The sequence below is a fragment of the Cyanistes caeruleus genome, chromosome 3 (assembly GCF_971803275.1).
Source record: "Cyanistes caeruleus chromosome 3, bCyaCae1.hap1.1, whole genome shotgun sequence".
NCBI lineage: Eukaryota > Metazoa > Chordata > Aves > Passeriformes > Paridae > Cyanistes > Cyanistes caeruleus.
Genome location: NC_141703.1, coordinates 73,477,695 through 73,766,052, shown reverse-complemented (window position 1 = coordinate 73,766,052; position 288,358 = coordinate 73,477,695). Strand labels below are relative to the sequence as shown.

General features: G+C 39.8%; 3 protein-coding genes and 1 long non-coding RNA gene across 8 annotated transcripts in view; 1 reads left to right on the top strand and 3 right to left on the bottom strand.

Annotated features, from left to right (window-relative positions):
* Nucleotides 1–65,455: 65,455 nt before the first annotated feature.
* GUCY1A2 (guanylate cyclase 1 soluble subunit alpha 2) lies at nt 65,456–199,299 on the bottom strand. Of its 2 annotated transcripts, none has more exons than XM_086881967.1 (8): nt 198,958–199,299; nt 184,708–184,769; nt 184,099–184,223; nt 171,233–171,951; nt 122,191–122,676; nt 105,442–105,585; nt 74,948–75,102; nt 65,456–67,987 (listed from the first exon to the last, which is right to left on the bottom strand). In XM_086881967.1, exons 1-8 carry the CDS (start codon nt 199,216–199,218, stop codon nt 67,780–67,782), a joined length of 2,160 nt encoding a protein of 719 aa, XP_086738093.1. In that variant the 5' UTR covers nt 199,219–199,299; the 3' UTR covers nt 65,456–67,779. The 2 variants fall into 2 exon arrangements, with proteins under 2 accessions (XP_086738093.1, XP_086738094.1); XM_086881968.1 differs by having other exon boundaries at nt 184,099–184,220.
* A 53,876-nt stretch (nt 199,300–253,175) lies between these two features.
* On the bottom strand, nt 253,176–258,831 carry VMO1 (vitelline membrane outer layer 1 homolog). Its single transcript, XM_086881965.1, has 3 exons — nt 255,602–258,831; nt 254,933–255,030; nt 253,176–254,276 (listed from the first exon to the last, which is right to left on the bottom strand). Exons 1-3 carry the CDS (start codon nt 255,767–255,769, stop codon nt 253,991–253,993), a joined length of 552 nt encoding a protein of 183 aa, XP_086738091.1. The 5' UTR covers nt 255,770–258,831; the 3' UTR covers nt 253,176–253,990.
* Nucleotides 258,832–274,855: 16,024 nt separating this feature from the next.
* LOC111924156 (uncharacterized) overlaps nt 274,856–288,358 on the top strand; it is a 21,722-nt gene continuing 8,219 nt past the window's right edge. Inside the window, exons 1-5 of one of the 4 annotated variants that reach the window (XR_015284787.1) lie at nt 274,856–276,439; nt 276,563–276,613; nt 276,986–277,170; nt 277,328–277,471; nt 277,579–277,946. Coding sequence is in view for 2 of the 4 variants with exons in the window: in XM_086881963.1 (XP_086738089.1) it covers nt 276,152–276,439; nt 276,563–276,613; nt 276,986–277,170 (524 nt within the window). In the remaining 2 variants the exon portion in view is untranslated. Of the gene's footprint in view, nt 276,440–276,562; nt 276,614–276,985; nt 277,171–277,327; nt 277,472–277,578; nt 278,975–288,358 lie in introns of those variants that run through there. The other 3 variants (XR_015284786.1, XM_086881963.1, XM_086881964.1) reach the window with 3 other exon arrangements.
* Nucleotides 275,226–277,358, bottom strand: LOC147654252 (uncharacterized). The gene is made up of 2 exons (XR_015284788.1): nt 277,319–277,358; nt 275,226–277,220 (listed from the first exon to the last, which is right to left on the bottom strand). It is a non-coding gene; the product is annotated as an uncharacterized LOC147654252 (long non-coding RNA).

Genomic DNA, 288,358 nt, shown 5'->3' with positions numbered 1-288,358 from the left:
CGTGGCTGGGTTCCTGAACAAGGAGAGAGCAGGGAATGTGAATGGTAATTCACATCAACTTTGGCAAGCTTTTCGGAAACATCTCCCACAATATTCCTGTATTCATGTTTGGACACCACAGCCAAACTAGGTGGGTAACTGTGTGGATAAGAAACTGGATAGGCAAGATAATCAAAAGAAAAATAAATACACACTGCTACAAAAGCTAGGGGGAAAAATAGTGTTTTTTTCTTCAGGTCTTATTTTTTCCAACTGGAACGTGAAGATGTGTCTGAAGCAGTATTTCTCTGGGGAGAGGCTTGTGGAGCTGGACTTTCACAGCTTGGAGCTATGGATCTGGGGAGAAGTTAACATCAGGCAGCAGTGCCCATGTGGAGATCCTCAAGGTTCTGCAGCTGGGCTCCTCGCAGCCGTGCAGGGCAGGGAGACAAGGAACAACAGCAGTAACTGAGGCAGGAGAGGCTCACCCTCAATATAAGGAGAGACCTTTCCCTTGAGAGGACAGTCAGGCAAAGGCACAGGTTTTGAAGACTTTGTCCTTGAGGCTCTTAAGCACTGTCTAGGAGAAGTTCTGAGCATTTTGGACTGGCCCCAGAGCTGAACCTGCTGCAAGCAGGAGGTTGGACCAGGAGGGACCTCCTGAGGACCCTCCCTGCTGGAATTATCCTGTGATCCCATCATCCTCCACTGTTTGACACACAGAGCAAGGCTAAAAGGACCTTTTCTCTGACTTGGCATCATCATTCCAGTATTCTTCACTAACAAATGAAGAAATTCAAGGATAAAGGTGTTTTTTTAAAGTAGCTTCTTCTCCTGGTTGGTTACTAAATCCCTGCATCTTATTCCATGGCATTCTACCAAAACGCAGAAAAATATAACATTATTTTACATTAATCACTTTTCTAGGCAATCTCAAAACAAAAGTTAATTGTTGTAGTGCAGTTTTCTTAGACATCTTGCCAAGTGCTTGCTATTTACCCTAAAAAGCCATAGCCATATAGAATATTAAAAATATTTTTTTTATTTCTCTCAAGAAAATAATTATATGCATCACTTCCAAACTATTTGAGTAGCAATAGGTGCACATCAAAGGCCTTCCAAAATAAAATGTCTGATGGTACCGTGTTACCAATGGTTAAGAATTAGATACAAGCAACACACTCTTCTTCTGATACCTTTACTCAGACATTTTAAGCTTTTTTTGAGATCTCTTTACTCCCTCTTTAAAAAAACAAAAACAAAAACAAAAAAACCCAACCAAAACCAACCAAAAAAATGAAAGGAAAAATCCTTCTGGCAAGGGAGTCACTGGCCTGCTGCTTGCATAAAAAAATGTAATTAGAATTTAGTAACTGTGGATGAAGAAGGACAGAAAGAATTGAAGCCTCAAATTGCTATTCAAATGTCAAGAAAGGCTGAGTGAATCTGAACTTTGGGCACATTACATAAATGAGATCTGGGAGTTGTTTAATCTAGGACAGTGGGAGCCATAATCATTTTTGTGTAAGTGGATGCAACTTCATTTCCATAAATGAAGCCAGAGCTGTACTCTTCCCAATCACCCTCTACATTACAGCCTACCTTAATGTGCTGCTTTTTATTTCCTGTTTTCTCTATGGCCTTTGACAAATACTTCACCTTTATGAGTGACATTCATTTCACCTAATTTTGTCTTTTAAAAGTTGGGCATCTGTCAGAGTTGGGCGTCTGTCATAAAATTCATTCATTTTATAGTCAAGAGAGATTATAAATTGAGCAATTGCTTTTTTTCCCCCTGCAGTGGAATGCAGTTCAGAACTGTTGGGGAGCAGCAAGGACTCAAGCAGGCTGCTGTAGACCCTCCAGTCTCACCTCCTCCCACCAGACAGTCACGCTACAGCTCCTGGCTGATCTGTCCTTGATGACAGTTGTTCTTTACACTGATTTTCCAGTTCTCAGCAAGAAATCTGAGCACTAAAAAATATTTTTTTTCCAGCTTCTTTCATCTCTCAGCCCACAGAAGATGTTTTAACAGCTTTCCCATCACCTTCCCAAATAGATTTTCCTGCCCTTATTGCCCAGACTCCAGATTTTCCTTTCCAAAAGCATTGTCTTACCCCAGACACTTTAAGAGATAAGTTTAGATTTCAAAACATCATGACAATCAGAACCTTTCACTTCAGCATAGAATCATAGAATTAAAAAATAGTTTGGGTTAGATGGAGCCTTTAAAGGTCATCTAGTCCAACCTTCCTGCCATGAGCACATCTTCAACTAGATCCGAATATCAAGAGCCCTATCCAACCTGCCCTTGACTATTTCCAGGGATGGGGCATCTTGACAACTGTCTTGGCAACTGTTCCAGGGTTCCTCATTGTAGAAAATCTCCTTATATCAAATCTAAATCGGCCCTCCTTCAGTTTAAAACCATTGCCCTTTTTTTTGCCCTTTTGTCCTATTGTAACAGGCCCTGTTAAAATGTCTGTCCCTGTCTTTCTTATAAGTCCCCTTTATATATATGCTATTCGTAATTTAATAGGAAAACACCACTGAAATATAGCAAAACTATCAAGAATAAATATTTATCAAGCCTGACCACTGACCCTTCAGATTTATGTGTGTCAGATGTCAAAGGAGAAAAATTGATGTCCCCCTTTCCCTGCGGAGAGCCTAAGATTCCACAACAGAAGGCAAGGAAACACTGGGGACAGTCTGTTGGAATCTGTCTATTATGGAGTCCCTCATGTAAAGAACAAAGTGGATGAAGCTTTTCCATGAACCACTTGGAGAAGTTTCCCAGTGGCAGGCTCTGTTCCTCAGGGTGGATTTCAACGACGTGGACAACTACAAGACAGAAAACACAGGACTATGCAAGCACCACAGGAGGCTGCTTTTCTTCCCTCAGGCAAATCCCAGGGGGAACACTCAGGATAATGTTCTACCTGACCCCTGCTCATAATCAAGGGATAGCTGTTGAGCCTGGTGGCAGCCAATGACAGTATTCAGACGAAACTGAACAAGAGAAATGTACTAACACGGTTGAAACCTGAGTTGGAAAAGAGACAGAGCTCATTCCTACCAGGCACTTCAAAGTAGAACCACTTTACCAGGATTTGTCAGTGCATGAGATACTGCAAGGCAGTCAAGTCACTGAAAATCACTGCATGTTTTTTCATTAGCAGGCATTTAGCCAGGCTAAGTGACATCAGCCTGTCTCTGAGTTAAGTGCAGTGTTTTTCTCCTTGTGGTGTGGGGCAGACAGACTCACAGTGATGCAGATATTAATGTCCCAAACCTTTCTCTCAGTCAGAGACTGCCTTTCTCTCCATGATGTACAATAACTAGCAACATCAGACACCAGCTTGTTTGCACCTAAGGAACATCAGAGATGTATGCTACATATAGGTACCATACAATGTCCAACAGTTTTCCCTCTAAAGCTTTTTTTAAAAAATATTTTCAAGCATTTTTTTTCTTTCACATTGATTCAGTGATTTAAGATGTTAGAAGTATGAAAATCAGATATATACAATTACATTTTAATAGAAATTTATTTTTATATATCTATATCTGTATCTGTATCTAGATATATATAAAAGCAGTGTACCATTAAGCTATTACCCTTTGTGCATTGCAATTTGCTCCTTTTAAGTGTACTTTCACAGTGATTGAAGTTAATGATTGAATCTTCTGCTTTAATTACATGTGTCAGAAGTAATTTATCAACAGAGAAGTAATTAATCTGTGCTTTAATAAGAGATAGCTCATGTGATCTGTAAAGGAATTTTTAATCTGCTTTTCTGCCCCTTGGAATTCCCAAGGATATTTTAGAGGAGATTAAATGAGAACCATATTTTCTTAAGTTACTCATTACAAGTTGTTTTTGTGATGTAGCTTATTAAAAGTGGTAATAAATCAAGACATTTGGATAAAAGTCAGATATACTTTTTCTCAAAACACACACACACAAAATGGTTTAAACTTCTGAGTACCCATCAGCTGAAAAAGATTTCACAAAGAGCAATGTTACCTGCAAAACAATAAGCAATACTGTCGAGTGTTATAGTAATTTTTATTTGCAGAAGTGAAATAAGGAAGTCATACCTTAGAATTTGAGACAACTATTCCAAGCTATAGGTTAGTCTGATTCATTATTAAGGTTAATGATAACTTTGCATTGAAGACACAAGGCATCCAATGAAAGCCAATAAAATGATAAAGCTCACCAGGATTACAGCTGTGTTTCACCAGAAACAAATAGGACTTTTGGATTGTAAAGGAGTAATAAATTAAGGGTTTCTATAACTCACAAATGTCTTTAAAATAGAATGGCATCCTGCTAGAAGATTCAATAGAGCTGGCTAATAAATAAATGCAATGAATGTATCAGGCATAATTAGTAATGCTCTGCCAACGAGTAGAACAGTGGCCTACTTGTTTGTTTAAATATTTCAGTGTCACCTTAAAATAAAACCTTAGATTTGGCTGAAGGAGTATTTTGACAACACATTTCTAACACTCAGCCAAGCTATAGAACATTGTTTTATATCACTTGTTTGCAAAAAGCACTTATAAAATATGTCTTCCTTGAAATTTCTTGTCAAAATATGATATTGAAATTAAAAGGACACACACTGTATGGACATATATGAAAGAAAAATGATGAGGGAAACCATAATTTTGGAAATGCATACTTCAAATTTGTGGAAAAAATATTTAGAGGACATCAGACAAAACAAACCTAGTTGTGCTAATGTCCTCTTAATTGAGCATACTGAGTTCTATACATAGTGTTTCATGGTGTAATATTATTTTTTTTTTTTTTCTGAGTCATTAGATGTCAACAAATTCATTTATAATTGCTTACATAACTGCTAAACATTAAATGAAGTTTAACAGTAACAGTCACTTACACTGAGATAGGGCTGGAAGTAATTCACTGTTTTTCATGCACCAGTCTCATCTTTTAAAAATGCCAGTCACTGATCATAAGCAGTGACGATTAATTCATGCAATCCAGAAAACAAAACACAATCAGCAGACAGCAAGTAGTCACTATTCCTCTAGAAGTGGAAAAAGCAAGAAATTAAAGGAAATATATCAGTGAATAAGAAAATCAAATGTAAAAGAATGACTAGATCCCCTCTCAGAGAAAATTACTGTGCATGAGAGGGGGGTAAAATCAGATTCCTGCACAGAAAACGCTGGGATGCAAACCCAGGCTCAGCAGGGTGGTGAGTTCTGCTGTGAGACCAGGGTTGACTGCTGTAGGATTTGTCCCATGCAGCCTATCCTCATGTTGTGGCAGATCATACCACATCATGATTTTTCTTCATCAAAATATCACCTGATGTTTGTAGCAGACACTGTTGAGAGAAGCTCTTGTGCAGAGTTTGCTGAGTAAACATCCTTGTCATTTTATTACGTGTTGCCATGTGTTGTGGCATGCATGGGACAGGCTGTTCCCTCATCACAGAGAGCACTCTAACCAAATCTGAAAAGTCATGGAAAGCTCATTCACCACCTGTGGGTTTTTTTACAGGGATTCAGAGGTCTACAACATGCTCAGTTTGGCTTCTAGAGCAAGATGCTTCTTGGGAAAGGAGAGAGGACAAATTGTTTCCCTCCAAGGAATCTGACATTAGGGTTCCTCTTCTCCTTCTGGCATCCAGGCTGTGCCACATTCAGCCACCAAATTTTAGATGAAATAAATTGGTTGTCATTTACTGTATCTTCCACAGTAAAGAGCTGTAGCTGTGTTTTGCACAGACACATCAGTCATTCCTGTTCCTTAAACACTGACTACGTTCAAAACATGAGATGGATGTCCAGAGGAACATGGTCTGTCAGAAACTTCAGTTGGTTCCTCCATGATGTAAGGCAGTCTTTGTCCAGCCTGCCCTAGCCTGTGTCTGTACACACCCTCATGCAGATAAGAAGGCAGCATTTGACTCTGAGTTTCTCTCTCAGTGTAGACACTGAGGCTGTATCTCTCAAATCCTACCCAACAACCTCACTTACTCCAGGATTTTCCTTTTCTTGTCACACAGAAGCACTGAAATCAATGACTTCTTGAAGCATTGACAAATATGACCCCTTTCAAAACCCTGCTGAAAGATCCAAGGATTTCAATGTCCTTTTAAGGTTGCCTTATCTTAATCTAAAGACAATCCTGACCAGGGGGGTCAGCCATACAATAGCCAGATCCTTTTGAACCCAGATTTTTCTATGATCCTGTCAAGATCAGTTTTCCTAGCAGCCCTCAATATCATTTTCATGTGTATTTCTCTGCTATTTTAGCCTCTTCTCCTTCAAGATATTTCACTAAGGTTTTCAAAAACATGCACAATATACTTGCCTTCATGACCTTTTATTGTACCTAGATGGTGTGGAAAAAGAAAGTTCAGAACTCACTTATTATGTAAAAATTCAAGCCAAGAGAAATGGCAAAATAATGTGGAAGGCACTGAAACCAAGAATATTTTCTGCTCAAGTTTACACATTTCTAATGCTATTCTTCAGTAGTTTAGCTGGATATTTTAATGTGATCACTGCCTAAACTGGGGAATTATTTAGATGCATGAAAAATGCTGCTGTTCAGTTTGTGCCAGGTGGAAAAAGTACTCTATTATTATACTAGCGATAATATGCTCCAGTTTTTCACACTTATGCCCTGAAAAAGAAAGAACATGTAACATGACAAACAATATAAAACTTCACACATATTTAAGATTAAGCAAAAAGTGCTTGGTTAAACTGTCTTTTCCCACTTACTGCCTGTTACTTCAGTACCACAAGACTGCAAATTGCTGCGTGGGGAAAAGATGGTAATTCATACTGGCCAGACTTATACATGATTAGTTGTTTGTCAGACTTTTCACATCCTTAAGTTATTAACTTTGTTCTATTTTATAACACAATTTTCTTTTTTACAGAAATATCATTTGAAACTGTATAAAAATATATATACAAACTGAACATATTTCCAAAATCTTGTTGGTTTGTTTCCTTTATCTCTTTTTCTTTCTGCCATATTTTGATGGACTATGCATCTTCAGCTGACTCTTCTCACTGAAACTATCTGAGGATATTATGTCTCCTTTTTTAGGCCATTAGGAATTCTAAAAGAAGATGGAAGGAGGAAAGAGACTAGACTGTCAATGGCAGAGTAGGGATAATGAAAATTGAAAGAGAAGTAGAGGACAAGGCGTGCTGGAATCATGAATGGAAAGAGAGATTAGGAAGAAATGAAATTAAAATATTGTCTAGAAAACTGGATTTTAATTGTCAGTTCAGATACAAGTAGCTTTGGGGGAAAAGGCAGCTCAAGTAAGATTGGAAAAGGGTAAAAGTGAATTTTTCTGCTGTGGGAAGAAAGGAAAGAATAGGGCTAGGGAGAAGATTTGCCATGTTGGAAACAGGAAGGATAACTGAGAAAAGGAATAGGCAAGTAGCTGGAACTTGAGTAAGAATCCTGAGACAGTGGAGGCACCAGGAAACATCTGGGACAGGGGGAAAGGGTAGGGGTGCAGTGGAGGGGGGGCTGCACAGCAAAAGTGATGAGCTGGGATGAGGTATGCCAGTGAAAAATCAATGTACTGACAATGTCAGCCAAAAGAGGGGGAAGCAAGACTAGCTGACAAGGCAGCCATTGATACCTGCTTGACTAATGGAAACTGCAGTCCTACCCCTTCCACAGAGTGTATGTTTGGAGATTCTTGATGCTGCTTTTTTTGGTACCAATGGTCTCATTTGTCTTTTTTTTCTTTTTTTTTTTTTAGTGGTAGTTAAAATCAATTTATAATTTCACATAATTAATGAAAGAATATAGATCCATGGTTTGAAAGACACAATGTCTTCTAAAAATAGAAAGAATATAAATAAAGACTATCTCTCTTGCCTAAACATTATTCTGTAATTCAGAGCTGGTTGCTCTGGTAACTCCCAAAGATACCTGTTCCTCCTGAGCTGAGAAATGAGCTGACTTGTAAAGCCACACAACCAAATAGTTCAAGCAGATGGTGAGTGACCTCAGAAAACAGAAAGAGAGAAAGAATTACCAAAATTGTCCCATATTAACATCTGTCTTCCAAGGAAAATTTTGGAAGTATTTCTTTTATACAATCCATTTAACATTTTCCTCCTAAGTCTGTTATTTAGGTCAGGGAAAAAAGGATCCTTCAATGTCTCCTTGAAAACGTTCATCTCAAACATCTAACACAATTGTATTGCAATTTCCCTGAACAGTGCAAACTATGGTTGTTTTTACATTTGTGAAAAGGAGAGGTTCGGAGAGGTTCGGAGAGGCTTGGAGAGGTTCGGAGAGGAGTTTAAATTTAAAAGTATTTCAAAGAAGATAAAAGACAAAATGATTCCTCATGTAGCTCCAGTGTGCTCATGAGTGATATATCAAGAAAGATAGATAATATGCAGTTCATTTGATTTTCATGTTGGTAGACATTGCAATCCTATGAAAGATAAAGCCAAATGCATAAAAATATTTTGGTTTACTGTTAATGGAATTGGAAAATTACCAAAAAAAATTACACAATATTTGTATGATACTTTTTTATTAAACCTGCAGAAAATTAGAAATGTATGCATATTCAGCTTTGGAAGACTTTCATGTTCCCTTCATGATTTGGTATTTGGGGTATAATTAATTATAGTTAAGTCTAAGACTGCTCCCTACTAGAAGGATGAAGAACTTCATAGGAATGAGAAATAATAACAAGATTATATTCAGAATTAAGTCTGATCTGTGAATAAGGCAATCATGTCATGAAAACTGCAGAGTACTCTGATGGATAGGAAGATAAAATACAGCAGTGTGTGCCTTCATATATATGTACTTGCATATAAATATATACATATTTATAGCTACAACCAATCAGTTCATCTAGAGCCTTGCAATGTGCATGAACTTTTCAGTTTGCACAATCCAAAGATGTGTCCTTTGCCAAGGTTGAATTTTATCTGCTCTGTCACCTATCTTGGTGATTTCCCTTCTCTTTCTATGTTTGTCTGTCCCCATAGACAGAGTTCAATCTGTAACTGCACACTACTGCCCCATGACTATTCAATGTCCTTAAGAGTCTCTTTCAGGGTTTTTGATTTTTCTCTTTTCTATGTTTAAATAAAGTGTGAGCTTGAATGATGTTATGATGGTCTTCTCCAGACACTGGAAAGAATAAACTGGCAGAGTAGTTTCTTGGATTGGCTTCTCTTCTACAAGTCATTCTGACTTGTCTCCAGCCCCAAAAGATCTGAGAGTCTTCCATCCTTGTGTTTAATGTAATCTAAGACTCTATCAACAAGACTGAAGAACATTTATATAGTTATGAATAAAAGTGTGAGATCTGATTTTATAGTCTTACTCCATTCTGAAAGAGAAAGACACAGGCACATGGCTTTTCTGTGGAAGCATACTATAGAGTATTGGACAACTATATTGATATCAATTTATTGCTTAGCTTACAAGGATCAGATATAGCTCCCAGAATTTACAGGGAGTTGGAACTTTCCCTGCACTCAGCCCATGGAGACTGCCATCAGCAAACTCCAGCTCAGTGTATGTAATGAGGATAGAATCAGGGTAGGGTTGATGCATTCAGTCTGACAATTGATTGGTACAATTACCAGTCTGGCAACAGATTCCATATAATGTTGGAGGAATTCAGAGATCTCACACTTTGTAAGGTCCCAGCTGTCCAATGGGCTGTTCCAGCCCTTAAGAAAGCCATGCTTAAAGCTTCACAAAAGTGTCACTTCTGCTTTCCATTTGGTGACCTGGAGAAGGGCTGAGTTTATACAGAAAATCCCATCTGTCCCTGTCCAGTGAGAGACAGAAAAACGTATTTCTCAAATTGAAAGCCATCTCTTCTTAAAAAACATATGCAGCTGTCCTCTTAATAACTCTGTGATTGTTGTGAACAAACTCCTTTTTTTTTTTTTCCAACAGGAAAATAGTGATTCAGGTACAGAAGCGCAGAGGAGTTCTTTTCTATGTACTTTTTCATCTTTCCAGTGAAGATATTATTTTCCAAATCATGCAAGTTATAGTAAAATTTATTCATCAAGAGACAAAGCATATTTCAGGTGGAGAAATATTTTTTGACACCACTAATTTCCACTGTGCAATGATGGGTAAACTGATATAAAGCTTATTTTAAAATAATTGGGAAACAATGTATCCAAATTATGTTCCTTCACAGGAAAATTAAGAAATGGTTTACTAAAACTGATAGGATTATACCATTGCTGGTGCTGGCTTAATAATTAGAAAATGTTATTTAAGAAATATCAAAAGAATTCACAAAAAGTCAGAATTTACTTAAGGACCTTTAAAAAAAATTCTCTTAGGAGTTTAAGGGCTCAGCCAAATCTACAGGTCTTTTTGTTAATTTCTCCACACAGCTGCAGGTAGTTTTTGGCCTGCCAACTTCTTAGAGAGATGCTGTTCTTCTGGGAATATTATTTTTCTTGTAGACTGGCATGTATTAGTTTTTTCAAACACCAAAACAGGATAAACATTAGAATTTAAATTACTAATTTTAGAAGAAGAGTCGAAGAAAATCACCACTAATCTGTGTTGCCAGGGAATCTACCAAAGAAGATAAAAACCTTTGACCCTTTTGTGTCAGATTAATTCTGTATGGATGCTGTTATAAGGGGAGAGAGACTGAGACCAGGCATTTCAAAGCAACAGCCTATTTTTCTTGCTGTGCACACGAAGTGAAAAGAGTCACTCTGCTAGTGATTTACTAATTGCAAATATCCTGCCCTGATCCAGTAGATTGGTGAGATGCACACAGCTCAGCCCCAGGCTCACACAATCCACCAGTTTAAGCCCTGTTAAGGGTGGTGATTCAGAGAAATCCCCACGTCAGGAGAGCAGGGCTGTTTCCTCTGGACCACAAGGGCTTGGAAGCAGACCCCAGGTGCACACAGCTACACCTTGTTGGCTGAGATTGCATCAGCCTTGTGTAATGCACTGAGTCAATACAGGACTGGCAGTTTCAACACTTGGATGTAATGTTCACACCTGTTACTTTATACCACAGATTTAATGGTATTTCAAACTGTTCCTTGTGATTAAAAAGTTGGTAACATTACATTAAAATTAACATGGAACCCGTCTTATATGGACAACATGGAAGTATCAGTGTTGCCACTCATGCTTATGAATACCAATTCAGGTACATATATTGTCTCATAAGTGTTCTAACAGAGTTGTTACAAACTGCAGTGTAATTCAAAATCAATTAGAAAAAAAATTTATCAACTCTACTTTTACTTCCTAAGGACTCCCTGCTCTCCCATGTTCCAGAGCAGTATACAATCAACAGAACGGTTCTTACACAACATTTTTCCCTCCTCCTTAAACAAGACACATCTGGAAAAATGGAAGGGGGAGGAATGACTATGTCTTTTTACCATCTGACACATTATCCTTTGTCACTGAACTTCCCCAAACTATATATAGCTTGTTGCAACAGCCAGGTATCCATTTGGCTTAAAAGGGGGAAACAACATCAAACCAATATTAAACTGCTTTTAATCTTTGTCTTAAAGCTGAACAAGAAATGAGATGATAGACTTCAGCTGAGTGACCTCCAGAAGTCACATCAAAAAGGCACAGCTATTACTTATCAAAAAAGGAGTGTTTCTGTCCCATCTGCCTGACCAAAAGGAATACGAGTCTGTTAGAGCTCTTAGCTGGGAGGGTGGCTTCTCAGTTTCTTTAATCTCTGGCATCATCCAAGATTTTGTATGAAAATTTCAGGCAGGAGGAAAGGATATTTCATGTAAACATCACTTTAGTGCTCTGATAGCATAAACTAAGCAGGCTTGGGCTCTAGGGAAAACTGTGGAGTAAGGTAATTGGAAATTATGGAGTATCTCCACTGAACCTCTTTTTGCAAAACACTGTATCAACAGGCAAGGCTTGCTGTCCCTCAGCCTGTTCCTGACTTTGCAACATCTCCTTGGGTTCGTGGGGAGGAGGAAGGGTGACAGAAGTTGGCTGGGATGCCTCCTACTGACAGCTCAGGGGCATCCAGGCACTGAAGCCATCTGTGTGCTCTGTAAATCTGTATATGACTAGTGTCCACATACCACTCTTACTTTGAGGACATCTGGCATATCTCCTGCAGGTAGAGTCCTCTGATGGAGCACAGAATAACAAAGACATGCAGTCACAGACAGCTCATCATGTCCTTCTGGGCATGAGTGTCCCCCACACTCATTCTGCCTCCTAAAATATACTTTAAGGTATGAACACCATAACTGGACACAGTATATCCACTGCTAGGTGTACTTAGCCACAGAGACATACATCATATTCCAAGATAGCCAACCCCACATAAAAGAGAAAATCAGGTTCAAGACCACCTAAGGAACCTGAAACTGCAAGGCTCCATGGGACCTGATGAGATGTATCCATGGGTACTGAGGGAACTGACAGATTAAGTGGATAAGCCATTATCCATATTTGAGAAGTCCTGCAGTCCTGTGACGTTCCCACTGACCAGAAAAGGGATCATAACCCTTTGAACCCAGCAGTTCTGTTTTTCAGTCCACCTCACTGTTCACAAATCCAGGGTGCACTTCACTAGTTTGTCAATGAAGTTGTTAGACAAGTGTCCAAAGCTGAAGCCAAGATAAACAACTTTTCCTGTTCTCCCTTCGTCAACAAGCCAGTTGTCTCATTATAGGCAGTAACATGTGGGTTAGGCAAGATTTTCCTCTTGAACATCCATGCTGACTCTTCCCAATAAACTTTTTATCAATATGTCTGGAAACAGCTTCCAGTTGCTGTCAGCTCACGCCTGAAACCTCCTGGAATGCTTATGTACCATAGTGTTTTCCTGCCAGCAGGAAATTCCATCTCTAACCAGTTCTGCTTGAAGGGCTTCCCTCCACCCTTACCCATCCCATTGTACTAGGCTTTTCCATTATGGTGTGTTAGCCCTTCCAGGTCCTTTGCTTTTCCACCCCCTGACTGGGCTCTTCTCATCACTTTGTGCCATCTGAGATTTTATGCATAATGCATATTTACTTCTTAATTTTTACTGGTAAAAATGCTTATTATCACAAGACTTTATCTTAGCCTTGCACACTTTCACTAGAAAAAACTTCCATTCAACTAAAAAAGTTTAATTTTTCATAAACTTCCATCTTTTGGCACTTTCTCATTAATATTTCTGAACATTTAATACCTGATTCATGATAATCAGCGTTTTTAAAATCTTGCATTATGTCAATACAAACTCCGGTGAGTTTGCTGTATTTGCTCAGGTTTTACTGCCTAAAATGGAAAATGCAGCAAAAAATAAGTAAACAGTTTTCTCATTAAGACTTATTTTCTGCAATTCCATGCTTGCTGACATGCCTTATATTCCCCATACATAAGATATAGTTTATTGAAAACCTTATCACATTTTTTCATTACTTCCATTACTTTGGTAGTAGCTCCAGCTAGCAAAAGGATCAGAGAGTATTTCAGGCTTGTGGCTGGATGTGAAAGAAATAGCATTGCCTACATCAGATGATTGCAGTGGATTAAATATGTTAGATTTAATTTCTCCCACAGCTAATGGCTCAGCTACAGTGGAAGCAGTATCATGAGCCCTTGTATGAAAATGGACTACACAGCAAGGACTGTGTCAAGTCAACTGAATCTATTAAATTATTATGAATATTTAAGGCCATGGAGAACAAGAGACCACTTGAAAAGGCAATTTTACATGAACTGCAGTTGAAACCTGAGTGTAGATGGAAACTGGAAAGATGACAAATGCTAATTCAGAAAAGTCAAACACTGATCAATCTTGCTGTACCTATATTCAGTTGTATTAGGTCTGGCTGATATGGACTATGTTTTCCCCAAAGCAGTCCCCCATAGTGCGGTGTTGTGCATTGGTGGCAAGAAAGGTGTTCTACCAATGATCATATTTATGATATTTGTCCCCTGGAGCAACCCCTATGTTGCTATGTACTGAAGCCCCATTTCCAGTGAAGTTGCTGGACATCACATGCTGAGTAGAGAGGGGAGGAGAAAATAAACTTGTTTTCCTCACCTTCTGCACACAGCTTTTGCTTTTGCTTTATTATTTATTTTGCTTTATTTTTATTTATTTTGCTTTTTATTTTTGCTTTATTTGCTTTATTACACTGCCTTTATCTTGACCCATGAAGCAGTTTTTCATCTTATTTTGTCCCTTACCATCCAGCTGAGGAGGTGAGTGATAGAGCAGCGTGGTCAGTACCTGGCATCCTCCAGCCTGGGTCAACCTACTGCAACAGCCAGAAGATCAATAAAGCAGAAGAGGGGAAATTCTTCTTTATATATTTTCTGTGCCTGTCACTGGATCCATTTCTTCCTTACCACCAAACCGACACCTCTTCTGACCCAAGCATTCAAAAGCACAACCGATATATCCCCAGAGGTGTCAGTAGTTATGGCACCTTGATAACCACAAGAATAAAAGGGATGTTCCTTTTAAGGGCATCCAATCTCCCCTGGATCAGGAACAGCCTGCCAACCTCCTGAAATATGCAGTATTTTATTTGACCTAGTAAATACTTCCCTGCAGGGAATGACCATTTTATTAATTCTTCCTCACTATAGGGAGTTGCAGTATTTTTCTGGTGTTTACTTAAACCTCAGGCAGTTTATTAACATTCAGCTTTCTGGCATCTGACTTATTATATCTTTTGAGTTTATTCAGAAGATTTCATTTATGTCTCAAGACTGCACTGGCTATAAAAATTGAAAAATGAAAAAAATATAAAATTGAAAACACACTTTGTTTTCTTGAAGAATATTACTCTGACTAGATATCGGCACAGATTTTTGATGGTGAGTACTATTTCCCTGGAAAAGAAGGGCAAAAGAGGAATGATTAGTTTCTCACCATTGTCTAAATTTCTCCTAGCTGGCAGTCACAGCTGGCATATGTGTCTGATGATATTACATACAATAATGCTTTAACTGTCTCACCAGAAATTCTTCAAAGTGATCCAAAGCTAGTTTACAAGAAATAAACTAGCTACCAAAGAATGGTAGTTAGTATACTTCTAGGTTACCCCAAGTAGGACTACAAAATACTATCTAACTTTAAGGGCATTGTAGTTTGCATCAAGAGTGTGGTCTGGAAGCAAATAGCTTTGTGTGGTGACCTCACAGAACATAAATGGGTTCTTCTAGATGAAGCTAAACCAGAAGAAGAGCCCACTGTGGTGCTCTGGCTGGTAGTGGGCCCTGAACTCACAGGACCAGACCAGATCCAGTTAGTCCAGGTGAAGCTGCCTTGGAAGCGGAGACTTTGGGTCCTCAAATCTGTTTGCTTCTCCAAATGGTTGCCATTATGCTGCACTACTTTCTATCCTCAGCTTGGCATCTGACAATTTCCAGAATCTTAAAAAGCTTGAAGGAGTGCTCTTCTTGGAAGGGAGGGGAAGAAGAGTTTAAAACCAAGGGGAATAGATTGCTTCCAGAGACTTATTCTAGTTTTGTCACTTAGGCATTGTGAGGCTCAGTTCTCTAATGGCTAACTCAAGTCTGAGAGGGTATGGAGCAATTCCCGTTTCTCTGTGACTGTGTGCTTTGATGACAGCCATCATTCACGTCTCTGGGAGGCTTAGATATGCCCTACCAGGCCAAAGGTGCACTCATACGCACCGCCCTGTTTGTCTGGCTGGGTGCACCACCACAGTGGGACACACACAGCCTTTAGACACACTGTCAGAAAGACACAGCCTCTTGAGGACAAGTGTACATTTCCCACTGACACCAGCATATTAACAATTCACTACAGTCAGCTTGATGGGGTTCCCACGTGTGAATGTGTTGTCAGTAGCGATTAACCACATTTTGCCAGTAGATATTTGGCTTGTTTTTAAGTACCAGCAGCAGCTCCATGTCAGCCTACTGAAGGGATTAAAACACTGATAATGTTAATGGTGCTGCTCTGATGTCAGTGAGAACAGGCAGCTCACCCTTAAATAAATGGCACCCCCAGGGAGTCCTTGAAGGCTTTCATAGTGCAGTGCAATCTCTTAGCTCAATGTGATCTAACCATCGCCTTGGGATGTGTGATTCTTCCACAGACAGGACCAACCTGCTGCAGACCTATCCCAGGGAATTATCTTTTCCTTGCAGAGGTTTGTCCTCTCCTCTGGACATTCCTGTTCAGGCTTTGTTGGCAACAAAAATAATGGTTGTTATGTTGTCAACTGTGAGGTCAATATTCATAAGTGCTGTAAATTATACTGCTGTAAAATCAGTCCAAAAGAGTGTCAGATGTGTTTTGATAGAAATTGCATGTTAGAGAAGCAAAATGGCAGGACTGAAGAAAAAGAATTGAGCCAAGTAACATCAGGGGGCTGTTATCCTAGAGAAGATCAGGTATAAATCCTTGAATAAAGACTATCACATGTAGTCAGAGAATTATGCATGTCCAATCGCTTGATTATTAATAAAGAAAAAGGCAATCTTTATGAAGTTAGACTTTTCTCCCATCCAACTCTTCTTCATCTTCTCTTTCAAGGAACAACTTTGCACTGCTTAATGTACTCCATATAAAATTCCTTCTTTACCTCAACTGACCTCTCTTTATTCAATAGTAATTTTCTAGTGTCCCTACAAAACCCATACTGGCTCTCTGCATTCCAGTGTATTATTTTGCTTTACAGAAGAAAACAATATATTTTTTTTCTACAAAATACATCAAAACAGCAGCATCTGGTAAAGGCAGTTTTCCTCTAAAGAGTTTGTTCAGAGTTAATGTTTTATCCCACTCCATCAATAGCATCAAGCTAACAGAGACTGTGAGAGCTATTTGTACATATGTTCCTCACTGTATAGAATAAAGAATAGAACAGAGGGCTCTGGATGTCACATTAGACTGAAGAGTCAAATCCAAATCACCACTGCTTTGCCTTTTGTTCTCTGAATCTTCTGAGTGAGAACAAGTGTACTGTGGAGAGGATTAATTAAAATTTCAGACTCGCTTGTGTGTACATTTGGATAAATCACATATAAACCCAGCTTTTGCCACATGCTACCCAGGGTTTCCAGCAATGTTTGTTTTTACTTTGAAAGCAAAAAAAAAATCCAATCTTTAGCACCTCACAACACATATTTAGCTTAGCTCAGTACCCCAGACCTGGCAGCACTGCATGCTTGTTTTCTCCAATGCAATTCTGTTCAATTCTGGTTAACAGAAAAAGTAAAATCCTGAGGAAAAAGCACCAAAAAGTCTGAGTTAATATTTTACAGGATTCATGAATATTCATTTCAACAGTGAGAGCTCATTACAAGGTTATTTTATACACAGAGACAAAGCAGATCTTAATCTGTGATCTTAATTCCCTATTCTAGATAATACAGACTATTTCTCTCTTCAATGTAAATAGGAAAGCTTGACACTACACAGGTTTACAGATTTTAATCAAGTAAAAATGGAAGGAATAAATCTTATTTAACTCTTATTACATTTGTTGCATAAATTATATTACACATAGTTAATTCTTGTTAATTAAAATTTTTAACTAAAATAGATGTCTATGATTATGTTTAGCTATACACTTTTAAGAAGGAAAGTTGTTAGTCCTTTACAAGTGTCTTTCCTAAGGATTTCCTGGCTCCAGAAGGCATTTTATCAATATCAAATGCAACACTGTGCAGGAAATTTTCATGCAAAGATTTCTTTATTGATCTCATTTATATTGGCACGGATAGCTTGCGCCTTTTATGTATACAGAATTTATTGACTTTATCAAGAATCATGACAAGTGTAATTTTCTGCTGTTGCACTAATCCATGTCTGAGAAGTTGGGTTTGCTAATACGCCTGCAGGCACATCAATTTAAACTCATGTAGTTGTTATGCTTCCAAATTTTTCTTACAAACAAACAAAAAAAAAGACACAGCAAATTTTATCTCCAGACTGTACAGGCACTTTCAGAATGCCAGGCTTCAATAAAGCAGCTCAAAGTCCAGATGATTCTTTCATTTTACACGTAAAGATTCAGATAAAGGTTTGATCATCTCCCTTGACTTGACATCTTTCCTGTAATGCTGTTGGATAAGCTTACTTTAATGTTTTAACCATGATATATGAACAGAAGGGGGTGAATCTTATGCTGCCTTTAAATTCCTTTTTGACTTTCAGAAACTAGATAAACAGACACAAAATCCTGGTCAGAAACTTCTTCCATGGCATGTGACCGAGGACATGGCAGAGAGGTTTGTCATTCCTTAGTCTGGCAACTGCATCATCAGGGAACACCAGAAACCTGGAGATGTGCTGAGCTTTGGGGTTATGTCTGGGATACCTCTGTGCATGAAATTGTTGACTGAAGTCAGTTTGGATGACCTTCATTTTTATTTCTCATCACACCTTGTCAGTTCAAGTGGCCACAAACACAATTTTCCAGCCAGCGGGTGATGAGTGTTATACTGCAATGTACCAGAGTGGGGAGAAATTGCTCTAAAATGTGCTGTGAAGTTGCCATGGAAACCATCTGCCTCCTATCATCTTGGCTCAGTGTAGCTTTATAATACAGCTTTAGTTGCCAAATGTCTGTACAAGAAACTTCTCAGTGTCAAGAGAAGAACAGGTGAGAGAGAAGAAAAGGTTTGTCTACCACCAGCATATAAATGATAAATGCTCCTGGGTGACTTAAAAGTTTAAGTTGTGGTGTAAATCACCAGGATCTACCCTTGGATTAGACACATACCTATTGTTTGACCCGTGCTTTTAGCTCCAGCTCACCCAAAAATATTTGTGAGCTGGAAGCCTGGAAGATCTTTTTATTTCCTTTTGCGTCTCTCCAGGCCAGCAAGGAGCTCTCTGTTTCAAAACACAGTAAGTGTTCATTGATTTAGAGTTTCACTTCTACAAGTTTCTGCCTGAATTTGGCAACTGGAGATGACAGGGGGTAATTTCCACAGTCCCTTCAGTTTCCTTACAGGACAAGTGCAGGGAAATGGAAAAAGACGATCAGAGTTATCTCAGGCTCCTCTAATAAGCTACAAACTTATTCTAGCTGAAGAGCTGGATCCTTTCAGAAGCACCTATTCTAGGTAAAAGAAAGCAGGCTTTTTGGAATTCACCAGAAAACTAAGGACTGGAAAAGTCAGATTTCTTTTTAGATGGGAGGGAAAGAGAATGCGAAGCCAAAGGCTTGCTGCTTGATAAAAAAGCATTTCTTCTGGAAGTCTGACCTTGATACCAGCAAATGTATAAAATAATATCATGACCTATAAAAGACAGGAGGAAATCTGACCTAGAATGAAATACACAGAGCTAGAGGAATGCCTCTGAGCAGAGTCCTGAGGTTGCACTGCACCCTCAGAGAAGCACAGGTCCTGCAATGCCCACCTTCTATGTATCACATGCTGTCTCCTAAGCATCACATGCTGACCCCTCTGCCCTGGTTACACTGATCAGCATAAGGAAATTGTCATTTAGTGCTTTAGCAGATCTGCCTGGCACATTCATAACACTGTGATCCAGGAGGGAAGAGTAATTAATGTGACAAATTTGTCCTATGAAAAACATATCTCTATATTAAAACAGCAGTGAAAAAAACCCACCAGATTTAGACTTGTTGTTTATGTACTGGTCCAACAAATATTCAGGGCCTTTTTTTCTCACACTTGAATGCCTGTATCTCCACATTGTAACTTGTCAGGGCATAAAGTGTTTAGTTCAGTGGCCAGCCAAAATGAAATACTACTGCTATTCAAGATTCCAACCTTTTATAAATAATACATTACTCTTTCTACTTTTGGTGGTAGCTAGGAATTTTAATCGCTGCTGTACTAGAAAAACAAAAGCTACTGTGCTGGACACCAGGGGAAAAAAGCCACAGTGAGTCCTGCTGCCTATGCTGCTGGAAGGTGGTAAGGTCAGGCAGAAAGAAATAGATAATTGTTGGACAGAAGGTGGGGAAATTTGCACATATCAGTTGCAACACAGAGTCATGTCATGATCTATAGATGTCACATTTTTACAATGCTTCCCTCTAGGAAATCATGCTCCTTCACACTGGTGAGTCCCCTCTTTCGGTGGCACCGTTTGGCCTGTAGAGTCAAGGAAATGCAAGAAGAAACTGATTATTTCACAAAAGTTGTAGTTCTGATGCATCTTCATTCATTAGAAACATGGTGGCTTTCATTCCTACTTCTACACCACTCTCATACACAAATTATTTTCATTTCTGCAGTGTCAAAGTACAAAGATGACTTCATGCAAGGAAGCATGCAAGTGTTTTCCCAAGGTCATTTTTGCTGCAAAACTGACAACAGAAACAAAGAAATGGAAATGAGCTAGTATATACAGAAATGTCCCCAAGGCTTCTGATCTCCTTTCTGATCTCCTTTTCTGAAATCAAAGCCAAAAAATCTTTGCTGAAGAGGAAGGCTATTCCTGACAACCCACAGCAGACAGCATGGCCTGAACTGTAAGTGTTCAGCTGTAAGAAAAATCAGGGACTCAAACACGCTATAATTTCTGTACAGCCTACAGTGAAACCCAAAGGTATGGTTCAGTTGCTGTGGGGACAGAAACTTTGTCCAAGCACCCAGATATTCTCTGAGAAACAGTAGAAGAGAAACCTTAATTCTGCATGATGCATTAATGTGGGCAGAACGAAGTACTCTGATGGAGTTTGTCTGGGACAACCGTGCCCAATTTGACCACCAGATCTCTCACCTACTTCCATCACATTATTACATGGCTGTCAGGCAAACAGGACAATTCTGAATCCTTTCTTTTATAGCCCCAAAAAGTGTGTGCCAAAAAGTGCTACTTTGAGTTTGTATAATTGGGAAGGGAATGATTGTTGGTGCTGATACCAAGGATTCATTCATTTGCCTGTATTTGGAAACATGCTGAGTTGTGGACTAAGTTTTGTCTGGACCAAAGGGAGTGCACTGACGTTAGTTCCTAACTCACATTAGTTAGTTTATTAGAGTTATATTCTTTTCCTGGAACAGTAATGGTTAAAAGAGGGCTAAAGCAATAATTAAACAGTGGCAACCAAAATGCAGGTATTACAGCTAAGGAAGGCCACCTTTATGTTTCCTGCAGTTTGTCTCACAATACTGAGATTTATTCAAATGAGTTTGACTAAAGCTCACTTTCTACACAAAAGACTTTGAGTGATATGAACTTTTGTCACTTTAAAAACTCTTTTCATACCATTATATTAAATTAAAAAAAGGAGAACTAGATAAGACTTTGGGGACCACTGTATCTAGTCTTCTGTTTTTGCAGATGAGAGTTTACATGAGCTGCTCCATCTTAATACAAACTAGTGAAGAGATGGGCTGCAAGTTCCAACAAAATGACAACTACAGAAATTTCTTTTTTAAAAGAAGTAGTATCATTATACAAGAAAAGAATCTCAGTCACAATAATAATACAGTTGTTATTACGTATTTCCATGTACAACACCAGTTTCATTAGTGCTGTGGTCATGCTGCCATAGCCCCTCTGACTCACCACAGGTGGATGGTGTCAGCATCCAGAGTCCTTCACCAGGAGGAGTGATGATGGTTTCTCTTTCCTCACCCTAGGATCCAGGTGGGGATTATATTTTCATGGTTGTTAGCTCACCTATACACTTCCTTTTTCTTCACTGCTTTACAATACCACATTTCATGTGAAATTATTGTATATAGTTCATTTTAGAAAACTCACTTCTTTCCACTCTTCATTATTCCTAAATACAGTTTTGACTTCATTGATCTACATCTGCATTTATTTAGGTAATTACTGGTAAGAGATTACATCGCACTAGAACTATGTAGAACAAGGCCTGGACCCCAGCCCTTATCATTTCTTCCCTGCAGTCTTCAAACCCATTTTTCCATGTCTCTACTATCTAACAGACTGGAATTTCTCCACACCACGTTTTTAAGCCACAGTCATAAACATTTCATTCTACAGGGAATGTCTACTTGCTTCTACCATCTATATAAAACTATAGTTTCATCATGTACAGATAAACAAGAATGAAACAAGTTAGCCGTGACTGGCTGATTATTAGAAAAATTGCAGTTGTGATTCAATGATAAAAAAACCCCAGGCTGGTAAAAAAAATTCAAACAAAGCTTGCCAAATCAGTACACATCCTGTGACCTGTTAGTAGTAATGGCAATACTATATTAGTAAGCCATGGGAGTAAACATGAGAAAATCATACTGTGACTTCAGGGTGGGTCAGTGAGCCTTTATTAATTTGGCATTTCAGATCATTCCACTGTTCTCCACTTCAGCTGTTAATTCTTAGGCTGTTTTTTTTCCCATTGGTCCAATTGTTCATATTGGTCAATACGGCATTGAACATATGTACAGATATAAAATGAATACCTGAACAGTGGAAGAGTTTTTGAAGTGGGAACAAATTCATCCATTGCAAATTAATGAGTTGCACTGGGAAAGAATTCTTTTACAGAGGTTTTAATTTTAAAATAATTTCTTTCATATTAGGTCCCAATGAAAATAATATTAAAGTGAAAATGGAGTAATGGATTTTGTAGAAACATCTAGGGGGAAAATATAATTGAATTAAGGACAAGTTGGTTGGTCATAGATGTGCTCCAACAAGTGTTTCCTAATAGACCTCTTCAGCAGCCTCCTCTTTATTTCAGTTGCCATTTGTCCAAATAAATGATCAGAACCTTAGTTTTATTGTCACTGATAGAGCAGGCTGTCCTGTCATCTTATCAGATCACAGAATCATTTTATTGTGACAATCCTAGAAAGGTTTGGGTTGGAAAGGACCTCCAAGACCATTTAGTTCCAATCCCTGCTGCCATGGGCAAGGCCACCTTCCACTAGACCAGGTTTCTCAGGGCTCTATCCAAACTAATTTTGAACACTTTCAGGGATGAAGCATCCACAGCTCTAGCCAACCTGTTCCAGTGTCTTGCCACCCTCACAGTCAGACTGATTATCCTTGGGAAATCCATGCTGACTCTTCCCAGTTTCTTCTTGTGCTTCATATGCCCAGCAGTGCTTTCCAGGAGGTGTCACTGATTTTCCCACAGACTGAAGAAAGGCAGAACAACCTGTAGTTCCTGGGGTGATCTGTTGGCCCATTCTCAATCGGAGTGCAATGTACACTTTCCTCTGGTCATTGGAGACCCTTCTCCTATGGTATGATTTTTAGGCATGATAGAGAGCAGACTTACAAGGACTTTATTAGCTCTCCCAGCACCCTTGGGTGCAGCTTGAGTCAAATGAAGTCATGCAGATCAAGCCCTTGCAAGCATTCTCAGTCTTCATTTACTGGTCATACCCCTCCTCCCTGAACCCCTCCACAGGAGAGTTTGGATAAGCTAAGGGAAAGAAAACAATGAGTCCTTCAGGTTTAAAATGTTGGCTAAACATATCCTGTAAGGATGCTGTGTGTTCCACTCCTGACACTTGTGAAAACATTCAGAAAATCTTCAGTGAACATCAACTTTTGAAGACAATCAACTTTGCATGACATTAGTTCATGCACACAAATCATACAGATCGTTCACTGCCTAAGCAGTAAGTCTGGCAGGAGAATAAATAATGAGTTTGAAAGAAGCATTGCAAGGTGCAGGCACATCTGTCAATATAATCTGTTTTCTTGGGCATGCATTTTGTAGCACAAGAAATCAGCATCAGAGAATCACAGAATGGTGGAAATTGAGAGGTGCTTCTGCAGATGATCCAATCTAGTCACTCTGTTCAAACTAAGGTCACTTAGAGCAGGTTGCTCAGGGCTATGTCCAGCTGCATTTTGTGTCCAGGAATGGAGACTCCACACCTCTCTGAAAAGCCTGTTGCACTGCCTGCTAACTCGGAGTAAAACAAGATTTTTTTCTTATGTTTAAATTAAAAAAGATTGAACAGTTTTTAGTCTCACTTGATGGGACTCCTGTTATTTAATTTTAGTCTGTGATAGGTGAATATTGATTAAGATTCATTTGACCTGTGATTGAATAAAATTAATCTTCTTTCAAAATCCACCTTTTCACATATTATGGAATGACATAGACAGATAAGTTTAAACATGCAAGGCATGAATCCTACCAATGGTAAGTTTTCTACCATAGTACCAAACAAAGTCAAAAATGAAGCAGAATAAAGACCCAAGCAAAAAACCAAACCAAACCAACAACTCAAAAAACAACAAAAAACAAACAACAAAAACAAACAAACAAAAAAAAAACTGAACAAAACAAAACCCCACAAAAAACCTGGACTTGTCTGTTTTGAAAATAATGATTTCCAATAGCTAGGATTTAAAATACACAGCTATTCTGGTTTTCTTCTTTGCTTTGTTATGCTTTGCTTATCCCATCTCCTGATGGAAACTGTATTTATGAGATCCATTGTGCTATAGGACTATAACACCCTCTTCCATTCCACTTGTAACCTCTAAACCTGTTGGTTAACTTCAACTACTGTTAACCTAGGAAAGGCACCACATGAGAGCTAATAAGTCTTGTGAAAATCAACAAATGGTTAAAAATTTCAAGAAGAAGAGCAGAATTGAATTGCTTATCTATTTTGAGAGTGGACATGACCTGACATGAGTACCAGATGGTCGGTCAGTGCACTCGTAATTCCAACCTAACTAGAGGAACCGGGTTTTTTTTCACCTTGAAAACAGAAAACATACATGGAACACGGTAGCAAGGGAATGATTTGGGAGTAGGGGAAGCAAGAGAGATATTGGGCATGAGATAATCTAGATAGTATAATGGGAATTCAGGGAACACAGAGTACCTGTGTATGCTGCAGAGAGAGCAAGTGGGGAATGGATATGACATAATCTATGAGAAGTGAGTTTCAGTAGCTCTTAATCCACACAGTACCTCATACAGTCAGGAACTGGAATGCAATTGGACAGCAAATGCCCTAATAACCAGTTTCTGTCCTCAGTTATAGAGCTATAAAACTAGAATAACTCCCCTATTTGTTATTTTAATCCTAGTTATCACGAGGTGACCGATCTGTTTATATTTTCTGATGCAATGCATGGTGATGGCAAATTGAAATTCCCATCAAATGACAATATTTTGCATATACTTAGCAGCATCTAAGAAACCAAGAGCTTCACAGTGTCATATCCTGACTTGTCAAATAGAAAACTACCATCTGACTAACATTTTAAGTGTCAGAGTTGCTTGGATGACACATTTACCAAGACACAAAATAACTTCAGCCATATGCTTTAAAATACGAAAAGGGAGTAAAGAGAACTAAGCATAAGCGGAAGTCTAATCTATGGCCCAGACTAAAATGATGGCTGCCTACATTTAGGCTCTGAAAACTCTAACTCTTAGCTCTCTAACTAATCATTTTCTCAAGTGAATCAGTTTTCAAAAGAGCTGGTAAATCCAAACTACTCCAGATTCTCACATCTGCAAGATAAATGCAAGAAAGCAATCTGATCTGGGATCATTAATATTTCTTGTGATAATTTGGCGGGTGTTGACACACATAACCCAGGTGTGACCCCTTTGTTTTTCATCAGGTGAGAGAGAAAAGTATTAGACCTTTTACTAGCCTGTGAACCATTAAGTGGAAACACATCCAGTAATGAGTATATAAACAAAATTCTGTTCCCTAAATGCCAAAAACTATCTGCTCCATACATATCCCAAACTCAGCTGGTCTGTGAGGATGGTACGGTAAAGAGCAAAAACCTTTCTAACATCAAAGCAATGTCCACCTTTTTCCCCTCTTCTACTAAGTTGCTCAGTTCATTGTAGGAGATGATGGTGCTCCTAAGGCCCAGTTTATCCTGTGTCTCCATGCTGACTGCTCCCAATCACCTTCCTGCCTTTCATAAGTCTGGAAACAGTTTCCAGGGATGTCCCAGGAGGTGAGGCTGGCTAGTCTGTAGTTCCCAGGATAGTCTTCCTTACCTTTCATGAGTGTCAGAGTGGCATTTTCTTTCTGCCCAAAAAACCCTCCTGTGACTGCTACAATCTTTCAAGGGTAGTTGAGAGCAGCCTTGCATCAGCCAGCTCCCACAGCACTTTTGGGTGAATTCCATCAGATCCAAATACCTCACATATATTGGATTTTGTTTAAATCTTCCCCACCTTAATTTTTTGCTTCAGACTTCCCCACTGATTTCAGGGGTCTGGGATTCCTGAAGGCAAATACTACCAATAAAGGCCAAAGCAAACAAGGTGTTGAGTGTCTTGGCATTTTCCATGTTCTGTGGCATCAGGTCTTCTGCCCCTTTCAGCATCAGGATCACATTTTCCCTCATCTTCCTTTTTCTACTGAGGTACTTGTAGAACCTTTTCTCATTGATCTTCACATCCCTTAGAGTTTCAATTCCAGGTGGGCTTGGGCTTTCCCAACTCTTGTGCATTCTTGAACAGTGACTCTATATCCCTTTTGGGTCACCTTTTCCTGCTTCCAAATCTTATATACTTTCTTTTTTGTGTTTGAGTTTTTCCAAGAGACCCCTGCTCATGAGGGCAGAACTGCTGCTGTCATTGCTTGACTGTGTACACGTTGGGATGGAGACACTGGATCCAAGTTTCCTAAGACAAACTAGACTTGTCTAGCTTTATGCCCGTTGTCATTCTCCTCCACCTCTATTCCTTCTGCTAGAGAAGGGCCCAGGGATACATTCTTCCCTGTGTTACATGCAGCTGAGCAAAAAACTGAATGCAGGGAGCCATAATTTCCTAGGCTTTTTGCAATCCAGTCGTGTATGATCAGGTTTATTGAGCTCTTTGAAAAACAAATACATAAATCTCTCCATTTACTTGTGTAATGCATAGGAAAATGTTCTGGTGTTTCAGGGTAAGTTAAATAGCATATTTTACAATGTTATTTCTGCACATGTGTGATACAGTGTTCTTTTTCAGGCATTTGAGCAATTATATCCTTTACACTGTTCTTCAGATTTTTAAAAGGTTGCAATTTCTTTCTGTTGTCATGTATTTAAGCATGCTTAAATATCATAGACATGTTGCATCATATTACCAACATTTCACACTACTACTTAATAAGAAGCCAAAAGAGACATGTCAGCAGGATGATTATACTTTCACTTTTCACTGTACCAGTGGGGAACAATTACACTGCAACCCAATAGAAAAGAAGTGCTACAATGTAGAGTTGAAAATACAAGGTGACAGCCTAGGAAAAAACCTCCCGTATTGCCTTTGTGCAGATAGCACCACAGAAATTTCTTGTTCTCTTAAAAAAAAATTAAATTATATGTATCATAGCTCTGAAAGAGAAAGTTAAATCGATAAGCAAAGTTGGAATTCAAACTGATATGATTCTGCTTTTTTGGAGAAAAGTCTTGTGGAGTAGATAGGGAAAAAAGAGACCAAGGGACAGACTGGTAAGAATTAGATTAGAAAGGAAGCAAAAAATGTGACTGAATGCTCTACAATTGAAAGGCAGAAAGGATGAAAATAAGAAATGAGAAAGTAAAGACATAATTTATTCACTTGTGGAAGAAGAGTTCCTGGGGAAGAACAGATGTGAAACAGGATATTTCTACAAATGTACATCTTGCCAGCTTTTAAAAGAAACAAGACAGCAGTCTGTTCAGATAAATGCAAGTGAAAAGAATTAATACAAACGTTCAAGTGTGAAAGAAATATTTAAGATTTGTTCTCCCCACTTTTTTTTTTTCCCCTTTTATTCATTCTTTGGTTTTTCATATATATAGATCTACTTATATCTCTGGTTTATACAAGTGATAGCTGCTTGAAGCTGAGACTCTTCTGTAAAGTTTACAGACATTTCTGAGCACAACAATGACCATTCTCTGCCTGGGACTTTCCAATGCTACTAACCACCTCCCTAGCTTTTGCTCAGAAATAAATGGTGTACACTGCAGGGAAAAGTGATTTTTAGAGTGATTTATGTCAGCATTGTGTAAATAAATGTCAGACACACTGCAGGTTACCAGATTCAGACAGTGTATCTGAAGATTTTAGGCACTTAAATTTAGGTGTCTCTCCCAGCTGGAAATTTAACCTTTGATGGCAGCCAGTGGGGATCTGGCTGGTGCAGATATGGGCTCTGGAGAGCCATTTGTCTCCTCTAAAAGCAAACACCTACATTTGGACAGGTGAACAGCTCTCTACACTCCATTGGCTGACTTGATCCTTTGATTTTAATGGGAGCTTAAATGCCTGGCTCACAGGTTAAAGGTGTTAATGAGAGTCTTTGCATTATAATTGGAGAGAGAGCAGAACTCATATGTGGCAGAAGTGGAAAATCCTCAGTTGCTTTTCTAAAATAGTCTGGCATTGTGTCACATATCTGTAGATGTCTGAACATTTATCAAAATTCTACCCTTAAATCCAGAATGCTCAGTACTAGGTTAAAAATAAATTATTTAAGAATTTCAAAAATAAATCAAAACCACGCTTCAAATTCGTTATGGCCATGACTAACAGTGTAGCCTTCTGGAGAAAGGAATAGCAGAAAGGGAAAATGAGCTGTGAAAAATAAAGGCCTTTCTAGATTCAAAGTTATTATCAGTACTGGTAAGGCAAAACCATCCTTCTGTGTGGATTCTGGGGGAGGAAGGTGTGTTGATTCTCCAGTTTCATCCATTTTTGTACCAAACTCAATTGATTACCTGATATGAAGCTGTCCATACTACAGGATTCTAGTACCTGGCACCATTCTGTTGATTAGCCACAGGGCTGACTGACACATAGCTTGATTAGTGCTCAAGAAAAGCATACTTTTAAGTTAGACACAAAAACCACACACAGTTCTAGTTCAGACACTTCAGAAGAGCTACTGAAGAAATTCAGAACAGTCCATTTTTACCTTGCTGTAGTGCCTCCTTCCCTAATTGTCATGCAAAGACTGCAGTGAATTTCTTTCAAGTTCCTCTGAGTCAATTGGAAGACTTTTTAAAAGCAATCTATGCTTTAAAGAACCTTCAATAAATTGCTGTAATTATTTTTCTAGCTGAAAATTAGTAAATAATTTAATTTTTTTTAATGCCTTTCATAATTTCAATTCTAAACTCATAAGTGCACTGTTAATTCTGGCAGCTCATGATTTTTTTCTTTTCCCTGAAAGAGTTAGCACTCCAGCAGGCACTGGATGTTAACTAGGTGTGAGCAATCAAGAATATTAATTTGTAAAAAAAGGAGAATATATGAGTGTGGCGAGCTGCAAGTATTTATGACTGGTGTAGAAACACAAGGCTCTGAGTGTCAGTCTCCTCCCTGGCCCATCACAAATTGTGTGCTGCTTGAGCCAGGCCCAGCTTCACCAGAAGACCTGCTGGTCTTCATCAGGGCATTGTCACAGAGAGATAAGTGACCAGGCATGGGAATGAAATCCCATGATGGGATACCACAGGATGGTGACACATGGCACATCACAGCTGTGACATGACTCTGGTTGTGTCAGGCTGAATACTGACAGAGGAAATGTTGAGGGAAAAGACCTCTTGGTATATCAAGTTGAATTGTGTCAAGTTGTTTTTCACTAACCAGAATACTTTCTTCTTTTCAGTTCAGTTCTTACCCTAAGAAGATTCAGAAGATTATTTCTAGTATTTTTTTGATTATTTCTAGTATTTTTTGAGATACAGGATAGGTAAGTAGATGAAGCAGCCACTCACCTGGGAAGAAAGTTTTCACTGTCATTAAAAAAAAACCCCAAGAACACCCTGAATAAGCATTTTAAACTCAGTCTTGCAACAGAACTGTAGTGACCCAGCAAAGTATTCATTTCTTTAAGGTTTTTGTTTTAATAAGAAGACACTGATATCAAGGTCCAGCTTGCATACCAAAGGTTTGAAAGTCAGTATTGTGACAGAAGTATCTCTGCTCAGAAATAAATCTGTCTATTGTATTTTATGGTTTACTCCATAAGAGCCAATACCAATAAATTAGTCCCTGAAAGGGGTTTCTTTCCTGATTTCATGCAGCAAATCAGAATCATAGAGAATTGCAGAAGTATCTAGCCTTCCTAATTGATACTTATGGATCTAAAGATACTCAGCTTTGAAATTCAGAGGAAATATTTCAGAAAAATCTCCATTAAGCAGAATTGAATTGCAAGCATAACTGTTTTCATGAAAACCCAATTGAAAGGGGATTTTACTGTGCCTTACTTTATATGTCTGTCTTCTGTGTTCTCCCAGCTGTGGAAGAACTCTCATAAATCAAGAAAAAGTTTTCACATTATTTTCAAGTAAGACAGAACAAGAATGTACTTGGGAACAAAGGGAAAAAGGCCTCCCAGTTCAGCAGATCCATAAGTTTCAAACCACTGGAGTAATCACTGAGAAACCATCAACATCCAAACTTAAATGGATAAGGTTCCTGACCTTCATGTTACTGAGCCATTTGCATACTTTCTTTATTTTATCTTCATAGCCTCTTTATCCAGTCTAAGTAAGGTCAATGTCAATACCCAACTTAGCATGAAGTAACGCTTTCAGAGAAAGATTAGGTAAATTAATTAAAAATGCTTAATTATTAAAGAAAAATTGATTTCTCAGCTGGTGTAGGTGGGTCTCTCTCTCCCAGTGTCCTTTCCACAACACAGAGTTTTCCATTTTCAAAACAATCCACCCACATTATTCTGGGGTGGAACCTCAGCATCTGGTCAGCTGGTATTTCCCTCCCAGCAAACCCTCAGCCAAGCAGCCTCACAAGTGTGCAGCTCATGCCTCCAGTGGGTGAGGTACAGAGAAAGCAGCTCTGTCTGGTAGCCAACTCAAAAGATTCCAAAAACATGGCTTGTTAGTTTCTCTTTCCTATTTTTAGAGACTTTTTTTTTCCAACTCTTTTGGTTGCCTTTCCATATGTAAAAAATAGTACCTTCCCATCCATTCTGCAATCATTTCCATAGGTGGCTTGTTTGTTAGGCAGTCTTAGTAGGGACTCAGAAGTACCTGAAGAACAAAGAATTACAACAAAGTGGGCTGCAACTCCCTTATTACCTGCAAAAGAGGTTTTCACTGATTCTCTGCTGTTTACAAGAGAAAACAGGGCATAGTAGGGCACCAGAGAGATGCTAGTTCAGAAGGCATCATCGGAAGGCATCGGAGGGAGGTGCCCACTGGTGCCTCCAGTAGCTTCTGCCTGCCTCTGCCCTGACCCAAGGAAAGGAGTCTTGAGGGATCACAGAGGTAGCAGGATTGAGAGTTGCTCAGTGACAATTGACACAGCTTGTTGTGAGGGCCACGCCTCTGCTGTGAAGGCCATCCATCCCTGTCAGCTCCACTCTGGCTGGTGCCTGCTCCTCCTTGGATCTTCTATTGCCCTGTCAAGAACAGGCACAGTGCCACCCAACAGATGGCCATGTGTGGAGGCATGCTGGAAACCTGGTGTGTACAGATCTAAACCCAGATTTCTCCTCCAAATAGGAAAAAGGTGCAGAGCTTCTGCATGCTCTGTTGTCTAAAGTCGTCTCTGCTTTTAATACTCCCAGATACTTTCAGCGTGGTGAGAGTGGCTTTTTGTCTCTAGCACAGAAAGATAAATTATGCCTGAGAGTGAGAAAAAAGACTGTGAGGGATGTCTCTGTGCAACAAAATCGATCTCTACAAAATGTGGGGTGTTGAGTGGAAAATGAATGGGTTTAAAGTCCCTCCAGAGGATAAGTATACTTAGAGTGGATAACAAGGTATATTCTTCACATGTGGGAAACTTCTCAGTTATCTCCAGATTTCCTCCCTGCTGTTATTTTACATTCCACTAGTCTCCTTCTTGCTATACAATATGGCAGGAGGCTTGCTCCTCTAAGATTGAATATGATATTAAACAGGATTTTGCTTCTCATGGCTCTGTAGCTGGAATCTAATTTATGCAATGCACGCAAAAGAGAAAAAAATGATGTTATTTTCCAGAGACAGCCCAATAAAATCTACACATCAGGTTTTTTTCAATACAGCCATTGCAGGGCAATTCATGTATCTGTTCCTCTGCTTTACTCTTTTGTTGCTGGTCTAACCTAAGGTCAGGTTCTCTTGGTACTAAATCAATTCTGTCAGGCTGCTTTCAAGTGGCTTTGAAGAAACTGATATGAGTAAAAATTGCTATAGGGGAAGTCAGCACTTCCAAATATTTGGATCCCAAGTTGCTGTTTCATATCATTTTAAGGCAAAAGAACCTTTCAGAAACCTCTGCTTCTAATAGGAGAATCAAGGAGAATGCTCCAGTTTTAATATTTGTTACTGAAGGTATGCTTTCAGCTTGGTCAGCTTATATACATAAATGAGGGCAAAGTAAAGACACTTTGCTGTATTCCTTGGTCAGCATTCTCACCTGTTCAGTGTCTGGAGCTTCTAAACAGTTTGACCATGGTGAGAAAAAAACCAAAACAGCAAACCCAAAGAAAAAACACCAAACAAAAATCCCAAATGAACATACAAAAACACTAAACCAAACCAAAAACTCAAATACACAGACAAAAAAGTAGCTGCTTCCAAAGGGTACTTATAGAAGGTGTTAAAAATCCTAAACTGAGTAGACTAGGAGCAGCCAGCTTCAGTGGCATTTAATCTGCCTGAACAACTGAAGAAAATTTCTTCCCTCTTTGATTTTTGTATTTAAAGAGTCACATCCAGGAGCCTTGAAAGTTACATTTCTTTCAGGCTGACTAATGGGCCCAATAATCCAGTCCCCCTGCTTCTGCCATTGGGGTTGGCAATTTCTGGTACAGATTCACCCTCAGAACAGAAATGGCTGCACATGGCACACCAGTGGTGTCAAAAGACAAAGCCTTTTTCCCTCCTGCAGTGTATCCATGATAGAAACAATTTAGAATATCTCTGTGGAAAGACCTGTGCTATCTAACACCAGGCATAGGCTTGAAGATGCAAAGTACAATACAGGGAAGATTATGCCTTTAGCTGTGGAAGGGTCAATGCATGATGATATTGCATTTGAATATAATTACTGACCATGTCTAGTGTGAAAAATATTTTCTCTTGGCAAGTATGTGTTTGATTGAGGTTACAGAGAGAGGGCTCTGTGGTGGCCTTGACATATTTTGGCTACCAGAGCCCCATTCAGATTCTCCCCTTCCTCATCAGGACAGGAAGATAAAATAGTTGAAAAAAACTTATGATTAGACACTATACAGAGGAAATTCCCTTACTGGTTACTGTTACAGACAAAACAGACTCAATTTGAGGAAATTAATTTATTACCATTTAAAAACAGGTTATTAGTCCTGCCAGCACACCCGCTTCAGCCTGGGCTCCCTCTCTCCATGAGGCCACAGGTCCTGCCAGGAGCCTGCTCCAGCGTGGCATCCTCCATGGGAGGATATGGCAGGTGGACATGTGCTCCACACTTAACCTCCAAGGGTTAATTTCAAAGCCTTTCCATGATTATTTTCTTAAGTATATACAACTGGAGATTTATGTTCTTAAAATACACATAGTACTACACAAAACCCTCATAACTGTTTCTGTGGGATACTCTACATTTTTCCCCCCCTCCTTCTCTTAAGGTCATATTGATGAGCTTATGCTGTACCATGGATGATCAAGTCATAAATGGTTGAACATGATTCTTGAGAAATTTTCTGCACTAAATTCAAGACCATTTGAATAAGACTACTCTTCCTATGATGACTGTATGTTTCCCATGATTTTTCTTTACAATATTGGTGAAATTTCAAATTTTGAAAAGCTTTACAAACTTAAATATGGTCTTTTCTGGTTTTCTGTGTGGTGGGATGGGAGATGGAATGGAGAGCAGACGCTTTTATAGACAACTCTTAAATTAATGTTTTCCACATGATAATCTGGAAATACAGGAGATTGAGCTGGAAATCCATTTAACTCCTTTTCCTTTATTCCTTTCTCCATCTGTAAGTTGTATCACAGTGGAAAATAGGAAATGGATGAAATTGGTAGGTCTGCTTAAGCAAAAACATGATATCCCCAACACAAGAAAACCAAAAATTCAAGTTTCACTATGCACAAGAAAAAAGCATAATGACAGAACAAAAATTATAAAAAAGAATGGGCAGAATTCTGCCTACAAAATCTGTTCACAAAATATGAAACCTGATAAAGTTATTTATTCTATTCAGAACATGACAATAGAACAAAGAATTTTGGAAAGCAGGACATACTATATAGGCATGTAAAATGTGAAGTTGGTAAGTACAAAAAATCCCCCTAAACTACTCGTTCTTCAACAGCTGAATTAGAAATCTGTTTGTTCTGCCACTTGAGGAAAGAAAGGTGTATATTAGTACAGGTAAATCACTGGAACACCTACTTAATACATCACAGTGACAGAAAAAAAGCAAGTGATGTGTCAAAATGCACACAAAAATGGGCTGAGGAGAATAAACAAATGCAATTAAGTTGCTAGTTATACAACCCCAGCCACCATTTCTTGAGAAAAATTGGATAGAATAATAGAGGGATTGAGAGAAAGGCGTAATTATTAAGAACACAGATAAAACACTTAAGGGGAGATTGAAAATAGTGTAATTGTTTCCTTTAGAAAGGAGATTAATAAGAGGAGATGAGAAATGACTAAATAAATAATAAAAATAAAAGAATGTGGTAGAAAAGGTAGATGGAGAATTTCCGTTTCCTCTGCCTTGTGATGCAAGAATATGGAGGTATGTTAGGAAACCTGAAAGCTGGCAGAATGAAAACTGATAAAATCCATTCTCTGCAGGAAATAATTATGAGTGTGGAGCAAATGCATTGATAGAGGTGCAATTGAGGTCAAGGATTCTGCAAGGTTGAATGAAATTTGAATGGTTACATGAAATAATGCCACAAAAAATGTCAGAAAGAAGATAAAGCCAAAGTTTTCAGACCTAAACCCAGTGTCTAACTTCTAGGAACAGGTAGAAGGCTCTCAGTACCAGACTTCTTCATGTTTCATATAAACTGCATTTCCCACTGCTATTAGTAAGATTCTCACAGTATGGCAAATGGAATTTCTCACATCAGTCTATTTTACAGCATTGTTCCGATTGCATTTTGGGTCTGTTCACAGCAACATGACAGCACTGCAGATGGTGTAAAAGCCTGTCTCCAAAAAACAATTCAGTCATCACTCTCATTTTCAAAATCCAGAGATGAGTCATTCCCCTCCCACAGGTAAATGTATTTGTATGAATATCAAGCTCTACAAACTTGTATGTATATCCTCACAGTGGGGGGGGGGAAAAAAAATTACAGCAGAGTCCTTCTCTGTATTGAGATAAAAGGCAGATTTCAGCCCACCCTTAACCACTCTTTAATTTAGCAAGGGTTCTTCAAACAAATATAATGCAAAGTACCCAAATGGGTACAGCAGTGACATCCTGGACTGTGGTAAAGGCAATATAAAAGTACAGGTATGTAAGTGAAGGAATGTGGAAAGTGTTCCTTGGAGACAGCAGGAATGCAGTGGTCAGATGTAGTTCTTGAAAGTCCACAGAATCACAAGATGATTCAATAACTTCACTATTGATGGAGCAAAATGTACCACCAGCAAGCTTCTGGTGACACAAAGGTGGGAGAATTTGCTGATAAGCCAGAGGGTTCTGCTTTGGGAGGGACCTCAACAGGCTGGAGAATGATCCTTCCCCTTTTATTCAGCAGTGGTGAGGCTGTATCTGTAGAACTTTTTAGTACAAGAGAGGCACTGATGTACTGGAGAGAGTCCAATGAAGAGCCTCTAAGATGATTAAGGAAGTAGAGTATCTGAAACACGGGGAAAGTCTGAGAGATTCAGGATTATTCAGCCTGAAAAACAGACTCAGGGGGATCTCAACATTATGTGTCAGGGTCACCTGCCTTGGAGATACTCAAAGACCATGTGGATATGGTCATGGGCAGCTGGCTCTAGGTGGCCCTGCTTGTCCATGGGGGGGTGGACCAGATGCCCTCCAGAAGTCCCTCGACCATTCAGTGTTCCTGTGGCTTGTAAATGGCTCATGTCCTGCACTACTGCAGAGACTCTTCCTGCTGGGGAGCAGGGCTGGCATTGGCTTTGGTGCATTTCATGGCATTTCCCTTGGCCTGTTTCTCTGGGCTGTCCATGACCCTGTGGATAGAAGCCCTGACCTCATACAAATTGTCTTGTCTCCCCAGTTTGGTGATATCAGCAAACTTGATGAGAGTTCACTATCTAAAGGAAATAACTACCCAGATTCCATTAGTATTAGCGTGTTATCTGTCCCTTACTGAGGATCTGTTGCGATTGAGAGGTCTCTCCACTTTGCATAAAGCAGGACCTCTCAGACTCTGGTAAGGAATCTTAAACCTTGAGAGGCATCAGTTCATCCTAATTAGCAAACAGACAGCTCTCCATCTACATTCACTCAGTAGAAAATAGGAAAGATGCTGAATTAACAAAATTAATCCCCACTTATAGAGAAATGGTTAGCCATTACTGTAGCTAAACCCCATACTTCTGTATTTACAGCAAAATCTGGCACAGTCCTGCTCTTCTGGCCCCTGAGGTTTCTTTATTTTATTTGTCCAACAATAGGCATCTCTGTAAAGCTGAGGAATATGTTAGATAGCAAATATCTTTAGTACCACAATGTTTTAAAACCCACGCAGATTTCACAGCAGCAAAGATGACTGTCAAGCCAAAAACCAGGAATAGGAAAAATATATGTCTGTTGTTTCAGCTGTCAGAAACCTGTGATGCACTTCCAGCTCTGGCTTTGCTGGCTAATCTGGTCATTGACTGCCCATAAGTGTGTCCTTTGTGGATGGCTTTTCCAAACCTGTGTTCCTGTGCACGTTTTGCTGAGATGAGGACAAGCACACAGGCTGTCTTCCCACACCAGGCTGTAACATCAAGCGGTATCTACACCATCCCCTGCAGGTGGAACAGACTGAAAGGGCTGTGCCTGCTGCTTGTATGTGGAAACGATTTTTAATAACCACATTGTACAGGTCATGGAATGAGAGAAAGGACAAGACAAGCTGCATCATGGTGGGAAGTAGAGTGATGGATTTGGCATGTCACCCAAGCAGCAAAAGGGGATAGGTGAAGGGCACTGTCACTAGTCCCTTGCACAGCTCTCACACTCCCCACTGCTACTGCACCTGTAGCACATACAGGCTCTCCCTGGGTGATGCATCAAGCACTGGATGATTTGGCCACAAGTGGAGTGCTGTATCAAAACACCTGGGCAGGCAGCTATACACAGAAAACCTGTGTGCACGCCCAAAAGGGCAAGCCAAATGCCCAGATCCCAAATTCTAGTAATGCAGATCTCTCATCTCCTGAAATAGGACTACAACTCACCAAAATGTGCCAGAAGAAGAAAAACCAGTATCCATCACTGAAGTCTTTTAAATTACTGTATTTCCAAAAGTCAGCACCAGTGATTCAGGCTCTCTCACAGATTGATGATTTCATAGCATCACAGACTTACAGAATGGTTTGTGTTGGAAGGAACCTTGAACATCATCTAGTTCCATGCTGCTATGAGCAGGGACACCTTCAACTAGACTAGTTTGCTGAAAGCTGACTCCAACCTGATTGGGATCCAACCATTTTCCTTGGACTATTTGAGAAAAATCACATATTTTTTTACCTAGCCAAGATAGGAAAGCTCTGCCTTTCTGTAATTCTTTTTCTTAGGCTATGGATTCAACCCATGCAGGCAAAAATCGCACAAGGCACTGATCAGCCACAGTGTTTTAGGTTATCAGCTTAGATCAGGGAGCTGGGGGGAAGTAGTGTATGCTGTTTGGCTAAATAGTGTTTTGTCTTAACATGATATTATAGGAATTTTCTTTTTGATTGAGAAGGCTTCTGAAGCAGCTGAAATGCAATGATGACTCTGTAAATAAAAGGCTGACTTGATAACCAGCCTTGTATTTATCGCCAAGCCACAAGAAGCTGCAGGAGAAAGGGAAGAGAGATGACAGTAAACTCCTAACTTCAAAGAAAAACTTAAAGGAACTTTAAATGTCTTTTCCTGAAGATATTAAAGTTCATTGAAATTCCTGACAAGCTCCACAGCAGTTGTGGATAACCTGGACTAACACAGAGAGGTGTCTCCAGTTCTCCCTCTCAGCACAGGCAATGACAGCACAACACTGTGGGCTACTGTGAGCTGTTTTTCACAGAAAAGGGCTGTAAAGCTTCTTCATATCTATAAGGTTGTCCATACATTAAAATTATGCAAATGTATCAGACAAGAAAATGTTCACATTGATTCTCTGCCAATTCTCTCTTCTTCTTCCAAATTAAAACCTGTATGATTGTGTATTTTTAAATCCCTTAGCATTGTTCCAGCTGGTGAGATTCTAGGACACTGGTGTGGTATGCCAACCTTTATTTTGCAAACACAGAACTAAACTGAGCCAATTTATGTCCATGGCACAACTGCTAACATCTGTGGTACCATTTTCATAAAAACTCATTTTATCCATTATGGTCAAACTCCCTTTCTTCTGGAGGGGTGATAAATTTTAAAGTAGTAGCAGTTTTCTGAGAGCTGAGATTATGAATTGTAACCCAACTTTATGAGAAGATACTATGACATTTAATGTGAGAAGAAATTATAAAGGAGTCTCATTAATAGTTAGATTTAATAAGGAGCTGTCTGTCCTGTAACACTCTTCATCATTTCTTAAGAACCTGTGAGGAAGTAAAGTATCCACTATTGCTTACTAAGGCTTTTAAATTAGTTATTTTAAGGTTATTATTGTATTTCTGAGATATTCCAGTTATTTTTATATTTATTTATAACTTTCTTATTAGTTTTCTAAATGTGAAGATAAGGTTTCTGCCATAGTGGTTCAGACAATGACAGAGAAGAATGTTTTTTAGATAGAGTGATTTATTGAGATCTCTACATAGGATAATACTCAGAAGGGAAATTGAATGTCTCAGAGAGATGACCACTTGCTGCCTGGTGAGATACAGCTATTGCCGTGTCTGGTGATGGGACTCTGTGAGGATCATTGCAGCAGCACCCTCCAGACTGTGCTCAGGGGGATTTCTTTCATATCCAGATGGGCCATGCTCCTACACAGCACCCACACAAGCAAAGTCCACTGACACTGATTTCCTTCAAAATTTGTGTAAAAGGCTTTTCCTGTCTCCAGCAGGAACAAAGCACTTTCCTGTGTGACCATTCCTGCATCTGCAGAAGCAGTTTCTACTGATCATACAGGTGTCCTGTTTGTGGTCAGTTTGGTCAGTTCTGCTGCAGGAATGGCCTCAGGACATCTTTGTCCATTGGTCTGTCCAGGGGAGTCTGCAGGGCTCTTCAAACTCCCCTGGAGAGCAGCTGTCAGAACTGGCCAAATGCCTCACAGTGAAGCCAACAGTTCAGCTGAGCACTTTGTCACACACTAGAGCACTGGGCCAAGCCAGTCCTGTGCCTCATGGACGCTGGGGAGCTCCTAGAGTCCCCAGGGAACAAGAGACTAAGCGCACTGGATGTGCACACAGGCAAATCCCTGCTGTCACCCAACCACCGTGCAAGATCCACTGCCATTTTTCAAATCAGGCTTACAAGTTAAATCCCATAACTCTTGCCACGGTAGATAGATTTGATAGCCAGAACTTCAGAATAAGGATTGAGATTCGTATTTGAGTCTTTTGTCAGACAGAGCCTACTAAATTGCTGATGCAAAAGAAAATCAAATAAATATTTCACTGTTTTAATGACAATTTAAAATGCCATTTATTTCCCTGCATAGTAATGTACTGCTTCTTCCCCCTTCAATTTTATTTGCCTGGTTTCTTTTGTTCTGTAGTTCATGCATAATTTCACACCTGCAGAATTTCTGGAGAGCTAGGATTTTGCTTATCAATTTAAACAATAAAGGCAGACCACTCTGAGAAGCATGCAGAAAGCCATTGCACAGGCTGAACTGAAGGTGCCTAGGCTGCTTATGCCAGTGGAGATTTTACTTTTAGCAGCCAGCTGAGAAGCCTTGTGCTCCTAATATAATGTGATCTTTAACAAAAAGTACTCAAAGCAAAAATCAAGTGTATAAAACCCCATGAGAGCTAAGAGGAAGGCTACAAAGTCTGTAGCTTGCTACAGAAGCACGCTCTGTGAGCAAGTTCTGTGATGAGCCCCAGGCAGTTTCAAGCAAATGGCTCTTCTCAGAAGTCCTCTGAGGGCAAGTATGTCTCCTCTAGCCAGGTCTGTGCACTCTGCAGAGGTGGTGCACAGTCAGGCATAGCATGGGTTGCATCCAAACCTTCCTGATCAAATCCTACCAAGAAGTTCTTCAGGTAGGCAGCCAAAAGATACAGGAAGACAAGCTCTCCCTTTGTTTCATGCCACTGGCAAGCAACTCCTGGGGGGCACTCGGTGATGCTGGTAGGACATAGATAATTGTCAGAGTGGAGATTGAAAGGAGACAGATCAGTAACAGAGAATGATCAAGACAGCCCTGCAATCTCTCTGAAGACTTAATACCGCAGAGAGAGAAAGATACATGCTGTTACCTCTCTTATCAGAAATAAGGATTATGCTGCTAGAACAAGGCTTTGCTCCAGACTGAATACAGGGTGCATCTGTGCCTCTCAGCTCTGGAAAATGGTGTTGCTGTTGGTCCTAGGTGACAAGGGATCTGAAGAAGGAAAGTTACACTAGGAAGCAGGAAAAAGCACACCGCAAAAGCAGTCGTACTTCCAGAGATTAGCTAACCTGACATTTGTCTAACAGCTTGTTGATATTATGCATTGTGTGCAAGACAGCTTCCAGCTGAGTATGTTTGAGGCAGTGCTGGTTCTCCAAGGGCTTGTGCCATCCCAAAGAACTGTTTTTACTCCCCCAGATTCAGGGTTATTGCCAAATGGTGTTAAATACCTAAGCAGCTTTGGACAGAAAAATGCAGCCTTTGTGATACTTTTCTGTCTATCAATCTTGTAAAGCTGTCTAGAATGTCCCAGGAGAGGGGGTGGAAGTGCAAATCTGATATATGTGTAAATCTAGAAGTGCAAATCAGATTCTATAAGCATACTTTTTCCAACATGGTATAGGGAAAAAGATTGCCCAGCATTCTCAAGACGAAAACCCAAGGACACTCTTGAAGCTCTGGTAATAAATTAATCTTTCCCTCTCTGGAATTAAATGAATGGCCAAAATCTTCTAGGGGCTGTTCTCAACAGCCCCACGTCCTTGATACAGTGCAGCTAATACCCTGCTGAAATGGGATCGTGACATACAGCAGCAGCAGAGCACACCACATGGGGCTGGGTCACAGCGCTGCAAATAATTTATGTGAGCAGAAGCACCGGCTGGTAGAGTGGAGGTAATTATGTTTATTATCTGTGAGCCCATGGTGACAGCAAATATGCCCAGCAATAGCTGTATCTCACCAACACAGTAGTCACCCACACCGCTAATGTAGTCATGGTCATTTTACGAATTAAAACAAGGTAATATCTGCTGAAAGTTATTAAACCTGCTAATGTAACAGTGCCTGGTACATGGTTTTAATATCCACTATTTATTATTTTAGTTCTTTGCAATAAAAAGCTTGAAATATCGTTTCCCTTCCAGGGTTTCTGCTGTGCCTGAGTTTGCTCTGGTCCCACAGGGAAAGACAATTAAATGTTCCAGATTTAACAGCTGGCAGACCTGAGTTCTGTACCCTGTCTTGAGACCACAGACTTGCTGCATTTTTTGTGTTTGTTTTGTTGTTTTGGTATTTTTTCAAAGATCCAGTGTTATCTCACAATTAAGTTGATGCAGAAAATATCCAGCAGAACTGCAGCTCTGGATAATTGTGTTTATTCATGTGCCTTCTAGAGAAATGAACTTGAACCTACAGAGGCCCATGCTAGTGGCTTTCAATGAAACCTGTGTTTTTTTTGTATAAGGCTTTTTCTACTGAGAGAGAAATAAAGTGTTGATGATAAACTATTAGATAAGGATTTTTATATAAAATGAAGACCAAACTCAGTGATATGGATTCCCTTGGGCAAGAACCAAAAAGGATGTCAAAGCACATGCTGTCTTTGGGCTGTGTTCAAATCACCTGCTGCTGCAGCCACCCACCCAGCCAGGGCTGCTTCTCCACCTCCTGGCAATGAGCAAGCAATGAACACTCAGGGGAAGGAATTGCAAAGAGCCCAGATATGGTTCCACTGCAGACAAATTCCCTGCTGGTCTACAGGCAAAGATAGAGGGAAAAGCGAGTCTGTTCCCAAGGCACTGAAACTTCTGACACCTCTTGCTATATGCTAGCAAGTCAATTGGTATTCTGGACCTTATTTTGCTAATTTGCCACTATGGAAATCAACACTTTGGGCAAGACTTGATGAAATGCTGCAGTAAACTCTGCAGATCACATGCAAAGCCTTTAAACCGCTTTCCTCCTTGGCACTTCCCAACTTGCAATGCCATTTTGAAAGCAGCCAGTTGTGATGGGAATTCTGTTGCCTTTGTTTTCTCTTCACATACAGGTGTGGTTTGTTCCTCAATGCTCTATTATCCTTGAGGGCTCTTGGCATATTACAACTGTATTTTTCACTGGTTGAAGCCATATCTCTTTGAATCTTATTCTCTAGTTCTTCTTTATTCACTTCACCCAAGTAATTCCCCATATCTCTTCTCAGTTCCTGGGTATGCCAAGAAATTTATCTTTGTATTTTCACCGCAGTAAAAGTGAATTATCTATGGCAAATATTCTTCATAGCAAATGTGCAAAACTGGAAAAAAAAATGCAGTTGTGAGTCATGTTCAGAAAATAATCAGGAAGCAAATATTTAAGAAAAAGTAATGTATATATTCAATGGAAGTTGCTACAAAGAAATTTGAAGAAAATTCAGCTCGACCAAATCAGCACCACATACAGAAGAGCTAAATTATGAACAGCAGTTTTCTTTTTGAAATGGCAAATGAAGCTACATTAAAAAAAACCGAACCTGTACAAAAGATAAAAGCACGTTTCGCCAGGAGGACAGCATTCCCTGCCTTTATGTCATCCTCCCCATTACTTTTCCTCAGTCTGATGAGACTCTGGAAGAGTCTTTCTGCAAAACAGGCTTTCCCTCACTTACTGTCTGTACTTGTTCTTTTCACATGCTTGCTTTCTTAACCTCTGCAGTAGATGATATTAAAATAGTTCTGAACTGTTCTGTGTACTTTAACTTTGGCTAATTGGAGCCATCTATCCTCTTTTTTTCAGAACGTTTTCTTTTTTTTTTTATTAGCCTATACATAAATATTTCCTTCCTACCACTTTTCTTTTTCTAAGACCATTTTCTTCTAGGTCTTCTTCTTCATTTACACCACACCATCTACTGAGGCTTGTGGGGAGGGAGTAGGAATTCACAAGCATGCCTAAAGTGAGTCATTTCACTCATCTATTCCTCCCTGAGTGAAATGCCACATTTTTCAAAATTGACTACATTGGAGCCTAATTAAGGAATTAAGTTCCTAACGGTACAGAGTGACACTGGAAAGTGCAGTACACAGATTAATGGAGAAATGCATTTTCATGGCATTAATTATTTACATAGGGGAAGAAAATGAGCAAAGTTTGTGCTATGAGTCAGGAAGAGAAGTTCTCATGGGGCAGTGAGCTGGGCACTGAGCTGAGCTGCCTGCACTCTTTAACAACTGAGGTTGTAAAGAATATCTTGCACTATTCATGCATCAGTAGTAGAGAAATCTACTACTGTATTTTGCAATGGCCTCTGAGATGCAGTTCTTTAATCAAAAGCATGCCATAGCATAAATAAATGTCCATTCATTAAAGAGGAAGGACAGTGGAGTGAGAAGTGGCTTTCAGGAAGAAGAAGTTTGGCTTTATCTGAGTGTTTATTTCAAATGGCTGCTTTTGTACCTGGCAGTGAGCTGCCTAAGAGCAGGTGAGCCACTGGGCTGCCTCTGCTCCTTCTGCATTGCTCCTGTTGGTGAATGGTTATTTTTAAGATTCAACAGGCATTCTCTCTTGCAGGCATTGTTCTGCAAGGAAGTTGTGCTTGGGGATGGAGATGTAGAGCAGTGCTGGCAGGAGCTGCAAAGCCAGACTAGCCTTGGCATCACCTGCTCTAGAAAAGGCAACATGGCACAACAGCAGCACTTCAGCCCAGTGACCTGTGGGTCTGAACCCATGACACAGCCTCCACCAGGAATGTCCTAGGTACGGGAGCACTATGGGAAAACCTCCAGTAGTTTTGGGGTTTTTTTAATGATTTGTAGACAATGAATTTACTGAGTTACTAGTCAAGCTTTTGTAAATTATGCTAAAACTAAATGTGCCATCCTTCTCTGACTACTATATAATTGCCTCAAGGAAATGTAATTAAGACAGTATTGATTTACCACACACTTCCAGTGTCACAGATCAGTTATTCCACTGACATTTACACAAGCTCCTTTTGACCTGCAGCACATGGCAAATACTCAGTCAAGTAGTAATCTGTATTACACTTCCTGGATGTAATAATCTGCTATACACAATTAAAATTGATTAGGCCTTGATTTTTCCAGAGTATCTGAGAAATTCATGGCTTTTTCTGAGACAGAGAAGAATTTTGCTTGATTCTAATACATAATAAATCTGAGCCTAAAGTGAAGAATATGCCTTCTTTTTCTACCAATAATCTTCTCTTTATTGCAAGAAAAAATTGTCTTCCTCCCTTAGATGCCAGAGCAGACATTAAGAAATAATTCTTTTCTCCTTATAGACTACACTCTTCAATGTTCAAACTAATTTTAAACTCATGCTTATCGTGAAATTGTTTTTACTTTTTTTATTGTTATTACTGTTATTAATGGGTTTTCAGCAGCACATTTATAGACTATAATGGTCTGCAAAGTTATTATTTCATGATTTAAACAGAAGCTCAGCATCACCTTGTAGTAGATTTCTGAAGTTTTCTACTGGTGACAGCATCATCTTTTTTTCTTCTCTTGCCCTTAAGAAGTCCTACCCAACTTATACTACATCTCCTTCTACCTTCCATTTTTTTCCTAGACTGCTATTTCAGATAATTTTTGTACTCATTTCAATTTTAGCTCAGTTCTAGGTTCTAAGTTAACTCTGATTTCATGCATGTCAGGAAGTTCTCTTACACACACTCCAGGAACCTCCCGATCAGTTTCCTCTTGGCTGTGTTGTATTTCCAGCAGACAGATGATAGGAAGATATGGTTCTCACTCCAAACTAGACACTCCTGCCATATTTGGCCACATTTTTGTTGTTGGAGAACTATAAAATCATAGAATATCCACAAAGATCTCGAAGCCCTTAGAGATTCCAGGACCATCCCCAGGAATCACACCATGTGCTTGAGAGTGTTGTCCAAACACTTCTTGAACTCTGTCAGGCTGGTGCAGTGACCACTTCCCTGGGGAGCCTGTTCCAGTGCCCAAACACCCTCTGATGAAGAACCTTTCCCCAATAACCAACTTAAACCTCTCCTGACACAACTTCAGGCCATTTCCTCGGGTCCTATTGCTGGTCAAGAGAGAGAAGAAATCAGTGCCTGCCCCTCTGCTTCCTCTTGAGAGGAAGAGTATTTTCTCAATGCATTGAACATTTTTTAATGCTTCTGTGTGTTGATGAGAGAGCTGGAGAAATTCTGAGTCCATTTGGAGGAAGCATCTATTAAGTTCTTGGATATCTAGCACAAGATGTCTTATTGGAATTCTGATAACAAAAGTGCTTATTAATGCAACTGAAAAATCAAAATAACTTCTCTAACAGTCTGGTGTCTTCAGACCTGAAAGAACTGGAAGGGTCAGAAGCTGTATATGCATCTGGGACACAAAGGCAGGTGAAAAGTGGAGCTAAGCATTTTGTCATATTTCATTATCCAGGACAGCATTTCCCCAGGCAGTTACCTGAAAGATTAAAGAAAGAAAGAAATGTATAACATTCAGTCCTAAAACTGGGAAGTTTTCATAGGTGTATTGGAACAAGGGATTAAGTAACAAGCTGTATGAGCTGCCCTGTAATGACTCAGCTGTGTGACCACAGGCCTCCCTCTTACCTGACTCACCACCAGGCCCCTCTCACTGCCGAGAGACCTTCTGAGGTTTATAAACTCTGAGCTGAGCAGCCACACCCTGCCAGCCGTGGGACTTTGTGGCAGGGAGTTGTAGATTGCCAGTTACACAATCAGGAGTCCCTTTGGGTGAAGAGCACTGCACTCAGCTTCCCATAGCTGAGCACCACTTTCATGTGCAGCATAATAACCTGTCAGCTCCAGACAGACAACCAAAATAAAAGCAGTATTTGTTCTTTCACTGCCACCACAGGGCAAGTAGTCTAGCTGGATTTGTGCACCATAGGATTATATTGAATTTTCTGAAAGCAATTACAGTAAGGCATATTATACAAGACATAGAAGCCAGACCACAGAATTACTATTTTCAGAAATAACTATGGGAGGAAAAGTGCAAATTATACAATAATTTCTATTTGTATGGCTATTTCCATAGACTTAAAAAATTACCTTAAGGGAAAAATTAAATAAATCATATTACAGTTCCATTTCACTTGCTTGTTAAAGTATCCAGATCATTACATTACCATGTTAGGAATATTATTCAAACTTCTTTTAATAAGTTTCTGGCCCATATGCAAATCTTTGTTTCATCATTTGTGAACGTACTCTAGTAGAAGTAATCACATTCATAGATGAATGACCTGTGATCTTCATCTGGTTAGCTAGTTTTTCCTTCAAGCAGTGTGATTTTTTTATCTGGGAAATCAATTATAAACTCAGCACCATGTAATTAATTCAGCTATCTGAATACATTGCCGTTTTATGGCATCTATGAGGTCAATGTGGCATTGGTGAATATGGCCCAGGACCTTCCAAAGCTCGTCAGGCACACAGAAGCTAGAGGGCAAGCAAAGCAAACTAGGGCATTTCAAGCACAGGATAGGTCTGTGTTTAGGAAGCTGAACCAAGATGCCTGGTGGAAAAATTGCTATTTAACTTCCTTTCCTCACATTTTTAAGAAAAGTCAGGAGCTCAGGCAATGGCTGAAGACCCTTCACAAGTTCATTCTAGTCCCACATAAAAACGGTTTTAAAGATCACAACCTGGACCATACACCAGATGGTAACTCAGCCTCCTCTATCTCTTGGCTATTTTATTAAGCTGTATCACTTTGTACCTCCTTAGCCTACTGAACAGGAAGAAATATGAGTATTTTGAACATTTTTGAGCTATATTCTCTATCTAAAGACATGCATTTATATCAGGCACACTTTATGTGTATGCCCTTTAAAAGATGCATGGTTTACTTGAAAAGAAACAAGCTAATTAAATAATTATACTTCCCTTAGGCTTTATGTTGCTGTCAGTCACAAAAAAAATATCTTGAATTTGAATAATCAGAGTAACACACAGTATTCCAGATATGATCTCATAAGTAACTTATGCAATACCACTGATATCTCCCTGCATCTATCAGAAACAGTTCTGTCTCTTTTTCACATGATTAATGGGTATAAACATACACTTCTCGGTCAGTACCCTTCCATCTCTTTTTCTTCTACTGTCACTTCTCAACTATGAGTTTCCAGTTATTACAGGAATACCTGCAATTATTCCTGACAGACAACACTTATCCTTTCATCATACCTCTATTTCATCTGGTCTGGAGGCTGCTCTATTCTTCCCTTCTTCATGGCTCTTGTTGTGTTGGTAACAACTCCCTGTTTTTTGTGCCATCAACAAATGTAATTTCTTCTCCTCTGTGCTAAGGTCTTCAATGAAAATACTGAATCAAAGTGGTCCTCAACTTCAGTTTCTGTTCTACTTAGCCTGTGCATCTCACACATGCCCACATCTTAGGAGGCCAGTAAAACAGAATTGAAGTATGTGGTCTGCTCATACATACCAGGTGTGCAGACCTACAAGAATAGTTTATTTGGTATATTTATCAATTTTCTCTGTCTCTGAAATTAAGGAGGAATATTACATGTGAGTAAACTTAAACAGTCCTTTCCAGTTAAAGCTGTTACTGAAAATGTCTCAGATTTCAACCTGCAAGGTCTAAGCCTCTACTCATGTAGAGTCAAGACAGAATGGGTTTTTCCCATCAAGATGATGACAGCTCTCCAAGTCTTTCTTGTAAAACTGATCTTGGCCCATTGCTGGTCTTTTTTTATTGCCTCGGTCCATACTTTTGGAGTTTCCTCCTAGGCATTGGGAAAGTGCTGTGAAAGATCACAGGAAACTTGTTTGTGCTGAGTATATCAGCAAAAAATATTTTCTGATTTGTGTCCCTATGAAGAACACCTCTCTCCCCCAGACCAGCTTTGATGTCCAGACTGCATATTAGCAGCAAATTTCCAGTGCATTACACTACCTCCAGATGTTGGTATAAATATCAAATTCTCTTCCCTCCGTTCTTCCCCAAGCCCACAGATCATCCTGGACTCTCTTCTTCCAGGGTCTCCCATACCAAAATACAAATCCAGGCTTTTTCTCAAAAGCTCTATCTACCCAGCAGCTTTTCTGGAATGATATCCATAGGGAATGGCATGCAAAGAGGGGATAAAAAAGTATTACAAGACCTCTGGCTGGGACACTCTCCCAGATTCCTGCACCAAAGGATTAGTGGCTTTCTGAGCTAACAATAGCATGCAGTTCAACATGTTTGAAATCAGTTGATGAATCTACCCTCCATCAGCTTTTCTAATTGCTTCTATTTTAGTCTTTTAAATGTTCTGTTGGCACTGAGAGCCACAACTTGATTATACCCTCTAAGAAAAAGTACTTTCTCTTGCATTACTTGTTTTTAATCTGCTGCCTGTAACCTCATTAAAAGCCCCCTAATTCTGCCATGATAAGAAACACAGAATAATCGTTTTCTATCCTTTTTCAACATAGTATTCAGAGATTTTTATTATAGTCATGTCTTTTCAAACCTAAGGAAATTTTTTCTCATGTAACTTCCGGAATACATGCAATAGCTTTCGTAATTGTTGTCCTTGTCTGCACAAATTTTTATTCCTATTATATACTTCTGTCCTGGAATTACCTTTAATGTACATGGGTGTTAGGCTGAAAGTACTTCTTACTTTCCTTGCATTCATACTGTCACGTAAAGGAACTTCACTGGAGAAAGTGAGATCTCAAAATGTAGTGTTCTATTCATAAAAGAGTAAGTCTCACAACTAGTAAGTCTGATAACTGTCTTTATCATAATTTCCTGGCTAACACACAGCATTTTCAAATTTATTGAGGACAAGAACTGACTCTTACATACTGGAGTTATTAAAATTCCCATCTAAAAATTTCAGAATAATTTTCTGGAGTAATTTTCAAGACAAGGATAGGAAAATTATCAGTCCCCTACCTAGAAAATGCTCACCAGGCTTAAAGCCAGCAAAAATCAAGCTCATTTAGAACAAAAATGTCAGAATCAACCCCCTGACAACATATAGAGTTGATAGAAATTCCATTTTCTCCCAGTAACACATTCTGCAGAAAAATACTGCAACCAATTCTAGTTAATGGTCTCATGAAAAAATAACAGAGTAAAAAAATAGCAGAGCAGATTGAGTCATTTTCTCAGTTGGGGATATAGAAAAGATTAAGGAATGAAAAAGTGGGCAACACGAGCAGCACTTGTCAAGCTGATGACACCAGAGCATGCCAGCTTCCCTGGTTCCTGCACTGGTGGCAAGGAGCTAGTGCTGGGATTTCCCTGCAATGTCACCTGTTCTCTCACTCTGTTCTCCAGGAAGGAAATCTGCTTCTGTTCTGTTGTTCTACAGAACCAAGAACTGAACAATCACCAAAAAGAAATCAGCTGTTGTAGTATCACCCACACCAGACATTTTCTTTCCAACAATCTGTTAGGTTTCTTGAGAAGCTCTTCCTCAAAATGCCAGAAGTTCAGACGAGAGCAAAGGTTTTAGCATGGCAGTGCCCATGAAAGCCAAATTAAATATCAAGGGATACACACAAAATGTATTCAAGCATCTAGTATTTTGTTATAACATATTTTACTGGTTTATTGTTTAAAAATAAATTTGGATTTGAGCTAAAATGTGAGGTCTGAGAAAAAAAGTTTTTTCCACAATACCTTCACTGACTTACTGGACTGCTTCCATTGAATTGGATTTTAGCATATTTAAATTCTTCTCTCCATAGTTGAGCCATAAACAGAAAAAAAAAATAATTCAATAATGCCTCATGAATTTTAACAGACTTTTGCATGATTTATTGATGTAAATATACTTCAAATAACTGGTTGGACATTAAAGGGCAAATGAAATGTTTTTTCTTTAACAGACAACTTGGAAATGAACAGTATAAATAGAACATAGTCATCACCACTTTATTTTATGTCATTCCAATCTACTATCAATTTCTTTTCATATACAAACTTTTTTGTAGTCTTGAATACCTAGAAAACTTGAATAATGAAACATATTATTTACACTGCATATGAGTCACAAATAATTACAAATAAAAAATACAAAATGATTAAAATGTATCATTACATGAAAAGCAAGGAAGATACAGTAGATGTTCTGATTAACTATAAATGCTCACACATTTGTACATACATTTATAATCTGAAATTGCTAGATGATATATCTGATGATCTTGATCAGGAATATTAGTTCTTATGCTTGTACTACTGGAGAGGAAGCAATACTTTCAGACATAATGAGCCACTTAAGAAACATTTATGGAACTGCATAGGATGAAATGTATTCTTTTTAAAAAACAAAAATAAAATATTTGACATTGCAAAATATAAGCATTTTCACTCATGCCATTGAGATACATTGTATATTAAACCAATACTGTAAGATGGCATCGCAAATAAATCATAACAGAGCTATATATCGTTTTAAAAATAAGCAACTCACATGGCATTTGTATCATAAAATAGCAGATGTACATTATTATTTACATTGCAAACCGAAGAGAGAATAACCCCATGAAACTGCAGCAAACGAGCTGTTCGAAACACTGATCACAGACCTGATTCATAAAATCCGTAGGCATGTGTGCAGGATGTGTGTAAAAACTGGTCCTGGACGTGTGCTTTGTGAAGGCTTAGGACCTCCTCTGCTCAGTCCTGGTTCACAACAACATTCAAAGTTCCTAGCACAGAACCTTGGTGGAAACTGAGCCCTACTCGCCATGACCCAGCAGGGTATTTGGGTACTGACCACTTCAGCCGCCAATCTTTAAACTGTGGTTTTTAGAAAGTCAGACACCTCCTGCCCCGTAGCAGTATTACAGCTGCTCAGTATAAAATTTACATATGGAAATTGAAATGGAACTCCTGTGTGACAGCTGATCAGCATTGACTGCTGTATTTGAATGGTTTTAGATCCACCTCTGGAACGTGAAATTTGATAAATGAGCTCTGCCTCACAATTGTCCTAATTGGTTTCTTTTTTCTTTCCTTCTTATTTTCCTATATTTCTAGATAGTTTCCATGACACAAAAGACAGTAGGTGCTACAAATCATGTACTCTTGCCAACATCAGAAATTCCAATTGCTGCAAATTCTGTTTTTCTCAGGATCTGCCACTCTGAACTGCATTGACTATGTGTCTGCTCTGAGAATTGTGTCAACATGTGTTGTGCCTTTACACATCAGCTCTACAGCGTAAGGTGAGCCCGCTGAACTCAAAAAGTTGGTCTGCCCCTAGCAATGAACCTAAAACATTCTTACAAAACTTCTCACCTGAGATGCAGGATTGTTCTGCAAATGTTTAGTGTGGCCTTTTATCCAGGATTTCCAGGCATTGAGCAGCCCCAAAAGCTACTGACATGGTTGAAGAGATATCAAAAAATTCCAGACAGGAAAAAACAAAAAAAGGGTACTACAAAAGAGATAAACCATCTTCTCTGTCATGAGAAAGCAAGTCTATAACACACTACCAAATGCAGTCTGCACATATGAGAACTTGAGTAATGCAACACAGACCTAAGCTATTATGTTTTTTTCCTTTTCAAGCAATGGGAGAAGAATAATAAATACAGCTGGGTGGTATCTTGAGCAGCCAACACAGTGCATTTCACACTGTGTTATCACAATGTTCAGAAGAACAAGCTCTGTCAATGACTTCCAGTCAATTAGCTAACTTTGGGACTGCTAAAGTCTGGATGGATTTGGTGTCTGGATTGTGTGTGCTATGTAATTTGTACAAAGTCATCAGGTACCTTTTTTTTTGCCTTTTGGCTTCAAAAGAAAGACAGTAAAGGAAAAAAAAATATTTTATGAGCAGTTGTTATGCAATCAGCAAATTTTAATGAGGAAAAAACCAATTCAATAACTTCCCCATCATATCACCTTTTTAACCATATACACAAATTTTTTTTTGATTTGTCCTAATATTCTGTCTTCTTTGATCACCTCTTCAGTGACTTAGCTCTGAAATAGAGGCATCCCAGTCACAATCAGGATCAAAATATTTTTGATTGAAGTTTCTCTGGAGAAACACTTTTTATGGATATTGTACGACTATTATGACAAGAATTAAAGTGAGCTACCTACCAGAGGATGAGGTCAAATAAAGTGAGAACTGTCCTAAAGAAAACTTGAATTTTTGGGGGTTTTTTAATCCAAATAATTTTTCCACTACAGTATACTCCCACTTATAACTGGAAGCAGAAATTGGAACAACTTCTATGAAGATGCCAGTGTCTATGGCAAAGGCTTCATCAAATACATCCATTATAATGACTCAAGAAACTGCAAAACTGTGTTAGCAATGCAAGGACTTCAGAATTTCCTCAGCCAAACATCAAAGGATTTTTGTTCTTTTGCTAGTCACTAGTAACTCATAAATGAAATTTTGGATCTATTTATCTTTATGAATCAGGTACTGTGCAAAGGTCATGCACTGAAATAGCTCATCACTTTTCCCTTTCAAATGCATTAATGGGGAATCAGTAGGATGGAGCCCACCACAAGTAAACTAGAAGCATGAGAAAAGAGTATTTGTTGAATAGAAATGTTACTGTTAGTATTTAGACAAGGCAAAACTTTGCTTGGTCCTGTGAAGAACAAGAAAACCTGTATTTTGATTATAAACATTTATATGAATACTAGCCTAAAACTAGAGGCATTGAAATAGAAGATGTATAGTATATTGTATATTGCTTTTCTTATAGAGTGTACATTATGTTTCTAATATGATGACAAACAAGTAAAATCTTTTAGGACAAACTAAAAAGACCTAATTGTAACAAACACCATTTATAGCAGGTCACACCATGAAAGCAATATGTCAAGCCACAACACAGTGCAGGCACGCTGTTAAAAGATAGCCTGGGGTTTTCTGAGAAGGCTGTTTTATCCTTCAGCTACCTGTTAATAACATACCTGCATGAGTTTTGTAAAGTTTTTTCTTCTCGTTTGAGGCCTTCAGAGGCTTTGTAAAAAGAAGGGTAAAAAAGGCAAACTGTCCTCAGTTACACTTTGGAAGAATTGTATCACCAAAGCCTACTCAAAAGGAGGCAAAAAGATTAAATTAAGAAGTATCAATAGAAGTGGAACAGAACAAGGCTGTTTTGTTTCCTCTAAAGAAGGCTCTGGCTATTGGCACTGTTTGCATTTGCTAGTAAATAGAATTGGCTTATCAGGAGGAGATTCAGGAAAGGCATTCACTGATCTCTCTAAGCCTGTAAGATTTACAAATAGCATCTGCTTTTCCATTTCCCAGCAACATATGGAGAAAGACCCTTCACTGTATGCAGGTCTGTGTAAACACTTAGACAAAAAGTAGTAATTTTAAGACAAGAAGAATAAACTTTAGATTACATTATTTTTCCAGAAGCTCATAGGATCAACAGCTATCAAGACATACATTCTGTTATAGGAAGAGCAGTACAAATGTTAAAGCTTTTAAGACCGTATATAGTTCACTGCACACACAATTTTCCCATGGCCTACACATATGGCACATCAAGTTTTTACACAGACTCATGTTCCCATGAAGGGATTAATACGGAATTCTGAATGTGTTATACTGGTGCTGCAGCCTTGAATAACTTGTTCAATGCCACAGCACAAGCCTGGTTAGTAAATACATCATGCACTTCAACTGCTCACAGTCAAAAGACACAAATGACAGAACCAAACTTTACTGGGTTTTTTTTTTTTTTGTTGTTTTTTTTTTCAAGTAGGTAAGTCTTTGGTTAGTAATAAATTCTGTTGGTTTGGGGAAGCAATCATAACTGAAATAGCAACTTTCAACCAGAGGTACTTACTGGAACTTCCAGACCACTAAGTCTTCCAAACAAATCCCAATAAAAATCTGAAATGCAGCATGTGATAGTTTGTATGGACTCTGCTTCTGTTGGCAGGTGGATTCCTTTACTGAACAGCTAGTTACAGGACAAGTAATCAGATGCAATTTTGCAATTAATCCTTTGATTTCTGTGTGGGAAGAGCCTGGCTTCTATGTTTTCTGAGCTTTTCTGTTCATGCCATCTGACAGTAGAACTCTAACTCACCCCATCCTTCCCAATAGATCACAGGGTGATATTTTAAAATAATGTTCAGATTTACAGAGTACTAAAATAAATCTCTTAATCATTAAGTTGACAGAAATCTCTAAGGATACTACCTTACCTCCTCTATGTATCACTAAAATGGAAAATTCTGTCATTAATTACGTTATTCTTTGTCTGCAAGAAATTTTATACAAACAGGTTCAGGTTCACAAACATCTCAGTGCTCTAAACCCCAATAGAGCTCTAGTATTCTTTAATGGCATCCAAGATTATTTTAATACTATGCAACCATTGTTGATAGTGCAAGGTTGTAACCTTATTAGTGCAGAATGCTTGTACAAGTGTCTTCAGATAAGCTTTTTAAGACAACACTAAAACAGTATTACAGAACTACATAAAAAGCAGATGCACCCAGAGGATGGATATTTGTCCATGTCCAGAGGAGTGCAGGCTTTGAGGTGGTCAATCTTCACATTTTAGGAGGACCAAATATTTTTATCCAGCATGCAGAACAGAGAAGTTTGAAACAAGACAAGCAGCAATTCTCAGCATTCATAAAGCTGAAATTAAAACTGCACTCTACTGAACAGTTCTGTCCCTTTGGTCTGCTCTCAGTAAATGACACACCAGCAATGGGTGGCTCATAACTCTTCCTAAAATTCCCACTCCCAGGACTGAGCATCATGAACTCAGGTGAAAATCCATCTTCCTACAATAATCCAAGTTACCTTCACATGTGTCTGGCTCTGTTACTACAGATGTTTGTGACCACCTTAGATAGGAATTAGCCCTCAGACTTTACTTTGGCAACACTGAAATTAAAGGGAAAAGTTGATACAACTCTAAGGCATCAAAGTTAATTGTCCTCTAGCATTACTTTCAGAGGAAATGAAGATGAGCCTGAATGAATCACCAGTTAAGTCACCGATTTCAGTTGGTTCCTGGAAAAATTGTTTGAACAAGTATTAGAAATGACTTTCCATTCACACTTTCTTCAATTTCATGACTCGGGATTAGAAGGGAGACTCAGAATCACAGTCACAGACAACTGGAAATATTTTATCACTACTTCTAGGCAAGATATTGCATGAAAAGTTCAATTTGTTCTCAAAGGCTTTGGGAAGAGACTGAACCATGACTTGGTAGGCCCAGGGTTTGGATTTCATGCCAATAATATGAGCTTCTTTTGCAAAAGTTTCTCCTTATTACAAATTAATCCCATTGAAATACATAAATATAAACCAGTAGATTATTTTTAGTAGGATTCAGTTCCTTCTCTAAGGTTGGCCATAGAGGGAGAGCAAAGTGACAAAGACAGTAAGGGCATTATTTGTGGCTGTGAAATAATTGGCTGGACATTTCCAGGATGGTAATCTGAGAACACCTTAATATTTCTGCTGCACCTGTGAACTGCACAAAAAGAATACACATAGCCTCTTCAAAATACTATGGGATCCTGCAAAGAAGAACTTTAGCAGAATTTTAGCGACCTGGGAAAGGTCAAATTTATAGCAAGAAGGAATGTAGTCAGTCCTAGCAGTGGAGCCCACCATATTCAGGAAAAAAAATTTAAAAACCCAAACAAAACTGTTACTGTTCTCTTAAAATACTTTGCTGGAAAATACTTGTGCCATTAATCTCTGGTCTTTAAAGAAACTGAAGTTTAAAAACTGAAGGGATGAAGACAGCCATGCTTTTTTTACTGAAGTAAGGAAGGATGCTAAAAGTTCATGAGTTTAGAATAAACCCAAGGGTATGTGACAATATATCCATAATATCTCAAATAGCTATTAGATAATGTCCACATATTTTGTGTTATTTATCCCTAACTATATTTCTACAAATTTAAGCAGTCATATCATGTTCTATAACATACAAAGTATGCCATGGTATGTGTATATAATGCGTAGGACGTGTGATGCAGAGAACTGCTGGTGCTGCTTGTCCTGACATTTCTGTTCCACCACTGAACCTTAACACCCTGGTAATAATGTCCACACTGAATTCCAGATAAACTGCATTGATGCTAGTTAAATCCCAAAATCAAGCTTACTCTTGACCTCTTTTACAATGAGGACTTCTTCAAGAACAAAAATTTGCAAAAAGAACTCTAGTTTATAAGATACCCTAAAGACAATGAGCATACTTCACAAATATTTTTCACAGTGATTTGCTTCGCTGACTTAAATTATTATTTGTACCCTACACTTTTCAGTGCCTCAGGTCTGAAATGCGGAGATTTTGTAACAGGTGTGCAGGAAAGACACATACCACAGTGAGAATTTCTAAAGAAAGTGGTGGTTATTCCTGAGCTGTACATATGTCAGCTTGTGAATACGAAAGTAAAAATAATTACTTAAGTTACAGTAGAAACTGCATGCAACTACTGTCAGCCCTGTCTTCAGCTGAGACCCAGCTTGTAGCCTGAAGAATTTTTCACCTTGATCAAACAGACTGAGGTTCCCTATTTGCAGTGGATTGATGCTCCTTCAGGGTGGAATTGCCCTGCTGCGGAAAATAAGTAATTGAAGAAGAATTAAAAGTAAAATGGTTTGTTTTTACTTTGTTATATCCAAGCAAGAAGCAACATGGTGCAGAAGAGAATTCTTTAAAATGCAAATATTTGAGGCAATGGAAAATAATTATCCACTTTTTAGTGAAGATATGCTGAGGCTTGGAAATTTTCTTTCACTGTAGCTTTGTTATTAGATTTGGGTTTTGGGAGTTGTTTTTATTTATCAGTTGAATAAATTTAGCAATAAATTATCTCCTCCTCCCTCTTGCGAAGAAGATGGAAATGTCAAGCCAAAAACTTTCAGTATTCAAACAATAGCTTTAACACAACTTTCAGTGTATAACTTCAGGTACTGAACTTTGAAGGGACTGTGGCCAAACTGATTAGACAGATAAAACAAAAACTGCAAGGTGGATTTAGAAGGTGAATAAAACAGAATTAAGAGTAAACTTTGTTATACTTCTTTTTTGTGATTGGAACTGTTTTCAATGTAATTTTATGGCTAACTTGCTTTCAGCTGAGCATTTTTTTTGTTTTTTTCCAGATGTTGTGATATTTTAATGTACCCTCACCTCTGTTAGTGAATTCACCCTTCTCTGGCAAGCCCATGGTATCTATTTTTAGCTCCATGAGTTACTAATCCAGTTTCTCTGACAACTGCAATTTATTGGAAGAAATGACTAGTGTTACGTTGTCTCAGAGCTATGAGCCCATTTGAGAAATCAGCTTCTTAGCTGACCTTTAAAGCAAGTGAGAATAATGTGCCTGCAATTCCACAGGGTTTGGATTTCATTATCACAGCAGTGTATATGAGATGGGCCAGCCCTGCTCATTGCCTCTCTGTTTTGTTTTCCTGGTAATTATAGAAACTGTTTACTGTACATGGAAAATCTGCAAGTTTTCTCAGCTCTTGAGGACAATACTATTTTCTAATCCTTTTCTCTGGAGATTAACAGTTCACAGTGTGGAGGACTGCACACTGTTGACTCTTCTCAAGAGGAGCTTTCCCACGGACCATGACTGCGGTGAAAATCATCACAGATGTCCAAGGATCGTAACAGTGACTGCAAACAGAAGAGGGATGTATGGGAGCAGTGTAGCAGAGTGGCAGCCCTGGCTCTTCCCACTCCTCTCGGGTTCAGAGCCTGACACAATTACTGTAGGAGAATCTGGGTACTCCAAGTGCATAACAACACAAGTATGATTCAGGACAAGTCAGACAGAAGCTTTAGTAACTATAACCACAGTGAGAGAACGTCCAGACAGTACCTCACCCTCTGCTCCTCTTTCTTTCCCAAGTGGTTACAGACACTGACCTACATACTGTTTCAAGCTAATTAAAAAAAAAAAAAAAAAAAAAAAAATATACATTTCTGGGATGGAGGAAGGATGGATGGATGGATGGATGGATGGATGGATGGATGGATGGATGAAGAAGCTATTCCAAGAAGGAACAGTGCAGTAAATAACATGATGGTTTGGAGAGATGGCTCTTGGTGAATACATCAGACAATACACTAGTGCTATCTTAGAGCTGAAGTGGGGAGCTAGCAACAATCACAGGTTCATAGCTTTAAATTGAAAGGAATGTTCTTCTAACTAGAATAAACCCCCTAGCCAGACTTCTAAAATCTTAAATATTAATAATTTTACTGTCACATGTCTTTGAATCACTGGCTAAAGGCTGGCCCTTGTCCCAGTCTTGTCTTTGTCTCTGTATGTATTTGATGTTCTATTCTTTCCATCCTCTCATTCTTAACTGCAGTGGAATTCACCTCACCTACAGCACAGCAGCTAATCTGAACTAGCCCTCCACCTCCATACAGTGGCCACTGGGAAGGAAAGAGAAGAGCCTGTTTAAGGCAGTGGTTTATCTCATCCCTAAGACTTTCTCCAGGACAGCTCATTCTTTGAAATGCCAGGATGTCTGCACTGACTGTAGAGGGATCTGACCTGACTAGCTCAGACCAGACATAAGTTTTAGATACCTAAATGCAGATCAACTGAATTTCTTTCATATTTACAGCAACTCCCCATACCCTTGGTTCTCTAGAGAACCCCACTGCAACCTGGGCACAGTGAGAAGTAAGAATAATAAGAAATATTCTAGCATCAAAGACCTTAATGGCTGTAACTTAGTGAAGTCCTAATTTTCCAGCAAGGCAGTATAAATGTCATGTATTAATGGGATGTTTATGGATGGCAGTTTTGTCTAGAATGGGGTTTGTTTAGACTTCAGTAAAAGGCACAATGCTGTCCTGTCAGTAAGCACTTTTAAAGCTTGGGTTTAGGATGCTCTGTATCTCTTACTAAGCTCTGAACAAAGGGGTTGAATTTCAGCCTAACCCAACATGATCTGCATGGCATTTCTGCAGAAGCTGCTGGGTAAAACAGTACCTCCTTGGAAATTTACTACACACAACTCTTGGTTGAGTGTGCACTTGAGAACTCCATATATAGGACTGTTTCTGAAGGAAGGGTGTGAACTGCAGACTATCTCATAGATAATGAGATAATAATAATAACCTTTTTATTATGATACAACAGTATTCCAAGCTTTTTTTTCTGTTTAGGTATTTCTGAACAATATTTACTTACAGTGCAAAGCAGTCTCCATTTTTTAAAAAAATGTTAACATTTATCCCTATATACTTTTTAGAAGACATTCTTATTACCACCTCCAAATTTCTAGTTTGCAAAGTTACTTCACAAGTGTTGCATTCAGTATTGAAACTCACGGAAGAATTCTTATTCCTACTTCCAGAAAAGCCAAATAATACAAAAAATCAGGACACTCTTTTGCATTTAGACTTAGTAGATTTTCTTTTTCCCCCCCACAATTTTCCTCTGTAAGTGGAGATTCAACGCTTATAATAAAAAACTCAAAAATAATGCATTTCTCATTAAATTCTACAAAAAACTTTAAGGATTATGGACTCTAAAATTCAACCTTACACTCTCAGAGTTCATAACACTATGTGCAATACCTTCTTGCACTTTGTATGAATAATCTCTGCATTATCCAAATAGATGAAAGCTAACATCAGCACCACATCCAGCTGCCCTCTCCTACACACAGACTTCACTTTCTTCAGATGCTTCTTATTTATACACTTGCAGGACCTACAAGAAGTTTCCAGAGGGGAATGTTTACACACTTAAACACTGATAAGCACATGGGACTTAGAGAACTTAACCCATATTTCCAAAACTTATTTAGGCGCTTAGAACCTCAGAATCATTCAGCAAAGCAAGATTCAACTTTCAGAGAGAGGCTGTGGTTAAGCAGAGAAAATAAGATTGAGAAGTATGCCCCGTAATGTACCTTGAAAAATTTTACCTGCTCCTTCTTAGGAAATGCAAATAATCTAAACTGGGAAGCCATGCTTTCAGTGTGCAGTTTCAGAATTATTTCAATCAACCTGAAGTGCCATAGAAACTTCTAAAATAAATATACCTGTCAGTACCTCCTTTTTCTTTCCCACATGATCTGTTCTCCCATGCAGTGGCTCACATCTAAAAAAATCTCTTCATGGTTATTTAATACTAAGCTTGCTCTTAAGCAATAAGTTCAGAAACTCTGATACTGATTTAAAAGTATGTTCCAATCTCATTAGGGAAGGACAAAAACAATACCTTAGGGATGTACTGGTAATAAACAAATGCCAAAATGGATTAAACAGTATTTCCCCTCTGTGGGCATTAATCAGTTTGAGCATCTATTTACTACTGTGTATAAAACAGAAGTCATCCACTGTATATATCTGCCTGATTTATTATTCCTATTTATCATTCCTGGGTATATCTTACATCTATTACCTGTATTTCTTCCTGTGTTTCTAGGATGTGAAACTAGTCTCACTCAGTGGTCAGTCTTTTAAAATACTGTTTGCATCCCAAACTCTTTTCTAATTCTGTTCTATACCTCTGATTTTGCTCTTCCTTATTTAAGAAGCAACATATACTTTTAGAAAACTAACAAAAAACACGACCTCAAAAGTTACATGCTCTTCTTCTCTGAGGAAGATGATGGAAGGACAAACAAGGAATAACAAGGGTGTTATTCTGCCATTTAATGTCCCACTGAAAAGTGGTTTGTTAAGTTGAAAGGTGGTGTACAGGAGTCTACACAGAAGAGATTAGCATGGCTTTATTTATTGCTTCAAGAGTAGTCATTAGAGAGTATTGCTAAGGAATAATTACCTAGAAAATGAGTAGCTCAACGTGAGACCTTCTGATAATGGAAAGTTAATTTTGGGCCTACAAATTCACAAAAGCATAAAAAATGTGTGTTAATGATAACCTGGCAACTATCTCTCTGTTCTTTAGAATCTATATATGTTATTACCATCTTGACTACAGGCAAAGGTTTATGCAGGCATTCTGGCATGCAGCTCAGGTGAACGTGGCACACAGGTTTTGCATAACTGAGCTAGGAGCTCAAAGCTCAAAACCTTTTCTAAATCACACCCCTAATGGCATCTGAGAGTTGTGACTGGCAGTGCATATCATGTATCACATGCAAAGGGTTCAGACATTAGGGATTTGCAGAACCACAGTAGCCCATGTCTGGGACAGTCACCCTGGCTACAGTGGTAACTATTTATCCTGGAGTATGCTTATCTATCCCTCTCACACTTCTTTGATTCAATTTATTTTGGCCAGTGCAGGATGCTGAAAAGCAGCACAACAGAAGATTTGAGAAATACCACTTGGGCTGAAAAGAATGTAATTCAATGGGATCAGTCTCACTTATCTTGGCCATCTTAAAAAACAGATGTCTAGTCTAAGTTTGCCATCTGTGGTCACTGAGAAAGTTAAGCACACTCAAATATCTAGGCAGCCTCATACTCTTTCTAAAGCAGAGGAGACAAGTGCCTGAAGTGCTTACCTGTCCTCCAGTTTTCAAAAGAAACTAGATTGTTGGAATGCCAAAGAGGGCCAGACAGCTGAAGGCGCTGCTGCAGCCAAGGTAATCAGCATATCCCTCTTGAATCATGTTAATTCCACTGCCTCCTTGCTAGCCAGGCAAGACACTTGTTTCTCTGAAATCCTCCCTTCTCTTTTTGTCCAAGTTAAAACGTGTAAAACACGTACAGCCTCTCTCTGCCTTTGGAAACTAAAATCCCTGGAGCAAACAGCTGTTTTAACATCTGCCTCCACTGATCCTTTTGCTAAGGCTGCCAGCAAAGTTGCCTCTTTGCATCACATGTTACACTGGGCTCTCTAATGTGAACCCCAGCCCAGAGGGAAGCAGACTGAGATGCCTCATGCTGTTTTCAGAGGCCATCTTGTTGCTACAGTGACACAGTGACGCCAACCTGGACCACAGATAACTGAAGGTCAACCTTTCTAAGGCACAGGAGCAAGTTAGCATCTGCAGGGGTGAACGATCCATTGCCTATGACTGAATTGCTGCATTCCTCAATTTCACTGTTTCTCTTGCTTTCAAGCACGATTAACAGCCAAGCCACAAAAGATCAATTGTGTATATGAGGTTAAATATTTCACAGATTTTTGTTGTATGTCTGCTCAAGCATTGTAAATTAATAACGTTGTTAAGGAGTAACTCCTATCTGCACAGATAAATTTGGTGCTTGTGCAAGCTAAAAACATCCCATGGACTGTTAATGCAGACTTCACCCAAATCCACCAGTGATAACTTGCACTGTGGTCTTTTCCCTCTCTAAGGATGTGAGTGCCTGCTGTGTCACTGTAGCAGTTTTGTCTTGCAAGAGTAATATCAGCCCTTTAATCCCAGTTATTCTTTAGATGTAAGCAGCCATGTCAACAGTATATGCTAATTAGAACAACAACAGGAATTATTCACTATGTCACATACAGTGTGCTAAGGGAAGGAAAGTGGAGGTCTTTTGGAGAGCAGAACCCTGACCAAGAGCAGGACATAGCATGCAAGATGATGGAATTATTAACAGAAGCAAAAGCTAATCAACTCCTACTGGTTGAGGCTGCTGCACACTCAGCATCTTCAATTCATCCATAGCCTCTCCTGTCACTGGCACCCTCAATCCTGTACAGCATTATGAATAATGTATTACCTTGAGGGAAAGGAACCAACTGCCTCTGAGTTTGACAAGCATTTTTAAGCTTCTTGTTTTGCTGCTAATTTAAGCATGTTGCTATTTCCAATACTACACATGCACAATTTTGCAAAAGACCACCAGAATCCAGAAAGGAAGCCAGGAGCTCTGAGACTGCATTAGGACAGGGAACTAGCTCTCCTTAGCAAGCTCTGAGCACTCAGCAAAAGTGAGGCAGTGGCCTGAGACTAGAAGAGGAAAACTCAGAAGATGCCCTAAGTTTACAGTGCTGCTTCTGGATTATAGACTCCTTGACAGGACCGTCTGCATGAAGCATGTAGCATGTGACAGCCTGTGGCAGCTGAAGAATCAGAAAGCTGTCCAGCAATTCAACCTGCCCCAACAACCAATGCAGGTCTCAGACTCATTTACAATTCCACACAGCCGTTTTCGGTGCTATTTTTTTTTCCATTCATTTTTAAATTGCCTGAGAGAAGGATCTGTTCAGAGCAAGAAATATACAATGTGAAATTGGTTATCAGAGTTTACATCTTAGTGCAGGGCTGATACTTTTAAATGCATGCAGCAATGCAGCATGTCATGGTTTTGCACTGCTTGCTTTATACAGGAAAAAATGGAAGATGGATGTTAAATATGCCCAATCCTGTTGTTGGGCTTGGTAGGGAACATTGTAAGCACAAGAGGAGATAGCACTGTGAAATGGCATGTGAACACACATGAACTGCCATGGACTGTTAATGACTCAATCACAAGGATTTCTTCAAAACAGGCAATTCCCATACAAGAATTTCAAGGTTTTAAGAGCTCTGGTTTTCTGTTTGCAGAGGCATGTTTCCAGGCTTCAAAACAGATTCAGATCTGAAACTGTATGTGGGAATGAGCAGAGAAGCCAAAACCACAATCACAGCTAATGACTATTGGCTTTCTGGAATTAAAAATGAAATATCCTTTGGGATCCTACATGAAAACCACACTTTGACAGTCCTGGCTTAGTAGCAATTCTCCCGTGCAGAGGCTTTTGTCTTTGAATGGCAAATTTTACCAGAGGGATGCAGAACAAAATTTATCTGCCACCCTACCACTTCATCACTATTTCCTTTTTGCCCCAAGTTCATGATCTCTATGAATTGCATCACAGAAAAGCCTGTGTGATGGGAAGCTTCAAGCAGATGGAAAAATCTGACACAAGATCTGTAAAAACTGTTCTGGGGAAATGACTGTGGACTCTCTTCACTTTGGCCTCCTGATTTTTGTACAAGAAACTGGCCACAAAGAGATTAATGAACAGCTAGGGGGGGTCCTCACATCACCTTCCCTTTGCCTTGTACATGCAATACAAAATAGATCTCCCTCTCTCTTCAGAGAGGTTGGATTTGTTCTGCACAGAAACTCAAGACAGCAGATGTGGCTACTTGCAGCTACATGAAGAAACACAAGAATGTAAATTCTTACCCAGAGGAACCAAAGATCATCTGTTTTATAAGGAGTAAAAACTTGAAAGGAAGTTCCAGCTAGAGTATATGATTTCTGTAACCATTTCAGCAACTCTAACCTCCCCACCTCATCATCTCAAGATAAAAAATTCTGAGAACCTTTCTATTTCTGAAGACAATGCCAGGAAAATGAGAACCTTTTCCCTATCACCAAAAGTAAGTGCTGTTGGAAAAACGTTGAGTCTGACAACCTACCACATAATTGACATGACAACATCAATCTCGATAATAAGTTTCATTTAACTTTGTAAAGGTGTCCAACAAAATAAGTTTGCAACCTAATATGAAAGGCAGCAGATGCAACTACTTCTTTAGAAAGTGCTGAGAATGTTTTACATTCCTCACATTGACATAGAAAAATGTCCCCAGAGAGCCCACACTGTTTTCATTAACTTCCCTCATCATAACACAAGTAAGACAATACTTAGTATCTGTGCTGCAGTTCTAGATATGTTACCTTTACATAAGCTTATGAAAAACAAAGACTGTATACTTTTATACAGTCAGTGTACTCTAATTCAGGGAGCTAGATGGGTTATTTTCAAACACTATCAATGTATTCATGGTGATACAGATACCAATTTTCAGTTCTCACACAGATCTCTATGATTTTAAATTTCCTTATACAACAAAAAGTCTCTAAGAGGATGAGGATGGTGATACAAACTGGTTTTGATTGCTTCTCCAATTTGCAAGTAAAACTAGCATCTATCCATCATTCATTAAAAATGTTTCCATTGATCAAGATCAGGTGTAGAATGTCTAGGTTAACCTAGACATTTCTTACTGCCAACTGTAGGAGAAAAGTTATCGAACTACAAGCTTTTGGTTTAAACCTCTACATGTGTACTCTTCACATAGGTGGGTGGTGAGAAGAGAAAAAGAGGTTGGCCAGATAGGCTGGGACTGACACCAGCACTTACTGAACAGTGAAGACGTGCCAGAGAAGTCAGACTGAAATCTAAATCTACTAATGGCTATTTGAAAAAAAATCACTCTAGGGAACTAAGTAATGACATAAGAACCATGGATTTATTAGCTGGGAAATGGCATTCCTCTTTCAGTGGTGAAACATGAACTTTGATCCATTTATGATTCTTGCACATCTCACTGGTGTTCCCAGGGTAAAAAAAATGCATTCTACATCCTGTGTATGTGCAAACTAATGGCTATAGGCTAAAACTTGTCATCCTGTGCAGGAAATGCTCAGATCTGTAGTTTGCATGGAAATTCCACAACCTCTAGCTTGAACGGCTTTTTTTAAGTAATTTTTCAGATAGGCCACAGAATTCCATATGCTGTTTATCAAGGAAGATAAAAAAAATAACTCCTCTAATCCCAAGAATGCTCTAATACCAATGGAAGAAATCTTTAACATCAGTATCCCACTAGAAAGTGAGGGAATTTGCATTAAAATAGGTTTCTGGGCTAATTCCCATGCTAATTCCCATTCCTTCCTCAGGCAAGGAAAAACTCACCCCTGCAGAGTAATTTCAGATGTCCTCTGAATGCTGAAGTCTGTAAAGGTTCAAGACAGTCCTTTCTCATGGAAAAGAAGCCTGAAACTTACTCAGCACAGGGCAGCAGCACCATGCTGACTCACAGGGGCTACTGGTCAGTGGGGAGAAACAGACAACTGTCATTCCTTTCACAGAAAGATCCAGCTGGATAATCCCGAAATGTGGTGACAGTTACTTACTTATTTTCAAGAGATGCCTCATTTTATGACAACTAAATCCATAAGCAAACTCATTTCTGTTCTGGATTAGAGAAATGCTGAGTTTCTCATGCCTCCTAGCTGCTGCTGAGTCTTATCTTTGATTAAAGTAATTAAAGGCCCACGAACAGCTAAGCCGCTTTGGAATCACGGCACGAATTTTAACAATCTGCAAGCTCAGAACATCATGACCCCAGTATGATCCAAAGGCAGCACACCTGCACAGGAAAACTGACCACCACTACCTTTAAAAAAGAAAACCTGAGAAATAAACCTGAAAATGTGCCAGATACACACCTTGCTTGAACTGGATTAACTGAAGACAATAATACTATTAATAATACTATTAATTTTCAACAGCAAAGAATTGGCCTTTTTTTTCCTTTTTTTTTTTTTTTCTTTTTTTTTCTTTCTCTTTCCCTTTTTGGTGTTTTTCTGATCTTAACTAGAAAAACAGGGAACCTTCAGCCAATCAAACAATAGAGGAAATTTCCAAATGAGCAATCATTATGAACAGAATGGATTTTCAACAATCAATCTGGATTACAAGCACAAGTCCTATTAAAAAATGTGGAAAACCAGCATCCAGATAGCTTCCAGTGTCTGCTGGAATTCCTCAGAATAAGTTTTCAATAGACTTTTTAGAGAAGTTCAGGGCTTCTACTGAAAATCAGTTTGTCTGATAATTTGGAGGGAAAAGAAGACCCATTGAGAAGAACTTTTCTCTTTGTCCACACATTGATCTTCTGCACTTTGTTTACATTGTCCTGGAAGGACTGGACATACAACACTGTAGGACAAATACTGAACATTATTTTAATATAAGAAGACAGTTCTCATCTAAAGCTTTAGCATAAAAACTGGATAAAGTAATTTACCAAAGTGGGGTTTTTATTCTGTAAATATTGATTTTTTTGTTGCCAAAAAGTCAAGAAATGCCTTCTTCCCACTTGTGTAACAATAAGGTTTGAAAGGTAGAATGTATGAAATATACAGTAACTTCTTCTGAAAAGCTATCTAAATTCACTCAGCTTACAGTATGTGGAATGTAATTATCCAGAAAGTGAAATATGTATAAAAATAGGTAAAATTCCTACAATATTTGTACTGAGTCATAATTCCTCCTGCCAGGAAGGTTACAATAGCTCTACAGTATATGTATGAAATGCTTGTTCATAAAGTTAAAAAACATCATTACCTTACTGAAGAACACATTAAATATAGGAATGCATAATCAGAACTGACTCTCAATTCTGCTTAGCTGGTGCAAATCTACAGAGAACCATCATCCTTTCTGCACAAAACAAGACCAACCTCTAATTTGAGAGTTGGGGTTTTGTTTTGTTGTTTTGTTTGCCATAGAGGGGCCAGACTTAAGTTTGTGAAAGAAATTCCTCTGGAAGTGGAAGTACATTGTTTAATATTTTTTCCTTATCTCCACTTTGCTTACAGACAGCAGTTACCCACCTTTTAAAATGATTATTGCCTGACATTACATGGAGCTTTTTACTGCCTGCTCAGAAGAAGGCAGTGAGACACAAAGAACCTCCAACTCCCCTGTCATGACCCAGTTCTGGGCTTGTGCTTTTTTGACGAGTCTTTGATCTGCAGCAGGCCTCATAGGCTAGTTTCCCGGAGGAACATGGTGCCGATGTTGTAAGACACCTTTCTCACTCTGGCAGATGTGATGGAAGGTTTTGGCGGCTTCTGACCACTTCTGACCTCCAGGAAGTAACAGATCCCAGGAATTTCCTTTGGAAAGTTTTCTGGAAGCTCTTCACGGGAACGAGGGATAAAAATAAAATTTTCTTCCTTTTTCAAAAGCCTGGAGAAAAACAAAACAGAAGGATATAAAATACTGTAAAACATATTCCAGAAATGACTCTTTGGAAGAGGTGGATCCTATGTGCAACCAAATGAAAAGTGAGTTTACACTATTATGTAACATATAAAGAAATCAGGGTCCTCAGCTGACATATGTGAACTTATCATCATTAACTTAAAGGAGCTCTGTTCACTGAGATCAGCTGAAGGGATGGCTCAAAAAAAACATTCTCTCAAAATCAGTGTCAGTATTCAGAAAGTAATGTACCAGAAAGAGAACCAAATTCATAATGATAGTAATCCAGAACATATCATTTGGGTTAGTTAAAACACTTCAGTCTGGTCAGTTGGGCAGAAATTAACATTTCAGAGTGATGGCTACCAGCAGGTTTCCCACTGGAAGGCAGGCATGAAGGTGGCAGCGCCTGGGAGCTCTCACAGATAAAAGCAGGGAGGTCAGTTTGTGCCCCTCTCACACTCAGTATTGGGTTCAAATACAGCAAATCCAACTACAACAGCAGAATCAGATCTGACACTATTCATCAACAGTACCCATGGGTTTAATCTAGGCTATTTGGTTGGGTCAAAAAGGGATCCAGGTTCCCTGGATCCATGAAGCCATCTCCTGGCATGCCTGCTCAGCTGCTACAACACCACAGACCTGACTCTGCTGCCTTCTGCCATTTGCCATCTTAGCCATGGTGGAGAAATCTCTGAAAATTTAGGGCATCTTTATCAAGTATCTTCCCTAGAACTATCTGGACTTGCAAAATAAAGGAAGTAACTCTACATTTTCTTTTTTGTTTCCAATAAATAAAGTAAATTAAGTTAGTGGTATTCAATCTCTTGCAGGATTGAAAAGAGCAGTTTTGAGACAATGGTAGATTCTGAGCACAGTTGGATATACAAAAGCATTCATCCTCTTTTCCCTCCAACGATATTTATTCTTTCTGTCAATCAGTTTCAAGCTCAAAAACATAACTGGGAAGAACTGTATAAGTTTCCACAGAATTTTGTAATAGGTAGATTATTTAATGTCTGTAAAGCTGATTTCTGGAAAGCAAATGAATGAATGAACCCCACTGCCAGGAAAATTTTGCAGGACTATCAGTATATGCAATAGCACTTCCTTTACTGAGTATTTTTCATGAGTTTTGTATGAGACAGTCTGTATGAGTTCATTGACATATAAAGGCACTTTCTTTCCAGCTTTTAAACAATAGCTCGATTATAAATCCAACAAAGTTTCTGCCTTTGAATTTCTGTGGAGAACTTTATTTAGCATGTGCTTCGAAGGTCCAGACTGTCAACTTTATGACCAAAATACTGCAGTGCTTTCTAAATTGCATGAATGTTTGTGGAGGACTCTACAGAGAAGCTTCTCTCTTTTCATCTCTTCAGTGTTTGCAGTAAATATTTTGTATGTCCAAACTACAGATTTAATATACTGAAATAACTCTTCACAGCTTCCCAAATGAGATTTCTGCATGTAGCAGCTGAGATCTTAGAACTTTCTAAGTTCTAAGTAGTGTAGCCACTCTACCTCACACTGACTATTCACTATGGAGCAACCAGACTTCCTAAAAGTCAGTGGTTTCCTCATCAGAGTCTAACATCGTGCAATTTTAATGACAGTTACACAAATCCAAAACTGCAAAACATATCTATATTATTTTATTCATTTCAGGGCTGGCACTAAGATTAGTTGATATTTTATACTATTTCCTAATTTTAAAAAAGTGCAAGATATTAATTACCCATCTTATTTTCCCTTGTTTTGTGAATTGTAACTTGGTTGCAATTAAATGTTCCAGAACTGAGACAATTAGTCTCTTGAAGACTCCTCTACTGCTGTGGCTTGTGATAGATTCCACATCCCTGTATTAGATGCACTGCCTGAATCAGCCTCTAACCCTCAGAAATTGTCCAGATGACCCTTACTGAGGTAACACCTCAGCTCTCAAGCAAACATGGCAGGAAACCTTTTTTACCAAGTAGGTGTTAATGGAAGTTACTTGTGCTTACATTCTGTCCAAATTACTTTCCACTTCTAAGGGGAAAACAAAAACAAAAAATAATAAAAATAAAATTCTGGCTTATAGAATACTATTATTAAAAAGATTTTCATCATGATGGAAATGACCTCTTGTTAGCTTTCTCCTAAAGAACAGGTTCTTCTAATTCCTTAAATAGTATGTTGGTCCTGTCACTTGTCTTCCCAGTCTGAGAATGCGATCATAATTCAGAAATTGACTCTGATTTCTTACATCTTTGTGTATATACCAAAGAAACAAGTTATCTGCAAATTCTCAGTGCGTATCAGTGATGACAATTTTCTGCAAAATCTTGACTCTTACTTTTAGGCCACTTGTGATGTTAAAAAGAAATCAATAGCAGTTGATGGTCATGGCCATTTCTAAGTTTATTGAATTCCATTTTTATGGGTACAAATAGCCCCAAAAGTCCTTGTGCTAAGCAGGTGAATGAATAGTGCACATCCTTAGGGATGTGCACTGAGCCACCCTGTGGTGGGCTGACCTTGGCTGGACACCAGGTGCTGACCAAGCCACTCTATCCCATACAATCCATTTTTTGCACTTCCTCTCTGGTTCAGGAGAAGATTCAGCGTAAAACCTTCTGCCCTGGAACATTTCCTGGGTAGTGGCACCCAGTTCTGGTTGGCTGCCTCACCTCGTGGACCATTCCCAGGGCACTCCTTTGTGAACAAGTCAGACTGCCAGTTGTGAAAGCCTGAGAGAACAATCTACCCTGAGAGCACAATCTTATCCTTCACTGTCAGGAAATTATGTTGCAGCTTAAACTGTATAAAAAATGTTCCCAGATTGTCCCATATTCAGAAGGCTTAAGCTGAAGTTACACAACCTCCGCAGTTCAGGAATATTCATAAAAAACTAGTCTGAAAATATCCCAAAGCATTTATCTTAGCTGTATTTTCTGAATCACTTCTGTGAATTTCCCTTCAGGGCACTATTGAAAGGATATTTTTATAGTAGGTTTTTCACAGGTTCAGAATTCTGGGTTTCACTCAAATAGTTGGATATACAATTTACAATTCAGAGCTTGAATTGTGAGGGTCAGGGTACTCAAGCATTCCTATAAATTGCCTGGAATTAGTTCTGCACTCAGCTTGTCCTCTTTGTTCATATTTCAGGGTAGGAAGAATTCCTTGAACACTGATTTGCAGTTGATTAACTTTAACACCTTCTCTTCCTAACCTGAAATCTTTCAAAGCTTTTAAAATTCTTGTTCTGTCCCTTCCTCAGTGGGAATGATCTTGCTTTCTAACAAAAAGAGATAGTATATGAGAATTATCCAATTATTTTATTTTTCTTTTCCATTCCTTCATTTAAGAAAAAAATTCAGGAGGTCTGTGAGGCTGCCCCAGGCTCACTCCTGCTGCTAAGCAACAAACATCACACCTTGTACTTATCATTTTAGACTCTGATTCTTACTTAGGCAGATTACAGGCTTGTAGGGAAGTGTCTGTAACCAGTAATAGGTATTCTTAAATGTGATTATTATTTGAATGCTGATGACACTTTATGATGCATAATCTTTACTGTAAAATGAAAGCTGTTAAGTATTGGACACATTTCCAGCACCTGCATGCTTTATCAAACTTGTATCACAACTTCCATCAGGGGCCATTGTAGACACAAACATGTGATGATAAATGCCAGTAGTCTCATATAATTGAAATTCTGTTGTTTTCATACTGACTGCAAAATTATCTACTTTGGAAAACATTGAGATAAGAGAAATATTAACAGCAGTATTAACAAAGTGAACAGCAGCACAGGATGATCAAACAGAAGCACTGAATAGAATATAAAGTCAAATACATTTCAGTTTGTGATGAATCACTTTATTTATACACAATAAATACATACTCATACAAATTGTATTTAAGAATTGTTACATATGGATGTGTCAGATCACTACTTTTTGATTTGGACACTGCCAGGTAAATGTGTTAAATGTCAAAAATCCCCTTCAGAAACTCTGAATAATTCTGCCCCTTTGAGTATTCTGTAATTGCAGTCTCTTCTGGCCACTGTGTCAACAGTGTCATTTCTTGACTTCTTCCCTGTTAGTTTTCAAGCTTTCAACTATGCCAGAAGGCATGGTTTGAAATCAACTTTTCAAGTTGCCCCATGCACACTCATTTTACCTTTTCACATCATTTCCCAAGCCTGTAATATAAAATTTTTCCTAGCCTGATCCTCACTGCTTTTATCCACTCATCCTGAATGATAACTGTATCTTATTCAAACATGTATTTTCTTGCCATTTCTACTTCCTTTACCTGAAACCACGTGTCTAGCCTGTTACTTTCAGACACTTGTGATGCAAGTTCTCTGAATCACGCACTGAATTTGTTCAGCACGTTAACAGCAGATTGTTTACTGAGTACAATCATACAGATAAAAAATAGCAATAATTCTGCATTTTGTTGTGTATTGTTTTGCAATTTTGTGTTACAACATTACTACATAATCAGTCGCTTTTTCCACCTTCATCCCTTTTTGAAGCAACAGCCTACACTAATAACTTTCTGCAAGGTAAGTACAGGACATGAAGGTCATATAAGGTGAAAGATCAGCCATCTTGAAAAAAATGGTCCTATTCATACTGGAGTTCTAGGATTAAAGGGAAGCAAAAACACCTGTAGACTCATTTTTGATACAAGCTGAAAGATATGCAAGGGTGAGAAGATCTGACTCACGTTTTGGTACACAGGACTTAGTAAGAATGCTCTCCAAGGTGACTCACATTTGACCTGCCATGGTACAACATGCCCAGTGGCAGCCAGGCAGAGAGGAGACACAGGTAAAGAGATGCCATCTTCTCTGTGCCACATTGTACTAGGAGTCAGAAAAAAGGCAGCACAAACCCACAGATTGCTAAAAAGCTCCAGACACAGGCCCTCAAACAGTCTTTTTATCAGCATTGTGATGAAAATACAGTCACAGAACCATAGAATCAATGGGGTTGGAGATGACCTTAAAAGCCCTTCTAGTCCAACCCACATTCAAAGAACAGAAACCTCTTCAGCTAGATCAGATTGTTCAAGGATGACCACAAATTTGTGTCTCACAGAGGAAGCACCGTATCACTCAGAACCAAATTCAACACAACTAGCACTGTGCTCTGGTACACAGAAAGTGACTCTGGCCCCAACATGAAGGGAGTTTTGTGCACCACAGGTCCCACAGATACTAGAGAGCTCTAGCTGTATTTCCATAAAACTGCCTAGCTCACCAGTTTCTGCTCTCAGGAACACAAACATGAGGAAGCAACACCAAAGCCCCAAGTGAAATCACTCCCCTGAAATTTTTGCACCGCCCATTTGTGAAGCGCTAAGATCTCTCTTCTGAAAAAGTATGGACTGTGCTTTCAGAATAGCTTGAAAAATATCTCAGTTTGGAGAACAGCACTTTATAAGAACTGATCCTATTCAAGAAAAGTCCAGCTCCACAGGGCCTTGGTCACCTTTTGCCAGACCACAAACCACACACCAAAGGCCCTGCTACTGTGTAATTTTTGTAACTGGAGTACAAATGGTAAGCAAAATTATGGTGACTATTCAAGCAAGGTTTTAGAGGGTTCCTTCTATCCCACAGTGGATTACCAACAGCTGAAGCCTGTAGAATGCTGTGTATGGAAGGTCCCAAAACAAATTTCTTTTCAAATGATACCAAATTCCAAACAGAAGTTTCCTATATATTTATTGAATTTATTTTTATTTAAATGAAAATGTTTTCTGCAAACAATAATAGATTAGATTTCAATAGATTTGGAGAATAATAAGATTGTCTTTCTCTTCCATGTTACGAGACAACTGTATGAATCTATTTCTGTTCACTTTATGATACAAAGCTTAGTCAGTTATTCTATCTCTTGTTCAATTTGTTACACTCGCTTCATTCTCAAAATATGATCTCAAGTGACCAGGCTTTCCAGAAGAATGTCACTTTATGCACTAGTTTAATTATTTTTAATTTCTGACTGATTCATATTTTAGCATAGCAGACACTTCAATACTTGGATAAAGAAATCCCATTTAAAATTTTTATTTACATAGATAGCTATGGGGGAAAATAACTGAGATTCACGGTTCTGAATAGGAAAAAAAAAAAGTAATATTGTTTGAGAAACTGTGTACAGATTTGCCACACAGTCTCAAAACCTTCAGAAAATTACTTCAGATTTAGAACACTGGAAGATTGAGATATCTTGCCAAAAAAAGTGAGTGCATCAGCTGTAATCTAAGCAGTAGAAATTCTAATAGTCAAACTGTCAAATTTGAACAATAAGGAACACCTTTTTTACTTAGGAGTTGTTCCTCATAACCAGATTCAATCAAGCCTTCTCTCCATTTGCATAATTTCTTCAAAGCTCTAGTGATAATGCTTTGCCATTTTCAATCTTTTTTCCTACGTTATGAGAATGCTTCTATCAAGTGTGTCTTTACAGAGCTAAATAAGCAATTCTGTCTTCAAGAAAGCATTAAATCTCTCTGTAAGCTTGGCCTTACCAGAAAAATCAGACTTCCTTCTGAGAGAATGGGAGTATGTTTTCTTTCAGGAATTGTATTTAGCAGGCAGAACCCAAATCCTCAGTCAAAAGCTGTAACAGTGCATAAAACTACGCTGCTTTGTGAGACATCTCCCACTTCTTCTGTTACATATTTGTTTAGGCAGGAATGGCTGGCTTTTCTGTTCTTTTCTCCTTGTCTCCAATGCCTCACTTCTTTGCTTGTTCTGATACAAACTTGCAAGCGACAGACAGACATCCCCCAAGCAATACCTCTTTCCAGCTGTCCTGAAGCCCTACCAACTTTCTGTTGCATTTCACGCGTTGAGGACAGAGCATGTCACAAGATGGAACTGAAAACAGGCTGAAATAGAAACAAGGGGAAAGGGTTAGGAGCACTTACTGGTAGGTGGTGGGACTGACGTTGATGCGGCGCGGGTGACTTCCTGACTCGAACTTGCTCGCAAGGGTGACGTTGTTCCCAAAGAGACAGTAGCGTGGCATTCTCACACCAACGACGCCGGCCAGCACCGAACCTGAGTGAATGCCTATCCTCATCTGGAAAAAAAACACGAGACCCACGTCAGCCTGCCTCTCTTGCACCACCCATGGTAATGTCATTAGCCCTCGTTTAAAAGCAGCCCTTTCAAGTAAAGAATAAACCAAAGAAGAAAGAGTGAAGTGGAAGAAAACAGGCTCTTCTATTCCTCTAGCTTAAATCAGATGCAGTTAAAAGAAAGAAGAACAAAAAGATTATTATCTTTTCACTAAAACTATTTTCTTTTGTGCACATTTGCTGGAGACTGTGACAGTCAAAACAGAAATCATGAACAGAATAGGATGGGATCATCCACAGTTACTGCAATATCAGCCATCTAAATTCACAAATAAATACATTACAGAGATTATTTTTGCCACCACTTCTAACACTGGCTTTAAAGTAAAACCCAATTTTTATCTAACTGTCAGGAAGAGTAGTTAAGTGGAGTGAATGTGTAAGTTACTTTTATCTCCTTCGTATTTTTCTTCCAAACTCTTCAAGGTCTAAGGTCTTTCTCCCTTTGTCAGACAGAGAGATACTGCAGTGCTGAGAATGCTGAAGACTGAGGCACCAATGATTTTAAAGGTAATTGTATCCCCTTCATAATAAGGAGGAATAAATCCCCAGAAAATTGAAAAACCTATGTGACTTTCAGCAATCATCCTCTGTAACTGTCTGAGATATGGCATTGGCATAGACCTGTAAAGCTCAGTCACCATCCAAGTTTCTTTCAGAGTGAGTAATCAGAGATTTGTTCTGCATACATTTTAGCTAACAATTGTGTTTGCCAAGAAAATAATTTTTACAAATAGGCAAGTCTTTTTCTCTTGTTAACTTTTTGACAGTAAAAAATTAAAAAGAAGATATTTATATCTTCTGAGGATACTCTTGCTCATAGCAACTGGACTGCTGCAAAACATAAGGTGAAGGAAATAAATAGCAGGTACTAAGAGGTTCTGATGGGGTATGAATGAGTGGCTTACCTAACAACTGTACTCAATATGGTCCTTTCACTTAATTCACAGTTATTCCACTGTGCTTATTATTATTATATTTTTCTATTTTGTTAAATTACAAAATACATATGGACTCAAATACAAATAAAAAAGTCATTGTTACCCCTTTTTTATCCAAAGAAAATGCCAGTATTTGATGACATTGGTTGGTGTCTATGAAGTTCTACAAACATGTGAGACCCCACATTATTTCACTGATTATGGTTCTTCCCACATGCCCAAGACTTTCACCATGCAGCTAAGCACTCTTTTGTTCCCCTCTTATATGTCACAGACAGTAAGTTTACAGTTATATCTGCTATACAGTAAGCTCCTGCATAACCTAAGGACATGCTCTGCATTCAATGTGATACTAATTAAAACATTCTCACAGGCAGCCTAAAACCCTCAATCTTCACAAAAATGCTGTTAATTACAGACTAAGTTGTTTGGTTTATTTGACTGGGTTTTTTTTTTTTTGGTTGGTTGGGTTTTTTGGGGGGGGGGGTTTTGTTGGTTTTTTTTTTAATCTGTGAATAAATATCACTCACTTTAATAGAACTTTCAAACCTTTGCTATAGTTTGGAAGGCAGCCACTGAAATTTTTCAAATACTCTCTTCCATAGGGCTGGGAAGCATTCATGAACTCGGTTTGCCTGCTAACATCTGTGCTAACTCATAAAATTTGGGTTATTTTTGGTCATCTTTTGGAGCAACAGCAATTCTTTTGCTACAACATACATTTAAACTCTACTGTCTATTACCAGTGAAAAAAAGTGCTTCTTCAGTCATGAATTGGGTAAACAGCCCTTCTCCATATAGGTGAGGTCAGTACCTGCCCTCAGTGAAAGACTGAGCAGGAAGTCTTGTTGACACAACAGCGAGCCTGCCATCAGCTTTCAGTAAATACCAAACAACCTATTTACAATGTCTTGTTCTTGTGAGAAGGTAGGTGAATAGTAATTTTGAATACAATTTTAGGAACAGAGCTAATGAGACCTATTTGTTCCATTGCTACTCTGCACATTTATTTAAAAACCACAAATTAACTGCGTGCTGTGACCTCTTCCACAGTACATTGGAGTACACATGTAAAGGCCAGATTGAAACTGTAAGAAAATTATTAGCTTTGTTTTCCTCTAAAAACACAGGGATAAGAGTATACATTAGAGAGGATGGAAAATATGACAGCAAAAAAGTTACTAAGAAAATAAAACTTGCTTTTGCAATATATGCAGTGAAAGCTGAAGTTATTGTTGGTTGTTTTGTTACTTTCATTCTTTCCTTTTCATTGCTTCCTTTTACATGGCCACATTTTTTTTATCACTCACTGCTTCAGAGACAGATGTGAGGGTTCTTCTGTGCTATCTTAAGAGCTTTTTAAAAAACACGTGCTCCTACAATTATAAAGGTAGACATATTCTCACAAACTCAAGTTAAACGACATAGAGTGTCAAAACCTTAAGTTTTCATTGGGTGGAAGAAAGTTGATGCAGGCTTTCTCAATAAACCTTAGAGACAAATGACATGAAGAATGCCTTACAATCCACATCTGCTTTATGACATAGTTCTCTACAAGAAATGCACCCGCAAACACTGATGCTCTTGCCTTGAAGTATTCCTTAGTGTGCCTTATTATACTGAGAATAACCATTACATTGTTCCTATAGAACTTTTTAGAGAAATAGGCCTTTACATAAAGTAAAGGTCTTTTCAATATTTAACTTCATTTGCAGATACATTGTTCTGGTCTTTTCCTCATCTAGTTGAAAACTGTTGTGTTAACAGCTTAAGGCTCATTTTTACAAAGGAAAAAAATGTGTGATCAGAATATTAATAAGAAGGCACTTATTGGGGCACATCAACTTTTCACAATATCTTTACAATAAAGAAAATCTGCCTAGAACTTAGAACAATAATAACAACAGTTACACAAATATAGTTATAGTTCCCAAGCTATATTGTACATGTACACCTTATCAGTGCTTTCTCAGAACAGTCACCATTAAATATTAATAATAGAATAGAAAGTGAAAATTGGGTGGCAACACTAGAATTTTTTTTTTTTGGTCTATCATAACTCTGTATACCCCTTTTAATATATGTGTAGTACAAATTATACATTTATTAACTGTCTTAAATGGAGCATTTTTAAGAAAATGCATGCTCTTCTCCTGTAACAAGTGCTCCTTTGTATGTCCTTAATTATTTGGCTAAAGATAAAAGGGAAGTATGGAGCTGAACCCGAAAGTTCAGAGGCATTATGCACACAAATGGAAAGATGGGTCTTTGGAAACTGTCACAAAGAGAAGACGGCTGTGAAAAAAACAACCAGTTAATACCATTCCTCCAATAGGAAAGGAACAGTGAAGGGACCAACAAAAGACAAAGACATTTCTAAAGGATGACATTGGAAGGCACAATGGCAAAATGAACTTCTGGGAAAAATAGTGAGACACCTGTGAGAGATTTTTCAGATGGAGGGACAAATTCAACTGAGCGCAATGGAAAACAAGAAAAAAGAGATTAACAAATCTGATCTTTGCAAGAGCTGTGGTAACAGTGAACTGGAGAAAAGCTGATGAGTCACAGATGTAAAAGAAAAGCAGCCTGCATTGATCAATGTAATGTGGTAGAAAAGACCTGGCTATGTGCAAAGCAAAAGAAGCTTCCAAAACTTGTATAGAGAAAGTAGCAGTATTTCGATATTTCTTACTGGATAAGGCTCAAAGAACAGAAATGTCTAATACCCAAGTGACAGGAAGGATAGTGATTTTGTTTAATAGTGATAAAGAAGATTCATAGGGAAAGATGAGGAGCACTGGTCATCATCTAATGGGGAAGTGTGCCAGAAGTGGTATCAATGAGAACTGACAGTCCAGACTGGACTGCAAGAGGAAAGTCAAAAACAAACAGGAACAAGGATGAACAACACAAAAATATTGGTTCTTTTTCTGAACTGAACATCTGTTACTGAATTTTTCTGGTGTCCCCAATCTTAAAAAAAATTGTATGGTACTTCTTTACACCTCCTCATTGCCAAAGCATGATTTTCCTTTTTCTTCTTCTAGAAGAAGCTGGGCTTTTCACTTTGTTTAGTTTTGTTTCTTTTTTATCTGCTGTGCAATTTCAATTACTTGCAATAGAGTGAATGCCTTCTTAGGCACCATACTGAAAACTGCACTCTTACATCAAAATAAAGTTTATTCCAACTGAGATGAGAGTAAATGCCACACTAAAATTCACAACCCATATACAACTGACTTATGGAGAAGATGCAAAGAATATTTTAATAATAGTAAACAAATGCAGTGGCATGCCTGAAGTAAATTTCATCATTGCTAATTTGTTTCTTAATAGCTTTTTCTGTTAATCAATACTACCACAATAAAAAAAAAAATCCAATCATTTTCATTATGGTCAAAGCTCTTGAGTTTTTTCTTTTGAAACCTTGTTGAAAAATGTATTCTCCTTCCTCTTTCCTTATTTCTCCACATAATTTTCAAGGCAAAAATTGAAACACAAGTGGAAAGACAGTCTGAGAAGTAGCACTTGTCTACTCAAGAATGTTTTTTAAAACATCCTCTAATCTAAAATTTTTTAATTTTAATTTAATTAAAATCCTCTAATCTAAATTTTTTTTGACCAATATATGTTTTCATGTTGATAACCAATAGAATACATTAACCTTATTTCCTCTTTCATTCAAAATTGAGACACTGCATTAGCACATTTAAAAATAATTCCTTTATTAATTAGACCACAGAAAAATGGTTCAAGCTGTAATAATTCCTGAAAGGAAAATTAACTGGGTATTAAATTATTCCTCAAGCTTCTTATGTACATCGGGCTGTGCAAAAATATTTGCAGTCTTGGTTATGGGTTTACAAATCTACTTTAGATAGCATAATTTATGCTTTATTTAGAAGAAAAGAGATTCATAGGCAACAGCATAAAGAACTGCATAAGGGTATGACTGTGAAGAATGACTTCTGAGTTGAAAAGAAAAGGACTGCAAATATTTTTGCATATCACCATGTACATAAGAAGCTTTTCCTTTCAGGAATCATTACAGCTTGAACCATTTTTCTGTGGTCTAATTAATAAAGGAATTATTGAAATAAATTGAAAGGCAAAGTAGGAAGAAGAAGATTCTGTGGGTACCTTTCTTTTTGTCTTCCAGTAAAGAGTAGTTGATGCTAAAACATGCAATCAGACTTTCCAACTTACACTAAAGGTAACCATGTAACCTATCTTCTGGTAAGCACAGGGCAAAAAAACATGCTCATTTCCAAAGTTCTCTCTCTGCAACCAGCAATTTTTAGGTCAGGGATTTCCTGAGCCAAAAGAAATTATTTTTGTAGAGAAAAGGTGTTTGATGTTCACAGTTCCTCCTCAAATATGAATTACGAGAACATTTCAGCATGCATTCTTCCCACCACACACAAGGAAAGAAGACCTTAATAAGCAGTTCTCACACTCTGAAAAACACGCTCCCGTGCTAGAAAGAGAAGTCTCAGATTGCCTCACAGGTTAACTGTATCCAGAAGGACACAAAATCCATTTTCTCAGAACTGTCTGCCTTACACAGACACAGATGAAGGACAGAGGGCAGGCTGGGAAGTAGGTGACACAGTTTGGAAAGCAAACACGGGCAGAAGTGATCCACCATTCAGCCAACCTGGAGCTTTTCAAGCCTCAATAATGTGACTGACTGACAGCTGCTCAAATCTTTGTGCTGAGCTGAGCAGAGCTCGGGGCTGGCACAAGGCAGTAGTTGCATGAAAATAGTACCAGGCACACAGATGGCCCAAGCCAAAAAAGCAATCATATACAATAGGAAGAATTCTACTGGATCAGGACTTTTGCTACCAGCTTCAATAATGTACCTTAGTATCTGTACAGCAACATTTCTTAGACAAAAGCACACCTTACTTTCTGGCCTAACATATTGATTGATAGTCTGTGCTTCAGTATGGACCTTCTCCCTTCAGTCCTTGCAGTGTCCTTCAGAAAGGAAAACATCACCTCTTGCAGGGTGTCTTAGCTATTAGTTCATGACACACAGCCAGATTCTTTCAAACAGAATCTGCCAAATACTTCAAGGTGTTTTCTGCTCTAGTATTTTCTAGCAGCTTCTACAACAGTGCTATCTCTAAATCTCAACATATGCCTTACACAGGCACATTTACTTGTAAAACATCTTAATGAAAAATAGATTCTCCAGAGCTCAGAGGTCTAAAATCAGGGCCACACACTGGTGAGTCAGTGTGCCTTTCTGCTCCTTCAGAGGACTGCAAGTTGATGGGACTGACAGCTATGTCCTGACATATGCTTTAGTGTGTGGGTTATCTGTATTCTTAGATAGATTTATAAATAGTGCCTTTCTGGAAAGGGACATATGACAGTACAGCTCACTACAGAATTGTTGCCAAGGAACAGACCTGCTCAGAGGAAAATTTAGATCATTTGAATTTCACAAGGTGTTCCATAGAACCAAACTACAGGATATATTTCCAACCCTATTTGAACATCATTTGGAGAAATAACTTATTTTCTAATCAGAATTTCCTAGATTTTTTACTCAAAGAATTATTCAACCTATCGGAAGCAAAATATACAGCAAATTATACGAGGCAAATGAAAAATACAGTAATAAACTAATAAAGAGTGAATTCCTTGGGATCAATAAATCCATTTAAAATAGTTATTGGGTAAAGCAATCATGTGGTTTGTGCCAAAGAGATGCAAGTAAGTAATATCCAATGGGATGCACTCTGCATAGTACATCCCTGGGCTATGATCCTGGCATATAGTCATTTTCTACTGAATGTGGAAAAAGGAGCTATGAAGCATTTCTACATAAAGAAGCCCCACACTTGAAGGATGAAATTATTTTTCTTGTTCCCTTGAAATTCTGCCACTATGATTTAAGCTAGCCCTGCTTTGGATAGTGGATGGATTAGTTAACCTCCAAAGGTTTTTCACAGCTTCCTTTATTTCACAACTCTGTATTTCATAACCTGTGTTGAAAAATCACACACCTGTGAGACTCCATCACCAGTATGAGGTAGAGTTAGATGAAGTAAAAACAAAAATGAAGACTCAGACTAGTTTTGGGAGCTCATTAGTTCTAGCATCAAAGGAAAGTTTACACTGGGGCAAGTTATTTTTGAGCCAAATGCAATCATGTGAATTCACTATGGCACTGCTCAGTGACTAGGTTAGAAGAGGATTTGGGTCATCTGTAAGGAAGCTTCTGACCTGAAATTATTTACTGGAGAGGGTTGTGGGTGGAGAAGTGGGTGTTAAATGATGTAAATGAGAATTTTTAGAGCTGCTAAACAGAAAAATAAAACCTATATCCTTCCCCTAAGGTTCCAAAGAAGAAACATTAAAGTTAATGTGCTTCTTCATGAGCTGCTTCTCACTCACCAGTAAAACACTGCATTTCATTGCTGATGGGACATTTAATCAAAAACACCTTTTATTGTTTTCTTTAAATAGTAATTTCCACAGTAGGAATTTAATTACTATGTGAACCTGTGTGTTCAGGCACTTAAAAAAGAGCTAATCACTCACACAAGCCCACATAGCAGTGGAGTGGAGGATTTTTCCCAGCCTCCCCTCCACTGACACCCAAAAAAGAAAAAAATTCATCAGAAAGTTCTCTTTGATCCCCAGTGTAGGAGGACATCTTTGTCTCACAGTGCCATCATATGACATATACTGAATGGATTGGGTGATACTTTAACAAGGATAAATGATACATGCTCAAAATATTTAAGGGAACGAAATACTGTACAGAGAGAGGGGGAAAAAAAAAAAAAAAAAAAAAGTTTGACCTAAACGTTTTAACCTCAAGAATCAGTCTTCAATACTTTTGCTAATTTTGTAATTTAAGGCAAATATCACATAATTGCCACCACCTAGAAGTTAGCCAGCTCATTTAAGTTAGATTCCTAGACTCCTGTTAAACACAGGAAATAAATAACCTCAGGGCTGAGGGCTGCAATTCTTCATATTCTAAAATTGGCACACAGGAGAAGCTGAATCACTCTCCCCTGAAGCTGTCTAACTCTCCTGGTGGAACAGAGAGAGACATTTAATGGTAAGTTTAACCTGGACACCTCATAAACAGCTAAAGAAAGGTGAGATGAATCCAACTCTCAGCCTGACAAAGTTGACACACTTTTACCTTTCCTTAAAATAAGCTACACTCTTGTGCATAAATCAAAAAAACATACTGGTGTTGATGGATAGGACCCCATCAGAAGATCAGTCTTTTTGTAGAACTGCAGAAATTTATTCAGCTGTTTTAACGTAATGGTCTTTGAATCCAGCCTGCAATCTTTGAAACTGTAAGATGAAATGATCTTTCAATGGCAGTCATGCTTCATCTTTTGACTACAGTACATATTCTTATACATAGATGAAAGTCAGATTGATCTGCTTTGGCAAGAGCTTGGAACCAATCAACAAGGATCATAGTAGCTTTTAAATAGAACCAGTGATCTATAATAATCTTACAGTTTTACTACTAGAAGCAGCCTTATCTATCCTCTACAACAGTGATGTATCAGAGTCTCCACTATTAATGAAACCTAAATTTTTGCCACTGTCATTTAAATCTCTACCACCACAAGTATGTTAACACTTTTTGCATGAAGAGGAGTTACATTTTAAGTGTGTAGTTTCTACTGGATGCTCCAACTTCTTGCAATCAGCACCAAGACCGACATAATCAAGGTAAAAAATTATTAAACTCCCTGCTCCATATGGACACTGTAGACATGACAAAAAAAACCCAAAAAAGTGGGTCGGGTTTTGAAAATGTACCTGTTCTTAAGTCGGGAAAAGTGGAGAGACTACTTCCTTCAGCACTTCTCAGTCTAACAAACAATACAGACAATTTAATTGTTCAAGAAATGACTGGGTGTGGCACTTAGTTCTATGGTCTAGTTGACAAGGTGGTGATCAGCCAGAGCTTGGTTGGACTCAACAATTCAAGAGGTCTTTTCCAACATAAATGATTCTGTGTGATTCTGTGACTGTAATATAGACAAATACCTGAAACACGTCAATGTATGTCTTCTTTTGAAACAGTAAACCAAGGAATGACCACATGAATAATAAAAAGCTAAGAAAACCCCAAGCTGTGTATAAAGAATGAATAGAATTGCAGGCTGTAACAGCTAAAAAATAGTTCGCTTCCTTGTGAAGAAACTTAAGGCACTGCTACCATCATAGAGACTTGGATACTAAACGTGTAACATAACTCTTTCTCATGCTTAAATAAAGGATAAATTAGCCTGTAAAGTAAAGGAAGTTTCCATATGACAGCTGGGACATACAGACACTTTATATCTTATAGTTTCCAATGTTTGAACAGCTCACTGTATCAGATAATCCTTAAGCACCTCACCCTAAAATGATAATGCTGCTGTGTTCCTTTGCTTGTTCACCAGTTTGATTTTAAGAACTGCAATTTCTATAGACTGAACACAAGACAATGTAAGATGATGACAATGATTTCTCCAAAATTTACCCAACTCTTATGTCTGGAGCAAGTCATCACAGCTGGCAACGGCGATTGTATACAAAGGGAAATGAGGCTTTGTGACTGTATGGATCCTATAAACAAGAGACTAAAAGACTTCACCTCGGCTATAATTGGGAAGGGGTTTGTTAATACTCCTTATTGGCCTTTGTACTTCACCATCACAAAGCTGCAGATCTTTGCAGGGAAAGTGATTTTTTTCCTCGTTGAGTTCGAAATACACATTCACATAAAATGATTTTTCTGAAGTCTTTCAGACAGGCAAATCCAGACAGTTATGAATAACTACTTCATACAACAAAGGGAATTAGCACAAAGAGAAAGGCAGCTGGTTTGCACTAAACCAAGGATTTTAGAAAATTATCTAAGCACTTAGTGAGTCTCCTGATTCCTGTATAGACATCACTTCAGCAAGTCAATCAAATGTTCTTCACACCATAAAACAAATCTTAACAAAAGACAGGATCAGAAGTCAGAGTATTCTGTACAGCTCTGTACCTTCACTGAAAATCTAGGTTATAAAAAAGAAATTTGTAAATAAAATTATTAAGGAAATGAATAAGGTGGAAATCTACAAGTAATATCTGATTATTATTGAACATCACGTGTACCATGAATAGAAGAAATATACTATTTCACCGTTTGTTTAGATTGCTTCAGAGAAAATTGTTAACTGCACTACAATTTTAAGAAGACAATTCAGGATAAATTTCAATGTTCTGGTGCTTTCATGGCTAGAAAGATTCTGATCTTATTTTCAAGAAATGAGCAAATTAAGGCCTGATTATGTCAAGAATATGACAAAATCCAAACAGAGACTAACTATTCTCAGATGAAAGTGAATCACTAACGGGAAGGAAAGATTTCAATGTTCAGTCTAATGACTTTCCTTTATTTCACTTGATGATCTCTCCCACTGTGCCTTACACTCATCCCTCTCTCAGAGACACAGAAAACAAAGCATGGCAATACATACAGTTGTTTCTGGCTTGTAAATTCTGCAAAAAATAGCAATTCTAGTGCATATATTATAATAATTCCTTTTATGTAGTTTATGCACTTTGCAACTGCAAAAATTCAAACATGTATATGCTAAACCTAGACCATCTCTGCCCATCTTTACCAACTTTTATCTAATTTTTTACTAATTTTTATTTCTATAATCCACAAACATACAGACAAAAATTAAGCATACTTATGTTATTATTTGTGTAAGACCAGAAAAGAAGGCCAGAGACTTTAAATCTCAATTATCCTTGCATGTTCTTTTGAAAATGAAAAACTAGTCTAGTTTGGGAGGCAGTAGAAGATGACAGTATGGCATATCTACAACTTCTTTGTTTGTCACTGCTCTCCAGCCAACCTTTAATGACACTAACTGGGTGCATTTGGCTGCTGAAGGGCACAGATCCCCAGCCCTAGATTTTGCTTATCCATCATTCTCATCATCATTGCTTGCTTTTTTCCTGCTGTTACTCCTATCTGATTATGCTTCATTTGAAACTTTTCCTGTCAAATTCTTCAACCAAGAAGTGGGTGAAGAATCTCTCCTGGTGCAACCTCTGCTGTCAAGTCCTTTAGCTCTTAGTCCCATTCTTTACTCCCAAATGCATGCAAGATGTGTTTTCATGAAAAGAACCCCTTTATTTCCTGGTACCTTGTTCTTTAGCAGTGTGTCTCTGAGAGGAAGATGAGTGGGAAGATTAAATCATGACAATTTGATAAATTTTATCTGTATTCAACTTGAGTTGAAAATTGTGGATAAATGAAATAAAGTAGATGAAATCTCACTCATAGTTGTGTGTAATAAATAATATTCAGCATAACTTATTTTTATTTATTGTATTTGTTAATGATCTGCAACAAACAACATGCAATTCAAGTGAACAGATTCCACAAACTGAATGCATCTAGAAACATACTCTGAACTAAAAATACACAATTCAAAAGAGAAAGCTGGGAAATTCTGAATGAAGACCAAAATGAACTTGAGATAGCTTGCAGTCTTGCCACATGAAAGAAATAATCTGGGGTTATGAACATCATTTGACAACTACAGTTCCTCCCTACAGAATTCTAGTCAACTTCACCAAGCCTATTAAGTTAAAACCTAGGTACTGTCAACTGGTGTGCTTTCTGAAAAGATCAAAAATCTCTTCAGAAAGGATTTGATCAGAGAGAAACTAAAAATCTGTAAATACTTGCAGCTTGGCTAATTATTACTCAATAGGAGAAGCGTTATAATCATCTACAAGTATGTGCAAGATGCTAATATCAAAGAGGGACATATGGGGACACAACTAGAAATAATATAATTTACGTGAAGACACAGGTGAATATCCAGCTTCTCTAGGCCTAAATAGACTGCAGTGGCAGTGACAGGTTCCTGAGGTAAATGTGCTAAGATACATCATTTCATTACAGCACTACTGAAACACTGAAACACTGGAAAACATGTTGTGAGAATGTTGACAGGAAGATGGACAGGATGCATTAACATATGTGTGTCTTTTCTAACTCTAACATCATACTGCATTGAAGGACAACTAATTAAAAAGTGGTGTTACATTTGAGGGTTGCAAATGACTGCTGCAAAGTCTGTTTTCCTGTCATCCCTAAGAACAGATGGGGTGGGAGAAATATTTTTTAATGTTCTGAAACCACTTAAAGAAACAGAATTTTGAATTTCAGTTCAAAGAGAAATTAAATGTACCTTGGTTCACATTGTCTTTAGAAATGACTAAAACTAAAAAAAGGAAGACAGCAGCTGTGTTGAATCGATTTTACTTATGCTATAAACTCAGATACTTAACTTCCTTTTCGTAATAATCACACAATGCTCAATGATGAATGTCAACAACATACTTTGCAGTATCAAGTACACACCAGAAACAGCAAAACAGTGTAAGCTTGACAGAAAACGTAAGTTTTTAGACAGTCATCCTTTCATGGTGGACTGCCAGTTCTGTTAATACACTGTAATCATACCTAGTCATGTTATTTTGGCATTGGTCTGTTTCTCATCACAGATGATCACAGCTAAGCTTCCTGTGGATAACTACCAAAACAAACTCTTTCACAGGAAATACTTTGGCTGTTGTACATTCAGCCTCCATGAGAATGACACAAAGAATCACCTCACTAAAGGGCAGCAACCTCCAAAGTACAACATAGCTACATACCTCATGGTTTTGAAGCACCTGCCCCAACTGCCCCTATTTACTTAACATTGCTTCAGTTTACAAAATGGCTTGCCCTGCGTGGACTAGAAACCTGTCAGAGGAAATTAAAGCAGTAGCTCTTCTCAAGATGTACACCAAAGTTAAAATGAACTCTTACGGGCATATCAGGATGTAAATCAACATTTGATCTTTCAGATCTGTAGAGGCATTTAATATGGTAGAGGCATTTAGTATGAGGAAGAAAAATCATTCCAACTAAAAATGTCAAAACACAGTAAGTACAGATACAAGTACAGATGCAAGGGCCTCAGCACAAATTCCATTGATCCACCAATCCTTTTCTGTTGCACTGACCTACTTGAAGAGCTGGCACAGTTATTGTGTCAAGAGTAACAGGGGCAGCAGCAAAACTAGCTACCTTTGATAGTAAGGCTTTTCAAACCTGTGATCATGAATTAAAAAATTTAGTTCCTAAAATTCTCATCAGTGACGGACATTCTATAACAATAAATACATTACAAAGTAAATAATTTATGGTTCTATTAGAAATGTTCAGCACTGAAATGTAAAATGAAAACAAAGACATCTTTAATTAGAGTGATAAGGCTCATGAAATTAAGAGATTCACTTACATAAAAATGCTGTAGATGATCCTTGAATGAAATTAGTCAAAACATATTTAAGATTTCTCATTGAAAAAGTGTTTTAATCCCAGAAGCTTCCCACTTTAAGGTTTGGCTTCATACACTTCAAAGCTGTAGCACGTTAAATTCCAATTACTTCATAAAAGGTAGGCAGTGTGTGTACAAAAGATACTTGCAACAAAAGACTGCATTATGGTGTGTCTCAGAGCTCATTATAAAGCAGCTACTACAGTGGTCTGTGTCTGATAAATCAGCGCAATTTTTCTTCATTTAGTGTTACTTAGAAATTGATCTTGGTTTGTAAGCAAATTCAGAGAATCCTAATTTACTTCTAGTAATCCCCATGGGAAAGATGAATAATCTCCAGACTACAATGTTCCACAGACATCATTCCCTATCATAGAATTGTGGGAAGAGTAATGAAAACTCTTTTGCTTTTCTTTGAAATAAATTAATTATTTTATATAAAAATAAACAGAAGCTTTCTTCAAATCAGAAACCATCCAAATTCATGCAGCTGAACCCAATATTGAAATTTGAGCAAACAAAAGCAGACCTTCTCCTTTAAGGTGTGCATGTTATTAATGTCTTTCTAAATCACTGAACTGTGTATCTCAACAGCCATGCACTTATTTTTACTAATTATGCTTATGTGTGAAAAACTTGCTAACAAGGAAGTACACCTTCATATTAATCACAAGGAAATGTTGCCAAGCAAACACAAGTTCCTTGTATCTCTAATTTCTACCACACTGAGAAAGGCTATTTTTAAATGTGAAATACCTTTAAAGCTATTACCTGCACTATACATTTCAGTGAGACAAGCAGACTCCAAGCTGTGTTAAGATAAGCTTGTTCAGATCTGACCCAATATAGCCACAGAACACAGCACTGCTGCTGGGTCAGTCCAAGGAGGACTGTCCTGACACAAACCATGGCAGTGTTCAACACCCATAAAGCATTGTCAGAACATGACAAATGAAGAGCAATGCCTTTCCAGCCTTCCTTGCTTCCAACCAGCTCTGAGTCTTCTGAGGCAAAAATGTACCACCTTCTGCTGCATTCCATGTCCTGTGATGCCCTCACCAGATTGTTATGGCTGCTCAAACTAACTGGAACAAACCTGAGCAGGTAACTCTGATGTTCGCCTGTCCCTTAGTTCCAGTGTATTTCTGGTCATCTTTCTTTGCAGCGGATTTTTCAAAGGATTTCTCAAATGTTCAAAGGATTGAAGAAGGGAGTTTTTTTGTAACCACCAGGCACTACTTGATGGCAGCTTATGTGACTGCAGGTCCTCTTTCCTTGGTCTGCTCTCCTGGCTGTAAATATAAGGTGACAATAAACTAAACCTGACCTCTAACTCCACTGTAAGAGTCCCTTTTCTTCCCCTCTATATATCCTCAACTTTATTTAAATTAAGTACTTCATTACACAATTAGCAAACAATGAATTTTTAAATATTTTTCGTAAGAATGGAATCACTTCTGCTTGGCCTGGAGAAATCTGGAAACCTTCCCCAAAAATGATTTGTAGAAGTAACAGTTTTGAAAATGTGCCATTTCTATGGAGGTCACAAGTGGTGCTTCTGATGCCACCTTGGTGCAGTCCTAGAGAGTTTAAAACAGAAGGTAGCATCAAAGCACATGATTTAGCTCACTGCTCTTCCACCCAGCGAGCCCTGTGCTGACACCCACAGCTGACAGCACGCTGCAGCAGAACTGGATTGCACACAGCAGTGTTCAAACCTTGTTAGTGAACTCTCACTGACTCAGAAGATGCCTGGAAAAGGATTTGGGTCAAAGGCAGTGCAGGACAGCAGAGGGCAATGCAAGCTGGTGAGTAGACAGTATGCTGTGAGATGCTTAGGACAACTGGATTTAAGGAGAACAGCACTTGGGAAGAGGGATCTGTGTTAGTTAAGACTGTGACACAAGACAAAACACAGGCCTTCCTCAAGGCATTCATGGCAAGGACAATACATGTTTATCAATACTAAGCCACAGTGATCTTAAATGCTGTAACTACTGAATCCTAAAGGCCATATCCAATATTGTCTAAGCAGGACTACATGGAGCAAAAGAGAATCTTGCTTATAGAAAGTGACTTAAAACCAAAATTCAAGACAAGATGAAAGGAAGGGAAGAGGAGGAATGTGGAGCAAAGGGACCACTGACAATTAAGTTCTGGCATGCTAAGCACATAGTGAAACATGGCAGCAACAGAAAAGGATGCACAACTGTTTTTAATGCACCAGTAAGAATTCCAGATGTGTCACAGTATCCATGGGAAAACTGTAATTCCTCTAGTAGTACTGGATTATAAAGGTATCAACTTCAACTTTTTTTTTGGATGAATTAGTTCATCCAAACTAATGAGAGAACACAAGTCACACTGTCATTTTGGAACCCTGTCCAACTAAATTGTCAATATGCTCAGGAAGAAGTTGCATCTGGATTATTTATAACATTGTCATGAGAATCTAAGGCACACCAGGAGATGGGCTTAGCAATGTTTGCAAACAAAGTGAATTCAAGTGAATGCTTTATACAGATGACAACCCCATATTCACACACACATAGACACACATCCTACTGAGGAAGCCTCAGTTACAGTTAATATTTGGTCTTTGCTGGTGTTCTTGGAAAGGAAGCAACAGAAAAACTGGCATTACAGACCTCTCAGAAATTTCCACAAATTTCAGTGCTTCCTACAGCCTGTAAACCTGCTATTCAGTTCATATGCATGCAGATTTGCTGTTTGGAGATGTTTTTCCTATTGGCCTTTTGCTCCTTTTCCATTTCTGTGGAGGAGAGAAGAAGAACTTTCAGAAAGCCAACAGGGTTCCATATTGCTTTCTGGTCTTCAGAAGACCAAACTAAAAGCACTTATGTGGTACAGTTTGGTCAGCTCCAACAGAGGCATTTACAATGCGATTTTTTGGGGTTCACATGCCCACTAAGCATACAAGGCATTCTGAAACATGCATTTATTTCCCACTTTCCAATTTCTCAAAAAAACCTTTTTTGATTCTTCTTGCAAATCACTGTTTAAAGCTTAGATTTCATTTTAATATTAGTTTTATGTGGGCTGTGCAAAGATGATTCTTGCTGTTAGGGTTAGCAAGAAAAACATTCAGTTTCATACACATTGTGGTTTTTAAACATCTTTTCTGAGAAAAAAAAAACTGAAGTGACAAAACAATGACAGGCTAAAGAACAGCCATTATCCTGTTTGGGGCTTAATGGTACTCCCTCATAGGGAGTGTGTGACGTTCACATTCTTCTAATGTAAGTCATAGAGGCTAACCTTGGTTTTCCTCACTCCCTTTAAACACTGGCTGCTCTTAATAACTTTTAGTCTCACCAGAAATCCTAATCTATTAAAAAAAAACAAACATAAAAAGTCATGCATTTTACAGTAAAGCTTGGTTTAATATGAGCAAGAAATTTCACCAAAAACAAATGGAAAAAGAAACTTCAAGTGGCTCTTCTTGCTGAACTGTCAAAACCCGCAACAAGCATGAAACACACCCACCCCACACTTCTAAGTGAAGGGAAGGGGAACCCTACACTACCCCTCTCCAGGGTGCAATGCCTAGCCTCACTGAAAACCAGACTGCAAACTCTGAACTGTCTTACAGATTGCAGTTTGTAGAGCATGGCTCCCTAAGTTTGTGAAGACGTAGCTGGAGATACAGTTCTACTATGGAAACAGCCTTCCTCCATTCTGCAAAGGGTACATTTGCAAACAATCACACTGACTCTGAATGGCTGTTCATTTCTTTTTAGTCATCAACAGTCAGACCAGAAAACTTATTCAATGTGTTCACAAGGGAACAAATCTTAGCAAAATTAATCTCATCTCCTGTAAACAATAGCTTTCGTGTGTGAACAAGAGTAGGCTTTATTATTTAGCTATTTGCCATTCATTCTCATGCCTCAAAAGCTTTTCTTCTGTCCAGAGAGCAAGAACATCACATAATTTAGGTAACCAAAACACACAATACAACAAATGGCAAACATCAAGGAAGAGCTCATGAAAAACAAAAAGGCTAAAAATTCTTTGGCAAATGCTCAAAAGTAATGAAAGCTCTGAGAACAGTAGAAGGATGTTATAGTCTCCTCAATATTTTTATGACAAGCAATTTCATAAGCTTCCTATGAGTCTGTTGAGGAGGAAATGGCAATGTATAAACAAACCATGAAGACATGGTCTCGTGGTGGACTTGGCAGTGCTGGGACAAAGGTTGGACTTGATGATCTTAAAGATCTTTCCCAACCTAAACGATTCAATAATTCTATGATTCTATTCTATAAAAATTCTGTAAAAACCACACTGAAATAGATACCATGATCTCAGTCGCTGCAGACAGAATTTTTGTTGCTTTTGTTATCTGAGCTATCCTAGCTATTAAAGTCATTCCTTCAGAAAAAGGAGATGACATTTAGTTGCTGAGATCTGTGACTAGGAACAGGCAATAAATTAGATAAAAAATGTAAGAACAACTGTACTGAATCAGACGAAAAGACCATCTAGTCCAGTACTGTGGCCTTGGAAGCAGACATAACAGAGAGCTCAGCATGCAATGGATGGTACCCTGGAGACAAATGGGGTTAAATGAAGGACTCACTGAAGCCTTTGAAGATTTTTTTCCTAGTTATAATAGAAAAAAGATCCCAGGGAGTGCCAAACAGGATGCAATCATGCTTTGTTCTCACTGAGGTTTAAGAAAAGTGAGACTGTAAATTTGAACATCAAATAGCTTTCTAAGAGATGTGAAGTCTTGTGATAAACACACACAGATATAAGCCCTCTGAGTTTGAACTCCATGTCATCTTTAATTTTTACCTTTGAAAAAGTCATTATTCACAGTGAAAGGAGGCTGATATTTTGGAGTTATAAATAATGAAATTCTCTTCATCCTACAAAAATACCTAGTCCATGCTAAAATTAGCATGTATTGAAATTAAATTAATTAATATTTCAGAGTTTATACAGGAAAAGGGTCACTAATTTTCATGTTGTATTGGTGAATATAAGCTAAGAATAACCACTATGAGCAAATTCTTGAAGACAAATAGACTTGTAACATAGAGAAGAAACTATTCAGTCTTTCTATATTTATATCCCTTTTAGTATCTATGAACTGATGGTCAGAAATGTCAGTTTCTCCTCAGAAAATTCAAGTCTGAACAAAGGTAGCTAAATGCAAAAGATTCTCTACTCAAGTAAAAGGACTTCAGTTCATCTCCCAAACCACTTACATATATAAATGTGTAGGAAGCTAAACTAGGTTTGAACTAGGTTTTAAACCATAGGTTTAAAATTATCTATAAACACCGGACTGTATTTGATTAAATAAATAGTAATTTTGGTCAAAAAGACATCTAAATAATGAAGCTGTTCTCTAAGAGTTCAAGCAACCAGTGTGCTGTGAGATGATCACATTTTTCAAAACATTATAAGGAAGGTGCAGTAATCAAGATAGCCTATACAACCAGGTCTGTAAACTGGGAAAGACAAAAAAGCATACACAGATGCAAAGCGAAATAACAAATAAATAAAAGATCAAAGTCCTATAACCATGGACTATAAATACAATTTTTTGAGTATACTTTAAAGTAGGTACTTTAAAGGTTTGAGTGTGTAGTGGTTTTTATTGTCTTACTTGAAACGCCACCCTGATGCCTGATTTTCAGACCAGAAGGCTCAATTATTTTCTTAGTACCATAACACCTTGAGATCAGAGCATTTACTAAAAAAAACAAAACAACAAACCACAGAAAAACTTACTGGAATAACAGGGAGATATATGCATCATTTCATATTACATATTTGCTGTCATAGTCAAGAAAAAGACAAGACGTCTTCAAGTTAAGGTTTTTTAACAGTCTGCTTCCTTTAAGTAAATCATATTGATGCTCCCAAAGGAAACAATAGCTATAATTCTGCAAAGTGTTGTTTGTGGCTACAGAGTGGGCAACACAATGAAGAAATGACAATAGTAAAGCAGTAAGAAGAGCAGTTAGTCCCTTTTCAAAGAACTATACGGCTGACAAAAAAATCTGCCTATTTTTAGAATTCTTTTTCTTCTGGCAAAGGTTTTTACTAATTCTTTTCATCAATTTTTTAAAACGCAGCACAAATGGACCTACTACAAAGTAAGCTGTCACAGAAAGAAAAACAGGTGTTCTACAGAGAGATGATAGAAAGACAAATTTTCAGGAAAGCACATAGAGATTCAATTACTCACCTTCCATTAAATTTTTTGTAAGAGGTGTCACTACTTCTACTGAAAAGTGAAAATACATGCTGTTGTAAAGAACATGTTATGTCTCCCAGGTGAACTTTTTAATGAAATTAAATTTTATGAAATTTTAACAATGTAAACCTATCATCACAGTACCTGGGCCAGAATAACTAGAGAGCTCAGTAAAGTCTGGATCTGTGTGGCTGAAAAGGAAGCAGCCTTGCTGAAAGGGTACTAGTAGACAAGCTGGCAGGGTCAGCACTGCACCACTGCAGCAACAAGGGCAGACTGGATCCCAGGCTGCACCTGCAGGGGCATTGTGGCAGAGATGGAGATGTCATCAACCCACTCTGCTCAGCCTCTGTCAGAGCACCATGCCCAGGGCTGGCTGCACTGCTCAGGAAAGACACAGACAAACCGGAGTGTCCAAAGGAAAAGCACAAAGATGATCATCAGGCTGGATAATCTGCCCTTTGAGGGAAGCCTGAAGGAGCTGTGCCTTTTCTCCCTGCGGAAGACACCTAAGGGAGGAAACTCATCACAGTATTCCAATACTTAAAGGGCAGATACAAACAAGACAGAAGGTCTCAGAGGACACACGGACATGACAAGTGGTGATAGGTACAACTTGCACCAGGAGAGGTTTCATCTCAGCATAAGAAAGAGATTTTTTACAGAGAGAACAATCAATTACTGGAACAACATCCCTAGGGATGTGGTGAAGTCCCAATCAGTGGAGGTGTTCAAGCTGTCATTGGACAGGGTGCTCAATAATGTCATCTGGGCACAAAAGACCAGCTGATGTTCTGAAATCCTTTCCAACCTTAAAGGTTATTCAATGATTTTGTGATTTTCGATAATTATGCTCTAATAATTTTTTGTCATTTTGGATATTAAAATAATGATGAAAGCTTTAACCAATATTAGAATATTTAGCTAAATTTCAAGAATTATCTTTTTTATCTAGGAAAACTATATCTCAGCAAGAGATTATCCAGGGCTTTTGCTTTATGGCATGGAGATTTTGCAGGAGGGTAAAATGAGATCTCAGAAATACATTTCTTCCCATCTTCCTTCTCAGAGTTGATTCTTTTCCTGAAATGAAGTTCCAAAGCTAGACAAAAATTGTCTTCCTTCAGGATAATGATCACTTCGACCCCTCCAAGTTCTGCCAGGTGGAGAAATCTTTGTACATTCTAATCGGCTTTTCATTATACCACTTTCCCCTTTCTTTTTATTGATGCAATCAAATAGGTCACATGGTAGGACTTAACATCCTCAGATTATTTGGGCCTTGTTTTTCCTACTCCTCCATTAAAAACTAGTATTTTTGCCTGTCCTCTCTTTTTAAAATACTAAAGCAAAACCAAAATCCAATATAAATACGGAGACTGTTTTGCTAAAAAAAAAGTTCAAATTATTCAATATAAAGTCTCTGAAGAGGATTATTTGCATTGACTTACTTTTACCCTAGTTTAGATTTAAAGGAAGTATTTAAACAGAAAAGGCTGTCGCAAATCCCTCGGAAGTATTGGCAATTTTTCCAAAATACTCTATGTCTCATATGAAAGGAAGCTGAAATACCATGGAACATTTAGTTTATGGATTTATTTATGACAGGAAATGCATTCTTCCTTAGGGAACTAAACTATTCTGAAACTGTTGAACAATGTTGCTGAACTTTTCAGCTTCAAACAGAAGGCCAAGTATAATCCTCCAGCACCCACCCCCCATCTGAACTGTTCACTCAAATATAGCACAGTGTAATGACTCACTGTTTAGCTCAGAATAATGACAACAGTTATGCCATGGGGATTTTTAACTGGTGCTTTAAACTGCAGGCTTTGACTTTTCTTCTCTGAACTGTGCATGTTGGAGAGAATGGGGGAAGCCAACTCATGAACTGCCATTAACAAATGCACTTTCTTCCTCTTAAACTTGCAGAGCAGATGCTGGCAGCTGCTCCTAAAAATGCTGTAACTGTGGGTGCCAGAGTATTGAGCCAGATCTGCATAAAGGTTAACATTTCTACAGGATTACCCAGTGAGGCTGAGAAAGACACTGATCTCCATGAGACAACCCACAGGCAGCTCCTCTGGGACTCAGTACAAGCCTTTGCTTGTAATTCAGGGTCAGGAAAGAGAAGGAGAATCAAGGTGCTCCTCCTTGCAATGTAAAAAAGCTTTTCATCTTTCTACCAGTGAGCATAATCCTCCCAGAAAAATTACATTAAAGGGACAAGAGAACTAATAGGTCATGGAGCGGGGAACAATGCCCTACAAATATGTAGTGGAAGTCATGCAGTATAAAGCACTGCAGGCAGATCAGCTCTATTTTTTTTGTTGTTTTTGTATTTCCAGATGCACCTTATCCAAAACTACTCATGCAGTAGTAGACAAGGGAGAGGGGAGAAGGGGTAGATGGGACAAGGCTCTTTTTTGAATCTTTTTCTCCAGGAGCTTTGTTAGCACTGTCACCTAGCCCACAGATGCCCAAGCTGCATTATCCAGGAGTATGTGTTACTTTTGCACACTGTAAGGCTGCTGCAGGTATAATCTCCTTCTTCTGGGGGAGGGTCAGACCAAAGGATGAAGTAGATTTGCCCTATTCATTGCCAAAACATACACTTTATGGTAAACTGTGACTCCAGATAAAGTAAACCATTTGGATTAGGTGCCTGAATTGTTGGGACCCTTGGAAGAGAGACAGAAACTGGGTATCATATTATTATGACTACTTAATGGTAGCTCCAAAGCAACATATTGTCCAGGTTAGAAAAGACAATGTACATAACTGAGATTACAACAGTAAATAAATATCTCCAGCCCTGGACAGAACAGGTTTCCTTATTTTCATGCAGGCAAACCACAAATCAGATGTTGACAGCTCGGTCACTGAAGGGAGAGGCAGATGCTGTAGCAAGGCAGCACAGGGCAGCAGCTGCCTGACAGCATCTCAGCAATTGAAAACACAGACACTGAGGCAGCAACCACCTCTACAGCTTCAAAGGGCATGGCATTTTCATCTCTGCATCTCCCTCTGAAGCCTCTGGGATCACCTGTGCCTATTAACCCAGTGAGGTAGCAATTCAAGCCGAGCATTTTCCAGTCATGCTTACTGCATAAAAGCCAACCAAGCACTATTTTTATGCATAGTCTGTGATGTTTCTCAGTGTATTACTGCTTATCTTCTGTGAGTCCTTGCAGGTTAGTGTGTTCTCATATCACTACTTTTTTCAATTTTCATGTAATGTTTTTCATCTCTTCTCCATCTCAGGAGATAAGAAAAAATACTCTTGTAGTATAGTGGAAACCCGACTTTAATTTTTATATGATGGGAAAAATACCAATGGAAGAAGAGAACAAACATTTAGGACTTAGGAGAAATAAAATTTCAGCAGTCAGCTACGCTGGATTCTCTAACCCAATTCTTTAAATATTCATTAATTATTTCAAATTTTATGTTTCTATTATATATAAACATATAATATCATTACACATTCTGCAATTATAACTTTAGATTTTTGTCTATTCTTCCCTTCATAAAGATGCAACAATATCAACCTTTTGAAATGCTGTATACACCACTGATTAAATTATTTATTCACCTGGTAGGTTGTGTTTCTATTGTCATTATTGCTTACTTTTGTCTGAATAAAGAGTTGATGTAAAATTACAACAAAAAAAAGCACATAGAGATTGAGAGAAGCACATTGAGATTGATGAGAAAATTTCAGCTTCAGCATGGCAGTTCTCTACTGACTGTAACAGTCAAAGCCAGAAAGTAAAGTTCTGGCAGCTGCAAAAAATGTCCCAAGCCAAGCCCAGAGGCAAAACTGTATCACAGGGTATCTTCCATCCTAGAGAAATGAGAATGCAGAGGTCTTTTTCCTCATAAAGAACACAAGTTCAATGCTTTACTCTCTTTAAAGTTCTGGGGTTTTTTTTACCCGGGGCACTGTCCCAGTAACTATTGGCATTTAGTACTCTGAAGTGACTTTTGATCTATGATTTAACAAAATCTGGTCGATATGCCCGATAATTTGTTTTTTATCATAAAGTATTCTCAGCCAAAAAGTGTTTTGTATGGAAAATTCCCAACCAGTTCTACTACTAGCCAGACATCTGGAGTATTAGTTGGAGGCGTTTGTGTCTGGAATGACTGCTGAACCGTGAGAGATGTCACACCATGACCTTAAAGCTAACCCCACAACACAGCTGCCTATCCTGCAGGGATATAAACCTTGAAATCCTTGCTGGTTTTCCCTGTGCATGTACTTATAGCACCAAGAGGAGGAAATCAAAGTATCTGCTTGCTCTGAGGCACCAGAACAAAGTAACAAGCTAGATGCAGCCATCACAGCAAGGTTTAGTCTCCCTTAAGGACTGAATTACAGAGGTATTATTCACAGCTAGATCTATATACTATGACTCAAGGAGCTGTGAACATGTAGTAATCACTGTGAACTCATGAACAGTGGGAAAGTTGAAAAGGTGCCCTGGGTACCCTGGCTTCCACAAGTATGCTTCATCTCTGCCATAGGGACAAGAATAGATGGAATAGCACTTGCACTTCCTACTTGCTAGAGACAGAATGTCAGAGAACAAATGCCATGAGAGGAGAATGGCCAGCTTTAATGACAAAATCTCTTCTCAGCTGATCCTCACATTATTAATTAGCTCCTTGCTTGTCTTTTAAGTCTCACGTTCCCAGCAGTCATTAAAAAAAAAATATCTTCATAGCTTTCAAGTTAACTCAAGTTGGGCTTACACAGAGTTGCCAATCCCACCTCTGCCTGGGCAGGTAGACCCTTATGTTGCACACAATCAAGTCCCTGTTGCTTTGAAAATGTACCTTTGGCATCTACTGCAGACTTTACCTAAGAACTGAAATGTGTACCATCTGAAAGAATGGCCAACCCTTCGGGAAACTTCCCTCTTCAGCAGACTAAGCACCAATATAAATTTTTCAGACCAGATTCTTACACAAAGCTGCTGCTGTGCACCCACTAGCCATATAAACCCCACTTTGCCCACTTTGCAACACACAGTAACACTGGTCCTACAGTGGGTATAACACACGACCATATTTGACAAAGTCCTTCAAAATAAAAGAAGCTGCAAATAATGGATGTGGTTTTGGGCTTTTAATTGTCATTATTAAAATTACACAAAAGGAAGAAGCTGAGTGAAAATGACTGGAGGGCTGAGGAAAGTGAATTTTCCCTTAGAGCAGTATAACAAAATTTGCAGTTTCCCACACTCCTTGGGAAATGTGCTTCAATCAGCTCCTCTCATTTTGCATTTCTAAAGGCACTGGGCCAAACTCAGGAAGTGCAATCATGAACTATCCCACGTCCAGGGAATCATCACCAGGGCTGACTTTGCCTTACCATCTCCCAGGCAGGCTTTCAAGAAAAAGTACCAAGCTTCCCTAACATGAAGATCTGAATGCTCCCCAAAGCTGTCGTGATACTCTAATGCTGGTAAACCTGTGAAACTACAAGTTCTCCAAAGTCTCTTAATGCAAAGGTTTCTTTTGTGCAACTGTTTCTGATTTTTTCTTTCAACACAAGGATATTTCTAATTTCAAGTTCTGCAGGCCAAAATAAGATATTATATACCTTCTAGAGTCTGATGTAGACATTAGGTACAAGGCGAAGTTGCTAGGAGACCACAGATGGAGCAAGGAGCATTGCAGTAACGCAGCAGCTTTTCACACAGGGCTGATGAGAATGCCTGCATCAGCAGTCAGCCCTTCACAACTTAAAACAAACCAGACAACCTTTTGCTGCTTACGTCAAGATGCCCATTTGGATAGAACCATTAAATTGTTATAAAACCAGCATACCACAGCCTGAATAATAAGCAAGGCAAGAAACACTGAAAAGGATTACACAGACAACATTTGCTACTCTCTCTCACTGTTTTTGGGAACAGCCCCTTCACTTGGAAAATAAAAATCCCATTTATACAAACGAATGTTGGTACTTCCTACTTGGGTCCTGGACCCGAGTGGCGTATCACTGAAATACAAAGGGGAATACTTAATGAACCAGCAGAAGATGCTATGCATGTTAAAATTCATTGCCCATTTCCATGTTCTTTAGAAAAATGTGTCACTCAGTGTGGCCATAAGCCATTACAATCCACAATTTTGACTCTTCTGTACCCTTACACAAGTCAGAGTTCATGCCAGTTAAAATCTACCACTTGGCAAGCAGAGATTACAGGTTTATCAAACTCTGGCTTTCATTGTTTCAGTCATCGTGATCACAGGTATTTAAATAGACAAGATAAACCAAAACTAATGCAGTTGAATGGAAGTAAGGTCATACATCTTAGACATGCTAAATTAATGGTTCTACCCATAAAGCTTTATTTGTTACCTATATATGGAAAGTTGAAGTATAGAAAGTCTGGATCGCATCTAAAATTCAAATGGAAAAGCTGTGACTGACCAAAGTTGTGAACCTCTGTTTCAGTTCAGCTCCTTCCAGCAGGATCATCCATCCTGAGAGGTCATTCACTGCTGACAAATAGTAATTCATATATTTCATTATAAAGTAGACACTGCAAGCATGTCAGATGAATACAGACTAAATTTACTCTCTTAATTTAAGAGGGAGCTACAGTAACAAGTTTAGCCATACCTGTTCACACTGTCAGTGTTTGAAATTAGATTATGTTAATGACTACACTGTTTGAGTGCAGCCTACAAATCCAATAATAAAATAGCTTTGGCAATGCACATCTGAAGGTTAGAAGCTCCAAGTGTGTCAAGTACTCTATCTTGATAACAAGGAAACAACTGAGCCGAGTACCAGATTATGCACTGCCCTAATGCAAGGTCCCATCTGCCTCACCTGGGAAGAAATTCATCATATTGAAACCAGTCACGACTAGAAATTTTCTGCACTACTCTGTTTAGAGTATTTCACAAACTAGTCATTAGAAAGTGAGCAAAAAGAAAGGAGAGGGTATGTATTTGCTTCAGTTTGGGATTACAGTGTTTACAGGCCTAATTCTCATGTTATGGTAACTTAATTTCAAATATACATGACATTTTTCTGCTGTAGCAAAACATTTTGCAACGTGTTTTGAATCACTGTGGAAGGGCTCAACCTTTATGTTTGAGACAAGAACACCTGCATACAATTAATCTAAATAATTGTAGTTAACTTCAGCAGCTTCATGTAAATCGTTTACTTTTCCTCTGTGAGTTCCCAGGTCTTATCTCCTCCTGACCCTATTAAATAAACCTTCGTACACCACAAAAATAAGTAGATAATTTTCTCTTGGGAAATTTCATTAGTGGAAACTAGGTATGTTCTGTCACAGTAGCCCTTTTGAAGGAAAAAAAAAAAAAAAAAAGGAAAAGAAAGTCTTTTTCTTTGGGATATACACCATACATTGATTAATTAGGTAAGATCTGATGCATGATAAAAAGTTATCCAAGTAATAATATTCTCCAGGAATTCTGTATCTGCATTGCAACCTTTCTCTGAAGGTCAATGCCCTGGAGAATTCTTTTTACAGTATTATCTCTAGCTATTAAAATTAATGTAATTCCACTTTATCTAAAAAAAGGTAGTAAAATACAAAGCACATCCTAGACTCAAGTAACACTCACTTAAATGTAGAAGGCAATTTTAAATCAATATTTTCAGACTAAAGTCATAAAGCACTACATATAATTAGCTGTATAGAATACAAATCTAAAGAGTGCTTCCAAAGTAAAATGCTATGCTGAAAGGATAAAAAGGTACATCAAATTCTACTTGCAGTGTCTGCAGCAAAAGTCCCTCTTTTGTACTTAGGCCTTAGCTCATTCTAAAGTAATGGGATTTTGCCTCTGGTAGAACTGAGTTTAAAAAAATCACACAGAGACCTGAAGCCTTCTCCATCACTCACAGGGGAATGATCAGCCCATTTTCTGTTACAAATATTTCCTTCTAAGAGGGCAGGCTGTGTTACAACACTGATGATAGGATTTGTGCGTGCTGCTGTAATACAGCTCGCTCTCTCTTTCTGCAAAATAACAGTTTCTCATTACCCTTCAAGTCACAGGCTGCTCACACAGGTATAAGGAGTGCTGGCAGAGTCTCCATCCTGCTCATGCATTTGTGCTGCCTCTGGCTCTGCTGGCAGTGTCAGCTGCACACCATGGTGCTCTCACCAGAGTGCTGTGAGCTCTGCCTCAGAGCAGGGAGCATCATCTGGATATAAACCAGACCTGCTTCATACACCTGCCCACCATCCTGAGGTCCATCACTGCTCACTGCCCACACTAGCATTGCTCTGAGGGGCAGATTTTTCATAAAGTCTACATGGTTGTACAAACAAGTTATTTTTGTGATCACTACAATGAATGCCTTGATATCATAACTGTGTACCCAGATAACAAGCCTCATTTGAACATCTGCTAATGCACTTAATAGGGGAAAATCTTATCCTAAATTCCTGTTTGTGTGATATGGTATTTTCTTAATTTAATCATTTTTCATGCTAACTTTTTGAGACTTTAAGAGCCACTTAATTAGATATCCACTGCTATCACAGGGATGATCATTTCAAGAACTACAAAAAGTAAATCCTTACATTCTGGTGAATTCAGCCTTGAGATGACAACAAAATATATCCATCAAAGTAATTTAGAAAATACATATATTTCATAAACCTTCACACAGAGCAACCTAAAGTTAAGCCATATATTTAAGAGCACTGTCCAAATACTTCAACAGGTACAAGCTTGGGGCCATGACCACTTTCCTTGTTCGAGTGCTTGACCACATCTTCCTTGTATCCAATCTGAACTTCCTCTGATGCTGCTTTAAGACATTTTTATGCACATGGAACATTTGCTAATGGGAATCTGTGGCACAATGGGCCCCTTTATGTTCTTTTTAAGTGAAAAACTGCCAACTAACAGAAATAGGGATCACTTTAGCCAATTTAACATTGTCTGGAAGGCAAAAGTCATGCCAACTGCATTTAGGAATAATGAGCATGTATTTAACAGTGATAATCATTGACATAGCCACTAGGAAAAACTGTGCATTCTTTGCTGTTTGTAGGAGGACTCATGTGACAGAGTGTAAAAGCTCACAGCATAGACATCCACATTTAGGTTAAGTACATAGATTTCCCTTACAGACAACTGAAAAAGCACACATTTTTAGGGTGTGATTCATCTCATCCTAGAGTAGACATCTAAACTAGGACAAACTAAAGTAGACTTCCCCAAAAGTCCTTATTGCAATAGTTTACAGAGTAAATGTATCCATGTGAGAGGAATCCTAATCTTTATAAACTTTTAAACAAATCAGAATATTCCTCTATGAAAGATAAGGTTTATTTTTAAGCACAACTTCCAGGTTAGGTACAAAGGTAACAACATTCTACAATGTCACCATCTCTCCTGCCCTGAAATCTATTATACCTAAAACTGAAGACAGAGCAATTAAGAAATGATGATGAGCATCTCAGTCCCTCTGTTTTCAGTTTAAGTATGATGAACCGATTTTTTTCTTTTGAATTCTAAAGGAGGTTTATTAGCACTTTTTGAAAATATTTGTTTATTCACAGTATTTTATTCTTCACATGTCGTCAGCAATGTCTTTATAGTCTTCCTTTTACAGGTTTTATGATGCAGACAGTGAAAATAAGAGGAATTTCTGAAAAATAATGAGTGGCAATGAAAACAATCACAAAAAGTGAGTCTCAGAGTAAAACATACACCTTAAAAATTTCCCTACAGTTGCAGCAATGACTCAAAAGAAAGTGCAGACATGAGAAGTTGCTGGAAGACAGCCCTCCCAGCACATACCAGCGTAGTTAGCACATATTAATTTGCTACAGTTATTGGAAAAACAAATAAAATCAATCAAATATATATATATATATTTTAGTAGGATTAAATTAACATCTGTTTGAAATAGTTTTACATCAAAACTGAAAATGTAATGTCTTCTGGTATCTTCAGTCTTTTAATGCTTATTTTGTGTTCAGTGAATGTTCACATGAAATTTTAAAAAGAACTTTCTTCAAGATCCATAGCCCAACATACTTTTTTAGAATGGTACTCTTTTGAATATGTTGGTGTAGGGCTGTTGCAGCTGGAGACAAAATAGGTCACACGAACACAGCTCGAGGTGTGGTGAAAGGAAGAGAGAGCCTTATTTCCTCTCTCAGAATTTATAGGTTTCTGACCATGGCCAGGGATTGGATAGTCAGGATAACACCTTCCCAACCACACTGGCTGTGAGAGATGTCCATCACAAGACGTGTATCAGAAAGAATGTACACATATCTATGTTTACAGTTACTGTCCTGGGAAAGTCTTTAGAAAACTGTATCAGCAAGCTCAGAAAATTGAGTTTTCAGGGCGACATAGGACCAAAAGCAGGAGGACAGCAGAGGAACTTGAAAACGTTACAAAAGGACATCTGGTTTCCCTCCTCCTGCTACCTCCTGTACCAAAGTAGGGGACAGAAATGGCATAGCATGGGAAGGAAGCACATTAACAGTGTGCAAAGAGCAGGCAGTCTACAGATTCTTCTTCACACCAATTTGGGAAAGAGGCACGTGGCCCATTAGAGCTGCAGATACAGTGATGCAAGTGTAAATTCTCTAGCAATAAACAGATATCTACCGACAAAACACAACTAAACGAACCAAGTCCGCGTATCACTGACTAGCTGAGAATAAAGAGCAAAGGGGTTACCTTAATAGGGCTTCCATCTGGAGTGAGAACCTCTTCTGAAAGCTCCATCATCTTCAGTGACATCAGGGCAATGGCTTTGGCATGACTAAGGCTTTTCTTATGGAGCCCTGCTGCAACACAGTACGCATCACCTATTGTTTCCACCTGCAGCAATCAGACAAGCCGAGTGTTACGGTGTGATAGCGAGAGGGGAACCCTGCCATTAGGGTAGCAATCAAATAGTGTTGCTTAAAACATGTCAGCAAAACATCCATAAATAAGCAATTAGACAAAAGAGCATAATTACTTGAGTCTGCAAACAGGTGCAGTCAAAACCTGACATGCAACAGCATAGTGGCTTATCAGCATTACAACCAAAGAAGATTGTCTAGAACAGTGTGTGGCATTAGCTGAGATATGACAACATTCTCCCACAGCAGTAACACAGAAAATTGCATTTTCCAAAATGAAAAATCACTTGCAGCTTCATTTCGTACTATCCTGGCTGAGTAATGTTGGGTAAGAATAGTGCTGCATAATTGTAATTCGTAATTAGTATATGATATGCTAGAAAATTGTATCAGGAACAGAATTAGAAAAAGCAAAACATCACCATAAAAAACAGTGAGGACTATCTAACTTCTCATTAGTGGGCAGCTCCTCCTGGTATAATTTACTAACAGATGCTATTGGTACAGACTTGACTACACCTTTGTCCCTTATTTTCAAATAAGAATTGATGTCTCTATCATGTAGGCTATCTTACTCTGGATTCCCTACCTGCAAGCATGAAGTTCAGCAGACTGATCCCTCTGGTATCTTCAGGCAGGCCTTACTGCTCTCTTACCCTGATTTTCTTTAAAAAGAGCTGGGCCCCAGGAGGAATTGGGAGCAAAATGAATTGCAGAAGCCCTCTGGCTCTGGGTAAAGGCAGCCTGAGAAACACTGCAGCCCTCAAGGTCTGCGGCTTTATTTACAGCATTGTGTTTTGCAGTCTGTTTGCTCACACATCTGTAACATTGTCACACAAAATCCATTAACATGAGCCCAAACAGACCTCAAGGATTAGTTTAGATTTTGTGACATAACTAATCTGGCTTTCACCCTGCACACAACACTACAGGAATGCTTCAGCAAAGACTACAGTGAGAAGAAAGCAAGCACTAAGAAAGGAGTTATTCAGAGAATAAATATAGCTATTTTCTTCTCTCTGCAGAGAACCTACTAAGCAGTAGGCAAGGATCTTCCCAGACTAATTTCCAGTCTTGATAAATTGGAAATAGCATCTCAATACAAATAATACCTGAAAAAGTAAGCATTACACATAAATGTAATTTACGTGATCCTAAGCATGATCCTAGAACACAAGTATGGGAAAATACTTCCCACCACCAAACTTGATCTGCTGCAAGCCCACTGTAAAGTTTGCCACCTTAACCTTTCTGGCTGACTGTGCAGGAGACTGTAAACACAGATAAGAAGCTGAAGGTTTCTCATGAGCTGAGACAGCCATTAGAGCTCCTTCAACACCTTTGAAAGCTCCTAATAGCACTTGTATATAGAAAAAAACATGTAGGAGAAATCAATACTGCTGCCTGCCTGTTTACCATATCTCAGGATGTCTGTCCACAAGAAGCAGACACTACCAATGCCCTGCAGTTTAGGAGTTTGTTTTTCCAAAGATAATGGGCAAGAATATTGCAATGGCTGGTGAAAAATGTAGAGAAAAATGTGAGAAAAAAAATAAACAAGCACAGTGAGAAGAAGTATCAGAAGTTAAAAAGTCAGTCTGGATGAAACAGATGTTTAAAAATGCTCTAAATTGGAAGGCAGCATTAGCAGAAATCCATTGTCATTCTTCAAAATCATGAATAAACATCAGTAGGAATAGACTCAAAGGGGTTACTACAGAAAGGGCTGAGTCTGTGATGTCAAATACAAAAATTAAATACAAATTCTGTTCCTTGTTGAATGACCTAATTTTAGGATTCCTCTTCCACTAAACTTGGTTGCATAGATCTGGGATCATATACTCTTCCTGCAGTGTTCAGACAAAACTACTTATTTTGTTAGCTTCTTCCCTCTTGGAAATTTCCATAGCTGTAATTTAACAGCTAAATTCCAGACACTGAATGCACTGTACTACCAGAAAAATGGGACTGAGGCTGCCTCGAAATAATCTTTATATAAAAGTAAAAATTATAATAATGCTATTTCTCCTTAAAGTGCTTGTCCCTATGGAGTTCACCTGACAGGAATTCTGGAGAACCAGAGGAAAAACTACGACTGCTGAGACTGACTTAGTAGTTTAAGCTAGATGTGATGAGTATTGGCAGGCCTGCCTAATGAATTACCACTCTGCAACCCTGTTTTCAGTCACTTCTATGATTTTCCCCAGTTAAGCATTTAAGCTGAAATTTTCATTATGAGTACCTCCACCAAACTTTAACCTTCGTTCCATCTTTTTTCAAAATCAGATTTGACAAATCTTCCAAAAGTTCCAGGAGTTCTTGTAATTCAGATTGTTCATGGCATTTTCATTTGGTCCACTTGGATGGAGTCATAAAATCATGGAATGATTTTGATTGGGACATTTCAAGATTATCTACTTTCAGCTCTCCTGCCATGGACAGAGACACCTTCCACTAGACCGGGCTGCACAAAGCCCTGAAGTCCCATCCAGCCTGGGCTTGAACACTTCCAGAGATGGGGCATCCACAGCTTCTCTGGGCAACTTGTTTCAGTGTCTCAACACTCTCATTGTGAAGAATTTCTTCATTATATCAAATACAGTCACTTTTGGCTCATAACCAATGACTGTTGTCCTGTAACAACAGGCCTTGGCAAAATGTCTCTCTCTCCATGTTTCTTATAAGCACCATTTATACATCAAAGATCACAACAAGATCTTCTCTTTTCCAGGTGGAACAACCCAACTCCCTCAGCCTGTCTTCAAAGGAGAGCTGCTCCATCCCTCTGGTCATTTTTGTGGCCCTTTTCTGGACTCACTTTAAGACATCCATGTCATTTTTGTACTTAGGACAAACCAGAGCTGGATGCAGCACTGCAGGTGGGGACTCACCAGAGCAGAGCAGGAATCACCTGCCTTGACCTGCCAGTTCCATTTATTTTGATGCATCCCAGAGTATGGTCGGCTGTCTAGGCTGCATGTACACATTGCTGGCTCATGCCTTATTTTTCATTTACCAATATTCACAAGTCCTTCTTCAGAGGGATGTTCTCAATCTATTCATCCACTGGTCTGTATTAATACTGGGGATTGCCCTGACCCAGATGCAGAACCTTCACTTGGCCTTGCTGAACTTCAAAAGGGTACATGAGGACGTTAAAACAGAGACTGCAACAAGAGCGATACATCACACTTCAGAATTTCAGGCTGGGCCCCTGAGTGAGTCAGGTACACACAAGGAAGAAGAGAATTTCTCTTGTCTCAGCTGAGGAGTAGCAATTGGATTAGAAATACAAAGCACTGCTTATAGCTAGCTCCAAAGTATCCTCTGGGTAGATCCTGAAACTGTGCATAACAGAGAGCAACCTACTCCATAAATTTTCAATGTCAAAAGGATTAAAAGAAAAGGCAGCCACTACTCAAAGTCTCTAAAAATTTCTGCACTCAGATCTATTTGATACTCTTCCAGATAATGATATACAGCAATGAAACTCCAGAGGAAATCTCTACCATATGATAAACTAGATGCTGAGCTCTTGACTTTGTAATGTGACTTTTAAGATACATTAGTAGTAGTATATTCAATTTTTATATCCTTTCTAGATACATATGCAGGAAAAGATATTTTGCTTTCAGTATTGTAAGACTGGAATGCCTTACCCTGCTTCTTTAAAAAAGTTAAATATATTCTGTTGGGAATATTAAAGCCATTTTTGCATATGACTGACAGTTTACCATCAATAAGACTTAGCGTTTTTTCTTTTTCTAATTAAATTATAGTTTCCTACTGCTCCTAATAGTTCTAGCTACTCACTGATTGCTTGGCCTACTGTTACCAGCTTTTCATCCCTTTTTACTGATTTATGCTTACCACAGTCAGCTTCATTGGAGTTTTCATTAATTGGGAATTAATACACAGCACCACAGAACACAAGTTGAACTTGGATTTCAAAATTAGACCAATCTCTAAAAACTGCATAAAATAATTTTTATTCTTAACAAACAAATGAAGAATGCAGGAAATACTGCAGCTACTTACAGTGCTACACAAAAGCCTCCTCTAAATCCTTCTGTAACTCTCAAGTCACTGGAACTGTCCAAATGGTTTCCAGTCAGGCCATCAACAAATCCCACATCAAAGTTAATAATTAGTTGAAGTGGTTATGTGTACTCTACAGTTCAGGCAAATTTTTTAGCAATTTATTTCAACACTGCTGAATACTGAAGAGTGATAATGCATGTTACTTGCAACAGGAAGCAAATATCTTTTGCATTTGAGAAGTCATATTCTATATACCCAGCCTCTGTTAGTCCTCAGTATATACGGTATGTCTGCTTTAGATGTGAACAGTCATTTTTACAGAAGGGGAACCCTATAGTCTTACAGTCACTTATCCTTAATTCATAACCATTTGAGATGGAATATGATTTGCAGATCAGTTTGGCAGCACAGAAGTCAGAATGTAATTTCTCCAATTCTAAAGTGTCCGGAGAACAGAGAATAATAGATCCCTAATAGATCCCTAGGCAGCTCCAACAGGTCTCTTCCAACTCTTCCAACTACCAGTAGCTAAACCTTGTGTTGTCTTTTGTTATTAAACTGAGAAACTGGAAGTTTTAGCCAAATTATGTTCTGTGGATATAAAGTCAGGGTGTTGTTTCAGTGACAGATTTAAGGGAAAGTGTGATGCACTGAAGTAACCCTGGTTTGCATCCTTCATCCCAAATTCATGAATGTGCAGCAGTAGTTAAGTTTCTGAACTTCTAGAAGTAACAAAGGAACTGAAGTGTCACACTTCATTTCACAGAGTAATATACATGGGGCAGAGAGAGCATTTTGAAAGTGAAACCTGAAATGGCAGGCTAAAGAATTTTCATCTAAAATACTCAGGAATTCAAATGATCTAATGAGTCCTACTTAAAACCTTTTTCAAAGCACAGCTTGGAAATAAACATAAAAAATATAATTGCAGGGGTCACTCTTTGGTAATTCCAATCTGAAATTCCTACTGCAATCAGAAATATTAAATACATTGAAAGTAGCTGGAGGGAGAATTTGCTCTAGTTTTAGTTTGGTCTCTCTCAGCAGGTTTCCTGTGAAAACTTAATGTATAATTTGAACTATTACAATGGAGTACTCACAACTACTTTTTTCATGTAAGAGACATAAATAAATCTGAGCAGTTTGTTTTTAATGGGTTAAATTATACTCATAACAATAAGGATTCTTTGTTTATAATCAAAATTAAATACATACCAAAAATATGTCTGAAAATTCAAAAGTTGCTTTCTTCAGGAAGAAAACTTACCTTTAACAGCAAGTCTTTTGTAGATCCTTCAGCTGTCTCTGAAGGGTACTTGTGTACTATTTTTTCATCTCCAAAATACTCACAGGACAGCATACATATTTATCATCTCACTCAGAAGGGTTTTAGTATTTAGTAACCATCTAACCTGAAATTATTTATGTCACTGACCCATATAGCCTCTTCAAAGGTGGTTTCTTTTCCAAATAAATTGGAAATAAAAAGTGAGACTGCCTTCCAGTTCAGTATAAAGAATTAAAGAATACTCCTGCTACACACAGGCGACCAGAATACAGGATTACTTTGGAAAGCAAATATGTAAGAATTGTGTACCAAGTGTTTGTTCAAGGCTTCTCTTCCTTGAGAAAAGGGTCATGTTTGAGGAAAAATATATTATACTGCTCAAATTTTTTTGTCTGTTTTCCACTAACACATATGGGCAATCTATGTAAGTGTATCATACACAAAAAGTTTAGCTATAATAACCTGCCATAGATACTCTTCAGCCACATCTTGATTTCCTATCCTTCTTTTTTTAGAGTAACAGATGTTTCTTCCAACTGAATTGAGTTTCCACATGCATAAAATCCTGCTTGTAGCCTCCCCCCTTTCTGCTATTTTAATCACCAGAAATATTTATTTCTGCTTAAGTATGTGTTCATAATCACTGTAATTTTAAGTTGGCAAGGAGACTTGGAATATTAAACAATTTCTCTATGCTACATGCCCTGTTTACAGACAAAGTGTATATGCTATATTTAGCTGAAGAGAAGATCATTACTAAGTTGGTTCTTATCACATATGAGTAATCTGCCAATAGCCTGAAACTATCCTACTGCTGGGAGATGCTCTATAAAACTTTGTTTTATAAAACTGAAATAATAACAAACAACAGTTGCAATTATATCAGTTTCCTCTTAAAGAGCTTGAGAGTGAAGGAAACAGAAATAATGAGCAGGGAAAGGGGTAATGGTTTAGCTAATTGCAGTTTAATGCTCTTCTGTTCATCACTTAACTATTCTCTCTGAGAAAACTAACTTTTTTAGTTTGTCTGTGGATCATTTCTTTTACCTGCACTGAAGAGCATTATTCCCCACCTTAACCTGCCTCTCCTTTTGCCTGTTGCCTATGCATGTTTACCTTCTCCCACCAAAATACAGACAAAGCATTCTTGGTGCATAAAATGTATACTGAGCTGTTAGCACTTTTCAAAATACAATATGCAAAAAAAAATCTAAAATTTTAAAATATATCAAAATATAACATTATTAAATACCTATAAAACACATGAAAAGTAGGTGACACTAGAAGGCAAGCAGCAGTATTTCAGCTGCAGCTGCATCTTAGACTTCAAGCTGCTAAAATATAGCAGCCGTGATCTACACCAGTGAGATTTAGTTCACCTAACCAGAAAAATGTCTAATATAGCAATTTGAATATGAGTTCTTCACTTTCAATTATTTTCATAATCAATGAATTGAATAGGAACTCTGTCAATCATCTGACCTGTGCTAAGAACCTCCTTCAGAAAAAAAAATTATCTCACACTTAAAAAAATTCACATTTACCCTATAAAATCAAACTTTCTTCTGTTGACTGTGAGGATAAGTCTAAATTATTAACTCTCTGCTAAAAGTAGCATATTTTCACCTCTATCTCAGAACTGTAGAAAAGAGAGAATTAGCAAGACTATGTGAAGAGGCAGAAGGGAAGATTGAACCTGGAAGGTCACAGAGGCAGATCAATTTTAAAAGGACATGGCAAGTTATGTGAAATCAAATAGTCCTTTAGGAAAGCTGATCTCTGGAATGTCAGATAAACCAGTGGAAAAACTTTCTACACTCCATAGATCAGTTTCCTTTCCAGTCTTCAAGATTAATCTAGAACAGCATTTATTGGAAGTATGAAAGTTAAGTGATTCTTATGATGACCTCAACAACAAAATCAGTGCCTTCTGGCATATTAAATTTGATTTGAGTACCTAGATTTCGTTTCTTAAGGAGCAAAGTCAAAGTAAGTTTTATAGGTACTCCTCAGCCTAGACTTACTGGAGCACATCTTCCTGCTAACACCCAGGCTCTGTTTCCATGGCAGCATATAAATATCAAAGGAGATGGTTTTGTAAGTTTCATCCCAGCATGAGACCAAATTTCAGGATGTGAATGGACATGGCACTGGAAATTATCAGGAACTACAGTAAAGACCCATGCTTTCACAAAATATTCATTATCCTGTTTATCCATATTTCATTCCATCTGCAAGACTGAACTAACTACACAGTACCTCAAAACTATGTGTTTCTTTTATGAAAGCTGAAATGTCTCCCCTCTAAAGGAATACAGTGAAATTCAGCCTTAAGATGAAATTCTTGCAAGTATAACTGTAAGGGAAACCTTTGAAGTTATTAGTACCTCCCAAAGGGCTTTTCTTTCATCTGTTTTCTGCCCTAAGTTGTACAGCAGGAGAATAAGGAAAAGGTTGTGGTATATAGCAACATGGTGCTTCAGACTTAGCATTCTGGGCTTCGTTATTCCATTCCTGTCCACGACTTCTAGTCCAGCAGCAAACAGGACAGTTCTTAACTGGTATGGGACAAAAACTGAAGAAAATGGAGATTCCATTTTGGTTTTAAGTCAGCAATCTCAGGATTGCTCATCACGGGAACAATTTATTTGATATCCATATTCTACCTCAAGCTGATGATGTCTCCCATATTTCCTTCTACTCAAATCATTCTCACAGTATCTCTGCAGATCAGTAATAACCTCACAACGTTCTCATTCATGACGGAACTCACTTTATCAAGCATCAGTCACACAAAAATGAAGCTTCAATTCAATCTACTCATCTATATTCTTTCCATAGTAACTGAAGAGAAAAATGAATTTTAAAGGCATGACGTGTTCCATCCTGAATTCTGTAAACATCTTTTTTTTCCCATTTAGTACAGCAGGATGCAAATGTGTGTATCTTTGCTTAATTGCCTGCAGCCATGCCCAGACCATCTTTGATATGCAAGACTCCTCCCATGTTGTCATCAGCACGTTCTTCTGGGCATTGCCTCAGAAACAGGTTTATGTGGGCCACAGGCTTAGTTTGTGAGACTCTGAGAAGACTCTAGGGGAGCTCTGTGCCTTTGCAAGTGCACCACAGTGGGCCTGTTCCTGCTCCCACAAAGTAGCCCAAGGCAGGAAAAGTGTGTGAGTGTGCTGACTGCTAGTGCTACGATACCATTTGTCAGCACAAGAAGATCCTGTTTAGCTCAGAAAGTCCTGGATCTTGCCATGCATCTTCTGGCATGCAGGTCAGGGGATGTTATCAATTACTAAGCAGAGGGAGAGCAGATGTGAAATATTTTGGGCAGCTTATGGTACAAAGATTTGAACAAGCCATTTAATCTAAAACACAGACTCTAAGGACAGAAATAACAAATAAACATGCCAGAGGGAAACCAGATAAAGTTATTTCCCCGAGACATTAAGTGTATGTGCTCTTTCTCTTGAGGTGGTGTAAATGCAGTTCAGAAAAGCCTCTGGCCTAGGTACTCTTGATCCTGAGGTAGGTCTAGATCCACATTTCTGTCTATATTGCAGAGTGAATACTGTCCTTTTTCAAATTAAACAAAACTTTTTTGGTTTTTCTGCTGTGTTGTGAATACAAATTAAGGCCTAATTCCGTTTACATTTTGAAGTATTCTCTAAGCTCTTTCTACTGCAAAGATTTGTCAGGAAAGCTTTGAAAGAGTTGATTTTTGCAACACTACTGAAGCTTAACAATATTAGTCAGCAGTAAAGCACTATTTATAGATTTCAAAACCTCTGGTATCTTATAAAACTCTTTCTGCTTTGGAAAGGAATATAAAGTTTTCAGGATACAATCTGAGAACACACTTGTTTTCAAAGAATGTCCTTCAGTTTCTACTTAGTGTTTCACTCTCTTAGATTCTGTCTCTAATGTTTTCAAAACCAACTCCTAGGCAGTGCAATCTTGTGCCCAGGTTTCAAGGTAACTTTGCAACACCTTTATGACATGACATTCTGCTTTGGGAAATACTTTACGAAAGCTCCTCCCATGTGATAAGGGATGGATTACAGGCATCCACCTATGAAGTTCAGAACTCTGTTCTTGTAAAGCTCTTTTTAAAAGTGACTTCCTATAAAACCAAGCTCCTTTCCCAGGAGCCTAATTAAGAAGCAATTGCTCTTACCAGGCCTGAGGGCATCCTATTTTTAGTGAATTTAATGATGTTACATACTGGTAAGTTCAGCTGCATTTTGCAAGAAGAGCTGTGTTTGAACTCTTTCTACAGCACCTACTTAGGAGTCTTAAGCACAGATATTTCAGTATGCAATATATGGAGGAACTCTTTCATCTACACTGCAATTCAGAGTCTTACTTACTTTGCAGAAGGAAAAAGACAAATAGTACTTGCCATGTAGAATTACTACCTGGTATCTTAAAAGTGGGGTTTCTTTCAGTAGTGAAAAGTCATGCCAGAAGACTTGCAGTCTACATGACATCAGCATCAGGTTTGCACACAAGAGCCATGAAATACAAAATTCATAGTGTATAAATGATTTCTCTCTTCTGTAGACAAATATGAAATTGCAAAAATCAGACCCGTTATCTTTGATGAACAGAAAGCTTCCTGGCTGGCATTCTGCCTTACTGCAATATCAAAGTGCAGAACTGTTTAACAAAGAAAATATTAAAATAATCAGGTATGACCTAAGACACACATTGAAGTTTAATGTGACTGTCCTTCTCCTAATGTAAGCATGGTCTTAATTTGCTATAGGTATCCCCAGTATTTAAACTCCTAGTGAACCAGAAGATCTTTCTCAAGGTTATTCAAGCTTTAATTTACATGTCCTGAAATTCATATATTATCTAGTTCATATTAACTTACTTAATTATCCTCCATGTTCACTTAAATAATTTAATAAAGTTATGATACTAATAATTTTATTAATAATCATCATTAATAATATTTTATATTATCGATGATAATTATTAACTAATATTAAATTAAAGTTAATGTTATATACAGCTATGAATGCTATTTGCATGAATGGAAATGTTGCGTCTCAGTACATGAAAGTCCAGCCAGACTTCTTAAAAATGAAGAGTGAAAGCAGATGGAAAGTGAAATTAGTTTTCTCCTGTCCCTCAGAGGTACTAAAATTTAGAATGTGGAAAAACTGGACAGAATAAAACAGAGAAGATAACATCAGGGAGACCTGTGTGCTGCAAGAGGGAACGCCCCTAGCCATGGTTCCTGTCTGGCCACAGTACGGGGGCTTGCTCCTCAATTTGGAGCAGGGAGGACACCCTTCTTGGTCCTGTTCAAGTTAAAGGTCAGTTTATAGCCAGGCTTCAAGTGCAAACTGAGGACTTGGCAAGTGCTCCCAGGACCTGTAAGCTGGACATAGACTCTAAGGCCCCCATGCAATTTGAGAGAAATGGACCAGGGCACTTACAAACAAATGTGTGCATTCCACATGAGAGAAAAGTGAGAGAGACAAAAAAAAGTAAATAAAAAAGGAATTATATACAAGTATGGTATTCCTGAAGAAGCAGAAAAGTAGTTATATACAGAAACACATTCCTAGGCTCTTTAAAGGATTCTTGGGTGATATATTGCAGGAGAACATGTACAGATGTTCAGATGTTTTAGTGCTTTGTGCAGAGCTGTATGTATATAAAGCAGAGAATAACTCTTCTGGAGCCTGAGTGTCTGTTTGCTTTATTTGCAGATCTCCCTGAAGAGAGAAAGTGTAAATTGTCCACAAGGCTGGAGAAAAATACATGCTTAAAGTAATGGGAAGTCTGTCTTAAAATATTCTTGACTTCTTGGGTGGTGCTGCAGCAGATCTGCAGGGAAAATCCATGGAACATTTTATGTTTCCTTTTTTTTTTCTATTTTTTTTTTTTCCTTAACCCAAGAACACTTCTGAGTTCCCCAAAGAGACAGCTGTCTTGATTTTTCTCTAACTTCATATTGGAGTGAGACATGCCAGTGTGCCAGCAAGTCCAAATACGGGCAGAGACTTCAAGGAGGAGAAAGCCAGCCCAAAGACAGGAGAAGGAAGGTTCAGGAGCCCTTTGTGGTGGGACCCAAACAGAGCAGTGTGCTGAAGGCAGCACTATCAGGCTGGGTGGCACTGCAGAGAGAGCAAGCTTCTGGGCAATGGAAATTTTTTCTATTTTCATCTCTTACACATTCAAAACACACTGACTTTAACCTTTCAGGAAGAAGCAACACCTTGTGCACTGGTAACCCTCAGTACTGCACCATTCAATTGTAAAACAAAGGTATCTTGAAATATTTTCTGTGTATCGTGTCGCCCATGAAAGAGTATCACTATAATTTTACATATGTTAATTGTATTTCTTGCATTTTGCAAATGCCTAAGCTGAAGTTTAGAATTTCAAAACTTCTCAAAATGGCCAAGTATTTGCACAGAATTTAAGAAGTTAAAACTGGATGGGAAGATGGCAAAAATAGTGGCCATAGATTACACATTAAAACTTGGAAACTGTGTTTTTTAACTTATGGAACATAAAGCCTGGAAAACTTCAGAATAGTCTGAAGTTCATGACCCTGCTTAATGAAGTATTCTTTAGTCATTATAGCACTGATAGTAAGGTTGAGAACATGTATTTGAGTACAAGATGTATTAGTTCTCAAGAGGAGATAGTCATGGCACTGAGAATGCACTGGTATTTTCTGTAAAATGAATACAGATTTCTGCAACTTAAACTACCAGTACAGAAATGTAAAGTGATATTCTTAGAAAATGGGAGTTTAAAATTATGTTCCTAAAAGCATTATGTCACAACCTAAATATAAACAACATTTTTCAAAACTGGTATCAGTCTTGAATGATTACAGGACAGTCCAGATTTCCCATAATTTTTTAGTCTTGGGTCTTTATAATGAGTAGACATTAAGGCTGTATATAGTGTTAGGTATATAAAATCAGAAAATAAAGATCTAACATACTAAGTGTATCATGTTGCCAGAAATAAAAGTTCAAGGAAGCTGTGTGTGGTACCAGTCAGAACAAGTGCTAGTTTAACCAAAAAAATGAAACCAAAAAGAAAGCATGAATTCACATAACAAAGCTGTGGATTCTGACTGTAAAATGAATGTATGTAATTATACTGTCTTATACAAATACTCAATAAACTTTCAATTAAAATTTTTAGAATGAAGATGGATAGCAAAGTAATTCTGACAGCTGACCACAGTTCATTTTCAGAAAACATTTAGGACTCTCTGCTTAGACAAGGAAAGTGGGACTTAGCACTTTACAGAAAGTGTAGTGTCAGGGAAAATCTGCAATGTCTTCAAGGACAAATTCTGCCCTGTTTAGAGAAAGGATGAAGGAACTAACACCTACAGGATCAGCTCTATTTGGCTTGACATTACCCAGCCAATGTATATAGCCAAAAAAACATGCACAATAAATGCTGCCTTTCCACAGTAGTTAAAGGGTGCAAAAGGGAAATGTTTCAGAAGGGAAACTGAGGGGAAAAGAGCTGAGAAAGCAGGCCTACAAAGGCAGAAAGACTCAACAGGAAACAAGTATTTTAAATGAGCCAATGTCAAATACATATTACATGAAGGAGAAACAGAAGCTGTGGAAATCTTAAGTAGGGGAGATTTCAGATGGCAGGGTTAAGTTTTAAATGCCAGAAGACATGGCTGCAGCATATCTAAATAGCTTATTTGATAAAGAGATAGCTTAACTGAAGCATTGTTTCCCAGTACTTGGCTGATAAACAGGAACTCAGATGCAGAGAAAAAGAGGTCAGAACAGTCAGGTCAACAAGTATGTATTTTACCCAAAGCCAGAGTTTTCAAAATTTACTGAGATATCTCTCCCATGACTTCTGCTCCTGGAGTCCATGCTTCTACTTGCATATCCTCAAACACCAGCTTGCCAAGCAGCTACGGCTACAATGACCTGAACTGCACTCCCTGCTTGACTTTTTCTCCCACTGCTCAACTCCAAGCCAAATATAATTAGTGCTGATAGCCAACAGCACCGGTTTCCAAATGCATCACCAGGTCTCAGCTCCTTCACCTCCTTGTTCTTCTGTGATTATCATGAATGTGTCCCTCCTAATCTTTTCACCAAGGCTGCATGTCAGCAGATTATTTCCCAGGTTTCACTCTCTAAAACAGAGATTCTTCTAGATTACTAAAACTGTCACCCAGACTCATAACATCATGCATCTCAATTACAGCATTGTTCTCCCCAGCCTGGACAAATGTGATCTCTCATCGTTGCTATCCATTCAAAATACTGCTGTGAAATTCATTTTCTGGGCCCATCATCTGTCTGTGTCATTCTTACCTATGCCTCCATCCATTGGATAAGTCTTCCCTACCTCATCAGTTATAGCTAGTTACTTTGATTTCCAAGAAATTTCAAAGTCTAACTCATCACCCTTCAGCTCTGTCCAAGCATTTTCAGTCTGTATCCAAGAGTTCATTATGCTTGCCCTCTATGTCTGACTAGTTAAATGTGAGGATCTTTGTTCTTTCTGTGCCGTATTTCTCCATAAACATCCCTGGATGAATAGCGGGAGACAAATGAAAATATTACATTCACTGCCAGATTAGAAGCAGTGAGTTTCTGCATACAAATGCTGTAACAGTAAACCTGGGTAAATAATTTACAACATGGAATTTATTTATCGTATTTTACTTAACTTTCTGTTTACAAAACGGTGAATTTGGTATTCAGATGCGCCCACCAAATAACCTTTGCAAATTATCCTTGCCATGCTGCTTAAAAACAAGCAAATTTAAAAACTGATGTATTTAGGTCATATGATAAATTTCTGTAGCCTAGTTACACAAGTATATCTTTGAGGCAAGCTGGATACAAATAGTGTTGATTAAGTATCTAAAATTCACTACCTGACAATAACTTCTAAAATCATAATTGTGGTGGTGGTGATCATTCCTAGCAATAAAATTTGCTTCCAGAATATCACCTGAAACAAATGAAAAAGATATAAACACACAAGCTATTTTCATTTTAAAATGCAAATGTTTTCTTTCAAAAGAATTGCTATTTTATTTTAAGTCTGATTCTCTAGTGAAACAAAAAAGAGTTCATTGCCTGAGTTTTTTCTTTCTGTAGTGCTAAACTGAGCCAGTTTCACTTAACCCCTCAGAAATTTTTTTAGACTTCTGGTCAAAAAAAATAAAATTATTTAAAAACATTTGGATGGGGGAAAAAGGGTACATACAGCTCCAAAACAGCCAAAATGCACGCTGCCTTGCTCATGAGTGAGTGGTGGTGGGAATCAAGGGACAAGTACGTAGGGTGGGTGGAGGGATGGGGGGAGATAGAGGACAAGGAAAATCCAGGATGAAAGGATCTGAGAGGGAACTGCCTATATTAGGGCAGCAACAGCAGAGAGAGTGTGTTGAGCTGTAATCTGTTCTTCCATAGAAAAATAGGTTTTTATTCATACCTTGGCTCACAGAATTACATGGGAGTCTCGACACGGAAGTGCTTATTTCTTTTTATAAATGCATAAATCTCATCTTGCCTACCTCAACAGCTATGACCTTATTTCATTGGTCATTAGCCACAGTAGCCCAAGGCTAGGTGAAAGGCAGAAAGCCATGGCCTAAATGATATAATATTCATGACCTATGCATAAATATTCCTTCTTAGTGTTCTCACAGGACTCAACCAACCTTCTTTACAGTCTGATCATAGAGTATACTCTGTATCAATATCTATAAAAAGCACACTTTATATCCTATTCCCATGCAACCATAATTTTCAACAAAGGATATTCTGAATGCTTCAAAACAGCTGAAATGAATCACCTGGGAGCACGGTGAGTACACCCATGTGAACACACAGCATGCGAAGCAGGGTCACTAGGTATCCCTCCTGACTCTGGGTTAGAAGTTCCTCAAGTCCTGTTCTTGAAGCTGGGTCATAATCCAGTGCAGCAACATTAGACTAACACAAACTGAGATCACACTCACCATCTTTTCTAACAGCATCACCATAACAATTTTCACATGAGGGCTGGTATCTTCACTGCATTCATGTCCCAGAATGGCCTTTGCCTTCTGATCATTAGTGAAATAAACCCCTAAACCAGGAGCCTAAAACTTCGTTACAGTGTGCTTGTTTACTTTGGTAAACTGCCCTAACAACCTTTAGCTACACCATTTTCAGTTCTATCTGTGGTACATGCTGTAACTTTTCAGCCATTATTATTATTTAGGTGGGTAATGATTATTTTTCAATTCCTTTTAAAGTGCAATAAAGGCTAGAAATGAAAGGAGCAGGACATTTGTAAGACCTTTTTCTCTACAGCCTATCAACAAATACTATATGAAATAGTTTGAAAACTGTTAGTTTGCAAACCTCAGGCACATAATAAAGTCAATATATAATTTTACAACCACATCTCTGTTCTCTTGTGCATTAACATATAAAAAGAAACTTGGTCTATTTCTTCTATGACAAAATTAAAGGCATTCCATATACAAAGCAGTCTGTAGGTTGCAGAGGATAATTACACTGGTAATATCTTCAGAGCATTTATTAAATTCTACCTCCCCTGTTTTTTCTTTCAAATACATACTAGACACCAAATCCATTTAAGAGAAGTGAAGATGAGTTCTCTAATGGGACCAACATGTGTGATATTTCCTTTGGAGCATGGCACACCAGCACCATGTCCCTAACATTACATTTACTATGCATAGACATCTGCTGTCCTCTTCCTGTGTTTCAGTAGAAGTTTCTTATAATAACTTTCTTTAGTGAATGCTTGCTCCTTGTGGAAAATTTTAGTTTTTTCAAGGGAAAGATAAATGCCTAAACCCTAAACCATTCAAGTTGAAAGTGAGTGCCTCTCAGGAGCTGCAGCTTGGGTTAGGATTCATCACTGTGCACTTCTTCATCGTTAGGATGCTGTGGCTGACGTGTCATCTAAAGGAAACCAGGCCATAATACAGGAGATGCTCTGCAAAAAGATATTTCTATAGGAAAATGGGGATATGAGGCCTATATTCCCATTGGAGTACCATGATGACAGTTTCATATTGAAGCATTTCAGTTTCAACTATCATATTTCAGATCTAGGGTTTTTTGCATGTAAAACAAAAATATTACCTACATATTTTTCTAAGGAATGTCTGCAATTTAGGAAGGAAGCTACTGTGATTTTTTCTGCCTTTGTTTCAGTTAACTTTTGCTAGGTTAGGACTTGAGCTGTTACCTTGTAGATGTCAAGGAATCCACACTGGTGGTCGAAGCGCGTGTAGAGCTCGTTGAGCATGCTGATGACCTGCATGGGCGTGCACTGAGCACAGATGGCAGTGAAGCCAACGATGTCAGAGAAGAGCATGGTGACATCATCAAACTTCCTGGCCTGAACCTGCTGCCCCTGCCACAGCTGCTGAGCCACCTCTTCAGGGAAAATAGAAATAAGGAGATCTACTGTCTTCTTTTTCTCCTCTTCCAGGGCTTGGTGTGTACATTCTAGCGTTGCCTTCAGCTTATCCATTCGTTTTTTCAAGCCATCCTGCGCCTTTGCTTGCTCCCCAACCAATATGACATCACGAGTAGCATCATGGATAGGTATGTCCGAAAGATGGAGGCCTCGGCCCATCAGCTCATCCAGCTTGTCCACACAGGGGGAACCCAGAAATAATATCGAGTTTGATTCTGGCACATGAATCATTTGTCCTTTAATTTCCATCACCTGTAAAATAAAAAAAAAATAATTGTTTAGACAAGGGGAAAAATCAGCTAATAGATGTGGATCCTCATTCTACTTTCTGTCTTTTCAGCTAAAACAATTAACTGTAGCCTTTTATACAGAAGCCTCTTGCAGTCACCTACTCAAGTAATGAGACTCACAGTCTGCTCAACAAATTGAGTCAGAAAATAACCTAAGCTGACACAAAAGTATTCCCAAATCAGATGTTGGATTTTATTTGTACCCAATTAAATAAGAAAGCAATAATATGTATACTCAGAGTGCCATCTAAATAATGCTCCTGGAATGTACCTGGCATTACAAGCAAATTTCAGAGCTGTTCTTTCTCTGTTACTTAGCTATAAATTATAAAAAAGCAAAAAAAGTAAAAAGAAATTGCAACTGTCAGAAAGCGGGTTAGAGAAATGAAGTGCTTTCTGTTCTTTTTCAGTAAAATATCTAATACAAGTCATTTGTGGCCATTTTATAGAAGAAGCAAATAAAAATAAATGTGAAAAACAGCTCTATAAAATAACAAATGGCATGGAAATATTGTACTAGTCCTCCTGTTTACTGTTTTCCTTCTCATACATGCAGCAGAATTTCTTGGTAATAGAGATTCATCCAATTTGTGTTCATGGAATAGCAGAAGGTACATTGGGAAGGAGCATCAGGTGGTTCATCACACTGGTTTATAGCTTTTGCATTTGCCTGTTAAATGGCTAGATGTTTTGAGTGCTGTCCAAGGCTTAGTATCACTGAGGTCATGGATTGTTACCTCTTGCTCCATGATGGCAGTTGAGCAGAAAACTACCAGACTGAAATGGACATTGAAAACTAAATGAAATCAGACAAACTGTATCTCTTTGTAAATACATGCCATAGCCTCTGTTATGAAAAACAACCCCATTAATGTTTCCATTCCAGGACTGCACAAACACCAGGGCAATAGTGTGCCATGTGATCTAAAATGTCCACAGACCTTGAGGATCCCATAGTCAATACAGGCAAAACACACAAACCTGGTGCATCTAAGCAGTGTTAGGCACCATAATGCCTTATATCTCTGTTTTCTATTGCACACAATCTCTTGAAATGAAAAGGCCTCCTCCAGTCACCATTTCCTTCATCATGTACGCATTTGCTTGCTGTCACGATTCACTTATCATTTAATCCTCCCTTCATCCATAATCCTACCAAGCAAAATAGAAAAACCTCCATCAGGGAATCCAGGTGTGTGTAATAACGATGTGATTTAAGTGTCCATTGGCCTGGAAGTTCCTGCTGAGGTAACAGGTAATCTTACATGGTAGTTCCATGTCTAGGGGAGATTGTAGGAAGCTCCTCTTTCTATTAGGTTTTTTTTTACATCAGGTAATATGCTGCCATTGCAGACTGTGGAAACATGGGAATTGAGTCTATCCTGTCCCTATTGCCCTCTGCCTTCTCTGCTAGCAGCCTAACATGCAGCTTCTGATGTCAGCCAGAGAAGTCAGCAAGTGAAAATAAATGCAAGTCATTAAAATTGTCAAATTTTCTAATTTATGTTCCTGCACACCTTTTAATAATTACATTTCTAAGCCTTGGTTCCCTCCCTCAGCTTCACTCTGGGACAATCATCTCTGTGAGAAAGCTAGTCAGCTACCTACATAAGCTGATTTAGTGCTCCATGGATAAGTGTTCTTTTTCTGCTTTTGAAACATGGCTCCCTAGGAAATAGGATGCTTTCTTCATGTATGCAGCCTCATGTTTTCAAAAGGGCACATGCAAAATTGTTTTAAGTCCGAAGTACAAGTTGCCAAATATTAAATACATGGTACAGCATTTCTGAATTCTCTTCCTATTTTGTTCCCCTGTGCCAGAGAGTTTTCTGTTTGTAGAATTTCACTCTTGTGCAAAATAAAAGTATCTCATATTATCACTTGCCTCTTCCATCTCCAGGTGAAAACAGGGTGTGAAAGCTCAGGAGGAGAGAGTGTGACCACAGACCCTGGCTGAGCCAGCCCAGCCTGGGGTTGAGCCGCTTATCAGCAAGGCAAGGCACCTGGCTTGGAGTTGTGCTTCTCTTGTTAATCTGCTGTGAGACTAGAAGAAAATTTATGCATCCCCCTGTGTTCCCACTTCACCTCTGTCAATTTGAGGTGTTAAAACTCTTTGATGTGATCTCTTTCTGTGTTAATATATTGTGCCAACCTTCCCTGGGTGGACTTTCTCAGGAAACCTGAGTAAATAATGCACTAAACAGGCACTCTGAGTCCTCTGCTCTGCTTCTGGGTAACCCCAGGCAAATTATCAACCCTGACTTCTTATTCGCCTTTCAGCGCAGCAGGAACAATGCTACTGACCACCCTGTAACACACTTTGAGACTTAAGTGTGAAAAGCAATAAAAGACAGACAATGCTGTAAAATGCCTAACTAATAATAACCAAGTGAGCTGACCCCCTGCTTCAGCAAGGTTGAGTGTTTCCAGAGCATTTTTAGAAACTTTTGCAAAGATATTCCCCCCACACAACAGATTAGCTTCCTAAAACTGTCAAAGGTTCAGTGATATTTCAGATTTATCCCCTGAATATTATTATCACTTGTTCTGCTCAACAGGAATTGCTGATGTTTCCTATCACTTCTTTCATGTTATATTAGTGATTCTGTCATCCTGCTCTCTCTTAATGACTGATGGATATTTTAGAAAATGGCCTGCCAGTCTCTTCAAGGTGCCAAATAGGGAACAGGACAGCAGACAAAAAACTGCCCCACCTTTCCTGGGGAGAAACACTCGGGTCTTGTAAAGAACAGCAATAGAGAAGAGTTAAGACTGCATCATTCTTCTTAGTTTTTGCAAAGCCCTTTCCCTTTCCAAAGAAGTTTCAGACATGATTCAGACACTTTCTAGCAGACTTTAGTTTGCAGCTGTGATCCAGCATGACCCCCATCTCTTTTCTTTGATTTCTCTTGCTTCTTATATTCTTATTTGTATCTTAAAATATAGCTGATGTTATAGGATATCAGGTTTGCCTGAAGTTTGCCATAGTAAGTCACACATCTGGGCACCTCCCCAAAGCTGGACAGCTTTACACCTGGACCATTAGCCTACAGGCAATCAGGATGGCATCATCCATCTTTTTTGTAAGCAGGGAAAGACTGAAACATTTCTGTCATCAGTTGTATTTCATTACTGTTACATTTCATTGCCTTCCTGTCTCTTTAATTATATTCTCACTGAATAAAATGAGAATAATTCTACTACTTTCAGAAGACATTCTCCTGATTTACAGTGGTATAAGAGAACATTTTGAAAAGAGCAATCATATATCATAGTTTACAGTCTTCTGTTGCTGTGAAAAGACAGTGCAGCCTAGTAGCTCCGGGATGAAAAACAAAAAACCTATCGCTGAATTTTACTTCCACTGCGAAATCTACTGCAAAGAAAGGGAGCAAACGGTTCTTGATTCTAAGGAACTCTTTCAGCCTCTCTCCCCAAAGAGCCAGCTGAGAAATATTAACGTATTCTAAAGCTGCTTTTCGAGAACATGGAGTGTGTCCTACAGAGCAGTGCACCACCAGCTACTTCATAAGGTACAGATATCCAACCCTCTGCACACCCTCTGCATACTCTGGATGCAAGCCACCCTAGGACCAAAAAGCTTATGAATCAAATGCCAAATTCACTGCCTAATCTTTAAGGAAAAGCACAGAGAAAAGCTTTATTGTTTCCACTGAGGGAGGATAACTACTCCAGACAAAGATGTGTGTTTTGGAATAGTGACCGAGAGAAGGTGTACATGTCTCCTCGAAAAGATTAAGGAAATACAGGATGGTATCCTTGAGAAATAATTGGGGGGGTTAAAAAGGATTTTCTTTCTAATTGGCTAGACCTTTTCTGCAGCCTCTACAATCCACAAATTTCAGCAGAGCTGCCCCTTTGATTTTGATCAGTGCATAAACCCTCCCAAACTGTGACTACAGTCTTTTTTTAAGTTTTTATTTATATGGATTAGGTTAGAAACTTACAGTGTTAGGCCACACTTTCGTACACAGTTGCACATGCATGTTTTATTTCATACAATAAACAAACTCAGTAAGAGAAAACAAAGCTGCTTCCTTACCTGGCTCATAGTTATTTAGAGGATGGAAAAAGTGGGGCAAAATCAGCTTGAACCTGAACACCATCACCATCATCACTTCAAGGTACAAGCAGTATAGGGGGAGTTGCAGAAGGAGGTCTAGGTGCTAACCTAAGTTTTAAAATAAATGGACTTCTCTGAATGTCCTATAGGATACATGGCAGTGTCTCAGGAGCATTTACAGCAAGGTATTTCATAATATTTGAGCAGTCAGAGGCTTGGGGGACTTTGTGAACACTGGATAAGGCAACAGTACACTTGCAGAAAGAAATGTAATGTCTTTCTTGCTGTTTCCATGACACATCTAGAAGGGTTGAAAGTATGACAGACAACACTGGAATTTTAAAAAAATCTCTTAAATTGGAAAAATGGGCTAAAGCTGGAATTCAAAACAAGGGCAATAAATATGTTTAGACAGAAATAATCAAATGCAAAAAATACAGGGAGGCTGTTCCTAAGAGGATGGCCTAGACTGCAGAGTGGAACAAAAGAATGTAAGCTAACATGTCATGCTGTCATTAAGAAAGAAAACACTATATAGGACTATGTAAACTAAAATTCAGCTTGCAAAACACAAGAAGTAATCCTTATGCTGTGACCACCAATTTTCAGACCCCAGAAGGGCAAATCTGTTCCTTTTTAAGTATAACAAAGAGGTGGATTGACTGGAGAGTCTGGTGAAAAGCAATGAAGGCAATGAAAGGTCTAAAAAATATGACCTATAAAAAAAATTTTAAAACATTTGATGGTTCACCCCAAAGAAGAAAAATCTAAGGGTAGACATATGAAACTCTTCAAAAATACTTAGTGCCAATGCAAAGAGATCAAACTCTTTTCAAATCCAGTGGCAAAAGCTTTGCAGAAAAGTGGTGATCATGGTGGACATCAAATTGAACATCATCCAGCAATGAGTGCTTGCATCAAAGGCTAGAATACTCTGGGCACCGTTAGGAGGAGTGTTGCAGCTGGTGGAGGGAAGTAATCCTTCTCCTCTGCTCAGAACTGGTGAGGCCACACCTGGAGAACTGTGTCCTGCTCTGGGATCTACACTACAGGAGACACAGCTGGAGAGTATCCAGCAGAGGTCAACAAAGATGATAGGAACCTGGGACATCTTCCCTATGAAGAAAGGCTGAGAGAACTGGGATTGTTTAACCTGGAGATGAAAATGCTCAGGATGATCTTATCCATGTACATAAGCACCTGAAGGGATCAGGAATGACAGAGCAAGACTCTATCCAGCGGTGCCCAGAGAAATGACCAGGGGCCATAGATACAAATCAAAGGAGGCTCCCTCTGAACATCAGAGAATGCTTTTTCTATATAGAGTCACCAAGCTCTGCTACAAGTTGCCTACAGAGATGGTGGAGTTTCCATCCTTGGAGATACTCAAAAGTCAAACATGTGGTCCTGGGAAACCAACTCTAAGTGACTGCTTGAGCAGAAGGTTGAACCAGATGACCTCCAGAGGTTCCTTTCCAACTTAGTCTATGAAATGAACAAAAAGTAAAAGCCTCAAATTGTAAAAAAATAGTTTAGTATGGGATATTCTTGTATTCATAGGGAGAGTGAGAATGAAAATATCATTGGTGAGGAGTTGGATTATGGTGAGGAGTTGGATTATGCATTAGTGGAGATTTGTGAGACCTGTCCAAGGTGATCAGTCTGTCTGGAAAGCAGAGGAATGAACCAGTGACTTAAAAGGAATCTATGTGGAAAGAGGAAAGAGAAGGATAGTAGGGTACCATTTTGCATTCAAACAAAAGCTACACAAGTTACTTCTGGGATAATTAATGTAGTGTCGGTGTGGAATTCATTGCTTCAGTCAGTTTACAACTCCTTCTACAGGCAACAAGAGAAACAGATGCTTCTGGAATAAAAGTTGTGTGATCTATGTGAGACATCTAAGTCATGGTCAAATGAGTCATGCCCTATGTCTAGAAATACTTATAGTTCTCTGTGGTAAAGGGAGGACAAGGCTTGGACATACATGCCTGTACTGATCAGTTAAGTCTACCTCCTATCAGAATTAACTAATTCATAGGAATGCATGTACTGCTGTGCATTGAAAGACACCTAAATGCAAATATGTTAAGTACATCAAGTGAAATATGAATATTGTACTTCTATTGGTCTAGAAGTTTTCTATTTTAAATGCTCCAAAGATCAATTCAATAAAATGAAGACTTGGTATGCCCATAAAATTACTGCTACTCTGTGGCTGGCTGGCCACCAGATAGACAGAGCATGATTCTGACCCTTAAGACAGAAAAAGGAACAGCTGTTAAAACCTCTCCAATACTCCTCCTCTGATTATAGAGTGGGGTCAGAGCCACAGCCAGCAGAACCAGCTGTGGAGAAAGATTCATGAAAATAAGAAAAAATTGTATTCTAATGCAACCCTGACTTGCTATTTTATCTGTAGATAAAAATAACAAACTACCATCTTCCCTTATACCCGTGTTTTGTTGAAAAAAAAAAAAAAAAGCTAAGATAAATACATTTCATCTCCACAGAAATGAAAAGTAACTTTTCCATCGATGCCTCATACAATTGAATAAACTAGGCAATGTTTGCTCAGCACAACTTAGGATGTGCTTGGGTTCTTATGAAATTGTAACTCTCAGCATTTGCTTACAGGTTTGTATTTCCAGCCCACTGCATTGTCAAAAGAATATTATTCCAAGCAGCAGCAAAGTGACTGTTAAAATATTTCTCAATATCTGTAGCAAACCCTGGAGTGTTTCATAACGTGCAACAGTCTTCAGACCGAAGTGACCAAATGTAACATTTTCTGTATGTCATAGATATCTCACAAACACAGATTGGCAGCAAAAATATTGTACCTTTAAATCCAAAAATTTGGTGGGAATACATTCATTTTCTATAATGTAAAAGAGAGAGAAAGTGATAATGAGAAAAACATTAATACCTTTCAGCTATAAGCTTGGACTTCTAAAATAATTTCTTGGTACCAAAGGAGTAAGTGTGGCAGATTAAAAGCAAACAAATTATGGTTAAATAGGATCTGTTCCACAAGAAGCATAGGTGTGCATGGCACATCAAAAGCATGGAGCCACCTGTAAGGACATGTGAAAGGGGAAGAGGTAAAGGAGACAACTCTATCTTTAACACATTAGTCTGCCAAACCAACTAGATAAACAAAAGGCAACAAAAACAAAAGTGGATTCCACCTGAAAAAAGTCACGACAATTTACAAGTTATCTTTTCTTGTTTCAAGACACAGAAATCGCTTTTCAGAAGTTACTCCTGACTGCTACTTGGATAAGTCCAAGAAAAATCTAGCCCTGTGGAATAAGAGCAATGGGAAAAGGACTCCTTCAAAGGAACATCTATCTTCACAAAACAGAAAAGAGTCAGAATTCAACCCTTTGTGCTCCTTGGTCAGCTTCCCTTACAGATGCTCTCAAGAAGATGAGTGGGTGAACTCAATACAGCAGGCCGGCAGAACATAGCATGGGCAACACCAGACAGATACTAAAACAAGAAGAAATGCACCAGTGTTTCCAAGAGAATTTCAAAATCCCTTTGAACATCAACATACCAAGAACAGATTGAATTTTTTTCCATTAATAAATATCTTCATACACTTAAACATGACCTGTGTGAGTCCCAAAGGCACCGCTGGCCTGATAGTTCCTGTCCAGTCTCCCAGGACACCCCCAGCCCTTCCCAGGGCCCTGGACCACACGGGGGCTGTCAGTGCTGCCTCAGCGATGCTCTCACAGCCCTGCCCTGCCTGGCCACGGCCCATGCAAGGGCCCAAGGAACAGCCCAATATCGGTCTCTCCCCATCCCCAACCACAGGGAGGTGTCAGTGCTGGTGTGTGTGGTGCCCACATTCTCAGTCTGAGTGCCTGGGACAGGTCCTGGCTGCTAGGTGCTGCCCATCCACCCTGCAGACTCCCACAGCCCTGGCACTCAGTGGGCCCAATGGTACCCTGACAGCATCCAGAAAACATTTTACCTAAAACACCTGTCTATCATTGAGCATCTGGACAATGGTTTTGGTCATATGGTTTAGTTTTAAGTAGTCCTGTGAGAAGCAGGGAGTAGGACTTGATGAACCTTTTGGGTCCCTTTCAACTCAAGATATTCTATGATTTTATGGTTTTCATTTTACTGCAAAATCCATTTGATCCCCTAAGATTGCTTTCAGGTTGTACACACCTTGATTAGCACACCAGAGTTTTACATATCAACAATACATGTCTCTGCTACTTTATTAAAAGCCAGGACACCCCATGCAGATATTCAGCTACTCATCTTACTCCAACAACACAGAGGTACAAATGAGAAATATCTGTTTAAAAAGTCTGTTTGGTCAGGAGCAGAGGAGTGGAAACAATTTTCAGAGACATTCTCATTTGTTTAGAATCACAGAATCACAGAATGGCGTAGGCTGGAAGGGGCAGTAAAGATCCTCAAGTTCCAACCCCTCCCACCACTGCAGACAGGGACATCTTCCTCTAGACCGTCTTATTCAGGCCCCATCCAGCCTGGACTTGGAGAATTCCAGGGATGGAGCATCCACAGCCACTCTGGGCAACATGCTCAAGATCTGTGAACTGTGAAAGTGGTGGTAGCAATAAACATGCTCTAAGCCGTACACTTGCATTAATTTCACATTTCAACCAAAGTAAAATTCATTTTTGTACTTACTATCCCACCACAGTTTAATTACAACAGATCAATCAAAGTATAAGGCAAAATTCCCATATTTAATATTCTCTCAATGAAAGACAAATGAGATTACATTTCCAATTAATGTTTGTTAAACGTGTAGTTAAAAATAAATGCTATATATTTATATAATCAAATTTCTAATTATCTTGTGCCTGGGAAAACCTTTATAACTGACAGATATTATGTGTCAGTAAAGACAGATTTTTTTATTTATTTCTGTCAATGTCAACCAAGCAGGATTATGGATGAATGTGTCAGTACACTGAAGGGAGAAAAGACATTGCCATTTTCCACAGTGTTGTTACTTTTTGGATTAGTTCCTACTGTCCTCAGCCCAATATTTGTGCAGATGCATGAATCAGTGTCTCATCTAATCCTTCCACTAGTAGTGTTCACCCCCTAACAACAGCTTCTCCTTTGAATGTGATCTGTCCCAGCTGCCTGACCTACTAGCAGGAAGTACTCTTACTTATGTGATATTTCTTGCTAAGTACTTTTCTTTCTCAGATTCAGGCTCACTTGTTTCTTTGTGGAATTTTTTTTTTAATTAATTTATTTTTTTAGCAAGAAGCAGTGAGATGGTTAAATAAGTACATATGTTTATTCATGAAAACAGTAGGCAAGGAGCAGCAGAAGCAGTTTTCCCCTTTGATCTGTGAGAACAAATATATATAGCAACCATTAGGAGATACGACATTTCACCACCAACCTAGGTATCTTAAAATTCCTGTGATTAAAAGATCTCTTAGCCCATGCACTAGCTAGCTTGCAGAATTTTTCACCTTCAGGACTCAGAGAATCTGACTCTTTCCCTAATTCATCTTAAGTATATAAATTGACTCTAAATTTCTGCCAACACCACACCAAGGAAACTGATGAGAATTGGAGTCCTGTGTTTGTATTTTAACTGTGCTTTGATTTTTATTACTCCATATATCAAGTAGTTTTCAGCTTTTATAAAAGACTCTATCATTAGAATTTGATATTGGGATTAATCAATTCTGGTCTCTTGGTGCAGTATAAATTTTAAGAACATGAGAAGAAGAAATTTCTTCTTTTCCCAGTCCAATCATTCTTAAGTTAGATATAATAAAAGACCCATTCTACCTCTCACTGCAGCCATTGTTAATATATCAAGCTGATTTTAGTGAGAACTGCACCAGGCCTTTAAAATTATATTTTCTCTATATTTCTTAAAAAGGTTGAATTTCTTTTAGTGTGTTCAACATAATCCACCACATCATTAGGAGACCTTTCATTCATAACCTGCTGTAAGTATCATATTTGAGAGGTACCACTAAAAGACAGTCTTCATGTGGAGTCTCTTACATGCTGGGTTAATGAATTTGGGAAGAATGCACTGGCCTGGTTTAGTAGTCTCAGGTTAAAGGTGCCGTTTTCCACAAAATACTTATTTTACAACCCATGGAGAAATGAAAAGCTAATGAAAACATTAAAATGCCTTTAACATAACTATAAATAGAACATAGTCTGAGAGGAAGAAGTCAGATGAAGTGAATATTCACATTTCTGTGCACATTAAAGTATCTGTTTACCTTCCATTTTCTTCACTGCACCTAACTGCTTTCTCCTTGATGTGGTAATAAAGACCAAAACATGGTCAGTCTCTACTGCCTTGACTTTTCTAGCACAAACTGAAGAAAGCAGTTAAGCAAGTTGTTTCAATGACACAGGCTGACAAGAAATAAGATGTTCCCAGGGTCTTAGCTGCTCCCCCATTGCTGTATGGGGGCCACCACAGCCTGGAGGGAGCATGGTGGGATGGGGCAAGTGTGAGTGTGGAAGGAAATGGGAGACCTGGACTTTACAGCGCAGAAGGACAACAGAAGTGATCATTATAAAAATATTGAGAATGGCTGCCACATGAAGCTGCTCCCTCAGCTTGCAGATTCCTGTCCTTGGATACCTCAGGGGAGCCTTGCACAGCTTCTCAGGACTGTCTGTGGGTAGGCAGATCACAAGCCAGCCAGCCCCCAAAATCACAGGGCTGCCCTAGCAGTGCTCCGCCTCAGCCGAAAGCACCCTGCCGAGGAGCAGAAAATATTTGCTCAGGCACAGCAAGATGCTAACACAGCCACCTTGCCTTTGGAACATGGCCAGCTTACCCAGGACAGGCTGAGAGGCTGAGTGGAGCTAATGAAAAGCTGTCTGTACGCACATCCACAGGACCAGCTCCAACCAATTCATAACCAATGCAAATACTGACCTGCAGATAATCTGTAGATGAGAATTCCCTCAAGAGCAGAGTGTTTGATGAGCTTCCCCATTTTCAGCACTTTGACTCCTACAATTCTTTTGAATTGAATTTTAGCCTTTAAGCCTAAAATCTGTATTTCAAAAGTTGGTCTTAAGATCTAGACGCCTTTCAAAATTTCACACTTAAGATATTTACTCCTTTTGGAAAAGTCAGAAGGAGGGGAAGAGGCAGGGAATTCAAGAGTGGGTAAGCCCAGGAAGAAGCAGCAGGGAAGGTTATAAGATTTAGTTATACTTATCATTATCCTACTCTGGCTTGATTAGTTATAAATTAAACTAATTTCCCCAAGTCAAGTCTGTTTTGGCCACGGCAGTAATAGGTGAGTGATCTCTCCCTGTGCTTATCTTGACCCATGGCTTTCTCTCCCCTGTGCAGCTGCAGAGGGGAGCCCTGCCTAAAGCTTCCCATGAAAATGGTCCCATGAGAAGACCCAAAAAGAAAACATTCTCACTGTGGAAATTAGTTTTCCTTATTTTCTTCAGGTTTTACCTGTAAATCTGCACCTTTTCAGCTAAAACTTAGGGCTAAGTTTTATTCAACATCTGTAATACATGTGTTTTCAGTAGCTGCTCTGCATTTTCATTTATTTGGGTGTACATGGCCTGTCATTGACTCATGTACTTCATTTACACATGCAGGCTCTCATAAATGGTCTCTTCCTTCAGCACAAGTCAGGATCTACTTGGATCCAACAAGCAGTAAAAACCAGTGAGGCCCAGTAACACACAGCTGTGTGTTACCTTAAAATTATTTTGCAATGATACCAGATATTGCTGGAGTATTGTAATATCCTATAATATGTAGATTTTTCCTACACATTTACACTGGAAATCCTCTACTCTCTAAACATTAGCAGTTTATGTTCTGTAGCACTCAACACAAACACAAAATCAAGGAATCTTTGCCTAGTTTTCAAATATAACTTGCAATATTTGGCTAGACATGGTGTCCTCCAGAATGCTAAATGTTTGTAATTGCGTTATTTTTTATAATACTTAAATAAAGTATTAAGACTACAGAGAACAACTAAAGCAATATTAAATGTTATTGCATTATCAAGCTGATGATTCTACGAAATAAAACACTGGTTGATGTACTGAGAACACAGAATATCTGACTTCTCAAGTGCAATCATATGATTTATTTATAAAGTTAAAATAAGTTAAACTAATTCTCTCAAATATTCTATTCTCACACAATATTCAATAATAATAATAATTTTTTTTAAAAGACAGTAAAATTCAGCACTGCAACTGCAACAGTCTTTTGATTTAAATCAATGGCATTATTCACAGATCAGTTGATTTCTTAAAAATAAGAAACTATTCTTACATCTGTCGAGGAAATGAGAGAAAATGATGATGATTACCCAGCTTCAGGTAAGAGAAATGACACAGAAAAGCAGACTGATTATTGCTTATTTCTGTGTTAAGACACAAATTTTCTTACAAGATAGTATGAGATCTTTTGTTTAAACAAATTTTCCAAATGCTTTCAAAACACATGGCTCTCCAGAAGGGATGCTCTTGAGCTATAGCAATGAAAGGATCTTCTCTGAAGTCATTTGGAATTAATGGGGAGGCTGCTTTTGAGAGCAGCACACTCTAGAAAACAGGGTCACAAATAAGTGGAATATCCTTCCTTTCTCAAATGATCAAAAAACATTCACCTTTTATTGCAGCACACAAAACATTCTAGGTCATATCTACCAATACATAAAAGTATATGCTGAATCATTGGAAATTAATGGAAAGTCTGGCAAAAAAAACAACTCTCTGATGACACTTGTGATTTGTCAGGCATTGCTAAACAGTGTAACCAGCCATTTTCCCCAATTTCTTCCCACACATGTTTGTGAAAGGAAATAACACCCTTTGCTCAACAGGCAAGAAAATAAGCTATTGTTTATCATAAGTCATTATGATGTATTAGTGACTTGTGAAAAGATGGAAGAATGAAACTTCTTTCTTTCCTTTCTGCTTTGGTTTATGGCCCTTCAGTCAATTGAAAACACCACTGTATTTCATACACAATAACCCAACTGAAGTATGTTAAATGACCACATATTACCAAGGCGTTTCCATTGCTTTTAAGACCCCAGAGTAAAAATCGTGACACAGTGGAATAAACGGATAAACAACCAATTTAACTATGTAGAAATCTCCACTGCAGCTTTTTCCTACGCTTTGAAATTATATACTATTTGAATATGGATGACCATATATATAAAATACATTTTCTGCTGATTGCAAAGGTTCACAACATCTTAATGCTCATGTTTCAGAAAAGCAGCTAATGACCGAAGTCAGGAGAAAAATTAAATCAAAGATTCTTCTTTAAAAGTTTTCCAGAGATCAGCTTCCATATGCTGTCTTGCTCACTTCAAATCACCAGATGCCTAAATTCTGCAAAGATCAATCAAATATCAGAGTTTCATGTGTGAAAAGTCAACAACATCAGGAAAACTGTCTTGGATTCATACAAGAAGAAATTACAATAATATTGTTGTCTCACAGTGCCTTAACATGTAATCTGTTATATCAAGACATTCTCATTATAGAACTTTAAATTTCTGATTTTGTATTAAAATCAGTTCATACAAGATATGAAAAATTTTGGAGAAGCAAGATTGTTCCAAATAATTTTGTTTGTAACAGAATAAATCTTCCCAAAAAAACCCTAACAGTGAAATTAAGCAGTGAAACAACCTGCAATATATTTCTTCTGGAGTGAGACTTCAAACTGGCAATATATCTGAAAAATGTATTTTAAACATTACTGTTTTTCATAGCTGGTGACAGTTTAGTATTCAAAGCTGTTGTAGCCATGCAGTTCCAACAATGCTGACTTTACCAAGCTCTTTAGTCACCCCCAAAAATAGTCCCTCCCTCAGGTAAGACTGGGAGATACATTCTTAATAGCTACAGAAGACACTGACAGTAGCTGGTCAAAAATACCCTAGCAAAATATCTTTTTATGTCAGAAAACGATAATTCAAGGAAAAAGACATATTTCACAGGTATACATTACTTAAGCCAAAGGATAAAGCAAAATATATATCCATGTGAACTCAAATTCAAAACTCTTCAATCCTACAATGAGTAAATAAAGTGATAAAATATAAAAGTTGTGGTTTTATTGAAATCAAAATAGTTGGTAAGGTTGCATAACTTGAAGGAATAGCTCAATATAAAGAGATTAAGATAATTTTATTTTCAGATATATCAATACTATCAGATTGAAGTTAGGTTCAGGTTAAAAATATTTTAATTGTATTTCCTTTAGGGATATTCAGGGCAAGAAGAACAGAAAAATCTCTATCCTGATGCAGCCCAGCAGGTGTCTAAAAATCCATTTCAGATGAATTCTGGGCATACCTTTCCACTGAATATTCTTTATCAAACCTGGCTGGCATTCTGCTAACAGAGACTGATTCCTTTGCTTAGGCTACATAATGCCAAAGTGATTTCCCCCTCTTTGTCTTCATTTTGACTTCTGTACACCTCCCAGGTAATATCAGACCATATTTTTCTTAGTTAGACCAGCAAACACTACCTGCTGTGTTTTCTCACGCTGATGCTGCTGTGCTATTACTCTCATTAAATAACCAATTCCATGAACAGCCTGTATTTGGCAAACAGTATCAGCTTCACACATTTACTGATTAGCCAGGCTCAATTCCTTCCACAGAAGTAATGATTTACCTGTGTTTATTCATACATCAACCTTGGAATAGAATGTGTTCTTTCCAAAAGGAGGTTAATAATGTACTTTTTACTGGCACTGTGATAACACTACAATTACAGCACTAGATTCGCTATGTTAGCCTAATGTGTGGTGCCTCTATTCTCCTGCCCTCTGCCTGCTGTTGAACAACAGCAGACAGTCCAGACTGAATCACCAGGGCTGCTGATGTACTACTTTGTGCTCAGGAGACATGTTTGCTTTTATTGGGGTGTTTCAGGCGTTTTTGGGGGTTTGCTTGGTTTTGCTGTTGCGTTGCGGAGCTTTTTTTCCCCCAAGAGCTATCTTAAGGAAGTCTAAGAAATTGCTGCTTGAGGTGAGGAGGAAGAGATCATGATTCCAAACTGACCTAGATGGAAAGCTAAATACCCCCACATGGGACAATAATAACAAAGTCTCCCTGGGAGCTCAGAATCAGCAAAAGCAGAACTTCTCTCTCATTTAAGCATATTTGCTGTGAGAAGTTCTAGGCTTTGTTTCAACCCAGCTAATTTTTGGTTTTCTGTAATCTGTTTTTTACTTAGCCACTAATTCACTTCTCCTTCTTATGAAAACAGATGGAAAACTCTTTGATGGGATGACTGTCATTAGTCTTTGTTCTATAGTGGGAGTAAAACGTTTTAATGCCTCCAGAGAACCTGGTTTCCTCTCTTTGGTTACAGAATTTTCCAGGTGATCTGAGGCCAACTCCCAAGGATCTTCTCTCTCATCATACTTTCTGGTTATCAACAAGAACCTGCTATTTGTATCATCTGCATAAAACATCATTAATTTGGAAAGGGAGCTTGCTTTACTAACACAGTTCAGACATCATACTTGTCTCTAGCCTGCTTTGATTCTTGCTCTCCTTCTTCCATATCATCCAAAATAAATGGTAGCACTTAAACCTAACAAAATAAGACTAAGAACTAAGTAGGAGTATAAGGGAATTTACTGTGTTCTCTTAACATTTGATTTTAACATTAATTTTTTTCCCCTCTTCTTTATTTCTTCTCCTTAGTAAATTCTGGCTTTTGTTATAAACTTTGGCTAGTGATGTCAGGAAACATCATGTTCTCATTTTCAGTAGTATAAATGCAAAATAATTCCCACTGCAGTAATCCAGCTTATTCCAAATGTGCAACAATATAATAAAGCATTACTTGATTTACAGCTGTTTCCACAAATTGACAGTTTACTGGCACCAAACTTGATGCTTTTTCATTTTTTCATGCAAAAGCCAAAGCAAACAGCTTTTTTTCATAGGTTTCAATTTGATTTTCCTTAGTCATTCTTCAGATTTAGTCCAATAAATATACATACATTTGAGACCTGACATTTTACAGGTTTCTGCTACTTCTTTCTAATTCCACCACAGAACTTAAAAAGTCCTTTAACTGGATGGATCAGAAACTAAAACACACAAGATCTGTTTAATGTACTGTATGTCTAGCCAGAGATTCTGTTTTGATTTACTCTAAATAAGTCATCTGTCTCTAAAAGAATAAAAACTTCTGAAAGAAAGGTGGGTATATGTACTAGGAAAAAAAACCAAACAAACCACAAACAAACAAAGTGAGGAAACTATCAAAATTCTCAAAATCATCTGCTTCTGCCAACCAGTAGTGGAATTTTTAAGAGAAATAAAATTATGGGATGAAAAATACGTTTCAAATACTTCACATTCAGCACCCACCATCATAGCTGCGTGTCTCAGTTCTCATATCCACTTTTTTTAACATTGCCAAACACAACTGAGATACAACATTAACCCACAGTGTTGTGTCCCTTTAGTGGATTCAGGCTGCCTGTAATTTTTTTTATGATGGATCCGACTGTGATGTAATGTTACATTATTACAGAAAACTCCTCGGGATGTCCACTTCATGCTTGTATCCTTTGTAGTATCCCACTGAACTAGTTAAATGTTCATAATAAGGTATATGAAAGCAAACAGTAGAAATTAAGTTCACTTCATCCTTCCTCTTCCTCCACCCACTCATAAGAGGTGAAAAGACAGACTTACTGATTTATAAAAAAGAAAAACTCAGAAGAGCAGATTACTACAGCAAATATATTGAGAGTAGATATTGTTTCAAATTCTACAAACCGCAATGCAATTTAGGGTCAGTAACATTCATTTTCAGCAGGTATGAGTGTTTCTTTTATTCTGTTTTGTGGGTAAGAGGAGTATATTCTACAAAGGAAAGAGCATGTATTGTCTTTAAATGAAATCAAAGTAAAATCTATTCAATACAAAAGAAGTTCCATCCTCATACTAGCTAGGAGTAATTCCTTTCAATCTTAAATGATTCAAGACTATATTTAATTTGTTTTCCTTATCTTGCACCACAATTCCTCCTTTTCTGGAACCTATGCAACATCAAGTGTAAACAGAAACACTACTAAAATGTAGCTTCTGACGCACATGTACAACCACATAACAAATCTAAACTTGGCTTGATCATCTTTTCTTGCCATGTCTTTGCGTATCTTCCTAAAGCAGCCTCAGTAATTACTGACATCACGTGGAACAATTATGGACATTGAATCAAAACAAAAGGCAGCAGATTGCAATAATTTTAGATGGTAATGAATCTAACATTAGATTATCAGAACCCTAATGAGAACCAAGGTGGTTTGAAATGGCATGTTCGAATCAGAATTTAATTTTGCATTCCTTTTGTAAAGATGAGTAATTTAAGCTTCCTGAATATGTTATAATCTCTAAATGACATGGTGTAATGGCTCTTGCCTCACAAACAATGTATCAGAGAGGACATACATACTAATTTATGTTGTATGAATTCCTGTACACAGGTAGAAAACAGTTAGTTAAAATATATATACATATAAATAAATCTGCCAAAATATAAAGGCGGTAAAAAATCAATGACCCCTGTAGCTATTTTGTACATCAGAACTTGTAAGAACAAAATTATCTTTATCCCTCTTTTATCATTTGAACACATTCCAGATTTCTAAGCACAGTCTAAGCATGGTCCCTGCTGGTTTGGAAAAACTGCAGCAAAAATAAATATATCAAAGGCCGCATAAAAAGTCATGCCAAAGAAGTCTTGGCTCTAAAATGTAATAACTGAGATTGCCTGAGAGCTCCCAGATTATCAAAGCAACCACTCAAAACTGTTTTTACACAAACAATATAAGGCTCCTTCTAAGATTTTGTATTAAGGCTCTCCCATCTGTATGGAAAAGACCCTCTCCTTCCCTGTTTTCTTACAGCTATATTAGAGAACATTTTTTTATCTCAACTATAATGTTTTCAAGCTAAAATCCCATTTTCAATAAAGCTACAAGCATGTGAATTTTGTCTAATTTTGTTGTTATCTTCATAGTCTTCTCCTTCATTAACTGTGAATTGACTAATATTCAAATTATGCATTTTCTGATATTCTATCCAGAACACCTTGTGGGTGCTACAAATACTAAGCAGCACCCTTGTGCACTTCCTACTTTAAGATCCAACCCTTCACGCGGTTACAATCCTGTCAGCAACTTTTAGGACAGTGAAACAACAAACAATGAGCAATGGATAGTGATACATGCCACTATTTTGCTATTTTTAAATCTCAGGATAAAAGATTAAAAGCCCCAGCCAAATAAAAACTCTCTTTTTTTGCAAGATGCTGTACATCTCGTATCAGTTAGACCCTATGATATATTCCATCTGTTTCCATACTAAAAAAGAAATCAATACTGGGAAAGTCTTATTGATAGCACCAATTATATAGTACATTGCCTGACTAACAAGAAGCATGTATCCAACTGAGATAAATCCTTCTCTCACTCACACTGATCTCTACAAAAATAAGCCCATTGAGTCAATGCAGTTAGACCAGATTTACAGCTCTGTGACTGAAAGCAGAACTCTTTGCTGTCTTGGATGAGTGAAAGAGGATTTGGCAGGAGAAAAGACACAATCATGAAGCAAATTGCAACCCTCTTCTTACAGAAGTCTCCCTGACTTCAATAGAAATAGGATCACACCAGCATTCAAGCCTGATCAAATTGCTCTTTTTTCTAATCTAGCAATTATTGTCATGTTGTCAAGGAAAAAAAACAGCTATTAAAAGATTATAAATGTTCAAAGGGTAATTATAAAATACAATCTCAAGCCATAGAAGAGAACTAGTTATATTTATTTAAACTAAGTCTCTTAAAAAAAATGACTAATGAAGAAAAAGAACTGCTAAAAGAAGAAAAAAAAACCCTTTTCTGTTGGATACCAATATTATTGATATTTTTCCTCTTGGTTGAACTCTGCAGGTAAATTCATACTTAGTAGATATAATAAAGCAAAAATAAGAAATTACATAATGACTGTTAGCCAACCATGTCCAATTTCACACTAGCTGTCACCCAGCAGCCAGTGTGTGCCTCTTAAATTAAAGAAATTAAGTTAATTTGGCATACCCTCTAGCATGCCTTTTTGCCATATGACAATGGTGAAGCCATTAGTCAAGAGGTTTGAAAATCCAGAGACTGGCACTTGTAGTTCAAACTGAATAGCCAAATTAAGGAGCTAAAATGCATGAGAACATGGAGAATATCTTCCAGGAGCCTGCCATTTGCAGACCAGAGTGCATGAAGGGACCTACATTAAAATGAACATTCTGAATTTATTGTAAACTGCTTTAGTTATGTTGTTGTTACTGATTTAAAGAACTGAACCAGGAGGCTGTTTTTCATCAACATACATCTTCCCTCCTTTCTTCAGAAACTGCAGCTTGAGAAGTGAGCTACACAAACTCATTATCTCTATTATCTCAATTATTACAGCTGGCTAACCAGAAGGAACCAAGAGCCAGCTCCAGAAAAAGGGATTTAGACAATCAAACAGCACTGCAGCAGCCTTTCTGCACAATTGCTAAACAGTGCAAGGCCTCACACAGCAGTCTGGGACACGTGGGTTCCCCAAGCATCTCCCTGCTGGCCCTAAGCAAGCGGTAGGAGCCTTCATCCATGCCCAGAGGTACCGCAGCGGGGTCTGCAGCAGCCAGGCTTCTGCTTGATTCTCCTTCCAGATCAGACCTGTGATTTTAGTCCTCTCCAGCAGCTGAGATCATGTCAGGGCTGGCAGAGCCCACTTTGCTGTCTCCTGGCATGTGCTGCCAGCCCACTCCCATGAGAGACTCACTGGCACTGCTCCAGTGAGAGCTGACAAAAGCGTCCATGGGCATGGGGTACAAGGCAACAGAGGGAGATTTGGGCCACGGCATGGGTTAGGCAATGATACTCTGTTTCTGAACTCACTAATGAAGCAGTTGCCATGATCCTGCTGTGAGGTAAATAAAACAAACTAAATGAATGTTCCCCTTCCTAGCTGATGCATCTAATTCTTCATATGATTCGGTCTGTAAGCGACTCGCTAGCATGTCACTATTTTTCTCCCTTTGAGTCCCACCTAATTTTAAAATTAATTTCCTCAGAGCTAATCAGGACAATTCATCAAACTGGACTCCTAAAAAGGAAAATTAAAAACGTTGGGTAACTGTGCTTTTATGGTACATTTAACAAATGTATTCCAGTTTTCTCCTCCAGAAGAAATCTGATATTTCTACACAAAACAATAACTTCTGCTACTCATATCAAGCCTAAATGGCTTTGTAATGGCATTATTGCAAAAATATATTTTTTTTAAATGTCACCATCATTAGGATTTGCTCTGAGAGCGAAGTATGCTGCAAATAAGTGTCTCATTCCAGTTGCTCTTCATACAAAATGAAACATGCCAGGCGGACAGTTTCCAAACATGCAGCAGTATTTGATTCTGTCATTAATAACTAAGATTGACTAGGAATTTAAGCTTATAATTTGCTACTCATAACAAAAATTGTATTATCTTTTCTTCAGGAAATGATTTAAACATGTCCAGATCTGTCCAGTTGAGGAAAGAGTCAATACACCTCCTTTCTGTACCAAATTTATGTTTTGAGAAGAAATAGCATTATTTGTGGCCTTGAAATTTGGTATATTTGTGGCAATTATTCTTTTTTTTTCAGAGAACCCTTTTAAGCATATTTCAACCTTCAAGAATTCACTCAAATCCTTAAATCTAACTGGTTTATTGATGGGTACTTGACTAAAATCAATACTAGACTGAGGGAAAGCCAACTGAAGCTAATGAATGGATGTTTTACTCTTAGAAAACACATTTAAAGATCCAGCATGTTTTCAAAATTTCTAAAAAGCTCAATATCTTATCACAGAATCATAGAATCATTAAGTTTGGACTAGACCTCCAAGATCATTAAGTCCGTTGGTTGAATTATGAAAGAAATGTCTTAGAAAGGGAACATATATAGTCTAATTTTAAAGGAATAATAATGTTCTTGTAAGAAACATAGCTTTATTATGCAATGATTACTTTCTTAAAACAGTAAACTGCTGAAAACCAGAAAAAAAAAAAAAAAAGCAACGAAAGATGTAGATGAGATTCAGAATCTTGCACTGGTACTGTGCTGCTGTGCAGAAGTAAGACTTTGTAAACTTACAACTTAGTAAATGTGAAACAAACTAAAGGATAAGATTTTTCCTTAAAAAAACCAAACCAAACCACAAAGAAACCAAAACAACACAGAAGAAAATCAGCCACTGTGCATTAATAGTGAAAGAAAAAGGACACTTCCATAATCATGAATACAACAAATCCCTGCTAACTACTCATTCAAATGCATGGTGAACCATCATCATCACAGGGTGTTATTTTATGATACAATCATGTGTCTTATCATTTCACAGTGGAGCATCACTGCAGCATTGCTAATTGTATGAATTTGGGGGTTATACACAAAAAAGAATTTCAACATATAATAAGCATGGTGCAACAAAGTATAAAACGTGTGAACTAAATTTACTGGCTGACACATTTGCATTAACAGCATTTGACGTATTCTGTGGTATTGGCCTTGGCTTCCTACTGCTGCTCCAAAAGAGCACAGGTCTCCCACACTTCCACCAGCCCTACAAGACTTTCTCATGTGCTGTAAAGCATCTCAGTCACACCAAATTAATTCAGAGTAGAAAACCGAATTGAGGTCTGGGTATCCGTTTTCCTGTGCATTACGTGGGGAGATCTGTGTGCCCTAAGGAGATAGCTGAAAAGTCTGTATGTTTAGCAGACAGACAGTCTAGAAAATTAATAGAACAGTAGTAAATCTGAGATTTAAATTTTTTTCCTATTTGCAGATACTCCAACAAGTTGTTTTCAGGATTCAAAACTATCTGCTCAAAGGTCTTCTTTAAAGATCAAGGTTCATTTGAACTAGCTGCAACTTTCAAATTCACCTTGGAGGCTGCACAGGAAAGAATGAATAGTTTATATAGGTCATAGCACAATAATTATGATTGAAACACTTAATTGTTTTAGTAAAATTGTCAATTCAGATGCTACTTATCTATTATAGTGTTTTAATTTGGATAGAGATCTCCTGAAGCACAGCCTGGCAGAGCAGGCTTAGGGAGCAGACTGCTCTCTAGGAGTTTCCCTTCTGAACTCCACATTCCAAAGGGCAGACAGCCCACAGGACCAGATGAGAGCCCATCCACAGCCAAACCCACAGAAATACAAAAATTGTCTAGTGCTGAGTACTCATCAGTTGCTGTTTTGCCCTTCAGGTCTGTTCCTAGCACTCAACAATGCTTGCTAGGGTAGATACAGTCAGCTCTCGTGACTGTCTAATTCTAATCCAATTGCAAAGTAAAATTCTTGAATAATTTTGGGAGCTAATTTCATGTAGGCTAATCTGTCTAACATGCATGTCTAACATGCATGCCCTTTCGGACATGCAGTTTAGGCCTCTTGCATTATGCCAGTTCAAATGTATGCCAGCTTGCTACATATGTATCTAAAGCTAAACTTGGAAACCAGCCATGAAATTGCCATGACCCCAGTTCCGCCTTGCCTAGAAACTCAAGCAGTCGTCTTGAAAATAGTAAAAGAATGCAGCACACTCCTGACAGACTGAATGTCACTTTATCCAGGTTTAAATGCCCATGAAGCGGAGGAACAGGCCCTGAGCCATTTCTGTTTCTCAAATAACCACACTGGCAGCTGCCGCTAGCAGGTGCTGCTTATCTACCACAAATACGGAACTGCTTCAGAAAACATTACACTTCTGTGATCATGGATTTCTATTTGTTTTACAAGATAAGACTATACACAGGATTTTCAGAACCATCCAAAGCGTTCTGGAGTCATATTAAGTATCAGTTTGGTCTTTATTCTAAACAGCTACTGTTTGCATTGCCATTGTACTTAAGGTTTGGTCTTACCTCAAGTATCAATTTGTCACACTATGTCAGGTGGCTGCAAATAATAAACTGAGTTGGTATTATGTCCTCAAAGCCAGCTAGCTCTGCAATTCCTGAATTACAATAAAACCCATTACAATACTGGTATTCAATATTTAATATGTCAGCCCTTTAACAAAGCATTAAGTTGATACACAGCGGAGTATTTTTCCAGCCCACATACAGGTTTGTTTTTCAGCAGTCATAATCTAACTTTTAAAAAAAGTACTTACAGAACAGAAGTTATAATCTGTCATCAGAAATGAAATTCTGAAATTATGAAATGTTATGAAATGTTATGACCTAAACCAAGACAGTGTCACCATGCACTTCACTAAAGCAGAGGGAATATAAAATGCTCATGGCATTTTGTGTACACTTTTCTATCCCTTTCATTAGTTTGCTTCAGAGGTCATAACAGATCTGCCACTTGATTTTGCCCCATTCCCTGTGGGAGACAATCCTATCACACAGTTAATTTTCCTAGAGGTATGAACTGCCATTTTTGAAGCTGTGAGGTTTTTTTGAGCACATGCTGCATGACAGTTCCACCTGCTGCAACCCTACAGGAGACCCAAGCAAGCTCAGACATGATAAGGATTCTTGCCACCATCCCACTAACAGCAAGGTAGGTCCAGATGGTAGGCAGCTTTCCAAATCACTAAGGTCAGTTTCTTTATCCTCTCACACTTCTATTTGTGGAAGGAGCAATGAATTCACAGGTCTACCACACCAATAAATGGTGTAAAACATATAAAACTCTTCACTAAGGAGACTAAGGACATTTTCATGGAAGTAAGATAATTTTCTTCATACTTAGGATGCTAAGAAGCTCTGATTAAAGAGGAATAGTTTGAGAAAGATGTCAGAAGAGCTGGTACTGGAAAAAAATGGGTGTAATCACCACACAGCCACAGCCACCAGTCTGAGAAGGTTCTGAGTAAGGGCATCTGTGAGCTCTTAAAACACCAATGTTCAGCTGAGTTCAAGAGGACATTGCATTGTTTTCTTCCTTTTTTCCTAGCAGCTCAGTCAGCTAAAAAGCTTCGTGCTTGACCATGTGAACTGTAGGCAAGAAGAACATTTATTCAGTCCTAACCAGTTCATTCATTATGAAATTACTGAAATAGAAATATTTCACACCTTGATACACATATTAAAATGTGATTTTTACAAAGTATTTCATTCCAAAGAATGGAATCCTATGGAATGGAAAGGAACACTCAGCAAAAGATAAGAGCATGTACAACACTTAGCTTCTTTTTAGAAAGGTTTTCATAAAAAGATAGAAAGGAAATGCATCTGTTGGATAGGATGGTATTCTGTCATTTCAGAAGCAGAGTAAGGGAAGGAATGGAGAACACAGAGTGACCAGTTTTTCAGAGGAGGTACGTTAAGAGGATGATATTTAAAGGAATTGCATTTGGTTTTTCCTCAACTATCTAAAAAAAAACCACCAAAAAAGCCCCACAGCAACACTGGGATGGCAAAACATTAGAGTTAACAACTATAAAGTCAGCAGCCAGAAAGGCTAGAGGGGATCTGGAATACAGACATTAAAGGTACTGAGCTTTTAAGTTTAATGATCCTTTCATAATGAATGAGAAAGGCGACATTCAATGAAAGAATAGAGTTAAAAGCAGGATAGAGAATATTCTTTTTAATTAACACTGAAAAATAACCTTGTTCAACTATTGGAAAGCTTCATCCAAGCAAAGAATTTTGTAATCGCTAGAAAACATTTAGTCCTTTATATGGATAATAAAACATCCCAAGTTAATCCATAAAAGACTGCCTTCACACCTCACACTAGACAGAAAGCTAGAAAAAATTCCCCACCAAATAAGTTAGTGTGCATTTCTCCTTTTAACTGCCTCCAGTTATATCCTGCCAGTCACTGAGAAAGACAACATCCTGGATTAAATCAGCCAGTCATATGGTACAGACAAATGATTCAGAAATACACGTCTTGCTGTTCTTCAGACCATTATATTCTCCTGAAAAATGGTAATGCAAGCTGGAAATATAAAAGCCTGGTAATCTTTATGTCTCAGTAACTCAGACATCTTCAGGCATCTTCCTGGTAGAAGAGATTTAAGACTTTGGTGTTAACCTCATCAGAAGGGGAGGATTCCCAGGAATCTCAGAGTGGTTCAGGACTGCCAGGAATCTAGATCTCGTAACTACAGAGACCTGTGTGATAGCTGCATAATTCAAAGGGGCCCAAAGGATCCATCTCAAATTAGGCACCCCATAACATTACTTAGCATCAGACAACAGAATTACTGCCTCTGGGTCTTGGGTATTTCCTAAAATCCACAATCCCACAGGAAAAGAACAAGAGTTGGAGTCACCTTTGGCCTGTGTTGGTTCGCTTTCTTTTCTCTTCAGTATCATCTTGTAACCCATGCTTCCTATCCCAGACAGACACAGAGCTCAGAAGCACTGACAGAGCCACCGCTGGCTCAGGTACGGGGCTCACTGAGTATCTTCAGAGAATTAAGGCATCTCAGTGAATACATTACATGTACATGACACATGCATACCTAGGATGTTTTGTTGCTGCTGGGGGTTCTTTTGGCAGGTAGAGGGGTGGGGGTAGGAGGTTGAATGAAGAATTTTAAGTATAAATGTTCACAGGTAATCAAGCTGCCAACACATAATGACCTGTGTCCTTACATTGTGGGGAAGGTGTTTTTCTTGTAAACCTAACTTAAGCAGATGGCAAAGGCCATCGTCTATTTTATTAATTACACCTGTAATGAACTGTTGAATGTCATAAGCTAAAACCAGCTAATCATTTCAAATGCATTACCCTTCACATGCTGAGAAAGTTAATGTGACTAAAAGCAGTGACTAAAAGCTGCTCTGTCTGCATCATAAACAATATTAGAAGCATGTTTTACTACTAAAGGTGACAAACGTTTCTTATTAACAGATCTAATTTTCCATTGCTCATAAATTTGTCATATTTGAACCATTCAGGCTGAAATTTTCCATTTCCAGTATCTTCCTCAGGTTGTCATGACATTAGAGAATTTGCATCAAAATGGTTTGGGCCATTAAAAAACCAAACCACCAAACAAACAGAAAAGTCCTCACGGTTAAAGCAAATCCATCCTAATATAGTAGGAAATAACAGCCCTTAAATTGGTGATTTCCAGTACTTGTGTGCATAAAAGCACAAATTTGAAATTTACCATCTGTACCAGGCATGTGGTTATGCCATTCTGTCAACTCATCCAAATTAACAGATGCAGAGATCCTTTAAAAATGTGTTTATCAGACAGCTGGTAGCACATTTCCTCAGATACATGGCCTGTGTTGCTATTGTCTGGACAGACAATTCCAGACCCCAGATACTCTGTGTACTGCTGGGTGAAAACACAGGAACTGAATGTGAAGAGATGGCTTAGCATATACTACAATTACCCACCCTTCTAGAATAAAACAAGCAAACAAACAAACAAATAAATAAAAGTAACGGTCAAATGAAAACAGAATCTGTTTTATCAGAATAAGACAAAAATACATAAGATAGATATATTGATATAGGTTGAGAGACAGAAAGAGAGCTGGATGTATAGATAGATAAGATCTACCTTTTCCCAATAATCTATTTTCGGGCATATTTCTCATTTTGAGAGCACAGTTATCTTGTATTTGGTCAACAGCAAGTTACCAAAGCTTTTGAAAAATTAGCTGAGCTAGTTTTCTTACAGTACAGAAATACTATTCATATTTTTGGTAGTTAACAATGCAAAGCTCTAGCTTTCAAATTTCTACCATATCACAAAAGAAAGCACTCAGACCTGAGCAATTTATTGACAATCTTTAGAAGCAAAAACCAGTAAGACTTACTAGCAGTACAATTTATATTATCTTTATACTACAGTATAAAGAACTGTTAAGCATATTACTGAAGATGTAGTAAGGACCTATATGACTTTCAAACCTTTAACTTCAATTTGCAAAGAAGTTAGGTTAATAGACTTTGTTTACAGCAAAGATCCTGCTGAAAATGCCAAATCAATGACAATCTTTCAGAATTTTGAAAACTCTCCAGTATTTCTGGAGATTTTCCCTCTGCTCACTTCTGAATCATGGAAAAAATAAAAAAAAATCAGACTTCCACTGACTGCATAAATAAAGAAGATCTTTCCAGAATATTTTTCTTTAAAAATAAGAAATGAAAGAAAATTAAAAATCTCATATTGGAGTAAATACAGTGAAGGTGAACTTCTCCATGCAAGAAACTAAAGCACCCTGCAATAATTCCCAGGGCTACGGCATATTTGTACTTAACAAGCTGTAGGTAGACAAAACTGGCATGTTGTTGAAGGAATATTCATAAAATGCATACAAAGTCACAGAAACATTAGATTTGTAACCAAATCAGGTATAGGAATGGCTACAGTAAAAATACACCATGAAGAAAGCAGCTGTAATCTACTACAACCTTTACTGCAGGGCATGCTTTACTTCACAATAATTCTAAGGTATCACACTCAGCAAAAGCTGTCCAAGCTACTTTACATTTCCCAGAGTGTTCAGGTGTTAGGCTGGCATAGTGCACACCCTATAAACAATACCAGTGTCTTATGCCCTTATGGAAACATTCTCATGAAGCTGATTCTTAACATCTTGTAGCTGAACCATGTACCTTTTCACTGTGGTCTCTAAAGTAAAATAAATATGCATGAGTGCAACACTCACAAATATGAAACCACTTACTCAAATTGTAATAAAGCCTTTGAAGCACTTTGAAAGTCAAGAGCATGGCCATCTTCCGGAGGGTGCCCTTTGCATTAGAGATGTCAGGTGTTGCAGGCAGAGAGCAATTATGAAAGTAAGTTCTACAGAGGTGAAGAAATATGGGCAAAGCCACAGAGAGTGAACAAGAACTGAAAGTTCACGCATAACTGCTATTTAATTAAGAACCTCTATGAATAAAAAATGTTACTGAAAATGCACTGTAGGAAAAAAAAAACAAAAAGGCTAATTTAGCTTTGTTATAAAAGTAGTGTGGATGGGATGTCATGATGCCACCTCTTCTGCTGAAGGCAAGAATGACATAGGGCAATGCAAGGCACACAGAGAGGTATTTAGCCGTGTCACCATAGGAACCGCTTTGCAGAAGTGTGTAGGAGCAAAAGAGCTTGAGTGATAGAAGCATTTAGTGATGGGAAAAAAACCAACCAACCAGTGATAAAAACCCAAAATGTAAAATCAGCTTCAATGTACTGTGGCTGGAAGACAGCTGAATCTGTGAGGCACCTGAGTAAATCAAGATTAGAATAGAAGCCTGGTTCAATTCAATGCAAAGACACTGCAGATGCAGAGTGAAATAAGCAGTAATCACAGAAAGGAATTTTAAAGCAATTCAGAGAACTATACAATGAGAAAAAATACATATCTTCCACACATGTTAGTGGAAACAAGCTGTGTTTCCTTGGAAACACCAAAACAAAAGTTATGTGGCTTTCAGTCAGCAGTATTTCCTGACACAGAATTAGGACCTGTTAAAAGTTTGATCTTAGCATTACATACATTTTATGCAAACCAGAGTAATTGCTCTGAAATGAGTAGTATCAGGAACTTGTTTTTCAAATATGGAGCTAGTTTTATTTGCAAAGATTTGTTTTCATTATTATTTGAAAATAGGTCTACTCCAATCCTTAAATTTTGTCAATAATTGTGACACAAGTACAATGTGGGATTTTCAGCACACATTCACAGCACATCAAATCAATTATTTTTGGTTCTGAGCCACCCTAAATGTCATAAAGGTAAAATGGCAGGGCAAAATGCTTAAGCTAATTCTTATTAATAAAAGCCCTATATATGGAATGTGGCTTTTGAAAAACACAGCAGCCAGAGAACCAACATAATTGTCACACACTTAAAATAAAACACCAAGAAATGCAAACTCATGCAGTGAGCATCAGCTTTCCATACATGCCACCTCAAACCTCTGAGCTTTCAACAGGCTTACTGCGTTGGGATAGAAGAACATTATAAACTAAGCTAGGATTAAGCTGCAGGGGAGAAAGAACATGACCATTCCCAGTGGTCTCATATGTAACCTGAGTCTTTTACATTAATGAAATTTTCCTCTGCCTAGGGCATGGTCATCTATAATTGTGCACCTTTTAAGAAGCCATCAGGACCTAGATGACTGTGCCTTAGGAGTACCTTCAACACTGCACAACAATAAACACACACAAGATAGAACACATTTACACAGGAAGAGAATGACTCCAACCATCAGGGGAGTAATGTATTGGGACATTTTTGCAAGTAAGAGAACTGGTGCAAAAATAAAATCTGAACAATTTAAAATTGCACTTGTTCATTTATGAAAAATTTAGCTGTGATCATGGGAAATTTGGAGTCTTTAGGGTCCTAAAAATAAGCAGTTACTGGGATTATAATGAAAAATAGTCATCACAATAAAAATTTTGTTTAGTAAAGTCAGAAGAACTGAAAAAAACCCCAAAAATAATTCTTACAGAGGATGAAACGCAAAATGAAAATACCTAGAATATTGAAAAAGGAATAAATTACAGATTTGTGTTTTAGGAAGACTAGACAGAGGTATCAAAATAGGTGCATATAGCTAAAACAAGGAAGAAATGAGCTGAACATAGCTACAATCCTTTAGATAGTTTATTTGCTCACCTAATAGCTGTAAGCAATTAATTTATTCTTTCCAAATTATGTCCATGTTAATTACAAATGGGACCAATGCCAGTTTTACTAGACAGAGCTTATCTGAAACAGCTAATGTCTAATGTGATGTTCCATCAGTCTCTAATTTGCTACAGGGTGACTCTAAACCAAAACTCGAGATTTGAAAAGGAAGTATTATTTATTATGAACTTTTAAAACACCTGGTTTGATTTCTTTTTTTTTTTTTTCTGAAAAAGAATAATATAGTGACATAACCAAACATGAAATACAAGTCATAACGATTTCCACAGAAAGATTTCTGTGTGTTTTGCCTCCTAGAAGGGAGAGAAAACACTTACTACATTAACTGATACTATTGAAAGCAAGTTAGTACTCTAAAAATATGAAGGGAAGAGGAGAAAAACAGAGACTTCTCAAAATGTTTTCAAGGCTCTATGGCCCCTTAGATGAGGGCATGAGGGAGTCATAACTAGTCTCATAAAAACAGATTCAAATGCAGGTGCATGTGTGGTGAAATGAAATCAGAATAGGTGTGCTCAGCAGAGCAGCACCACCCTCGTGGTCCTCCCCAGAGAGAGCCACCTCACTGAGCACCCAGGAACACTGCTTCCTGACACAGCAGCCTAGAAACTGCTTGTTTGCCTATTATTTACAAATTTTGTGGTGTGTCTATTATTTATTAATTTTGTTATGTTGATGTAAAGAAGGATAAAGTCCAAATTCTACATTCCCTGATTCTGGCAGAGATGTGGTTTTATCAGTTAAGTTTATTTTTTTACATTTTAGTGTGCCTAGGAAACTAATTAATTAGACTGGTACTTTGTTGTGCTATATAACAGAGAAAAAAGATGATCCTGCCTCAAACAGTACGAAGTCCTTATTAAGCATGAGGGTTTTTTCTCTGTCAGATATAAAGGTCAAACTTTTATCTTAAATTCTATTTCTTCCTTTGTACTCTGTCTGAAATGGATCGCGCTTCACACAGACATTAATTATCATTCATAGATACTCTTTATTTTGTTAAAGCAATTCAAACTGAACAAAGAATTAAAGGACAGATTTTTGTTGCAGCACTGCATACTTATCCTGCTCATAGCTATACAGCAGAATTTTTGTGTGTGCCTCTAAGACTCAACTTCACTGTGAAAACAACACAGACCTACCTGAGGAGGAGTACATGGGGGCTACATCCCAGCAGGTCCATTCCCATAAACCCTAGAAGGAGTTAGAATTCACCCAGACCTTTTACATCCTCAGTGTAAACTGAAATTTAAACCACCTTAACCCATAAACAAAAAGGTATTTCTGTTTCCTTGTCTCCTCCATCCCCATCAAAAGATATGACATTCTAAGAAAATTCCAAGATCCAATCTAGACGTGGTTTATGGTAATAGTTTTTATACTGCAGAAGTGGTAAATCTAAAAAGCAGTATATCTAGACAAAGGATTATGAGCTAAATTGTAAAAGGGGCAAAAAAAAGACACACACAGGTGCCACTCCATGTATTCAGTGCCTCACAGCCAAGCAAGAACAGGGCATGGCACGCTCGCTGCTGTGCTGACCAGGGTTGCAGATGCCCTTTCTGGTTCTAAAGGCTTGCCCTGGCATACAAACCTCCAAAATACAGAGGCCATTTTTGCTTTGGTTTCAAAAGATAGTCAACTCAACTTTATAATGATTTTATTGAGTTATCTATTGCCTTTTCTCCTGACACATTCAGCTCTAAAGACTGAAAAGCTGCAACTGCTACCCTGACTGTCCAGAATGTGTCCTGTATTGCCACATCTTCTTTAGACTGAAGCACTTCTCTATTTGTTACTGCTTTACATTTGTGCTTCTTAGCATTCTTAAATTTTCTTACATCGTTTTTTATGATACTCATGTGTCATTAAATCATACCTATTAAAAAAAAAAACAAAACCAAAACTTACTGGGTTTAATATGGTATCATTTTCTTAGACATTCTTAAGGGCTTTTAATTGGAAGAGCTTTCTGCTGCCTGTGCAGATTGATTCAGCTTAAGGTCTTTGTTGACTGGATCTGAGAACAAACTATAAATGGTTTGGACTGTGAAAATGACATTAGGACTGCTGGTTGGCCTTGTATCAACACATAGCATGGCTTACCATGTGACGTTGTATTTAGCCAACAGCTTCATACCAAAACAAAGAAAACATTTTGTTCTTGTTGCATATTTTAAATGGCCAAACACATCAACTTTCTCAAATCCCAGTATCATATTTATTACTATAGCTTATCTCCCCCATGAAAGAGTTTATTAAGAAACAAATAATATTTAGACAGTCACATCATAACTGAAAAAATACACAGAAAATGTCAAATGTTATAACTACACTCTAGTCATCAAGTTATATCAGAAAAATTTAGACCTTTTAAAATATTTTCTCTGTTCTTTTCTCCCTTTCTACTTCCAGTATTGATGACTTCTTTTAGTTAAAGGGACAGTGAAATTTCTAAGTTACATAGTACAATGAGGTGGTTTGTGGCAGACTAGCCCCTTTATGGACATAAGGAATGGAAAAGAAAAATATTTCCCATTTAAACAACTTATCACACCTGCTGCCTTACAGAACAGGGAGCCTGGGTGCTGAGCTTCGTGAGTGAGCCCAAAAGCTTTTCTTTTTTTGGAGGGCTTTTCTCCCTCCAGCCCAGGATGGCAGAACTGCCAGATGTATAAAAACATCAGATTCAGAACTTTCTTTTCATACAAACCATATTTGCTCGTATCTTGGTTCAGATTTGAAGACAGAGTTGTAATAGCTCCACTCTATTTAGTCCTGTGCAGTGTCTAATATATACAGACTCTTACTGATTTACACAGAATTCTGTACAGACTTTGAACACTCAATTTTACAAGAAAATCACATACAAGTGGACTATATATGATTCAAGAGATCTGTATTCCCAAAAATAAGAGAGAAGGAAATCTCTAAGCTCTAATTAAAGGCTATGTAGTAAAAGCACTAGGGGAATTTCCCAGCCAGTAACAGCAGCATCATAAACCAGTGATGCCAAGTAAGTAATAAGGGAAATTCAAGGGCAATTCTATCCCTTATGGGTGTTTCCTCCAACACATACTGTCCTGAACAAAAGTCTAAATTACTGAAAGGCAAATAATATTACTTTTATCTAAGAAGACTTTTAATGCAGTGGATGTCAAATTGCTTTCCATGTCCTACACAAATGGGAAATAAATAAGGTTTTATTTGGTAAGATGGAGGAAGGAATTGTTTCGTTTTTTCACTGGTAGTCAAACCCTTCAAAAGAAAACTTTTGCAGATGCCTGATGGGACCCAGGTATACTACACACTGTTGCAATGTGAACTCCTAAAATCTGTTTACTTTTAATTTCTCATTTTTTTTCCTGATTCAAGCATATGTAAATAAATATATATATATATATATATATATATATGGACTCACTACTGTTTTTCCATCTACTGTCACAGTGTCTACAGAAGGTGCACTGTGTTACAATGTACAATTGTGATCAACTAAAGTCCATGGTACAAACAAGGACTACACATATTACGATTCTCTAATGCAAACGTGGATACATGCCATATTTTAAACCAATTAAGATGTAATTTTAAAATACTGTATTGTTACAAATCCAGAAGTAAGAAAATTCTGTATCTTTAAATACCAACAGTGGTATAGCCAAAACACATGCTGGTTTTACTCATGTGCTCCTAGTTACTTATCAGAAATCTTTAAAGAGAGAATGAAAGCTCTGCAATGAGAAATAAAAAATAAAAAGAAATCAAGCAAACTGGTACTCTTAAAACTAAGTACATTGATGGATTGTCAGCTGCATTAAATTGCATAAGTAAAAAGGTATTTCTTCACCTCTTCTTCTCAGACTCCACTGCCAAGCAGGTAAGAAAGGCTGCCATAGAACTGTTTGTTCTCTCTTAAAGAAAATGCAAGATAACAGAAAATCAGACTTTCTGAACAATTTGATTTTAGTTGCACAGCACAGTAGTCTGTAATTCCCACAAAAGTATACTTGAAGGAATAGATTTTTGTCTGTTTTCACCTCAGCTAAAATCCTGCCTGCTTCTTTTATAGTAATTTGCACAAATCCTGTTGAATTTAGCAGAGACAGGATACTTCTTCAAACCAAGATCAGCACTTTTAAGCATTTGTGCACCAAGCTCCTGTGCAAGTGCAGTACAATATTCCCTCTGGCTGTCTCAGCTTGTTGTTTGCCTGTGCAAGAACTCATTTGTTTCCTACAGCTTTTTAGCTTTTTCCAACATTTTGAAAAAATGTATCTGTAACAAACTTATTAACAGTAAATGGGTCCCAGTAACTAGGGCACTCAGGTAAACTTCTCAGGATGTTTCTGACCCCAGTTTAAAACAAACCTTCCACTCCCACTCCTCTGGGAGAGGTTATTTTAAATCTAGATCACTTTCATGAACAAGAACAGAGAGTTATATTATTAGGTTCTTCTCACAGATCTGCAGTAGCAGATTGACAAATACCCTTTACTGATATATTTCTTAAAAGGGAATAAACCTACAAATTAAATTAACTTCTCTGTCTTAATTCTGCTAAGGGTAAGATGGGTTTACTCATGGCCTTCACAGTCTTCTGCAGGACATCAGTCCTATTCAGCAGAATGCCTTATTTCTGTTAATTTTCTCTAACTCAAGTGGAAAAGCACCAGGCAGCCTTTAGGAATTACTACATACAAATAAAAATGCTTGAAGAATTACACAGGAAAAGATCTGTTAAGCTTAAACACCCAAGGCATCTTTTTTGTGATTCACATATCACTTCTTTCAAAGGAGTAAGTCTCATGCTTTTTAATCTATGCAGGGATCAAAAACTATCCCTTTTTTCCTAATTTCACAACACATAATCAAACACTGATCATCTGTACAATTTTCACATCAGCAGACACAATTCAGAAACACATGCAGATACTCTAAAAATGTTAATAACTCTTCAGCCTGTTAGAAAATGGAATCTGTTTTTCCTTCACATATAACCCCTCTGCCCCAGTCATGTGCAAAAGCTCTGCTTGAACAGCAACCACTAACACGGGATGCATAATCCATCGGATAAAGCAATTAACAGAGGAAGGCTTAAAGCCATCTCTGATCTGGCAACTAGCTATTTCTGTCATAAATATGAATATTGCATAGCTGGGAAAAGTGTTACAAAAAAGTCTCCTTTCAGGAAAGGACCCTCCATCGGAAAATACTCTTGCACATGGTTAAAGAAGACTCTTGAGTATCGGCTTCTGTGAAGACTATTCAAGGGCATATAAATTTGGCATATAAATTGCAGTTTCCATTGATTTGGATAACTGACTTTGCCCAAAGAGAGGGGATGTGGATCCCCTCTGCTCCAAACTGCTCACAAAACACAAATAAACTGAAGGGAATTACAAAGGGATTAGAAGCTAGTCCAGTGGAGAGGTACATGTCCCAGAATACTTCTTCAAAAACATCCGGTCTTCACAGCAAGTGGAGAGCCAGGGTTCTGGTTTAGAGAGCTGGTCACGCAAAGTGGAGAGCATGAAAATGAGTGAAAGGGTCAGAGAAGAAGACAGAGGTGCTCTTTGCTTTGCATACAGTCATCTCATTTAACTACTCATTGATACAGTTAATTTGCAACGAAATTTTAAAACACATTTATTCTTCATCACAGCTCTTTCTTTTGGGAGAAAGTTAGCGAGATTCTGCTAATACAGAATTTGACTGATCTGACTCAGTGATGCTCACCTGCAGCAAGACTGAGATGGGCTGAATGGAACAAAAGGATATCTGTAACAATTTCAAAAACCAACAGTGCTTCTGCAGGACTCAGGCATGCAGCAGTGGTTCTCACTCAGTTGAGATATGGAAGAAGGCTGAGGACTGAAATGGGGCTTCCAGTTGGAAAACTAGAGCTCACTCAGATCTACAACAACCCTTCCTCAATGGAATCAGTCTGGAGACAGACACACTTCTGTAAGATCAATAGCTCTTAACCAGCCCCTCACACTCTGGGAGAAATCTGGACAACTTCCACGCCCAAGGATCCTCATGATGTTGCTTTCCTGGTGATACTGATTAGGCTGTTGACTCGCTGATGGGGAAAGCTGCAGCACTGCTCAGCCAACAACCCCTGGCAGCAGCATGGCTCAGGAATCACGTCACACTACCAGCCATGACTTGGCTCCTCATACACTGGCCACATGGCAACAGTGTAGAGGTGAATAGAGGTCACAAATTCCAGAAAAATGCTATACAGTGTATTTTAGAGTTCTTTGTGTGCTCACCATGCTCCTGGCCAGCCCTGCCAATAGCGAGTTCAGTGTGCTGGAGCAATGGGCTAACATGTCCTTCAAAGTTTTACCCAGCAAGACTATTCACACAGATGCACCTTCTTTGAGAGAAGATTCAAGGCCAAGAGCTTTGCTGATAGGGTATTTCTTAGAGAACATTTTTATCTGTGCCACAAAAAAGCCAACACATGAAGCTTTTTATTTCATCATCTCAAATACCTCACTCAGGTGTTGCTTCCCTTAGCAGATTGCATGTCAATTCCTTGTATATTGTGAATTTGCAAAATAACACTTGATTTAAGGTATATTGAGATTCATTATAAAAAATATTTCAATTAAAGGATCTCAAAACAGTATCCTGGATCTGCCCTATTTTCTTAGATATTCCTTGGTCAAATTCTACTTGACTTCACACGTAACTTATATCCTTACCTAGTAATCACCCAGAGCAGCATTTGACAACTTGACTGTAAAATCTCTTAGTGAAAGAAGCCTTGAGTTTAGCCTAGAAAAGCCATTTGTAGCTTTAAACAAATCCAGAAATAAACATTTGGGTGGGTGATCAATCAGTTCTTTCACCTCATAATTTTGTAGAGCTGTACTTTGGCATGCATAGGTACAAAACAAAATGTTAGTCACTTCTAATTATTAATTGGAGATTTTTGGACATTTCCCATAATTAATGCTACAATCTCAACTTTTACAGTGCTATAGAATGAACTCTTAAATGTCAATCAAATTAACACATTCAAAAATATGAAGCTTATACAACATTTTAAGTGAATGGTAAATTCTTTTTTTTAAACAAAAAGGCTTTTTTTTCCTAAAAAAGAAAAGAAAAGGATTATTTATGATACATTGCATGTATCTCAAACTAAAAAAATTCAGCAATACAGTATTGATGAGTTTAACAACTCATATTTAGAAATAAAACTCTAATTCCCAGAACATGCCTTATGGACCACTTCTGTTACCAGAAGTTTCATACTCAAGGCATTTGTAGGAGTAGTTTTCAAATGTATCTTCTGCACTTCATCATCATCATCATCATCATCATCATCATCATCATCATCATCATCATCGAAAGTTTTGGGGTGGAAGGGGCCCTAAAGATTATCTAATTCCACCTAGCCTTCTATGGGCAGGGAGACCTTCACCAGACCAGGTTGCTCAGAGCCACACTAAACTCAGTCTTGAAGACCTCTAGGGATTGAGCATCCACAGCTTCCCTGTGCCCCACAACCCCCACAGGAATGAACATCTATTCTAACCTATTCTCTTTCATTTGAAAGCCATTTCCCCTTCTCCTATGTCTACATGCCCTTATAAAAAGTCCCTCTCCGGCTCTTTTGTAACCCCCTCTAGGTTGGCGGATATAAGGTCTCCCTGGAGCCTTCCCTGCTCCAGGCTGAACATCCCCAGCACTCTCAGTGCCAAATGAGACTTTATTTTCTTCTCCTTACTCAAAATAAAGACTTCCTTCCAAAGTAATACTGTTGAAACTGGGCTGATGATAATTAGTAAGGCAAACCAAGACCTAACATCTTACTCACCCTGAGCAAAGGTACCAGGTTTTGGTCCCACAGTAGCAACACAATACACTTAGTTCAGAATTGTAATTTGATTTCATTTATCAGTTAGGGGTCAGAAGGTCCTGAACAAAGCCACCGGTACTTCGCTTTGGATTTATATTGTCATTTTTATATTCCTTATTTTTACACACCTGCATGCCTGACTACACCAATACTCAAATAATGAATTGGTAACAGTCTCCTAAAAAAAATGTGTCATTTCTGGACAGTGCAAACAGTGGGCTGCTACAATGGTTTTTCAAGTCTTGCTAGTCCAGTACTGGCACCCTGGTCTGTCCAACACATTCAGTGAGCCCCAATATAATTATATGACACCATGGGAAAAAAACAGAATTGGAGCAGTAAGTCAGTTATTTTTAAATACTGTTTATGTATTTGTTAGTGTTATTCCCATGTCCTCGGAATTCTCTGTGGAGTTCCCCATCACCCAAAATGGTTCCAAAAGTCTTTCAGGACCCTCTGATGCTGCTGAACATAGCTAGGAAACCTCTCAGATGTTTCTGCATTTTTGGCTGACAGAAAATATTCTGTTATTTTATGCTCCTATTCCCAGGAACAAATGCCAGAAACTGAATGTTCAAGACACAGAACAGAAGTTATCTAATAACTGAATTTGAAGCCTTCCTGAGCAAAGAGGAAATAGACTGAATCAGCAGTCCTCTGAGATGAGTGAGAAAATTTGATGTTGTTTTAATGATATGTTCCATACTTCTTTCACATGAAAATTAAACAACACTGCATGTCTACACAACACTCACATTACTGCTGTAGACAGTATTTTTACAGTAATTTTTCATTTAAAATTAAAAACTAAATACAATTCAGTGAAGCTGAAAAATCAAAGTTCTTTCAGTATAAACTACCTCCTTCAATACCTGCCAATCCTTGGTATTTTTCTCATTGGGTCTCAGTGGAGCTGGAATTAACATAGCCTCATCTGTTCTTTTCTTGGTAGTTCTCCTTTACTAGCAGAAAGAGAACTCTGAGAATACAGGAGCTCTTCATTACTTTTGCCTGACTTCTACCAGGTGCAATGTCCATGGAGGCAGAATGTACTTTCAGAGGGGAGTCATCCAAAAGTCTGCACGGCAAAGGACTCTGAGACACAGCAGTCAAAGCCAAAACAATCCCCAGGCTCTGGTAATCCATTCAAACATTCCCTCTGCTGGGTGCCTTTAAGGTAACCAAGCAGAAAATATCAACAGCTTTATCAAGAAAATTGTAACAATTCTTTTAAGCTAAACATTTAAAATACAGTTAATTTAGCATTCATTAGAAAGTGTTACACCAATACAAGAAATCAGCCTGTGCTGTATTGTATGGTATCAGTTTTAATATCATCCCTTTCTAAGCAAGGTCGTCCTGATAAGGACAAGCTACTTGACAATTGAAATAATCCAACACTCCTTCTAGGGGGGTAGGATCAAAAGGAGAATTTAAGCTGCAAAATTAGCATCAGTGGAAGGAGGAAACATAACTGCACCCCCTGATCCACACCTCATGCTCATCCTGCAGCCCATGTCTCACAACCACTAAACTTCCCTGCTCAAACACAGCCAAAACAGCACCAAGTGCCGAGGTGCTGTGAGGTGAGGGCCTACCCCCATCACACACAGAACAGAAAAGAAGTCTGCCCCATTTTACTTTGCTCCTCTAGCCATTGGGCATGACCTCACTGCTGTTTGGGGATAGGCGTAGCTGCCCCACAACAGCCATGAACGAGGACTTCAAAGTTATCTCAGTTTGAATATCTTTGCTCATTAAAATACCTGCTTAAGAAATTAATTTATTAAGACTGTAAATTTGGGGTCATTTTTTAAACTTTTCCTAACACATCACAGGCCAAATATTTTTATGCTCTAAGCTTTTATTTTATGAATTTGCAGAGGGAGCAACTTTGAAACCTGTCAATGTAAGTCACCTTTTTTTAAAACACTCCATTATATTATCTGTACTGTCTCAACCAGGATCCTTTTGACCTCTATTTCATCAGAACAGACATTTTTAAAGCTACCAGTTCAACATTTGAGGAGGGGAAGTACATGACTGAAGTACTGAGACATGACATGATCAGATCCTACCAACTCCAGTGCTGACAACAATCCACTAAAGACACTCCACAGGAATATTCCTACGAAGATGCTGTCAGGGAGACACAGAAAATAATAGCTGAAATTGTTTTTATGAGGATCACACAGTAACTCCGTAACAGCCCCTTCTAAGAAAGGACAAAAGGATTAAATCTCTAAAGTGTCAAAAAAAGAGAAAGGTAATTTGAAAATAAAAATGAAATACGTTTTTATTCCTATTATGATTGCATAAATGCTGCTCTTCCAGTGAGCCCACAGCAGAATGAGAATCATTACAGAAAAAAAGCTGCTGTCCAGTGTGACCAAGGAGATCAATTTCTGTTCTTAGAAAGAAAGAGAGTAAACCCTAAAATATATAAAATTCACAAGGCAGACAGAAACTACATTGATCAAAACATTGAAAATAATATTTCAATATGTCTTCATCTAGGATCAAATTTTAAAATGTTCACATCTTTCTGAGGTTGAAGTACCAAATGTTTATTATTTGCTTGCAATCTGCAAAGAGGAATTTTTTTTTCTTTTTTAAGAGGAAAATGATGTGTTAGGAATATCTTGCATGCCTGTCCTGTATCTTTGGAAAAAGAACATTTAATTCTTTTCTCAGATACTCAGTCTAAGTCCTCACTTACAAAAGCCAAAGGTTAGTGACAGGAACAAATAATATAAATATTATTTTACGGGTTAAGTCATTTCATTCTCTTTAATCGTGAAAATATGAGTGGGGTACTATATGTTCTTTTAAAAGAAATGTATCTTAGATATTCTGGCTGGACAGAATGTAAATATATATGCTTATAAAAGGCATATTCAAAAAAATAAAGAATGAAACCAACTACAAAATTTGGGGAATCCTAACAACAGTACATTACAATTTTTTTTTTTTTTTTGTTATTTGTGCTTTCTTAGCACAGGCAGAAGAACCCAGGCTCATCCCTGTGTTTCCTCTAAGCAGTAGCTTTATGGTTTATGTAACTTTTGCATCTAATATACCACTTACTGAGGTAACTTCTTCCTTAGCATGCCCTAAAAACCCTCAAGTGGCAAAGGAGTATTTCCAGAGTAGCAAATCTAATTACCCAACCACTGGGTCTGCCTGGCTGGGCTGTACACCTGAACTGTGGCTGTCATCAACATTGTAAAGAATTGCAAAGGAAAGGCTCATTCCTTCTGAGGGACTATTCTGGCCTCCTCAACCATTTCACCATTGCACAGCACATGCTGAAACAATGATCAGCGCTACTGGCATGGGCCACCTGCCTGACTATAGGTGATTTGCAGTTACTGACACTGTCAGTCTCTTGGAAGACCCTGGAGTAGAGCAGGGTGCATATCACACATCTTTGGCAAGAGTAAAAGGCAGGAAAACGTTACCTAGTCAAACTTCTCTCCAGTACCACCCAGAGATAGCAGAAACACTGCACCTGGCTAGGTATTAGCAAATCAGCACCTGCTTTGGAGTCCTGACTTTTGCAAATCACTATTATCTCACTCTTTCATACTACTGATAATTATTCCTTATGCAAAATCAGGTGTTATTTCATAGCAGTATTCTCCTTGATTAGAATTTTATGACCTACTAAATCTACAGTGTCTGATTCAGCTACATTGCCTGTTTATATTCCCAGAATATAAACAGCTCAAATGCAGGTATAAGTCTCAGGCAAAGTAATTTTCTGTTAACTGTTTATTCCATCTGGGTCCATGACCCAGCAAAACATCAGCAAAGTTTTTGATTCATGGAGAGTGTCAAAACTTCAGAGCTTTGCTTCTGTGGAAATAAAGCATGAAAAATTCACGACAAGATGCATGCCCAGTGAGCATGAATAAATTAGTATTTAGAGTCAAACCATGCTGTCAACTACAATTTAAATTCAAAAGACTAGATATTTATAAGATATGATTGGAGGAAACAAGGTAAGCAGTCGAAAACTGGTCCAAAACTACTAAGCTACACTCAAAACCAAATAGGAAGGGAATGCAATGGTCCTAAACTGAGGTTTGAAGACAAAATTTAAGGTGAAGGGAGAAAGTACTAAGCTTTCTCTTTTGTGTGGGCTCTTTGGCCATGCAGGACAGTTCTGCAAGTGACCTGGGGTAACTCAGGCTTGCCTTCAGGCACAGGGCATGTTCCAGGAGCAGGGTTAGCAGGAGGTTTGGCAATTGCTTGGTAGAACTGGCCTTACAGCTGAAAGCTGACAACACACAAGTAGTGCCAGAACTTGCACTTGCTGCCCCTCAGAGCAATGTAACCCAGTGCTTATGTTCAGCGGCACACCCAGGTGTTCTCACAGGCTCTGCCTTCCCACCCATGCACTTGAGAGAGCTCCTGCACAAAGCCCACTCAATCCAGAGGGAGATACTCCAGCTGTTCCCTTTCCTTCTAAGTCCATTCAGGCTCTGCAAAGAGACACATCAATAAAATCTTAGCCTGACTTCATGCACTGTCAAACTGGAGATGCCAGGACAGGAAACAGTAAGGCAGAGTGACTGAATGTGTCTGCTTTAATTCAAATATGCCAATGCAAAGGGCTTTTTTACTAACATCACACCTATTCAGGTTAGATGACATGAAAAGCACACTCATTTAAGAACTCAGATAAGCAAATTAGGAAAAGCATGAAAATTCATTGTGAATAACCAACCCTTAATTTTAGTCAGTGGAACAAAGGTAAGAAAAAATGCATTAATGAAAAACAAACTGAGTTGTGTCTAAGCATTTCCATCTTGTAATATAAAAATTAATGAAATGCATTTTGTTCCAGTTATGACATAGTGTAGTTTAGAAACCGATTCAAAAGTTTTGCAGCAAATAGAGAAGTATGGACATTTTCATGTCCAAACAGCTTCCTTATCAAAACATTATACAAATTATAAAAGGGAAGAGTTTACCATGGAGTCATATTATTTTAATAGCCACTTCACTTGATAAAGCAATTTCCAAACAGCTTCTTTGTTTTTCAGCTAATGTGAATGAGCAAGAAGTATTTTAACTTTAGATTGCTACACCTTTTCGGTCCTATCACTGAAAACACTTCCAAAATGGCATTTTCATTGGCCTGTCCTCAAGTAGAAATACTAACAATTCTGGGCCAGTTTCACAACACCATTAAAGTTCTCCAACTCACAACTGTTCATGAGATAAGAATGTCATGTCATCTATTGTTTCTCATAACCCACCACAATCTCTAGAAGCAGTGAAGCCAGCCAATCCAATTCATCTTGAAAACCATCAAAGCCCATACACACTTCAACAAGCAAATGGGTGGGATATTAGCATTAGCAGAAACAGAAGACACAAATTTGATTCCATGAGCTCCATGAGCCTGCAAAGCAATGGGAGCTTAGTGTCAAAAGCTGACTGACTGAATAAATCAGCTCCAGGAAAAAATTAGAATTCCTAGATCATAAGTGACAGATGTCCCTTATGCCAGAATGACTTTCAGGCCATTTCATTTTAATTTTATTAGGAGAGGAGGAAAAACAGTTACAGAGCAAAAGCAAAACACAAGATTGTGTCCAGTGTGTTTTAAATTAATCTGCTACTGTCAGGACTCCTTGTTTCATTCATCTGGTCCAGACTAAAAATACAGAAGGAGACAAAAAATTGACTCAGTATAAAAAGGGGGACAGCATACTTCCAGCACTTAAAAAGCATTGCTTTTTTAGTTTCCAATGATCAACAAACACACTTCGGAAAACACACTGGGAAAGCGCTTTGCTGAAGCAAGGGGCAAGCAGGCTTCTTTGCCAGCTGTTTTACTCCATAATCCATGTCCACACCAGCTGGAAGTTTCCAGAGGGGTCTCACATTCAGTTCATTCAGAAACATTCAGTTTCTAATAAACAATAGATCTTGTGTCCACAGGATGCCACAGAAGCTGACAGTATGAACTTCCCCTGGTTCAAAAGGTGCTAGAGAAAATTATGGAGGCTCAGTCCTGAGGGAGCTATCCTGTGCCACATCCTGGATACCACTGCAAGAGGACATGCTTCCATCCCATGAGAGCTAAAAGCAAGGAGAGTGTTTCACAGAAAACACGACAGGTGTTAAACTTCACTTTATCTGTTTCATAAAGGATTGTCTATGACTCTGTGAGAGTCAGCATGTTGGTCTGGATGGACTTTTCATCATTGAATCACTGAACAGGCATCCAAAAGAATCAGCGAAGCCCAACTCCTGGCCCTGCCCAGGATGGTCCCAAGAATCACACCATGTGCCTGAGAGCATTGTCCAAATGCTTCTTGAGCTCTGTCAGACAAGTGCTGTGACCACTTTCCTGGGGAACTTGTTCCAGTGCCCAACCACTCTGTGGATGAAGAATCTTTTCCTGATATCCAGCCTGAACCTTCCCTGACACAGCTTCAAGCCATTCATAAATCTGCATTATATGTGGCATTTGGAATTTCTTCCAATATAAAAAATTCAGTGGGTCATTTTTGTCAAACCCAGTGTTTTGTATTTTAAATGTTGTATTATAATTTGTAAGGTAATTTTTTTCATTAATAAAAATATTTTATGTCTAAAATTACTGAAAAGAAAATTAACTCACACATATAAATTAAAGTTATTTTCTTGCCAGAACACATTTTGCTGAACTGTTAACTGGGAAGTTATGATTTTAATAAAATATTCAAGGCAAATACATTCCATTTAAAAAAAAAAAAAAAAGTCTGGACACATCCAGTGATGTAGTTTTAATTGCCAGCTTTATTCTTAGACAATTTCTAAAGTGCTCAGAGGCCTAAGTCAAAAGCTAGTGAGTATCCTTACAAAAACTGATTTATTTCAAATGTGCAAAGGGACTGTTAGTCTGAGCTGAAGGGCACCAATACAAAGAAAATACAGCTGCACAGCATATGGCAGGGAGCCTGAAACCCAATTTTTGAAATGCAGGTCCACAAACCAGTGTCACCAAAGGTGCTGGCAGGGCCCATCCTGTCAATGTGTGCACCAAGAGGGCAGGCTCTGGATGGAGGTCTCAGGGACAGTGAGTCCCTGGGAGGGCAGCCCCATCTCCTCTCAATCTGCCCAGCACTGATGGCTCACGGGGGGCACGTGAGGAGAACGTGCCAGAAGAGTGAAAGCAGGAGAGTCATTCCTTGCATTCCCATTCAGCTAAAAATTGAAGCATCTCCAGCCACCTCACTGTACTGTCAAGGAGACGAGTATTTATATCATGGCACAGATGGCCTTGCTCATTAGTACAGTCTGCAAATGACTGCACTCAGGATGTACCTGTCAGGAGCTTCCAGCCTCTGTCTGGTCAGGAAATGGTGGGGGGACACCAACCTGCCCTGCAAGCACTGCTGGGTTATCAGCTCCCCCACATGCCAGCACCTTCACCTCAGTGGACAAGCTTGACATGGATTTCAGAACATTCCATCACACCAGTTCAGACTCAGCCCTCTGAATTTAATTTCTTATCCCATATGTGACTCCACTAACATTCACGAAACTTCTGTGAAGCACAGTTGTATTAACTATGTATGAAGCCACAAGGTATCAATCCCAAATGGTTAATTGTCGTAATAAATTGATTTTTTATTGCTGCAATAAATAATTGCTCCCATGGAGAGGTATAGAATGAGTTTCCTTAGAGAGGTTGAACAGCAAACATCATGACCTTGTTATTTTGGGACAATATCCAAAATTTGGAAAATCTGGCTGGATGCTAGTGAAGGTCTCTGGTTAAACACACACACACAAAAAAAAAAAATTAGAGTGAAATGTGAAAAACAACAGAATGTTTGTATAAGAAGTAGAGCAACAGGGCCCTTCAACATGTGGGTAGTACCATGACATAAGAAAAAAACCAATAACAAGCAATTATCTGCATGGGAAAACAAGAAACATGATGTTGGAAATCACATTTAAAACTAGGTGTCTATGGTCTTCAGGTGGAGATTTTTTATTTTTTTTTGTGGTCCCTAGAACAAATGGGATATGCTGTAAACACTCTGGGCTCCAAGGAACAGCTGGTGACACACCAATCTAACAAAACTTTGCTGAGATATTAATGCATGAGGGTGTGCTTCTGCAAAGATGCACATACAGCTCTGCAGGAAGTGCTACCTTTCACCCAGACCTCACAAGCCTTATATCAGAAATTTAGGACAGTGTTATTTATTCCAATGATTCAAATACCAGTAAATTGAAACACATAAATGAACTTTTAAATAAACCAGACAAGCATTAAATACCCCGAAATCCAGGACAGGCGTTTTTTTTGGATTTTGCTTCTAGGCATTTAGTTAGGAAACAATCATTATTTATGACTTACTTTCATCTGAACATAGAGCTGGTGTCGGGATTAAATGAAAACTATTTTCTTATTCTGTCTTTCTCACTGCCAGTCTACAAAAAATATGTTTTATGCATTTAAATGAAAATAAACATTTTTTGAAGAGAGGCTGGAACATCCTCTGTTCACTGCAAAGCCTTTGAATCTTTTTTTTTTTTTTTTAATGCAATAAGACACCTGAACAGCTTCAACACTGCAGCAGAGTTGTCTAGGTCACATTCCTACAGCTGCCATTTAAGATAACCAAGCCTGAAAAGTGTCAGTTATTGCAGAGTCAAATTTATTTTTTTTAGAAAAGATAAATATCTCTAAGTGGCATGTGATTATGAACTGAATAGAGGTATGTGGCAGAGAAATAGAGAAATGTCTATCTTTTAAGCAGAGTCATGCTTACAGCCACTGATCTACCTGCCTAACATTCAACTTCCAAACAAGTTGGCAAATTGAAAAGTATCCCAACATGAGCTAAATGAGTGACATGAGCTATGGGAAAATAATGCAGCATGCAGTTCCCAAGGCTCAGTCTACTTTTTTTATCCATAAAGGACTTGAGCATGACATAAACTGTATTGCTATGTCCCTCCTCTCAAAATCTATGTAAGCAAGTCAACCACAGCCTATGAATCTGTGTAATTAAAAAAAAAGGGGGAATATCTAGCAAAACACATCATATGCTGAGCTTATTTTTAACTATTCATGTGCAAAGAAATTAAATGCTTATCAAATGGGTGAGACAGAAGAAAATACCTCTTCAGATAAACTGATACTCTCAAATTAATTCCCATGCCTGCAGCAAAACAGCTCCCCTGCACCTCACCATTACCCTTTTGCCTCATCTTACTCTTCAAGATAAAATTTTTCTCCTAAATGCTGGCAGGCAAAGGATTTCCTTTCCTGTCATCCCCTTCCACCTGCTTCTCTGGTGCTAGTAGTGTCTATTCTAAAATCCTGCCTCCAGCAAGCCCTACTCATGCCACTTTCCTTAGAGTAAGCCACAAGCATATGAAAAATTTGTGTGTTTAACTTAAATAGGGAAAAAGGCTTTGAAAACCTCCTTCCCCCACCTAAATCTCCTTTCTCTTCAGAGTGATTTACAGCAGATTCATGAAGAGCAGAAGACACTCAAAGGGCTCTGACTCTGCCCTGGGAGAAGGGAAGGTTTCTGAGAGAGACAGGTGTGTTCTGCATTAAGCATCATGAAACCAGACTCTTTCAAAGGAGAAACAAGTGTGTCATAAGGTAGCTCAGACCCAACACCTCCACACCTTTCACACCTCGTTTCCTTCTTGCAATAAACGGCTAGGATGGCACTGAGGACAGATTCTTAAAAATAAACTCCCTTTTGGTTTTAAGAAGGTTGAATTACATCAACTAATACAAAATGAAAAGCAACTGTTTCTCATTTCCAGAGGAAAATGCACCAGACATACACTTTTTGAGCCTAAAGTATAGTGCCAAAAAGGAGCTGGAAATATTGCTGCTGTAAGAAGTAACTATATTTTGAATCATCATAGAATCATAAAACCATAGAATTGATTGGGCTGGAAGGGACCTTAAAGGTCATCCAGTTCCATTTAGGGCAGCATTATTTCCAAGGCACCAAGACTTTCAAGCCTTTAAGCAAGTTTTAATGTTAGCATTAAGTACAAGTACTTTGGTGCATAAATCCTGGAACCCTAACTCACACCAAAAAACTTTCCTGTAATTCAAGGATAGGCATTGAGACAAATTCCATCCAACCACTGGAGAACTCCACATGAAAGATGCGTTCTCAGCTTACTCAGCTGAATGTACTGAACTCAACCTAGGGCTCACTGGTTAAGGTAGCTATCTCCTAAAACACTGGGGAAAGAGACAGTGTATGAGGACAAGTGCCTATTTGAATGATTGGAACACAATAAAACTGGCCTAAGTGGTACTTGGTACCACTTAAAGCTCTGGTTTTCTTGAGTGCAGGGTGAGAGGTAAGAAGAAACCCATAGGAAAGCAGCATTCCAAAACAGGGAAATAAGATGTAGTAAGGTGGCAATGAGAAACCTGCAGTGAGAATCTTTCAGAATAAATACTTCAAGCTAGTCCCTAGAAAATGGCTTTAAAACTATTCTTATCATACTATAGCTGGAGTGAAGTTAAGGATTAGGTACAGGTATTTTGTAAAATTGCTCACCCTTCTATTCAAGCTATACTATTCAACCACACCGTGCAGAATTTTCTGAATGGAAATGTCACAATTTGCTACAACTTCACAAGCAAAGCTTATAAATAATCTAAGAAAATATTCACTTGGCTGGGAAATATCACTTAGCCCCTGTTTGCAAGGCATGAGTGGGCTTTCCAGAGTACACAGGACTTGAGCTGCTTTTCTCTGAGCAAAAAATCTTCTCCCATGACACACATATAAGCACACCCACTTCCAAATTAATATTCTTACCTTATCTTTACTTTCAGAATCAGAATCCTCAAGTTTGGTCCGAATGACAAAGGGTGTAGATAACCTCAGGAGAACTCGTTCAAATGTGGCACTGATTTTAGGAGAGACTATGTCAAAGCAGTCTTGGAATTTCAGGGTTTTATGAGTGTCACATCTGAGCTGCTTCCTAAGACCTTCTCCAAGCTGGAGAACCAGCATGTTTGGATCAAACATCAGGTGAAAGGGGAAAGCTCTGCAGAAGGTGCTGATACTAATCCTCAGGTCTAAGGGGGACTGGGAAGTTCCTGGTGGAAGTGCTTTTGTGGTATTTGCATTTTCATGTTCTTTGATAAGGAAAGTCAAACAACTGCAGTTACCTGGGTTTGTCCCCTCTGAACACAACTTATCATTTGTGACCTGTTCTACTTCTACTTCCAAGCGGTAAATCTTCTTTGCTGCTGCTTTTATCATTCCTGTCATTGCAAATCCCACAATCTGGTGTGGGTGAAAATAATGAAGCATGAGATTGCCTTCAGGGAGTTCTTTGCATAGGAAAGAAGGAGATTCCAGGGTGGCCTGTCTTCCAAATGAAGTTCTAATATGCTCCAGCAAAGCATCAAAGCCATTGAAGAAGTCTTGAAGGGTTCCACCTACAGCTCGAAGAACTCTTTCATTCTCGTCAAAGCAGATATTGAAGAATTCCTCCCCAAACTTTTCTTGCATTTCCTCAAACTTCAGACCTATAGGACAATGAGACACTGATATCAACAACATAGTATTGTTACTGTGTCACATTTTCCCTTTTTCCTCTATTTGCCCAGTATTTTTCCAAATTAGTGAGAGCAGCTTTTTCACTAGATCCAGAGATATCTGTGGTGGTTGGGAACAACCCTAGAAGCTATTTTTTTAAGTCCTCATTCTTTCAGCTTGCTGTCCCAATATTCTCTTACCTGTCCCAGACAGTTATTAGCGGGCCTGTTTCCTTTTCCCCACTGCAGCCAGTCTCCATTACAATTTCCCAGACCTTTGCATGTCATATCCAGGCCACTGTGTGAATGCACCTGGGCATGGCTGCATCCCTTCCCCTGCTGACCCGGCTACAAATGAGGCTTCCACTCTAACAGCCCCTCTGTTCATTCCCTCTGTAAAGCACCCAGCTCTGCCCAGCTGCTTAAAGAATAAGATGGGACTCTTATTCAACAACAAAGTCAGTTGTTTGGCTTCCCATCCACAATGTAAAGCCCTGCAGTCAGATTACACTTTCAATAGCTGGCAAATGGGGATTGTGAGTTTTGAAGGGGTCTTTTAGCCAAAATACTTTTCTCATTACAGTCATTGGACACTGCCACAAGATACAAAGAAACAATTACTTATTTTTTGTTGCTTGCAAAGGAGAGCAAAGCCTTTTCATTACAAGCTTCTACCTACAGTCACCTATCTTTAAAAAAACCCTGCCTCTTAAGAGCAGTCTGCACAGCTAGTAGATGGGACAGCTCTGCAATATCTCACAATGTCACTTCAAGTTTCTATCACAAAAATTCAAAAGTTTTTGACTGACAGAGGTGATAAGGCTAGCACTGCTGAAAGGATGAAAAAATACTAGTACTGGAAATTTTTATCAAATCCTGTTTCAGTTTGTTATTTACAGTTTTAAGGATAACCTACAAAAAAATAATTTTGAGATGGTTACCAAGCATGTTCCTCTGTCTTATTTCAAGGAAGATACACTCTATTTAAAGTTTCAACTCTACTATGATATAATCCCCGTATCATAGTAAAGTTATAAAATTAATCAGATGTTTGCATTGTTTTAAGATGTAACATAATAAAAAGAAGTATTAATCAGTTCTATGTGAATAATAAATATCCAGAGTTTTCAAAAGAAATTAATACAGGAATTAACAGCATAGTTTCTTCACTACATTGAAATAACTGAATATATGATTGAAATCATATAGAATTACATGTCAGTCGACTAGTCAAATACCTTGAAATTTATCTTGAATTTGACCAGAAATGAAGGTCAGTTATTTCTTTCCTGAGGACACAACAGGCCCTTTTTTTTAATGTGTATTCAGCATGCTTTATAATATTGGTAATATCCCAGCAGATCACTGAATCTCTCATTGTTTAGACTGCTTCTAAGCTTTTCATTTGGGAAGAACAGACTGGTTAGTGAATTTTGTAGCCGAGATATAACAGGGGACAGAAGTCATGTTGTTTGCAGACAATAACCTTTAATTATCTCAAGGCAGTATCTGAACTGCCTATGTATACAGGCATAGTTAACACAATCAGTATTCACAAGGGATTTCAGTGTTCCCCAGCTTTACAGTCTGCAATGACATATGATTCATAGCAAATTAAAATGCATAAATTATATATATAAATATGACAAAGCATATTTTATAAAAGAAGTAATAGCAATAATTTGGGAAAGTTCATTCAAATGCCATTACTCATAAAGAAATTTGGTCACTAAACTAGGTTATTACAAAAATATTCCCAGGATCTTTTATGACCACAGATGGTCAGCTCTGCGGCTAAGCCAAAAGAAAGTACCTCTGGTACACAATGCCACAATATCCTGACTCAGAAGACTGTGTGCCAATTCCTGACTCATTACCATTACGTCTGCATAACATGGTATTGTAGTATCTTACCAAAAAATACTCACTAGAATCCAAAAAGAATTAAATTCTAACCCATACCAATAATGTCATTACTGGGTATTAATATCAAAGAGCTAAGAAATCGTCATATTCATATGTATGCACAAACGAGATATGCACAACAAAGATATTCATTTTTTAAATCTCATTGTCCTGTACAGTGAAGCGTGAGCAACCTTCAGAAGTCTGTGAGTAAAAGTGAGCAGTCTAGCAGGGGCACCCAAGGCTGTAAGATTGCAGAAAAGAACAGGACAGCATCAGAAACCCATGGGATATTCATACAGATATATCCCACAAAGCCACCCAAAAGACAGCACAGGTGAACTGCCTTTCAAGTGAATTATACAGATACAGAGAAGCAGCTGCCCTGGCACCACTGCCTGCAAATGAGGTTTGCAGAACTGATCACTCCAGGACTCTGCTGCTATGTATGCGAGCCTCACCTTATTATCATTACTGGGAACTCTCTCAGTATTTGCTGATTGTCTTAGACTGGTCTTGTTCTCCAGTCTCCACGCTGGAGAACTGGCCACTCACTCTGGATGCAACATACTGACCACAAGCAGCATGAATTATACCATGAAATTCAGGTAAATGACCTGGCTCAAGGACGTGCCACTGCTTTTAAAAACATTTGAGCTTTGAATTGAGTTACATAGAGTACCAGCAGAAAATCAGATCAACTCTTAATAGAAAAATGAATGTGACCAAACTCAACCAAACTGCTGGTCTGTGTTAGTCATGAATTTTCTCTACAATAACAGACATTGTGATATACTAAGAAAATTTAAATCAGTCAAGCAACCTTCAAAACCAAAAATCATAATGTTCCTATCAAGGAAGTTTCTTCCTTAGCCTTATCAACAAGACATTAATTTTTCTATGATGCATGATGTCTCTCTTTAAATTAAAAATATTTATTTAATAATTTCCCATTACACAAACACAGACTAAATTTTTCTGTATTTCTTTGCAAAGCTATTGGCTTCAGTGATGTCTTTGTGTAAAGTTGCACAAAATATTCTATATGTATTTTTACTGAATTATTCCTGCCTCTCTTATTGAAACAAATGATGAACAAATTCTCACCTAGCACTAATTCTGTATGTACTTCAGTATAACCTTTTCACTTGCTACTACATAAATTATCCTAATCTTTTTCATATCTTCTGTGGATTTTCTCCCTGCCCATATTCCTACACATAGCTGTTGTGGTTTAAGCTGAGCTGGCAAGTAAACACCATACAGTCACTTGCTCAGCCCTCTACCATGGCAAAATGGGGAGAAGAATCAAAAGTAAAACTTGTAGGTTGAGATAAGAACAGTTTAATAATTTAAACAAAAGGAAAATATAATAATAATAATAATAATAATAATAATAATAATAATAATAATAATAATAATAATAATAATAATAATAATAATATAGTAATAATGATGATAAGAGACAAAAAAAAACAAAACCCACATGCTAAGACAAGTGATGCCCAATGCAATTGCTCACCACCACTGACAGTCCCTGTCCTGGTCCAGGTCACTCCCCCAGTTTATATACTGGGCATGACATTCTAATGCTGTGGAATGTCCCACTGGCTTATCTGAGACTCAGCTGGGCTCCTTCCCAGCTTTCTTGTGCCCCTCCTCATTGGCAGAGTGAGGGACACAAAAAAAGTCCTTGGCTTAGGATTAACACTACTTAGCAACAACCAAAACATCAGTGCGTTATCAACATTATTCTCATACTCAATCCAAAACACAGCAGTGTACCAGCTACTGAGGAGAAATTAACTCTATCCCAGATAAATCCAGGACGATACCAGACTGGGAGATAGTTTTATTACAGGTAAAAAATCTTCATGCTAGAAAAAAAAAAAAAGAATTCCAGAACTCTCTATGGGGCATATTCTATTACATTAGGAGACTTCCAAGGGCTAGTTGTTATCTTTAAAAATTACATTCATAATGATTTCCAATTTCAACATATGGTACTTCCTGTATTTTTCTTTTATGCTGAGAATAGACAAAATCAAAATAATCTTTTTATAATCTTCAGATTATGCATCTACATAAAAAGTCCAGTCTTTTCAAACTCATCTCATGTTCAATTGTTGAATAATTGTACAATTGTTTTTCTGTTTGATTTTGCAATGGAATAATTCAAATTGAATATGGCATTGAAAACATGAGTCAACTTCTGCTGCTTCTGACAATCTGCTATTCCATTCTGAAAAGGCAGCATTTCTTCCTTTTTCACTGTGGAACTCTAAGCAAAATTTTCATTCAGATTCCAAGAAAAAGAAATAATATTTGAGACCTGTATGAGGGACAGCATTTCCAAACGCAGAGGCCACTGCACTCCCTTATCACCTCATGTATGGCCCCAACTCGGCTTCCTAATGAGCCCTGCCTTGCAATTAATACGGAGGAAAACTTCTTCCTTGGTTCACTGGGACACTCCACTAAGTGGTAATAATACAAAACAAACCAAAAATCATCCCAACACTCTCTGCTGCTCCCCAACTGAAGTAACTTGTTATTTTGAACATCTGCTTTTTTACAAACCTTCTACTAATGTAGTAAATGAAGCCCTAAAAATTCATTAGTCTCAATTCGTCTTCCTTCTGGAGAGGGATCTACTGTGTTCCTATGACTTAGTCTATGTAGGGAAAACAAATCACATCTTAACTTCAATGTTTTTTTCATAGTAGTTCCTTTTTGTTGCTTTTCCTTACAATGTCACTTTTATTCTAGTCCATATTGGACAGAAACTAAATAAGCACATTGGAAATTGAGGAAAAGCAACCACAAAATGAAAATATTGCTATAGACCTCTACTAAAAAGCACTTTTGGATCTGTGAAAAATTATTATTCTTTGAAAATGTGTCTCAAAGACATTAAGAGAAGGGATCCTGTATTTGCTAGCACAATCCAAAATTACCAAAGTCTTTAAGCACAGGTTCAAAGTACAAATTAAGCATTTCACTGAACTGGAGCAGAAATAGATGACTTCATCCTGTAATAACATGCTAGCAAAAGGTCTTCACTTTCTTTTCAGCAGTTAATGTCAACTGAAAACACACTACAAAATGTCAGGGAATTAATAGAATATTTTTAAGTATTTTGTACCTTACAAATAGGAGAAATTAGGTAAGAATCAGTTCCCATAAAGACAACCGCAAATCATAGGCTCTTGAGAAATAATCAGAAGATAAAAAAATCTGATGTGATAAAAAGATTTGATGTGATGCGATAAAAAACCAATGTAATCCATTAATTGGTACAGCATGCAGAAGCAGTTATAAGCCATCCAGTTTTTCCTAAAAGTAAATAATGAAGACAATGGCTGCAGAGTGGCCAGCATCTGACTCATTTGGCATTGAAAAACATGTTGATTTTTTTTCTGAGATACCATTCAGAATCTGTAAATACCAAACCTTAAGGGATTGGAACAATTAAATATGCAATTCCAGACCTCATACTGTGAACAGAAGTAGAATTTGCCACCTTGAGTTATAGCAAGTATCTCTTAAATGTTTTTGGATTATCAAATTTTTGGCATCAGTAACATTTTTCCTTAAACAGACCAGTGGACAGAAAGACAGGTGGCAGGTCAGAATTCCAAAGAATGATTTCAGATGGTAAGAAAAGCAACGTTTAGTCTCTGAATAAAAAAAGATTTTCCTGTGTATACACTAATGCTGAAGGTACATTAGATGAATCATTTGGCTTATACGTGAGTACCAGTATGTAATTACTGTATAAATTCCTACTTTCACTTCATTATGATAGTGAATTTGTATCATCTAGGGAATCCAGATAGCATTTTTATATAAGTTTTTGGGGTTTTTTATATAAATACAGTAACATTATTTTATGTCTTGTGACATGGCTGAAAAATCTATACAATACTTCTCTTACAGTGACATGCAAGGCCTGCATACCTTTCAAGATTTCACAGAATATAAATGAGAACTACTTTTGTAAAGAATTCCTGACAGTTGTTCACCTATAATATTTCTTTTATCCACTTTTAATGAGGTGGGTTCTTTCCTTGTCCTCTGACCAGTGATGGAAATACCATTGTAATTACTGCCTCTTGAGGTGGGGAGCTGATTGCCAGTTCTCAACATAAATAAATGAGATTCTACTCAAAACTGTTGACACAGGAAGCTCACATGAGATATTAAGAATAGGCAGCAGAAGAGGTTTTTGCCCCCATATAGTGCTCTCAGTAGCTGCCAATTCTGCAAGCAAAGCCAAGCTATGTGAAGCAAGACTATCATGATTTTATGTCCCCCACCACAACCTGGGAAGCTCCCTTCTAATATTTGTGCAGGGCTTATTAAATGAAAACTGCAATCATTAGATTGGTAGTTCCAAAAAATTAGGCAGATCAGGTTTGTTTCATGTTAACTTTAGAGATTAAACGGTAATAAGGATTTTTTTCATTTCCTTTTTTTCATTTAAATAAATATTTATGTCTTTGAATTAACACAGGGAGTAGAAATGCATTTCCTGAAATGAATAAAATTGCAATGGAATCTAAAAACTCTTCCCATGAAATGCAAAATCATCTCTCATAACTCCTCACATATATAAAGGGCTCAACTCATCTGACTAAATATAGAAGTCTAATGCTCCTGGAGTCTTCATAAGACATCCACGACATCCACAAAAGAACCAACAGATAGTTACTCTGTCTGCCAAGATGAGGGACCTAAGAGACCTATACATTTCTGAAGGTCTGACAGAGGCCACAAGATACCTCACAGCACCTCAGATAATGACAAACACCTACATTTAGTCAATGAATCATGGCCAGAATATGTTCTTTATAAATAGACTTCTACAAGATGCTATTGTACATCATAATTTCAAACCGCTCATTATCTGCTGGTAGCTCATCTGCTTTCTAACAATAAATAGCTCTGATTTGAGAAGAGTGGGATGTCTAAGGCCATTTGGTATAAACGTTTGTCCTTTTCTAATTGAGATGTACTCATCTCAGTTTTGAAATCACATGAATTACATGCTTTTTGTTTAGATTACTTTTGTGCTGCCAGTGCACTGTAACATCTGCTAAATAACAGGAGCCCTGTGTGTATAGCTTAGACCCCCCAGGATAAAGTATTATTAGATCCATTAGTATTGCCAGTCCTCTGGGCTGTGTAACATTTCCTTTTACACCATTTGTAAACCAACAACTTTAATTATAAATCAGGCTGTGTATCTTAAATCAGTTGCATCCTAATGACTATCTGTAGTTCTTAGTGCATAGAAGCGACAGAAATTTAGATACTTTCAAAATCTAAGTATTTACAGTCCTCAGACATGTCCCAGGAAGTCAGTGTACCAAACTTTGCTTACCTTTTCCAAACACTACACCTGGTCTAATTGCATGGTAGGCTAAGATCTGTCCTGACACCTCCTTTTCAATTATTTCCTGCCTCTTCAAATATAGTATTTCTCAGAAGTTATTTAATTGTTACCAGAATGACCCCAGATTTATTCCTCTTTAAGAACAGAGTATCATAGAAATATAGAATATTCTGAGTTGGAAGGGATCCACAAGGATCATGAAAATCCAACCCTTAACCCTGCATAAGACATCCCCAGGAATCATACCAAGCACTTCTTGAATTCTGTCAGGTTTGGTGATGTGACCACTTCCCAAGTGGGAGCAATACAAATTGAACTGCCATCACCACAGTGAAGCGCTCAGCTACCCTCTGGGTAAATAACCTTTTCCTAACATCCAGCCTAAACCTGCCCTGACACAGCTTCTACATCATTGTCTCATATAAGAGCTAAGATTTTCTTAGTTTCATAAAGGAAACATAGCTCTTTAACTTTAACAAACGTACAGAGAACAAACGATTTTACAGAATTATGCCCTTTGTACTAAATGAAGAATCAGCCCTGCAAGATATATTTAGGCATGAAGTGATTTGCCCTATATAAAGCAGCCCGCAGCACATGTTCTCTTTGGTAGTGACAAACAAATGTCACCCAGAGCAAGAACTCTCTAAAACCTCACTAACAATGGATTCCACCTCCTCCTCTGTGTCTTGGGGAGGCTGAATCCAGAAACATGATTTATCTCCCTGACAGAACAGGGCTCTGGGCTGGGATTCCATACAACTTATCACCAGGATATTAGGGAATCCCTAGGGAATTGCCACTGCACCATATCATACTCCAAACAGAAGATGCCCAGATAGATAGACAGACAAGCAAATTCCTCACACCACTCTCTGAAGCAAAATCAAAAGAAGAGCGTTATTATCCCATAAGCTACAAATGCCTAATAGGAAAAATTCTTGCAATACACTGAGTCCACATGCAGAGGTGACTTAGCCAGTGGTGCACTTTTTAAGGAAAATGAGGTAATTCTAGTATTATTTGCTTGAATTTAAAAAAAAATGGGGAATTTTCTTCTGCACCTTAAGCAATGGCAAGTCAGATACATAAAATTACTTCTCTAGGCCTTCCTACTGAAACAATGATCTGATACACCTGACAACATTCATTTGCAACTTTGGACTGTGTGACCAAGTGTTATTTATCTAGTGTATCTCACACAGTGCCGCAGTACATACAATTTAGATATTGCAGTCTAAAATACAAAAACAAGCTTCAAAGACAACATTCCTTCCATATTGTTAGAGACTCGGTATGAATAGTTACTGCTGCTTTGCAGATTTTGCACAACAGCTCTTTTTATATGACTTTACAAATTCAGGTTATTTTCATTAGTCTTACTATCAAAGTGAGGACAGATTATAAAGCTCCTCAGCAAGATGCAAAGAAGATCCAAAGAAAATACCAATGCCATTTAGAAGGGAACTGCCTTAGTGAAGATTCCTTTCTTTTTCTTCCCTGTGAAGGACTGAAGAGTGCAAAATAGTTCATGTTTTCAAAGGCTATTGTTTGCAGTGTCTGAAAAGAGTGGTTGGAGGAGATGAGGTGAAGGTTGTACAATTTTTATCTGCTACGTGCATTTGGGATGTGAGAAATATCATGTGATATAATGGAAGTAGTGGGTGGGGTTCAAAAAGGAAAATCGGGCATTTCTCTACTGTTTGGTAAAGCTCAGTAGCACAGACCTCCTTTGAATATCTGCCAAAAAAATAAACAGGAGATAGGTCATAAAGGCTTCATGTCCCCGAATAAATTCCTTACAATAGTAGTTATAGAACAAGAAAAAAGTTTTCATCTGTAATTTCCTGCTGCTAAAGTTTTAATTTGCAGCTACATGAACGTCTTCTGCTTTATTCTGGCAGCATTTAAGTAAAAATGCACACTCTGATCTTACTTGAGATCAAATTATTTTAAATCATGAGGACAAAAGCAGTCCCAAACGAGATTTACTGCCATTTCTCAAAGTGCTGAATGTACAAAGGGTATGAAAATGTCTTTACTTCTAGAAGGTTGAAATCTGAATAGCATTGACATACGGTTTAAAGGATTTTAAAAAAATCCTGTTATCTCCATTGTACAGATGGGAAATTGAGGCAGAGAAAGGATAAAAATTTGCCAAAGGTCAAATAAGAAATCTCTTCAGATACAACTTTTCTCTCTAGCATATCTCAGTATGAGTTTATAGTCACCTAAGAAAGAAATGTAGTAATGCACATAACATACTTCATCCTGGACATCTTTCTCTTATCATTATTTCTAAAATAAGTTCAAACCAACACTGTCAATCTCCTCTGAACAGAGTTTACTGGTGGACTTGTCAGTGCTGCATGAACAATTGGACTTGATAATCTTAAAGGTCTTTTTCAACCTAAAGGATTTTTTGTTTTTATATGTTTGTGAAGGACAGTGTAAAATGATGCATGCACCAATTAATGAAAGCAGAGTCCATCACAAAGCTGTCTGGACTATTTTTGAAAGGTTTGAAAGTTAAATTAAATCCTCCTGCCTCAGAAGCTGTCATTGCAAAGGAAAACTGTGTGATTGATCTGGTACCACACACAGTTTACAGCATAATGGACATTAACGGAGCATATTGAACATAATAGACATGGGTTCCTTTAATTACAGTGTTTTAAAGCAGGGAGACTTCTTTCTATCGCTATCTAGACTTGCAGCAGAGCAACTCAGCAAGGAGCCAAGGAGAATCAAGTCCTTGTGCTGCAGGAAGATGGTGACACACTTTAGTGCTGACTTGACAACAGGAAAATTGCAGTATTCATACATGATAAATCACATGCATTGAGCTGAGTGAACAGCTTGCAGTCAGCACTTCCCTGTGAGCAGTGAAGTGAACCAGGACCACAGTGTGAAGCATCTGCTCACAATCTTCCAAGCTTACCAATGATCTCAGCATTTGCACTCTTCTGATGAATAAGGAATGCCAAATGACTATTTTAGAGGTGGTTAGAAGACTGGAAGAGGTGAATCGTTTTGGCAGTATCTAAGGTCAGAGAGCAGGAAGATGCTTTCAAGGATCTTTAAGGAAACATTTTCCTCCAGCCCTAGACAGCAAGTGCCTCTTACTACTCATACAAATAAACTAAGAGCCAGATTTGGTTCAACAGTTTCTCTAGCTTTCATCACAGTCAGATTCATGCTTGACTCCTGCCTCAGCAATGCCAGTTTCTCTAGGTACGCACCCCAGTGGTTACATCCCTCTTTCCCAGAGGTGGCTCTTACCAGTCCTTATTCAACAAGAAAAATAACTGTCTATGTGAGAATTAATTACACAGCCTCCATTAATTATTTACCTGTTGTGAAAGGAGCTACAATCAAAAAAAAGAAACTGGGTTTACTGCTGATTCTCTTATGTTCTTATCCCAGATAGGGAGAAGGATTGCTTTGAAATTATCTCAGTGTTTTGCTCATACTGAAGGGTTTTTTTTAGCTAAGAACTCATTCTTTAAGAGGTGAACTTGTCCAAGAAAAAGTCTCTGCAACCTAACTTTCAACAAAGCTAACTTTAATAGTTCCCCAAGATAGTAATGCTTAGATGTTATCCCTATACTTTGTTATCCCAAAAGTCCAACCTTCCCCTTATAAACATGCATTGTAAGGATACTACTGAAGAAACAGGTTGCACGTTACTCAGCCGTGCTGAGGTACTAGAACTAGCATATTGCTTTAAAAGCACTATGAAGGTGAAAAATTATTCATAACAGTTTCTTAGAACACACACTTTGTGTCATGATGAAGCAAGTACTGAATGTCTACTCTGGCTTTTTATAATATTAATATGCACCTGATAACATGAAAAGTCTCTGCTTTGCCTAAGTCCTGCCTTATCACTCACAGCATTTGTTTTAGAGAGCTAGCATGCAAATATTTTAAAATTTTAAAAAAAAGGTAACTAACACTGGACACATTTAGAATTTAATTTGTTCTAAAATCTCTCCACAACCACACACGCAAGATACAGAATGCCACCTCTTTCTAGCAGCAGTTAAAGGCATGTAGAACATCCTGGCAGCACCTAGCATTTTACAGAATAAGGCACTGGATAGCAAAAGAAAAAAAGCATTTTGAACGTCAGTGAAACACAGTCATCTCTAAACTAGACCATGTTTGTTGTTTCACAGAGCACACCAAGTCTGTTTAACAGTTTGCAGTAGAAAAGACAGATACTCAATGCACAGCCTCCAAAAGTATTTTAAGTCAGCAAGATACAATGGTGAAGACCAGAATGTGATCAGACTATCACCTCACCATATTCCCCTGACATGTAAAATTAAAACTTATCTCCTATTATTGTACACAGTCAGATTTCAGTGTTGTGCTTCTTGCTGAATAAAATTTCCAGAATGAATAAAGTTTCCAGAATGTTTCATGTCTCAGGTACACCCTGGTGTTGTTTCTCAGGCCCTCTATTCACCAGGCCCACAGATGATAGAAGTGTCTGTTGTTCTGCAGAACCCCTATAAAAACAGAGATAATTCCAAGGCCTGCACAGAAGCAAGTCCATTTGCCAGAAGCCTTTGAAATTTCTCAAGTCACTGGGTATTGCACAATACACATTCACTGTCTTCACTGACAATAAGTCTGGATTTTCTTAAAGGCTCAAAATGTATGTAGAAAAGGAAACAAATGTAGTAACAGTGCACTGGTATGTTGCTACCTATGTGCTAAATTTCTGTCATTGGAGCAAAAATTTCTGGTTTCATTGTTGGCATTAGGATGGCCAGTAAACTCTCCTTCCAACTAAAGAAAACAAATTGCCTTGAAAAAACACATACCTAGTACATTAGCCGTACACTGGAGAATTCCTGAGACATCTTCAGTTTCTTCATTGCCAGAGCAGTCTGTATAGGAGCATCTGTTTGATATATTGTGAAAATTCTTCTCTGCATCTCTGTAACTACTAAAAAAAAAAAAAAAAAAAAAAAAAGTTTTAACTACTCCTTATGCAAATCAAATACAAAGTCAACAAATGTCTTTAATGTCTTTCAGAAGTGGTGGCAAAGGATTAAGACCTCCCAATGATGGGCAATTAAAATATCCAGCTGGAGAGAGTGCTGAGCCATCTTGTCTAAAGAAAGGTTGGACTAGATGAACTTTGAGGTCCCTTTCCAACCTGATAGTCTATGACTGAAAAATATTCGCTTTTTAAAAGAAACATTACAGTTCATTAAAAGTCGTCATCTGATGGGATTGTACAGAAGCAGGACTGAACAGCAGTTTACCACTTACATCCAGATTAGGTATTGCTATTCCAAAGCTTCTCTAAGAATTTGAGAGAAAAAATTAAAATCTAAATTAAAAAGCTTATCATGTAAGGCTGTGAATTGGAAAGCACAGAGCAAAACATTACCATGCACCTTTGGCCACCTCACATTAACACTTACCCAATAACTTGATGCTCAAAATACTGCAGGGTCTTTTGAAGAGTCTGCCGAATGGTCTGAGGCTATGGAAGAATAATTTTAAAAATTGTGAGATTAGGGAATTGTAGCGCAGTTCAATTAACAGATCTTTTAACGCACTATTTTTCTCCGGTTTTACTCCTCTTTATCTTCCACCAGCCATATGCCCATCGCAACAACAGATATGAAATATTATTATTCATTCCTTGTATCTTACTTTACTATTAAAATAGGAAGAATTTTACAGTGTGGCATAATTAATATTGCTCGTAAGGCTAGTTGCACATAACAAAGAAGCCACTTCACTCTCAAAAAAAGCTCTCAAAAACTATCACCCGCCAACTATCTCACTAATTTAAAATAATTAATTTGAAATAGTCTGCAAGAAAATGCCATTATTTTGTGATGAAAGTATCACCAGGAAAAGGCATTGAGTTTTTAAACTCTATATGCTCCCTACAGCATTTTCTAATACAGAATATTACAAAGATGCAATTTATTTTGCCTTATTTTCCTGACAAGCTATAACTCTTCAGTCATCTTTCAGATTACTAGGAAAATCAAGTTCATCAAAAGAAAATCATTACATGCTTCAAGCATTTCTATGCTATTTCACTTTAATAGCTGTTCACCAAACTACACATGTGCATAATTTTCTTTATTTGCATTATTACCTCTACTGTGGTGTTCACCAAAATACTTATGTATATAAATGTTTATTTTCTTACTATTATTGCTGCTATGGCTATTATTATTTCAAATGAATTCATGAGAGATCTTTGGGCAAATAAAGGACATGTGATATCCATGTAATTTTCTCTTCTGAATTTTCCAAGTCACTTACAGCAAAATCTTATTCTTCCAAAATTACTAGTTTGCATCAAATCTGAGGTTCTTCACCTGTCTGTTTTGACCTGGTGCCAGAAGTCAGACAGAGATCACAAATGAGATTTATAAGCTTTTCTTCTGTATCAAAAGCACACATGGACATTTTGATCAGACTCACAACAACATACGTTGAAATTTTAGAAATGTTTGGTCTTTCCCTGCCTTTTGGAATAGACATCTAAATGTTTTAGAAAGTAATAGTCAAAATGCCCCTTAATTGGAAGATTTTAATTCTAAAACCACAATCACCTTTGAAAGTCTCAAATTTTGCTTACCAACCTACAGATTCAGCAGTTCAAGAGCTGAGCTTTCTACCTTGCTCAAGCTCTTGCTCATGAGTTTGCAGGAGTCATCTGTCCTGATGACAGCAGAAAGAAAAAACTGTATACCAGGCTACACTAGGTTTGTATGACTGCAAAAAAATGATTTTCTAATACCAAACTAGAAGAAAGCATCTACACTTTTGAATTAAAAAATTAAATTAATTAAATAAAATTGCAAAAAATTGAAATTTAAATGCAAGGACTCAACAAAAGCATAAGTATAGCCCAAACTTGTTAGCAGGGCCTGTTGCAGTAGGGCAAGGGCAATGCTTTAAAACTAGAAGATGTTAGAATTAGACTAGATTTAAGGAAGAAGATTTTTATAGCAAGGGTGGTGAAACACTGGAACAGGTTGTCCAGAGAAGTGGCAGGGAAGCCATTCCTGGAAATATTCAAGGTCAAGTTGAATGGGGCTCTCTCTGGGCAACCTGATTTAGCTGAAGATGCCCCTGCTCACTCCAGAGAAACTGGACTAGAGGACCTTTAAAGGTCCCTTCCAACCCATATGATTCTATGAGCCTATGAACAAAAAATAAGCTCAACATAGATGCAAACCTTGAAAGAGGTTTTTCTTGTTCACTCTGTATCAGGTAATCACTTTACTTCTCTGCAGGAGCTAAGTTACATGTGCCAAAAGGCTTTAAACATTGCATGTTCTCTTGTAAAACACAATGGAAGCACCATATGAGTGAAACCATCACATATCAAAAAAACATCCTCTCAGTGATACAGCAGGTCTTGAAGTCTTTAGGCCTAATGGCTACAAATATATTTAAAGGCATGTTCTCACAGAAACCCAGAAGCCTTCCTGTGCTCAGCAGGCAGAAAAACCCACTCTTTACATACAGAAGAGATGTATTTTCTCACACCAGAACAAAGCAAAGCAGAATAGCTTTAAGCAAAGAAGTGAGAGCTGCCATTTCCCATCTTCATACAGCATTTCCCTCAGCCCCACTCCCTACACACAGAACATCAGTACTCCACAGGCAACTCCTCTGACATGAAATAGGGAATAATAGAAATGTTTGATTGCTAAATTAAATCTCCATTCTGGTTGTACCAAAGTGCTTTTACAGCAAGCATATGGAATGCAGCAATGCTTGATATCACAGCAGAAGAAGAAAAGCAGCTTTTTGTCTTTTCAAGAAGTTTTTCAGCTTAGAATACCTGAGCAATCATCCACAGATTGTCTTTGTCCTTCTCATGCCCGGCACACATACTGCACTCCTTAACCAGGGAAAAACCATTTTAACCACCCCAAGATTTGACAATACAAGCCATCTCCTAGTCCTGAACTTATTTCATTGGAAATCATCCCTTCTCCTGCAGTGCTGAATGGAAAAAAAAAAAAATATCCCACGTTAACTTTCTCTCCTGAAAGCTAAATCAGTTGCCTAGACATTGTCAGATAATTCTAAACAGCCCCATGAACTCACACCGCTCTTCCCTGGCAACTCCTATAAAATCTTAGAAATAAAATACAGATTAAAGTAGGATTTAGTATTAAAACACAGGTCATAAACAGGGCTCGATACAATTTTCTCAGAGCCAGAATGAAAACTGATCCAAAGAGTCACAAAGTCTTTCTTCATCTCTGACAAGAATTATTATGGCATGTTGCTGTGCGTTGTTAAAAAGCCACTATGCTCACCTTCTCAGTTTGCTACATTTCATCACTGGTGAATGTCATTTTGCTGCAGATGTCATTCTGTAACCAGGGCCATGTCTAAACAAAACAGTGAGAAGAGATATGACACCTGTTTACAGCTGCCTGCAAGGGCAGTTTGGTGCACTGCTTCTCCCACTACAGATATTGCCCATGAGACAGGGAATGAGCAGGAAAACATTTCCACCTCTTTTCTGAATCCAGTACCAAGACTGGATGGAGGCAAAATAGCTAAACCTTCTTCTAGCAGCATGGCACATATGACCTCTCCCAGAAGCAAAATTCTACCACTCAAGGAGGTAAAAGACAGCCTTTAACCACACACCTCCTCCACTGTAATGCCATTTGTTTTCAGTGCCATTTATTTACTGAAGAGATTGTAAAGCTTCATGGCTACTTAAAATTAAAAGATTTAATGTATATGTAAACCAGTGACTATTACCTAAACAATTAAATGTCAACTACTATTTGTATGCATCACAAGAGGAACAGTCACATCAGTTCATGTGCCTAAGGAAAAATCAAAGTAAAACAAATTATTGTTACTCCTAACTGTAAATAATTCCAAGCATTGCCATACCAGATCACATCCAAGCTCCATATGGAATGATGATACATAAGGTATACGGGAACACTGGAGATACTCAGACTGATCTCTTGCATGCCAGAGAATAGAGGACTAAAATAACTCCAAATTCAGACATCAGGCCATGGCTAACCCTAATGTGTCAGAATATTGTCAGAAATTTGTAAAAAAATGACTGAATCAATGAGTCACATAGGTTTGAGAGGACCTCTGGAGGTCTTTTAGACCAGCATCCTACTCAAAGTAATTTGAGTTATAACTGGTTGCTCAGGTCATTCTTCAGACAAGTTTTGAGTGTCTCCAAGGATGACAATGCCACAACCTCCCTGGGAAACCTGTGCTAGCACCTGAACACCCTCATGATATCTCATTTCTTTTCATAATTCTGATCTTAAACTCCCAACTTTCAGCTTATTTGCCTCTCATCCTTCTTCCACGCTGTACCCCCATCGAAAGCCCGGCTCCATCTTCCCTACACACCCTGCTCAAGTTTAGCTGTAGACTGCATCTTTCTGCTCTTTTCTTCAGAGAATGAACCCCCTTTGCCAGTAAACATCATTTAAAGACCCCTTCACAAGGCTGTGCAGCCAATCAGAGATGACCTCAGCTCACTTTGTCAGATCCTTGCCCAGCAGTCCTTGCCCCTCAGAGCATACCCCATGTGCATGGAGATCACAGCCCTGCCAGCAACACCACCAACACAGCCACAGACCACATATCAGGTGTACCTGCACCAACCAGAGCCGTCCCCCCTCCAGCAGCAGGATTGAGGAGACCCCAGCTGGGTCCTCGCACCCTTTACCCTTGCACTCAGGGCTGTGTAGTCACTCCTGACATGCTCAAGGTCTCCCCTGGCTCCATCACTGGTGCCCACATGGATGAGCAGCAGTGGTCATAGTCCAAGAGATAATTAAGCTTTGGCAGCCTCTTTTCAACGCTTATGTGCGAGCCCTTGGCAAGCAGCAAGCCTCCTGTGACAGCACGGCAGGCTGGCACATGAGGGCTTCTGTCTCCTCAGGAGAGAGCTTCCTCCTCTTCTGAGGAGATACCTGCCTCCTCTTCTGGAAGCTTCTAGGGTTGAGGCTAAGCTGGATCTGCTGCCCCAATCGAAGGGAGGGAGATCATCTCTCCCACCTCTTCACAGGGCATTTTACCTTCTCTGTACCTGATGAATCACAGGTGGAATAAGGGCTTTAGTTATGTCAGGTTATGGCAGCAGTAACCAATCCTTCTCCAGCCTTCTCCATCTTGAAAGTTTCAACCCTCGACTCTCAAAGCTTATCTCTATTTTTCTCTTCCTTCCTTTCAACATGGAGCTCAGGTCCTTAGCTCTGCAGGGCCTCTGGAAAGATCTGTCCATCCTCCCTGAAGTGTACAGCCTGACTATCATCTACACAGCTCTTCCCCCTGGCACCTCATTGCTCTCTGACCAGAGTGCCCAGCTTTTGGCAGCACCAGGCAGCAATCCCAGCAGTGGCAGCCCTGCCATCACAGCCACTATTGCTCTGCCAGCCACCACTGCTTACAAGATGCACTCCTAGAGAAATGCGCCCTTCCTGCCAGATCTCATCCTGCTCTCCAGCAGAACTGGTTCAAGTCCTGAAGATAGAGGAGTAATAGTTTCCTCAAAACTCCTTTTATGACTAACTGGAGAAAATCTTAATGAAGATATTTTGTCTAAATGAACTTGAAATATTACTGGATTTTAAACTCTGACAATTTCTTTTGAAAAAGGATTCTAGTTTAAACTGTGGGGTTTTTTCTTTTTCTGAGTTCAGTTTTCTCTTCTTGCAGCTTCACTGCCTTGGTTTTCAAGGCAAAAGGGAAAGAACTTCCACTTTAACTGCATCCCTTCTTAAAAATGTTTTTCCTAAGGCAATCAAAAACAAACTTGCCAATTTTCTCGGAGGACAGATTTTAGCCTATTCTCTAGCTATTTGCTGTTGCCTCTGAAATGTCTTTCATTTGATTGCAACACCTTTGGAAATAAACGGTAGGGCTCATCTGCCCAACTGCAGGCACCCACAGTGATTCATTTCATCCTCTGGTTGGTATCTAATACGTGCCTGAGGACTCAGTCTTTATAAATACCCATTTGTTTCTTTTGTCTAGAAGAGACATTGAATGATTGCTATAGACTTTGAGATCTTAAAATGTTTAAGTAAGGACAGACAAACCCTACACTGAGGTGACAGAGCTGCACACAGTATCCCAGATGACTCAGTCTAAATTTACATAAATGCAGTTTCAAAATCTCCATGCCATTCCTTTTGCATCCTAAGATACCTGGATGGTACCAGGGAAGAAAGAGGCTGTAAAGAACACTGCCAAGAGAGCAGCCAGGTACACAGACAGTTCCTCCTTAACCCTAACAAAGTTTCAAAGATTTACCCTCGGAAAAGCTAAGTGGCTCCTAGCTGAGATTCAGAAGGGTTTCAGCATTCATGCTGTTAAAAACTTGAGTGCTTAAAATTTTAAACATGGAAGGTGAAGCACTGAAAAGTATAAAAGGCTCTGCTAGAAGCCACTTGGCTTCTATCAGAATTTCCTCAAGTATGTCCGTCAGGTCAGGGGGCTCCCCCACACTGTTGTGCCCTGGGGAGTTGCAAAGTCCTTCCCAGAGGAATCCGTACCCCTGCATGCAGGAGAGCCTGTGGATTTCAGCCAAATCAGCACTGTGACACTGAAAGTTTTAAATGCTTCAAATTTCAAGTGTTCAATCACAAAGTCAGCAGATGTATATGATTTTAATTGCCAAATTCACTGCTGGTGATCATTCGTTAATGAAAATCATTTCCTTTTTCATATTTCAAAACCAATTTTAGTCAAGTCTTTGTGCTTAGGTGATTGCAGATCTCTAAGCACCCACGAGCAGGTGTGCATCTGGCCCATCCAAAAGAAGATAAATGGAAAAACAGCCATTTTCAGTCTGGGTATTTTTAATATTTACCCCATGATCATGTAAGCAGTGAAAAACTGTTCCCTCCCTGTCCTTCTGGTAAGCAAAATATTGAATTAAAGAGGTTGTAAACAAAGAATCAAGGCTCCAGCTGAAGACAAACATTTATCAACACTCCCAAGCGCCAGGAGTGGAGAGATAAGCATTGAAATTGCAGCTAGGGAAAAGCAGAAAGAAAAAGAAAAAGAAAAGGAAGGCTCCTTTGGCATTCAGCAACGTTCTGATGATGCAGAAAGGAGGAAGGACCCTAGCAGGTCCTGCACAGCCAGCATCCCTCCCTGTCCCATTCCCAATAGCTGAAGAATGGAATGATAGGGAACAGACAGAAATGAGAAACAGAGAAACAATCACATAAGCAATCATCTGAAATTTTAAAAAATAAATAACCTTTAGGAGTTTAACAGTGCTTTTGATAATATAATCAGGAAAAAATTATACATTTTCTCTCTAGATTCTGAACACTTTAAGGTGCACTCATTTTTTAACTCCTTCTATTTGAGCTAAAAATGTATTTTCTTCATGAAGACCAGCTTCCCAATTCCAGATGTTTGTACTTTAGATAAAAGCAGCCCCTGCTTGCAGACCTCCATGACTAGCAGCAGATTTGGTATGAGGAAAGGAAGATGCATAATCGCCAGGAGTGGACTGTCTGGGGATCCAGGGCAGGGTGACTGACAGCTGGAGGCAAAACAAGCCGCCTGCAACAGCTCGCGATGATCCAGACGGGACCGTGCAAGGGTGCAGCAGCCAAGCTCAGTGCGACTAGCAGATAAACCTGAGACCATTCTGCTCCTCAGTTCATACAAACTGGGGTCCTCTTCACAGAGAAATACTTGTGTACATCAGAGAATTGCCTTAAGTTAATAAATAAAATTGAGATTGATAATTTTACTCAATACTGTTTCATGCAAACATATTTACAATGCAAACACTGTGAAGAAATAAAGCAAAGCTAAATAATGATTAGAAATTGTAAGTTCTGCATCCCCAGCTGCCTTTCAGCTAGAAGAATCACAGACATTACGGATGGAAATTGCCTATTAGATCATGTAGCCTAACTCCTTGACAGTGAAGGATAAATATCTCAGGGTGCTATCCCTTGTAACACCAGCTGTGATCACTTTGTTAATCTCTGAATTTCAGCCTGGTCTGGAATGGACAGAAGAACTGTTCTGTGCTGCAGAAAGAATGTGTTCAGTAAGTACAAATATAATAGATGATCTATTGCTAATGCTACCTGTTCATCTTTTAATGCGACCGGTATCTACTACATAAAATCATCAGTGCTACTCCAGCAGACTGATAGGAAATGAAAAGCTTTATATGCCGGTCCTTTTCAAGGATTTTTTCCTGCTGAGATAGAAGAAGAACCAATTTCCCCCGTGTAACTGGACTTAATTTCATATGCAGCTCTGCATAGGTATTTATCCCTTTGAAACCTATGGACAAACCACAGATGGTTTTCATCTTCATTCTGAAACTTAGTTTGAGAGCTGGCAAACAGACACATGTAGAAAGAATCTGGATACATGACGAATAATTTCTTTTACTCAAAGCACTTTGTAGCAGCCTTTAACATTAGCACAAGAGGAAGAAGGCAAGAGAAGGCTTTCCTCTGTATTAACATTATGCATTTTATCAGAGTACAATCAACTGCAGGGAGGTGGTAACTGGCTCTGCTCAAATGTTTCAAATGAAGGACATTCACGCTCGTTTTGATGCAGCCATGAAGGCTCACTGATTTCATAGGGACATATATTAATGATCATGACATTCTCATCTCCCTTACGTCTTTCTCTATTTGCACCTGCCCATTCTGGTCAAGGGAGAGGCAGAGAAGTGCAAAGCAATTTAGATCAGTTTTGGGGGATAACCACTAGTGCTGCCACGCTCTGCTCTGTCAGGTCTGCCCATGGGCAAGCCTATTCCCCAGCAGGGACATGCTCGCTGCTTCCAGGCAGCAAACCTGTCTGCAACATATGAATGTTTCCGAGACACGTTTTCTCCAAGCACTGCAGGGAAGTTAAGATTCAGCCTGAAACTGCACAAACATTAAGAAAGCCAGTATTACCAAAATTGGTCTAAGCATTAGATGTCAAATACTTAAACTCACACTCAATAAAATTTCATCAAGGTCAATACAATGCTGCAGGCCCTTGGGTGCAGATTATTTTTTTAGTGTTTCATTTCCTGAAGCTGAATTTTCTTTGCATCAGATGTTAAGCTACTGAACAAGACAAACAACTAAAACCCACTGTGATGCTCGTATTGATGACACTTTCCTGAATGTTCCTGTTTAAGACATCACAGCTCTATTTCAGGCTATGAAATAACAGATTGATTGACTACAGACTGCTTGCATGACCTTCTATATAACTGACTTGTCTGTGTTAAGTTGAAAGATACTAGCCAAAAGTCTGGTTTTATTATATTTTCAAAAAAAAAAAAAAAAATCATTCTGTCTGTCTGCTGAAATTAGAAGTTTCTCACAGAACGTGCCTCTCTTCACCATTTTTATACCTCACACCCACATTCTTGAGAAGGATGTTACTCATGTAAAAAGCTGATCCAGCCTGGGCTACTAAGTGAATAACCTCATCACAGCACTGATAGGGGTATCATTTGACATCACCATATTTCATTCAGAAAGACAGGCAGAAGTCATTTCTACAACAGCAGAGCTTAGCTATATGTAATGTGTTAATGTAAGTCATTAGGAGCTCAGAATACTTGTGCAAATTTTTTCCAAAATCTTATGCAAAAATCAGTTTTCTACCTCTCCTGCTAGGGGCAGCAACTTGTTAAGGGAGTAGAAGTAAAAAGCTAGTAAAAGGAGTAGTATTCACGGACACTAAGTGGTGGAGGTTTATGATGGAGCCACGTTTGATATAAGCTGCTACACTGTAACTTCTCTGCCAAAACCCCACCCCCGCTCACTGGAGGATTCACTTGCAATTAAGCAATCTGAAGTTACAGTAGTTCTGTGACATAAGTCATAAGCCTACACACAAACAGAAATGACTGCCTTTACATTCACTTTTCTTCCACTGGCAGCGAAAGGGCTGTATTCAAAAAGACAGTTCTTAAATTCAAACTATTTGGCGGCAGCTAGTAGCAGCTTCCTAAATAACAGAAAAAAAAGTGTTCTTACTTCAATGTGTTTTAAACTGGGGCTTTAAAGAACAGCAGAAATAATTCTAAATGAACAGGAAAGTGTAACAGAAGTGATTTTCACTTAACAGTTTTATAAGTGATGCGTTACATTGGCTTTTCAGAAAATAAAATCAAATGGAAGTGTTAATCAGTTTAATGCTTCTTACGCTGTAATTTGTGTTTCAGAAAGATCAGTGCAGGGCTTAGGGGCACACAGACTCCTCTTAATGCATGCCCAGTCACTCTCAACTCCTTTAGGGATAGCCTATGCCTCTTAGATGGGAGCAGAGTATTTGACTTTTCAAATCAGTGACAAATTATGTTTTTCTGATTTTGATTCTATTTTCAGTCTTGTATTGGATACAAGTCAAGACAGAACTGGAGCAAATGTGAAAATTGCTGCAAGGAACTAGCATTCAGTAACATACTAAACTGCACTTTTAAAGAATAAAGCTACGTCAACCCGTTCCAGGATACCATTCCCCTATAGCAGAGCTCTTAAGGGCAGAAAATATTATTTTGATAATGAATAGCATATAGTATCATGTTCTTTACTCATAATTAATCAAAATTTATGTCTTTGTGGGTGTAAAATTCATCCTTTAAAATGGAACACAATAACGAAGCTGGAATCAAAAGGAGAATGTACCATTAAATTTGCTTGTGATGCGCATATAATTACAGAGTTATATTTTAAAAACAAGGTCATAAATCAATGTCCCTATTAAGTTCCCAACATTTTATTATTTATCTCAAATAAACTGAACCCAGCCTGGTGACAAGGGCAAGGGTTTGTTTTGAGAGCAGCTGGATCTGCCTCCAGATTTCTCTGATCGGAGTGTATAACCAAAGACCATTCGACAGCGGTTCAGATGAAGGAGGACAGAGGGACATCTGTGTTCTGTCAGGAATGTGATTTAGGAGCATGTTAGAATGGATAGGAGCTGCCTTCACAATTACTCAGCCTTGTGGGAACATCACAGTGATCAAAGGCTGTGAGAGGGCAGAGACAGTCACGGGGCAATATGCAGGGAGCCCTCTTGCCAGGATCTCGTGAGCCGAGGGAGCCACAAGAGCTGTGTGCACAGCCTGGGGTGTATTGCACTGGGCAGCTAAGTGTGGTCCCACCAACCATCATCTTCACACCCAGGTGCTGAGCACAGCTCCCCGACCCCACGGCGCCGGGCTGTGCCTCCACCTTCCTGATGTCAGGGCACTTGGCTACGCAGCAAACTGGTACTGGGGGAGGCAGCAGGGCAGCAACTTGATGAGATGTTCAGGACAGGCACAGTTAGTTTGCTGAGAGCAGCTGTGACGAAAGAGCTCGTCTCCTTGCATTGCTGCTGCTCTGCCTCCCTGCCCCATACACCCTGCTTCCCCAGCCGACTCACCAGTGCCAACAGTGGGATGTGCATGGAGGTCTCATCACCACACACTTTTCCCCAGACTACAAAGCTGTTTTGGTGGGAGTTGAGCCCTACCATCCTTCTAGTTCTCAAGCTCAAAAAAGAGAGGGTTTGAAGTGAGCACTTTCCAGATGAACACTAGCAATCCTTCACCCATCCAGGCGTGTCGGGAAACATTTACCAACCCAGAGGAACATAAAATTAACTTGTGCTGATCGAGGATCAGGTCCCTACATCCTCTAGTATAACTACAGCAGGGAAAAAAAAATTTCCAATAATCAATATAAAAGAAAAGGTGTAATATTGTGCCTGCTGGAAAGTGCTAGAAGCTGTTGTCCGGGAGCAAGAATGGGGTGGATTCAATGCTGCAACACAGCAAGGTTCACTTTTTGATATTTTCCCACAGTTCCACAAAAAAAGTAACGTTTGTGCAAAGTCATACTCAGCTAAAACTGAGATGAAGATTATAAGTGATAAAAAAATGCAGCAACTTATTTTAGCAATATTTTAGTGTAATACATCTCAAATAGTTCATTACTGAATTTCGTTCTATTGAATCTCATACAACTGACAGTACAGCTGTACTATCTCATGAATGAATTGCACAGGAGATACATTTCATATACATTTTTGGACTACCTAAGAAGCAGCCTGTTTGCACAGCCTTCTTGCTGCTCTGCTCTATGGTCAGCCCTCTTGGGTACCCAAAGCTCCTTCTCCCCTTGGATTCCCACTCTTTCCTGCTCTGTTCAAAGCTCTCCACATGCTCAGACCAGCTCTCAGTGGCTCCTGTTACCACTGAGAACCCTCTGCATGGTACAATAGTATTAAATACACACACATAATACTTCTTCAGTGAAAACACAAAACAATAGTTCACTGAGTACTTCAATCCTAGTCATTGCTGAAGGAAAGCACAAAAAAATATAGCTAAGTATAAACATCGGGAACCTGTAGCATCTTTCAACTTTGAAAGTTGGGATGAGGAAAAATAACTGCTGCATTCATGTTTGAAGAGACAACAATAAACCTTGTAGGTTAGATATATAGTATATACATCTGTAAGTACATAAATATGTTTATACACTTAACAGAGACCCCAGAACAGAGAGTATTATGAAATATGGAATGAAGATCTACCTATAAAAAAGTATTAGAGCTTTTTGTTTAGAAAGAACATCTGTCTGTGCTCCCTGTAAATGAATCTTATTGAATCAATTTTATAGGCAAAGTGTGTTTTCTTTTACTCCTAATTACAGTTATTCCTGATTTATATCAGAAGATGTGAAAAAATAATCAGATCCAAAGTGTTAGACATATGGCAACTTGACTTGTTGCATGAAGGCATATATTCAGTATCACAGAACTCAGTAAGAAAGCACCAAAATAAAAAAGCATCTCAATAGTGGTTTCTCTGAGTGAAAAATGAAAAGGCAGGGGACCTGGTTCTTTTCTTAAACCAAGACTAGGACAACAAGACTTTTTCGACTTAATGACATTATGCCAAAATGTGTAAAATGGAAATGAAGCTGTAGTTACGATGCCAAGATAAAAAAGGTAAAATTTAAGTAATGTGTATCACATTAAAAATTTAAAATTGTCTATTTTTTGGCAACCTGAGTTGCTATAATTACCTCCCACAGAAACCATGAAAGCCATTGTTTGGGACATGAAAACCAAGTAAGGTGAAATTTTTGCATTCTTAAACAAGATTTCTCTGCGAGAAGGGAAGAAAGAGGACTTGGATTCATCACAGTTTTATTCAGGTCTTAATTCAAGGAATGTGTTTATTTCAAAAACAAATTCAACAACTTTTCTGTAAAACTGTAATTGTCTTTTATAGCAATGTAATACTGGAGGTTAAACAGTCAAAGCTTAGAAAACACAAATACTAAGGTTACCTCAAAATACTGCACTGAACTACTTCTGAATTCTTCAAATATTTGGGGTAACATATGCTCTAATTATACCATTGCATTACTATCAAATTAAATAGCGTCTCTTTTTTTTTAATATACTAAAACAAGACAGGTAACCTGAAATATCATCTATTATTATCAGCATTATAAGACCAGATTCCCAGTGGAGAAGGAAAAAATCAATGAGAAAAGTCTTAACTGCAACTGGGTAACTATTTCATGCACTAAAACTCCCATTAAACAGCTTGTCTACTCCTGTCCAGCACTTAAACTCCAAACAGAAAAGACTGTATTAAAACCAATGCAAACTGAGAGTTGATGGTGATACAACTCATAAGGAATTTTGCCGAGCTGCCTAATAATATAAAAAAAGACTATCTGATGCCATAATAGCAGATACAGCGGTCCTGCAGATCAAAACTACTTGTTGCCCTTAATGGTTTATGCTTTAACATACTAAACTATCTCAGAGACCTAGCAAACATTCAGTTGCAACTGGAACTTTAGGAGGAAATTTTAGCAATGACCACAGATATAAGTACAGGAGTATAGCACAATCGTAACAAAAAGGCTGGAGAAAAACCTTCCTTCTTACGCTAATCTACGAGAACTCCTGAGACACTGATTTCAGTCTTACAAAATTATAGCAGCATATGTTGCGGGCTCTCCCTGAATTCACTCCTGATGTTAACAGCACACAGACAATAGGTCTGACTCTCAAGTACAGGTGCAGCTATCCAGACAATCATTAAGTCGTGGATTTCAAAGTCTACTTTAAAGAAACTGATCTGTCAGGAATGTCTGCACATCCAGGAGGCACAGGGAAATCTGTTGCTGAAATATTTCCAAACGCACAGCCAGAACTTTGTTTTACCCTATTCAGTACAGAGAAGCCCTACAAATGTAAGAAGTTCGCATCCCCCCACTATTCAGGAACAACGTGCACGCCATGCACCATACAGATGTAACTTTTTATATATTGAAAAAAAAAAACAAAAACAAAAACCGTTGCTAGTGCCAGTGATAAGCACTTTATGACTTTGTTTTCATTCAGAAAGAGACTCGGCACAAATGATAAACCCAGCCAAAGTGGCAGCTGCGCCTAAGCCTGACTCCCGATCCGATTTCCAGCACCGGGCTGCCGGGAGCCGTACTCCCGCAGGTTTGCGGAGCTGGCAGCCGGCAGCCGGAGCGGGCACGGAGAGGCAGCGGGCTCCAGCGACCCCGCGGGACCACCCGGGAGCGGGGCGCGGGCACGGCCGCCTCTTTCCCGACAGGGACCCGACGCCCCGGGGCAGCCGCGGGGGCGGGGGCCGGGCGCGGGGCACTCACCGCGGGGGCCGTCAGGCGGCGGATGCTCTCGCCCAGCGAGTCCAGGTTGACCCGCCGGCGGCGCGGAGCGCGGCGAGCCCCGGCGCTGGCCGCGGCGGCGGCGGCGGCGGCGAAGGGGGTGTCGGCGGGGCCGGGGGGGCTGCGGCTGCCGTTCCAGCAGAGGCGGGACAGGGGACACTCGCCCTCCTCCTCAGGGCTCGTCTCCGGGCAGTCCGAGCCCAGCGAGCTGAAGGACTCCGACGAGATCTTGCGGCGGGACATGGTGCCGCGGGCCGGGCGCGGGGCGGCGGCGGGCTCAGCGCGGGGCGGCGGGCAGCCGCGGCGGGCAGCGCCGAGCTGGGCGGGCGCGGGGGCGGCCGCCTCGCATGGCCGCGGGTGCCCCTGGGCGGGCGGGAGCAGCGGCGGAGCCGCCGCGCCGGGGCCGGCGCAGACCGCGGCGCTGCCCCGCTCCGCGGCTCTCCGCTCCGGCCCGGCAGCGCGGGTGCCGCGCCGCGCCGCGCCAGGAGCCTTTAAAGCGGCGGCGGCGGCAACCGCGGTGCCTGCTGCCCTCCTCTGCCTCGGCCGCCCGCCCCGCTCTCCCCTCCCCCGGCTCCCTCGCTGCTCCGCGGGGATCACGTGTTGTTTGGAGCCCTTTCCCCCTCCTCCTCCTCCTCCTCCTCCTCCTCCTCCCGCCTCCCCCGCCCCAACTCGCCGCCTGTCGCGCCCGGCCCCGCTCGCCGCGGCCCCGCCGGCCGCACGCCCCGCTCCGAGGAGATGCCCTCAGCGCCCGGCGGGGCGGGCCCAGGGCAGGGCCGGCGCGCAGCCCGAGCTCCCGCCGCTGCCGGGTGGGCGGCAAGGGCGCTCCGCTCTGAGCCCGGCGCTTTGGAGCTGGGGTAAGGGGAAGCGGAGGTGGCCCGGTAGCCCCGCACGGCTCCGCGGGGAGCGGCGGTGCCAGCGCGGGGACTGAGGACGATCCCGGGGCCCTCCCGTGGCTGCCGCCCCGGCCCCGCCGCCGCCGCCGCCGCCAGTCCCGCCGCGGTGCTGGACAGCTCCCTGGCAGCTCCGGAGGCCGGGGAAGCCGGTACGCGCTCCCTGCCAGCCCTCCCCGCCAGCGAACTTTTGGAGTTACATTAGGGAAGCTGAAGCTTAAGAAATAAATTAATTTAAAAACTGGGGAGACAGAATGCCGGCCATCAGGTTTCAGAAGCAAAACTTGTCGGTTTTGTGCAAGCACTGCTCCCGTTAACACTGTAGTTCATGTCCTAAACAGCAGAGAAACTAAATTCATTCCCATGCTACAGCCCTGGCAAGGGGAGGAAGGACTGAGCTAGAGGACCCAGAGCAGAGGAGCTTCGATCCCGGATGACACACAAGGTGTCTCCTTCCCAACTTTCCCTTCCCATGGCAGTTTAAAGATGCATTTAGAGTTTCAATCGTGATAACCCCATGTATTTCTCCTCAGCAAATATGCTCCAAGGAAATGTGATCTCAGCTGAAGTGGTTCGTCCTACCATCATTGAAGACAGCTTGTCATTACTTTCCCTTTGTTCAAACAAAACTTATTTTAAAAGGCAATGATTTTTAGATAGTTTTTACTCTACCTCTTCACTGTATTATGACATGTTTTACAGCCTTATCCTTTTAAATGTCTGAATGCAGCCTAAACAAGGACTCACTGAAGAAACTAGAGATTTCCACAGGTATGAAGGAGCATTTGAGCATGGCCCCAGGCAACACAAGCCAGTGTCTGCTCTCAGAGGGGGCACAGGTCTATGGCTGAGCATGCTGCTTTTAACTGGGGCACGACAACCTTTGCCAGGACATTGCTTTCAGTGTGACAGCCTTGTTTCCCTTGACTAGTGTAGTGTCTTTTTTTTGTTGGTTTTTTTTGGTTTTTTTTTTTTTAAATAGAAATAGATATGGAGTCTGATGATTGAAGGTTGTGGCTCGAAAGAATGTGTATTAAAACCAGAGTGCTCCATACTACCTTCTGTTGCCATAGGAAGTATTCCACTTGGGATGCACAGACTTTCTTTTTGCAGTCCTGGTGATGCACAGACATGAATAAGGCATGACTTCACATGCAGGTAGTTCACACATGAACCTTCAGATCTGTTGTCCTCCCTGTGTGTTTCCTCCTCGAGTGATTAACAATACTCATCAAGTATCTGAGTATAGGGAGGTGAAACAGTCACTCTGCTTTTTTCTTCTTCCCTCCAGAGAAATCCTCATTTTCACAGATTCCACAAGACCTGCTGCACAAGACCATGCTGGCCCACAGGCCAAGCTCCCACCATTGAGGGGACTCAGGAACTAAGGGGTCTGGAAGGTGCCCTGTGGTGCTAAACATCATCCCTAGCACAGGGTACTCTGTGTTAAGATGTAAACATTCTTTACATTCTCCTGTTTCCATTAAATTTACTTCCTTCTCATAGACCATTTCATGCAGTCCTCAGTGAAGCAAACTACCACTGGTTTCCTGGCTGATGCAGTGACAGTGACAAACTGGGTAAGAGCCACATAGTTTAGCAGAGAAAAATGTAAATACATATTTATAAGTTCTAAACTGCTAAAATACCAAAGTGTCAACTGGTTCCATGTGCAACACTTCAGCTGTAGGGTAAGCAACTTTCTTGGAGGCATTTTGCATTTTATTCATCACTAAGGAAAGGGGTTTCAACATGACAAAAATGACACCTTCTAAGTCTTCAGTTTCCTCTTTTTGTTGAAGTAGTATTTCCCAATGCAACTTCTTGGGAGCATTTGACAGTGCTTCTGAGTTACCCTTGCAGCTTTAAAAATTACTTTCCTCATGCTCCTCATGGCCATATTCCTTTTATGTCTATAATACAGTGATCTTGAAGTGGAAAGGAAAATTCTCTGCCTCAGTGACTATTCCTGAGGTCAGGACATCATAACCAAATGTACTTGAATTGTGAAAAGAAATTTTGTGTGAAAATGTCACACATTCATAGTGTGAAAAGACATTTTCCTTCAACATCTAGATACTGAAGTTTACAACTCAGCAAAAAATGCCATTAGGTTCTTCAAGTATTCTTTCCTTCAGATGAAGCAGAGTAAACCTGGTTATAGTGTTGGCTAGTCTGATTAGATACAACCTTTAAAGTTTGTGAAAGTAAGCCTCATACTTGCCCAGTACAGTTACTAAAGATATCAGTAGTCTGCATACTGCAACTGTTTGGGATTCATGATATGAAGTGCACAGAACTGAATAGAGGAACCAGCTGGACAACTACCAAACACCATCATAAGTTGTCTCGAGCTAAATAGAAATGGACAGCAGAAGATCCAAGATGATGCAGATTCTGGAGGTGAGTGTGGTGAGCAAACAAGTAATTCAGTCCCCAGTTAATTATTCTCATTTTATTTCTCTTGATCCAGACACAATCTTGGCAAAAGCTAAATACCACAGGGGTTGCTTCATCTGACAGTCAAATGCCTTTCAGAGCCCATAGACTTAGACATTTACAGCACATAAGAGAACAAATCTTCTTTTATACATGTCTCATCAGCCCCAACTTGTAGTTGGCACATTATTGGATGAATAGCAGAATGTCTGTAAAATGAATAAGGTTCACTAAAAGAATGCCAATGCAACTTTTCTCTTACTACAACAGAGAGAAATGTATGTGTCCCACATACATTGCAGACATTTCAGATAAAAAAATAGAGTACTTTTAATTATTTCACAATTTCTAATGCATAATTACGCTTCTTATTAGACAGCAGCTGAACATGATCCAGCAGTGCCCAGGTGCCCAAGAAGGCCGATGGCATCCTGGCCTGGATCAGCAGTGGTGTGGCCAGCAGGAGCAGGGCAGTGACCGTCCCCCTGGACTCGGCACTGCTGAGGCCACACCTCAAATGCTGTGCTCAGTTCTGGGCCCCTCAGTGCAAGAAAGACATTGAGGGGCTGGAGCGTGTCCAGAGAAGGGCAGCGGAGCTGGGGAAGGCTCTGGGGCACAAGTGCTGTGAGGAGCAGCTGAGGGAGCTGGGGGTGTTTAGGCTGGAGAAAAGGAGCCTCAGGGGGGACCTCATCACTCTCTGGAACTGCCTGAAAGGAGGGTGCAGACAGGTGGGGTCAGCCTCTTCTCCCAGGGAACAAGTGACAGGACAAGAAAACCTAGCCTAAAGCTGTGCCAGGAGAGATCCAGGCTGGACATCAGGAAGAATTTTTTCACAGAAAGACTGGTTAAGCATCGGATTGGACAAACCCAGGGAGGTGATGCATTAGCGCTGTGGTTTAGTTGACAAGATTATGATCAGTCAAATGTTGGACTTGATGATCTTAGAGGACTTTTCCAACCTAAATGATTCTGTCTCTCCATGATTCTAAGGAAAATATTATGAAAATCACAAATGTTTCCTCATTTTTTATCTATTTTCATATTTTTGTCTTAGTGCTGATGAGCAAAATTCACAAAACTGAGTTCAGTCCTGGCAGAAAATACATGGTCTTTAATTTCTATTATTTACAGTGTGTTTATTGATAATTATTCATGATTTTTATTTATTTACTGTTAACTATGCATTTCTCATCAGACATTATATGCTGGAGTTTTGATATTATTTTTATTCACAAATGCTGTTTTTCTGCAGCTCACACAGCCTTGGAAGATTAAAATAACAAAAACAACTTCATCATAGTGCATTGTGTTGTCCTATCTGCCTTTGCTGAGAAACTGCTGCTTGCAAAGCTGCTAAAAGAAAGTATTTGAACTAATCCCTCTTAGGCATTAGTTGCACATATCACATATATCACATATATAGTTCATATCATTTCACCCATTATATTATATGGCTTTTTATAATAATCTTTTTTATAGTACTGCTGAACCTATAAGTACTTAATTTTGCTTTAATAGAAAAGATTGTTGTCACGGGATCAATGTCTCCCCACAGAGAAAGTAAACATCTGTTTTGCAAAGCATTTCTAAAGCAGCAGGAGACCGTTATCCTGTGACAACATTGTGTTAAAATTACTTTATTGCAGTCAGGCAAAATGAATGATGTGTAGCGAATTTATTCTTTTTTCGCCTTCTGCCAAACCTTCCTGTTCTTTATCCAATGATTTCCGTCTGGAGTAGTGCCTGGAAGGATGGCTGGGGCATTCTGCCATTCGTCATTAATGATCTGTTGAATTACAGCTGGCCTAAAGAACAAATCAATTCTATATTTCAACTACTCAGAAATACAGTTTATGTGCAAGGTGCAGCAAATTCACATCTGTCTAAGTTGTTCTAGTCATCAGGTTATGTTTGAGTCCAGCATATTACTGAAGCAGTAATGAATCTGTTTTACACTGCAAGATGAGATACTGTGTAATGAAAGCAGAAGAATCTGTGCCTTAATGTTCATAAAATATCTTTCATCTGCGACCCTCAGCGCACTATTAGGACTTCTTTCTCGTGGATGAGAAAAGCAAACAAAGCACTGGTGACATACCACAAGATTCACACCACCTAGCAGATCAATAGCAGAATCAGGAGTTCCTTGTTGCATAATCTAACTTCAGGACAACTTTATTCAGGATCAATTGCCTGGAAACATGAATGGACAACATCAGATCCATTTGTAAATTCAGGGATTTCACTTTACTGACTTGCCAAATAGGATGAAATCTTGATGTCAGGGCTGTGGAAAGAGCTAAGGTATATTAACATCATTAATATTTCACACATCCAAAAAAAAAAATAAAAAAAGTTAAGAAAATCACTGATGGAGTGAGAAAAATAAGAATGCCCAAATAACAGTGCTTTGACTCAGATGAGTAGGTCAAAATGAGATTGCAAATCTAAGGGAAAAGTGATGACATACAATTTTAATTGTCTAGAAAGAACACTCAGCTGGCTAAACATTCAGACCTAAAAAATTATAAACTGCAAAATAAAAACTGTAGCACAGCACTCAAAATCTCCTATTTTCATTCCACTTGCACGGAGAGGGAGATTTAGCACTGAGTGAGGTGACTGAACCTTTTCTTGATCAACATTTCTTCTGTGTCCTGAGTATTTTACCCTGAGGACACCAGGTAGCAGGGGCAGCATAAGTTCTGCCTCAGAGTCACCTATAAACCCCATCCAATTTAAAACACTAAAACAGGAAGATGCTGATGAGCATCTTTTATGGTCTAGAGCTACCGCACCCCAGCAGTCTTTCCAGCTTTGCCAAGGCACTGTTTATACAACAGCTCCCTACAGAGAGCCAGTTTGTTTCCACTCTTGGAAACGTATTTATCCCAGACATACTTTCTGCTATAAGCAGTTCTTTATAAGGATATCAATATCATCAGCAAGTCTAATCCAAAGAAAACACAATGGTACATACCTACCTATGAAATTAAACCAATTTGCTTTCAAGCACCTTCTGTATCATAGTAGGAGTTCAAACAGACATGTTTTCCAGACTTCTGAAGAAACTCCTTCCACTCTTTGTACAACGTGAGGATGCAAAATGGAAAGAGCTTTAAGAGTTTCTTATACTCCAGACAGAGGCTGAACTAAACCAGGACTCTCAAATTTCCTGAGCTATCTGCTAGGACTGCCTTTTTTCCAGGGGAGAGACAGAGTTGATGCCCATGAGGCAGGGTGTCCCTCAGGACTCTCCCAGTTCTCTGGCTTGCTTGTAGAAATTCCCCTCGGTGGTCTCTCCCACGGCACACTCTAGGCAGCCCTGTGGCTCCCAGAAGCACCAGGAAAGCACGTAGCAGCTCTGGAAGCAAAAGCAAGGAGTTAACAGACAAGTCCTGGAAAATCAGGGTAATTACAAAGTACTGACCAGGTTTGGCTAGGTTTGAACCTGATCTGTTGGAGCAGTTTTCTAGGCAAACAGTGGTGCACAGCATCTGGGAGGTGACAAGCCTACAGCAGAGCTTGTGTAAGGATGGCTTTCTGTAGCAGCTCACCAGGACCTGGCTGGCAGCAGGACAGTGGGCTCTACCAAAGGAGGCCAAGCCAGTGTACATGGCACAGAGTGTCATGCTGCAGCTTCTTTTGTCTTGTCTGAGCAAGCTGGTCCTTTCCACAAACACTGCACACTTCTGTTACTTTACAAACTGACACTTTCCACCAGGTATTTTCCAATTTAAAAGTTCCAGAATGTAAATTACTGCCACCAATGTGGCAGTACCACCTTACCAACTGGTCTAAAATTAATTCACACTGACATCTTGTCTGATTAGATTACCTTTTTCTATTTTACCTTAATGACAGGAAATCCCACTATATTTTACCCAGACTTGTTGAAAAGTGAAACTTTGTGTCATGTAAGGACTGGGAAGAGTTTCTCTTGGAAGCTTCTTTGATTGTTGTAAAGACTTGTTTCTGAGAAGGCCAAAAAGAAATAAAGAAGTTTTATGTAGTTTCAGCAACAGGAGAGGGAGAGAAAGAACATGCTTATACCTATAGATGTAGATTATAAGAAATCATTAAGATAGTGCCTGAGCAAATGAAAAATTATCTACCATATCTACCTACAGGATATTATTCACGAACACTGAGTCAGCCAAAATGCTGTCCAAATGAAAGATCCTGTTCAGCATCCAGATACAATCTACTGTATTAAAATCCACTCTATTTCTCCAAGAGGCAGCAAATGATCGTGTTGTGAAAGCAACTTCTTCAAGCAGTAAAATGTAATGTACATGGCTGCTTACAATGACTGTCCCAGCCTCTTTCATCACATGAATCTTCAGCATGAACTTCAGTCTGTCTCTGCCTAGTAGTGCACAGTGGTTTTATGTACTTAATAGTGTACAGAACCCTTTCTAGATGTTCAGCTATCTAACCTGCTGATGCTTGTGGATACTTGTGTTAAAACATTCCTAATACTCTAGAGAAATATTTGAAAGAATTGCGAAATTTGGTTTATTTATTATATGGACTTAAGTTTTAGCACCCGATCAGAATCCACTTTTCTATTCCTTCAATTCTTCTCTTGTACCTTTAGTCCTTGAAAACTTAATTAATCGTTTAACCTCATTCTTCACTTTCACTTGGCTCCTTAAAACAGGACTACAGGCAAATATAAAGGTAAATTATTTTCCTGTCAAATTAGTTCCTGTCACTTTGTTTTGGTGAAGGAACACAACTGTCAAATATGAGTGCTTCTGCTACTCAGCACTGTCGCTCTTGCTGATATTACTTAGCATCAGGAAACCACAATTTCCTATTCCACAGTTTCTTGTGCTCTTTGCAAAACAGACAGTTGGTTCCCAGGGGAATGTTTCTATGCAGAGATTGGTGTGAATACTAATAGGGAAGCTCTGCACTAAGAGTTATTAAATAAATGTATTTTATAATGGTGACATAACTAGAAACAAATATATACATCTATATGTGTAATTGTGTAATTTCAGCTTCAGAATCTGAGTTGGAACCTTTCTAAAATGTTCTGTTGAGAGGGAGTGGGAGGAGATGAATAAACAAAAGGTGGAAAATATAGGAAAGAAAGACCAATCCTTTTCTCTATGGAAGACACTTAATTGATTCACAAATTCCCTTTCATATCGACATATTTTATGCAAAAAAAGCTCCAAAAAAGGTAGGTTAATGTGAGGGAATCGCACACTTTGGGGAAGATTCAACTAAAGCTAAACAGCAGATGCTTTTGCAAAGCAATGAGAATTTAATTCCAGAGAGATGAAAGTGCTAATACATTTGGTTGAAACTATTTTTAGTACTAATCTGTGCACAATACAAAGTTTCTGGAAAGTATCTTGTACTGTTTTTACCATAAAGTAAAACATACTCCTGCTTTAGAATCTTAAATTGATGGCATGGTTTTTTTCTCATGTACATGGCTTGTCTTCAAATGTGGTATTTTCTATCCCCTGACAACATGACTCAACATGAACAATGTGTCAAAAACATTAAAGAGCAATTAATTTGTTGGTTGGACAAAAAGGCAACTCAAAGCAAATATGTTGCAACAGAAAGAAGCAGGTAAACATTAAAACAACCTCAAACTACCTCAAACACCAAACACCTCCCTGGATTTTAAGAAGCACCTTGAACTCCTTGCAGGTGAAAGCTAAGAAGTGCATGGCATTAGAGTGTTACCCCCATGCAGTTCATCATATAGCAAAAATTAATTTTTACTTACCACAAAAGCATTAAAATGACTTAATGCAGACAAGATGTGAAAATGAAAGAGAAAAATGTGAAGTTACATTAAAAAATTTTAGAGACATGAAAAAGAAACACTGAATTTATTCCCACTGGTATTAAAATCAAGAATCTGAAGATTAGTACAACCAATAAGTTCCTAAATAAAAGCTTTTTTGAGGAAGTCCAAGAATAAGTAACAGAAACACTGTGCTACTGTCTGTGTTAGCTTCCTTCTTGTCCACAGCTGTCAGTAATCCTTAAATATTTTATGTTCCAAAATTATTTGTTCTCTTCCTGCTTCCCATATTCTCCTGTCCTGTTACTGTTCACTGTTACTTATATAAAAAAATACAGCTCATTAAATATTAAAACTGTAACATTTTGGTTCAAGCAGACTTGTATAAGTGTACAGATATATAAAACACAAGCAAAAGCTCTTCTTCTATTAGTAAGGTAAATGTACCTGTTACAATCAAGCAGAGCAATTTCATCATAACCTGAACACTTGAGACATAGCTGAGAAGAGAAGGATTTTCAGGGTAATTGAATTTTAAATAGTGTGAAAGGTCTTCTGAGGAGTGTCTGTACTGAGCGAAGTCTCATCTCCGGTAGAAGAGAAATGTAAGTGTGAGAGACAGGCAGAGAGGCAGATTTGATGTTGCAAGGGACAAATTAGAAACGGATAGGTAAAGTACTCATATATACTTTATCAAAGGGAAGGTTCTGCCAATTTAAACTTGTCAATCTTGAGTCAACTTCTCTTTTCCTTTTTGAATTTTATTCAAAGATTCCATGAAACAAGAAGCCACTCCAAGGAAATCTCTATTTCCTGCAGACAGACCATTATCTTCTACAAGCCTAAGCAGAAGCTGAGTGACAATAATTCCACACTACAAAATTTAGCAACATAAAATTAATTTTGCTAGCAAATTCTGTTACAGAAATGGATTCACTCTTAACTTCAATTTTTCAGCTCTTCCTTAATTCTCTTTGACTTAAAGGAGAAGTTATAAAGGGCTCCAATATTTGTATTCTTAATTTCTTCTTCTGAAATACTTTGGGTTCTTCTACTGTTGATGAGAGAGCAACATGCATAATGCGTGCACACGACTCTACATTGAAGACAACACAAATAATAGAGTTTCATTATTTTAGAGGACTGAAATTTATGAAGTTTGAGTGCTTTTTTTCCAGCTAATAAAACAAAGATGACTAACGGGAAGAAAATTAGGCACTACTGGGAACAACTGAACCATAGGCATGAAAGAAACAGAATTTTGTAAAGATGGTGATAAATCTCTTTATGCTAGATGAGAAAAGCAACAAGCCACTAGCTTGCAAGAAAAAGAAATCAGAGGCAGAAGTAGTCATCTTCCATCTTGAAGAAGTGGGTAGAGTTAGTGGAGAAAGGAGATCCCACTCCAAAAATATCAGGGGGCACCACTACTCACCTTGGCATTACAGCCCAGGGCTGGGAATGCAGTTTGGAGCAAGGACATGGTGGGACAGATAGAGCTGTCCCTGCTTTCATTGGGCTCCTGGGATGCAAGCCCACCAATGCCAGCCCCAGCATCCATCACCTTCCAGCCACCACACCTACCCCTGACGGCTCAACAAAGGGGATAGGAAGAAATGTACCCAAAGTATAGCAGCTGTAAAAACACGAGTGAAATATGGTCCTCAGGAACTGACATTATGGAACAAACATACTGAGCAGCTCTTCCCTGGAATACATTCTTCTGAATGCAGTGTGTTTGGTGTAATATTCTGGTTCTGCAATGTCCAGGTTCTGAATGGCTCATGTTTTTATTTTACGATGCATATTTTCATCCCTCTTACGGGGAAGATAACCAGATAACCTTGAAACCTGACCAGCACAGGAGTTCTGAGAGTTATGAACTCTCTCCTTCCCATTACTCCTACTGGCTACTGCCTTAAAAGTCTTAATAAGATTTTAAGGAATCATATGAATTATTTCATTGAACACAATTTCAGGAAAAAAGAAAGGACCTGAAACTGCTGCAGGGAAAAGGGAGATACATAAAAAGACAACAGAGAGAAAAGAGAAACAGAAAATGAAGACAGGAAAGGCAGAGATAAAATGAGCAAAAAAAGAGCAGTCCTTGGTGTGATTATATTTCCCCAAAACTAACCATTACTATAACATTAGGGACTGAGCCAAGAATAAGTAAAGATAAAATCTAAAGATCCACTAATTCATTTGGCCAAAAGTAAAAACCTGCAATGTTTTACCCTTCAGCTAGTGCTTTCAATGCTCTTTACAGTCAGTGCACAGAAATAGGCACTTGGGGGGGTGGGGGGATGATCATTTCATGCTAAAATAGATGGCTACAAATAGGTCAAGTGAATCACTTCTTGAAAATACCTATTTCTCTCAATTGACTCCGAAAGGAACCTAGGGTGATTTACACTCATACCAGAGATAGCTGTAATTGTATAAGATAATCCTACTCCCCAGCCACAATGCGAAGACAAGATACTTCATCTTTACATCTTTCATAAAGACAGTGTAAGTTCCTCTGTAAACCTTTATTGCATGTCACAGACTGGATTTTGGTGCCCTTCACCGACTAGATTTTAATAAGTATGTTTATTAGGTAATACAAAATTATATTTTCTGCAGTAACATGCTAAATTAGAATCTGAAAAAGTTAGTAAAATGCCTCCAAAACTGTTAAATAACATTACAAATATAACTACCAAATCCTCCACACATGATGAGTTTAATATAAGCACTACAAACACACACAGAAATTTTGTGATTGATATTGAGAGAGGATAAGATTTGAGATCTTAACAGATTTGGTGGTATTTCCTATTTGACAAAAACCCTACCTACAACTCAAATATATTTTAGGGCCAGATGTGCTGCATGGTTGTGTCATATCCATTGTCATCTTCCTGTGCTGCAGAGCTGCTGGAGTAAGACTCGGGCACAGAGCCATGGGAAAGTCATAATGGTGGGTGAACTTGAGAACTGGCCCATAGCAGGGAGGTCACATCTTTAGTGGTGAGCCATACCAAAGGGATCTGTCTTTTACAGGATTCAGATGATGGCAGCCCATTGACTCCAACCCCTAGGGCACAGATATCTCACCCTTCCCCTAAGTGTCAGCTGCGGGCAAACTCTCTGTAAGAGTGAGACTGCTCTTGTACAATTACAGTGTGGAGAACAATCAAGGCCATTCTATCTGGGTCAAAAGAAGTCAGATTGACTTTTACACTGTAGGATTATGGAGTAAAAAATATTCTGCCAATGTTCGTCAGTATTTTAAAGACAAAGGTCAATTTTTTACTTCAGAAATTCCTGCAACAATGGCAGAATTTTCATTTGTCCTAATCAGCTGAGATTTCCTGGAAGAAAAGGAGGTACAGTTCTCATGTGCCAAAATCCTGTGGGGTTTAAGTCCATGCCTGAGTCAGGCAGATAACATGTTTTAATCTCCAAGGAGTACTCAGGTGTAAAATGGTAACTCCTTGGGCAGAAAAGTGCTCCAAAATTAAAACTATACCATGCTTGAGGATATTTGTGCCTGGAAGAGACCTGACAGACCCTAATCATATGGAAAATGTGGATACTGTGATGTATGATGGCCTTTCTGCTTGGCAGTTCCTCTCAGAGTTGAATCGTGCACCCCCATCTGGCTCAACAAAAATTGCCATCATCTGTTTGTCTCTGGGTGAGTGTCCCTTGCCTTTGTGACTGACAGTGCAGAATAACAGCAATGAAACAAACACCTAAAACAGATTGATCTGGCTTTTGCCTGCAGCAGTTAAAAAACCAGCAGAGAGCTGTGAGCTCAGCAGCAGCACAGTGAACCACGGTGAAGCTCCCTGCCACTGAGGAGAGATGCAGTTTTTTGCCCCTTTGTGCTTGGCTGCATTTTGCACAGCAGCTTTCACCTGTATCTGGGTTTTGTCACAAAAACTACTGAAAAAAATCCAAACAGTGACCAACAGATATCAGCAACCTATACTGACAATGAGCTAAGAAAGGCAAATGTACTAATACCGAGGGAAACATCAATAATGAGGGAGACACCATGCAGCTCACACCCATGCATTAGGCTGATGTCATGCTTTTGAGAAAGAGAATGCCAGGTAAAAGCAGATGTCCTCTGCATGAAGTACTTCCAACTGAGTGTGAAAAAGACACCTGAGCCCCATGGCCAATATTAGACAATCAGTAACTCTGATCCCCTCCTCACTATAGCCTTCCCTGCTCTCCTGATGTGCAAAATAACCAGCACAGCTTGACTATCTTCTTTATCAGAGATGGTCAGAGAGGATTTGAGGGTTTGAAAAGGGGAGTCCCTCCTGCAACTTCAGTAAAGGAGGCCTGCTACTGTGGAGAATCTTCTGCAAATGAGATCTGGCTTGACCTAAATGCACTAATTCTCCAATTAAAGATGGAGAGGCTTGCATGCAACCTCATTATGAAAACATAATGCTAATATCATAAAAAGTTGTCTTCCCAAGCTGCTGCTTTACCTCTCGATTGTCCTGTTTGTTCACACTTTGAATGCATAGTGGTACCTGAAAATAGAATACATATACCATTTTCAAATTAATCTTTAAATTCCATTCAAATAATTGATCAATCCTATTCAACTTTACAGCTTTAAAAAAGTCCTCATCCCTAATTCATGTCATTGCAATTTATGATTATGTTCTCTGTCGCCCTGAAAACTCAGCTTCTGAGCTTGCTAACATGGTTTTCTAAAGACTTTCCCAGGACAGTGACTGTAAACATAGATATGTGCACATTCTTTCTGTTACACGTCTTGTGATGGACATCTCTCATGGCCAGTGCAGTGAGAAAGTGTTATCCTGACCATCCAATCCCTGGCCATGGTCAGAAGCCTATAAATCCTGGGAGGAAAAATAAACTCTGCTCTTCTTTTCACCATACCTCGACCTGTGTCTGTGTGATCTATTCATCTTCAGCAGCAACAGTTCTCCATAAGAAATTTAATGCATCTAAATGTGAATAGAAAAATGGCCTTTCCAGAAAAGTCCAAGTGCATTTGTTATGAATAACTCTTACTCCATTCTTAAAAATGGTTGCATGCCTCATTATTTCCGTCTTCTTCAGTAAATTAAACATGTCTACAGTAGTAAAAATCAGCATAACAAGAATGATGGAGACTGTTGAAGAAGAACACATAAGATATACTGGACTCCTTTCTCACCTCAGCTAAGCAAAGCAACCTTGGAACACCCCTGCTGGAACCCGTGGGGTTGACTGGTGTGACTGGGCTGCAGTCCACAGGCTTCACCTGTCTGTGCCTGCACACATTTTGCAAGCAAGGGACAGTGAGCAGTACCAGACTTTGCTCTGCCAGCCTCATGCTCTGTTGTTGATTTCCTGCAGCTAAAAGCTATGCTGAAGAAACTCACAGGAGACACCTTGCTCACAGTCAGTGAGTGAAGGGCTGTGAGCCAAACCAGCATCCTTAAAGAACTGTAGGATTCAATATCTAGATCAGGCTCTGGTTTTGCAGCCAGCAATTCACCTGCCTGCTCTTGACACGTGGCTTAGTGGAATTCCAGCAGCCTCAAGGGTAGGTAGCCATGCATGACTTGAGGAAGCCGCTTCTCAAGTCGGTCAGTGCTGGATTTCTCGCAGACACAAAGTGAAACTCAAGCTGCAGTTAAGCGGTTACATAAATTTGGACTATTTTCAGCACCCCATTCAATATTTTTACAACTCTTCACACTTTTACACACATACAGACATACATATGCAGCCACTATCCACTTCAGAGGATTTAATAGTGGCTTTTTGTCTTGGGTACTGGCAAGATAATGACTCTAATAATATAGAAATACCAATATAATTATAGCACAAAAAGTACAGATCTTTGTAGGCTTTTTTTATTTTGTCAAACTTTCTTACAGACCTGCATGTTTTATTTGTGTTAAATGTGAACTTAATTAGTAATCAGAACGCTAGGTCTCTCTTTTCAGTTCTAGACCTCTGATACAAAATATTTTAATATTCTTTTTTTCCTTTTCTGTAGCATGCTAAATGAGGCATTGAAAATTCAACTTGATAGCTCTTCCTTTAAAATATCCGGAGAAGGCTGTAATTATTTAAATTTTAATTTATAAGTATTTAAACTATTCAGAAATAAAAGAACTCAACCCTAATTAATCATATTTTGACTAATAGAATAGTTTAAAAGGTGATTTTTGTTGCCTGCTTTTAAACAGATTTAGTGATAATTTGGGATGAGGGAATGGTTTGCTGTGAGGATCAAGTTTAAGGAGAAAAAGCAGCTGAGGAAAGGAAAAAGGTAATGCCTTGCAGTCACCAATAAGCCTTGTGTTAGTCAGATGCACAACAAGGTGGGCTCAGCCCACAAAGGGCAGGGCATCTGCCACAAAACCTGCAGGTCATTCCCATGCAAACCCAGAAAGGAAGGACCACAATTAATAATAGTGTGCCTTGACCCAATGTGAGTGGCTGCTTGCAGGCTGGAAATCACAGTGTGCTCATGCCTAAATTAGGGTAAAAATATGTTCTAATATTTTTAACTTTTGCTATACTCCTTCCTGAGTCATCCATGCTACAATGAGGTGACAGAACTCATGGCAGCTAAGCAACTCACTTGGCCTATTCATTTGTTCAGAGAGGAAGATTAGGACTCTTTTAAGTGTAGTTTCAAAAGACTTAATCCTGCATCACCAAGCCCTGGCTCGTCAGGGAGCTGTGGCTGGAGACCTGGGGCTGGGTGCCACCACCATGTTGTGTTCCACCATAGCTGTGTGGGTAGACCCCATGGCTGCAGCAAGGCAAGAAATGTCTAGCTGTAGTTAAACACCAAAACAGGCTGTCTAGGGAGACACTAGGGTCTCCACCAGGGAAGATTTTTAAGAGTAGGCTGAAAGTCCGGAAGCCAGGCAAGGTTTTAGGCACAGCAAGACACACTCACTGGGACAGGAGGCTGGAGAAGATGACTTCTTAGCTTTCCTTGGAACAGTATTTTTTTCTGAATATGTCACAGTGCTGCTGCTGCACAGAAAAAGTGAGTGGTATTGCACTGGGTCTTACGCTTTGGCCGCAACAACCCCTTGCAGCACCACAGGCTGGGGACGGAGTGGCTGGAAAAGGATCAGGAAGAAAGGGATCTGGGGGCTCTGGTTTACAGCTCACTGGACATGATCCAGTGTGTGATCACATGGCCAAGCAGGCAAATTGCATCCTGGCCTGGATCAGCAATGGTGTGGCCAGCAGGACTAGGGAAAGTGATTCTTCCCTTCAACTCAGCAGTGGTGAGACCACACCTTGAGTAGTGTGTCCAGTTCTGGGCCCCCAGTTTAGGAAGAACATTGAGATGCTTGAATGCATCCAGAGAAGGGCAACAAGGCTAGTGAAGGTTATGGAACATAAGCCCTGTGAAAAATGGCTGAGGGAGCTGGGGGTGTTTAGCCTGGAGAAAAGGAGACTTAGGAGAGGCTTCATCACCCTCTACAACTGCCTGAAAGGAGGGTGCAGCCAGGTGGGGGTCGGCCTCTTCTCCCAGGCAGCCAGAAAAAGGATGAGAGGACAGAGCCTTAAGCTGCATGAGGGGAATTCTAGGCTGGACATTAGGAAAAAAAATCTCACGGAAAAAGTGATGGGGCATTGGAATGGGCTGCCCAGGGAGGTGGTGGAGTCACCATCCCTGGAGGTGTTTAAAAAAAGTCTGGATATGGTACTCAGTGCCATGGTTTACTTGACAAGGTAGTATTAGGTCATAGGTCAGATTTGATGATCTCAAAGGTCTTTTCCAACATAATTCTGTGATTCTGTGATTCAGCATCCCACTCAGAAATATCCCACACAATTGCTTAGAGCTCTGAAGGCCCTCAAGGGAACATGAACAGAATACCATCCTTGTGAAACAACAGTAAGGGCTGCTACAAAAAAAGAATTGCTACCATGCCTGTATCAAATAATGACTTCTGTACAAAATGGCCACTTTCAAGAAATATTTCAGTTTTATGCTCCAAGAAGCCAAAAAATACCTTAGGAAAGAGTTTGAGCATACTGCCTTCTGAACTACTTCAGTGAATTACTGCTGCAGAAATCCCTGATCCTACCAATTATGTGGGCTGGATAGAGGTTGTGATTCTCCTCAGTACACCTCTAACTCAAACTTCTCCATGAAGGTTTGATCAAAGGTTGATGAAAATCAAGTCACACAAGAAACTTCTAATTAATGAATGTTTCTGGCATCTCCACAGTGCAAAATATCCTGAAAATATCACCAGTTCAGGGGTATTTGTAGTAAGTTTGGGTAGACCTTGGTTATTCTCATGAACAAGGAAGAAGACTGTGCATGCAGTGGGAGAAAGGATGCAGGCAGGGATTTGGGGGAAGCTATAGGCATGTCAGCCCTCCAAATTGTCATGGAGGTAACTGTTATGGGACACAATTGGTCATTTCTCTCAGATTTTTGCTTCCCATTGGACAACCCCACACTCACCTTTCTCACCTTTACTAAGTAAACACATGAAGATCAGTCTTCATTACTGGATTCCTCTGATATGCAAATTGCCTTGTTTCACACTTTTCTTTAAAAGACATTCAGTCCTCTCCTTAGGGCAATTATGTTGAAACAATTAATCCCTAATGATCTCCAGCCATCTAGCTGGTCTCCTCCTGCCTACCCTTGGAAAGAAGAGACATTGCCACCCTCCTGTCTGTAAGATTCACATTTCCCAGGCACTATCCTTACTCCAGCATTGGCATTGCTCACTGATAACTCACCGTGCACGCAGACACAGCCACCACCAGTGATTCCAAGCCAAGGCACACTCCCTTCTGTCAGACCGGTGAAAAACCAAGACTGTGTAAGAAACTATGTGAAAGACTAAGCAGTCTGGTAAAATTTGTCCTTTGCTGTTCTTCTCCTCATATGGTTAAATATATATGGATAAAAATAAATTATATTGCTGCTGAAGCTGATAAATGATTAACAGTTATTTCCCCAGTGTTCATCACCATGGCATTTTGAGAGAAATAATGAAAATTCTCCATTAGCTTAAGTGTTAGGGTTTCTTTTTTGGAATCTGAGGAGCCATTGGTCAACTCATTTTCAGCAAAGAGAAGTTCTTTTTAAAGAAACTCACAAAAGAAGAACTGAAGGTAAATAAAAGGAGCCCATTAATCACTAATTGCAAGTCATGCCATTGTTTTTAAGTCTAGCTTGGCATTCCTGACAGTAGTCTTCTAACATTATCTATAAGTTTGTGGAATTCTTAACTTTGGGGAAAGGGAGGAAAGAAGGAGAGGCTATTACTAGGTTACTTACCAAAATTGTGCTTTTTGGTTTTACTAATGTTTGTTTTTAGGAAAAAAATCTTTACTATCTTTACCCTACTAAGGGTGGTGAGGCACTGGAACAAGTTGCTCAGAAAACTTGTGAATGCCCTATCCCTGGGAATGCTCAGGGTCATATTGGATGGGGCTCTGATCAACCTGGTCAAGTGTCCTCACCCATGAAAGAGGAGTCAGAACTAGATGATCTTTAAGGTCCCTTCCAACCTAAATCATTCTATGATTCCATGAATTATATTCAAACTGTTGTGTGGTGTGGGTATGGTGGAATTTCTTCACATTTCCCTCACTCTCCATGACCTCTTTTCCTCCAGGAGAAGGAAAATATTTTGGAAATATCCATATTTTGTAGATTGCATTTTAAAATGAAAAATTTCATGTGTCCAGAAGTGTGGAAGTGTCATGGAGTTACTTTACCTTTAAGGGAGTTGGAGTTGCTGGGAAGTGCTTGGAGTCTTTTCTCCTGACCAATTATCGGTCATTGCTGAGAATTGACAGCAGTTTAGGCCATTGAAAAGTGGGATCAACTTGTGAACCCTACCTTAAAAATGTAAAAGCAGAGCTCTCTGGGTTCTCTTTGTTTCTGGCTGTGGAGGGTGGCAGAGCTCCAGGCCTCCCGTCCCTGCCCAGGCCATGCGGCCGGGCGGGGATGGGGCCGGGCCTGCCCCGTCTCCCGGCCGGGAGATGGGGGGCCTGGGAAAGGTTTTCCTTGGGCCCGGGCCGGGCCGAGCCGATCTCTGGCTCGGCTGCAGGTTTTGCTGTAACTAATTCACTAGAAACTGCCCAGTGAAGAAAGAGAGAGGCCCTGGACTTGCAGCGGGTTGGAACAGAGACTACACGCTCCAGAGCAGCCATGAGGAACCTTCCATCGCAGACGGCTCCAGCTCTTGTTCAGCAGAGATCCTCGAACCATCTACAAAAGCCTGGGCAAGATTTTAACTCTTTCATTACCCAGATGAGACTTGCGGATTAATCTTTATATCCAGAGAGAGAGAGAGAGATCAACATGAAAAGAGACTTTATAAACTACCAGTGACAGGAAAGAAAAGAAGCTTCAGGAAAGGTAGAGAATTAAGAAGATGCTTTAATTAAGCTGAAATATCTCCCTGTTAAAACTATGGAGATGGACAATGAAGTCCTGAAAAGAACTCCTTTAATTCATGATATAGGATCTAGAGAGGAATAGTGTTTGTCAAAAACAAACAAGGGTCTGGACACTCCCGGATGTTAAAAGAAGTAGCCAAACCTTTATTTGATGGCAAAAATACCAACAGGAGTAGGGAGACAGGCTAGCCTGACTCCCTGCAACTCACAACCCGACGAGGAAGGAGAGCCCCCAACACAGCTGTGCACAAGGTTATATACCGCTTGATCCCCAGGGGAGGGTACAACTCAGGGTCCAATGAGGGATCAGGGGAGGAGGAGTGAGGGGAGGCGGTTACATTACTGGTGACCAATAGGGACATGTCATGGGCGGGACAGCAACTAGGGAACCAATCGCGAACCGAAGTAGGGGTGAGGAGCATGGAAGGTTCTGGGAGAAAGGGTCGGGTTTACAATGATGGGTAGGGGGATTAGGGCAGGCCAGGGTGACGGGCAGGGAAGGTTCGGGAATAAGGGGAGGGGTTTACATAATTGACAACTGGGGTCAAAACCAATACAGTTAATAGGGGAAAACAAGAACATACTAACAGACTAACAATTACAAACATAATACTATAAATACTTATAACAATTCCCCCCTCTTAAACTTTGATCGGGCTTAAGTCCAAATCTTATAAACAGTCCTCAAAGCAGTCTTCACTAACTTAAGCCCGCATCAAAAGCACTTTTAGTCAATGTGCTTCTTGTCCTAACTTCAGACTTCTTCATACTCTTTATAGATTTTTCGAAGCTTCTGGAAGTTCCTGTAGAGGGTTACTGCTGATTCAGGTCTATGATCTTTGTCTGAGTTTTCAGTCTTTATCCGATAAATGTTCTCACTTAATTCTTGTTGCAAACTCAGTTCCAGGGATTTTTGTACAGTTTTCGTGATGGTCCGGATTATCCATGGAATTAGACAAGGGAGGAAAGAGACACCGGTTAATATACAGCCTGTAACAATAAGCAGCTTTTTCCACCACTCTCCATTAAAAAGATTATTCCACCAACCGGTCTTGGCTAATGAGGACCACTTTTGAACTGGGACATGTGCTAGTCTTCTGATGTTAGTAGTTATGTTCTTGATTACCTCACTGTGGTCGTCTATCTCAACGCAACACTCGGAGGAGTTGAACTTCCCACACACGCCTCCCTCCTCTGCCAGTAGGTAGTCTAGAGCTAACCGGTTTTGATAGATCATGGTCCTCATTTGTCGGGCTTGTGCAGACAGCAAATCAAGGGCTAGGCTGGACTGATTAGAGATAATCTCTACTACTGCTTGTAACCGTATCAGTCTGTTTAGCATATATATTGGGGTTCTGTATCCCCATGATCCATCTTGCGCCCAGGTGGCCGGGCCATAGGTTGCTATAATTCGTTCTGGTGGCCACTCATCGTCTCCCCATTTCTGGGTTCCCCCAATCAACACCTCTCTCCTTTTTCTCTTCAGATCATCATACAATGGAACCCCCAAATGCCGACCCTCTAATCGGGGAAGAAGGAAAAAGGAAGGTTTAATAATTCCAAGTGTGCAGCTTCCCGCCCAGTCTTTAGGCAGCATAACATAGGCTGACCTCCCACAAATCCAATAGAAATTAATTGGAGCCTTCCAGAAGCTCGGGGGTTCTATGGTGTCCACTCCAATATGGTGCCAAAATTTGGCTAACCTTTTATCCCCCCGTAGTGGATTCGGGTTTGGATCTGTAGTTGCACACTCATATAAGTTTTCCCTCTCCACATAAGAGCATCTCGGTTCCTTCTCCTTAGCCCAATACAAATGAGGTGCTCGAGGAATCCACCATTTATGTGTGTCATTTGTTACAAAATATCTTTTACACGGCAACTCACCCACATAGAACTTAAACTGGGGTCCTTTTCTCCAAATGCATTCTTCTCCAATGTGTTCAAAGTGTAAATTTGAGTAAAGAGTAATTATAGTATAGTGAAGTACTAAGAGATTAAAAGCCTTGAGAGGCCATGAGAAAACTGTTGAGAGATTTGAAGCCCTGAGAGGCCATGAGAAAACTGTTTTCTAGTGAAGCTCACAGAAACAGATAAAGAAGACTTTTTTTTTGCCTTTGAATAACTTATCCTTAAAAATGCTATCTCTAGACACATGGCCCATACTTACTTCAGAGTGATGTGAAAATGGGAGGAGTGAACTCTAATAATAGCAGCTCTGAGCAGCTAACATTAGGGCAATAGAAAACTATAACAAAAATAGTTTTCTTGTGAGAAACTCCATAAATTAACAGGAAGAAACTTCTGTTTCTCTATAAAGACTGGTGAACATACTAGCAAGAATTGGGACTGTTTTAACCATCAGAGTTCCAGAGTTTTTGTCTCTGTTGTCATGTGAACAAGAGAATAGTGGGTGGATAGGAGATGGAAAGGTTTTTCTGGAAGTTTATTCTGGTGTTCTTATTATTGTGGTTTGTCAATAAACTTTCTTTTTTTTCCCTTTTAAGTTGTATGCCTGTTTTGCTCTTATTCTAATCCATATCTCACAGCAAGAAGTAAATAATTTTCTTAGTTAGTGGTTTAAAACCACGACAGGAAGTAACTGAGCACTTGTTGAGATTCAATGCTAAGGAAGGAAAAAAATCCAAAAACCACACCTAAAACTTTTAATAATCCCTTTTCTTTCCCAAACACCCTCATATTTTGAGGCCTTTAGTATCTAAAATACACAGGAAGTTTGGGAAATAATCATCTGAATACCACATGACTGATCTAACTTTTTTACTGTCTGAGATTAGTACCAGATCTCTTCCTTCATGAGTTGTGAGAAACAGCTGCACTGAGAATCAGCTTTCTGGAGACAGACATTATGGAATGTTCAGCCACAGATGTTATGGGATGTTTTGTCTTGTATATAAACATATCCCCAAAAAGGGGGTGAATAGAAGTTATCATTCCCTTTCCCTCATCTGAGTGCCCTATGTATGAAGTTTAATGGGTTGTGTATTCTCATTTGTTCTCTGGCCCCAGAGTATTTAAGTTCTGACTTAAATTGGAAGAGTTACAACAAGACAGATGAGAAAAATCCACCCCCAGTCCTGACATGTCTTAAAGATGTGGTTGACCTTCACCGCAACTGTGTTCTGGCTCAAACAGAAAGGAGACTTGATCCCAGACTTCCTCACTCAAAACTATGGCTATCCTTGTCATGTTAGGGCACTCCATTTTTAAAAAATACATGACTGGGTTGAATTTCTAAATTTTATTTCCATGACTCCAAAGCATCATGAGACTTAACCTAGGAAAGGGAGAATGTGAATGCTGGTCTTTGCACCATGGAGCTCTCAGTTTATATTGCATTATCACACATTTATCCAGATACTGGGTAAAAAGTACCCAATTACTGGGTAAATTGTATAAACAGAACTTAGTTCAAAAAAAGTATAGTTTATGACTCTTCTCCATGTTAATGATCCGACTATTTAGCAATAAGGCCATCCTCACTTTCATGCTCCAAGCTTTTGTTCCAATTAGGCTGCAGTGCTTTCTTACAGAGAAGTACACATCTGCAGGGGAGCAATAGAAAGTAATTTCTACAACTGAGCTTCTGGTTTGCTAGTAAGAGCACATATCTCGTGGTAAGATAGTATCTCTGAAAGAGGCATGAAAAAAATGTATAGGGCTAGAATATCTTCCAGTGACTGAATGGCTGCTCATATTATTCAGGCTGGGAAGCAACACTTCCATTTTCCAGTATCTATATCCTATTTATCATTTTCACTAGGCACTTCACCATAAATTTAAAGAGCATCAAAAGCTAAAGGGCAAACATGAGAAAAGATATACAACTTCAACCTGCTTTATAGCAATAAAAGGGTATTTTAAATTCAGTTTTTCCTTCTGTATTTTTATTTTACACCTTGTCATACATTAAGTCAAGTAGTTCAACCACAAAGAACTTATCTTGGCCTTTATTATTTCAAAGTTCATGCAAAAAAAATGCAAGCATTGATAATCCAGTAGAAATGCAGCTTGCAGCTACTCACAGAGGGGCTGAAAAAGTTCTCTCTCAGTTATTTGTTCTTTCTTTCCTATTTCATAAATTTTCAGTCCAGTTTGTACCAGTATGTACTTCAGAAAGTTGGATGCTAATTAAGGGAGCTTTTCCTTCTCTCTGCTATCTATTGAATACAACACATGTTCCCAGTAATTTGAACATATCATACCTTACCAGCACAGCATGAGTCAAGGAATGTGATTTCTCTTTCCTTAGGGACCAGTAAGATTCCTCAAACTGAACAGAATGACAGTCAGACTGATAACACCTACTCTATTCCCCCTGTTTTAAATAATTTCCCACTCAAGTACTACTCTCAATGGGGGAAGGAATCATACACTGATTAATTCACTGCTAGAGCTTCCATAATCACTTTTTTAAAATTTTCCAGCTCTAACTCTTGGTATAACAGGAACACTCAAACTCTTGTATGCCAGGACTTCAAATATTGTTGTTTTCAATTATTCCTCTTTAGGTGCAGTCAACACCAGAGGCAGGCAGATGTTCTTGGGACAGGTACCCAGGGCTCCAACACAAGAGGACTAACTCCAGGATGTGGTGTGCACCAGGGGAAAGCAAATAAAGATTAACCAGAGCTTACCTCTTTTCCAGCACCTGGCCTGACCTGGAACAAGAAGCAATCAGTGTTTCCTCATTGTACATACAGTGTGTTGATGCTGTGCAATTCCTGTAAGTTGCCACTGCAGTCATTGTGAGATCAGGTCTGAAACTGAGATCATTCTCTAACATGCATTGTCCTATCTTGGCAAACAGGCACATCTCTTTCTCACTTGATACAAAAATAATGTCCTGTTGGTGATGTCAGTGGGTTTCTCAAACTCAGTTGATAAATCTTTATATTTCTCACAATGACCTTCAATTTTGCAAGCATAAATTAAAACAAGAGGAATCCAGACAGGTCTAGAATCCAAATTTCCTCATATTGTCCAGTTTACTTGTCTTAATTTATATATATATGTATATGTATTAACCTTATAGAAAGGAAGCCATTCCAAGAGGTTTCTTCATACCAATATATTATTTGGATAGCTCTCTTTACAACAGCTTCGTGTCTTATGTGCTAATGACAGGTCTCATTCCTTCAAGGTCTTGCCTGGTGTCTGAAGCTTTTGTCTGTAATATGCCTTAGACTGTAGCTCTAGAATGCAGCTCTCCAAGTGCACATATCATCTCTTTAGACATATTGCTACTCATAATCCTATCCCACAGATAGGATTCAAATCACAAAAGATGCATTTTCATTTTTGGAAACAGGTGTATTAATCAAATTCCTATTTTTAAAAACAAAAATATCCTTCAATATGAAAACTAAATTCCACATTTTCAGGCCTAATAAGTTACATGTTTTCCTGTGTCATTCAATGTCCACACATCTCTCTCAGGGCTTATCTTTTTCTTAATGCTCCAGATCTTTCTTCTTTTCACTTGAAATTGAGTTCAGTTTCATTCTGCTTTCCAGGGTAGGAATATCTTCATCACAGCCTAGATTGATTAAAGGGATATGGTTAAAAATATCCTGTTGCATTGTGTAACTTCTCACTTGAAAATCTTTGGTAATTCAACACTTAAAGTTTGAGGCTTCTGTTTCACAATTCCTTCATAATGTTAAAATAAAATGTAAGTCTTAACAGAGAAAGGAGAGAGAGGCAATCCAATTCATCCTCAAGTGGAAGTGTTGATTCTGTAGGTGGCACTATGAACCAATGCTTCCCCTCAGTGTTGGTTGCAGTGCCACGCAAGGAACCACCCCTCACTAGAGATGCGTAGTTGTGATCCTGACAACTTTGGGGGTGTCAACAGCCTCAAATCACTTGCTGCAAGAAGAAAGTTGTTTACACAAGTGAGTTGTCCAAAGAGCATCAGCCCATACCCACTGGCATATATCCAAGGGAATCCAAGCCTCTTGTTCATCTTCTATTGGGTGACCATGACCTCTCTCACATTTTTCTCAGACCTACATCTGACAAGAACAAAACATAGCTCATACCACTTCCATTCACTTTTTACATTGTGCAGATAATAACAAAGGAGGATTTATTAATGTACAGATATAGAAATAAAATTAGGTAGTACAGAAAATAAATTTATCTGGCACCTTCTTGGTCTTTTTGTGATATCTGGAGTAGAGACTTAGAGTATATTTCTTGAGAAGATCAAGATCTGAGCTTTTGCTGAATAAAAGGTTTCCCATTTCTTTGAGAATACTGCTTTTATAATCTCTCTGTCAAGGAGAGATCTATAGGGAACATTAGAAGTTACTGGGGCATCTGTCTGAAATAGTTTTGACTTGGGGAAAAAAAGGCAAGAAAGTCTGTGCAGTATGAAAAAGCTGAGCTTGCTGGGGAACATCACCCCTTCTTATGCTGCTTACTTTTCTGTGTGGTTTTTCTAAATTGATTATTAATTTATTTATTATTTAGCAGCTTGTTAATGGATGGCACTGAAGCATGAGAAAAATATGCCTGTGTAGTAAAAGGAATTTGTATTTTGTAGAGATTTTGAAGGAAAGTTATATATGTATAGTAAATTTACCTGGCATATACAAAATGAGCAGGTATTTGGTGACCAAACTTGCCAACAGGAAGGTACAAGGGCATCCTTTGGCCAGATCTTGCCTTTTGCAGAGTAAAAGTTAGCAGTCATGTGCAAATCAAAGATGTTACAGCAGTCAGTCTTGTTACAGGTAAATGAAGAAAAACAAATGTTTTGCCAAACACAGCCTCAGCTGTTTTTGACGCATGTTAACTAAAGGAGGATTGAAGGCAGATTTAGGAAAAGTCAGAAATAGAGTCACACTTATTTCACTGAAATTTGTCACAAAGATTAAAAATTTAAAACTGCTGTCATTCCTCCTCAAAAAACCAAAGCTTTAAAGAAAGGAACACTTCAACCACTGCAGTGGTTTGAGCTAGCTGCTTAAAACACACTGGGCTTTATACACAGAATATTTAAGTTACCAAAACCAAGGAATTTTCTGAATTCTTGGCATTTTACATGGTAGTATTTTCAGGGGATGCTGCGTGTTCTCAGTGGGGTGCCTCACAGAGAAGAAAATCCCCAAAAGATGGCAGGAGTAGTGCTTGCACCTGGCTATGACCAGCAGAGAATAGCAAATGACCTTTGGAGACTGACCATTTAAGAGACCTTACATTATTGGGGGGTTGGGGGGAGAATAGAGTCTTGGTTCAGATTTAATTTGCTAAAAGTTGGATTTTCACTAGCTAGTCACTAACTGGCTGTTCTGGTACGGAACAAGTCACTTGATGAGGGACATCCAACAAATGGTAACTGAGAAGGAGAGCAGGAGAGAAGAGCTGAGGGATCCACTTTTGCAGAAATGAGGCTATTTCCATTGTGGAAACAGCTAAGGAGGGAAGAGATGGGCTGCAGGAGACCTGTTGAGGAAGAAGCCATCTGCAGAAGTGCACTGTATTCCCCAGAGGGCTCATGAAGGAGGAGGGCAGTGAGGCACTGAATTGTGTGCAGGTGTTCTATAGCTGAGCCACTATCTGTGCAACTCTGAGTTAAAAGCAAGACTGGTTTTTTGAAAGAGTCTACAAAGCTTGGGCACAGTTTGCTTTTATGCATCTGTCCCTGGAGACTAAGTTGTAAATTCAGACTGCTTGTGGTAGAATTTCTTGGGAAAAAAATGTATTTAAATGTTTAGCAATCTGAATACACAGCTTCAGTGCAGGTGGTCTGGGGCTGCTGGGCTGCAAACCTTCATCTCGTGAGAAGGAGAGAGGCAAAGATGCTGTTCTGGGCAGAGAAGCCAAAAGGACCAAACAAACCACAATCCATTCAAATAAGGAATAACTAAAGGGAATATGGATCCAGCCTGCTGTAACCCAAATGCAGCAGCTAAGGAAGCTTTCCTCAGGAACAATGTTTTTTCATCATCAAAGATTAAATGTTAAATTAAATGTAAAATTAAATTTTAAAATCAAATGCCCTAATGAATCTGGGCCTTATCTTAGAAGTTTTGTGAAGCAATCCATAGAATCCATTACTTCTGAGTCACTTTCAGCCAGCTGATCATCTGTGGTGTGTGTCAATGGATTTTTGGACTGCGTGGTGGACCATGTAGGTCATGTGAAGCCAAACATGCTCTGCATGACACAATGGGAAGGAGAAGAGTGAATAGTGATTTATGCATACAAAAAAACCCAAGAATTTCTTTTCAAAAAATCCATTCTTCAAGAATAGATTTTCTTACTTTCATATAATGTACAAAGGTCATATGCAGATATGTTCTTTTAAACCATGCTACAAAAATTTCTTGTATTTCATGGTGCGTTATAAAGACTTAACAGCTGGGACCTACATTTCTTTTTCTGCAGAAATACAGTAAAAGCACCCACAATTCTCGATCTGCTCAATTTCAATGCAACTTTAGATTAAATAAAAATACAAGAACTTCCACTCTAGGCCAGATCAAAGGTCCTTCTGGTCCCACTAACTTGACAGAAATAGCAATATGCATTCAATAGCCTTTACATACTCTTCTGACTTACAGTAGGAGCTGAAGAATTTCTCTTCTGGATGACAAGTGATAACAGAAATTTTGTCTTTGGATTTAATGAGAATTTTTAACTAAATGCTAACTTTTCTTTCTCCAACTAAATTTTGGAGAAAGAAAAGCAATGCTTCAGGCAAATATCTCTTTACTTGGAATAATATTGACTTTTATTTATCTCTGTCCCTGGGTGCACTTAGGAAGTTAGCAGGAGTGAAGAGCCAGACAGACTATAAATGGTGATATGGATATTCCAGAATTACAAGACATGTGAAACACAACATAGAATTTTCTTTTATGATTTTCTTTAAAAGTATTCTTATAAATGTCCTGTGTCAGTGTCTGTTTTTTTTTTTTTTCATGCATCATATTCTACAGATCATTAAATGTCCAGTTGTACAGCTTGGAAAGTAAAGGCAATGCTCAAGAATATCTTCCAAAGAGGAAAATTGCATAAAACTTGCAGAAACTAAACAGATTTTACTTCAAGTCAGTCAAATCCCTATAAGCAATCCCATTTACAACAGACACGTTTTCACACAGGTTTAGTAACCAGCCCCAGTGCCCATTCACAGCTGTAGGTAAACATTACAGGGTGCTTTGAACTAATTAATTCAATGCAGACTCATTTTAGCTTTTCATTGAGAAGATCTTGCCCGAGTCAGAAGTGTATACAATGGCGATCTTGATTCCAGCTGTATGAAAGGGCTTAAATAGCACCTCTGGCCACCTAGCTGAGGATTTCAAACCTGGACTAGCCTCCTGAGATTCAAATGTTAAGGTCTGGTCTGGAACAAACTTAAGTTTATTGCCTTTCTACCATCGTAGCTAAGGGAGCCTGAGATGCATCTCCTGAAGCAGACTTCTGCTCCCAAGTTGTTACCTTTCTGCTAGGTACACAACACCGCCTCATTCCTTGTTTTTATGCTGAAGGTGGTAGAAAGAGGCTGGTGATCAGAGCAATTGCCCAGGGAGGGGGAGACACAAATTTCCATCCTCCTCAAGCCGTATGAATTGGGACTGATCATCTTCTTGTCAAGGGAGTACCCAAACCCCCGGGATAGCACCCGGGCTCCCACAAAATCACTTTTCACTCCTCGTGATGGCTCTGTCCTCCCAGTTATGAGGGTACATTTGAAGAATCAGAAAGCAAATTAACAAAGAAGAGCCTTTGTAGCCTACTAATGAAAGTAGAAAACACAGAGAGAAACCCAGATTCCAAGGTCTGGTTCTTCAGAGGTTTATCTGGCTTTAACTTAAACTACAACAACTGAAATTCAAAATGAATTGTTGGGAGCAGTCAAACATCAAGCTCTGTATCTAGAGCAAGAGATGCAGTGCCCATGGTTTTTGAAACACCAGGGACAAGGGGTCAAAATGGACAAGCTTGAGAGCTGTGAGGTCTCAGTGGGGATGGCAGGAGCAGCTCAAAGAAGCGGGCAGCAGCTGGCAGATCAGATCATTGCCATTTACAGAAATTGTTGCTGGAATAATTTGCTCAACTGAAAGATCTGACTAAAAAAAGTAGGGAATTTTAAAATATTAAATTAAAATTATTTGAGGACTATGGAAAATACCTCACAAGGCTTAAAGCACTCATTGTGGTTGCTGTATCAAAGAGGAGGCTGGAGGCTGACCTGACTTCAGAGATGTTCAGTACCACATTCCTTCTTCATCTTGCAAAGAAAAAAAATGGTTGCAGCAGCTAGAAACTGAAGTCAGATGTATTTAAATTAGAAATAAGACATGCAATTGTAAGAACAAAGACGGTTAACCAACAGAACACATGACCATGGAAAATGGTATGTTGTCTCCCCCTTTGTAGTGTCACATGAAGGCTAGATGGCTTTTTTGCACACTATGTGTGGCAAAATACAAGTCCTACTTGATCAAACACACAAGCTGCTGGGTTCAAAGCAGAATGGTGAGTCCTGTGGTTTGCAGAAGGTTGGATGATATATCAGTAGCACCTACTGAACAGCAGCTCCTGCTAAGCATATATGTTGTTAAAAGGAGATTATCTCCAATTTCCTCCTGAGCTGAGCACACAGCACTGTGCCCTGCTGCTGTGGTCAGGCGTTCTCCATAGGAAAATCAGGGTGCAGTTGTGCTTACCCAGCCCTTCCCCTGACAAGGAGATGGCGTGCAGCCCAAGCAAATGCCAGCACCCAGCTGTGTGCAAGTTTAAACTACTAATGTCCATGGCACAGTGAATTTGCAGGAGGGGATCTCAGGAGATCCAGCCCTGTTTATTCTCATATTTAATTATACCTCTTTGAAAGAAGAAAAGGGAGACCAAGCAGGTTTCTACACAGGGAATGAGGGGGTCTTATGGGATATTAATTTCTACATTTTCTTGGTCAGCTTGCATGTGGAAATGTGCTGTCTGTGGGGAATGTCACAGTAAGTGATACCTTTTGGTACCTTTTGATACCTTTTGGCTAGTCAGAGTAGATGGGCTGACAACAGGTGCTAGCAGGGAGAAGTGGTGCCCAAAACAGGTAACATGGCATGGTGGCTGCACTGCTCCCCAGTCCCAGTCCTCTTTCTTGATAAAGGCTGTGCTGTCACAGACAAAATGATGCCCATAGCTTTTGGGGTTGAGGAGAAGAAAAGGCTGTGCAGGCCAAAGGTTGTACCACAGTGACTCTGGCAACACACACCCCATCTGCCCCTAATCAGAAGGACGTGGACAATCCATCCTTGTAGGCACCTCTGGGACAAGTTGTCATGCAGCTAGACCCTGGAACAAGTGTTTCAAGACTACTGCACATCTTCACAGTGACATCAAAACTGGTGACAGAAAAAATGAACAGAAAAGGAAGATCCCACCTGGGTATCTTCACAGCAAGAGCAGGACAAAGGAGCCAGCTAAGGAGATGGTTAGACATGGCTGTCGTACAAAATATAAATTCTCCTTTGAGTATTCATAACATTATCTTTGGTCCCTATGAACTAAAAGCAATTAGTACATGCAACAGTTGTTAAAATATAATAGAACTAATCCATATGGGATATGCTGGCTTCTACCAGCAGTTCTGCTGCTTCTTAGCAAGCAGGAAGAAATAACTCATCACAATAATATTTACACCCCATTTTACAGTCTGTCTTAATGCAGGCTCCCAGAACCATAAAAGATCCTCAGGCTCTCAAGACAAAACTTCATATCATTGCTCTAATTTGCCTTGTTGAGAAATATAATGACATGTCAACACACCAAAAAAAATGTAATGCCTGCATTGCATAAAAGAGAGCTACTTAATGTCACTATCCACAGAGTTTTATGCGTAGTTTGAAGAGACAACTTTGCATTCATGCTGGCAGCTGGTGGTTAAAGTTACATACATGCCTAGTCTCAGGGGCACATTTTCATCCCACACTGTACTAGATTAATGCAGGTAATACAGACAAAGAGCACATAGAGTCAGTTTGCAAAGAAAGAAGGTATTTTTTCCTCCTTGCTCAGGAGAGAAACTAACACAATGAGCTGGTATTAGTCTCATCCTGTGCAGGCTGTGCCTTGCCAGGGGACTTCGCTGTGGTGTCTGCAGTGTCACCTCCTACCAGTGATGCCTGGAACAGAGGCTGGACAGAGTTAAATACAGGAAGTATTTATTAAAAGGCCTTCAAAGGATACACCTTGGGCAGCATAAGAGCCCAGCCATGGCTACACCCAAGGTGAAGCCAAGATGAACACAAGATGGACAACCAGTCCCAAGTTTTCACACTTCTATAGGTTTTGTTCCATTTACATATTGGGGTTATTTGCCCAATTACAGCTTCAGGTTATGAAGTCCCATCCTCTCAGATTGCTCTCCTCAATTCACAGTTATTTATACTTTTTGGGCTTGAAGCTACAATGATGTCCTTGGTTCTCAGGCTGGAAAACAATTGTTTAGTCTAACAAACTGTGAAGGGAACTGAGAAGAGAACTGAGAAGTCTACCCTGTGAAGAGAACTTGCTAACACTCTATATGAAGTTCAAAGTCACACACTAAGGCAGCACAAAATCTGGAAAATATGAAAGCTAAAACTTAAGACATCACCGAAGCACACAGGGAGGATGGAAAGCTGTCAGCCAGCTGGGAGTATCTAGGGGAGCACAGCCCACTGCCCTTCAGCACACACACAGGGCTTCATCTCAGGCAGGGAAGAGGTACGGGCCACTTCTCACACGTTGCAGGTAAAAACAGCTGAAAGTAAGGTCACCAAGTACATGAGAATGACTTAAGGTAAGGCTCAAGTAACAGCTACAATACAGGCTGCCCATGCTCTCAGTTGGATCAGGCTCAAGGCAATGAGAACACTGTGGAATCAAAAGCACCTTCTCAGTGGAAAAAGAGGAATAGCAACCACTATGTCTAAATCTTTATAGATCCTTGAACATTCAAGTTATGGTATTCTCCCAAGTGGGCATGCAAAGAGTTTGATACTTTTATACCCATCAATTTGTAGTGAAGCCAAGTGACCCAACATGTAGAAATCTCTTGCTGGATCTGAAACTACCAGCTTGAGTCTCCACAGGAGAAGGAAGCCACTCTAGTGAAGTCTTGCACAGTCTAACAGGTTTCTGTGCTCTGCATTACATGTGTCTCACAACAACTGAAAACTTGGTCACCGTTGTCAAGATGGGACGTGCCACTGACCTTACACACTGCCTGTGAATGCAGCCACATGGACATTTTCTCACTGGAACTGGGCAGCCAGGAGGGCCAACCCTGTCCTGGGGGCATCAGGCACAGCATCACAGCCAGGCAAGGGAGGGGATTGTCCTGCTCTGCTCTGGGCTGGGGCGGCCTCACCTCAGTGCTGGGGGCAGTTCTGGGTGCCACAGTATAAAAAAGACATTAAACTATTGGAGAGTGTCCAAAGGAAGGCAACCAAAGTCTTGAAGGACCTCGAGGGGAAGCCTTATGAGGAGCTGCTGAGGTCACTTGGTCTGTTCAGCCTGGAGGAGACTGAGGGGAGACCTCATTGCAGTCTGCAGCTTCTTGTGAGGGGAAGAGGAGGGGCAGGTACAGATTTCTTCACTTTCATGACCAGTGACCTGAGGGAATGGCCTGAAGCTGTGTCAGGGGAGGTTCAGTTGGGTATTAGAAAAAGGTTCTTCACCCAGAGGGTGTTTGGGCACTGGAACAGGCTCCTCAGGGAAGTGGTCACAGCACCAGCCTTGCAGAGTTCAAGGAGCATTTGGACAGTGTGCTCAGGCACATGGTGTGAGATGGGTGGTCCTGTGCAGGGCCAGAAGTTTGGCTCAGGGGATCCAGATGGGTGGGTCCTGACCAGCTCAGCATGTTCTATGATTCCATGACTGTGAACTCAGAGAGGGATGTTTCACACTTCTAGCTCACAGTGGTCCTGCAGCTGCCAGTGTCCAGCCTGACAGGTGCCAAGCCCTCTCACAACAGGCTTTCTTCCAGGATGTCACCAGATGAGTCACAGCTGTAATTCTGCCTGCTCTGCCACTTCTGACTTGCATGAGTAAGAGCACAGCTGACCTGCAGGACTTCTTCCCAGCCAACACTTTTGAACTGATCTTCTGAGAGCAAGATAATATTTGGGGCATATATTAATCATGCTGCAGCAGGATAGAAAGGAGCTTTTCTCCACAGGCAAAGACAGACATCCTCACCAACTCAGATAGTTCCCAGATACAGTTAGCTAAAATTTCCTGGTTCCAACATATGCTGAAGTTATCATGGCTGCTAGATTGCAGTTGTCATTTAATCTGCTCTGGATATTAGTAGTGACATTTTTCTTTGAAGAGTTCAACCAATCCACTGTGCTGGAGAAATTAACATAACTGAGATAAGTCTATGCTCAGCAGCCCTTCGGTTCTTAATCAGTAAAAGCAAAGCTCTCCTGGAATAATTTAATTTCCTTAAAACTTTTGTCAGTATTATTCTCCTGCCTTTCTATCCTGCAATCAATCAAATCAGCCACCTGCCCTTGATGAGTCTGTCCTTGGCTCAGGTGGTGAGGCTCAATGCCTTTCCTGTGTCCCTCACAGCAAAGTGGATTCAAAAGTCAAATAGGAAATCCCTCTCCTGACTGTGCTTTGTGACACCTCTCATTTACTGACTTGGCTCTCACACAAAGTCAACCAAACCATGTGCAAAAGCTCATGGAAGTTTGACTACAGTCAAAACTGTTCTCCAATGCATGATCCATGGCTGTGCAAATTTCCTACAACAGGCTCTTGCCCTGAACTGCAGGAACTGTACCTATTTCTCTGGCTAGGTTTTTTTTTTCCAGTCAAATGGTTAAGACTGCTTTTTGCCCTGTTGATAAACACCCTGTAAATAGGAAATAGAAGTGTTTACCCTCTGGAGATTGGAAAGAGAGGTCATATCAATTTGACAAGTTCTAACAAATGACCTCAGAAAAGGTGCTAGCTGGAAATTAGTTTCCATTTCTACTGACCAGGGTGAATTTCAAAGTGCTACGCTCATCATAGCAGCCTCCATATGTTTACCCATAGTTTGAGCCATTCAGCCCCTTCTGAGTATTGATTTTTTTCACCCTGAAATATTTCTGTTCTGCACAAACATGTTATCCAGCAACTGTTCCATACAAGGAGTTTTTATTCTTACGAACATTGAATTTCATAAGTTACAGAAATATTTAAATCAGAAGGAAGAACTTTGTATACTTGCAAATGTTTCCCTTGACATTTTTCCCTATTTTCAGATTTCTTTTTCGTCCTCGCTCTTTCTAAGACAAGAGTTTCACATCTGAGCCTCAGCGAGTTTGTGGGCTGTGCTAGTAAAATAAAGAATATTTTTCCCCCTCAAATTGTAGCAGGCAGGAAAGAAAACACTGTCAAGAGCTACAGACCCCCAAGGAGGTTTAAGTACCACTGTGGGTAATATTTGCCTGAAGAAATGTATTGAGAAGCAAAGGCAATGCCTAAATACCATTTTATTTGTTCATTGCTCATTTGAATAACATCGGAATAAACATCCCTCTTACGTGAGCCTTTTCCTCCCTTCTGAGAGATTGGGGGGTGGGCCTGGGAGAGGCAGGAGGGAGCACTGTGTTGCTTTACACTGTGCAACATTCAGGCACACCACGGGACCCTTCCCTCTCAGCACAGTATGTAGCAAAAAATATCACCATAATTATCGTAGGGGACGGAATAAGAGAGAGCTGCCTTAGCCAGATCTTGAAAATGTGCATCCCCCACAGTGGGTTGTGGGAATCTCACAGCACAAACATCTCAAATAGCACTTGTCAGTTCTGGTGAGAGCGAGCCACGTGGAGTCTTTTCCTGAAGAGACTGCTGGGACTGAGCATACAGGAGGAGAGCATTCTCTAGGCACAGAGCTGGGCTGCCTCAGCATACCTGATGCTTATGTCCACCACAGGTTTTACAGGTTGACATAAGAAGCAAATGGATTTGGAATGATTTCCCCTGTCTCTGAACCCAGCATGTTCAGCTATGTCCCTGAAGTTTCACACCCATCTTTTCCATCAAATCCCATGGCACACAGCACCCCTTTGTTCCTAGAAAGGTTGTTACCATGTAGGAGACAAAACCTAATACATCTGCACTCATTCACTCTGCTGCTAGCAATCATCTCCCACTGTTGCCTTTTCAATTCTTCTTATCCTAGATGCAAAAGGAATCCAATCCTGCAAGACAGGAAAAATGTCCCTAAAAGGTTTGAGTGCTCCCATTACTCATCCAACTGATCTAGACAGATTTTTTTTTTTTATTTTTACTAAATAGAAAAAGCCACTTTGTGTCATTCAGCTGAGGATTCTCTCTGCTACTTGTTCAAATTACATGTTCAAACAAGAACTTTCTCACTTATAGCCAGGTCCTTATGATTTCCCCTTGTAAAGAAGTCATAATCCTTTGTTACAATGGCTGGTCTGCTACCTTAAATTTTGCTCATTTAAAAGTAAAAGCAACCTTCGGTACACCTTAGAGGAGTAAAAGGTGACTACGCTGCTCAAGGAGGAAAAGGCATGGCACAGACTCCTGCTCAGAGTGGTCACTTTACTGCAGCATGCATTTGATTCTGGAAATTAAGACCATATTCTGGGCAAAATTTGAGGTATTAATAAATTGTCAAAGATTCTTTTCAGAAAAGAGGCTTCTTTTGTATTTTGTAAATCATCATCATCATCATCCCTCAGCACAATAATTATGTGATCAATAATGCCACAGAAGCCCTCAATGGGTAATGTTCATACTGCAGCCTGCTAAATGCTCTTAAGGTACATCCACACCAGTGCTGCAGTCCAGATCAAGAATGCACACTGCAGCCACACCTTTTTCTGCACATCCTAAAGTGTGTCTCGGGGACACAAACTGGATCCTTTCAAATAAAGAAAGGCTAAAGGGCCATGGCTGTCCCTCCCCACCATTGTCAGAACCAAAAGGACCTACACTGAAAGCAACACTGGTGTCCATAAACATCCTTAGCCTGCTGAGACGAGCAAGGAATGGGGACCACAGCTGTATTTCTGTCCCTCAGTTACTGGGATCGAAGTGTACTCCGGTAAGCATAAGGAGGGATAGGACTATCCTTTGTCCTTGACATGGCCACAGCTAGGCCTTTGCCTAGATCTCTAAAGTTACTAACCTGTCCAAACTGCCATGTCTCTGTTAGGAGAGACAAATCCCACCTTCTTTCTCTGTCCCTGGATTGCAGGAACAGACTGCCTCACATACAGACATGTAGAACTAGACCAGATAATTTCTGTCTTTCATGGCCAGGCATGTGCAAGGACCAGAGGACAACTTGACTTTAAGAATCAGACATACCTACAAAAAACACACATTTCTCTGGAAAAGGAACATGGTCTGATAGACAGGGACAACCTCAGCCATGGAACCAGAGCAGCTGGAGGTGCTCAGGGCATGTGAATGCCTGGGGCTCCCCCCATGATGGGATGGATAATGCCTGTGACTCAGGTGTTGTCTAGCATGGGGTAGGAGGCAGCCTGACTGCAGGCCAGCAGTAACCATGTGAGCAGGAGGCTTCTGGCAGGAACAGGCTTCAAGAAAACCCAGAGAAGTTCTGTTGAGTAGAAAGGGCAGATGAATTCAGCAGTCTTGAAAAGCATGTGTTTCCTGGTGAATGTAAGTCAGCACTGTAGCTGTGAGCTGGGCTCTGTCTGCCTCAAGTCATTAAATGAAATAGGCTTGATTTTAAAAAACAGCAGTGTAGTGCAGCACAAACCTTGGGCTGCTGGGCAGGATGGCTTTTTGTGTTACTTTGAGCCTCTCAGTCAGACAGAGGTGCACCCTGAGAAAGCTCCCTTATTGCTCCGTATTGCTTAGGATGACATGTTTAAATAGCAGAAAATGAAGTGGGTTTCATTTAAAGAAAGCTGTGAGCATCTGCCACAAATCCTCCCAGCAATGCAGCACCACTCAGAAATGACAAATTTACCCCTGGATGTACTGGAGCAATTTCTTCCACTTCCCAATTATTTCCCTCTCAGATGCATCACTGCTGGTCCATGCTCACCTGTCCCTCACCTGTCTCTCAGCCAGGCTGCCTGCAAGGGGACAGGGCAGAGCATCTCTGCTGCCATGGAGAGCGGTGACACAGCTGAATGTATCAGAGTCACTTATTTTCACCTAGTGCAAAAGGCTGTCACATACTTGTCTCAAGGTCACCGGTGTCCCACTCCACCTGATGCTCCTAATCAGAGGAGAGAGCTGAGGAATTCCACTGTGATTAATAACCTTACCTAGCCCCTTGAGCTTTTTTTTTTCCCTCCATTTTTAATTTTATGTTCTGCTTACCAGCTGCTCTTGCTCATTAAAAAAACAAACCCTCTCTAGTTCTCATTAACACCATATGTCTGCTGGTTATTTGAGAAATGAACACAAAATACATTTAAAGGATTAGTCAAACCATGACAGGCAAAAAGATTGAAAGGCAAAAAGCTAAGGACATGCCATTAGACTCTGTCTTCTTGCTACTATTCTTGCTGTCTCCAGCTAAACCCAACACAACATCCCACCACAATCCTCCCTCCCTGCTCCACTAGTGCCTCCAGAGCTGCAGTGAAATTACAGCCGCATCTCTGGCTCTCATTTAATCCCCAACAGAGGTTTCTTCCTTCTTCTTCAGGGAAGTTACCAGTGACCCAAAACTGGCTTTCAAATAGGAGCCAAGATCTAGTGATCATTGGAGACAGTTGTTCTAAAACACTTGCAATATTTCTCAGGGCTGCTCTGAGGCATTTGGAAACCTGTGCAGCACAAAACAGCCGGCTGCTGTTCTCTGCTTCCCCCCTGACAACCCTCAGCATGTGCTGCCTGAAACACTCTTCTGAAATCTATCATTCCACAGCCAAACATATTTATTTAATTTAAGCTGTGAACACAGATAATCACTTTTCTTTGAGACATAATAAGGAAAAAAGTCTAACCTATATCTCTCTCTCCAAGAGCTTCTGTCATGCAACAAATCCTGTTCCAGTATTTATAAATTCAGTCTGCATCCTGATACCCTGATTGGTAAAGAAGAATATAAACAGCCGAGAATTTGGCTTGTCTTAACGCCTCTGCACTTCTTCTGAGAGTGTGACATCTCATCTGATGTGCATTACCTCCAGCAACCCACGATCCCTTGGCAAAATGGACGTGTCCAGATTTCTTAGACAATCTATTACCATCAGGCCCAGAAGCAGCAGAGCTGCTGAGTGACGCTTTTACAGCACTGCCATTGAAATTCATTGTTTAATGCAGATCTGCAAACGCCTGTGCTGACAGGAATGAAAATCTATATGTTTACGTATGGATTCATAGAAAAATTTTCATATGTCAAACTATATATTTCCTCTGGCAGTTTAATCTGTAATATGAACAGCATTACCAATGAGGATACTTTGGTTTTTTGTTTACTGTTTTTCCATAGGAAAAAAATAGCGAGCAATTAATAGCCTGAGAAGAGACTTCCTGCCCAGAGGATACAGAGAACAGTAATGGCTCTAACTGGATCTTCTGCAACAGAAAATCCTGTTTAATGTAATAACAAAAACTTTCAGTTTCTCTTAAGAGGCTGAGCCTATGCTGGAGGTGGGATATTTTCATTTTTCCCTAAAGCACACCTGGAATAAACTGAAGCATATGAGTCATTAAAGATAATGCATGAAAATGTTAAAAAGGAAGGCAAAAATCCAATTCTTCTGATCACTCAGTCAGCGTGCTGCAGAGAGGACTTCTTACAATCCATTACAGGAAATTTATGTAGTAGGTGGATGGTAATAGTTTAGGGGACTGGACAAAAGCAGTATGGTGGAAATAGCTTGCAGTGGGTGCTGCATGATTAATACAACGTTCATACTGGCCATGGGGGAAATTATAATACCTAGATTTAATGTTTTATAGTATCAAATCTTCCTGGGGTTCACATAAAAAGCATTTAATAGCTGGCTTGATTGATGTGAGGGAAAACTCCATGTGAAATTTAATTATATTCAAAATATTTCAGACCACGTATTTAATTTCTTAGATGTATGATTTTTTTTTTCTTTATTGTTCCTACTACTCTCAGCAAGGTTTCACTAACCCTGCTTCAGCCCAAGGCTGGAGACCTCTGACTTCTGCAGCTGCCAGTGGGTGCCAGACCCATGCAAATACATGGCTGCACACAGGCTTCCCTCAGCACTGCACCAGGGCCAGGTTTGCCTGGAGTGGGTCCAGGGGGCAAGAAGCACCCCAGGGCTGTGCTGAACATCCAATCACCCATCCCTGCTCCTGACTTCCTACTGATCCTGGGGCTTTCTGCATCCTCGGGAGCCAAATGCACCTGAACATGGGGCTCAGCAGTCTGAATCCACCACCCAGCATCACCCATGGCCCCAGCAGAGCTCTGTGGGTGCTCTGGGCTAACTAAGAATTTCATCATGGTTAGAAGGACCACATATACTTCACCTTATTACTCCTCTTGATAAAAGGATTGTTGTTTGCAAGAGGGAAAGCAATGCTATGTGGTGATGGTTGTGAGGATTTTTTTTCAAATAAGTGTATTTGGGGATAGAATTTGAGAGATTGTAATATGATCTGTTTTGGGAAAACTGATAGTTTGAAGAATGCATTGAATAACTGCAGTATCAAGAGCAGAAGTAGTTGACTTATGACTCTCACTTAGTACCAAGAAATCTGTCTGCACTCTGTTGCTCTCAAAACTGTCTGTTGGCTCCTCCATAGGCAAACTGTAATGCAAAAGAGAGTACATTTTCAGTTTTTTGTTTCTCAAATCAGAATTTCAGGCCCACATTCTCAAGGGTGTCTAAGAATGACTAACTGTTCTGGATCACAGGGGACAAGGAGTCTGTGTTTTTGTATAGTTGAGACTCAGCATTTTATGACCAGTCAAAGTTTCTGAGCAGCTGTCAATTAAGTGTCACCTTCCCTTCCCTTCCCTTCCCTTCCCTTCCCTTCCCTTCCCTTCCCTTCCCTTCCCTTCCCTTCCCTTCCCTTCCCTTCCCTTCCCTTCCCTTCCCTTCCCTTCCCTTCCCTTCCCTTCCCTTCCCTTCCCTTCCCTTCCCTTCCCTTCCCTTCCCTTCCCTTCCCTTCCCTTCCCTTCCCTTCCCTTCCCTTCCCTTCCCTTCCCTTCCCTTCCCTTCCCTTCCCTTCCCTTCCCTTCCCTTCCCTTCCCTTCCCTTCCCTTCCCTTCCCTTCCCTTCCCTTCCCCACAGCTTTTGACACAAGTATTTTAGTCTCCCAGGAGAATAAAAACCTGCACCATGGTACATTTCCAGATACTCACGTCTTAGAGAAATTTTCCCTTTACCCATCTTTGAAAAATGAAGGGCATTTGGGATGAAATCGGCAATGAAAGGCACTGAATGTACCAAACAAGTATAAATCTGATATTAGAACAAAGATTAAATACCACTATTACCATGTGTCAACAGATTTAGGGGAGTTTGTAAATTAAGCTGGTGTAGCTGTAATTGTGGAAGGAACTGTTGTGCCTTTTTAAAATGCTCTTTCAAATTGACATGAACCCTACCAAAAATAATATTATTGAACACAAACAATGCATCTTCCAGGGGTTGCTGTGCTCAGAGGTGGTTTGGGGTCAATTTTAAAAAGTTGTCCATTTCTCAGGAGGCAAGGGTGAGGACTCAGCGTGGATTTCTCCTGAGATTCTTGCACAATTGCAAGCATCCAGAAAAGACTGCAAGATGCTGTTATGATCCCATTTGTAGGACACTGATGGAAAGAGGACATTAGCATGTGAAACCATTCCTTCAAAATGTAAACGAAGAACAGAGTGCCTCTTGGTATTCATACTAATAGACCAGTTCAGCATAACAATGGCAGTTTATTTTCTGGACTGGCTGGATGCTTTTTTAAATTATTTTCTTTAAAAAACAAACAAAACAGCTTTTCTTGAGAGAAAGTCTGACCACTTCAAAAGGGTTTGTTCATCATGGTCCTGCAAATTTTACTTTTTCTTTCTTATACTACAATTATTGCATTTCTATTGTTATGTGAAAAATAAGGCAAGCACCAAATCAATGTCTGAATGCACAGATGTGTGGTTTTTGCACAGTTAATTTAACCCCTTATCTGGATTTGGTATTGCAGGGGAACCTGTGGCATAAAGCTGAAACTAGTTCATTCTACTAGGGTACAGGTTAATGCTGGGGTGAATCTGAGAATGCAGATGTAAGGTCTCAGATTCTCCTGTGTCATTCCTGTAAGTCCCTAATGACTTTCCTTTCAATGCACAGGCAAGGACATGCCTTGTCTTTATGCAGCAGAGATCCCAGCACAGAGAGTCTCTGGGTCAGGGACAGCAGGAGATTGATTTCAGCCTGTCTCTGATTAGGCTGCCCTATTTTCTGCATCTTCCACTCAAACCACTCCTTGGTATTTGTTGTAAAAGCCTCACTTGCACATAATGGTTACTTTAAAGGGAAATGGCACCTCTGGCAGCAAATCATCCTTCTGGAAAACTGACCAGTCTATCTGCTGGCACCTTAGTGTAATAATTTAACTTAGTAAGTAGATTTGGCATTTCTGTAGCTCCCATAGGTGTTGAACTCAGTGCAGAGACAGGCAGTACACCCAGCCAGCCTTTCTGCATGTGCCTCTGCTTGAAGCATGTGTCTAAACTGGGGACTTCTACCACAACTACTGATGACTGCAGCAAGATGAAATGAGCTCCCACTCCTTTTGCTCATTGATCCAGAGAGTTTAAGTCCTTTTGGGAACAGTGGGTTCCCTCACCTCACCAGAGATGTCACAGCTACTACTGGATAGTCTTGCTCTCCTCCTAAAGCCTGGCAATCTGTGTTCAGCCAGAGTCTTCCAGAGAAGTATCCTGCTGATGTTGGGAGTTCTCCAGAGGTGGAGACCCTGCTCTTTCCCTGTCTGCCTGCTCTAACAGCTATTCATGTCAAGTTTATACCAGCACCTTATTTTTTCCTACCCAAATTTCCCACCTTAAGCATCCAGCTACTATAACTCGTCATACCTTCCTCTGCTCTGAGCTTAACGAGCCATTCACTAAATGATATTTTCTTCCTATCAAGGTTTTCCAGGTCATAATCAAACAATGTTTCAGTTTTATTTCTAGCAGTCTGAACACCCCAAAACCTTTGAAGATCTCACGTTTCAGCATTTCCTTCTCATATTACCTCTTTTTTTGGTGCTTTCTGGTTTTCAGCAGCCTTTTTACATCCTTTATAAAGCACATGCTTTAGGCTGCAGCATGTGCTCTCAAAAAGCACCTTCAGAGACTAAAAGGACAGCAGAAGATCCTGGCTCAGATGACTACCACCCTCACAGTGAAGAATTTCTTCCTAACCTCTAATCTATACCTACCCTTTTTCACTTTAAATCCATTGCTCATTGTCTTCTCACTACTTGCCCTTGTAAAAAGTTCATTTCCTGCTTTCTTGTAGGATTTTGCTGCATTTGTGCAATTAAGTTCTTTGAGCCAAATATTTAACTCAAAACAAGATGATCATAGTTGTTTACTAAAATAAAGTTTGAATTGTTAAAAGGTACATATTCCTACATACTATTACAATATCTGGATGGGATAGTATCTGGTAAAACACCAGAAACTGAGGAATAGGGCTGCGAAACACAGACAGAGTATTACCAAAGGTTTTGGTTGCTCCACATCTTCATCTCTGATGTGGGCACCATGCTGATCTGTGGCAGGGATTTTCCTGCTGGCCTCGGTGTGCAGGGAAGTCTGGCAGAGCAGATGACAGAAAATGTGAAGAGCAAAGGTGCAGAGCAGCAGCCCTGCTGTAGGACAGGAGAGGAGCCGCCTCTCTGGCTCTCAGAGTACCAGTGTGGTTCAGCAGCCAGAGCTGTCTGGAGGAGCAGGAGAGGGGCTGGGACATGGTTGTACACTCACTGGAGACCAGCAACAGATACTGAGTGCTAATGCAGACCTCCCTTGCTATCATTTTTGGCTGGAATGGCCAAAAGAGAAGATGGATCCTCATTTAAGGGAGAAAGGTGAGAAGTGAAGCACAGAAAGAGCACCCAGTGTACAAGGACAGGTAAGTGACAGTGCATTTTGCAGAGCTGGGCTTAGAGCACAGTCCTTGCCTGGACAGGCAGGATCAGGTCAGGCCCCATCACATCCAAATCATGCATTCCCATACAGTTTGCATTCATTCAACCTTTTTGCTCCAGCCCCATCTTACAGACCTATTTCACATCAGCATCTCTATTTCACCTCTGCAGGAGAGCTCTGTATTGATAGACAGAGATAGCAATCTGCAGCATGCCATCCCTGATCGGAATCCCCTGCTGAACATACATATGGTGTGCTAGTATATACTATAATATAAAATGCTGAGGTGAAACTGCTGCAGCACTTCCCTAGCTATTGTCCAACTGGTGAGCCCAGCAGGATCATGCACCTATAGGGGTCATGCACCTTGTACATGGTCAGTGTCTGTGATTGCACATGACCCATGCTATCAGCTAAAACAAAGCAAACCACTTCAAGACAGGTCAGGGATTTTGGAGAACACTGTTTGCACACCATGTTTGTACATCCTCTTTTCTCATCCTCCAGTCCCAGCTGGAAGCACAACAGAGAGGAATCCACCTCTGGGCTGGTAAGCTAGATGTTTTCTGCTTTTCCTCTGTCCATTTAGACAGTCAGTGTTTGAGCAGAGCTGCTGCTGACAAATGAATCAGCTCACAAGGGGACAGCTGTTGCCATTGGGGATCCAGTGCTCATCTCCTCAAAGTGCCATTTCATGGGGCTGAAGGCAACAACCTGGCAGAGCCAAGATGTCACAGAGATGCTCCTGCAGGTAAGGCAGGCTTTCAGAAGGCTTCTTGACCTTCCCAGCAATGCATTCTCCTCCTTCCCTGCAACAGCATGCAGGAGACTTCTGCCTTTGGAGACCTTTAGCTTTTGTTGTACCTTGGTGAGTTCAGATGAATCTTATGGCCTCAGTGCTCCACACAGTGACTAATGGCTGGACTGCTGCCTGTGTTGGCACACAGCCATCACTGCATGATTCAGGGCTCTGAGAGACAGAGTAAAGATGGTGCAGGGTGAGTGAGCACATGGATGGCATATCTTAAACTCCAATGATGGGTAAATTATTCCTTTTCTGTGAGTACTTAAAAGGGCTGGGAATACACCAACCAGCGCTTCTTTTGAAGATCACCTGAAGGTGATTCTTGGGGTCCACAAAAGAAAAATGCTCTAGGAAAGCACTTGGTACACTCCTGGTGACTGACAGAAAGAGCTCCTGGAAAGAGCTCTACTTCTTCTCAGTAGGAGTCCAGAAAAGGTATTCAGGCTTTAAAGCATCCCCAAATCAAGCTCTAACCCAAACTGGCTCTTGGCTCCCAAGCATTTAGCAATTTTGGCACTAGGTGCCAAATCAAAATATGGTCATAAAAGCAATATTCACTTCAGACAGCAACATCACAGTAAATAGTCATCTAAGCTGCTGTTATGTGTCTCTAAACAGTTCCTCCCCAAGATGTCAGATTTCTAGGGGCCTTTGTCCTTTAATGTAAGCAGAAATTGGACTTATTTGTGGTTGATGTTGCTACAAAAAAGGAAAGTCTACATTCTTAGCACTCTGGAAATTCTTGATATGTTAGGTGTGCCCCAGTGTATCTAGGAAGCTGACAAGTGCTGCAGGCCATGGTTTGTTTTGTCAAACAAAGGGACAGTGAACTTCCCTTCTAAGATGGATCAAGATTTTCTCTAGTTGCTCCACTCTTTTCACATCTGAAGTATCTGACTAGGACTCCTCACCAGATTGGAATATCTCTGTAGTCCTATGTCTTGGGAGAGCTGGTGGCATGGCCTCACCTCAGACAAAATTAAGTGTCTTCCATCTTTGGAGATTTGGATCAGCTGAAGAATAAGATCTGACTTGCAGCCTTCTTGATTGATAGCTTTTTGTTCATAGATAGCTCTAAAACTTGAAAGGGAGACATTAGCATTTGCACCTCGGTCTGAATGCCTCTGGTCTTTAGCAAGGATTTAACTTCTGCTTGTGGAGTTTTGTGATGTTTTTTCCTTTCTCTTACAATCCCAGGAGGTGCCATGCACTTGCAGTAATGCTAGAGAAGTGCTTTCTTTGTGCTGAGCTCTCTGTTCCTTGTTTAATTGGGGTATGTATCTTACATGACAGTGGCTCCTCTTATTTAATGGTCTCTAGCAGAAACTGGGAGAAAGATTCACAAGAACATGTCTCAGAGACCCACTTTTCTCCAGACATACCACAAACCCATCAAAGTCCATGGCTGTGGTCTGCATTTGCCCGCATCCAGAGGTGATGTGTCTGGCAGTGCCATTCCTGGACAGTGCATCCATCCCAGTACAGCAGAGAGCCTGGCTCTCCATATCACCACCAGTTTGATGCTGCTCCTGAGCATCACTATCAGTGCTGAAATCAAGGACACAGCTTCCAGGGCAAATGGAAACAGGACACTTGTCATGTTGTTATATGAAATACGCTCTAATTAAATTACATCATTGTTTTACTGTTCTTTATTCATCTCGTGAATCTTAGTCCCTCAAAGGACAATTATAATGCAGACTGCATGCTATAAATATCTGTGCAAAAAGACCACAGGTCTCCTTGGGAAGAGGAGTTTAAACTATAACTGCCTATTCACTCCTGATTTTCCTGGCTTTTATACCATAACTTTTCCACTGATTTTTTGGACATCATCAAAGACATTGCCTCATTACCCACCATTGCCTATCCATGTTTTTCCTGTGTTGATTGACTCTAGGCTGTTTGAGAACAGAATGGTTTCTCACAGTGGAGCACACATTACGCATCTAACAGTGCTACCCACAGCTACCTTCTGATACCTGCAGCTCAGGAATATGCACCCAGATTAGCTTCTTAGATGCAAAGGAGCAGAACCAGAGCTCACTGGAAGTGACAAACACCACTTCAGAGGCTCCAGAGTACAGATCAGGCTCAACCAGCTTAGACTCCTACACCCAAAACAACCTCTGGTCTCACCTTCTGTGGTCCTGCATGAGTGGTGAAGCAGCCTTTCTCCTGCTGCAATAACTCAGAAGAATCCAGTTGGTCCCAGCACAGGAGTCCCCATCCTCTGCTTGTTCAGGGATTGTTCTTTGCCATCCTTCCTTCCATGCAACACCGGGCTTGGGGTCTTGTCTCGTGGGACAGTTTTCCTTCACCCTACCTGATGCTGTGCAGTGGGTTCAGCTCCTCCATCAGTCCCTTCACCTGGAGGTTCAACAGTTTGACTGGAACATAACCCCAGCAGAGATGTGTAGATCATCCCTGTAGAGTTCCCAGCCAGCTCCTAGGATACCCTGGCCTTGCCAGAACAAATCTGTATCAACTGCCAACCTGCCTGGGGCTTTCTGACATCAAGCTATCTTGAACTACAGTTTAAATTAATTGATTTTTTTAAAAAACCCAAAGTTTCAGGAGCTAACTCTTATTCTTGGAGGTAAGCATGGTGACATGAAACAATAGCTCATCTCCCAGCTGTTCTCAGTCTGTTTTAATTTCAAGACAGTGTCTGTGTCCCCTCTCAAGCCCCGCTCACTCCCCTTATGCAGAGTCCTCATGAGCTGCTTATCACCCCTAGGATGAAGTTTTCTCCCCCTCCTTCTCTCCCCATGCCAGGAGCATGAAAGGAACAGCCCTTCTCCCTCCCTCTCCGCTCTGCCCCAAGGAAAGCATGCAGGACATCCAGTGAACCAGAGAGGAATTTTACCCCATGGAAGCAGAGAGTCCCCAGAGCAGCTGCCATTCCTCAGGTCTCTACCAGCCAGTCCTGCTTTAGCCCAGCTGGGAAGACACTGAATTCACTCACAGGGATGTAATGAGAGCTGACAACTGTTCCATGCTCCAACATGGAGATTATGCAGAGTCTGGAGTTTTGTGTCTGGCTCTTGATACCCGCCCGGCTCCTGGATGTGGACAAAACCATCTGCTTTGCAGAAGGGACTGCACAGAGAGACCCCAGTGTCTGGGGACTGTGACCCAGCCATCAGTTGCCATTAATATCCATTGGACACCCACAGCCAGCAGCCCTGAATCAGACCCTTGGAAGGTTTTTCTTTCTCTGCCTGGAATGAATAACCTAACTCCAAGCTGAAAGAACTGCATTTTACCCTCTAATCAGAGAACAAACAGGGTTAGGTTTATTGCTAAACATCACACCTGTTTCCATAACAGAAGCAGAAGACAAGGACATTGTCACTGATGGAATATAAATTACAGGTGTCCATATTGACTCAGGTAAGCTCCACCTGGGGGCACTGCAGTTCATATATCTGTCATTCATAGTAAATAATTCTAGCAAACAAATTCAGCCCAACACCTGCTTCTGTTTAATTTTAAGTGTTGAAAGTGACAAAGCTATTCATGCACCTGCATTAAACTTATGTTCAGTTGCTTAAATTAATTGCTGTAACACTGTATATTTAAACTTCAAAAAAAGAAAGAACTTTATACAGTGTTAATTAGATGAATCATTATAGTTTTCTTTGGATTTTATTTCAACTTGCTCTGCTCACACTCTTGAAGACACTAAAAGAATAGGCAGGGTTAAACAGAGATCTGTAAGAAGTCATCCTCCTAGTGAATTTGCAGAATCATTACAATTGGGAAAGACCTCAAACTCAGTGCCATGGCCAGTCATTTCCTGAATACTTCCAGGGTTGGTGACGCCACGACCTGCCTGGGTGGCCTGTTCCAGTGTCTGACCACCCTTTGGAAAAAGTTCTTCCTGATGTTCAACCTGAACATCCCCTGGCACAACCTGAGGACGTTTCCTCTTGTCCTGTCCCTGGCTGCCTGGGAGAAATGACTGATCCCTACTTGGCCACAATCTCCTTTCAGAGAGCAATAAGGTCCCTCCTGAGCCTCCTTTTCTCCAAGCTAAAGGAAGTCTTCAGCCATGACCTAGGAAAGTGAATGGGGTCCTAAACTGCTAAGAGAAGTGGGGTGAAATTTCATAAAAGAAAAGAGACTGTGGGGGGGATATCTCTCTGTCTAGAGAATCCCTGTTATGTGCTGGTAGTCCCAGCTATTAAGCAGATAATTTAAAACTCATCATGAAGAATACCTGAAAATGCACAACTGAAAGCAATGTCGGCGTGGGGAAGAGATCATCAGCATAATTATTATTTCTGTTCTCGTGGGTTTTGCACTCACCAGTGTGCTTTGGGGACACAATTAAGGTCTTTCCCACCTATGGCTCGCACAGTTCTGTAAGGTTTCTGTAGATCTTTTTCAAACTGAAATTGCAGGATTTGGGATTCCATAAAACATCTGAATGCTGCAAGGCAATTCTGCCGTGTGGGATTTAAACTTATTTGGCTCCATGGGAGAAACTTCACTGGGTGACAACTGTGGCATTCTTTTTGTCAGCATAAAAAATTGTTTGACTGTTCACTGTGTATTTTCCAGTTCTGTGAAAGCTTTTGGGGATTATGTTGGAGGAAAGATTTAGTTATGTTTCTATGGAAACCATAACACTTATATAAAAGCCTCCTTAACAAGCAGGTGTGTGACACTGTATCTCATTCAAGGTGAGCCACCTCTGAGATAACTCATTGATAAACTTCCAGCTGGGTTTCAGAGTCCAGGAGGACACCAGTGGATTTCTTACACCTCTGATAGGAGTGAGACTCAGCAGGTACAGCTGGATAACTACTTAGCACCATAGCATGGGTGTTATAATCTCACATGGAAAGTTGCAGTCATTTGGTTGGACTTGAAAGGAAATTTTTCATCAGGTTGTTTATAGAGTAATGATTCCTAAGTTTATGTCTTTCTTACTTATCCTCTACTTCAGAGATGTGCAGCTTCACTACTTCCAGCCTTACCCAGATGAGAAACCCAGTTGTTTTTTCCATAAAACACTGCCGTGTTCCCAGATACTTGTTTGAAAAAAAACCTAGGCATAGAAGTGGTATTTTCTTCATTTAGGTACTACTTTTCCTGAGATAGAAGTCTCCTTTAAATTAGCTTTGTCCCCTTGACACGGCTCTTCAGCAAGCACACAGAAGTTGCTGTCACAGTGAAGTGCAAACACTGTAGCTAGCAGGAGACAGAATTTATTTTTGTCTTTTCTCCTCAGAAAAGAACATGTTCAAATCAACTTTAAGAATCTATTTCAAGTTTTCAATTGACAGCACTTCTAGTCATGTTGTGGATTCTCTAGCAACAAACTAGAATTACTAAAGGTGGTCTTATTTGATAAGCGGAAAAAGCTGAGACAGAAAGTTGCTTTCTAAATTACTTCTGGTTATCTCACCGTAAGAAGTTCACTGTGACATAAAAAAAATCGCTGGCACAAGGATTGAAGGCCGTTCTAGACACAACATCAGATTGGGGAATTGATTTTTTAATCTATTTCTACTACTTGCAAAACTGAAACTGGTTAAATTATTTTTTGAATGGATGAAGAGACTCCTTTAGGGTAAGGATACTTTTATTTTTAGTTAAAATACTTGGTATTTTAAAAAAGCCAGTTGTGTAGTTTTGTCTATGGACTTCTAAGTCATTCGCAGTCAGCTGCAGAATGCTTCCCTGAGAAAGCAGAAACACAAAGGGCCTATGGCCTGTTCAGAGCCTGATCCTGAAATGACTCACACAGTAACCTGACTTCTACTATCCTGTTCCCTCTGAAAATGTTCTTTTTCTCAAACCAAGTTAATAAACTCCTGCACGTATTCTTGTAGCACTGTCACTTTTTTCTTTCTCTACACAGCACTAAAGAGGTCACTGGTGTCCATTTTGCTGGTTTATGTTCATTAAGAAAGTCACCGAACTACCACTACCCCATTGCTACTGTTGAACTGGTTTTGAGTGATCAAAAAGAGATCTCCGTTGGAGATTTTAAAAAAACCTCTCTCTTGGAGAGGCCCAGCTGCTAGTGGAGCCAAATGTCACCCAGTTAGGTGGCCTGTTGACAAAGCCACCAAACTTTAGCAAGCAGCATGGAGTCAGTCTGTGTTGTAAGGGGTTATGAGAGGTGGCTGGTGTCTACCAAGTTTTGTGCCAGTAGAACATGGAAAGCTCAGGAAATGCACCAAATGCAAAAGTCTCTAAGAAAGATTCTTCTAAATTATTTGTTCAAGAGCAGTATGTTTTCTATATATCTGGTGTTGCTGCCTTGCTGCTAATTGTGCTTATGCATTGCAGAGAGCTCATTCATTTCCCCCAGCTTTCACTGAGCCAGCTACTCCTTCCTGCCAGGACAACAGCTTCTAACATTACTTGCTGGAGCCTGGACTGCCTTGGGTAGGCTCCCTCTCTGCAGGGATGAAGACAGAGCAGGCAGATACAAACCAGGCAGCAGCTCCTCAGACAAAAAGTAAGTGTTCAAGCACAATACCATAGATATTTAGTCCTGTGGAACAAAGGTATGCCTACAGGCTCAGTGTTGTGGGGAGCATGGAAGCCAGAATTCAATCCTTCATGAATCACCTCTCCAGAGTCCTGATGGGGTTTTTTTTCATGACCCATAGGTTAATGTTCTCTGCTCTTCACATTCTGTAACAACATTTCCAAGTAATGATACTCAGAAAATTTAAAACCAGATGTTTTAAGTTGTTTCTTCATTGGCAATCACACTAGTTAGGGTTGGTTTTATGGGCTTGGAAAACATGCTAACTATGACAGGTTGAGCATGAGCTGCCTGGTGAACTCATCACATATAGTATTATCAGCAATATGTAGCTAAAGCATTTTCAGGTGTTTCCTCTGCATCTCACAAAAAATAACAGCTTAAGCTTCAGAGCACTTTTGATGGATGGAATATCTATTTTCCTTGTGCAACAGGAACAATATGGCCATAAAGGCTAGGATTTCTATGGTCATCTTTCTCAGAGGCAGACTCAAAGCTTGGCTCACTAGGGCACTGCTAACAGGAGGTCTGGTATTGGTCTGATTCAGTCTTAGTCAATAGAATTGGCTTTTAAAAATCACTTTGGGAAAGCTCCAGGCCTGCTGCTTCTGCCAGTCTGTGCCACGTATGCATCTGTGGGAACTGTGCCTTGTATGCATGGATCAGTGGAAAACTCCTCCTTGCCTTCCCTGAGCCAGCTCAAGCTTATGCAGATCCAAAATTGCCATATTATCAGTAGATTCAGGGATAATTCTTGCATGGTCCTTGGTATTGCCACTAGTCCCACCAACATTCCACAGGAACTGTGTGTTAGCTCTTTGGCAACACATTCCTGATGCGTGGATGCACCAGAGACACAAAGACACTTTTTTAAGGCATGCAGATGTAGCTACTCATAGATTCCAGCTAAACACGTTTTGAGCCACACCAGCTCCAGCACACTTAGATGATGATTTTATACCTTCATTTCTCTTGTAAGAGTGATTCCTCCACTCTGAATGAAGTAAATTCCTGAGACCTACTTTCTACTTTATGGATGACCCATGTTTTGCAAGTAGACCATCAAAGGAGACCCAGCTGGTCCATCAATATTCAGATGATAAAAAAAACAACCATTCTATTTTTAAGTCGCTGATGAGTACACGAGAAAGTATGTGAGGAGAAGATGGTATTTTGTTTTCCAAACATTTCTTGGAACAGCTCTCATTTGGAGTGCCTATTCACACTCTATTATGAAAGCTGTGTTACACCTGGCACAACAGGAAAGCAGAGAAGGTCAGTTTTGCTGGCACTGTGAGTAATTCTTCCCACAGTAAAGCCTCAAAATTCAACTGAATCATTCATTTGCAGAGAAAGAGCAGATGTTCAGAGTCTTTCAGCCTGAATTACCCTCCAGAAAAGGAATGCATAATATGAAGCTCAAGTTTTCCACCGTTTAAGTTTATATGTGCATACATATATATAAGAATCCAGGTACTGCTTCTTGAACAAGTGACTCAAAAGAATTGCCATTCCTTCTTTCAAGCACTTCAGTTCAGTGGCATTGGTCATTCCAAAAATTAACTTTCTTAGAAACCTTCTCTATATGGAGATGATGAACTACCTGAACTTTTTCCCTACAAATAATTGCCTGCACACACAACTTAGGTCATTAGTGTATCTTTTAAAAAGCCACAACTTACTCACATGCTAAAACAAAAGCCCTTGAAATGTCCTGTTGCAAGGTTTGCTGGTGACACTGATCACACAGCATGTTATAGTATTAATACTTGATGGTTTTCACTTGTCCAACATGCTCTGGTGGAAGGTGACCAGTAGTTGGCCCTCTAAGACTTCTGTGAAGTGCGTGGAGCAGCCTCTGCCTCAGCAAGGGGATTCCCCAGGCTTTGGAAGATGATGCAGATAATCATGACACCATGATTCCCGCTCACTTTCATCCAATTAAGCCTGTTTCTCTTAGATCAGTGCAGCTATTTTTACTCTTATGTCCTCAAATATTGCCTCACTAATTATACTGGATGTCAGTTTGCAAGCTGAAATTATTCCTGTTTCACAGGAAAATGAAAGCCAAGCCACTAGAAGCAAACTAAAATATGTTCTCTTGTGGGGCTTGAAAACAGTCATTTTTGAAGATTTGGTGTGGATACTGCTAACTCTAGTCAACTGTGATAGCATCAGAATTTAGCCTTGGTTTAGTTTGGTTCAGCTTGTTAAAAAAAGGTTGCAATTTTGCCAGGTTGTTTGGTTTTTTTGGGGTCTATTTGAGGCGGAGGAGTTTGTTTTGCCTTTTTTTTTTTTTTGCTAATTGCAAGAGCTGAGGGATTTATATGTTTACAGAGAGCTGAATACATGATAAATAAGGATTTTTTCAGAAACTCCCAAATTGAGATGGAAGTTACAAAATGGTTCCTTTAAGCTAATAATCAGTATTCCAAGTGATGACTGGGCTAGTTTTACAAAATAAGCTTTTCTTCAATAAAGCATTTGAACACTTAAAATATCTGCAATCAAGAGGAGGACGGAAAGCAATTAAAGGATCATTTAGAAATACCAAATGTTAAAAAATAAGTCAAGTTCTGAGATTAAACAAATCAGAACTATGAAAATTTACAGCAGAAGGTCTGACTGGAAAATTTGGTATTAATTTTTTTATATATATAAAATCATTCAAATGCAGGAATTTTTCTGAGATTCTTGCAATGGGAAAGCTTTGCTGAAGTGCTTCAGTGGAAGAAAATAGAGTTATTATTCATGTACTTTTTGAGGTAAGCGACAGCAGGAAAAAATTGTATGCCTGAAGAGCCAGAGTGATGTAGACATCTACTATGTGTGTGCTAAGGAGAGGATGTGAGCTGGCAGAAGGAACCTCCACCACCAGCTCTGTGCAGCTCCACGTGGCTGTGGTCCCGGACACAACATCCTTACAACCCAACCCCAGCAGTCACCTGGAGAATGCCAAGATTATGCCCCTACCTTTTTTCAAGCACACAAAGATGCATAATACATTACTTTGAGGGAATAGCAACAGCTACGCTTCCTAAAAGATGCTCAGAGAGGCAGAAAGTCTTCTCAGACAAGGCAGAGAGGCTTGGTGGCTTGATTGAGTGTGATAATGAGCCCCAAACATTATTTTTCCCTGAACTGAGAGTACATTCTTTATATCTAGCATATCAGGACAAGGTAATAACTTCCATCTTACCCAGCAAACTAGCACAAAAAATGGATTAATGATATAGAGTTTATTTTTAGTTTGGATTCTCCCCCACTCTATTTAAAGCATGAGGCCCAGAGGCAACAAACAAAATCCAAGTCCCATTAAAATGTTTTGCACTAGCAGCCAGCTGAGCCAGCAGAGCACACTGCAAAGCAGCAGCAAGGGAGGCCTGGGGAGCTACAACCCACCCAGGTGGTTCAGGGCCACACAGATGAATGCACAGTGTAAACACACTTTCTAGCCACCTTTCCTAAGGCAGGAGCTCAGGCAGGAGCGAACAGATTGCTTGCAAAAAGCATGTACAAATCTTGAGGCAATTCAAGCTAGGAGTGGGCAATGACAGCAAACTTTTGATGCTTCTCATGAGCCCACCCAAACTTCTGTTTCACCCGTTTGTGTCTCATTACTCATTTTGGTTTTGGTCAGAAACTTCAAATAGACTGAAATACCCAGTCTTCCCTGTTTGTCATATCGACAGATCGAGTATTACTTCAAATAAGGGAAAAATGGGCAGACCAAACCTCGAAGAAACTTGCCAGTTAGAGAAGAGGAAAGCTGAGAAATCTGTCAGCTCTGAGCAATTGCTAGAGATTGAGCATTTTCACAGCAGCATATCGGCAGTACATGATGCAATGATTTGGCTATGCTAATGTAGCAATAGCTGTAAAGGACATCATCCTCTAAGGCATTGGCCAGAACAGCAAGATGCAAGCAGTCAAAACATCACAGGCATGTCCCAGGATAAAGCTAGAACAAAGCTTTACTGACACTTCACTTGCTGTGGGATATGGGATGTGCAGGCAGTGATGAAGGTGAGGCAAGTGCTCATTTGCAGCAGAAGAACTTCACATTGTTGAGTGCCGTGTCATCCTGAAGTCCCTGTGGAGGCTCTACCTTGGTCTGGAGACCACATATCTTGCAGCTGTTGGTCCATGGGCCAAAGCTTCCCCATGACAGTCCATCACCTACCAGCACAGCTTCATCTGAGCATCTGAACTGGATGTTGTTGGCTGCTGTGTCATCACCTGCTCTTTGGGACGTCTCTGTTCTCAGTGAAAAGGAGATCAGGTAGCCTCCAGGGCAAACTTGAAAGCTGGTCCAGGAACCCCACCTTAGACAAAAAGTAAATGGAAAAAATGTCTGGGCTCTGTGAGCTTCTGGGAAATGCTCCTTCTCTTTGTCACGCTACTCTGAAGCTTAACACTTCCTTGACACAGCATGCTGCTGCAGTCTGGGGCCCCTTACTTTCTCCTTTTGTTTTTCCTTGCCTTCCAAATATGTACTTTTCTCATCAGAAAGCCACCAGAAGTAAGAGATTGGATAGTTATTGTTCTGGTGGAAATCCGAGGGCAGCCTGAGCACGTTTTGTGAGGCATCTCTGATGTGTGACAGGTACACACCAGGCAGCCAGGAGAGCAGCCAGAGCTGTTCCCTGCAGCATGGCCAGGGCTTGGACCCAGCAGTTTCAACATGTATGGTTAGAAACCCTTCCAAAGAAAGACTGTAACCCTGGGACCACACTTCAGGTGTTCACATTGCTCTGCAGAAAATCCAAGGGCAAGGAAAAAGTGGTAGAGTGAGGTAACAGGGTGTAGTAACCCTTAAAATTAATGAAAAGCAACCCCTAACCACTTGTTTTAATTCACTATACTACAGCACTAAGTATACAGCAGGTCAGAGGGAAGAGACCCCTGCAAATGGTGACACCCATGGGTGTTTTGTGAGCTGGTGCAGGACAAACAGGACAGAAACCACAGTGTCACTTACTCCCCCACCAAAGACTCAATGGTTATGGAGTCATCCTGACAATGTAGGCGAATGCCATTCAGAGCAGTGTCATCTCTTCCAAACTGGTCGGGCTCCACCTGCAATGGAAGTCACACAGACACAGAGGTGAAGGCAAGGGCCAAAGGACCCGGGAAAAGTCCTTTAGATGCCTGTCGAAGAGTCCCACCTCCTTTCTGTAACAGGAAAGAGAAAATATCTTGGGAAACACATCCGAAAAGACAGCTGTCACTGGGAAACCACCTAACCCTTGTAACATGTTATTTGTGTTTTCTACCTATTTCTGACCCAACAGGTAAGGCAGAGTCTCAGAGTCTCAGGAGAGACACTGGTGATGGGTGCCTCTCTCCCCGAACCCTGCTTTCTTGCTCCTTGTCCTGTATTTTAATATCCTTGAAAATGTCAGAACAGTTTTAAAGAAAATTGGGAAAATGATGAATTTGATTAATGAAACATGACTAAATGCAGTTTTTGCACCCACATGACTTCTCCCAGCAATATCAGCCACATGCAGACTTTTCTGGTGTAGCTACAGTGGCAGCATTTGCCAGAAGGCTCATAGTTTTATGTACAGAATATCATACTCAAGAGGAGGAAAACTCCAGAAAATCCTTAGGGACAGGAGACGATAGGGAATGGAGAGAATTTTACCTTCAGAGCAAATCCATTGGCATAGCCATGATGGCAAAACTGCCGGCTGCCCCACCTGCCCCAGTGGCCTCCGTTGGGCACAGTGAGGACAGAGGTGTATTCACGCACCCCTGTACCTGGGGGGCACAGGAGGAGCAGGATGAGTGTAGCTGGCACGAGGAACCTCATCTCTCGTGCTCTGCATCTGCTGCAGAAGAGCTGGTGTATGGACTGGGGAATTTATACTCTTCCAAGGCTGCTTGCCTTTCCCTACCATTCCATTGGCAAACACCATTGGAACAATAGTTTCCACCCAGGCAGTGACACAGCACTTGCTGACCTGCTCACTGTGCCCATGAAGAGATCCTCTGGGAGTTCAGCAGCTGGCACACAGCAGATACTGTGGCCATAGGTATATCCACCATCACTGAAGGGCTATGGGAACACCTACATGCTTCTTGCCATGCTCATGGTGGAAGCTTAATATCCATTTCTGTTTCTGGCCACACAGATATTTGGCCATGGGAAAGTTTGCCTTTTGAGAGTAGCTGCCATAACCATTTTACCTATTGCTATTTGGCAAGAAAGGTCAAACTAGATGAAGAAACATAAGGGACCTGGTCTGGAACAAAGGATAAGTAAACTCAAGACCTGTGTTTCCCAATACCTTCTGTTGAATAAGATTCCTGGGAATCTCAACAAATTATGTTGAGATTGGTTTTAATATCCTTCTTTTCAACAGTTGTTTGTTTGTTTTTTTTTATCTCAATAAAAAACGGTATGCTTTGCTTTTGCAGCAAGCTTAACCAAAGCTTGGTTAATAATAATAACAATCATCATCATCATCATCATCCCAGATATGCTGGGATGCCCACAGTGATTATGAGGGTTAAGTACCACTGGCAACAAGTTGAAAGGCAGGGTTTCTAGAAAGGTGATACTGAGCCTGAGGGCACAGTCTTTGGGGATGTCATGAGAGAGAAGTGAATTTGAAACCCTGGAGCTGAGATTCTCTTAACATAGAGTTAACCAATGCTTCAGGGGGCCCTTGGTTGGTCTTGCAGCATCTGGCAGAAGCTTTCTCTCATTTCAATAGGCAAAGAAGAGAGAATACAATTTAGAGAAGTATCTTGATCCTCAGGATCTTAAAGCGGGATAAGGTGCCAACTCTCGAATGGACGAACGGAAGACAGAATTTACCTCTTCTAGGTTTCTCTTCCAATTCCTGTTCTGATCCATCTGTCCCTGTCCCACTAAAAGGTGATGTTGTTTTTCCCACTCTTGTCTCTGCATTCCCCTTATGCTTGTCAGTGGTCTGTACAGGTGGCAATATATGCAAACTAAGATGATGGGAAGTTGGATGATCCTTTTAGTGAAAAGATGCTAAAAGAGCACAGCACATGATGAAAGCACAACCTGTTTTCCTTTTTAAACCAGACCTTTTGTTTGACTTCTCCAAAGGGATGTCAAAATCCAGAGATGTGTTTTCTTTCACAAAGACTGTACAATCACATCTGGCAAAGCAGGTGTGTTTGTTCAGGGAGGGTCACAGAGTGATAGCCAAGGACACTCAGACCTGCCCTTGGCAGCAAGTGGATGGAAAGTAGCAGGAGTCAGAAAGAAATGGCTGGAACCTCATTCAGGCTACAAAAGGGGCAGGATTCCCCCATTCATTTCTACTTTGCTGGCCCAAAACCATCACCCTTGATCACCTCTAGCAGCAGTGATGCAGGTCCACAGCCTGGCAGGACCCCTTCTTCCCCCTCAGACTCTGCTCAAATCATAAGATTCCTGCCTTTTCCCATCCCCAGAGGAGGCTCCTAGGGCACAGTGAGCCCACAGTGTGCAGGGGGTGGGATGAGGCAGGACATGAGGCCACCTTCAGGGATTTGGCCATGAGAAATTACTCCCGTGCATGGTTCACAGGTCCAGGAGAAAATTCAAGGAATTAAGAAAATTCAAGAGGCAAACTATTAGAGAACTGTTAGTCCAGGGCCTGGGAAGTGTCATTTTCCCATTTATAACCAAGCAGCTGGTAACCTGGGCTGCCAAATGGGAGATGCCTTGGACTTGATTTCAAAGTACATTTCTTAGGTAGCACTTAATACTTGCAGAGTGGACACTGATTTTGCTACCACGTAACAGTGCCAGTTTTGCTTGGATGCCTCAACAAGTTTCCAAAGATCAGCTTATACAGACTACCAAAATCAAAAAAATCTACAATGGTGAGATCCAGACCTCTTACTGACACACCCACCCTGCTTTCTTGCTCCCTGTCCTGTATTTTAATATCCTTGAAAATGTCAGAACAGTTTTAAAGAAAATTGGGAAAATGATGAATTTGATTAATGAAACATGACTAAAGTAAAATGATGATGATACAGTGTATTTCATCCTTTCATTATTCATTCAGTTTAATACAATTATTTTTGCAGGCAGAGGAGCATAAAATTTTTGCCACTGTTTTTCAGCTTTCTATAAAAACTTCTATTTTTTCATAAAGAGATTAATATTATATTAATCAGTATATTTATAAAATTATTATTGTAATGTTGTGATATATTTAAAATCTACAGGGAACATGGAAAAAAATATCTATAACATACAAAAACATACACCATACAAAATGTGCTTATTTTATGATGTTATTGTAAAAAATATGTATTAGGTGTTCTTGAAAATTCATTCATTTCTGATTTTTACAGCTGAAAATACTGCACACTTAGCAAAACAAACACTGTTTGGCACCATTGTGTTGTCTTTCTCATATTCTCGGTTTCTCATATTCATGTAAACCTTCTGCTGCCCAAAGAATGGAGATCATTTGAGATGTTGGACTCTTCTGAGTGAGCTGTAGGAAGGGCTGAAGGCAGCAAGAGCCCAGGAACTGCAAATTGGAGGGGAAGTAAACAGCATTCCCTAAAAGAGAAGTCAATAAATATAGGGTGATGGTTATGACTGAATGACTGTGTGCTTCTGCGTGCTCTAGGCCACTTTACACTCCTCCTACACTGTTACCAAGGCACTGGTTGCCACCCATCAGCTCTCAGTAGCCAAGTTCCTTAACAGCTCAAATGCCAAACCTGACCATTACAACTGGGTACAAATCCACTGTAAATCACAGAGCCTGACTGCCAAACCTTCCTCAGCTGCAGCTTGGGATGTAGATAAGGCACTCCTCAGCTCACTGCACCCTGCAGAAGACACGCTGTCTCATGGAAATGGTGCATTAGCAAGCCCAGAAATCACACCTAGTGCCAAAATAAACATGAAAAGGCAATAAAGAATCTATTCTATTCTATGAAAATATGAATAAGCAAAGGGTTGCATTATTTAGGAAGAAGAGAGAGGTTCTGAATGAACACAGACACCTACAGTGCAGATGTCCCCATCTGAAATAATTGGAGTGGGCTCCCTTCATAGCTGCTGAGAGAGACAACGTGACGACAATAGAGAGGAGCAGGTACCTTCACATGAACCTCTCCCTAAAACCATCTGTTCATCACTGCTGACTACAGGGAGGCATGATCCCATCTGAACTAGTCTTATAACCTCAGACTCTGTTCAGGCTTTTTCAGGCTAAAAACAGTAGTGCTGAATGAGAATTAGTTTTCAGTAATATGGGCACATGTTTAAGAGAAAATGAGTAATCAAATTATGTGCTATCTGATCCTCATTTTCTCATTTGCTAAATTGACTCGGATTAATAGAAAATTGAATGGCAGGAAAAAATATAAGTGAGAGACCTCAGAAATGAGACAAGAGCTGGGATTTTCTAGATGCATGAGCAGAGAGAGAAGCTTTAAAGCAAATATCATAAGTATAGCCATTTCTCAGATGTAAGAGGAGATAATTTTGCATTAGAGATGGGATATAAAATGTAGAGGTGGTGCTCCCCTTGTTGTAAAGTTATTTTCAGGTGATTTTCCACTTGTCCACAACACACAGCTTTCATATAAAATTGAAATTGAAAATTTAGACAGTTATCTTACCTACTAGGCTGACCATACGTTATTGTTTTTAACACAGAAATTACAATCTTTACAGTTTCACACATTTTTTATTTCTGTGTAATTGATAGAACTAATTTCCTTCATCTATGAATCTGTATGTCTTCTTTCTATTGCCTTATTCTTTATTTGCTCATTTCAATTTTTGTTTAGAATTATTAATAACATTTCAACACATTCTTGTGAAGCCTAATTGCCCTGATGTGGAATCTCTTAATTTCTTTCATTTTCCAATTCCTGTCTGGGACCCAGCATGCCAAAACTACTTTTTTTTTAAATTATTATTTTATTTTTCTTTTTATTAAATTAATTTCAGAACTACCTGCCCACACAAGAACAGAAAACACATAAAAGGTCCACTTGTCATAGAAATCTCATTGTGATTTCCACTTGCATACAAGGGCCAGCAAGCAAATCAAATATCCTTAAGAAACCTGCTGAGCAGAAAGAAAGCAGAGACCATGGCTAATATCAAAGAAATTGCTTTTCTTATGTCTCATGGTTTTTTACATCTTTTGCACTGAGACGGTCACTCATTTTTTCTCATAGCTGTGTTAGGGTCCAGAATTATCAGGAAAGGAGATTCACAAATAAGGACCAGAAAATAGTAGCTAAAAAAATTAGGAATATCTGCTCAGGCAGGATTGTACAATGACAGCCAGGAACAGAGAAAGTCTGGCTGCAGTCCAGGTGTGCTGGAAAGAGGTGGAGGGAAGCTGTGAAGAGAACACCTGGAACCTGCAGATAAAGCCAGCGCAGAAAACTCAGTCCATTTCTGCCCTAAATACAGGACAGCACTGGGCACGAACAGAAACAGAGGCATTGTCTCATTTGGTACTGATAGCTGACTCTTTCTGAAGGTCTAATCCTGCACACACTGTTTTATAAAGCTCTCATCATTTTTGCTGATCTCTTCTGCATTGTGCTCTGTTGATCAAATATGTTTTGAACAGCATTTGAACAGAGATCTTGTCACTGCAGCATGATAGTTTGATGGTGGATGTTTCCTAACTGTTACTTTAGTTAAAATACCCAGCATTTTAGTAAGGGTGGTACTTGCACCTCTCTTCCTGCAGAATTGCTGCCTCACCAGTCACTCTCCCTCAAGTCTCTGAAAGGGGCTATTCTCATGTTATTGCAACACTTTGCACCTGTGCTTATCTTGTGCAATACTTTGCACCTGTGCTTGTTCTGAATTCTATCCCAAATCCTCTAGTGTCTTTATCTCCCAGACTGATGACATCTATAAATTTAATAAGCAAACTCTCTATTCTACTGTGCAATAAAATAAATACAAATATAGAGTAATTTTAGACCTAGAATTGTCTCCTGTGGCACATGGCTTGATATGTGTTTTTTACAGTCGTATCAGACTTTCAATATTTTTTACTATTGATTCAAATCTCTAATTAACAAAAAAACCCTGCAAAGAAATGGAGAGGCAGACCCTCCTGCAGTGCAAATTTACTGACAGCCAGAGACCAAATGCCAATTTACACCCACTGCAAATCTTCAACTAAAGATCACCTCATATATGAAAACTTTAGCAACTTATTGTGAAAATTCACTGGGAAAAGTTCTGAGGAAATCTATCCTTAACCACAGCCACAGGGCTGTTCCACCCCTTTGAAACTAAGGCTCAAGAATATCAAGACAAAAAGCCAGATTAAGCTCTACTGATGGTTGGGTGATGGAAGGAGAAAGAAGGGAAGGAAAGAAGGGAAGAAGGAAGGGAAAGAAGGGAAAGAAGGGAGGAAGGGAGGGAGGGATGGTTGAATATTTGTAGATTATTCTGATAAGTACCAGATCATTCAAAGTTGCCTTTATTTTTTAAATAAAGGACTTTAATAACAGATCCTGAACACAGGTGAAGGGGAAGATGAAAAGAAAGGAGAGGCCATGTCCTTCTTTGATGTCAAAATATCTGAAAATGCTGGATTTATGTAAACACCTTTTTCCAATATCAAACCAATCTCCTAAGGCAATTTGAATGTTGGTTGAAAATACTTCAGCCATCACTCTGAGGTGCATGCTCATAAACAGCAGATCACACCCTGATCGACACCCAGAGCCAGGCAATGTGATGATGTAGACTTTGCCTCCTGTTTTGACAAAAATCTTGGGGCCATTACCCATGGAAGAGAGTCTATATTCTTCCAGAAAATCCATACATGGAATTACAATCTGCTTCCAGTTCAGAGCAAGGTAGAAATAAATGATGGTTACTTGGAGCTACCATGTGCAATTACTGCTGGCCACTGCAGTCTGAACGTTTGCACTTTGAAAAGAGAATCAAGCAAGACTCTTTTCTCTTCAAGAACTCTTCACAGGCAGTTGTGCTGATCCAGGGAATTTACTGTGAAACAGATCCTGTTGTCTATAGTTACATACCCACCTCTGGAATTCATGCTGCAAAGCTTTTAAGCACATCATTAATGCTCTGGATTGCATTTATATTCCAAAGTTCACCAAGTGTTCGTGAGCTTTGCTGCACTTGATCTTGAAGCACCTTAAAAGCTCAGATCTTCAATTATCAGCCTTCAAAGCAAGGTCCCAAAGCCCAAACCACTGACCAGTGAAGTGATAACTTGGGAGGCAGCCCTGGTCCTGCCACAGCTTCAGCAGCTTTGCTGATAGGTGGCTCTGGGGTGTCTGTCAGGAACAGATGAGTATGGGGGAAACACTGGGTAGGCATGGGTTAACCCAAGATATCCTGTACCTGGGAGTACTTTGGAGTGGAAACTTGGAGGCTTGTCCTGCTGAGTTATGAATAGGTGCTTCTGCTGAGGTTTTAAACTGTATGTATGCTTGACTTCAACTACTACAAACACTGATCCAGACCTACATCCCTCACATCACCTCCATCATAGCTGTTAAGAGCAAGAACTGGTCACCACCTACAAACAATGGTAGTTATTTGGGACATGATCTATTTATTATTTACACTCTGTTAAAACCCTCATTAGAAAGGTCCATTTTACTTGGTGAGTTTCCATAATGTTCTTCACTGAGGTATCCAAGGACTCCACAAGCACTAGTTTCCCTTGTGAAACAAGGGAGTGACATTTCTCTGTGCAATAGTCCAGGCACTAAGGTGCACAGACTAAAGACAGAAGCACCTGTTCACTCTGAGTGACAGATTTCCTTGACCATATTTCAAAGTTTTGAGTATTATATAGGATATAACAATCCAAGGGAAAGTTATAACTGCTTGTAGAAAATGCCATTCTGAAATTGAGACTATAGTGCCTCATTGCAAACAACTCAGACGACAATCAATGATAAGAATTAATTTATGAATAAGTGAAATAATTGGCCTTGAACTACCAAGGGAATCATGACAGACTCCCAAGGCAGCATTCATCATCCTGACACAGGTTTAGGTCTGCAGGCCCTGTTCTGGTGACCTGCCATCCCAGACTGACCATACCTGGACTCTGAATCCCTGCACCCAATCCTGGTGCCAAGATCCAGACCCCTTTGCAACATTTTCTGCTTTGTCCCTTGCCCAAAAGCCTTGGAAAGCAAAAGAGAAACAATTATCCCAGCATCATTAAAACTGCAGCACTAAACGGGGCATCCCACTAGCTCATGCTCTCATGGGTGATAGTGAAAGTTGAAGGGAGCAGGAACATCCTTAGGCAGTAGAAAGAGTGTTGGAGAGACAGACAGAGGAGTCAGAGGTTTCTATCCTGGCATCAAGGTACTGAACACGGACAAAGCAAGGACAGGCCAGAACAGCCACGAGCAGAAGGCAAGGGAAATGCTGTCAGTCCAGGGCACGGTATCATTCACATGCTTGCAGTGCCCTGTGGAACACAGAACACTCTCCCACCTCTTCCCCCAGCCTTGTGAATTCATGGAAGCTCACTTGGAGAAGGCAAGATTGGCTGGGACAGTGGGACCAAAGAGCTTTGCTTTTTTTTTTTTTTTGGTAAGAGGCAGCATCTCTTCCCATGGCTTTCTGTAGCTCCCCCATCTCCTTACCTGCTTGCTTGCAGGCAACTGTTGGAAAGAGAAAAACTGCTGTGGAAAAGATGTTGAACAAGAAGGAATCCTGCATCCCAGAAAAGGCAATGTTTTTCCCTCCCCCTGACCCCTACCTCCTGTTTCAGACCATGTATGCCTGCTTTTTTTTCCACACTCCCCATGTCTAATTTCTGGCCCCTCTGTATTTTATTTGGGAAGTTCTGAAGCTATACTGTCTGTGTACAGCACAGGTAGATTCCAGGAACAGGGGATCCCGTATGACTCCTTTCTGTCCAGTACAAAGACTCATGAAGGTGTGCAACTACTGTTGAAACAATGCTGCTCCTCTGCTCAGGGCTGAAGTTTACCTAGCAGGGATGGAATAACTATCCAGTTAATGCAATTGCTTCTGAGGCAATCTGCATAGGTGAAAATTATTTTTGTTTCATTTAATGTTCATGCCAATTATTGATGACAAAGTAATGTGGAGAGGGAATTCATATGATGGATACATTGTCAGACTTCACATTGTTCAAAAAAACACCTCTTGCTGAAATTTTGCTGTTTTACAACACTGCAAAAGTCTCCTTCTAAGAAAGGCCTGAACCCAAATTGAACAGACATGTAAACAGCACAAGAAGTTTCACCACAAGCCTTTCCAATGTGGCAAAGCTACAACCCACTGGAAATCATTGGAAAGGAACCAATGGTCAGGGCTGCTGTTATTCCTCCCCTCCACAGTTTCCTCCGAATCCTATACTGCTTCTGAAGGACTCATATGGTTTATATAGATATAATTGATTTTTTTTTTTCCAGAAGCCACTTACCCTCATCCCTACCTACTATAACGTGCACTGAACCTGTGCTGGTTTGTATCACTCTCCTCCTAGCTGAGCCCACGAGCACAGGCTTCCTGATCCCTTCCTCTCCAGAGTCACTTCAGAGCAGAGGTAAGCCCCACACTCATTGGAGCTGACAGTCTCTGAAGAGACTTGAAATTTCTGTGGTGGTATCCATGAGAATCACCTGTCCTGAGAATTCTCACAGAGAGGATAGGCGCATGCAATGGCAGATCATCTTTATACATGTTAAGGGAATTTTTAAGGGAAGCTTAAATTCTTTAGCAAGTTTGATATTGTTTGGTCCCCACCAAGGCCTGCCACTGCAGCTGATCTGTACAGGGCCTTGCCCACAAGCAGGTCTCTCTCCTACAGGAAGCCCACCTAACTCTTTCTATTTGCTGCCACAGGCAGGTTTTCAGACAGCCACGAGAACTTCTTTTGGAAGACTCATCATGACCGTGCTGGGCTCTGCTTCCTTATCTCACTGCTCTAAAGAGTCTGCCCCTATGCACTTGCCAGTCATGCTAGTTTTGGCATGTCCTTGAAACCCTGGCACTGCTGTGTCCATCTCTTCCCCCAGTGTTCACCCCTCATAACACACTCAGCAGGGGAGAGAGACCCTCATGTTGAGCACAAGGGCTGAGGGAATTCCAGACTTCTTGCAGGGTGGTCTCTGCCACCTTAAGAAAGGACCTCAGGAACAGCAGAGGGAGACAAGAAAGCAAACAGCTTCCTTTTATTCTTTTTATGGCATTGCCTGGATGTCAAAGCCCTTTCTCAGTGGTTCTGTTCACTACTTCAGGTCTGTGTGGGCTGCACCCAAACAAGCAGGTGTCCAAGCAGGTCTGGGTGTCCCCAGCTGCTACTGTGTCACCCTGCCTGAGCAAACACACCTGGTCCTTCAGCTTCTCTCTGGGGTTCTTGATTGGTTTCTTATTTCAGGGGGAAAAAAGTGAGTGCCTTGATGAAAAATCTCCCTCTCTCAGCTATTTTCTATGCTATGGTCCCTTTTCTTTTGCACCCAGATAAAACTCTGTGACTTCTCATTTCATCCAGGGAAGGAAAATGCAGCTATACACTGCTTGCAGGGAAACTGTGCTTGCCTTGCCTCTAAGAGCTGCCTGTGTTCAACACTCCAGGTTTCACAACAACAGAAGCATTCCTTGGCAGAAGGTTTTGTTCACCAAGTACTTACCCTCCGTTCACTTGGGGCTACCCCAGGTTCCACCCCTCTCTTCAGAACTGCCTGAAGCCCTGCAGGGCTCCCTGTTAGGGCTGCCAGGCAGTGGAGTGAGCAGAGGGAAGCTGGGGAAATCTCCACTATCACTTTAGTGGAGGCATTGGATTTGTACTACAGGTAAAAAGCCTTCTTCACTGCCAGTAGTGTTTTATGCCAGGTACCCACATGTCATTAACTCCCTCTGAACACCCTCCTTGATCCCAGAACATGATTTTCTACTGTACCACCACCTGCAGTGACTTCAGCAGTTCACAGTTCCTAGGCTACATGCCAAAAATATCTCATATCTAGATTTCCCTCAGAATGCCCAGTTTTTCAGTAATTTTATGCAGCTGGAACATGGATTTCTTCCCTTTCTTGAAAATTTGTGGACATTTCTCAAGAAAACCTTTCACAAAAATAGGGCAATCCATGAATCCATCCCTGTTAACCTCCCACACAAATGCCCTAGAGATCAGCCTCTGCTTTCCTCATCTTCACCTATTCCTCCAATTAAGATGGCACTTGGTCTTTGAAAGGCTTTGAACACAACAAATGGTGTCTGCACACTTCATTTGAGCAACACTTGCTTTGGGGAATTTCCCCAAAGCTTTGGTCATTTTGTCCCTTCTTCACCCACAGTCAGGTAAAGAAGGGCAAAGCCCATGAGTTTCTTAAAATTCAGGTCCAACCAGCTTGGCCACAGTAGCTTCTCCGGTGAGGCTGATGTCTTTTTTATTTTAACTGTGTCCCTATGTGAAATGCAGTTACAAAAATTGAAATACACACCAAAAAAAAAAAAAAAAAAAAAAAAAAAAATTAAAAAACACCACCACGACTTTCTCTCCAAAGTGGGGCAAGTCACTGTTGAAAAAGACTCTGCTAACAGCATGAGTCTCTTCTGTGGCCACATCTGCACAATTTTATCATGTAATTAGACCTTGACTCAGGCCAGTGAGGGATCTATTAGCTAAAAGTACCTCAGACAAAGGGAAGCTTTAGTGCATAAATTAATGCAAATCAAGCCTGGGCTCCTCCCTCCCGTGATGCTGGGAGCTGTTATGTTCTCTGTGCTGCTCCAAGAAATGAACACTCTGCTGTAGCCTGGGCACAACTAGCCGATGAGAGGGGAGACAAGGGCAAGGCAGAAGACAAGATCCAGGACTTCAGCTTTAATGCCTTGGTGAGGAAATCATACTCAGAAAACAGTCAACTTTGTGGATTGGTGTTGAACCCACAGCAACCATGGCATGTCCACTTGAGTGCTGCCTGGAGGTAACACAGAACCCAAATGCTAGCCAGTGAAAATACCTTCTTAGATACGTCAGCAAATGAACATGCCTTGACAAAACAATTCAAGGATGGCTCAAATCTCCTTATCAACCTAGCAAAGTTCAGCTCCAAGACCCCAACAAGTCCAGAGTGGAATGCACCCCACCTCTGCAGAGGAGAGCAGTGTTGATGAGTCTCAGCTGCTGCCATTGCTGGCTGCTACTGGTGCACTGGAGATCTGTTGTCCCTTCTCCACCACATCAGATTTTCACTGCCGCTGCATCAGGTGGACTCGGACTGGAGAAGTTCTCTGGTCCCACAAAACTGTTGCAAAACTGAACGTATTCCAAAGTCCACAGTGGAAGTCCTGCTGCCTAAATCATTCATTTAAATATGTAGTCCATGCCTGGCAATAGCAGAGGAGCTCAAATGGGATTGGGTCTTTAGGTTTGGTATTTTTCAAGAGAGAGAGTTTACTCAAGTAAACCACTGTTTCTACTCTCCTTTTCCCAGCTTGACCCACAAGTGTCCTTTCACCTCCCCACCCCTTCATTAAAAAAGAGCTGGTGCCAGTATGAGAGGGTGTTTCCTAACCACAACCCAAGCCAGATCTGTGCCAGTGCTCAGGCAGGCTCACTTAGGCTCACTCAGCTCCATGAACAATGCTGTAGCTGGAGGAAAGTGCCAGGTATCTCCATAATATTCCTTTCATGACAGTTCTAGGCAGAATTTATTTCTTTCTTTGTTTTTTGCAGTGTTGCTTGGAGGATATTTACCCTTTGCTAGGCTCACATTGCTGGTCAGGAAAAGGACTCCCCAGGCAGCAGGAATTTGATGTCCCACAGTTTCTTATCTGCAACTCTAGTCCAGCTTGTATTAATAAAGGTTGAAGATTATTTAGGACTTCCAGTCTGCTGGCCAGTTGCAGAGGGGATGGGAAATTTGGGATGGACCTACATTCACAGTAAAACATAACACATGCAATAATATGTGATTTAATAAATATTTTCATACACTTAATCTAATAAACACAGCATATTCTGCAATGTATATGTGGCCCTGGTTACTTACATTCTCCTTTAACAGTTTGTGTAACAGATCCCAGCTGCTCAACTGCTTTTCCTCGTATTCTTGATGTTTTCCCAATTTTATCCTGAAAATACAGAGAAAATGAACATTCTGTAATGATGATTTTGGCAGCAGCCTTCACCCACCTACTGGTGTGAAGCCCCCATAGAGTCCTGTCACTTGACATTTCACACTTCCCTCTCTGAGGCACCGACCGAGGCTTGGGTGCCTGGGAGCACAGTGGTGCAGGGGCCGAGGCAAGCAGCTGAGCAAGGCCCCAGGGAAATCTGTTCCCAGCAAGCCTACAGGCAAATATGACATGATCCTGCAAGGCTGAGAGGGAGAACTGGTATCCCCCTCCCAACCCTGTCCATTGACTCTCCCCTCCATCAGCCAATAGCTCAGCTGAGAGCTGCGGCTGCTGAGTCCCCATGGTGCACACTGGGCCATGAGAGCTGCACTGCTCCCCACAGGCTGCCCCCACTTGGGTGCCCATCAGCCCCAGCAGAAGCTACGTGCCCAGAGAGTCTCCAGAGAAGAGCAGCTCCTGGGGACCCTGCCACAGCTCAGCAGCTGAAGGTCAGGATGGGCTCTTGGCCCAGAATTAGTCATTTGGTTAGAGCAAACAGGTCTAGAAAGATGTTCAGGAGGTTTTCTGGTGCATCCCTACTCCAAAGCAATCACTGCACACTAGGCACCATTGATACATTTCTGCTCAAACTTTCCCAAAAATCCTCCAGTGATAATGTTGCAACCTCCCTAGGCTTAATTATTGTTATTAAGGATACTCCTTGGCCAATCTGAGCCTGTTTCAGTACTCATCCTTTATTCTTTGTCTCAGACAGACAGAATCCATTCCCTTCCACTTTACAGGGGTATTCTGGACTCTTACCCTGTGCCTCTCCCGTGGCAACTGTGAGCTGTCTGCAATGGGGACTTGTTACTCTCCCTGCAGACCCCAGGTGACTTCACTGCTACTGTGACATGGTTCCTGGGTCCTTGGGGCAATGTCTACCTACCCAGCTTACTTCTTACATCTCCCCCTTGAGCAGGAGTTCCTGTACAGCCACCAGCCTTCCCCCTTGGCCCCTTACAGTTGCCACCCAGCCTGGCTCTACATGGCATGGAGGGAGCCCAGGGAGGAAGAAGACAGAAAAACCTGAGGTAGACTTTCTCCCCTGAGCTCCCTGTGTTGTCCTTTCCACATCCTCCCACGGCAGCACAGGCTGCAGACCCCCTGACTAAACTGCTATTCCCAAGAATCCTTCTCTCCTGTCCTCCCACAGCTCAGTTACACGGTCCCAGCTCTCATGCTTGTTATGCACAGATCAGGTTTTTCAGACTGCTGACCATTTCTGTTGCTTTCTGTTAGACTCTATCCAGCCAGGCCATATCCTGCTGGAAGTTCAGTGCCCTCAGTTAGGCAGAGCAGCCCTGCTGGGGGCTCACACTTGCTGAGAAGAAAACTCACTCCATTTGTCTCATGGGCTGTAATTTGGTTCATATTTCTCAGCAAGGAGATGACCTGACACCGCTGACTCACGCATTGCCTTTGATCCTTTATGACTCCCAGACCCTTCTCTGCAGAGTGATGTCAATGCAGGTATTTTTCTTCAAGCAGCTGCTTATTTCTGCAGAAGCTGGGAGCTCCCCCTTGTCCCTGGAATGGAATCACATCCTATTTTTCTCAAACTATTTCCCCAATTTGACAAGATCATTTGTCAAGCTCGTGATGTGTCTTCCAAAGTACTTGCAGCCTATTCCAGCTTGCTGTGGCCTGCAAAGTTAATAAGCTTGTTATTTATTCCAGAGACCACCATTAATAATGACCTGGTCTGGCATTTCCCTCCTAGTGAATTTCTTCCCAGAGGCCACCCTGTTCATTTTCATGAAGCTTTTCTGTGGAAATTTGATTTGGTCAGGCAAGAGATATGTGGAAACAAAGCTAAACTCAGATTATTACTCTTTTCCCATCTGAGGGGAAAAAAAAGTAACACATAATGCATGTCACCCGCTTCATTTAGCCATCAGAGCCAGTAGCAAGTCACCAACATGTGTCCCTATGCTGCAGGTGTGTCACACAGCCACCAATTCCAGACCTCCTCCTGTGTGTCAGCGTGTCCCAGAGAGGAGCTGAAAGATGGAGGAGGATGGTGCATGCAGTGTCTGGGGCAAAGATTATCAACGAGCCTGGGGGAAACCGCCAAAGCAGGACACTGCTGAAGGCAAGGGTCAAAAGGCAAACGCCATGGGACCATAAACAGGACCATAAAAAGAGAAAAACTCTCTGGCTGCACCTTTGCTTGGCCAGCTACAGATGTAATTTACAACCAGTCTGTCTGCTTCTCCTACCAACTCAAAAGAGTTGCCCAGCTCTCCCAGGTCCTCAGCAATCACAGCCAGTTTTGCTGTGTCGCTGCTGCACTGCGCAGTGGCTCTCCCCACCCCGACAGCTGCTCTCAGATGACACAGGAGCAGATGGCAGCCATGATGACAGAGGCTGTATCACCCTATGTTGCTGCAGTATAAATTCTCTCATTTCCAAAGCCAGGAGTTACCCAGTGACTGCTCTCTCTGTAGGCTCAAGATGAACTGTTGACATGCAAGCCCTCTGCAGCCGCCTTCTTCTGGCTCTGTTCCTGAGTGCTCAGGAAAATGGAGCTCAGCAGCACAGCCCTGTCCCTGCTGTGCCCATGGAGGCTCCTGGGCTAACAAAGGGATTTTTTCTCCTTGGCTGTACCAAGGGATTTGCAATGACAGTAAAGAACCTCTCTCCTTTTCCATGATCTACCTTCTGCCCTTGTACATTCAACTACCTGTCTCACAAGGAGAATTCATTTGTGATTGAGGTATTTTTCTTATGAAGTGTTCTGGGTTTTTTTTCTTCCCCTCTGTTTGTAATCAGCAAATGGGCCTTTGGAGTATAACAGCTACAAGAATATCTGAAACTCAGGTTTTAGCCTGGAGGGATGTTATTAAAGTAGAATTTTGAAACTTTGAATAGAAGAGTAATGGGGATTTAACTATTCAAATGTCCAAAGTTCCCAGACAACACAGAAAATACCAGAAGGAAGTGCAAAGGAAGAGCTCAAAAGGATAAATCTGTGTGGTTTAGGAAATAGAAGGGATGAGATAATGTCTGGAAATTGATTAAAGTAGAGAAGTGACTGTGTAAACTGGGAGGAAGAGCATAAATCAGGCAAGAAATGTGTTCAGAATTAACTCAGAGGACAAGTCCAGAGAAGAAATTCACTGTCACAGTTAGGGCAGTAACACTGCTCAGCAGACATGGCTTTTCTACAGAAGCTGAGTGCCCTGCTCAAAGGATGGACAACTTAAAAGAAAGACAAAGATTCTGAAGGTCATATCCAGTGAAGTTTTGAAGATTGTTTTCCCCACAAAAACTTCTTTTGTCAAATTGGCTTATTTTCAGTCTTGCAACTGAGCAAGAGTAGTACATCATGCCAGGATAGCTATGGCTATGGCTTTACTTGGAATGAAATACCAACAAAACTTTGCCAGTAATAAAGTTCCCAGAGCTCACCACCAGGAAGGAATTTCTTGGCAGATTTCATATGCAAATTCTTAAATTAATTCGCAGTTAATTTTAATTCACTTTTGCACACCACCCCCCCCACACGCCCCCCATCCTCTCCTCAGATCTGCAGAAAAACTCTCCTGATAACCTCTCCAGGCTGGCTGTGGGGCACTGTCAGAGCTGCAGGATGCCCGTGTCTCTCTGTACCTCAGGGCTGAGACAATGCTGTAAGTCTCCTTTGTCAGTCCTCAGGAGTGCTCACGGTAGCTCCTGGGTCTCTATTCCTCTTGCTCCCTGGAAAACAACACATACAGACCCTGCACAGGGTCCTTCTCCATTCTTCCCACCCAAGGCAGTTTTCAAAGGAAACCCTTGGGCTTGCAGGCTGACTGGCAGCAGGAGCAGCCTGAAGGTTGTGGTGCTGGAAGTACAGGTCCAGGAAAAAGTAATTAACTTTTACTTGGGAAAGGGTGAAAGAAAAGTTTCAATGTTATACCATAAGGTAAAGGAGGCTGCAGGAGGCAGTGAGGACTAATATTGAGGCCAGATGGAAAAAAATAGAAGTAACATATCTGGTGGCAGATTGCATGTGGAAACATGGTAGACAAAAAGCACTTTGAGGAACAAATGGCAAAGGGTATAAATGCTATTAATGCTTTGTCACAAAGATTCAGGACCCTGTCAGAAAATCTGTAGGGCCAGCTGATATTATAAAAGATCACAGCAGATATGGCCATTTTTTATATTATTTATTTTCTCAGTGTTCATAGTGGAAGAAACTTTGCGTTCAAATGGCTGCAGCCATTCTTGGGGGTTAGGGTTCTTAAGAAAGATTAGGTAGAAATCAAAAGTACTTGAGAAGAGAGATTAAAAAAGTCACAGACTGAATATCAATGAATAAGATTGATAATAAGTACTCAGGTGGTTGATGCCTCCAAACTGGAAGACCTAAGATCATAGCAGTGATGGATGTGCCATTTAAAGTTACTGGAAAGTTAAACAGGAGCAAACGTGAGGTAAATTTTAAAATTTTTTAAAATTTTTTTAAAAATTTGCTCCAAAGGTGATGTGAGTAACTACATGCCTCTTATTCCAGCTTAGGTACTACAGTGGCGTCTGCCAATCTGTGCTGCATCTATGTGCTGTGGCAAAGTCTTTGCTGGGAAACTGCAGGGATGGCTTCTGTGAGAAGATGCCAGCGGCCGCACCCATGTCATACAGAGCCAGTGCTGGCCCCAGGACATATTCACCAAAGGTGAGCCCATCAGTGATGCTGGTGGCACCTCTCTAAAACATATGTAAGAAAGGGTAAAAATCCTGCACAGCAGCTGGAGAGAAGAGTAAGAATATGTGAGAGAAACAGCCCTGCTGACACTGAGGTTAGTGCAGAGGAGGGAGCTGAGATTCCCCTGCAGCCTGTGGTGCATCCCATGGTGAAGCAGCTGTGCCCCTGCAGCCCACAGAGGACCACAGGGGAGCAGAGACCTTTTGAGCCACTGCATCTGTTTTTAAACTGACATGACAGAGACAGGAGTACAACATTTCAAAGGCTGACTGAGGCCCTTGGCAGCACCAAAGAATTCTTGATACTAGGTCTTTTATCAAAGAACTATCTTTAGTTTATAGATGTGGGAACAATTTAACTGGTTTTATCTCCAATGACATTACAAAGGCCATTCCAAGAATGTTTTCAGCCCACACACAATTTCAAGTGGCTGTTTCTCACCACCATCTGAGAAGGTTTATGTTGCTAGAGAAGGTCAGCTGAGAACACAGCTCCTGGAAAGCCCTACCATCTTATAAATGGGCAGTAAATGACAAAATACCTTCTGCCCTAGGGAAAGGGGGAAAGGGGGATTCACCTAACTGCACTTATCTACAATATAAATGTGTACATGCATTGCCAATAAGGCTACCGAGCACTTCATTCTTTAATCTTGATGTTTTGTCTGTGTGATTACTTTTTGCTGTTCTGCTGATTTCTGATTATTTTGAGCACCTGCACTGTGCTCAAATATTTTGTCTTTTTTGTAACTCTGTTCATTTTTTTTTTGTCATAGGGTGGAGGACTTAAGTTGTCCAAAAAAAAAAAAAAAGATATTTCCTTTTGGTTTATATGTTTGCAAAATTACAGAATTGATCTTTGCTCTGCACTGGCCATCATGTCTTCAGGTGCTGAGTCTGATGCTATCCTGCCTTCCAATACCTTGATTAAAAGAAGAAAGGACATGTCACATAAGACCCCAGCACTAACTGCCATAGCTTACCAGCAGAGAAGTTGCCAGACTCACTGAGTTCAAACTCCAGCTTTCCAAAGTTATGTAATTAAAAATCCACCCATCCTAGGCTTGCAAGCTGGTACTTTTCCTGCCTTTCAGAAACCTGCAGGTTAACTGAAAAAGAAGAGCAAGAGCTTCCCCAGATGATAAAACATTAATTAGCAGGGATGTTAGAGACATCACTGGATGCTCAGGGAAGTTCAGTGCATCAGCAGGTCTACCCAAAAATACTCATTGGCCCCACACTCCAGCAGCACAAATTCAGCTGCTGATACTGATCCCATTATTTTCATTTCAGTCCATTCCTTACGTCTAGAGCAGGGAAAGTTTTCTGTAAGGAAAAGGGTGAGAGAGAAGGGGAGGGGAAGTTCTTTGACCCATGAAGATTCATCACTCTGGAAGAGTTAAAAATTAATGAGAGACAGGAGAGGGAAATATAAAGCTGAGATTAGTTTCTTGTTTGTTTTCTTGCTCCCCACGGTGATGTTATAGAAGTGTGCCCAGTGTTCACTTTCTCCCACTGGCAGTTAATTACTTGTGGGAATAGTTTTCATTGCTTCCTGCTGCAATATCCCAGAACCACCGACCCAGTGTCACTGTCTCTGCCACCTCCTCCCCACACAGCCAAAAGGAACAATAAAAAATCAGCTTAGCAGGGTGTTTTTGCAACCAGGATATCCCTCCTGCCACCTGCAGTGGCAGGACTGTTGGGACTGGAGCTCAGACTGTTAGAGAGGAAAGTGGAGAAGATGTGTGACAGAAGACAGAGAAACAGGCCCTATCAGTGAGAGGGACTCAAACAAAGAAAGATTCAGCTCTGTGAATATAACTACAAACTGTGAAACATCTCTATTTTTTTGGCATCAGTTATCTTGGGGTTTCCTCCTCCACCTAGTTCATCTTCACTGCTTTCTTTAAGATTCCTGTACAGTTGTAGGTATCTCTGACACTCCTCACCCCTAACTTTCCACATATCCAGAAAGCCTTCTCATGCAGCTACCATGGTTAATATCACTTATTCACAGCTCTTCACTGGACATAGAACCTGGTAACAGTCCACTGTTCTTGCTTGTGGTTGCAGCCACTCTTATGAAAAAATCCAGTCAATACCTCAAGCTTTGAAATTTCTATGCCACCAGGAGTGAAAAAATATCTATGAGCTATCCATTCTCTGAGCAGAACCCTGATCACACAGCCCTTCATTTGTGTTGTTTTCTTTCTGATGTGTTGTTGCTGCCTATGAGATACAGAAAGACATCTTTGTCTTCATTGGCTCCTGTTGGGTGCTGTGAGTACCTGAGGACCTTTACAATTCTACCCAAGGGGGAACATCAGAGGGTTTCAGCTGAAAGCAACATTTCCCCCTACCTGCTCTAAGTGGCTCTTACAGAAGCAGACCATTCCATTCTGCAGTAATTGAAGCCTGGAATAATTTTTTCTCCATATTTTGGCTGTGCTTATAGTGCTGGTATGTACTGATATATATACATAGATAGAGATGCATACACATATATATTATACTGCTAATATATGCTGATATATTGGTAGTATAGACCTCATGGGGCAACTCTCCCTGGTGATATCACCACTGACTCTTCAATGGAAAGGAATCAGCTCATCCTACTCTGAAATTACTCACAGGATACCCTTGAACATTGCTGTCAGCAGAGGTTTCTTCTCTGGCTAGACCCATTGGAGGAACAAGGAATGAAACAGAGAGTCCCATCTGAGAAAGGCACCACAGCAGAAGCAGGGTCTGCTGCTGCTGGACACTCCCACCCTCTCTGAATGCTCACACCTCCTAAAGACACACCTGGGCAGCTGGGAGCCTCACAGCTCCATGGGATGATGCAACCACGTGAAGTTTTGCTCCCACTCCCCCATCCCTGGTACAAGATGCCAGTAAACTGAAGTGAGTTCAGCAAGGGCCACACAAGGTGGGTGGCAGCTGGAGCATTTTGTAAGTTTCTGCTTTGTCACCCACACTTGATGCATGTCCCAGAGCAAAATGCAACAGCTTCCAGTGCAGGCATTTTCCTCAGCCTCAGTGAGATGGTGAGGAGAAAAGGAAAACAAGGAAGAAACAAGTGAGAACTTCCACAGGGTGAAAGAACCCGAGACTGCTCCATCTCAAGTTTTGCCTCAGCCCCTGAGAGGCTTCTTCCCCTTCCAGTCCATCACTTCTCCTCCCACCTCTCTCTCTCTTCCACATCCTCGTTGCAGCATTGCCAGGACCCTCCTCCAAACAACCATCTCCTCAAGGAATGTCCCCAGCTCTTCCCCCCTTTCCTCGCTCTGCATCCTCAGGTTTCCAGAGCCCTGCGCACACCGGAGCAGCGAGGCCGGCCAGCAGCAGCAGCAGCACACAGCAACAATGAGCGCACCCCGGGAGCTCTGCCCACACTCCCCGGACTTCCACGCACTCTCCCAGCCAATAAATTCCCCAGTGCCAGCATGCGGCGAGGCACCGAGGCACCGGCTGGGTTCCCTGACATGCAGCTGCCCACCCCGGCCTTGCTCTGCCTGCTGGGCTGCTGCTGCCCCCGGGGCACCAGGCCGCGGCCTTGTTGGCATCCTCACCGTGCCAATTGTAGGCCCCTGCGGCTCCTGGGACCACGAGCAGTTCTGCCCCAGGGGCTACGCAATGGGCTTTGAACTCAAGGTAAGCTTTGACTTCTTCTCCAGGGTGGGGAACAAACCAATGTTATTTTGTTCTGATTGTAGCAGAGCTGGCCGCAGCACTCTGCCCCACCACAGCAGGTTGTATTGTATCTGCATCATGCAGGTTTCTCAGCAAGAAATTTCTAGCACAGAGAATCTCCCAGGCTCCTTGCCAGTAAGTCATTTTTTAGCAGAGGGGTCTTAGGGGTAAGAAAAATTCCTGGGGTTGGTAGAGCAGAGCCTGTTCCCAGGAACAAGTCCCAGCTACCCTAACCCCAGCTCTGGGCATCAGCACATGGTGCGAGGGTGGGAATGGCCTGGGACAGCAGCCACCAAGCATTCCTGATCTACTGCTTGGAGAAAAACAGAGGTGGGAAACAGCAAAATAGGCTTGGAGAAACATCATGGAGCTGTCTCACAGCACTGCTCAGCCACACTAACATTCTTGCTCTGTCCCCAAAGCCACCTGCCATCCCTCATCACCACGCCTTGCCTCATCACATCTTCTAAATGGGTGACCTCTCCCTTTTACTTTGCCTCCTCTAAGGTCCAGCCCTTCCAGGGATTTTGGCTGTTTGGTGATGACACCTGCTCTGCATGGACAGCACAGTCATTGAGTCCTCCATGGGGTGGTGAGCAGCCTTCACTTTCTCATCCTTCTTCAGGGCAGCAGCTGCTGGGGAGCCTGAAGGGAAACCAGTGCAATGGTTTCTCCACATCCCACTTGAGGAGGTGAGAAAGTTCCTCTTGGCCACAAGGTGCGAAGGTTTCAGGGTAAAGATCTGGTCCCAGGGAAAGGAAAAGTGCTTTGGTAAATGAAGGAAAGATCAGAAATTACAGATCTTAAGGCTATACTTTCTCCTTTTCCTCAAATGCTTACTTTGGAAAGTACATTAGGTAACAGGGACATAGCAAGCAGCTGAAATTGCCAATGGGGTTCTGCAGGAACAGGGCAGACTGAAGCTGGTGGTGGCTGGGCATCCAGAGGCTGATGGGGAAGGAGAGTGAAGCAGAAGAAACCTGCCATCCCTGTGTATGTTCCTTGCCCCAGGACTGCCAGGACCCTGGGCAAGTTGTGGTGTTGATTGCAGTACAGCAGAGGCTGGACAAGCCTAGGTAAGTTGTTTTTTCCTCTGGCAGGTGGGGGAACTGGACCAAGGCCCAGCTCTGCTCCAGCAACAGGCTGGTTTCATTCTCGCTGCATGCAGAAAGGTGGCAGTACCTGCGTGACAACACGGCAGTAAACAGTGTGAGATTTGCCTGCTCCAATGGGAAACAGCTGGAGGGCTGGGGACTTTCAGGGGGTCACTTCGGCCCATGGAGCAGCAACTGCACCTCTGGGGCCATCTGTGGGCTCCAAAGGTGGAGAAACCACAGGAGAAACCACATGACACAGTTCTCAGTGACATGAGAATATTCTGCTGTGAGTAAGCCTGACTTCCCACCCATGCCAGCATCTACACAGCTGCACAGCATTAAACCTTGAATCTGTCCTTGCACAAAGAGAAGAGTACATTTTTTAATGTCTTATTTTGTCAAGGGTAGCCAGATCCCATGGCTACAGCACTTAATAAGAGGGGTCTTTGTATTTATGGTGATTAAGCTTTGTAATAAATTTATAACCTACAAAATTCCCATGAGGGAGCACAGAGGATTCCCACACCTGCTGGTAAGGCAGGAGGTGGGACTAAAAGGGCTGAACAGTAAAGTAGAAGAGGGATCATCTGCCCTGGCAGAAACCGTGCTTTCAGAGGAGAGGGACTTCATCCTATTTCCATTAAAATGCTCAGGATGGGGAGGAATCACTATCAGACATCCATCCATCCATCCATCCATCCATCCATCCATCCATCCATCCACAAATAAGTTCAAATATGCCATGCAGTTTGTGGTCCTAGCTCCATGCCTCTCCTCCCAGCCTTCTCAGCACAACATCTCAACATCTCCAGGTGCTCCAGGCAAAAGAGGCACCCTGAGGATTTTTGTTTCAAAGACTGCAGTAATTCACATGTATTGCAGTCAGAAATGTACCACTGCATAGGTATTTTTCCTGAACCCACCATCATCTCCTTCAGCATCCAAACCTCCTGCTCAGCTCTTCTCTGGAATTCATATTTTGTGCCACTTCCTGGGGCTGTAGGCAATCCCTCGAGTGTGAGGACTGCGGCCATAACAAGTATGGGGCAGGGGTTAGCCACAAACCCAGATCTCACAGGGCATTATGCAGGAACAGGTTGGTTGGAGAGCATTATGATGTTCATGTGCAGAAGAACTCGAGGGGGAAAGGAACAAACAGCAAGGATTAGTAGAGTTCCAGAGAGAATGGCAAAGATTTCAACAAATACTTTCCTCAGTCCCAGGAGTGCAAAGAGGAGGCAGAAATCTGAGAAAGACATAGGAGGGAAGGAGAATATCCTCAGCTCTGTAAAGTTCATAGACTTTTCCCATGATCATGTAGTTGAAATACATTTGCCACAGTATTCTCTCTGCTGAGTGAGTCTTGCTTAGGAAGCCTGAATGGTCCTCAGTGGCACAGGTGAGTCGAGTCTTTCTGTGTGCACATCTGAGCTCACAGACAATGTTGTCTTTGCCTAATCCATGCTGGGATCCCAGATGTTCCAGAGGTTTCTGAAGCATTAACTGTACCATCATGTACCCTTATGCACCCAAAGAGACTGCTTGCCACTTGGCATGCCTTACAAAAGGTACCTTTACAAGCATATTTAACCCTTTCTGCCAAGTTTTTGAAAACAGGTGTGAAAATCCAAGCAGTTATACTTTTAATGCCAGTTTAGTTGGTTCCCACAAGCTTTTCTTATTCCATATCTGTACTAGTAAGCCCCACAGAGCCACCTATTATCTCAGGAGAGTACCAGCTGTAAAATCAAAAGAGAAACACATGATCTGGCAATAAGGTCACACATCCTCATGGATGATTTCCAGTTTAAAGAGATAAAGGGACTCTGGAGGCAGCTCAATTTTTGTTACAGAAATCTCTCTCTACAATTAGATATAATAAGAAAATGCATAACTCAGCTTTTCTTCTGGAAAAAAGATTCCCCTAGGGCATTTTGAAATACACTGAGACAAAAAGATGGGATTCTTGTCATGAATGTCTCAAGGGCTTTTATGTTATCTTTGCGTTATATCACTTTCATATTACTTATTATTAATTCACTTTAGCAAGTTGCTATACACAGCACTTTACATGGCATTAAACATGAAAGAGTTTCTGTCAACAGAGAGATTCCTGCAAGAAAACTAGTCTTAAAAGTCATTTCATGGTCTTCCCACTCAGGTCTTAGCTCTCCCCATCATAATGAAAACATTTGATTGGATAGGATCCAAATGCCATGGCAGATCCTCTTGAATAATAAATATCCCAGTTTCCAGGCAGAGGATATCTAACAGTGAAATGCTGGAAGAGATATCCCTGTCCATGACTCCTTCAAATTAATTTTTTGACTAATATCAGATTTTCCTATTGTGTATGTCACTATTCTACAGCAGTGGACATCGGGGCTTGTCACAGTCCACCACAAAGTGGCAAGGCTCATGTCAAGCACTCACTGCCTGTGCACTTACACAGCACAGGAAACCCACACTTTCTTCTCTCAGGAAAACCTGAATGGAATACCAGATGGAAATCTCAGGCTCTTCAATAATCATCTTGTTTCTTGTGCAATTACTCACCCTGATGCACCAGCAAGAGCTGGTTGAGATGTTTAATCTTACATCCCTCAATATGTACTTGTTCTGTCTTTAGTCATCTGTGGTGAAAAATAGCCAGTAGCATTCACTTTTCCCCCATGCACTGGGCAGAACATGCAGGGTGCTCAAAATTGTCTGTAAAGATATTCACAGCCACACTTCCACAAAAGACACAGGTGATGTGCAGCAACAGCTGTAAATGAAGTAACACCAGTTATTCACATATGGATGGGTCTGAGCATCTGGGGGTGGGGACTAGCAATAAAACAACACCCAGGGCTCACTTTGTATGCATTTTATTGGATATGGAGAGGGATCTTGTTCTACCCAAAATAACAGCTTTCTTCCTCAGAAAGTCCTAGTTACTTGTCCAATATGGACAGATTCAGACAGAGAAGTGCTAATTGAGTTTCACTACAGTAAAGAAGCACATCAGGGGATATCTTCAAGCTGAAATCTTTGGTCAGGGAGCAGGTAGTAAAGGCAATTCAGTGATGTAATTTACCCTCCAGTGAATGAAATACAAACCATGAGGATCTCTCCACAGCTTAGACGTGCACTCGACAGGAGCATGCCTGTGATGACACTGGCACATTGTCCTTAAGCAGACAGCTGATAGCCCCTGTTCTGTTGGAGAGGCTCAGTCTCACTTTTGCTGTCTGCTCTGGTGGCAGTCTTCATACATAAAAACCACAGTAATGGACCAGTGTAGCATTTGTTCAACCAGGGAGCAGAAGGAAGGTCCACGCTCTAAACTTTGCCACAACTGAAGCGTACACATTAGCAGGCATCCTCTTCACGTGCTGGTGCATCAGCAGCCTTTGGACATCACTGTCACATAACACAGCAGAAATAATGAATACTAAACCTGGGCAATTGCACAGTCCAAAGCTTTGAAAAATGTTCATGTCAGACATCATGAGCTCACTTCTAGGCACTGAGCATTTCAAACAAACTACCTCTGTAACACAAGTCAGCCCCCAAAGTCTCCTGGGAAGTTTGTTTCCTCCCTAAAAGCAGCAAGGGTTGGACTCCACTCTAAACTGCACTGTGAAATGCTGCAGCCTAGAAGATCTCTGTTGCTTATCAGCATTCTCATCCTCTGAGACCACCATATTCCCTTCAGAAAAACTGCAAAGTTTGAGCTTGGCTCCACATTGAGCAAATGTCCCCAAAGTTCAGAACTCTTCCAAGCCAGTTTATTTCCTTTCTTATGTTCTTAAAGAACATCTTTAATGAAGTACTTATTTATATTTTCCTTGAAGTTGAAATACTGTAGCTGATTTTATCTCTTATTTTTTATTTTAGTAGGAGATTTGGGTTTGCTTCCACAAGTGTGTCTCTGACCTGTAATAAAATCTGTACTGAAATAATGGCTAATTCTAAACAAGTAGCAATTCCAGTAAATCCAAGGAAGGGTACAAACAGCTACATCCCTCTGACCTTTCTGTGCCCCTTTTCAGTAACAAGCATGTACTTTGAGCAAAAGAACAACATTTCTTGTGCTGTGATTCCTGAGGGCCATAGCAGAGTGCTGCCTTTACCCACATTATTAGAAGGAAGGTTAATGAATTGCTAAAGCACATTTCCAGCAGATAATTCAGATAGAAAGCATATTTAGGTGACCTAACAGTTTATTAAATGAGATTATAATGGACACTTTGCTTTTTGGCAAGTGTCATTTCAGGATGAGTTGATGTAACTCTTTACCTCTGGAAAGCCAATTAGTAAAAGAAGGGCTGTAATCTCTATGGATGCAAACCAGTGTCAGCCATCATTCTTTTGGTATGAATATTTCCCCCTTTTTTTTTTCCTATCCCTTGATATTTTATATCTTCTATTTGATTTTCTAGTAAAAATAGCATTCAGCTTCAGCCATGATTTCAGATACACAATTTCTAACACTTACAGCTGTATTGGAGATTTCCTTCTGCTCAGCCTCACCACAGTGTTTGCAGGGACATTTTTCCATGGAGAGCAGCCCTCTTCCTTGTGCAGGATTTAGCAGCTGACGTAGGAACTGCCAGCCTGCTTGCGTGGCTTTCCAAGGCTGCTGTGCCTAGGAAGGAGGAGTGGGGACTCCACACCACCCACGCCACTTTGCCAACACCTACAGAGGTTCCCTTGGATTTCCATGAGGAGGCTGATCCCCTGCCAAGGTCTGAAGGTGAAGAAGGGGGAAGTGCACATTCCTAGGGAGGCTGTGCCCTCACTGGTGTGCAAGGGGACCAGCTCCAGCACTGCTGCCCTTTACAGCCACCCGGACCTTTCACAGCCATTCCAGCAGTGCACCTTACCCAGAACATTTTGGCAAAGGATGTTGGAGTTTTTTTGCCTAAGCTATGTTGTCTATGTAGCTGATTTTTCAGGTGAGGTTTCTTCTGAATGTTTGAAGGGATAAGGATATCTTTTGAAATCTTCACAGTACCAGCCTGAAGTGGTGATAGTACGGGGGGAGCATCTTAATAGTAGGAAAAAAAATCACTTCTCATTCTTCTCCTCTCTGGAATTATTTTCAACAATATTAAAAAAAAAAACCAGAAAAATTATTATATGAAGAGAGCAGACAGCACCATTTGCTATTCTCATGGCACTTTCAAGTCTCACATCTGGTTTAACAAGAACAAGACACCAAGGAGGTGCAATAATTTCATCATCTTGCTAATATCTGTGTCATGGTTGCAGTTGTACTACATCTACCAAAGTCTCATTATGCAGGTATTTTTTGCCACTTCATCACAATGGCCTGTCAAAAAACAACTACTGTCTAAGCACCCAATTGCCCTTCTTCTCTAAATATTGCTTGTCTGCTTATACAGCTTTATCTAAATGCACCTCTGTCATCTGTAATAAGGTAATAGGCCTAAAAAGTACTTAGTGTCATCTTGTGTCTTCCACTTAGGTACAGAACCCATTTTAAACCTAAACTGATGCCTTTATTACAGATCTTTCTTTCTGCTCATTGTAGCAGTTTCAGATACCACATCCCAGTAGCTGCAGTAGGGAGAAAGAACATAAAAACATTCCAATGTTAGTGTCATTTTCTTGGGCTGAAAAATCATAAAATCACAGGCTGCCAGGTTGGAAAGGGACCTTGAGGATCACCTGGTTCAACCTTTCTTGGCAAAATCATGGTGTAGATAAGATGGCCCAGCACCCTGTCCAATTTAAAATCTATATTTGGGCAGGGAGCATTTGTCCTGTTATCCATAAATGTCAGTTTTCCCCAACTTCTTTCATCACTTTGGGCCTCATTTTCTTTGGGCTTTAAGCTGCCTAGGCCAAGTTTAATCTTGTAATGTACATAGGGTGTCTACTGTAAGAGGACATCTAGATCCTGCAACAAAGGGTTTGCTTCCTTCCCCAAGGCTTTTCATGCAAACTCATAACACCAGGAGGAAGAAATGTTGTGTGTCAGGAGAACCTGCCTTTGACTAAGGAATCTGCGTCTTTTTATACTCCTGGATAATTTTTCTAAGAAAATTAGGTGACATCTTGAAGGTTGAACACTAAGTTGATGCAAATTTCAATAAGTGAATTGGAAATCCCTCAAAAAATACAAGATTTATAATGGTAGAGAGAGACAAAGACCACAAGTTGGCTGCAGAGCCATTACAGTCATTTGTCTCCAGCTTTAATTTTCATACAAATTGAGTAATACACTTTCAGTCAGGCCCAACAGCTACAAAAACCTGAGTCATTCCTCTGCACAGGAGGAATAAATTTTGTTGGGGTCAAATTGTGCTGAGGTTCCTCAATAGAAAAATGTAATTAATAAATTAGCACAAGTCCTTCTTAGGTGATGTTGTCCTGAACAGCATAGAAAAAGAAAGTCAAGAACCAGTATTGTCCTTGGACTTGCAAAGAAATCTTTACTGCTGAGCTGCAGTCCCTGTGTCAGGCAACCCATACCAGTTTGGTCAAAAGACTGGTGGAAAAGTCATCTCCAGCTCCTCGGGTTGAACATGTTCCAGTCATTTCTTTCTGTATCCTCAACTTAAGCATCTAAAAAACCTTTTTTTAGTACAGTTTCACAAAGAATGATTGGCCAAATGAAGGTTATTTAAAAGAAAATCAGATTTGCTTTTCTTTCAGAAAATCACATTAAAAGAAGCTAGAGCAAATCCCCTGCCAGGGAAAAGCAGACTTTGTTGTACCTAACCACACTGTTAAAATCACTAATTAATGGAGAAAACGTATTTCAGAGACACTGTGATCTGTAGGTCTAGATTAATTAGGATAAACTTTAATTATTAAGTAGTAATACATGCCACCTTTGAAAGCAAAATCATCAAAAGTGGGTGCTTGCAAGCTCAGCAACAACCCCAAACACATTTCTCTCTGCATGTACTAAGGCAGCAAGTAGACTTAATGCAATTCCAATTTTCTCTGCAAGGCCTAAAGCCACCTCAGTTAGGCAGATTGATTCCCAGAAGCACATCCTGAAGAGGAGAGAGGACTTTGTGGAATATTTCTCCCCCACATTAGAAGAGATGACTCAGACCTCTTGAAAACTCTTTTGTCTCTCCTCATATTCATATTGATTGGGGTGAAAATAAGAGAGAAAGTATTTGCTCCCAGCTTCTTCTCTCAATTGCTATTCCAAAGTTTTGTTTTCCTTGTTATTTTCGGAAACCATTTTTGTACTTTCTCTCAGTACCCTCAGCAACCTCACCCAGCATATTTTCAGGGCCATGAGAGTTCCTCCTTCGTCCCCTCTGATCAACTTTGCCAGCACGCCTAGAGCAGCTTCCCTTTTTGTGCCTTGTCTCTCTTTTGGGATTAGCTTCTCTTCACACTGGCAGGAGCTCCTAGCACAGAAAAAATATCACCACCAGTGCCATTAATCAAGGCTCTGCCACAGGTAGGAGCAGACATTAGCAGATAGAGGCAGTCAGGAAAACAAGGTTATTTTATTAGCAAATTTCAGATAAAAGCTGGACATCAGTCAACTGGATAACTACAGTTCCTTCTGGCTTTCAAATTACAGAGTAAAACAGCATCATTTTTAAGTCTGGGTTCAGCAACACAGTGGGAAGTGCATGATGATGGCATATCTACCTGGAAGTGGTCATTTTCTTTATGTGGCTCTGCCTGTACCACCACATAAATCACTGATTTCTCCCTTAAATCTTGCAGTTTTCTTGCTTTACTTTCTTGGCAAGCACAGCAGTTTCCTCTGAATTTTCCAGTCATTTTCTCTTCAGCTCTGAGTCACTAGGTGCTGGAGCTGGGGATGGTGGAGGCATCCATCACTGGAAACCCCACTGGAAACATTTTTCCTTCAGCCTAATTCCATGCTTGAGCTCAAACATGCCATGGAGCAGAGTCATTATGAAAGTCATGCCAGTGAGATGTGTTGTTGTAAAATTGAGACCCCCACACAGGAACTTTGTAATTAAGGAATAAACAGAGGCAATGAGTCATTACATTTGGTGCTGCAGGAGTTTTAGGAAAGCATGTTTTCCATAACCCGTGGAAATAAGACACGACCTTTACCCAACTTTTTTTTCTTTCATTGTTAGCAGTTGTAGGAAGCAGGACAGAGATTTTTCCAGTTACTGGCATTTAGGTGCCTCATACACAGGTGCTGCTGACAGCTGGATCTCCTCAGTCCTTCTCCAGATGCTGACACGGACCTCACAGCTCCCACAAACAGCGCAGGAAGATTATGAAGAAAAAATGGTTTGGGGAAAGGATTTAATACAAAGATAGGACAGGAATGCTGGGCAGGCACAGGGTTCAGTACACTGAGCCATTTCTATCCCTCTTTCTCAATGCTTCATGCTTCTTACCCATTTACCCTGATCCCTTCCCTTCCCCTAAACTTCCCATTATAAATTTTACATAATCGCACAAACCTCTTCTGAAGTTCTATAATAAGCTTCACGTAGACCTGAAATCCCCCTCAAATTCTGAACACACTTGCAATAATCATGGTTTCCCTCTCTATCAGTGACAAAGTTGAGGCTGATGCCTTCAAGGCTGTGCCTGAGTAGGGTTTTCCATTTATCCACAGCTAAAGTTGTTTTGTATTAACTGGATTGTGTTGGCTTGAGTTCCAATTGTCTCTGTCTCACCAAAGGAGGGAATATAATTTCTAGGTATTAAGCTTTTGATACAGGTACTTAAAAGTTGTTATGTACCTGTCAACATATCTCAAGATCAAGTCTGAAAGACTTGAAAATACACAGCAATCATCTTGAATACAAGTATCCAAAACCACAGCAGCAGCGTAAAAGGAAAAAATATCTTTTTGTACCTCAGTTTCCCATCTCTAAATAAACGACTGAGAATCTTTCCTTTCCCGTAAATTATGATATAATTGGGACAGAAACTGCTCTTGTTCTGAATAATCACTGCATTTCTTGTCTCATCCTCTTGGAGACCCAAGTAGTAATAAAATAATGTATTACTTTCTCCGTTCTTCAAATACTTTTGCTTTAGCAAAGAAATAGCTATTAGACAATAAACACATCATGAGAACAGAAAACTGAGTTAGAGGTCTGAAATCAATATTACCAGGAATGAGCAGAGTCAGAAATACCACTGCACATAATTTCCAAAGTCTTGAGCCATTCCACCAGAATAAAGTTATTAAAAAACAAAAACAAAACACAAGGATATCAAAAACCTCTTCTCTGTAATTGCAATTGCAGTGGCAGTCAAGATTCTCAAAACAACCGTATAATCTTCTCAAGCTTAGGGAAATATTTGTGCTACTCTTTGCTTGGGGAGCTTTGGAAGACAGATGCCATATTGTGGGCTGTTTAGTCTGGAGTCAGGGACTCTTCTCAGCCCCTCAAGCAATAGTTTAAGTAAAAGAGAGACCTTTTTGCAAAAGTAAGCTGTCATGAATCCCTCATCAAACTCTTGACCTTTACAGCTGTATGTTACTTTTACTAAATTTTCTATTTCCTGATGCTCTTGCAATACATCTGAAACATGAGCCACAAGGAACACCAGATCCTCCAAAGATACATATCCTATTTGAAATGTTCACTGTCAGCACAAGAGTCCAGAGCTCCACACCAGCAACTGCTCTTCTTTGCTGTGCTCAGGATGGGCACTGAGACCAGAGTTATCGTGCCCCTGGGATTTCTGATGACTCGACTGAAAGTGCCATATTACCCACAATGTGGTGTGAAGCAGGAGATCTCACCTGTTCAAGGGCCTGTACCAGGGAAAGAAAAAAAAAAATAAAGAAATATATATATATATATATATATATATATATATATATATCAAACACCTGAAGTCATTAAATAAAGTTGTTTATAAAAGTCAACAAAAATTAAATGCAAGGGCTTCTCCAGTCATAGGGAGAGGCTGCTGATGTGATCTGGAGGAATATGTACCTCCATTTGTGCAAGAAAAACTTGAGAACTGGAACCCAGCAGAACACAACTGGCATGTTTAAATTTGACCTAATAGGGGAAAGGAAAAAAAATCATGTTCTTTTCATGCCTTTCATTAAGGGCAAGGGAGACAAGGAGAAGAGGCATCTGACTGCTTCTGTCCAATCTATATCCTTCATTATTTTCTATCACCTCTTCTATTTTAACAGCTTGTTTTTGTGTGAAAGGCAGCAAAACTACACTTCAGAAGCATCCCTGTTGCTACAATACTTCATCTCATCTTGAGCAAAATGTTTCTAAGAGGTCCTTCATCCTAACTGTGGATTTGAATACAAACTCAAAATAATTACCATTCTGCCAAAATAATCTCCTTGCTGTTCTTCACATTTTGTGCTAAAAGCTATAAAAACCATACTTCCTAAACCTAACAACCACATGACATTTAACAGCATCATACTGATCATCTGGATTGCAATGCTATACGAGATTGAAGTTGTGAATTGAATAGTGGAATGTACCAACATTTCCAGGGTTTCACTGGTAGGTTTCATCCTCGTAGGTTGATTATAGAAGTATCACACATGAGTTATAGAATCATAAAAATTCCAAATGTATCGTATCTACTGCTTTCTCTGTAGGCTGTTCAAACAAAAAATAGTCCTGAGGAATTTCCAAAATCCTTTTTGTTTCTTTTTTTTTTTTTACCCATAGACTTCAACTATTAGATGTTTAGATGCTTGCCTTTTTCCCAGTTCCAAGGTCTGGGTTAGAAGAGTGCAGGTGCCTGGGTTTTCTTTAGTCTGTTTTTAGAAAAACATTTTTCTTCTGTAAGTCCTCTGAGACACTGTCCA

What these genes read in the sequence shown, in the direction of transcription:
- GUCY1A2 (XM_086881967.1), bottom strand. Translation starts at nt 199,218, where the DNA reads ATGTCCCGCCGCAAGATCTCGTCGGAGTCCTTCAGCTCGCTGGGCTCG. An exon ending in GCCGCCTGACGGCCCCCGCG is followed by an intron (nt 184,770 to 198,957) that starts GTGAGTGCCCCG and finishes ATTCTTCCATAG; the next exon opens with CCTCAGACCATTCGGCAGAC. An exon ending in GATTCCTTGACATCTACAAG is followed by an intron (nt 105,586 to 122,190) that starts GTAACAGCTCAA and finishes TGATTGCTGCAG; the next exon opens with GTGGAAACAATAGGTGATGC.
- VMO1 (XM_086881965.1), bottom strand. Translation starts at nt 255,769, where the DNA reads ATGAGGTTCCTCGTGCCAGCTACACTCATCCTGCTCCTCCTGTGCCCC. An exon ending in CCAATGGATTTGCTCTGAAG is followed by an intron (nt 255,031 to 255,601) that starts GTAAAATTCTCT and finishes CTTCCATTGCAG; the next exon opens with GTGGAGCCCGACCAGTTTGG. An exon ending in ATTGAGTCTTTGGTGGGGGA is followed by an intron (nt 254,277 to 254,932) that starts GTAAGTGACACT and finishes TTTTTGTCTAAG; the next exon opens with GTGGGGTTCCTGGACCAGCT.